The sequence below is a fragment of the Vipera berus genome (assembly GCF_964194415.1).
Source record: "Vipera berus genome assembly, chromosome: 14".
In the NCBI taxonomy this organism is placed as follows: Eukaryota; Metazoa; Chordata; class Lepidosauria; order Squamata; family Viperidae; genus Vipera; species Vipera berus.
In genome coordinates this window covers 8,222,056-8,506,816 of record NC_138217.1, presented here as the reverse complement: position 1 = coordinate 8,506,816, position 284,761 = coordinate 8,222,056, and the positions used below count along the sequence as shown (strand labels likewise).

At 44.2% G+C, this 284,761-nt stretch overlaps 10 protein-coding genes and 1 long non-coding RNA gene across 22 annotated transcripts in view; 6 read left to right on the top strand and 5 right to left on the bottom strand.

Moving 5' to 3' along the window:
• The window catches only part of PPIL2 (peptidylprolyl isomerase like 2), a 31,514-nt gene extending 31,186 nt beyond the window's left edge, over positions 1 to 328 (bottom strand). The window contains exon 1 of the mRNA XM_081338857.1: positions 203 to 328. Within this exon, the coding sequence (XP_081194983.1) occupies positions 203 to 234 (32 nt within the window). The 5' untranslated portion in view covers positions 235 to 328. The remainder of the gene's footprint in view (positions 1 to 202) is intronic.
• Positions 329 to 1,406: 1,078 nt separating this feature from the next.
• On the bottom strand, positions 1,407 to 33,132 carry HIRA (histone cell cycle regulator). Of its 4 annotated transcripts, XM_081338677.1 has the most exons (25): positions 32,934 to 33,132; positions 28,790 to 28,852; positions 26,355 to 26,465; positions 25,034 to 25,124; positions 24,018 to 24,112; positions 23,215 to 23,310; positions 22,183 to 22,343; positions 20,586 to 20,753; positions 20,079 to 20,192; positions 18,439 to 18,509; positions 17,875 to 17,980; positions 17,341 to 17,568; positions 16,228 to 16,313; positions 15,228 to 15,422; positions 14,178 to 14,348; positions 12,951 to 13,143; positions 10,851 to 10,952; positions 8,865 to 9,013; positions 7,741 to 7,902; positions 7,556 to 7,614; positions 6,815 to 6,920; positions 5,509 to 5,631; positions 4,503 to 4,666; positions 3,562 to 3,650; positions 1,407 to 2,763 (listed from the first exon to the last, which is right to left on the bottom strand). In XM_081338677.1, the coding sequence occupies exons 1-25, from the start codon at positions 32,968 to 32,970 to the stop codon at positions 2,647 to 2,649; spliced, it is 3,057 nt and encodes a 1,018-aa protein (XP_081194803.1). In that variant the 5' UTR covers positions 32,971 to 33,132; the 3' UTR covers positions 1,407 to 2,646. The 4 variants fall into 4 exon arrangements, with proteins under 4 accessions (XP_081194803.1, XP_081194804.1, XP_081194805.1 ...); XM_081338678.1 differs by lacking the exon at positions 15,228 to 15,422; XM_081338679.1 differs by lacking the exons at positions 14,178 to 14,348; positions 15,228 to 15,422.
• Positions 33,133 to 34,952: 1,820 nt separating this feature from the next.
• On the top strand, positions 34,953 to 37,822 carry MRPL40 (mitochondrial ribosomal protein L40). Its single transcript, XM_081338854.1, has 4 exons — positions 34,953 to 35,521; positions 36,324 to 36,407; positions 36,943 to 37,101; positions 37,497 to 37,822. Exons 1-4 carry the CDS (start codon positions 35,142 to 35,144, stop codon positions 37,804 to 37,806), a joined length of 933 nt encoding a protein of 310 aa, XP_081194980.1. The 5' UTR covers positions 34,953 to 35,141; the 3' UTR covers positions 37,807 to 37,822.
• Positions 37,823 to 39,112: 1,290 nt separating this feature from the next.
• On the bottom strand, positions 39,113 to 42,683 carry LOC308674422 (synaptic plasticity regulator PANTS). Its single transcript, XM_081338856.1, has 3 exons — positions 42,546 to 42,683; positions 40,884 to 41,051; positions 39,113 to 39,349 (listed from the first exon to the last, which is right to left on the bottom strand). Exons 1-3 carry the CDS (start codon positions 42,570 to 42,572, stop codon positions 39,233 to 39,235), a joined length of 312 nt encoding a protein of 103 aa, XP_081194982.1. The 5' UTR covers positions 42,573 to 42,683; the 3' UTR covers positions 39,113 to 39,232.
• A 957-nt stretch (positions 42,684 to 43,640) lies between these two features.
• On the bottom strand, positions 43,641 to 55,690 carry UFD1 (ubiquitin recognition factor in ER associated degradation 1). The gene is made up of 12 exons (XM_081338855.1): positions 55,435 to 55,690; positions 53,759 to 53,891; positions 51,348 to 51,380; positions 50,104 to 50,225; positions 48,800 to 48,930; positions 48,197 to 48,269; positions 47,953 to 48,021; positions 47,140 to 47,205; positions 46,227 to 46,274; positions 45,107 to 45,195; positions 44,530 to 44,611; positions 43,641 to 43,879 (listed from the first exon to the last, which is right to left on the bottom strand). Exons 1-12 carry the CDS (start codon positions 55,435 to 55,437, stop codon positions 43,805 to 43,807), a joined length of 924 nt encoding a protein of 307 aa, XP_081194981.1. The 5' UTR covers positions 55,438 to 55,690; the 3' UTR covers positions 43,641 to 43,804.
• A 1,017-nt stretch (positions 55,691 to 56,707) lies between these two features.
• On the top strand, positions 56,708 to 70,542 carry CDC45 (cell division cycle 45; the record flags this gene model as incomplete). Its single annotated transcript, XM_081338818.1, has 18 exons — positions 56,708 to 56,758; positions 57,712 to 57,771; positions 58,618 to 58,710; positions 59,070 to 59,207; positions 59,528 to 59,662; positions 60,370 to 60,425; positions 60,519 to 60,567; positions 61,202 to 61,263; positions 63,179 to 63,229; positions 63,471 to 63,590; positions 64,650 to 64,781; positions 65,396 to 65,494; positions 65,733 to 65,894; positions 66,138 to 66,276; positions 66,977 to 67,060; positions 68,470 to 68,588; positions 68,827 to 68,903; positions 70,284 to 70,542. 18 exons carry the CDS (start codon positions 56,708 to 56,710, stop codon positions 70,346 to 70,348), a joined length of 1,692 nt encoding a protein of 563 aa, XP_081194944.1. The 3' UTR covers positions 70,349 to 70,542.
• A 15,828-nt stretch (positions 70,543 to 86,370) lies between these two features.
• CLDN5 (claudin 5) lies at positions 86,371 to 88,141 on the bottom strand. The gene has a single exon (XM_081338873.1). It carries the CDS (start codon positions 87,941 to 87,943, stop codon positions 87,275 to 87,277), a length of 669 nt encoding a protein of 222 aa, XP_081194999.1. The 5' UTR covers positions 87,944 to 88,141; the 3' UTR covers positions 86,371 to 87,274.
• An 11,031-nt stretch (positions 88,142 to 99,172) lies between these two features.
• LOC308674509 (septin-2) lies at positions 99,173 to 142,226 on the top strand. 6 transcript variants are annotated; one of them, XM_081339038.1, is made up of 14 exons: positions 99,173 to 99,322; positions 109,096 to 109,192; positions 110,661 to 110,713; positions 112,136 to 112,235; positions 115,193 to 115,279; positions 115,935 to 116,058; positions 118,228 to 118,362; positions 120,143 to 120,260; positions 122,787 to 122,888; positions 124,843 to 124,988; positions 126,934 to 127,017; positions 128,693 to 128,750; positions 132,395 to 132,489; positions 139,498 to 141,842. In XM_081339038.1, exons 3-13 carry the CDS (start codon positions 110,687 to 110,689, stop codon positions 132,461 to 132,463), a joined length of 1,050 nt encoding a protein of 349 aa, XP_081195164.1. In that variant the 5' UTR covers positions 99,173 to 99,322; positions 109,096 to 109,192; positions 110,661 to 110,686; the 3' UTR covers positions 132,464 to 132,489; positions 139,498 to 141,842. The 6 variants fall into 6 exon arrangements, 3 of the variants coding, with proteins under 3 accessions (XP_081195164.1, XP_081195162.1, XP_081195163.1); XR_014027902.1 differs by lacking the exons at positions 99,173 to 99,322; positions 109,096 to 109,192; positions 110,661 to 110,713 and adding an exon at positions 142,172 to 142,226 and having other exon boundaries at positions 110,736 to 112,235; positions 139,945 to 140,018; XR_014027903.1 differs by lacking the exons at positions 99,173 to 99,322; positions 109,096 to 109,192; positions 110,661 to 110,713 and adding an exon at positions 142,048 to 142,064 and having other exon boundaries at positions 110,736 to 112,235; positions 139,945 to 140,018.
• A 1,128-nt stretch (positions 142,227 to 143,354) lies between these two features.
• Positions 143,355 to 184,395, top strand: SEPTIN5 (septin 5). Of its 4 annotated transcripts, none has more exons than XM_081339040.1 (13): positions 163,359 to 163,688; positions 166,818 to 166,914; positions 168,424 to 168,510; positions 169,133 to 169,256; positions 170,678 to 170,812; positions 171,680 to 171,797; positions 172,219 to 172,320; positions 172,987 to 173,083; positions 174,127 to 174,262; positions 175,086 to 175,188; positions 176,696 to 176,911; positions 182,895 to 183,104; positions 184,259 to 184,395. In XM_081339040.1, the coding sequence occupies exons 1-11, from the start codon at positions 163,548 to 163,550 to the stop codon at positions 176,750 to 176,752; spliced, it is 1,197 nt and encodes a 398-aa protein (XP_081195166.1). In that variant the 5' UTR covers positions 163,359 to 163,547; the 3' UTR covers positions 176,753 to 176,911; positions 182,895 to 183,104; positions 184,259 to 184,395. The 4 variants fall into 4 exon arrangements, with proteins under 4 accessions (XP_081195167.1, XP_081195168.1, XP_081195166.1 ...); XM_081339039.1 differs by having other exon boundaries at positions 179,837 to 183,104; XM_081339041.1 differs by lacking the exons at positions 163,359 to 163,688; positions 182,895 to 183,104; positions 184,259 to 184,395 and adding an exon at positions 143,355 to 143,391 and having other exon boundaries at positions 176,696 to 176,863.
• GP1BB (glycoprotein Ib platelet subunit beta) lies at positions 184,227 to 184,832 on the top strand (the record flags this gene model as incomplete). The annotated part of the gene is made up of 1 exon (XM_081338817.1): positions 184,227 to 184,832. The coding sequence occupies one exon, from the start codon at positions 184,227 to 184,229 to the stop codon at positions 184,830 to 184,832; it is 606 nt and encodes a 201-aa protein (XP_081194943.1).
• Positions 184,833 to 187,208: 2,376 nt separating this feature from the next.
• On the top strand, positions 187,209 to 237,106 carry LOC308674305. The gene is made up of 3 exons (XR_014027855.1): positions 187,209 to 187,584; positions 226,140 to 226,342; positions 234,356 to 237,106. It is a non-coding gene; the product is annotated as an uncharacterized lncRNA (long non-coding RNA).
• The last annotated feature ends 47,655 nt before the right edge of the window (positions 237,107 to 284,761 follow it).

Genomic DNA, 284,761 nt, shown 5'->3' with positions numbered 1-284,761 from the left:
CAATTTCATTTATCTTGATTTATGCACTTATTATATGTTTTATTGTGAGCCGCCCTGAGTCCTTCAGGAGATAGGGCGGGATATAAATCCCATCAATAAATAAATAAATAAACAACCTCCCTGCCAGGTAGGCTGGGCCGAGATGCCACTTCCGGAGACCTTCCAAGGCGCCCCACGACCTCGTCAGAGCCGCTTCGCTTACATTTTGTCCTTCTGGTGCTGCCTTTTCCCCATGGCTGCCGCGGGTCTCTTTCTCCGCTCCGCTCCGCAATCACCCGGCGAGGAACGGCAACGTCTGTCCGAAAAACTCCACTTCCGGGAAAGACGCTCCGAGGCCCCGCTTCCGGTTTAGCGCGGTGCGCCGCGTAAAGCAGTCCCGCCCGCTGGAGGAAACAGCAAGCTGCCTCTAAAGGTTCCGCTTCTTCTTTTGTCGCTTTAGGGCAGAGATTGCCAACCTTGGCAACTTTTGAAATTCCCAGAATTCCCCAACCAGCGTGGATATTTATTTATTTTTGTTTCGCCAGTAATAAAGGCGGGTCTTTCTTTAGCTGGTTGGTGAATTCTGAGACCAGCCCGGGATTCTAAGCTAAATTGAGAAGTTAAGGCATCTGCCCAAACCACTTCATTATTGCTGTCACAAATAATGCAGACGTGCCATGCTCATTCCTATAGGCAGAAGGGGAGGCAATGCCACTCTTCAAAAAGCATTTTTATTTTTCCAGTAATAAATATGGATCCAGGTTCAGGGCGTTGTTTGCATAAAATGAAAAGTTTCCAATTCCACAAAAACCAAGTGAAGACAGAGAGTTTCCCCTTGAATGCAAGCACCTAGCATTTTTAAACCAGAGATCCCAACTATTAAACTTAATCCAACCTCTGCCCTGCTGCCGAGTTCCTCCTGTCCAATTTTGACTTCGCCCTCTACCAGCCACCAGCATGTTCTAGCCTGAATGGATGACAATAAATATCCCACCAAACAATCTTGATGCATCCATCTACTACACCCAGAGAATTTTATAAGCCAATGTAGCATACAGTACTTGTCCCGTTTTGGAAAATCTAATCATGAGAGTCTCTGCACCCAAAATCATTTAACCCTGTTGCATTTCCATCCCTGAAACAATTCAAGATAGATCATGAATTTCACGGCTGAGTGAGGACTCTGCTCTGAACCTCTTCAGTCTTAATCTGGACTATAATATACTAATTTTTTAATATATATATATATATCCTTGGAATGTTTAGACAAGCTTTTAAAACAGATGTGTCTGCCCCATCCTTTTTTCCATTGGTCAAATCTGATCCACCCCTCTGAAACAACATCACGTGGCTTTTTAGAAGAATCCCTCCTAATAAACTAGGTTGAAAATCCCGTCTGGGAATCCGCAACTAGTATTCCTTGCAAATGCTTAAAAAAAAAAGACATCTTTATTACAGGACAGAATATGCAGTTGCAAATGAGGAAAAAAAAAGACTTAAAACCAGCAAGTTTATACAGTACATTGTAACACTCTGGAAAACATCCGGCATGTAACATCAGGAAGGCCATTTACATGAATGTTGCTTCATTAGGTCATGTGTCATTCATTGGTGTAATCTGATATTATCTCCCTTGCTTTGCAAACTGCTTTGGACCGGTGATACACGAGGACCCACCGCCAAAATAAATAAAAACGACTATCGACCGATAAGGAAAGCCGAATTCAAGATATTTTTTTTACGGGTGGGGGCTTGTACATTTAATGCTACCACAAGCAGCACAGAGACATTCATGTTTGTTCTGAAATCAATGCAACGTTCATTTATTAATTGTACTTACAAAAAAAAAAAATTCCCTCCCTCCCAAATCCCTTCCGTTTTTACCTATCCCTTCCCATTTTGCCAATACCTTTTACAAATAGTTAAAAAAAAAAAAGAGACAGACATTTATTTTGGTACAATTGTTCAGCAACGTAGCTGTCATAATTAATGAAGTTACGTTTGATATAACAAGAGGACCCGGGGGAAGAGGGGTTGGGATGGGGGAAAATTATGGGCCAAATAAAATTCTCATATTACAAGTTAGCAAATTCTAGTATAAAAATAGTCCGTTGTGATCAAACAGCCTCTCGTTTCTAATTGTTGTCGGCAATCGAAAGAGTTTGTGGGCTGCATAATTCTCTAGGGACTTTTCTGGTTTTCCTGTTTGGGGCGGCTCCTCCTCCTTTGATCACCCCAATACATATAAATCCTCAGTAAGGAGGGGCTGTGTGACATTCATTTTAGCTTCTTGTCATGTGCTTTTCAAAGGACATTTCAAAAGGCTCACAAAACGTGTCTTTTCGATATCTGCCACGTCAGATCTGGAGTCCCAGCAGTCCCCTTTGAAGACCGTTCTCACGGCCCCCGACAGCCATGAGCTGTGATGCTCAACTTCCAGGAGAGGACCGAGGAACTCATCCTGTCCCTTTCCCAGCTTGTCACTCTTTTCCTCTCGCGATCCTTCTTTAAAAAACGGCAACATTTTTAGCTTGGTTTTTTTTTTTTTAAAAAAGAACCTCAGACCTGGCTCCTGCCCCGCGTTTCTCAGCAGCGCTAGCTTCTGCCAACGGACCCTCCGTTTCTTCCCTGCTCTCCTATCGGCTGGAGAAAAGGTCTCGGAGGAGGCTACTTGTCTTTCAAAATGTCCAGCTGCTCCTGGTATTCTGTAAAAAGCCGTTGGAAACGAAGGTTCTGCCCGATGACGGGCAACAGTTCCTTGAGCAGGTCCCGTTTCCGTAAGCCCTGCACAAAACACACACACACACACAAATAAGCGTCTCACAGAAGTCAGAGGCAGGATGGCCAGAGCACTGAGCTGTTTCCTGTCACTGGTCTGCATGGAAACGACCCCACGGATCAAGCAGAAGGTGCAAAATCTTCGCTTGAACCTTATATCTACAGAAAGCGGCTCTGGAGGAAAACGTCTAGAGTAGAAGCTGTTCTACTGTTCACAAGGCATTGAACAATACAGGTAGTCCTCGACCTACAACAGTCCATTTAGCGACTGTTCCAGGTTTACAACGGCACTGGAAAAAAGTGTCTTAGGACCCCTTTTTCACACTGACAACCACTGCCGCATCCCCAGGGTCACGGGATGAAAATGAAGCCGCTTGCCACTGACTCGTATTTACGACGGCTGCATAAGTCCTGGGGTCACGCGATCCCCTTTTGCGACCCTCTGACAAGCAAAGTCAAAAGGGGGAGGGGAAGGCAGACTTTCTTAACAACTCTCGTTACTAACTTAACGACCGCAGCCATTCATTTCACAAAGTGTGGGAGGAAAGGTCGTAAAAGACGACGAAAATCCATTTTAACAAATCTCTTGGCCAGCAACAGAAATTTTGGGCTCAGTCGTGGTCGTAAGTCGAGGATTATTGGTATGCCACACATTCCATCCTGTAGGGCTGGGAAAGGGAACGCTGGAAGATGGCCACGTTCAGGCCAACGCTGAACCATTCTGCAGCTGAGCTAGGGAGGGAGGGAGGGAAATATAATTTTGTGTGTTCTTCCCCCCCCCCAAAAAAAAACCACAATGCTTACCACGACGGTCGATTCCCACTGACTCGCAGAGGAAGAATGGACAGGGCCTAACAAATCCTTGCATAATTCCCTCAAGCGATATTCAAAGCCTGAGGAAGACAGTCAAAAAAAGAAGAAGAGTCACGAACAGGGCAATACTCTCCTCCAACTCATTTAGTAACAATAGGTGCCTGGGGTGCCACCCCCAAATGTCTGGAGCACCATGTGAATATCATTGGCATTGACAACATCCCTACTGGTCAATTGCAAAAGGCAGCTGTGCTTGGAAGGGCTGACATTCTGTAACGATCCCAATCAAGCAACGATGCCGGCCTATCCTAAGTCCTCTGGAAAGACTCAAGAGATGGGTAAAAATGTCAAATCCAGTCCAAGCATCTGGCTTGACTGTGCAACACACCGTAATCATAAGAATCCCCCAACATCTGGAACACCACATGAACCCCATCAGTATTGACAAGAATCCCATCCATCAATAGCAAAAGGCAGCTTGACGTGGAACAGCTGACATCCTGCAAGGATACCATCACACATTTGCATATCCCAGATGCTTAGGAAGGACTCAAAAAGTGGAGAAAAATGCCAAATCCAGTCTAAACATCTGGATGACCGTGTGACAAACCACAACGCTGGCATTGACAACATCTCCGTCAGTCAGTTGCAGAAGGCCACGTTACTTGGAACAGCTCACATCCTGCGACAACATCTTTGATATTATTAAAAACATCTGCCTATTCCAGGTCCTTAGGACTCAATGCCAAATCCAGTCTGAACATCTGTACAGACAACCATAGTAAGAATCCCCAAACATCTGGAGCACCACCTGAACACCATCGGCATTGACAACTTCCCTGTTGGTCAATTGCAAAAGGCAGTTTTGCTTGGAACGGCGAACATCCTGCGACGAGACCTTTGACACCGTCACCAAGTGCATCACTCCTTACCTTCCTTAACCAGGTACCGTGCATAGATAAGCAGCCAGTGACGATATTCATGGCTTGACTGTAAAGCCAGGGCAGAGGCCACCTGATTCTCCAGGTACGCCGTGGTAGTTTCTTGCTGCACCAAATGAGGCATGGAGAACAATTTGGCTGCCTGTCGCCCAGAGCTGTGGGAAGGAACAAAGAGGAGGCAGCTTTTAGGAGCTGAGAATAGAAGGAGGTGTAGGAGATGACCAGGCTGAGCGCGAGGGAGGAATGGTCAAAGGCGTCATCAGTCACGAGTCCCTGCGCGCCCACAAGAGATCTAAATCCAGCCCACCTTGAATGCCTTTCTTATCTCCCGCTCATTTCGCTTGACTGTTGCTTGGCCAAGTTCTTAAGCTTGCAATAAATCTTTATCAAGGTAGTCCTTGACTTACGACCGCAATCGAGCCCAAAACCTAGGTTGCTAAGCGAAGCACTTGTTACATGCGTTTTGCCACATTCTACGACTTTCCTTGCCACTGTTGCTAAGCGAATCATAGCAATTGTTAAGCAAGTCACACGGATGCTAAGTGAACGCCGCTGACTTTGCTTGCCAGAAGGTTGCAAAGGGAGGATCACGTGTCCTCGGGACACTGAGACCGTCATAAAATACTAGTCGGTTGCCAAGCATTTTGAGTTTTGATCACGTGACACGGGGATGCTGCAACCGTCGTTAAGTGTGAAAAACGGTCCTAGGTCACTTTTTCCAGGGTTGTTGCCATTCTGAAAGGACACTAAATGAACGGTTGCAAGTCGAGGACTACCTGCACTCGTTTGAACTGCCTGAATCGCCCGATTTCCCCTGCATTTCACAGGAAAACTACGAAGGAAGCTTTTTTGGGGGGGGGGGGAACTGCACAGTTCCCAACAGGGGCTGCTGTGTTCAGAGGGGGTCACCAAGCTTTTGGTGGTCAAGGTGCTTGGCCCATTGCGATGGCCCGATGGCTAAAGGCAGAGAGGTTGAGCGAGACAGACAAGGTCGTACTTAGACATCCGTCCTTGGATGATGGATAAAGGTCCCGAACACAGCATGGCCTCCTGGGATGGTAGACTGCTCCTGAAGTCTGCGCATTGTGCCAACATTTCCTGCTTGTCAGAGACAAGGTTCCTGGAAAGAGAGAACACGTCACAGTTAACCGAGGGGGGGGGGGGAAGGACAGGCCTGCTTGCAAAATTAAACACTCGCAAGTTGGAAACTTAACCCATTTCATTTCCCATCCAGCCCAACGGAGGACCCTCGATTCCCGTTTAGATTCATCCCGCCGTGCAAAGCCAGACTTCCACTTAAAACAGGCTGGCCAACTGCGAAATAGGTTTCCAGTTTAAAACAACCACCACCACCTGTATTCTTGTAATTGACAGCAAGCCCAAGAAACTTGTAGGACAAAGAGTGGCGGAACCTGAGGGTGGGGTCAAGAGAGGCATCAGCCTAGAATCCCTTTGTAACCACAATTACTTCCAAGTCCAATTTCCCCTTGAATTCTTATCTAACTCCAAACTAGTGTTAAGCATGAGTTGGGAAGATTCCTGGGCACAGACACGAGTAGGAATGAATCAGTTTAACTGGAAGTTCATGGGTGGGCCTGATCTTTCGTGCAGGACAGGAATGGGGCAAAATAAAACCACACCTTATTGCCATGTTTACTGATTGTTGTTGTGATTCCTGGCCAGCCACTGGATCTGGCAGCTGAGTCTGAGGACTCAGAGGAGGAGGAGGAGGGGCCTGGAGTGACATTAAGAGTCAGAGGAAGGCTCTGAGTAGCTCCAAGACTTACAGTCGGACGAGGAGCCTGGCCCCTCTACTCGCGCTCAGGCTGAGACACAGCTGTGCTGGGAGACTGAGTTGGACAGCGATGAAGCACAGTTGGGACAAATCCAGGATGCACGAAAGCGCAGGCAAGAGAAGCGAGTAGGACAGAGGAATGCAATGGGGCGGCTCCAAAGGCAAAGGAGAAGGTGTTAGGAAGCCACGCCTTGGCTGAATTATAAAAGGGAAGGTGTGGGAGGTGCTGGTTGCCAAAGGCAACCGTTCGTGTTGAGGGTCGAGTTTCTGTGGACTGGGTTTGTTTGCCTTGGATATCGACTCAGGTCTGTGAATAATAAAAGGGGTTGTTTTTTTCTTACGGTTCCTGCCTGTTTCTTGGAAAAGGGGTTTTCTCCTTGTGAGCATAACAAGGACTTCCGTAGGCTGGGACAGAACAATAGTTTGTTCCGGAAGCATTAACTGCAGATCTATCCTGCTTAGCCCTTAAAAGAATCGCCTCCCCTTTATCTCCCACTTTGAGACTCACCAGGAAGACAGAGAAGGATTAAAGCAATATGCTTTTCCATCCGACATATTCATCAGGGGGATGCCATGCTGAGTCAGCAAGATTTGAGAGACGGTGGTTTCGCTTCCTGCCAAGGTCAAACATACCCATCAGTTTTCTTGGGAGCAGAAACATGGGACGGGACTCATCAGCTGATGGGTGAAGGACAGTCCTTGACTTACAACTGTTCATTTAGGGACCGTTGGAAGTTACAGTGGCACTGAAAAAAAGGGACCTACATGTGGTCCTCAGACTTACAACAAGGTGATTATTATTGTCAACATTCCAGTCTAACAACCGCTCAATTAAGCCAGACTTGCTTAATGACTGTATTATTCACTTAACAATGGTAGCGACCAGAATTTCTGCTGCCGAGGAAGTGGTGATTAAGTACGTCAGCCCAATTTTACGACCTTTTGGGCCGCGGCTATTAAGCAAACTTGCTGCGGTTGTTCAATGAGTCGCTCAGCGGTTAAGCGAATGGCATTGCTCTTGGGACCCGCAACTGTTGTAAACACGTGCTGGTTGCCAAGCACCCAAAACTTGACTGTGTGCGTGAGCCTGGGGATGCTGTGACAGTCATACGTGCAAGGGCCAGTGGCAAGTCCCTTTTTTTTTTTGCGCTGTGAAAACTTGGAAGAGTCGCTAAACAAAGGGATGTTACTCCCAGGACGATCTGTAAAAGAGTATTTCGGTGGCCCCGGGTGACTTGACTGTCATTACCTGCTAAAATGGTTTGCAGGGACTCGTCTTTCACCACCACTGACTGCTTCCGCACGTTCCTAAAAAGAGGGGGGGGGGAAAGATGTGGGAGGACAAAAGGGTCATTCCGTTCCACGTGACACGTCTTTGCAAAAAGGAAGACACGAAAAGACGGTCGGGGAGGGGGAGAGATGTTCAGCGCTTACCAGACCGATAGGGTTGCCGCTGTGGTGAGAGCCATGATGTAAAACCCTGTACAGTGCAACGTGGAGATGGGGGAATGCAGGACGATGGGAGGGAGGAGGCGACGGCCACACGCCGAAAACACGGAGAGGGTCCGCTTTTCACAAGCCACACTCACCACCTCGCTGGGGGGGGGGGGGAAAGGCACAAGAGAAATAAGAAATTTGGCCCGTTGGACTCGTGGTGAAGGCATCAGGCTAGAAAGAGGGAGACGGCGAGTTCTAGCCCCACTTTAGGCATGAAAGCCAGCTGAAGGTCTTTCTGCCAATCATCCGGAGACGGTGAGTTCTAGTCCCACCTTGGGCATGAAAACTGGCTGGGTGACTTTGGACCGGTCACCAGGAGACTGGGAGTTCTAGTTCGATCTTAGGCATGAAAGCTAGCTGGGTGACTTTGGACCGATCATCCGGAGACGGTGAATTCTAGTCCCACCTTGGGCATGAAAACTGGCTGGGTGACTTTGGACCAGTCACCAGGAGACTGGGAGTTCTAGTTTCATCTTAGGCACGAAAGCTGGCTGGGGAACTTTCAGCCAATAATTAGGAGACTGTGAGTTCTAATCCCACCTCAAGCATGAAAGGCTAGGGCCAGTCCCTCTCACTCTTAGCCCAACCCACCTCATGGGATTGTTATGGCTGGGAAAATAGAATCAGGAAGGAATATTAGGTGTGTTCACCATATTAAGTTTTTTTTTATAAAAATAATAAAGATGGGGTTAAAAAAAAATCTAAAAAGAAAAAGGCACACTCCTCAACCTTTCCAGCAAAGCTGATTAGCGTACAAAACAATAACAAAGCCAAAATAAAAATTCAACATGAAGGTTAAACCAGGCACATGAACAAACCCAACCAGCTTCAAAAGGATCCAGGGTAGAAAAATCGTGCAAGGATGATTCTGGATGACTTGCTTACAGGGGCGATAGTTGATCCCAAAATATTAGATTTTGTGTGTGGATTGGGAGCTTCAGATCAATGCAGAGGCCTCGCATTGGGGAACGTCACTTTTTTCATCCAAAGCACCAAGTTTTTAGACTGAGGCCCCTGCCTGTTCTCTCTTTTACCGCGTATCCTCCAACCCAGACGCTTACCAGCTTCCCGCCGCGGAGAGAATTCGGCTGGTGAGCACCGTTTCCCACTTTTTCCCTTCTCGGTTGCATTTCAGCCTGCTGAGTTTGGACCCTCCCACGGCTGTGATCTCGTTTTCCACTTCGATATACATGGAGGGATCGGAGCTCACCTGCAAGAGAGATTTCCTTTCAACCCGAGCTATCCCAGTTCAAGCCAGTGGAGAAATCTGGAGGTTTGTGAAGAACCTGATCTGGGGTGTAGTTAAAAGGGGAGGTGCTGGCATGTTCCTCTACTCGAGATAGACAGACCGACAGAGATAGAAAAAAGATAGATAGATAGATAGATAGATAGATAGATAGATAGATAGATAGATGGATGGATGATAGATAGATATAAAATTGAAATAGAGTAGCTAAGAAGAAATATATTTAGATTGATATTTAGATAGATAGATGATTGATATATATATAGAGCTGAAACAGAGTAGCTAAGAAAAAATATAGATATTCAGATTGATATTTAGATAGATAGATATAAAACTGAAATGGAGTAGCTAAGAAGAAATATATTTAAATTGATATTTAGATAGATGATTGATATAGATATAGAGCTGAAATAAGAGTAGCTAAGAAAAAATATATTTAGATTGATATTTACATAGGTAGACAGACAGACAGATAAAGCTGAACTAGAGTAGCTAAGAAGAAATATAGATATTTAGATATATATTTAGATATATATTTAGATAGATATATATTTAGATATAGATAGATATAGATAGATAGATAGATAGATAGATAGATAGATAGATAGATAGATAGATGATAGATAGACAGACAGAGAGACAGACATAGATAAAGCTGAACTAGATAGAGTAGCTAAGAAATATATTTAGATATATATTTAGATATATATTTAGAAATTTAGATAGATAGATAGATAGATAGATAGATAGATAGATAGATGATAGATAGACAGACAGACAGAGAGACAGACATAGATAAAGCTGAACTAGATAGAGTAGCTAAGAAGAAATATATTTAGATATATATTTAGATATATATTTAGAAATTTAGATAGATAGATAGATAGATAGATAGATAGATAGATAGATAGATAGATAGATAGATAGATAGATAGATAGAGACAGACAGACAGACAGACAGACAGACAAATTCTTGGAGGAGTGGAGGCATATTAGCAAAATAGAAACACAGAAGGAATGTGTATTAATTGAGACAAACTTGAAATCTCTGGTTCTCAGTAAGCTTTACCAAAATTTCTTAACCAGTATGTTTCTTTTCATTAAGACAAGAATTCTTGCTTAAATTAGAGGGGTGGGGAAATAAACCGGGGTTTGCTAATTATGATTCCAACACCCATTACCTATGCATCTGCATGACTGTATTATTTTCTCTTTTTTTAATACAGGCAGTCCTTAACTTACAACTGTTCAAAGTTACGACACTCAAAAAAGTGGCTTACGACCGTTTTTCACACCCACGACCGCTGCAGCCTCCCCGCGGTCCTGTGGTCAAAATTCGGACGCTTGCCCACTGACTCATATTTATGACGGCTGCGCTTGTCCCGGGGTCACGTGATCCCCTTTTGCAACCTTCCGACAAGCAAAGTCAAGGGGGGGGGCAGATTCGCTTAACGACCGTGCTGCTAACTTAACAACTGCAGGGATTCTCTTAACGACGGTGTCAAACAAGGCCATAAAACGGGTCAAAACTCACTTAACAAATGTCTGACTTAGCAACAGAAAGTTTGGGCCCCAACTGTGATTGTAAAAGTCGAGGACTACCTGTATGTATAAATATGAGCGCATCCATTTGTCTGTAGGGCAGCGTCATTTACTGAAGGGAATTCCTCCGGCGTGCATTTTTAAATAAATAAAAATCCCAGGGATTCTTTGCTTTGGGGGCCCTGCCTTTGATTCCAGGTTAGACAGGTAGAAGAAGGGCAGGAGAAGAACCTAGTAACAAATGCAGTCCACCTCTTACCTGTAATGCGAACGATTTCTGTAGGACTGGCATCGGCAGTTTAAGTGCTAAGGGTGTACTGTGGCAAGCACCATCCTTCTCGGAAGCTAATATAGCTGGAGACTGGGAGACAAAACAAAACACGATGAGAAGCAGTTAGGCCCCTCTCAGCTCCACTCCGGCACAAATTCAGCTGGCTGATCAAATTATGCAATCTAGCTCAGGGGTCCCCAATCCTTGGTCCATGGACCGGTATCGGGCCGCGGCATGCCAGCAACTGGTCCGCCCAAACAAGCAAAGCCCTATCCATGGGATGCAGGCAACACACAAAACCAGGCCCCCTCTGGTCCACGGAAAACCCTTTCTCCACAGAAGCGGTCCCTGGTGCCCAAATGTTTGGGGCGAAAGGGGGGGGGGGGACGCTGATCTAGCTGGTCTTCAGAAGAACTCTGCATGGTGAATCTGAGCTGGGTTTGAAATAACCCAGCCAGGCTGAAGTGCACGTGTGTTTGGTGAGAAAAATCGCTTCTTAGAAGAGTGGAATCAATTAAATCAAGTGTATCTATATCTATATTTATATCTATATATCTATAAAAGGTAAAGGTAAAGGTTCCACTGCACACGCGTGCTAGTCGTTTCCGACTCTAGGGGCCGGTGTTCATCTCCATTTCAAAGCCAAAGAGCCAGCGCTTGTCCGAGGACGTCTCCGTGGTCATGTGGCCGGCATGACTAGACGCCAAAGGCGCACGGAACGCTGTTACCTTCCCACCGGAGTGGTCCCTATTTTTCTACTTGCATTTTTACGTGCTTTCGAACTGCTAGGTTGGCAGAAGCTGGGACGAGTAACAGGTGCTCACTCTGTTACGCGGCACTCGGGATTCGACCCGCCAAACTGCTGACCTTCTGATCGACAAGCTCAGCGTCCAAACCCACTGAGCCACCGCGTCCCTATAGTCTACTATAAACCTCCGTTCTAATCACAGACCTGCTCTGGAAAATGGTATTATTATTGCTATTATTATCTATATCTATATCTATATCTATCTATCGAGACCACTGTTTGTTCTCAATAGCAATAGCTAGCAATAGCACCTAGACCAGGGGTAGGTAACCTTGGCTCTTTGATGACTCGTGGACCTCAACTCCCAGAATTCCCGAGCCAGCATGGCTCAGCTTGGAAACCTCTCCCTTTCCCCTCAGCATGGCTGGCTCAGGAATTCTGGGAGTTGAAGCCCACGAGTCATAAAAGAGCCAAGGTTGTTTACCCCTGCCCTAGACGTATACGCTGCCCCACAGTGATTTACAGCAGGGGTCCCCAAACCCTGGTTTGTGGACCGGTACCGGGCCGCAGCATACCAGAAACCGATCCGCGCAAACAAGCAAAGCCGCATCCGCAGGATGCAGGAAGTACGTGAAACCATGCCCCGTCTGGTCTGTGGAAAAACCATGGAACTGGTCCCTGGTGCCCAAAAGGTTGGGGACCTCTGTTTTACAGCACGCTCTGAGCAGTTTACAATGCCAGCCAGATCGGTCCCAAACAATCTGGGTCCTCAATGTACCGAGACCTTGGAAGGATGGACAGCTGAGTCAACCTTGAGCCCCGTCAGGATTGAACTCCAGGCTGTGGGCAGAGTTTGCCTGCAATATACTGCATTCTAACGGCTGCGCCACCAGGTGCCAGCAAGCCAAGAGGAAAGAATATCTGCAGCGCAGGGTTGGACTACGGTGCTCTCTGAGCTTGGCTGTCTTCTTGCAAGTGTTTCATTACTCCACTAGCTAACATCCACGGGGCTACTAGGCCAGGGGTAGGCAACCTCGGCTCTTTTATGACTCATGGACTTCAAGTCCCAGAATTCCCCAGCCAGCCATGCTCTAGTCCAGGGGTAGGCAACCTCGGCTGACTCAGGAATTCTGGGAGTTGAAGTCCATGAGTCATAAAAGAGCCGAGGTTGCCTACCCCTGGACTAGGCAATACACCATGATGATTGGCTTAATTTGCCCGCAGCTAGATTCAGAAACGTACAGTCTGGTTTCTCAAATGGGGGGACAAAAAAGAGAAGAAAGGAAATGGAGCTGCCGTCGTCGCGTGTCGGAGAGAGACGGCGACCGGCCTTGGGTTACCTGAACGGTTAAAGTGACGGGCATGAGGCGGGAGTCTTTCCGAGGTCTTCCTTTTTTCTTCTTTTCAACTTCAAGGTCCAACTTTCGCTTGGAGAGCGACGAGGGTTTGATGGAGAGTTTTTCTTCGCTGTCGCTGCTACTTTCAAGGAGATCTCTGGGTTTGCTTTCCCGAAGAGAGTTCTGCTCCTTCACTCTGCAGCAAAAAAATCCCAAAACAAAACCAGTTTGATCCAGTTTTTAAGGAACCAGGCTAGAAAATGGCAGACCGGGGGGGGTGGTGTCTTCAAACTTGTGGACGTCAACTCCCAGAATTCCTCAGCCAGGCACACGTGTCGTAAAAAGGGCAACTGGTTCATACTTACGACGGTTGCACAGGATCCCCTTTTGTGACCTTCCGACAACCAAAACCCAACGGAGGAAGCCAGATTCCCTTAACGACCGGGTTACTAACTTAATCAACTGCAGTGATTCGCTTAACAGCAGAGGCAAGAAAGGTCGTAAAACGGGGCAAAATTCCCCTAACAGATGTCTCAACCCATAGGAAAAAAAAATTTGCTCAGTCGCAGTCGTAAGTCGAGAGCCACCTGTAATGTGCAATATACAATGCCAAAAAGGTCGCTTTACATGTTGGAGGATTAAAAACACCACCTGTGCTTTGAAAAGATCACCGGGTGGTAACTCTTCCACTAATTATGTGTGCCTGGCTGAGGAATTCTGGGAGTTGAAGTCCACGAGTCATAAAAGGGCCAAGTTTGAAGACCCCTGTGGAAGACTCTGAGTTCTAGTTCCACCTTAAGCATGAAAGCTGGCTGGGCTTCATGCCTTTGGGCCAGTCACTCTCAGCCCAATGCACCTTACAGGGCTGTTGTGGAGAAAATAGGAGGAAGCAGGGGTGTTAGACATGTCTGCGGTCTTGAGCTATTTCTAAAAAGTATAAAAGCCAAGGTACAAAATAAATAAATTAGGGTTTCAGATCCAGATTGTAAATATTTGGCTGACCACTAGAGGGCACCAAAGAACGAGAGTGCCTGGGTCTCTTTGCTGCCATCTAGTGGACATTTAAATTTGTGAAGGGCAACGCTGGAGACCCTGTCCACCTCCCGTTCCCCCTAAGCCAGCATCCATTGGACTGCATCTCTCAGAAAAACAAGAGGAGACCAGCGTGGTGCTTTCTCCTTTGCCGAAAAAAAAAATAGGGTGTCGAGCTGAAACGGTTCTGCACCTCACCTGTCCAAGGGAACCTGATTGGCGTGCGAGACGGGGGAAGTCCCTGAGGTGGCTTTGGATCGCTCTGTAAACCGAGAATCAAAAGCCTTCATGGGCTCAATCTTAGGTGGGGTGGGCAGCACCGTGGACGAAGAGGCTGGGAGGGCAGCTGAAGCCGAGGTAGCGTTCACACTGGGAAGAGAGAAAGCACAAAACACACACACTTGAATCACGCATCCGGCAATCTCTGCTCACAAGCGGCAAGAAATAGCATCAATGGACAGTTGGAGGGTCTATCCCCTACCCTGTTGAATTTGGGGGGGGGGGCGAGGAGGGCATAAGGTCTCACTTTTTAAAAGCAGTTAGTTCTCAACATTAGCAGCCTGAAGGTGCGTGGACTTCAACTCTCAAAAATGTGCCGGCCAAAATTCCTGGCCCTTTTTTATGACTTGCCGACTTCAACTCCCGGAATTCTGGGAGTTGAAGTCCACGCAGCTTCAAGTTGCCAAGCTTGAGAAGTATTCACAGGACTAGGACCAATCCAGATCGCAGAAAGGGATACGGCTTGCTGGGCATCTATTACGTTAAAGATTGGGGACACCTTCTAGAGAAGCACCAGGCAAGCTGTATCCCCCTGGAGGTTTATCTGTGTCCTCAATGACTCCCTCCACAGAGGAGGAGGGATTATGACATCATGGATCTCCAGTCTACAACACGGTCCTTTCCGTAGCTCCAAGAAGGCTCCACACCCATTTGCACCACTCAGGTGACCCTGAGGACACAGGCAAAGCTCCAGGTGGCCTCGGCGACTCTCTAACAGGACGCAAATGACCAGCCGTCTGCAAAGGGAGTATCAATCCTTCCGTTTCCACACCATCCAGACAGAGGGGAAGAAGCTTTTGGGATAAGAAGCGAAACGTCTTCCAAGAAAAACAAGGAAGTCCAGTTGCCTCCTGAAAAAAAAAACACCTGTGGGACGTCCTCCTCACTATACGCCAACCCACGCTTCGGTGAACGGGTCCTTAGTCATCAACCCAGGTCAGGAGGACAAGGCCTTTCTTTGATGCTCACCCATCCTTGTTGGCTACGTCTTCCGCCGATTTAGCGGCCGCTGCCATGGGCTCTAAGGCAGGCTTAGCGGTGCTCAGGGAGTTGGCCGTGTTGTAATCTAACGCTATGAGCTGATTTGTCTGGGAAGCTGACATCATGGACCCAGCTAAGGACCCAGAGAGTGGGATGCTGTTAAAGAGGGCGGTCGAAAAATCCCTGTGGGAAAAAGAAAGGCCGTCAGGGTACATGGGGGCGTGTATCTATGATCCCCACCGGACCGACCAAGGGCCAATGTTTGAAATAGGTCTCGTATACTGTAGGTCATCTTCCACTAACCAGGGTTTGTTCGAGGGCTGAACAGAAAAAAACGACAGAAAACAGTGACTTTATGACGCTCACTGCCGTCGCAGCGTCCCCAGGTCACACGATCAAAAAAATTTAAATCTTTGGGAAACCAGCAGGCCTTTTACGACAGGGGGCCGCATCCCGGGCGGTGACGTGATCGCCAATAGGTGACCTTCCCAATTTGGCTTCTGACAAGCAAAATCCACGGGGCAAGCCGGATTCGCTTAAGGACTACTATGTTAAGAAATCGGGACGATTCAGTTCAGAAGAGTGGCGGATTGACTACACAATAGCACGATTCGCTTTATGGCTGTGGTGGTTTGCCTAACCACCCCACCCCAAAAAAAGGATTGTACGATTGGGCACAATGCGCCAAACAACTGTGTCTCGCTTGGCAACAGAGCTTCCGCTCCCAATTTTCGTCGTAAGTTGAGGACTTATGAATCACACTGAAATCTGTGATTTTTATTTTTATTTTTATTTTTAAAAAAGGAGAGGCGATATTTGGATACATCTCGTTAATTCTTTGCAGTCCTAGCTGGAGGGGGTGAGGTCCCTTTGAAAGTGGTTTGGCCAGGCCTGCTTCTTCCTAGGGCTGAGAGAGCGGAAACGTTTTGTCCGCTGCCACTTTTGGAACAAAACGAAACAAAAGTCGAAAATATTTTGAAAATGGTACCCTGTGTCCAGCTGAGCTATGCAGAGCGGTGTGATCCTTCGCCGGCCGTCAGCTGTCCGCGTCTCAACTTGTTTCTTTAATAGGTTCTGCCAGGAAGAAATAGGATTACTAGGCGTTTGGTTTTATAGTTTTATAGGTTTTATATGGTGGCTGTATAAAAGGGGTGGATAAAGCAATATTAAATAAATAGATATATCAAAATATCTCTTACGTTGATATGAAAGGTCCCTATTTTCCTTTTGGCCATTGGTGTGGTTTTGTGTTTTTTTAAACTCCCAATGACATATTTAAAGGGCGTTAATCGAGAAATCTACTTTTAAGGGCAGTTTTGCTTCCTCTGTTAACGACGGACTGCCTCAACCTTGTGTTCCCTGGGCACAGAATAGGAAGGAAGGTAGAGCTCTAAAGAGAAGACAGAGAGGAAAGGCAATTGGAAGAGGGATAGAGAGGGAGGGAGGGAAGAAGGAAGGAACGTACACCTGAAAAGAGAGGAGGAAAGAAGTGGCAGGGAGGAAGCGGGATAGGAAGGGGGGTAGAAAGGGAGGAAGGAAGGTAGGAAAGAAGGAAAAGGGAAGGAAGGAAGGAAGGAAGGAAGGAAGGAAGGAAGGAAGGGAAGGAGGAAAGAAGAAAAGGAAGGGAGGGAGGGAGGGAAGGAGGAAGGAAGGAAAGAAGAAAAGGAAGGAAGGGAGGGAGGGAGGGAGGGAGGGAAGGAAGGAAGGAAGGAAGGAAGGGAGGGAGGGAGGGAGGGAGGGAGAGAGGAAGGAAGGAAGGAAAGAAGAAAAGGAAGGAAGGGAGGGGAGGAGGAAGGAAGGAAAGAAGAAAAGGAAGGGAAGGTAGGAAGGAAGAAAGGAAGGCAGGAAAGAAGGGAGGGAGGGAGGGAGGGAGGAAGGAAGGAAAGAAGAAAAGGAAGGGAAGGTAGGAAGGAGGGAAGGTAGGAAGGAAGAAAGAAAGGATGGTAGGAAAGAAGAAAAGGGAGGGAGGGAGGAAGGGAGGCTATCGTCTATCAAAGAGGCATCAGATCTTCCACGGCTACATCATTATATGCATATTTTAGTTTATGGGTTTATTAAAAAGAAGGACCAAGGAATGAACCAGGGACCAGGGAAAAACTACCTTTCGAATGTCCTCTAAGCTTTCTCCATTCACCATGCTGGCCACCTTAGGAGCTGTGACTGCTACTCCCAGACCAGCTCCGTCCCGCAGGGACTCGTTCTTCTTCTCCGCTTGCTGCTGCCTTTGCTGGTACTTGAGCATCTCCGGATTCTCAATAATGGCCGTCGAAAGATGGGCCTCCGTCATTATAGCTAAACTTTTACCGTAGGTAGACTGGTGGATGTTGCTCTGGAAAGGGGTAAGAACATCAGAACATAAGCGGCGTCCTCTGGATCAGACACCCCCCCCAATGCCCCCGGTCCGTGGCACACCAGCAACCGGTCCGCACGAACAAGCAAAGCCCCATCCGCGGGATGCAGGCAGCACTCAAAAACACGCACTCTCCAGCCCGTGGAAAAAACCTCTCTCCACGGAACCGGTGATCCCTAGTGATGCCCCAAAGGCCGGGCACCTCTGCTCTAGGCAGTCTGGTATTTATTTAAAAATAGAAGAAATTCGAAAGGTTAGAATGCTCAACAAAACCACCACGGGCACCTTCTCTTCCTCGCTGAGCGGGTCGCCCAGCTCGTCTTGGGAAAAATCCAGAAACGCCACGGACCCATCCATGGAACACACTAAAATGCCAAGGCCGTTCAAAGTCCTGAAGGAGAAGAAACAAAATGTCTCTGGAGATTCTCAGTCGCCCAGGTTCCCAAAGGTGCTTCCCCCCCTCCCCCCTTTGTTTTTCCTTTAAGACGTTTCGCTTCTCATCCAAGAAGCTTCTTCGGTAGGATGATGACAAAATGACAAGAGTTGGAAGGGACCACGGAGGTCTTCCTAGTCCAACCCCCTGCTCAACAGGAAACTCTATACCAGGGTTCTTCAGACCTGGCCCTTTGATGACTTGTGGACTTCAACTCCCAGAGTTCTTCGGCCAGCAGCGTGCCTGGCTGAGGAATTCTGGGAGTTGAAGTCCACAAGTCCTAAAAGGGCCAAGTTGCAAGACCCTTGCCCTATACCATTTCAGACAAACCGTTGTCCAATCTCTTCCTCAAAAACTCCAGTCATGGCTGAGCACCCACAACTTCTGAAGGAAAGTGCCCGTGAAAGCTATCTTACCATGAAATATCCATGATGGACTTGTCGAATAGCTCATGTATGACAACCAAAGGCCTTTTCAGACACGTCAGCTAAAAACAAAATTACAGGCATATGAGTATCACAAAAGGAGTCTCGCATCCTGAGATTTAACGATGTGCTTAAGTTAGCATACATTCATCTGTGCTACAAAGAGTAACTAAGAGTGGAAAATTTAAGCAAATTGGTGGGAACATGAGGCCTTCAAATCATGTCGGCGGTGGTCCTCGATTTATGCCCATTTGCTGATTTATGCCTATCGGCAAACTCTCGAGACCGCGGTTTACGATGGTTTTGCCGGGGGAAAAACAGCACAATTGGCAAAACGTTGCTACAGTAAACAACTGGGGCGTTTGCACTTAGGCTGCTGAATGATTGCCACAAAATATTTCACGAAATCAGGTTGGTCACCTAACACTTTCATAAGCGCTACAACCGTAATGGACGTTACAGTCGTAACTTGAGGAACAGCTGTACAGTGCAATTCCAAGCAGCTGCCAATGGTATGGCAAAACTAAGGACTGCTAGGAATTGCTGTTAGGCAGCAAAATCTGAATTTCAGAACAACATTGGGACCGCAAACTCCCCATGTTTGAATCTGGAGGAGGACGGAATATAACTTTTAATAATCTAGTAGAAATTACAGCAGTCTGATTTGGCTGCCAATGCAAAATGCTTTGATTGGCCATTTGATCGCCTTTCAAAAAAAATGGGTGTATCCCACAAGCACCCCCCACATTCTCTTCTGCATGTTTTAAAGGGGAAGGGATTGAAAACTCACAAGGTGGGCCTTTTAAAAAAAACAACCCAATTCTTCGAAGAACATGGAACCTGGCTTAGTCTGAGATGAGTTTAAAAGCAAACCAGGATCTGAATCTGAAGAAGCCTAAAACCGGGGCGTCCAACCTTGGCAATGTTTACGACTTGCGGACTTCAACTCCCAGAATTCTCCAGCCAGCCACGCTGGGAGTTGAAGTCCGCCAGTCTTAAAAAGTTGCCAAGTTTGGATATCCCTGACTAAAAAAACGTCATCCCGAGAAGGGCCCAAATTTTTTGATTCGATTTTGCAAAAATACAGCACACGCAAAAGACCACCTACCCCCAGGGGTGGGGAACCTTGGCTCTTTGATGACTTGTGGACTTCAACTCCCAGAATTCCTGAGCCAGCCATGCTGGGAGTTGAGGTCCATAAGTCTTGAAAGAGCCAAGGTTCTCCACCCCTGACCTAACCGCTTAAAGCTGACCAAAACAGTTACTTAAAGTAAAGGTTCCCCCGCACATGCGTGCTAGTCGTTTCTGACTCTAGGGGCCGGTGCTCATCTCCGTTTCAAAGCCGAAGAGCCAGCGCTTGTCCGAGGACGTCTCCGTGGTCATGTGGCTGGTATGACTAGACGCCAAAGGCGCACGGAACGCTGTTACCTTCCCACCGTAGTGGTCCCTATTTTTCTACTTGCATTTTTACGTGCTTTTGAACTGCTAGGTTGGCAGAAGCTGGGACGAGTAACAGGCGCTCACTCTGTTACGCGGCACTCGGGATTCGACCCGCCAAACTGCCGACCATCTGATCGATAAGCTCAGCGTCCTAACCCACTGAGCCACCGCGTCCCAGAAGAGTTACTTACCCAGACGGAAAGAGACCGGTCTTTGCTGCCAACTGCACAACAGCAATAAGGGCAGCTTGCTTTGGTAGAGCTGCCATTCTTTTGCTTCTTTTTAAAGATTTTTGGGTTGAATTTCTGGAAAGAAAAATCAAGGTTTTTTTTAAATTTAATATTTTTATTTTATTTTAAAAAAAGGTACTTTAAGAAAAGGAACCAGCAGGTACTTCGCAGGTGGTTCTCAACTTACAAACCAGCTCTTAAGCCAGGGGTCTTCCAACTTGGCCCTTTGATGGCTCGTGGACTTCAACTCCCAGAATTCCTCAGCCAGCTTGCCTGGCTGAGGAATTCTGGGAGTCGAAGTCCACAAGCCATCAAAGAGCCAAAGTTTGAAGGGCCACGTGGCTTAAGCGGCTGTTTGAAATCAGGACACCACTGGGGAAAAAATGACTCAGGACCGGTCCTCCCACTTATGACCGTCAAAGCATCCCGAGGGTCATGTGATTAATTTCAGGATGGGAAAGGACTCACCACTACAGTCACTGCTTTGCGGTGGCCAACAAAATCCATGTTGGTTTTCCATCCGTCCCTTTCAATGATCTGGGCGGTGGGCCCGGAATTATTCATGGCGTGAGCCGAGACCAGATAGTGGCCGTCAGGAGACCAGCTGATGCGCAACACGTGTGTTGTGCCTCCACACTGAAAGAGAGCGAGGACAGCGTGCACAAAGCTAAGTCAGGGTTGTTGGGTTTTTTTTGCAAAGGTACACAGGCGGAGAAGCACGTAAGAAATAAGCAGAGCTATTAGGATTTTCTACAGCAAGGGTCTTCAAACTCGGCCCTTTTACGACTCGTGGACTTCAACTCCCAGAATGCCTCAGCCAGAGGTGCCTGGATGAAGAATTCTGGGAGTTGAAGTCCACCAGTCGTAAAAGGGCTGAATTTGAAGACCCGTTCTACAGCCATGGGACGTATCACCCTAAAGCATCTGGTGGATATAATGCAGGTAGTCCCGGACGTATGACCACAAGGGAGCCCAAAATTTCCGCTGCTAAGTGAGACACTTGAGTGAATTTTGCCCCATTTTACAACCTTTCTTTCCAACGCCGTTAAATGCATCACTGCGGTTGTTAAGCTAGTGACACAGTTGTTAAGCTAGTGACACGGTTGTTAAGCTAGTGACACGGTTGTTAAAAGAACTGGGCTTCGCCCACTGACTTTGCTTGTCGGGAGGTTGCCCCTGGGACGCTGCAACCGTCATAAATATGAGTCAGTTGCCCAAGCGTCTGAATTTGGATCATGTGGACGTGGTGGGTGCTACACCGGTCATAATTGTGAAAAACGGTCATAAGTCGCTGTTCTCAGGGCTGTTGTCACTTCGAACGGCTACTAAAAGCAGAATGTTGCAAGTCGAGGACTACCTATGTTGTGGAACAGGACCATGCGGCTATCAAGCGTAGGGAATCAAGAGTCCAGGCGGTTCAAATTGCTCTCTACAAAAATCTGAGCTACTAACGGTCAAATCAAACTGGCGGTAGATAAGAGCCAATGGAATTCAAGGTGGGCTGGGCTTAATTTATTTTATCTATTTTTATTACATTTATATCCCGACCTTCTCCGAAGACTCAGGGCGGCTTACAAGCTTAGCAGTATGTCTCTTGTGGGCATAAAGCAGGCATGTCAAACTGCCGGTCTGCGGGCCGAATGCATCACAACGAAACCGCACCCTCCCCATTGCCGGCAACGGGGAAAAAGTCGCGTTACGTCACGCGACATCGCGAGTTTGACATGCCTGGCCTAAAGGGACTTGAAACTGATGACGCGTTTGTCCCCCCCCACACACACACAAAGCCTGATCCTTTCCTACAGTGGCACTTTGTATCTGATTCCGCCCCCCCCCCGCCAAAAAAAGGGGGGGCGTGCAGAGTGTGAACATTAAACTGCTCTCTGCAACTTTTTCAAGTAGCTGGGCCTTTCCGCTACGAGATTCCAGGAAACGATGCAGCTGCTTTAAAGAGTTTCAGGCAAGCGGACGCCTTGGAACTGACTTGGAAGCATCTGTCAGCCCGACTGCGGAAGGACGGAGCGATGGACGGATATGTTCAGATGGCGAAGATGGCGATACGTACTTCATCAAAGGGTTTGGTGATGTTGGTTTCTAGCTGCCAATCCATCGTTCGCCAGACCTTCAAGCTTCGGTCGTCAGCTTGGGAGGCAATGTATTTCCCAACAGGATCCCAGGTGAGCCCCTTAACCAGGCCGGAGTGGCCTTTCAGAGTGGCAAGGATTTCTACAGGTAAAGAAGAAAAAAAAAAAAAAAGAGAGAGAGAGAGAGAGTGTGAGTGGAAAGACTGGTTCCTGGAAATGCCTTCGGATGAGACAAAAGCAGGAGGCAGGGCACAGTGAAGGCCGAACAATTCAGTCAGTGCTGGCCCTTTACCAAGGAATGTTGAGATCCCAAATGTTTTTGTATTGATTTTGGCAAAGCACAAAATACAAAATATAAAGAAAAAATAAAGGTTAAAACAGGGGAGGAAAAGGGTGAAGAGAGAAAAGTGTAGGCAGAGGGGGGGAAAGAAAAAGCATTGACTTCTGGCTCCTTTTGATGCAGTAGACTTAAGGCAGTAACATGAAAGCTCAACTTTTGATATATATTTTTTTACACAACAGTATACCCTAGCCATTTTCGAACAGAATAGAGCTGGGAGGGACCTTGGAGGTCTTCTAGTCCAGCCCCCTGCTCAAGCAGGAGAACCTATAACATCTCAGACTGGTGATTGTCTAGTCTCTTCTTCAGCAATGGAGGGCCCATGATATCTGGTGGCAAGCTGTTCCACTGGTTGATTGTCCTCACTGTCAGGAAGTTTCTCCTTAATTCCAGGTTGCTTCTCTCTTTGATCAGTTTCCAACCATTGTTTCTGGTCCTTCCCTCTGGTGCTCTGGTGAACAAACTGGCCCCCTCTTCTTTGTGGCAGCCCCTCAGATACTGGAACACTGCTACCCTGTCTCCCCTATTTCTTCTTTTCTTTAAGACTGGCCAAACCCAAATTCCTGCAGCCGTTTCTGTAACACCAAACCCAAAATCAAAGTTTCATTTCCCCCCTCCCCCCCCCCACACACCTCAAGCACAAAGTCCAAAAGTCGTTTCCAAGTGTCCTTACCAGGGAATTTGAGAGCGTTCCAGATCACCACCGTGTTGTCCACGCTGCAGGAGGCCAGCCAAGCGTCGTGCGGGGACCACGCCACATCCATGACATCTACGTGGAAAGTTTAAAAACTCAAGTCACCTGAATTCCATGGGACAGCATCTGGCCCAGACCGGTTCCTCCTGTGACGAGGAGGACCCTGGAACAGGTTGTGTAAATGCAAACCAAGGGCCCTAGCGCCACAAATGATGGGTCAGGTGAGTGCAGGGGTAGTGTGGCGGTCGTTAAGCGCGAGGACAGACTGTGAGAAACTTTGAAACGTCGTTTGAACAAACGATCGTCAGCCGAGTTCTACGTCTACTTTTCTCCACAGAAACCTGGTGAGGAAAAGGTGGGCTAAGACCCTGATCCGAAAAAAGCACCAGGCAGGAGTCAGTGGCTGATGGGGGCCTATTACCTGGCCATTGCTGGCCGTCCTGGGATCTCCAACTTCGGCCACTTTAAGACTTGTGAACTTCAGCCGGCGCGGGGAATTGAAGTCCACACGCCTTCAAGTGGCCAAGCCTGAAGACCCTTACACAGCAGACCACCCGAGTAAATTTACATCGTCTAGAGATTATTTCTCTTCTTCTTCTTCTGGACAGGGGGGGGTGTGACACCGCAACTGGAAGTCCACGGTGTACATTAAAAAAAACAAAAAACAGACCGAGCTTTAATCGCGCCATCGCAACGGCCATCTGTGGGGGGAATCTCATTTTTTTTTAGAAAGCAGACCACACCACGCGACCGACCGCCTTTTGAGCTCGAAGCCCTCTTACCGCCTGAGTGGCTTCTCAGAATCGAGACACACCTCCACTGTTCTATGTTAGCGAGCTTACTGCTGGAGCCGAACACGGTGCTGGGCCCGATGTACCTGTGGAAGGAAGAGGGGGGGTATCGGTGAAAGAGGACATTGGTAAATCAGGGTTGAAGGGAAGGCTCCTTGGTGCCCTCTGAGCTTTGGTGGTTTCCTTGCAGACGTTTCATGAGCCAACTAGGGAACATCTTGAGAGCTAGAAAGGAGTGGAATTTGTGGAGAGGAGGAGGAGGAGGAGGAGAAGGATGGCGACTGTGGGGTCCTTGGTGCTCTCTGAGCTTGGTTGCTTTCTTGCAGACATTTCATGACCCAACTAGGGAACATCATGAGAGCTAGAAGGGAGTGGAATTTGTGGAGAGGAGGAGGAGGAGGAGGAGGAGGAGGAGGAGGAGGATGGCGACTGTGGGGTCCTTGGTGCTCTCTGAGCTTGGTTGCTTTCTTGCAGACGTTTCATGAGCCAACTAGGGAACATCATGAGAGCTAGAAGGGAGTGGAATTTGTGGAGAGGAGGAGGAGGAGGAAGAGGAGGATGGCAGCAACTGTGGGGACCTTGGTGCTCTTTGAAATTGGTTGCTTTTTTGCAGACGTTTCATGAGCCAACTAGGGAACATCATGAGAGCTAGAAGGGAGTGGAATTTGTGGAGAGGAGGGAGGAAGGAAGGAAGGAAGGAAGGAAGGAAGGAAGGAAGGAAGGACGGACTCTGGGGTCCTAAAATACACTATATGCAAAAACCCAAACATAAGTTTAAATAGTGCGTCAGCATATACATGTATGCAAAACGTGTGAACAAGAACACAATTAGCAACAAATCGCCACCGTTTGGCGCCATCAAGTCAAAATAGGATAGATGTTAAAATTACAGATATTTACCCAACCTTGAACATAAGGAATTTCCCCCCCCCCAAAAAAAAAGAGTCCAAGGAAGATGCCAAGAATTAAAATTTAGGGGGGGGGAGAGGGAAGGAAAATACACTTACGCAGCTCTCTTCCAGACCATGACCAGCTTATCATCTCCCCCAGAGGCAAGGTATATGCCGTTGTTGGACCACCGCACACAATTCACGCATGCTAGAACAAAAATGGGAAGACAAAGAGGCTTGCGGGGGGGAAAAAAAGAAGCCTCAGAACACATTCTGAGACTAATGCGGGAGCTTGTATTAGTGGAAGAGTTACCACCCGGTGATCTTTTCAAAGCACAGGTGGTGTTTTTAATCCTCTCAACATGTAAGGCTACCTTGCAAATTTTTTTTTTCCTGTGGTTGAGACATCTGTTAGGGGAATTTTGCCCCATTTTACGACCTTTCTTGCCTCAGCTGTTAAGCGAATCACTGCAGTTGATTAAGTTAGTAACCCGGTTGTTAAGTGAATCTGGCTTCCTCCGTTGGTTTTGCTTGTTGGAAGGTCGCAAAAGGGGATCATGTGATTCCCCAGGACAAGTGCAACCGTCGTAAGTATGAACCAGTTGCCAAGTACCGGACTTTTGATCATGTGATCATGGGGGAGGGGTTTTTTTGCTGCAAAGATTGTTAACTGTGGGAAATGGTCATAAGTCACATTTTTCAGTACAGTTGTAACTTTGAACGGTCACTAAACGAATTGTTGTAATTCAAGGATCACCTGTATTTGTATCCTGCCTTTATTATTTTTACAAGTAACTCAAGGCGGTGAACATATCCAACACACCTTCCTCCTCCTATTTTCTCCACAACAACAACCCTTTCAGGTGGGTTGGGCTGAGAGAGAGTGACTGGCCCAAAGTCAACCAGCAGGCTTGCATGCCTAAGGCAGGACTAGAACTCACAGCCTCCTGGTGACTGGCCCAAAGTCAATCAACTAGCTGTCATGCCTAAGGCGGGACTAGAACATAACCTCTCCTGGTGATTGGCCCAAAGTCACCTAATTGGCTTTCATGCCTAAGGCGGGACTAGAACTCACAGTCTCCTGGTGATTGGCCCAAAGTCACCTAATTGCCTTTCATGCCTAAGGTGGGACTAAAACTCACAGCCTCCTACTTTCTAGTCTGGTGCCTTAACCACTAGACCAGGGGTAGGCAACCTTGGCTCTTTTATGACTCGTGGACTTGAACTCCCAGAATTCCTGAGCCAGCATGGCTAAGCATGGAAACCTCTCCCTTTCCCCACAGCGTGGCTGGCTCAGGAATTCTGGGAGTTGAAGTCCACAAGTCATAAAAGAGCCAAGGTTGCCTACCCCTGCACTAGACCAAACTGGCTCTCAAATTATGCTGGCCCATTAGCCCCCCCCCAATAAATAAATAAATAAAAACCTATGCTACCATACCTAAATGATTGTCCATCTGACAAAGCATTTTGGGTACATTCTCGTTCTTTTCGTCCTCCTCCTTGAGGACAGGAGCCATATTCCATATTACCACTTTTCCGGAATCCTGTCCTGAAGACACAAAGGAAAACACACTTTTCACGGCAGTTACTGCAGAGAAGAACAAGGCTGTGTATCTTTGCTAAGCGTCCGTAGAGATTTCTTTGAAGCAGAGAATTAACTTCCTCCTTAATTTAGCAAATAACAGAGGACTGGAAGCGTCTGCTTATAACAGCAGGGGATGCTGGGAGTTGAAGTCCACACAACTTAAAATTAGAGAACCCAATTCCACCGAGTACCGCAGCAATAGGATTTTAACAAAAATACCCTACAAAGAAACATGGTGTTTAAAATCCAGTTTATGGCTGCCCAGTTTTTAAGTTTAGCTGAAAGATGCAAAACTACGAAACACGTAGCCACAACCTGGGCTCTACTGAAAATCTAACTTCTGTAATGATAGTATGGAGCCACAAATATTTTTTAATAATAACTTAAGATCTCAGGAAATACCTATGGCACTTAGTTCACACTGGTTTTTTGTTTTATTTTTAAAATTCTGTAGCTAGCATTTACTTTGATTAGGGAACAATGTACCCCTGCCACTGTAAATAAAAGAGAGGAAAGTTACTGAACGTTGAAGCCTATTAAATTGCACATTTTAAATTAATCCAACTAATGCCACATTAATTATAACCTCGGGGTTGGCAAGCATATTTGCTTCTGATATTTTATCCCCAGAATCTCGATCCCTGCTGTTCGCCACGCTAGCAGCCTGCTGTGGGACACGCTGCAGGCGAAGTCCGCCCCTTAAATAAATCAAAACCAAATGCAGACAGATTCAGGAATAGCCCAGGGTTATTGTAACTAGCAAAAACAGTCAGATATAACTCAAGGGGGTGATGCCTGTACTGTTCTTTATTGCCTATCATTTTAGGTCTAAGAATATTTCACTGACGAACTTCTGTATCCCCAGCGAAAGGATCGGAGTTCATATTTTAAAATTATCATTAGGCAAAACGTACGTTCAGCATTACTCGATTCAAAAGAGATTTGTTAAGATAAAGGGCTGCTTATTTACGGGTTGAAAACGAAAATATTGGCTACTGTTCTTCTTCTGTGCGAGGTCTAGGCCCAGGTGAACTAAGTAGGCCTCATGGAAAAAGTATTGGACCCAAGTTTGCGCTATGATCCGTTTTACAATCCGAAGGAACTACTATTTGTAATCTAAAGTGCAGCTGTATTTTGCTTAATATGATTTTTGCTAAGCTTGCTTGTTTTAAATATATTTAGAACATTAAGGACTGGAACTGTAAGAAGTAGGGAACTGAAAGTAAAGGATGGATGCAGGTTGCAATGTACCCGAGAAAGTTATGTCCAGCAGAAAGTGTAAGATTGCTGACCACATCTATGGTCCTAGGAGGAGAAACGTTTTAAAAAGTTGGGACTGGACCTGATTGATTTGCCACTGGCCTACAGCTGCTATGGACCTTATTGGACCTGCTATGTCACTGGACCTCATTGCAATGGGGTTCTTAACGTTAAGTGATGTTTTATGTGTGTGTTCCAAATTACTGCTGAAATAAACCTCTGAGTCTTAAAGTAAGAATGATTGTTTTGTGTTGCTGTCTCTTGCCTTTTTCACTGGGTGTTTCCACGACAGACCTTAGATAGAGCAGGAAAGGCCGCTGTTAACTGAGGCAGTCCTTCAGCGAGGACCTCCGCAACAACTCGCAGCGTTTTTCGTGGTCGCTGAGCAAGTCACAGGTTGTTAAGTGAGGACCGCAACGCCTTCTCCATTGGCTTTGCCTGCTGGGAGCCAGCAGGGAAAGTCGCAGAGGGAGATGACGTGACTGCAGGATGCTGCAACTATTGCAAATGCAGTTGCCCAAATCATGATCAAATGACCACGGGGATGCTGCCACAGCTACATGTTTGAGGACCAGTTTTAAGTCTTCCCTCCCGCCATTGCAAGTTTGAACAGTGGCTGAACAAGGGGTCCCTAAGCGAAGTGCACCTGTACAGGTGAGCCTTGGTGGAGCAGTGGGCTAATGCCTCCTTAAGTAACACCAGCTGCCTGCAATTAGTGCAGGTTCGAGTCCCACCAGGCTCAAGGTTGACTCAGCTTTCCATCCTTCCCAGGTAGGTAAAATGAGGACCCAGATTGTTGGGGGCAATTAAGCTGACTTTGTAATAATGCCGCTTGGGGTGTGTGTGTGTGAAAGCCCTAATAAGCAGGCATATACATAGAATGAAGGCTACTGCTAAGTTTGTAAGCCGCCCTGAGTCTTCGGAGAAGGGCGGGATATAAATGGAATTAAAATAAAATTAAAAAAAAATTAAGTTCCTTTTATGGACTGGGTGCAGGAGTTTACAAGAAACTTTTTCGGCCACCATACCTTGCCCTCCAGTTGCAAACTTGGTCCCATCTGGATGAATGTCAACGGAAAATATCGGCTTGGCTGGAAAAAAACCACAAACAAATAAGAGAAAATTGAGCAAAGTATCCTTGGGCTTGTAATGCACCACAAGCTGCAGAGAGAGAGAGTTTATCACTACTAGCAAACTGATAAGTCAGCCAGCAACGAAGCCGAGTATTCCCTTCTGGTTTTCCAAAGGGCCTCAGGGATCAGTGACCAAGGATGTTTCTCCAACTCAGCCAAGTTCTATTTCTATAACCGCTGAGCGCATAATGGGAAAAAAATCTCTAAGCAAATCACTGCCTCAGCAGGTCGCCACTAACATATCCTACTCTCCGGGGTGACCTGTTTGATGGCAAAGTTTGCACTCTGGGGCTCTTATTGATCAACGGTATTTTAGCTGACTTTCTAAAAAGAAAGCAGAACGGCCGCTGATGAAACTTTTCTCTGCAACAAGGCTACTTCAGCCCGTCCACCAACCCTTTGGATGGAAGGAACATCAAACACCCCTTCCTGGGAAATCAAGAAGGACACTCTGCATATGGTATGGGTATCTGGAGCCCTTTCTTCGCCTCTGGGAGGGAAAACAACAACAGCTATGCTTCCAGATCCTTCCTGATAATAAGGATGAAAGGATCAGCGAAACACTTTGGCGTTCTTCTCAATCTATGTTCTTAAGAGGGTTAATATGTTATCTTCTGTTATCGGACCCCTTGTGGGGGTCTGCCAGCAAGAAATCACTAAGGCAAAGCTTAACCGTCCAGGAGGCTGAATAAAGTTCAGGAATAGACAACGGAAGACGGTCTTTGCTAGACCCATCCGGACCCATTGTAAAATGTCTCTAGGTTAAGAGGCGCTAACGTTTGTCTTCCTAATGGGAGATCTATGATCTGTTCAGCGGTCCAAAGTATATTTTAATACTTTTTTTTTCTCCAGGGAATGTCCCATTGAGGGTCCAAGCAGTTCTGATCTGGATGGGAAATACATTTCCTTTAGAGGTCATGAAATGGCCACTTAGGCACTAGATGACTTCCAAGGAGTTTTTTTTTTCAGGGGAAAAAAGTCCGTTTAGAAATAGTACAATGCTAAAATAGGGAACTGTCCACTTCAACAAAAGTATTGGGAAGACGCACACTGTCCCTGCAACTAATCAAGGAGAGAAGCAATCTAGAACTAAGGAGAAACTTCCTGACAGTTAGAACAATTAATCAGTGGAACAACCTGCCTCCAGAAGCGGTGAATGCTCCAACACTGGAAGTTTTTAAGGAGAGACTGGACAGCCATTTGTCTGAAATGGTATAGGGTTTCCTGCCTGAGCAGGGGGGTGGATTAGATGACCTCCAAGGTCCCTTCCAACTTTATTATTGTTGTTGTTGTTGTTGTTGTTGTTGTTATTATTATTATTATTATTATTATTATTATTATTGGTCTGCAGTAAGCAGTAGTGGAAGAGATTAGAGAATCAAAAACTGTCTCTTTAAACGTTAAGATGCCACTAACAACTTTCCTTCTATGCTAAACACACACACACACACACACACACACGGACGCAGTGGCTCAGTGGGTTAGGACGCTGAGTTTGTCGATCAGAAGGTCGGCAGTTTGGCGGGTCGAATCCCGAGTGCCGCATAAGTGAGCGCCTGTTACTCGTCCCAGCTTCTGCCAACCTAGCAGTTCAAAAGCACGTAAAAATGCAACTAGAAAAATAGGGACCACTCTGGTGGGAAGGTAAAAGCGTTCCGTGCGCCTTTGGCATCTAGTCAAGCCGGCCACATGACCACGGAGACGTCCTCGGACAAGCGCTGGCTCTTCGGCTTTGAAACGGAGATGAGAACCGGCCCCTAGAGTTGGAAACGACTAGCACGCATGTGCGGGGGAACATTTACCTTTTTATACACACACACACAAACACACAAAATTTTAAGTACTGCAAAAGCTACTGCAATCAAACATGTCAAAGAAAACAGTTTTATATGAAAAATCCTACAAGCGAGGCACTTTTTTTAAAAAGCACCAAATTTTAAGTACGAGTTTTTGGTATCTTCCTGCATTTCAAGGTCCTGATATCAAAACCCAGGACAAAGGCCAGTCAAAACTTTAAGGAGCTACAATACTTCAATAAAAGACACTGACCTATGCCACACATAATGGTTTTCTTTAGGAATGGAGAACTCTACACACACCTAGAGTACCTCAGGTGTCAAGATCACAAAAGCCTGCAAGATGCTGCCAGTCACCATAACAAAAGGGAGCAATTGTCTAAGAAAGCAGAGAGGTATTTTTCATCTTGAATCTTTTACCTAGGACTCAGGAGTAGGCAACCTTGGCTCTTTTATGACTGGTGGACTTCAACTCCCAGAATCCCTGAGCCAGCATGGCTCAGCTTGGAAACCTCTCCATGTCTTCTGAGCGTGGCTGGCTCAGGAATTCTGGGACTTGAAGTCCACGAGTCATAAAAGAGCCCAGGTTGCCTACACCTGCCCTAGGTCCTCAAACATCAAGATTGCAACGTTTGCAAGATTGCAACGCGCTCTCTCCTCTCCCCCATTCCTAAATGGTTGTAAGTTGCTTGTATTTTTGCAAGAAAGAGACTGCACTGTAAACTGGGGGGTGGGGTGGGGGGTGCATTTATATTCTGTGGTAACTCAACAGTGAAAAAGTGTTTCCCAAAGGAAGGGGGAGGCTGGTATTGAGTCTTCCAAGGACACAGGCAAGGAGAGGGGAAGGGAGGCTGGTAGTTTCTGAGCTTGAACAGAAGGCCCCAGTCGGCTGACTTCCTGGGAGGAGGCGGCCTGTCCAAGGATTTCTCATCTTGGGGTGCTCTGCACTTGCTCAAGGACCCATTCGACTCCTCCTGCTCCTATTTCTGGGTGTGCTCCCGCTGCCCACTCTTTGGGGCCCTCTGCACATGCTTGTAGACCCCTTAGCATCTTCCCCTTCCTCCACCTCCTCTTCACCCCAGCCCCCCCGGCCATGGTGTTTTGGGGTGTGTATGTCTGGAGGCAACCCAAACAAGGGTCCTCCCCACTCCAGCCCTCTCCATGGGGGCCCTCTGCACGTGCTCAGCTAACCCTCTCCGAACCCCCCCCAAGTGAGTGTGGGGGCAGCAACCTTTTGCATGAGCTCAGAGGACCCTCCTTTCCCACCCCCCAGTAGATATGGTGGGCCAAGGACACCCCCCCAAGCCCTCCCCCTTTGCTCAGAGGACCCCCCTCCTTACCCCCTCCCCACGGGGATAAACCCGAGGACACTCCCCCATCACTCTGCACACCCTCAGAGGACCCCTCGAGAGGGGGATGAGGGGCCAAGGACACCCCCTCCCTAGCCCTTCCCCCTTTGCTCAGAGGAACCCCCTCCTTTCTCCCCAGTGGGTGAGGGGGCGCCAGCGCAGAGGATCCCCCCCACAACCCTCTGCACTCTCTCAAAGGACCCCCCTCCTTACCCCCTCCCCACGGGGATAAACCCGAGGACACTCCCCCATCACTCTGCACACCCTCAGAGGACCCCTCGAGAGGGGGATGAGGGGCCAAGGACACCCCCTCCCTAGCCCTTCCCCCTTTGCTCAGAGGAACCCCCTCCTTTCTCCCCAGTGGGTGAGGGGGCGCCAGCGCAGAGGATTCCCCCCCCCACAACCCTCTGCACTAGCTCAGAGGACCCACCTCCTTCCTCCCCCCCCCACCGCTTTGTGTATGCAGGGGTCTTCAAACTTGGCCCTTTGATGACTTGTGGACTTCAACTCCCAGAATTCCTCAGCCAGCATGCCTGGCTGAGGAATTCTGGGAGTTGAAGTCCACAAGTCATCAAAGGGCCAAGTTTGGAGACCCCTGGTGTATAGGGCCGAGAACACTCCGCCAACCTTTTGCATGAGCTCAGAGGACCCTCCTCCCCCCCCCCACACACACACGCGGGTACGGGGTCCAAGGAGACCCCCCCTCCCCTTTGCTCAGAGGACCCCTCCTCCTTCGCCCCTCCCCGTGGGGATAAAACCCGAGGACACTCCCCCAACCCTCTGCACTCCCTCAGAGGAACCCCCCTCCATTCATCCCGGCGGGGAGGGGGGAGGCGGCTGACCTCTCCCCCAGCGCTCTGCACGCGCTCAGAGGCGCCCTCCGCACGCGCTCACCGTTGTGGTTGACCCAGGTGGGCTTCAGGAGCTTCATTTTCCCCGCCGCCGCCGCCGCCGCCGCCTCCGCTTCCCTCTCGCTCCGCGTCGGGCGGGCTGGACGGCCCCGGCTCAGGCTGCCCTGGACGGAGGCGGCGGCGGCGGCAGCGGCTCCCCGGCCCTCGCCCCTGCCCCGCCGGCCGCCTCAGCGCCGCCTTCCTCCTCCTCCTCCTCCTCCTCCCTTCTCCTCCGCCTCGAGGGCCTCAGGGCCGCCGCGCCATCGCCCGCGCCCGTCCCGCCCGCAGCAGCAGCAGCAGCAGCCGCCGCCACCCGGCCGCATCCCCCGCTCCCGGCGGCTCCCCGGCAACGCCGGAAGTCAGCGGAGGGCAACGACCCAAGCGGCCCGGCGGGAAACAAGGGACGACGCCCAGAGAGGCCGGCCGGGTGGCGCGGCGGGGGGGGGAGGCTTCTCGGGGGGGGCGGGGCGGGGGAGCCGCGCGCGGGCGAGAGGCGTCACGGCCGCGGAGGGTCCCCGGCGGGGTCGGCGGCCGGGTGGCGGGGCGTCTCGGGGGCGTCTCGGAGGCCCGGGCGGTCGGCATGGCTAAGGCAGGGCTGAGCGAGGAGAGAGGGGCGGCCCTGTCAGGCGGCGGGGAACTACAGCTCCCGGCTGCCTCCGCTGTGCCGGCTGGCGCTGAGGCATGCCGGGAGGTGTAGTTCGGCGGGAGGAGACGAGCCGGGCGGCGGCGGGGTGACGTCATGAGCGTCCCTGCAACTCCCCGGCTCTCATTGATTTTATGATAGTCCAGCTTATATGGCTATTAGTATTACTCACCTACATATCTTGTTATAGTATCTTTCTAGACTGCATTAAAATATGTTTTAAAACGCATTGAAATGTGTTTATTTTACCCCGCAGGTAGGTCCTCGGCTTACAACAGTCCATTAAGTGACCGTTTGAAGTTACGAGGGCCATGAAAAAAGGGGCACTCAGGGCCGTTTTTCCACACTTGCGACCTTTGCAGCATTCCCCAGGGTCACGTGATCAAAATTCAGATGCTTGGCAACGGGCTCGCATTTATGATGAAATGTGCTCATGAGGACTACCTGCATTAGATAGAATAAAAATATGGTATAGGGCAAGGGTAGGCAACCTCGGCTCTTTTATGACTCGTGGACTTCAACTCCCAGAATTCCTAAGCCAGCTTAGCTCAGGAATTCTGGGAGTTGAAGTCCACGAGTCATACTACTAAGTTTGTAAGCCGCCCTGAGTCTTCGGAGAAGGGCGGGATATAAATGGAATAAAAATAAAATAAATAAAAAATAAAAATAAAAGAGCCGAGGTTGCCTACCCCTGGTATAGGGTTTCCTGCCTGAGCAGCGAGGTGGTTGGACTAGAAGACCTCCAAGGTCCCTTCCAACTATTATTATTGTTGTTGTTATTTCTAGCAGTCAGGGCAGCCAGGCACTGGATATGCATTTTCAATTTTGGAATATCAAAACACAGCCACAATCCTTAGCAGCAATGGATGGGATGGTACTGGGAGGATGAGACAGTTGCTGTACTTAAATTTGTGGGGTCCTTGTTGCTCTCTGAGTGGTTGTCTTGCCAACCTTTCATGACCCAACTACGTATTATCAGTGCTAGGAAACCCCACTCCCTTCTAGTACGGATGATGTTACCGAGTTGGGTCGCGAAAGGTCTGCAAGAAAACTGCCAACCTTAAAGAGGACTCACCAGTTCAACCTTTAGCTACAAAGGTAGAGCTGTTGGTGCTTAAAATTGCAATGTCTCCAAATCCTAGGTCGGAGAAAAGAAACCCATACAAAGAACCACCAGAGATGGGAAAGTCGGGGTGGAGGGGGGAATAGAAAAATTGGGAATAAAACCAGGTTTTTTGCTGTTTTTTTTCTTTTCTTTTTTCCCTTTGGGGAAAAAACAGGAAAAAAAACCCTTGTTTTATTCTCAATTTTTCCAGGGTTTTTTTTTTGGGGGGGGGGGGGGTTGGACGGTGGTGACCTTGCATGGCAGCTGGAGGACTAGAACTCGCCGCCCAGCCCCTTCCTTCGCCATTACATCAAATGGGAATAAAACCAGTTTTTTTTCCTGTTTTCTTCTTTCCTTTTTTCCCTTTGGGAAAAAAAAACAGGAAAAAAACCCACTTGTTTTATTCCCAATTTTTCCAGGGTTTTTTTTTTTTTTGGTTGGTTGGTTGGACGTGGTGACCTTGCATGGCAGCTGGAGGACTAGAACTCGCCGCCCAGCCCCTTCCTTCGCCATTACATCAAACGGATTTTTCTCCCTTTCCTCCAGAATCAAACTTCTCCAACACCCGGCATTCTAAACAAGGGGAGTGGGGGGGTCCTAACCACCCACTTCGGAGAGCGCCAGGTTGGAGAATGCAGCACGGAGGGAGGGAAGGAGGGAATGTGCAAAGGATGCGCGCGCATCTTTTCCGGAACTTCCCGACGAGCCTTCGGAAGCGGGAGAGCAGCATTCGCCGTCGGACTGCGGTGCGTCGCTGGGAGCGGTCCTCCGTCGGGAAGGGAGCCATGTGGGCCCGGGCTACGTTGAACCTCCTCGGGAGCGGGACGGGAGGCGTTTTGTTTCGGTAAGCGGCCAGAAGGGAGTCCTGGGTGGGTGGGCGGGGGTCTTTTTCTCCCCCCACCCCCATCGGCTGCTTAGGGGGAGCCCTTGGGGGCGCCCCGCCCCAACCTCGCCATGAAAAGCTATCATATATAACAGAATTGGAAGGAACCTTGGAGGTCATCTAGTCCACCCTCCTGCTCAAAGCAGGAGACCCTATGCCATCCCGGATAAAATGGCTGTGCAGTTTCTTTTTAAAAGCCTCCAGTGATGGAGCATCCACGGTTTTATCATAATTTATAGAAGATGGAATCAGGTTGGAAGGGACCCTGGAGGTCATCTAGTCCAACCCCCTGCTCAAAGCAGGAGACCCTATGCCATCCCGGATAAAATGGCTGTGCAGTCTCTTTTTAAAAGCCTCCAGTGATGGAGCATCCACGGTTTTATCATAATTTATAGAACATAGAATAAGGTTGGAAGGGACCCTGGAGGTCATTTAGTCCAACCCCCTGCTCAAAGCAGGAGACCCTATGCCATTCCGGATGAAATGGTTGTCCAGTCTCTTCTTAAAAACCTCCAGTGATGGAGCACCCACAACGCCTGGAGGCGACTCATTCTATTGATTAATTGTTCTCACTGTTAGGAAATTCCTCCTTAGTGTCTAGGTTGGATGTCTCCTTGATAAGCGTCCGTCCATTATTTTTATTCATTCGTATCCCGCTTTTATTAATATTGATAAATAATTAATGGTGGCAGACAGACCCAACACACCTTCCTCCTATTTTCCCCCACAACAACCCTGGATTGACGTTATATGCATTTTTTAGTTCCCAGTTAATCTGGAATGGACAACTCCGAGCCAACCACTGGCAGTCTTCCCTCCTGGAACTGAGAACCGCTCTGCCCATGAGGTAAAGTAAAGGCCAAATTGGTATTTGATCCTTTCCACCTGATAATATAGGAAGAAGTATTAAAATGCTTTTCCAGGTTCACACTTCAAATTTATCCAATGCACTCAAGTAACCAATCAGTATGGCTGCAATTTGATTCTTGCTTATGTAGGAAAAAGTGTTGCTGAATTCAACAGGATTTACATTTGAGTAAGCACACATACACCGCGACATCTACACATAAATGACCATAATGGAGTCTGGAAATCTGTCTTAAGTGACCGACCCAATTTTACAATTATTTTGTAGTGGTTGTTAAGCAAACACTGTGATTGTAATGCAGATGTGGTGGTTGTTAAATCAATTCATTCCTATGGGTACTTTTGTTTTTTTGCTATAAACTGGCCCCAAAGGCTAGAAACTAGCAAAAAATGTCATTTAAGTCACAGGACTGCACAACACTATAACTGGTTGTTACTTTTTGAGATTGAAGTGAAATAGCATTCTGTAAAATTCGTATTTTACTTTTATATTTTATTTATTCCCCCTCCATTAGAGCAGAGCCCCCAAGAAAGAAGAAAAAAACAGATCCGAAGAGGGACCAGGCTCTAAGAGAACGGCTGAAAAAGAAAATAAAAAAATTGGAAAGAGCAGCTCAAGAGTTGGTTCCTATTGAAGACTTCATAATCCCCTTCAGATTCATGGATGAAAAAAGGTAATGGGCTACTGGGGCAGGCGGGATCCCTGCAGATTGTTCCTGCAATTTAAAAAAAAATGTAGTTAGCGTGTTCGTTCATGCCGGCTGGGGAATTTGGAGAGTTGATGTCCACGCGTCTCAAAGTGGCTGAAGCTGAGAAACCCTCTTCTAAAGAAAAATGGTGTACCGTCATAAATACGAGTCAGTTGCCAAGCATCTGAATTTTGATCATGTGACCAGGGGGATGCTGCAGAGGTCATTAAGCGTGAAACCTGATCGCAAGTCACTTTTTCCGGTGCCGTCGTTAAATGAATTGTTAAGGACAACGTGCATGAAACAAAAAGAACTCAGTGCAGGAGAATCTCCGCATGGTCGTTTGTTATTTCGTGGCCTGACCGTGTTTTTCCTTACAGGGTCCGAGAGCTTACACCACTGCCCCTTGAAGAAAGCGAAAGACGAGCTAAACTTTGGAAACGGTGGGCTGCCTATAAGCATCGCGAGGACAAGGCCGAGACGGAGACCATAAAAACTCTTGTCGCTGCCCAGGAACAAGCTTTAAGGGAATTACGGCTGGAGTCGGAAGAGCTGTATCAAGCCGCCATTCTACGGGATGACCTGTTGTTCCCTTTCGACAGGCAAGAACCCCTGCACACACCCCCTCAGGCTAAGTACGAAGCTCCCGAAGGAAAATGTAACGATCTCACAAGAATATATACGTACTGATTTGGGTTGGGGAGGAAGACCCTCGGCAAGCGTAAAGCTGCTAAATTACCTTCTACCTGACCATTTGTTAGATCGCAAGCACCAGTCCAATGTAGCTCCTTTGATCAACCCACTATCGAGACCCATAGATCATGCAAGAGTCAGTGAAAAAAGCTTTGAATGTTGACTCTTTTAAAAACAAAGAGTTCAATCTTCTACATGCTCCCATGTTGGGGTGGCCATACGCATTTATTCAAGAAATAAAATCTTGTTGGGAGATAATAAGCCAATCGGAAAGGATTAATTTTCTTGCAGATTGAAAACGCAAAGCCTCTGAGACCACCACCTCCCCTAACTATTCTTAGCTGATTCTTACGATACTAATAGTAGGTGGCATTAATGTATTGATCAGCGCTTCGTGGAAATTCCATATTTGGCTACTCTTCCGGATGTTAAATAAAGTATACTTGTCAATCTTTTAAAGCAGTTTTGCCTGACACAAAGTGCTGATGAAAAGCTATTTTATACAGGTAGTCCTCGATCACTGTTGACGCCAAAATTTCCATTCCTAGGACAGTTTTTAAGTCGGTTTTGCCCCATTTGACAACCTTTCTTGCCACTGTTAAGTAATCACTGTGGTCGTTAAGCTAGTAACATTGTTGTTAAGGGAATCTGGCTTCCCTATTGACTTCGCTTGTCGGAAGGTCGCAAAAAGGGATCACGCAACGTCGTAAATACGAGTCAGTTGCCTTGATCATGTGACCACGGGGATGCTGCAACCGTTGTGTCATTTAGTCATCTAGTGACTGTTCAGTTACAACAGCTCTGAAAAAAGTGCCTTAGGACTGTTTTAGTCCTAAGGCACTTTTTTCAGAGCTGTTGTAACTGAACAGTTACTAAATGAACTCAAGTCGAGGACTACCTGTATAACTCTTCTGTGGAGTTGAACATGATAGAATTGCCAGTTGTCTAAACATCCAACTTCTTACTGAGTTCACACATTTCTGTTAAGCCATAGTGTATTGGTTTTGGGGTGGTGGTGGTGGTGGTGTTATTAAGCTTACAGGAACACAATCCCTGTGGTTTGTAAAGGACGTTTTAAGCCGGATCTGAATGTTGCACACAAATAAAGAACTCCTGGGTTTTTCCCTTATCACCCAGTTATCGGTATTTTTCTACCCCATTTCCAACAAAGGCAAGAGCTTGTGAACAGCAAAATACATCCTTTGCAATGACACTTTTGTGAATGTCGTTTAAAACTTTGCACTGATGTAGGAGAAGAATTCAGAGCAGCTGTTTACAGAAAAATAAGTCTGATACACTTAAACCCAGGTATGGCCAGGTGAGAGCACAGATTTATGGTGGGGAAAAAAATCCCTCTATTCAGGATTAAGTGTCTCTTAAGTGGCGTCAGACAGAGGTCCCGCTAGAATGTTGGAAGGCCTCATCATTCTTCCCCAATGGGTGAATTCCAATCAGGTGGAGGACTTTTTCTCATTTTCCATACTGGCGCATACTTCTGCTTCTTGGCCATCCGTTCCCGCTCGCTACCACACAACTGTTCCTGCAACAGATCAAAGCTATTATTAATAATAGCCCAACATTCGGAACACACCGTGCTTTTTCAGACTGAAATAGATCTGTAGGGTCCTTGGTGCTCTCTCAGCTTGGCGGCTTTCTTGCAGACGCTTCATTACCCAAACTAGGTAACATCATCAGTAGCACACCCCACTCCCTTCTAGCACTGATGACGTTACCTAGTTTGGTAACGAAATGTCTGCAAGAAAACCACCAAACTCAGACTCGGTGCAAAAGACTCCTCATTTCATCCTTGAGCTACAAACATTCTCCTTTATCAGAAGAGATCTGTGTCCAGAATGGCTTTTGTTTTGTAACTTGACACTCTTTTTAACCTTTGTTGCTGTCAGAATTTGTCAGAGTGTAAAGGCAGTACCAAAACAATCACAGAAAGTTGAAAAATCGGCCAACTCCGCCGTGGCAGTGCAGTGCTTAGAATGCAGTATTGCAGGCTGACTCTGCTCACTGCTAGCAGTTCAATCCTCACTGGCTCAAGGTTAACTCAGCCTTCCATCTTTCCAAGGTCAGTAAAATGAGAACCCAGATTTTGGGGTGGGGCAAGAGGCTGACTCTGTAAACCCCTTAGAGAGGACTGTAAAGTGATATATAAGTCTTAAGTGCTGTTGCTATTTGAACGATAAAATCAACTTTTGATCACACCTATCTCTTTATAGGAAGCAACCCATCCTGTTTTTGGCAAAGGTACAATAACTACATAGAATAAATTAGAGGTTAAGTCAGCGGGCTGGAAAGCAGGAGACCCTGGGTTTTAGTCCGGCTTTGGGCCAGTCCCTCTTTCTGAACCCTGGAAAGGAGGCAATGGAAACCATTTCTGAAAAACATCGCCGAGAAAACTGCAGGGATTTTATCAGGACAATCTCCAATGATTAGAAAAGGGGGAACAAATGTAGGCTGTCCCTGCTACTGACCAACCAATTCAAGGAGCAGGAAAGAAATGTCTTTTTTTTGCTTTTTTAAAAAAAATCATAAGGTTCCCCCGCACATGCGTGCTAGTCGTTTCCGACTCTAGGGGCCGGTGCTCATCTCCGTTTCAAAGACGAAGAGCCAGCGCTTGTCCGAGGACGTCTCCGTGGTCATGTGGCCGGCATGACTAGACGCCAAAGGCGCACGGAGCGCTGTTACCTTCCCACCGGAGTGGTCCCTATTTTTCTACTTGCATTTTTACGTGCTTTCGAACTGCTAGGTTGGCAGAAGCTGGGATGAGTAACAGGCGCTCACTCTGCTACGCGGCACTCGGGATTGACCCGCCAAACTGCCGACCTTCTGATCGACAAGCTCAGCGTCCTAACCCACTGAGCCACTGCGTTAAATCATGCGGCATAGCAAAATGCAGCACAGTGGAGAAAATGCACAGAAACAAGGTACAAAATGGGTATCAAAAGATAAAACCCCAGAGCAGGGCATTGTTTAAAAAAAACCCACACAAGTACGAGTGATGAATAAACTTAGGAATAAAATTATGTTTCTATAACTTCCTTCCTCCAGATGCCACACCGTACCTTGGCTGCCGGGCTTTTCGTTCTCTCCCATTCTTTGCAATTTTTGTAATCCTTTTTCCACTGCGCACACGACGGCGTCTCCCCGTAGGTGTAGTAATGATGGTATAGATTACGGATGCTCCGACAGAGTTTCCATTCAGACCAGTAATCCGTGCAGGCGCGGGGCGGCTGTCGGGACACACGCAGCACAAAATTACAGGACAGGCGGCCCTCAACTTACTTCGTTTAGTGACCAGTTACCGCGGCGCTGCAAAAGGCGACTTAATGACCGTTTTTCACACTTTTTAAGACCCTTGCGGTACCCCCCCCCTGTGGTCACGTCATCAAAATTTGGACGCTCAGCGACTGACTCATATTTATGACGGTTGCAGCGTCCCCCGGAGTCACCCGAATCCGCTTTTGTGAGCTTACGGCAAGCAAAGTCAATGGGGAGGTGACTTAACTTAACAACTGCAGCAATTCACTTTAACAACCGGGGCCAGGGAGGTTGTAAAAAGGGGCAAACTCACTTAACAAATGTTTCGCTTAGAAATTTGGGGTCAACGGTGGTCGTTAAGTTGAGGAGTCCCTGTACAAGCAGCTGTTTGTCGGCATCGTTTGCAATTGTGCTGAAAGACTCACAAATCTGGGATACACCCAGATCAGAAGAAAAGCAAACTCTGCAACGTGCATGTGGCTGTCCAGCCAGATGTGCTTCGATGTTCTTCGCTTTTGCCTTCTAACTTTCTCACTTTTTCTTAATCTGTTTTTAGCCTTTTAGATCGCACTCACTGGTCTCATCCGATTCTTTTTTTTTTCTCTAGGCGGTTAACCTTTCCTGCTTTATTTATTGTCATTTGTTTGATTCTTGTGAACCACCCCGAGTGGATTCAAGAGTCAGGCGGCGTGCAATTTTTGACCCGTTATTTATAAATATATTAATTATGATACACCTATCGTGCTATTATCCCAACACCAATCAATGTTATGTTACAGAACATGTTCTACCTATTTCAATACGGCATATGCATTTAATTAATAGGTATGTTACATGCAATATGTAACATACATGCTGATATAATACAAATTTTTACTTATTAAATTTACACCCCTCCACCACACCGTGATGCAACCCTGGGCAACCTATAATTTTATTTTAAATGTAGAGTATAAAATGTAATGAAAACCATGACGCCCGGCATATACATTTATGCTGAAATACACAATGTAAAATATAAGTAGAATATAATAATAATAATAATAATAATAATAATAATAATAATAATAATAATAATAATAATAATAATAATAATAATAAAAGTTGGAAGGTACTTTGGAGGTCATCTAGTCCAACCCCCTGTTCAGGCAGGAAACCCTATACCCTATAATGCACGATTATTATGCAGAAACAATTACTACTCCCAAAAAGCTTTCACGTTCCCACGGGCATCGGAGAGGGCGCTCCAATGGGTGGGCGGGCTACTAAATCCCGAAGAAATGCACCCCCCCCCGGGATGCTTTCACACGACCTGCAAACTCCCGTGTCTTGCATTCGCACAAGCTGCGAGTTACACCCCGAGAAAGGCTTTTCCTTCCTGCTGGATCAAGGGAATGACCCTCCCAGTGGCCAGTTTTCCAATATTAGCCCCGATTCTGGGCTAATTGTGACCCAGGAAAGCTCACCCGCCAAGATCCGCCTTCACCGGCCATCGCCCGGGCTCCGCTCCGCTGAAGGAACGACTCGCGCAGGGGCGGGGCTTCTGGACGATCGTCCCCGCCCACCTTTGTCCCAATGGGCGGGGCAAAGCGCCGATGGGAACTTTACAGGGTCCTAAGGGCTACAGTCAACAGCGTTTACAGCCCTCTCTTCCGGTTCTCTTGTGTAATGGTCAGGCGGGTCGGGCTCGGAGGGGGAACTCAGGGCTACAGTCCGTAGCGAGCACAAACCGCTTCCGGTTCCCAGATGTACACGAAGAGTTCCTCCATTTGCGGGTTAAAAAAAAATATATATGGTGTTTAAAAGCTTCAAGTTTAAAACAATTCAATGCGGAATGCGAATCAATGTCATTTCGCCAGCCTGGTCGTTTCGGGCTGGGCTTTCTGGGAATTGTGGTTGCACGACAGGGGGCTGGGAGGCTCACACTGGAACCCATCTTTTCAAAAATTTATTGAGGTTTTTTTTTTTTAATGGTTTGGGCCAGTGCAACACCCTGGTTCTCTTTGAAGCAAAGCAATTGGACCAGAATGTAATTTGGCTACCGGAAAGACACAGTTTCTCAACCTGAAAACCCACAAAAATGAAGCTTGGGGGAAAAGTAGTAAGAGTATTTGTTGATGTTGGCTGAGGAAGTGGGCTACGAGAGTTTGCCCACTAGGTCGTCTCTCTTCCCCACCGCCACCGCCATCAGCAGTGGAATCACTCTGCTTTTAAGGAAGGCTAAGGCAGGCAGGCCCGAGGGTTAGAGCCAAGCGCTCCCAGATGGTTAGCAAGCCGCTCGTAGTTAACACTGCTTCCCTTTCGTAAAATGAAATATACAAATAGGAGAAAATATTTGTAGCTCAGGCTTGATCTGTGGGGTCCCTGCTACTTTCTGAGCTTGGTGGGTGGGTTTTTTTTTTGCAGACATTACATTACCCAACTAGGTAACAACGTCAGTGCTAGATAGGAGGAGGAGGAGGAGGAGGAGGAGGAGGAGGAGAGTTGGGTCCTTGGTGCTCTCTGAACTTGGTTGTTTTCCCGCAGACATCTCATTACCCAACTAGGTAACATCCTCAGTGCTGGAAGGGAGTGGGCTTTGCTCTCAAAACTGAAAAGTCTTCAGAAGCCAATTTTCATTTTCTGTTCAGATTATTCACACGCTTGGCAGAGAAGCAGGAATACAAAAAGTCTTGCTAGAAATGCTAGTCTATTGGATTATTTTATTGTCTTCCGACCGCAGTCTTTAGGGTTTTCTGCCTTTCTTGCGAAGGGACTGACCTTCTCCGGAGAACGCAATAAAGCGACTACCAGCATCAACCTGAAGAAAAAAAAGAGAAAAAGAGTATTTTCTGGAATTGCATTCACAAAGTCAACAGGGCCTGCTTCCAATGCTATTCGGAAGAATAATTCTCAAGCTTATTGAGCATCCAGATTTATTTATTTTTTACGTAGGGGTGGAGGGTGGGGAGGGGAGACCAGGAAAGCTTGCACAAATCATTTCCGGGGATTTTGGCTCGCAAGCTACCTAACACAACATTAGCATCGGATTTCCATTCGTTTCAATTTTATTTATTTTTTTAAAAAAGGCATTGAATTATTTATTCTTTCTTACGCCACAGATCAAGACTGCCCTGAGTTTTAAGATGGGAGAGGCATACGAATGCAATAAACAAAGAAGACACGACACTGGGTTAAAAAGAAAAAAAAAGGAAACACAAAAAAATTCGCCCCGTTTTCTGATATATTTGTTTCTTCCCTCCCCCCCCCCAATCTTTTCGATTTCTCTGGAAAAACGCTATAATCGCTGATGTTTGGAACGTGACGTATAACATACCGCAATAACCAGCTGCAGCTTCTCTGGCTGGTTTGGGCCTCGGAGAAAGGCGGCGCTTATTGAAGTTTACAATCTGAATCCCAGTTTAAAGAAAAAATAATAAAAATAAAGGTCCCTAATTCAGCTTCACTCACCTCTTCTATCTTCTTGACCAGCGGCCGGGAATTTCTAATGAATGTGATCTTGCCAATTTTGAAGTCGTAATTCGGAATGCCCCTGCAAAGGGGAAGAGGGGGGGGGGAAAGTTAGCCGTTTAAAAAAGACAGAATTCAGGGAAAAGGTTTGATCAAGTCGACTTTGCATTTTGGGAACCCTTAGCATCCCTTTGTTCCATGACTGGCTATTTTAACACAGTGAAATTGTACAGCGCTTTATAAGTAAGACGCCACAAGTCAAAAGGATGCTGTCTTTGTCAGTTAACGAAGACAGTCGCTGGATTCTCACAACACGCCGCTCTAAGCCCCACCTCACCTCATTTTAGTTTAGTTCAAACCCAGCCGTGAGTTATTCTGGCTGAAGCAACTTTACCAAACCAGCCACTGTGGTTATTTTAACCTAAGTCTGTGGCAAACCCAGATGACCATGATTTATACATTAAACTTCTAGGCCTAAACAAACAAGCGAGGAACAAACCAGGCCAAACCAACCAGGTAAAACAGCAACGATCTGAGTGAATTGTGACGGACATAGAGAACGAAGGGCGTAACTAACCGTCGAATATCTTCTGGTTTAATTGGAGAAGGACTTGGATCAACCCCTTTCTTTTTTCCATCCAACCTGTTCCCAGATCCAGAAAAGGCCTTAAGGGAGGAAAAAGAAAGAAAGAAAGAAAGAAAGAAAGAAAGAAAGAAAGAAAGAAAGAAAGAAAGAAAGAAAGAAAGAAAGAAAGAAAGAAAAAGAAAGAAAGAAGAAAGAAAGAAAGAAAGAAAGAAAGAAAGAAAGAAAGAAAGAAAGAAAGAAAGAAAGAAAGAAAGAAAGAAAGAAAGAAAGAAAGAAAGAAAGAAAGAAAATTACTCAATTTTGTATCTGGCACGGGTGCCGTCAAAACTCAACTGAATATAATTTATATTTGTATCAAAGAAAATTAGAAGTCATTCTTTTTTTTTCTTTTTTGCCTTTACAGGTAGTCCTTGACTTACGGGCCACAATGGAGTCCAAAATTGCCGTTAAGTCAGACATTTGTTCAGTGAGGTTTTGCCCCATTTTTACGGCCTTCCTTGCCACGGTTGTTAAATGAATCACTGCAGGGGTCAAGTTAGCAACACGGTCACTAAGCGAATCCGGCTTCCCCCTTGACTTTGCTTGTCAGAAGGTCGCAAAAGGGGATCACGTGACCCCGGGACACTGCAAGTGTCATAAACATGAGTCAGTTGCCAACTGTTTGTAATTTGATCACGTGACCATGAGGAATGCTACAGTGGTCGTGTGAAAAATGATCATGTCACTTTTTACGGTGCCGTTGTAACTTTGACCGGTCCTTAAATGAACCATTGTTGAGGACTATCTGTAATTTTTCCCCCTCTTTTTCCCCACTTATCTTGCTTTTCGTTGGGTACTTTCTCGTTTCTCTGTTTTCTTGTTTCCCTACTTTTTCTTCACGTTTTCAAAATCTATTCAAATCGTATCTTTAAAAAAACCCAAACCCTTAATGGAATAAGAGTTAAATCTGATTTTATCCCAAAGTTCTCCGAAGCCAACCTCCAAAGGAACAAAAATCGGAGCATCAAAGATCATCTTTCTGCTGTTCCTCAGAAATTTGCAATTTGACCGAGGTCAGCTTTAAACTCTAATGATCAACCTAAGTAAGTCTTATCTCAATAAAGAGACTTACACGGAATCCTAGATCGCTCACATAACCGCTGTGGTCTGCTTCAACATCCTAAGAAGCAAGAGGAGAAATAAACATGGGTATTTCATCATGGCTTCAGAAGGCAGCATGGGTGAAATATTCCTCAAGAAGAATTAGCTCTGATAGGCTTGTCACAGGCTATGATTCTAGAGTTCTGTTGGAGCTATACCAAAGGAACAAAACAAAACTCTATTAAACCAGAGGTTTACGCTTGGAACAACCCTGAGATTCCCAGTGGCACAGATCAGATTCAATCACACCCACATTCCTTGTGTGCCCAACCACACTTGGCCAATAAAGAATTCTATTCTATCTTTATTATGCTCCTTGAGCAGCCTTTATAGTAAAAGAGAGATCGTCTGACACCGCAATTCATTACTGGGAAAGGGGGGGAAAAACAAGACAATAAAACGACCTCATTAAAACTTTCGCTCATTTGCCTAACGTTGCGAAAGTATTTGAGCCCTGCTATGTTAGTGCAGAGTTAAGAAATAACAGAGATAAAATTTATCAAGGGGGACCTCGTATATGGAAATGATTTGGGTGATCGGAGCAGTGGCACCAATGAAACAGAGAGCCAAGAATAACAGACATAAAATTTATCAGGGTGGCCCTTGTATTTGGAAATGATTGGGGGGGGATTGGAGCAGTGGCACCAATGGATCTAAAAAAAAATCCAGCATCCCATAAACGTCTCAGGCTGTGATGTGAAGAGAGAAAGGAATTGGATCAGCTGATCCAATTGAGAGAGAAGCATTCTGTCCCGGTCCCATATTTCATACAGCTTTAAATTCTCCAAACATTTGAAGATGAAATGGATCGCTACATCTCTCAAGTGAAAGGGAGAGAGGGTGTGTGTGTGTGTGTGCCAACAACACAACAAGAAGGAACTTACCGCAGACTCCTCGTGAGGCGCCTGTCTCTCGGGCTCTTTGTAACCCAACGGTGCATCGAAGTCTACCTGAGTGGAAGTCAACGCAACACAGAAAGTTACACCCAGCTCACAAATTAAGTCAATGCAACACGAACGTTACAGATCACCATCATCAAGGTACTTATAAAACCATCATCCTATGTCAGGCACGAACAACCAGACACACCCCTGTAGAGTTTAAACCAGCTACTTTATTGCTCTATGCCTATAATACAGGAATCTTTCTAGACAGATGGATTTTGCCTGGGAAAAACCATAAAGGCAGGCTAATTTCCTATTTGATCCCTCCTTCCAGCTCGGTCAGTTGCTCTCCAACATCTTTACATCCCTACTTTTAAGATGAGTGGACTTCAACTCCCAGAATTCCCCAGCCAACAACGCTGGCTGGGGAATTCAGGAAGTTGAAGTCCACGCATCTTAAAGGAGATGACAGCGAGAAACACCGATTTAGAGTCTGCTTCTTGGAAGACTTTGCAAGACAGTTTTGTTGTGTTAAGAGCGGAGGGGTGTCTTCAAACGTGGCCCTTTTTATGACTTATGGACTTCAACTCCCAGGATTCCTCAGCCAGGCACGCTGGCTGAGGGATTCTGGGAGTTGAAGTCCACAAGTCATAAAAAGGGCCACGTTTGAAGACCCCTGTGTTAAGAGTGTTCTGAGCAGACACGGCAACTCTACCAGGCCAAAGTCTGCTGGGTTCCATTTTGTTATTGCATGGTTCATCGGCTCTACCAGCGACTTAGCCAAGATGGAGACTCTGTCCATCTCTGACTTACATTCATGTCACATTCAATGATGGACACTGCTTTGTCTGGCTTGGTCTCCATGACTCGAAGCTCATAGATCTAAAAGAAAGAAAGGGGGGGGAAAAAGAAAGGATGAAGAACAGGGTGGGTGGAAGTCTTTCCCATTCTTTAAAACTAGCCGGCTGGGGAATTCTGGGAACTGAAGTCCACAAAGTTTAAAGTTGCACAAGGGGAGCGATGCTGGTCTAGCCCCTCTGCAAATGGTTGGCGTTACCTTCTCATTGTAATTGATGGCGATGACATCTCCAGTGGTGAGGCACGCAAAGTTTCGGAGCGCGTTTTCCAATCTTCAGAGAGCGTTAAGTGGAAATACACAGTTCTCCCGATTGCAATGAGGCAACCGCTTGAGGTTCTGACGGGCGATTAGTTTCTATCTGATCTCACTCTTTTGCTCTTCATGAAGACGTAGACAATCAGCACATCTGTCGAGCACCGCCCTCAGCAGCAAATATCCCTAATATCCCTATTTCCCTCACAACAACCCTGTGAGGTGGGTTGGGCTGACAGAGAGAGAGAGGAAAGGGTCCAAAGCCACCCAACCAGCTTTCATACCTAAGGTGGGACTAGTATTCAAGTCTCGCGGTGATTGGCCCAAAGTCACCCAGCTCACTTTCTTGCTTCAGGAGCGACTAGCGTGTGCATTCTGATCACGTGACCAGGGTGAAGTGTGAAAATCGGTCTTAAGTCACTTTTTTTTCCCAGTGCCGTGCTAATTTTTAAAGGCTGTAAATCAAGGACTACCTGCATACATTTAGAAGCAAAGAATTCCGTCTCTAATTAATTGTTCCCTCTTGAAGGACCATTCAAAAAAGGATACACGGCTTTGGGGTTGGTGATGTCGAGAAAATCAGGACTTTGTGGCTGAAATTTGGAGTAAGTGGCTACTTGGAGGTTGACACTTTCCACTTGCACCAGGCCCCCTTCCTCCAGGAGAAGATTCTGCATCATCTTAGGGGGAAAAACACACACAGAAAAAACTGATTTCAAGCAAGGCCCAAAGCTCAATGCGTTTCTCTATATGGTTTCCAAACAGTCACAATAGAAGTAGGAGGAAGCGAATAATGAACAGAATTGCCACAGCCAGAGAGGAGAAATTAATCTTTAATTTTTTCCAACTAGGAAGGATAACGTCTCCGCATGGATGTCCACCCTTAAACAGTCTGTCTGCAACTCCAGATCAAATCTTTTTAGTAAAAAAAAAAGAGGTCTCAAAATTGAGATGTGGAAAAAGAAAATGGGTGAAATAGAACAGAAATAGAAAATAGAATAGAAAATAGAACAGAACAGAATGATTGTAGAATAGAAGAGTAGAATAGAAGACTGTAGAATAGAATAGAATAGAATAGAATAGAATAGAATAGAATAGAATAGAATAGAATAGAATAGAATAGAATAGAATAGAATGACAATAGAATAGGAATAGAATAGAATAGAATAAGAATAAGAATAGCTTTATTTGGAGAATTGTGATTAGACACACTAGGAATTTGTCTCTGATGCAGAAATCCTCAGTGTACATGCAAAGATGAGAAAGATAATAATACAGCCATACAACATGGGGTAAATATACATAGACATCAGACTGTACTCTGAGGATTAGATGTTCAGCAGAGTGAAGGCAAACTTTATTTGCTTGTTTGCATCCAGCCTTTATTATTTTTACAAATAACTCAAGGCGGTTGAGCACATCCAACACATTCCTCATGAAATCTGTCCTATTGCCGTGTAAGGTTAAAGAGTCAAAAAGTGGCTTCAGAAAATAAATATTGGATTGTAAACCGTTTGGGGATTGATTTGTATACCTCTACAAATCAACAAAAAGGATCCACTTTAAGTCATCCGCTTTATTATATGCGACCAATAGTTTAGGAACAAGAAATTGGTTGAATGTTAGATGCTCTTGTTGCTATGCTAAATAGGCAAAGATTTGGGACATGCCATGAAAACAGCATGTGAAAAAATTCACGTTGCCAAAGAGACTCGGAGCTCACTTCACTGTGGAACGCTAAATGAGATGCACAGTAGGTTAGTTTAAAATGGGTTGTATTTGTACAAAATGAATCTTGCCCCGTATTTGAGCACCTTATCTCTAATCTAATGGAACAAAACTTGTCAACTTACCCAATGTGGGAGGTAACAGATGCCTTCATCAGCCACAAATTCCAGCACACCACAATGAGTCATCCGGTCTGAATTTTTATTTGTCAGTTTAAACAACATCGGGTAGGTGATATTAAGCCGACCTAGAGGAAACAAGTACACAGTCCTGCATGGGTTTTGTAAGCGCTCTGGTGGCGCAGTGGTTAGAATGCAGTATTGCAGGCTAATTTCTGCTGACTGCCAAGTGCCGGCAGTTCAATCCTGACCGGCTCAAGGTTGACTCAGCCTTCTATCCTTCGGAGGCCAGTAAAATGAGGAGCCAGATTGTTAGGGGCTATGAGAGCCTTGTAAAGCACTTAGGAGAGGGCTGTAAAGCACTGTGAAGTAATATACAGTATAAGTGCTGTTGCTATTGCTATATCCAAGAATAAGAACAAGAATAATGTCTTATTCTTGAAGTTTGCAGAAAATCCCTAGGACATCAGTTTTTCCTTTCATGTTTTTTAGACGGTGGTTTTTAATTTCCTCAAACTTAATTGCTTTCCTTCTTATCCCGCTTCCCCCCCCTAAAATGTCTTTGAGACTGTACGTTGGCGGAGAGAACCTATGTTTGTGTAAAAATTGAAATTAATTTTTAATTGAAATTTTATTGGATATATTACAGCATACACTTCCCAGAACTCCTCTTTGAGGGAGATGGGCAGTTTAGAAATATGATTGATTGATAGATAGACAGATAGACAGATAGATAGATAGATAGATAGATAGATAGATAGATAGATAGATAGATAGATAGATAGATAGGCAGGCAGGCAGGCAGGCAGGCAGGCAGGCAGGCAGGCAGGCAGACAATGATATAGATAGATAGACAGACAGACAGAATGATAATGAGATAGATAGATAGACAGATAGACAATGAGATAGATAGATATAGATAGATAGATAGATAGATAGATAGATAGATAGATAGGCAGGCAGGCAGGCAGGCAGGCAGGCAGGCAGGCAGACAATGATATAGATAGATAGACAGACAGACAGACAATGAGATAGATAGATGATAGATAGATAGATAGATAGATAGATAGATAGATAGATAGATAGATAGGCAGGCAGGCAGGCAGGCAGGCAGCCAGGCAGACAGACAGACAAATAAATACTGCCAAATAAATAATTTTGGCCAAAGAGTGGGACAACAGTCCTTTAAAGAAATGATGGGCCATAAGAGAAAATCAAGCATGAAAACACATTAAATGTACACAACTTACTGAGTTGATCCAAAGCTGAAGGTGGCATAATTACTGCAGGAAAAGACAAAACAATTTGTTAAAAATGCCGGCGAAAATCGACAGCAACTAGCAAAAGAAAGCAATTCTAGGACATTTGAACCACAGACTTCAGCCATCCCCCCCCCACACCAATATTGAAGATACCAGGGTACTGTTTTTCAACGTAGTCTTTTCCAGGATTGTCAGGAATGGATCGAGAGCCTCTACGTACAACAGTTCGTTTAGTGACCGTCCAAAGTTACAACGGGACTGGGGAAAAAGGGTGACCGTTTTTTTCATGTGACCACTGCGGCATCCCCGCGGTCACATGATCAAAATTCAAATGCTTGGCAACTGACTCGTACTTACGACGGTGGCAGTGTCCCTGGGGGAGGTCATGTGATCCCCTTTTACAACCTGACCAGCAGAGTCAATGGGGAAGACCGATCTACTTAACAACTGCGTTACTAACTTAACAACCGCAGCAATTCATTTAACAACCATGGCCAGCAAGGTCATCAAAAAGGCAGCAAAATACACTTAACCAATGTTTTGCTTAGCAACGTTAAGTCCGGGGCTAAATTGCAGTCGTAGGTCGAGGACTACCTGCACAAGCTCACCGGAGGCTAAAAATAAAAACAAAGTAAAAGGAGAAACAAAATGGCTAATCGATTAATCAAAACTGACTTTGTAATAATGTAATAATGCCGCTTGGGGTGTGTGTGAAAGCCCTAATAAGCAGGCATATACATAGAATGAAGGCTACTGCTAAGCTTGTAAGCCGCCCTGAGTCTTCGGAGAAGGGCGGGATATACATGGGATTAAAATTAAAATTAAATTAAAATTAAATTAAAACAACAGGGGTGTTAACCATGACTATTCAGGTAATCCTTGATTTACAACTATCTGTTTAGCGGCCGCTCAAAGTTAAAAAGGCACTGAAAAACGTGACTTGTAGCTGGTTTTCATACTGACGACCGTCATAGCATCCCAATGGCCCCCTGATCAAAATCCAGGCAACTGACATGAGGATTGCAGCATCCTGGGATCACATAACCATAGTTTGCAACCTTTCCAGTCAACTTCTGCACTGATTTGCTTAACAACCTGGGCAAAAAAAAAAGGTCGTAAAATCAGCCCAACTGCTTAGAAATCCCGATCCCGCTTGTGGTTGTAATGTCAGTTTATTACGTGGAATGTCAGCTGCTGCGAACTGCTTACATCAAGATGTAAAAACGAGGCTCTCTAATGAGGTAACCAGGTTAAAGCAGGATGTTCCCGCAGGACAACAGCGAAGGGACCCGCCCAGTCAGTTGGCAAACAGATATATAGGACAGGAAGCACAACCCTCGTGAAGCAACGATGACTCCCTTCACCAGAGCACGAGACCAGGTTATCCAAACAGGTTGAAAGAGATTAAATCACGTTTCTAGCAAACACTGGACCGTAAACAGATTTACAAGCTTTGGCATCTGTATTGAGTACAAGCTGATCTAGTCCATTCTTTTTCTAAAAAAAGCGAATTAAGCAAAGGGAGGATACAGTTATTAAGGATTAATAATAGCCTTGTTGTCTCCAGGTTATTTTTGTCAGATCGGAGGTGCCAAGTCTCTCCATAGCCGCCGCGTATAAAAATCATTAGAAATCACTTCGAAAAGCAGAGTGCTTTTCAGCAAAGCCGAAGGGGAGCTTTATAAATAATGCACGGCAATATTTATTCTCGTCTCTTGTGAAAGCAGCTTCCGGAATAAAAGTGGGGTTTATCCTCTTCTTCCTCCTCCTCTCCCCCTACCTATAGGACAAATAATTGCCATTGCAGAGGCTAACTCTTCAGCCTTCCAGAGTGTTGTGATTCAGGGTCAGCCTGTGGGTTCGGCAGTTGGGTCGGACGATTCAGAGGAGGAGGAGGAGGGGGGTGTTGAAGAGCTTGCTGAGGGGGTTGGAGAGCTTGCTGATGAGAGCCCTCAGCCAGGCCCCTCCCACCTGGTCACGAGGCAGACCCAGCTGTGTGAGCCTGACAGCGTGGATGAAGATGACCCACAGCTGGCCCTGTTCAAGGACGCCCGACACAGGAGGCAGTCAATCAGGAGTAAACAGAGGAAGGCAATGGGGCACCTCGGAAGGAGGCAGAGAGAAGCCACGCCCTGAACTGTATAAAAGGGGAATGCGTGGGAGGGCTGGTTTGCTGAAGGCAACCGCTTGAATAGTTCCTGTTTCATAGCTCCTGTTTCATGGTTGGTGTCTTGTTTTGCTCTCTTTTATGTTAATAAATTTGGCAGGCTTAGTTCCAGCCTCTTGCCTTCTTGCAAAAGGGGTTGTCCCTGCCTTTTCTGCAGGGCCGGTAGCAGGCTGGTACAGAACAAAGAGAGGGAAGTGAAAAGCAATTGAAAAGAAAGCCAAAGAGCACCTACTTTTTCCGCCCTTCTCCACATCCGATCGGTCATTAGGGCCAGCGAGCATGGAGACGGAGAAACAGCGGTATTGGGTGGAGAATCGGTTCTGGAAGACGCGGGGAATCGGATGGTCAAACATGTTGAAAGAAAACTGGAGGGAGGGAGAAGAGAAAGACAGGAGGCGTTAAGACCACTGCGACCTAATTGCCACAATAACTTATGTTTTTAATTCATACGTTTATCTTTTACAATTGTAAGTCACCCTCGAGGCAAGATGGGGCAGCCAATGAATTTTACAAACAAGCAAACAAATACAAGGTAGTCCTCGAACCCAAGTCTGTTGTTAAGTGAGACATTTGTTAGGTGAGTTTTGCCCGATTTTACGACCTTACTTGCCACAGTTGTTAAGTGGAACATTGCGGTAGTTCAATTTGTAGCCCGGTTGTTATGTGAATCCGCTTCTCCATCGATTTCCTTGTCAGATGGTCACAAAACGGGATCACATGACCCCTGGACACGGCAAACCGTCATAAATATGAGTTAGTTGCCAAGCGTCCAGATTTTGATCACGTGACCGTGTGTGGGAGTGTGTGCGCTGCAAAGGTCGTTAACTGCGAAAAACAGTCATAAATCACATTTTTCAATTCTGTTCTAATTTTGAACAGTCACTAAACGAATTCTTGTAACTGAGGACTACCTGTATCAGAATAAATTGGAGAGAATTGGGATCCACACCCATTTTATTTCTCCCTTTGAAACCTTAGTAGAAATCCCATCCTGTGTTTGCCCCACCTGCGGGGGGGTCTGTAGCCCCCCCCAGGATGGGGTTTGTAGTTCAAACCGCCGGCATGGATTTTGTAGTCCACCATGCCCAAGGGAGTTTGCAATCCATTCTGCCTGTATGGGGATTTGTAGTCCACATTGCCTGCATAGGTTTTGTTGTTTCATCGCCCTCCCCACCCCCCCAAAAAAGTGGTTTGTAACCCAATCTACCTGCATGGGGTTTTGTAGTCCACCCCACCTGGATGGGATCTGTAACCCACCTTGCCTGGATGGAGTTCCATAGCCCACAACCTCTGGGTCAGGTTTACAGTCCATCCCGTTTCCACCCCTCCCGGAAGGGCTTTGGATCCCAATCCTGACAGGACGGGGTTTTGTAGTCCACCCCTCCTGGATGGGATGTATAGCCCAACCCGCCTGCATGGGTTTTGTAACCCACCCTGCCAGGAATGCACTTTTATACTCGCAACCCCCACCCTCTCTCGAGTGGGGTTTGTAGTCCATCCCGCCCGAATGGGGCTTTGTAACTCACCCTAGCAGGGAGGCGTTTGTACCCCACAAGCCCTGGCTGGTCTTTGTAGTCCATTCTCGCTGCCTGGGCTTTCCCACTTGGATGGGCTTTGTAGTCCACCCCACCCAGGGGCGGTTTGAAACCCACCCTGCCAGGATGGGACGCCGTACCCCACAGCCCCTGGGTGGGATTTGTAGCCCATTCTGCCTGCCTGCCTGCATGCATGCCTGGGGGGGGTTGCAGCCCACCCTGCCTGCATGGGATTTGTAGTCCACCCTCTTCAGCCTTCCAAGCTCCTTCCCGGCCAGATGAGTCTGCATTTTCCCTCCCTCCCTGCCAACCTCTCCCCCTCCCTCGACCCCCCCCCTCTGGATGGGGGGGGGGGGTATCCCGAGGCCTGTACCATGATGGCGACGCCTCCTCCGGCCTCCCTTCCCAGCCGGCCGAGGGTCCCCCCCCCAAAACCCGGCAGCCGCCGAGCCGCTTCTCCGCTCTTCGCCCGGTCAGGAGCCGCTCTTCGGCCTCGCCCCCAAATCGGGCCTTCCTGGGGAGCAAACGGGGACCAGACACCCCTTCTCCGGAATACGGGGCGCTTCTGCGGGGGCAGAGCAGGCAGGAAGCTTCCAAGAAGCGAAGAAACTACGCCTCCCAGAATGCAGTTCGAGCCATCGGTCCGTCGATGTTTTTATTCCGCTGGCGCGCCACAGCGACTCATAGCGGGAACTGTAAATCTACGCCTGTTTTTTTTTCCCCCTCGTAGCCAAAGCAGTCGAGTCTCCCGGAAGATAGTCTGAAATGCGGGAACGCCCACACGGCTTTCCTCATAAAGCAGGGGTCTTCAAACTTGGCCCTTTTATGACTTGTGAACTTCAACTCCCAGAATTCCTCAGCCAGGCAAACTGGCAGAGGAATTCTGGGAGTTGAAGTCCACAAATCATAAAAGGGCCAAGTTTGAAGACCCCTGTCATAAAGCGTCTAGGGTTGTTTTTAATTTTTATCGACTCAAGACAAAGAGAGCGGGGAACGTTATAGGCAAGGGAGTGCCCGCACCAAAGATGGCGGCCGCCAGTTTTGCCCTTACTATGCTGACTCTGGTTTTGTTTTCTTCCTGAAAGGGGAAAAAAAAATGGTGGTCGACCCTCCTGGCCCAAGAGTTAAGAAGACTTGCTTTGCAATATCTATTACCGGTACTGTTTAGGCGCTGCGGATGGGGATAATACATGGGGATTATTTATTAAGAACAGAAGTCTTAACCGAACAGAAGTCTGCTTCCCACAAAACAAAAATGAGATCTGATTTAATTATTCCACAAGCCTTGGAAAGAGACGGGACCCTCCCTTCCCCCCTCTGCGATTATCTTTAAGCACCTATTTCCACCCCTTTGGCCCCGCACGTATGGAATGATGCTATTGCGAGCCGGAAGTCTCTCTCCGAAACTCTAAAGACCGTATCCCCTTTCTGTTCCCTGCGCTCTTTCAGACCGGCGGGGAAGAAGAGGGCGGGGCTGAGAAGGTGAAGCCCGCCCAGCCCGCCCGTCAGAGCGAGATCCTCGGTCTCCGATTGGTCGGTTTCCGCCAGCGTCGCGGCCAATGAGGGAAGGCGCTGCTTTGGCGCCTTTCCTTGAAGCGGGTCTTTCTTCTCGCGCTCGGCCGCCATTGTTTCCTTCCCGGCCGGTCATGTTCCTGACAGACTTTCGGAAGGAGTTTTACGAGGTGGTCGTGAGCCAGGTGAGGGGGCTTGAAGCCCCTCGGGACTCAGCAGGAGGAGGAGGAGGAGGAGGAGGCGGCTGAGGAGCATGGGGCTTGTCATCCGCAGCGTTGACATCCCCCTCAATGGGCCTACCCGATCTGGCTGTTGTGCAAGCCAACCCTGCTGAGGGGGGGGAGAGGAGCGGAGTGGAGTTGGTCCTGGACAGATGGCTGAGGGTTTTCCCTTTCAATGCTGAAAGAGCCGGAGTCGTGGCTGGGGAGAGTGGGCGTTGTAGTCCAGCTTGGGTATTGTAGTGCGGCTTGGGGTGTTGTAAATCCACCTTTGTGCCTAGAGACTGGCTGGTTGCAGGGTTGGGACGAGGCAGATGGACGTGGGCAGAGCCCAGGGATTTGTTTGGGGGGTTGGGGGATGGAGTGGTGGTGGGGAGGAAAAGTGGCTGGGGAGGATGAGTTCTTGTACTCCACCAGTCAAAAAAGCTTTGCATCAGCGGGCTGATCTGCTGGGGCTTCTTGTATCGGCCTCCTCTGCCAGGGTTGTGGAGCTGGGCCTGGTTTTTGTGTGTGTGTGTGTGCGTGTTTCCCTTTCAGGGTTTTGGGGACTGGTGGCTGGGGAGGATGGGTATTGCATTCCAGCACGTAAGGGCTTTGCATCTGGGGGCTTATCTGGTGGGGCTGTTGAACAGGCCTCCTCTGCCAGGGTTATGGAGCTTGGCCCGGTGTGTGTGTGTGTGTGTGTTTCCCTTTCAGGGGCTGGGGAGGATAGACATTGTAGTGCCTTGGGGTTAGAGCATGGCCAATGAGATCCCAATGGATGGGCCCAAACTCTGAAATGGGAGACAACTTTTCAGAACTGGCTTTGTGGAAGTAAGCAAAGCCCTCGAAATTGAGCAGATTGGGAGCTGCTGCTCCTAACTAGGGAAGGGAGAAAAACCAACTGGTAGTTGCTAACTAACATTTGTATTTTCTTATAGCGGGTGCTGCTTCTGGTGGCTTCAGACGTAGATGCGTTATGTGCTTGTAAAATCCTCCAAGTAAGTCCGCCCTTCGAGTATTTTGGAGCGTACAAGGGACAAAATGTTGTGCGGTGGGGTAAAAGAACTGTAAAATAAGCATGCAATGAATATTTCCAAATAAATGAATGTACTGTCAGTATCCTTCTTGCAAGGCAATTAGGGACAATGGCCCAAGGGTGAGGTAATTGAGGGAGTTCAACTTATTTTCTTAAAAATGCATTATTTTTAGTTACAATTACCTCCAAATATATCCCAGATCTTTCCTATAGCAAATGCTCTCAGGATGCTCTGGTAATGATAAATCAATTAGGACCCAGATTGTTGGGGGCAATTAAGCTGACTTTGTAATAATGCCGCTTGGGGTGTGTGTGAAAGCCCTAATAAGCAGGCATATACATAGAATGAAGGCTACTGCTAAGCTTGTAAGCCGCCCTGAGTCTTCGGAGAAATGGAATTAAAATAAATAAATAAATAAATGGAATTAAAATAAATAAATAAATAAATACAATTAGTATAGAGTCATTAGATATAAGTTGGATGGCAAATACAATTTACATATATATATATAAATAAAATATCAGTGGAACAACTTTACAGGAAGAGAGAAAAAAATCGTCCTTCCATGATTTTGATGATTTCCATGATAAAATGCCAACTTCCTTCCAGCCTATAAATCATTTGTTATCTTAAATACAGTAAAAATGCAAACTTAGAGTGTTAAACAAGATGAGCAATTAACAAAGCTCTACAATTGTAGCTTGTTTGTCTTTAAATATAATTGATATACGTACAGTTGCTCAAAAAACTTGCTTGGATGCTGCTATTGCTATACAGTATTCATCTTTGCTCTTCATTTTTCTTCAGGCTTTATTTCAGTGTGATCATGTGCAATATACATTAGTCCCAGTATCTGGATGGCAAGAACTGGAAACAGCATTTCTAGAACATAAGGATCAGGTAAAGAAAAAATAATAAGTGGGACATATATAAAATACAAAGAAGGGGAATGGAATACAATCTCTCTCTCTTGAACCTACTGTACATTATCTACATTTTGATTAGAAAATCCTATTATCCTAAATGGAGCTTACTCCCAAATAGAATTTTTTAAATTGTGATTTTTTTTATAATGGCAATTTTTAAAGTTTTCTTGAGGGAAAAATCATTGATATCTAGTCCTAAGAGTTTAGCTACTTTGAAGATAGATAGATAGAGATATATATAGATATAGAGATAGAGATATATGTACACATGCACATATTACACAGCCTTTCATGCAGATTTATTTCCACAACCTATTTTGCTTTTATTTACAGTTCAAATACTTTGTGTTCTTAAACTGCGGTGCCAACATTGACCTGCTGGAAATCCTTCAACCCGAAGACGATACTCTGTTCTTTGTTTGCGATACTCATAGACCTATCAATGTAGTGAATGTTTACAATGAGACGCAAGTAAGTTCCCTTTTTTTTTCTTTTTGAGAAAAAATGTTGATATCATAAATGAGGCCCAGTTTCCTGGGGTTTCTTCTTGTAATATTATGCCCACTACAGGATTGTGGGAAGTTTTCATTTGTGGATCCTGTGCTATTATGACAGTCGTGCAACTGGAGGAAAGGTGGAGATGAAATTTTGTAGTACAAGCTTTAAATTTAGTATGATGTAAAGTATTTTACTGTGTGATCTAAAATTTTCCATAATCTATAATCTTTACTTTTTGTCTTTCGCCAAGGTCATTACTGGGTTTTACAGTTGCTTTATTTAAATTTTACTAGGTCAAACTCTTGGTCAAGCAAGACGATGACCTCGAGATTCCTGCCTACGATGACATTTTCCGGGAGGAAGAAGAGGATTCTGGGAATGAAAGCGATGGATCAGAGCCTGCAGGAAAACGGAGACGATTTGAAGAGGTTAGGTTTGAGTGAGTTAAAATTGGCATTTTAAAAGAAAGTCATATTTATAAATATATTAGTGTAATTTAACATTGACTGTACTAAGTAAAAGAAGATACATCAAAGTATATGAGCCTCTTTCAGGGAGTAAAAAGTGTTTTGTTTTTAAATTCCTTTGTTTTGGTTCGTGGCTATCTTATCATTTGAAACTAACTCAAGTTGTAATCCTTTTAAGGAATGTGGTTTTTTTTAAGTTAAAATGTTCTTTTGTCAAATGTTACACTGTTGTCAACTGTAACATCGAATCGATTATTTTTAGGATATTTTGCCTAGGCATTGATCTAAACCAAGGCAGCAGCTAATGATTCCAATAACATTTTGAAAGTATTTCAGTCTGGAATCTTTTCAGAATATTACATTCATGTTTGTTTCTTTCCAAAATCAAAGCAAATCATAAATTTTGGATTTTTTACTCACTAAGCGAACTGTTGTAAGTCGACAACTATCTGTACTTTATCACTTTTCCTTTTTTCCTTTTTTTTTTTTTTTTTGGTCATCAAGTTTTTGACACCTTGCTAGGCGACTGGTGGTACTCGGATGTTGCCATATCCTAAGAGTGGCACAATGGGTGAAAAGGTTGAAAAGCCCTGGACTAGATGACCTCCGAGGTCCCTTCCAGCTCTGTTCTGATTGATTGATCATTCTTTATCCTAATCTCTGCATAGGAAGTGGTAGAAAGAACAATGAAAAGACGCGAAAGAAGAGAGTGGGAGGCCCGCAGGTATGTGAGTCAAGCTTATCTGCTTGCTGGATCTTTCAATTTATAGCAGAAAAGACTGTTGGTGATATATTTTTTCTCCCCCTTTTTATTTAGGCAAGAAATTCTTTTTGACTACGAGCAGTACGAATATCACGGGACATCAGTACGTATTGAATCTCATCTTCACAGTCCGATTCATTACTTTTTCAAGCGAAGGAGTTATTGCATGTCTTCATTTCTAGAAAGCTAACCTAAAGGTTTCATACGCTTATCTTCTGTAGAAATCCACCTGGTTTTTGAACAGCTCCTGTACGGGTAGTCCTCAACTTACAACAGCTCATTTAGTGACCGTTCAAAGTGAATGATGACCATTTTGCACACTAACGACCGTTGCAGCCTCCTCCTCCCCCCCCCCCCCCGTGGTCACGTGATCTTCTTTTGTGACCGTCTGATCAGCAAAGTCAGTGGAGAAGCCGGGTTAACTTAACAGCCGGGTTACTAACTTAAGAACTGCAGTGATTCACTTAACAAGTGTGGCAAGAAAGGTCATATAACAGGCAAAATTCACTTAACAACCGTCTCACTTAGAGTCCTAAATTTTGATCACTTGACCATGCGGACGCTGCAGTTGATATAAGTGTGAAGAACGGTCATAAGCCCCATTTTTCAGTGTAACTTTGAGCGGTCGCTAAACGGACTGTTGTAAGCCGAGGACTACCCGTATCCCTGAAAAGGGATTTGCTTTCTTGACGGTTCCAAACCACTTCTATTTAACACTGATCACTTCCCCTTTGCAGTCTGCCATGATGATGTTTGATTTGGCATGGGTCATGTCCAAAGACCTGAACGACATGCTGTGGTAAGTAGTCTTGTTTGTGAGATTGCTAATTTGAAGTTCAAAGTTCCTCCCCCTCCCTCTTTCTTGAAAAATGGATTGTTCCACTGAAGAAAAACAACACTAAAGTTGTAAGGTTGTCCTCCTCGTGGGCACAATAAACAATTCTAGCTACAGCATCCTAATAGTCCTTCACTCACAATTACAACTGGAATTGACCAGAATTGCCATTGCTACACAGGCTGGTTGTAAAGAGAGTCGCATCTGATTTGTGACTATTTTTTTTAATTATTATTACCACGGCTGTTGAATGAATCACTGCGGCTCTTAAGTGAATCATACTGTCTTTAAGCAAATCCACCTTCCCTGTCGACTTTGCTTGTCGGAAGCCAGCTGAGAAAGTTGTAAATGGAGATCACATCGCCCCATTTGGCCACAACGGTCATAAATACAAGCACCTGGATTTTGATCACGTGACTCGGGATGCTGCAATGGTCATAACTGTAACAACCGGTCATTGGTTTCTCTCTTTCAGTGTCTTGTAACTTCAGACAGTCACTCAGCAAATGATTATAAGTTGAGGACGCGCATTAATATACCCTCATGCAAACACTTTGCATACAAAATGTTTCAGCTTCCGCCCTTAGAATTTTCGAAGAACAGACATTAAAAAAATGTGGGAGTGATTCTTCAATTAGAAGAACAAAATAACGGTATAAAGCAGTGATGGCGAACCTTTTAGAGACCGAGTGCCCAAACTGCAACCCAAAACCCACTTATGTATCTTCGGGTGCTAGGTGGGCGTGGCCAATTGGGTGGGTGTGGCTGCGGCAGACTGGGTGGGACTAAAAAGTTCAATCAATTCCAACTTTGCGAGATCTTTTTTTTCCTGTGAAAAGTTGAAATTGATTGATTGAACTTTTTTTTTTTTTTGCACACAGCAGCGGAAGCCTAAAGCGAAAAGGTTTTATAAAACCCAGCTGAAGGCCTAGGACTGGGGCGATGGTGTGCATGCCCACAGTGTGCCACCTGTGGCACGGGTGCCATAGGTTCGCCACCAGGGGTATAAAATAACTGCTCAACTAGATAAGGGAGGCCGTTGATTTGTGGCTATGACTTTTTATTTTATTTTTTTATTTTAATTCCATTTATATCCCGCCCTTCTCCGAAGACTCAGGGCTGCTTACAAGCTTAGCAGTAGCCTTCATTCTATGTATATGCCTGCTTATTAGGGCTTTCACACACACCCCCAAGCGGCATTATTACAAAGTCAGCTTAATTGCCCCCAACAATCTGGGTCCTCATTTTACCTACCTCGGAAGGATGGAAGGCTGAGTCAACCTTGAGCCTGGTGGGACTCGAACCTGCACTAATTGCAGGCAGCCGGTGTTACTTAAGGAGGCATTAGCCCACTGCGCCACCAAGGCTCTGACTTGGATGTCAGTGAACCTATTTTGAAATCGTTTCAACTTCTTGAGAAATCCCTTCATAGTTTTTGGCCACTATATCGGTCGTCCTCGGCTTACAGCCGCAATTGAGCCCAAAATGTCTGTTGCTAAGTGAGATATTTCTTAAGCGAGCTTGGCCCCATTTTATGACTTTTCTTGCCACCGTTGTCAAGTGAATCACTGCAGTTGATGAGTTAGTAACCTGGTTGTTAAGTGAATCTGGCTTCCCCAAGGCTTGTCAGAAGGTCATAAAAAGTGACCACATGGCCCCGGGACGCTGCAGCGGTCATAAGTGTGAACCAGTTGCCAAGCAGCTGAATTTTGATCACAGGATCGTGGGGATGCTGCAAAAGTCATACGTGTGAAAAACAGTCCTAAGTCGCTTTGTTTAGTGCCGTTGTAACTGAACGGTCAGTAAATGAACTGTTGTAAGTCAAGGACTAAAAGGCAATCTGTGCAAGTCTCAATTCGTTGTTGTTGTTTTTTTTAAGGTGGGCTGTTGTTGGACTAACAGACCAGTGGATCCAAGATAGGATCACTCAGTAAGTGAAAATTTGATGCCTCCTTTAAATCATTTGCTCCTCCCATATATGTCATGGTGTTTCTTGAGCCCAGAATTTGTTTGGTATGGGACCTAAATCTTTCCCAAATGAACTCTTTCCTAACTTTGTCTCAGAAAACCTTTTCATTTCCTGAGCTTCGATGTCAAAAAAAGAGGCAAGGCAGCTACCATTCCCCATCATCAATCAATAACATTTTGCCTTTATTTTTCTTTAATGGAAGAATGAAGTATGTGACGGACGTCGGGACTCTCCAGCGTCACGTCACCCGGCATAATCATCGCAATGGGGATGAAGACAACTCTCTCTCTATCGACTGCATGAGGATCGCCTTCGAATACGAGTATCCTTCCAAGGGTGACGGAAATTGTTCAGGACTTCAGCTTGACACAAATGGAATGGTCACGGTGAAATCATTGGCTCAGATCAGTCCTGATGGGGGCCACTTCTCCCAGCCCCAATCCTTGCAACTTTTGAGCGTGTGAGCTTCTGTCTTTCTGTCCACCTTTTCCCTGGCATTCCAGTTTCCAAATCTAGTCCTATTTTTAAGCAGTATTTGACAGAGAGTCACTTGATTCCAACTTTGATGCTAATTGGAGCTTAGAGAGCCGAGATAACAGAAGAATAGAATAGAATAGAATAGAATAGAATAGAATAGAATAGAATAGAATAGAATAGAATAGAATAGAATAGAATAGAATAGAATAGAATATGGAATGGAATAGAATATGGAATGGAATGGAATGGAATAGAAATGGAATGGAATGGAACAGAATGGAATGGAATGGAACGGAATATAGAATAGAATATGGAATGGAATAGAATAGACTAGAGTAGAGTAGACTAGACTAGAATAGAATATGGAATGGAATAAAATAGAATATGGAATAGACTAGAGTAGAATAGAATAGAATTACAGGATAGAAAATAGAATAGAATTACAGGATAGAATATCTTTATTGTCATTGTGTAACACAACAAAATTAAGTGTTCTTGGTGCTTCTGCTTTCCAAAAAAATGAGATGGAGAGAAGGCGCAAATTAGTGCATCGCTAATCATACCATAGAGCAGCAAATTATGAGCAAAAATGGATTGTGGTTCAGAATATTTCAAAGGGAGGCCAGAAAAAGAATATGTTCCAATGCTTTCCGAAAGGCCTTCAATAACCCCGTGCATTTCTGCTTTAATTTCCACATCAGAAATATTTGGGGGGGGGGGAGACACCTAAGATTTGTTCATGAGGCTATAATAATTTTAGAAGCATAATATAAAACCTTGATTAATCTGCATAAGCCAACCTAGTCAACATTTATGGAGAAGAAAATAGAAGAGGTGAAATAAGCATTGCTAGCCCAAATCACACTTATTCCTCCTTATTCTTCCTAATTCTTGATGGCCTTAGCTTATGCCTCGCTCTTTATCAGCACTGGTCTCTCTACGAAAGTCTGCGCAATACTTGTTACACATCTGCCAGCTTCAAGCTTTGGTCTGTTCAAGGCCAGAAGAGACTGCAAGAATTCCTGGCTGACATGGGGTAAGTTAATCAAGAGAGCTGGGTATTGAAAAGAAGAAAAGAAAAAAAAAACAGCAAATCAGGATGATTAGGAAATCCTTAAAATGGCCATGGATGGTAATTTTGAAGGAATTAAAGAGTATGGGTAGCATAGTCCGTAATCCTGGAGTAGGGGGGTGTCCTTGGCAACTTTAAGACTGGTGGACGTCAACTCCTCATGGCTGGCTGAGGAATTCTGGGAGTTGGAAGTTCACCAGTCTTGAAGTTGCCAAGTTTGAAGGCCCCGTGTAACCAGAGTTGAACCAAGTTGCTAAGCAAAGTCAGCTTGCTATCACTTGGTTGTCCAGAGTCTCTGTTTTTTTCACAACCTCTTACCTGCAGAAGATTCAAACCCAACATTTCCGGAGCAATTAGGAAGAAAACCCCTGACATTTTGCAAAAACCCTACCAACTGGTCAGTACCAGGTCAGTGATTTGAATCTGAGTAAAATAGTTTCCAATATTCGATAAAAGGCACCATTATCAGAAGCTAGCAATACTTAGCGGATAAGCAGGAAGAGATTGGCAGTGTCTTAGTTCCGTGTGTCAGATGTTCCTTCCCACATACTTAATTCCTTAATTTCATTTTCTCTAAGGTTGCCTTTAAAGCAAGTCAAACAGAAATTTCATTCCATGGACATGTCCCTGAAAGAGAATCTTCGGGAAATGATTGAAGAATCTGGAAATAAGTTTGGGTAAGATACTTTTTTTTTAATGACACAGAATTCTGAACTGATTTTCTCATATTTGTAAAAAAAAAGTATGGGCCATCTTGCCTCATTTTGTATCTCTGGATGGCTTACAATCATATAAGATAAAAATTGTATAAGCTAAAAGACAGACGTTAATACAAAAAGCCAAACTCTACGGCTTGTCCCAAGTGTGCTTGTTAAGTTGTTTGAACATTTCCAGTGATTCCCCTTTATTTTTCAGGATGAAGGATCTGAGAGTGCAAACCTTCAGCGTCCATTTTGGTTTTAAAAATAAATTTTTAGCCAGTGATGTTGTGTATGCCACGGCAGCGTTAATGGAGAACATGGAAAAGGAAGAGAGCAGAACTGATAATTTTATCAAGGCTTTGGATAGTCTTTCCAGGTAATATACATTTTTCCCTCTTGTAACCCTAGCATAGGTTGAAGAAGCCAGGTAGATGCACCTCAAGTTACCCACCTCTACTGCCACCCATTGATACCAAGAAGTTGTAGATCTATTATCCAGTTAACAAGCTACCAATATTTGTCACCGATGTGCCTCTGCATTAAGAACATTTCCTAAAAATATTATGAATTACTTTCCTTCTGGGTAAAAGCAATGTCTTCATTTTGTTTCTCCTTCCAGGGGTAATCTTGGCGAGTTGCTTCAAGGACTGGAGCTGGCCAAAAAGCAGCTGTGCGCCATCCAGGAGACGGTGGCCAGCTGCATCTGCACCAATCTTGTCATCAACCAGGGACCGTTCCTGTACTGCTACCTCATGGAGGTGAACATGGTCTTGCTGCACTCACTCATCTATCTATATCTATATCTATCTATCTGTCATCTATCCATCAAGTATCCATCATCTATCTATCTATACTCAATCTATTTACTATCTATCTACACTCTATTTATCTATCATCTGTTATCTATCCATCATCTATCTTCTCTATATAATCAATCTACTGTCTGTCTGTCTATCTATCTATCTATCTATCTATATCTATCTATCTATCTATCTATCTATCTATCTATCTATCTATCTATCTCTAATCTATATCTATCATCTCTCTAATTAATCTATCTATCATCTTTCTCTAATCTGTATCATCTTTCTAATTAATCTCTATCTGTATCTACCATCTTTATCTATCTATCATGTCATCTGTCCATCATCTATCTATATCTATACTCAATCTATTTACTATCTATCTACACTCTATTTATCATCTGTTATCTATCCATCATCTATCTTCTCTGTCTATATAATCAATCTACTGTCTGTCTGTCTATCATCTATCTATCTATCATGTCATATATCCATCATCTATCTATATCTATACTCAATCTATTTACTATCTATCTACACTATTTATCATCTGTTATCTATCCATCCTCTATCTCCTCTCAATCTACTGTCTGTCTGTCTATCCATTGTTCTATCCAGCAATCCACTTACCTAGTTATAAATATTTCTTTTTCAGGGTACGCCAGATGTGAAACTATTCTCCAGGCCAATATCCTTATGTCTGCTCACCAAGTGCCTGCTTAGATCTTTTGTTTCTTCTGTAAGTGACCTATTAATTTACAATGCATCCGCCATTCATGGGCTTTATTTTGAAACATGACATTTAAGCCATCTTAACCAAAAAAAACCAATGCCCTGAACAAGGCCCAAACTAGATATGACTCACACGCCACAAAGTTTGCTTTAAAAATAGCATCGGTGCTTTTCTTAACACAAACACACATACACAATGTTTTGAAAAGATGAATTTTCCTCGAGATTGCCTAAGGATTGGGTGAAAAACTAAAAAGTCACATGCTTCCTGCCTCATGTGGTTTCTGTAATCCATCCCACGAAAGCCTTAAAATAAAATATGCTCATTAACATATATGGGGGTTTTTTTTAACATCCTGCCTGGTTTGGCCCCTAGTTAACTTATTCAGCTCTTTAAAATAAGCATGAAAAACAAACAAGGAAGAAAAATGCAGGATGGCCTTTAGTTCTAAATATTACATGTTAGAGAGCATTGGATTCTCAGGTGAAGTGACATTGGAAACCTAAAAGTAGTACCTTGCAAAACAAAATGTTCAGAGGGGGAAGGGAATGATGACGTGATGATGTCATGAGATGCAAATAGCATGAATCAGATGTGATGATTTCTGTCTGCCCCCTTTGTGCAGTTGTGTACATGTCATTTTGCTGTTGTCACAGTTGTTACAAATAGCAGTACATCTGAATACGAGTAGTCCTTGATTTACGACCACCATTCAGCCCAAAATTTATGAGAAATTGGTTCAGTGAGTTTTGCCCTGCTTTACAACTTGGCTTGTCAGAAGGTCGCAAAAAGGGGATCACGTGACACCACAACTGTTATAAATATGAACCAGTTGTCAATCATCTGAATATAAATCATGTGGCCATGGAGATGCTGCAACGGTCATAAGTGTGAAAAAGGGTCATAAGTGTGAAAAAAGGGTCATAAGTCACTTTTTTTAAGTGCTGTCGTAATTTCGAACGGTCACTAAATGAGTTGTAAGTTTGAGGACTATCTATATATCATTTTCTATCCATCATCCACTATAATCTGGTGCTCACCTTACTTGGATAAGTATTGTGGGTGGCCTCTTAAAAGCATTTTAATCTTGTACCAAACTATTTTTATTGTTGGGAGGTATGCCCATCTCCATTTTAAAAGCAAGGGAGATAAAAACCTGAAATTTAACAGTGCAACAAGCAACGTATGCAGGCTGAGACGGCAATGCGTGGAAGCAAAGTCTGTTTGAGATGCTTAAAAGTTGCCCTTTGTTTTTATCTGCAATCTTCCTCAGATAGCTTTAATCCTCAAATTAGTCCTTTGTCTGTACTTCAAACAAAACCAGCACCCCAAACCCAGGATTTTGGTCTTAGGATTCTTCTGCCTTTGAACTTTGTCTAACCAAGACCCCTTTTCTGATATATTTTTTTGTTTAGACCAGAAACAAGCGCTGCAAACTGCTCCCCATGGTTATGGCAGCCCCCATGAATCTCGACCAAGGGACAGTGATCATGGTTGGGACCCCACCTCACACGGAAAGCTCCGACAAGAAAAAGTAAGGGTTTTGCTTGCTGATTCCTTTAACTTAGGAGGGTCTCTTTGATCTCAAATTCTTCAGTCATGTTGAAGATAGGCCTGTGAAGAGCATCTGTTTCAGTGACTGAATGGAACTTCTGGAATGTTGTGGGATCTAGCATGGAGAGCAAATAAGAAGTGGCGAGTGAGATCAGAAACCTGGGGCGTGTAGTTGCAAGCATCTCACCAAGACGTGTTTTTCTTTCTTTCTTTCGTAGCTTTTTTGGGAGAGCGTTTGAAAAAGCTGCCGAAAACACCAATTCTCGGACTTTACACAACCATTTTGACATGTCTAGTGAGTAAAATTCATTGGGGCTTTCTTGTACAGAGCACATAATATTTACATATATTTTCCCCTATATAGGATGATACACGAAGCGCACGATGATAAAACTGGAGGCTGACATGTGGTGCCTCCCTGTATTCATAAATCAGCTGCTAAGGTTTGGCCAGTGTGACTTACTACACATTGCTAGCTAAGGACATTCTGCTAGTCCCCAACCTACGGCCACAATTGAGCCCAAAATTTCTGTTGCTAAGCAAGACAGTTAAGTGAGATTTGCCCCATTTTACGACCTTTCTTGCAGTTGATTCACGACCCTTGTAAAGTTAGGAACACATTTATAAGTGCCTTGGTGGAGCAGTGGGCTAATGCCTCCTTAACTAACACCAGCTGCCTGCAATTAGTGCAGGTTCGCATCCCACCAGACTCAAGGTTGACTCAGCCTTCCATCCTTCCGAGGTAGGTAAAATGAGGACCCAGATTGTTGGGGGCAATTAAGCTGACTTTGTAATAATGCCGCTTGGGGTGTGTGTGAAAGCCCTAATAAGCAGGCATATGCATAGAATGAAGGCTACTGCTAAGCTTGTAAGCCGCCCTGAGTCTTCGGAGAAGGGCGGGATATAAATGGAATTAAAATAAAAAATAAATAAAATAAATAAATAAGGTGAACCTGGCTTCCCCATTCACTTTACTTGTCAGAAGGTCACAAAAGGGGATCATAGAGATGAGCCAGTTGCCAAGCATCTGAATTTTGATCATGTGACCGTGGGGATGCTACTACGGTCGTAAGTGTGAAAACTGGTCATAAGTCACTTTTTCCTTTTTAAAGGTAACATCCAAGTTTCTCTCCCACCAGAGATGTTTAAATATTTTAATTTCTGTTTCTACCGAAAGCTTTCGTGCTTACCTGCATATCGGTTGGTGACCAGAAGGCCATCAATTGCTTAGCTGCAGGCATGAAAACAATACAGCTTAGTGTTTATCAGGCTAAATGAATTTGCATAAGCTGCTTTAAATTCTGAATTGATTTTTAAGAGCATAGAGGGGTATTAGGCTGTTGATTATTAAGTCAGAGATCTGAAGTTTCCTTTAAAATATCTCTGGAGATTCTCAGTCATCCAGGTCATGGTTGTCCCAAAGGTGCTTTTTCAAAAGGCTAGTGGACATTGTTTTTCCTCGTTTCCACTTCTCCAAGAAGCTGCTTCGGTTCTGACTGAATGGTGGAGGATATAATATAAATCCATCCTCCACATTCAGTCAGGAAGCTTCTTGGATGAGAAGCGAAACGTCTTCAAGGAAAAACAAAGTCCAGTTGCCTTTTGAAAAAAAGCACCTTTAGAATATGCACTCATGATAATTGTCCCTCTGACGTTATTTCCTTTATTATTTTAGTAATTGAATTGAAAATGGAAGACCGGAGCAAATTTCTCGATGCCCTTATTGCTCTTTTATCCTAATGGTAAGCTCTTGAAGAATGTTGGTTGTTTCTCCCAAACTCCGGGAAATTTTTTTACCATGTTTCACATTGTGGCATTGGCCAGATTTGGAAAGATATTCTTGGTAGAAGGGAGCCAAGGCCTTACCATCCGCGTGTTTTATTTTGTACATATAAATCTGTAAATACTTTGTGTCTACCGGAACCTTGTCTAGATTTTATGTAAGCCTGTTTTAAAACACTTTAAGAGTTTTAAAAGTGTATCCAGTGCCAGTTGGTGCTTGGAAAATTGTAATCAAATAAATTTTTAAATTTTATATCTTGTTCGATGTCGAACCCTTTCTTATCTAAAGTCCAATAACATATCATTATCAATACATTAAAAATAATTACATAGCAAAAGTTTGCTTTTAATGTGGCTTCTGCACGTATTGGTATTTGTTGAAAGACACGATAAAGCACTAAATATTTCCTTACTCAACTGGCTGGGCTCACTTATTTTTAAAATGTATCTATAACTCAGCATTTCCTTGCTTGTAAATCATGGTTTTCAACCAAATTTAATGTGTGAGCTCAGCTAGTTGGGTTATATTGAATAAACCATGGTTTTCATGAGTGCAAACCACTTTCATGAGTGTTTGATTAACTAAATTGGCTTATTATACTATTCTTATAACTTCCTCTTTTGCAGTTTAAGAATCTAGCTGGATTTGAAGTGATAACAGACGGTTTTCACAGAAAGAGTTTGCACCACATGACAAGCTCCAAACTTGGGCGTTCGTTTGGTCTAGTGTAGGGCTCTCCAAACTTGGCAACTTTTAAGACTTGTGGACTTCAACTCCCAGAATTCCTCAGCCAGCCATGCCAAGTGGCCAAATTTGGAGACCCCTCGTCTATATAATATGCAAACTCAACCAGGTATTGTACAGCTGGTGCTCACTTGCCAGCTGCAACTGGGACCAGAATCTAAGTGGTGTGGTCATTTAACTCAATGTCACATGACCATGCTGTCTTTGGCTGCGGTTGTTAAGCGAATTGCCACGGGCGGTTAAACACGACATCATTCAACTGCAATCTATGGCATCCTTCTGGTTTCTCCATTGGTGGAAACCGACTGTGAAGTTTGCAAACGGCGGTCATAAGATGGTCGGACTCTGCAACAGTCCTAAATGCACACCAGTTACCAACAAATCGTGGTCATGCATTTTTGTTGTAGGAACGTTGTGATGGCCACAACTTGAGGAGTAGTCCTCGGTTTCTTTTTTTCAGCACTGTTGTAACACTGAATGGTCACTGAACAGTTGGTGAGGACTACCTGTATATGCTTTCTGTCAATCTTTAGCCAGCTGGCTGAGGAATTCTGGTAGTTGTCCTACCATCTTCAAGTTGCCACGCTTGAGAAACACTGCACTTAGAGTGTTGTACCTTTTTATCACAACAAAGCAACACTAATACCTTCTATGAATCTCAAAGACATGGATGATTAAAAACAGATATTTCAGGACCTTGGACAGAGCTCAGAGAATCATTTGAATGACTGATGCTCCTTTCTGCCGGAAGATTAATTTCTCCTGACTATCCCTTTCCAGCCCCATAACTTGCTCTACTTTTACTACCTTTTAAGTAACTCAACGTGGCGAACATACTAATATTCTTTCCTCCTGTTTTCCCTACAACCACAAACCTGTGAGGTGATTGGGCTGAGAGAGAGATTGGCCCAAAGTCACTCGCATGTCTTTCTTGCTTAAGGTGAGACTAGAACTCACCGTCTCCTGGTGATTGGCCCAAAGTCACCCAGCCAGCTTTCTTGCCTAAGGCAGGACTAGAACTCACCATCTCCTGGTGATTAGCCCACAGTCCCCCAGCTGGCTTTCTCGCCTAAGGCGGAACTAGAACTCACCATCTCCTGATGACTGGCCTAAAGTTACCCAGCTGCTTTCATGCCTAAGGTGGAACTAGAACTCACTCTCTCCTGGTTTCTAGGCCGGCACCTTAGATACTACACCAAACTGACTTTCCTATATAGCCATCAGGGGTTCAAAAAGGAAGTTTTGTGGTCTTTCATTGCTTGACACATATTACTGGTATGAATCTTTTTTTTTTGTAACTCCTCACGTTCCTTTCTCTTTACCACAGTTAATGCGATAATCTGTTTCTTTTCATTGGCTGATTTCTGTTTCTTTTCTTGTAATACGCTGCTTCAAATGCTCCTTGCTTCCTCATTCTTTTCTTACCAGATAAAGCCCCCTTATAAAGATCCCTGCAGGAGGATTAGTTATTGCTGTTACAAATCCTTGGCTCAACGCCTCTTCTCGTTTACTTTTTCTTTGCAAATTTCTTCAGACAGGAATACTTTGTAGTATGTCAACGATTCCTCCTTGCTACCAAGAGACATTCTTATCAGATGCTCGGCGGGCCAGTTGTGAAGGGCTTCTGGCTTCTTCTATCGAAGCGAAATGATCACGCTTGGCCTGTCTTGTCGTTATGACCGCCGTGTTTACGGCTGCTTTACAGACAAGTCAGATCTGCCAGCTCCAGTGCCACGATTTGCAACAGGGATGGCCACCCTTTTACTGTGGACCTTAAGTCCTGCTCTGCGGAATTCTCTTTGTAGTAAATAACAGGCTCTCTGTAGTATGTGTGGGATTTCAGAGACTAAAGGAAAGAGACCTCCCTCTTCCTTTTTTTTTTGGTGTTCAAAGTTTTTATTCGCTTATCAAAATATACACGCCTCATCAATGTTAGAAGGGAGTGGGCTTGGCGGCGTGGAGAAGGGGAACGGTGGGGCCTTGGTGCTCTCTGAGTTTGGTTGTTTCTTTCCAGATGTTTCATTACCCAGCTAGGTAAACATCAGTGTTAGAAGGGAGGGGGGCTTACCCTGTGGGTGTTGGTGGGAGTTTTCCTGATGCTTCCTTAATTAGGCCGGTGTTTACTGTCTGAGTTAAGAGCTCCTTAATTAGGGTATTGTTTGATTCTTTTACATTGAGTGTGCAGATTTTTTTTTAAAAAAAGATCCCTTTCTTTGGCTGCCTTTCAAAACACCCTCTGTGTGGCGAAATGAAACGGGGGTACCAGGGTGGAGACTCCCGGCCCAGTGCAAACATAAAAAACTTCCAGACGTTCTAGAAATACGCATTTTTGCCAACAGGAAACATTACGAAGCATTAAGCACACCAAGAACAATGTAGATCTGGAAGGGTGGGAGAAGTTTTTCCTTAATTGCAAAAGCGAAGGCCACTCATTTGCGAGAGCATTTCGGCTCCCTAATCACCGTTTGCCATTTGGCCCGGGGAAAGAAGTGAGGCAAAGATTAACGGGTCAGGAGTGGCCGAGCCTTTTTTGTAGACCGGAGCAGGCTGGGAGGTAGGTTTATGCAGAAGCAACGAACTTCTGCCTCCTCATTCATTGGCCCCGTGAAGAACTTAACGGTATCTTAATTAAAACCCTAAATTCTAAATGCGCCCCTTTTTCTGCCAAGTTCACTTGCCAACTGTCCGGGAAGTTCTTTGGGGGAGAAGTGATTGGAAACCACAAGATGGAGGATTCTGTTATGGTCTCCATTTCCGTGGGAGGTTTCGTTGGATTGGTGTTGAATGCTGACACTGACACTGACAGGTCCAGAATTAAAGGTATGAGAACAGAGTCAAAGGTAGACCTGGACATATTTGGGGTTTCTCTCCTCCAACTGGTTAAGGCACCTAGTTAGAAGCCAGGAGACAGTGAGTTGTAGTCAGTGGTGGGATTCAAATAGGTGAACAGCCGGTTCTCTGCGTGGATGCCGCTTCCGGAAGTCCATTCTGGGCCCGGGGAACAAAAAATTAGCTATACCGGTTCTGCCGAAGTGGTGCGAACCAGCTGAATCCCACCACTGGTTGTAGTCCTACCTTAGTTGACAGGGTGATTTTGGCAGAATTACTAGGAGACAGTAAGTTCTAGTCCCACTTTAGGAATGAAAGCCGGCTGGGTGACTTTAGGCAAATCACAAGGAGATGGTGAGTTCTAGTCCTGCCTTAGGTATGAAAGCCAACTGGGTGACTAGGTCAATCACTAGGAGATGGTGAGTTCTAGACTCACCTTAGGTATGAAAAACAGCTGGGTGACTTTAGGCCAATCACCAGGAGATGGTGAGTTCTAGTCCTGCCTTAAGCCTGAAACCCAACTGGGTGACTGTTCACCACCTTGAATTTTATACACATCATAAAAGTGAGTTATAAATAAACAAACCCAGGATTTATTTCCCCCCCCCTGTCTGATAGCTTTTAGTGCTTTAGACGTGAATGTCCAAAAATAAATAAGGATGCTTTACTGAATAAATGATAATGCTGTTTCACGCAATATGCTAAGCCATACATCTTCACGCGGTGGGATTCAGACAACAAAATTTTGTGCTTTAGGTGACTATTCCTTCCAGTTTGGAATTCTTGTTTAACAACAAGCCAAGATTATTTTTTTTAATAGGTTGATTTTAAGTCATTACAGTTAGTTGATTTGGTCATTGTATTGCACCAGCCTAGGTAACTAGGATAATTAAGGAAATTACGGCTCAGTTAAATCGTGGGCAGCATATTATGTAACCCTTGGTCTCTGGAGTCCTTTCCAGAGCATGAAAAGAGAGAAATTCATCGCCCTGTTTCTTTAGATTAGACACCTAGATGAATATCTCTCTGGACCTGTAAGCGGTTAGGCATTTCCTGCGAAAAAGGCCGCATTCATTTTGCACCCCGAGCAGGCAAATTGGACGTTTCCAGCCAGGATGACTGGAAGAAGAAAAATGTTTGAAAAGCTTCAGTGCCATAGCCCTTTTTTTTTTTTTTTGCTTGCAGGATGTGGTCTTTTCTCAAGAATTCGGACCTCTTGACAGGACTCTGACATGCTCTGACAGATTAGGTAGGAAAGTACTTGACTTTTCCAGCTAAGAAAAAAGGATGTTTTTTTAATGATTTCTTTGCACAAAAAACCCCGGAGAGGGTTGAAAAACATACTCTATAGTAGGGCTCTCCAACCTTGGCCACTTTTTGGACTTCAACTCCCAGAATTCCTGAGTCAGCTATGCTGTAGTCCGGGGTAGGCAACCTCGGCTCTTTTATGACTCATGGACTTCAACTCCCAGAATTCCTGAGTCAGCCATGCTCTAGTCCAGGGGTAGGCAACCTCGGCTCTTTTATGACTCATGGACTTCAACTCCCAGAATTCCTGAGTCAGCATAGCTGACTGAGGAATTCTGGGAGTTGAAGTCCATGAGTCATAAAAGAGCCGAGGTTGCCTACCCCTGCTCTAGTCTATAGGCTCCCTTCCTAAAGGTCAGCTTATCCCACGATGTGACGTTATTCTCCTTTCTCGTGATTTCTTTTGAAACCACGATTATGTTTTAATTTAATTTAATTATGATTTGATTTTAGTAACCCAAACCCTGAAGCAATATAAAAAACCACTGTATGAGAAATATGTAACTGGAAAAACTGCCCATGTCAAAGATTGCAGACACTCGATTGCCAAAAAAAAAAACGGCAGCCAGGGAAACCTTGCGAGAAATAAAATTATTGCCCTCCGCTTTGTGTTTCAAGCTGGCACTTCTCAAAAGACTGTAAAAGCTTAAAAGGTGACATTCTTGGGAGTGTACAGATTTCAGCTGGTAGTCAAGGGGGAATTGTGGACTTCACCACAAGGTCCATTTCTGGAAAATGTGTGTCTTTTGTAGCTTAAATGGGGCTGTATTTTCATTCTTCTCTGTCTTTCTCTGTAAGGCGTTTTTTTTTAAAAAAAAAGATCTGGTCATAAATTGGAAACATCAACAGATAACCCTCTTGCTTAAAGTAAGTTGATGCTAGTCTGTTGTGAGAGTGCAGCCTGATTTGAAAGAACGGAAGCCGAAATCTTTCAGGGGCCAGAAGTGGCCCGTCTCCTTTAAATGCTGTGAACCAAATTTCAAAAAAGTTGGTTGAGCCAGGGCAAAGAGCTGGCCATTTCTAGGACAAAGAACTACGTTTGATTTAGTGTGTGGTGTCTGCATATTACCTCCCCCTCCTCTTGGCCTAGTGTTAACACTCTGCTGCTCTCTTTCTGTTCTGTTCCAGCCTACGACCAGCCCTGTTTGAATGTCAGGGACAACCCCTTTTTATAGTCAACAGGCTGGAAAAAAAACCCAACCAAATTTATTTACAAAGAGTTCAAACAAAAGTTAAACGGAAAGCTCAAGAGTTAAACCCAAAGTTCAAACAAGAGTTAAACAAGAATAACAGACCAGGACTCTAGCAGAAGCTCTTCAAACGGTTGCCTTCAGCAACCAGGACCTCCCACACCTTCCCCTTTTATCAGCAGTCCCAAGGCGTGGCTTCTCATTGCCTTCTCCCGAGTTGCCTCATTGCCTTCCTCTGTTCTGCTCTGCTAGATTGCCTCTGGCTCCTAGCATCCCTGAACAGAGCCAGCTGGGGGTCATCTTCTTCCAATCCCTCGTGCTCACATGGCTGAGTCTGATGAAGAACAAGAGGGGGGGGGCAGGCTGAGAGTCCTGCAGTGCATCAGAGCCTCCCTCTGACACCAAAGGCTCTCCAAACCCCTCCTCCTCCTCCTCTTCAGAATCATCCGACTCAGCTGCCGGAACCACAGGCTGACGCTGAATCACAACAGTTTCCCTCTTAACAATGGCTTGTTACATCCGCCTTTGCAGGGTTCCTGCATATATTAAGCTAAACCTGGGTGTGCAGACCCTCTCGTGTGAGTTCCCACAGCATTAAGCCTAACCCACGCTGTGGCTTGATGCAATCTGGAAACACTTGAGCACTGATGTCTAGGGAGATTCTCAAAGGTTTGTCCCAAAGATGCTTTTTTTTTTCTCCTCCCCAAAAGATACTGTACTTTTTTTTCCCTTTGAAAACGTTTCGCTTCTCAACCAAGAACCTTCTTCATGAACTGAAGAAGCTTCTGGGCTGAGAAGTGAAACCTTTTCAAAGGAAAAAAAAACAACAACTCCACTTGCCTTCTGGGACTTGAGCTTTTACTCTCCAGGGCTCCCTGGAGTTTCAGATCAGGCCTGGTTGAAACCCAACCCTGGATCCTCTGGGACTTTCTGACCTAATCCAGCTGGGCTTATGTGACGGTCTAAATAAAAGTCACTTCAGCATCAGCAATCCACCAGCAGCAGCAGTGGTCTTGTTTGAAAACTTTCTAAAAGCCGACGGACCGCTGGTTGTAATTCTGTTCAAGCTGCATCTTTTTTAAAAAAAAATTGGAAAAGGATATCTTTTTATGTTAGCCAGGAAAACCCTTTGCCCTTTTCTATCAGCTAAATAGCCTATTATGAGGAGAAACATAACAGCCTTTCGCTTCCATACAAACAGACCTTGCCCTTATCTCCAAGCAGAAGGCAAGGACAAAAAAAAAGAGATAAAAGCCTTGCCAAAAGAGATAAGTGATTCCTCCTTGCCAGATTTCCTGCCATGTTTTCCTGGGAAGCGTCAGCCAAGGTACGGTCTGCTCAAAATGTAGCGTGCTGGAGCTGTTCCTACCCTCATTCTCGGCCCCTTCCTCTTTTTAACATTTGTTTATTTGTAGCCTGCTTTTTAATTCTTTTTTTTTTTTTACAAATAACTCAAGGCGGCAAACATATCCAACACGTCTTCCTCCTCTTATTTTCTCCCACAACAACCCTGTGAGGTGGGTTGGGCTGAGAGACAGGGACTGGCCAGCTGGTTTTCGTGGCTAAGATGAAACTAGAACTCCCCATCTCCTGGTGATTGACCCAAAGTCACCCAACTGCTTTTCATAGCTAAGGCGGGATTAGAACTCACCGTCTCTTGGTGATGGGCCCAAAATCACCAACTGGTTTTCATGCCTTGGTGGAGCAGTGGGCTAATGCCTCCTTAAGTAACACCAGCTGCCTGCAATTAGTGCAGGTTCGCATCCCACCAGGCTCAAGGTTGACTCAGCCTTCCATCCTTCCGAGGTAGGTAAAATGAGGACCCAGATTGTTGGGGCCAATAAGCTGACTTTGTAATAATGCCGCTTGGGGTGTGTGTGAAAGCCCTAACAAGCAGGCATATACATAGAATGAAGGCTACTGCTAAGCTTGTAAGCCGCCCTGAGTCTTCGGAGAAGGGCGGGATATAAATGGAATTAAAATAAAATAAAATAAATGCCTAAAGCTGGACTAGAACTCCCAGTCTCCTGGTGATTGGCCCTAAGTCACCCAGCTGGCTTTCATGGTTAAGGCGGGACTAGAATTCACAGTCTCCAATTTTCTAACCTGGTGTCTTAACCACTAGACCAACCTGGCTCTTAAAACAGAACAGCCGAATGCAGCTGCAGTCTGAATCCTGAGGGTGTTCGAAGGCAATAAAATAAAATAAAATCTCCCTCAGTGCGTGCTGAGCTTATGGTGCCTTCCTGATTCTGTGCTCATGGTTTTTTTTGGGGGGGGGGCGCAAACATTGTGAAATTATTGGGCTGTTCTCTTCAGAGATTGTCTTTTACTTTCTGGTCTAGCCCAGAATCCTGGTGTTCCTTGTGGTCTCCTTTCCATATGTTTCAATGGATCTGACCTTGTTTGACTCTCTCTTTGAGGTCCATCTGGGTTGAACTTAATTTCTATTAAGCCTTGATTTCTGCAGCGTTCGATGTGAGGTCAAGCTCTCTACCTACCTTATTGCTGAAAAACTTCATTTCCCTTTGAATTTAAACTCTAAAAAAGAAAGGCGAGGCAGTAGAAAGTACACGTGTGTGTGTGTGTGTGTGTGAATAAAGTGTCATATTTGTAAGGCTTTCGGATAGGGATGGACAGCTCTTCTAATTTAGAAACAATCCCGGGATTGGAAGGGACCTTGGAGGTCTTCTAGTCCAGCCCCCTGCTCAAGCAGGAGACCCTATGCCATTCCAGACAAATGGATGTCCAGTCTCTTCTTGAAAACCTCCAGTGATGGAGCACCCACAACTTCTGGAGGAGTTGCCCCAAAGAAGAGGGGGTCAAGCTATTCTCCAAAGTGCCCGAAGGCAGGACAAGAAGCAAAGGATAGAAACTCATCAAGGAGAGAAGCAACCTGGAACCAAGGAGAAATTTCCTGACAGTTAGAACAATTAACCAGTGGAACAACCTGCCTCCAGAAGCTGTGAATGCTCCAACACTAAGTTTTTAAGAAGATATTGGACAACCATTTGTCTGTAATGTCATGGGTTTCCTGCCTGTGCAGGGGGTTGGACTAGAAGACCTCCAAGGTCCCCTTCCTGTTATTCTATTCTATTCTATTCTATTCTATTCTATTCTATTCTATTCTATTCTATTCTATTCTATTCTATTCTATTCTATTCTATTCTATTCTATTCTTATTCTACATTCTATTCTATTCCATTCCATTCCATATTTTCTATTCTATTCTATTCTATTCTATTCTATTCTATTCTATTCTATTCTATTCTATTCTATTCTATTCTATTCTATTCTATTCTATTCTATTCTATTCTATTCTATTCTATGCCATTCCATTCCATTCCATTCCATTCCATTCCATTCCATTCCATTCCATTCCATTCTAGCTGTTCCACTGATTAATTGTTCTAACTATCAGGACATTTCTCCTTATTTCTAGGAGGGTCCTCTCCTTGATTCTTGATTAAAGAATGCTGAGGTCTGAGTATCAACTTTCTATTTCTGTTCTGCAAACACTTCAGGGCATTTCTTTGTTAATCACAATATTTCTGTCCTGAAGGCCACAGAATCCCAGAAAAGGACCTTCGGTGCAGGCTTATAATATCCGGCAACCCCATAGTTAGACTCTGCCTGGCCTCTCCAGTTCCTGAGTCAAATCTTTAATTACAAGACAAGGCCATTTCAGCCAGCACATGGGGGATAAATGTCCCCATGGTAACTGGGAAGCTTTTGAGGTTGCTTGGCTACCCAACCCCTTTTAGGGCACTTCCCTCCTTGAAGCAGAGAACGAAGCCTCTGGCAGTAAATCAGTCCAGGGTTTGCATTGTCCCCTGGCAATTTGGGACCTTATTTACGATCCACACTTTCTCCTTGTCTTTCTTTTTGTCTTCCCAAATACGTAGGCTTTGTGACCCTTAAGCAGATTCTGGAGCTGGGCAGAGCAGGGAGGAAATTTAGGTTTAAACAAGGAAAGAATAAAAGCTTTTCCTGTCATATTTGGGGGAGGGAAAAGGGCTCTTCAAATCAGCTTTGAGCCCTCGAGGCTTTGTCTGCTTTCATGAGTGAGAAAACTCAGAAGTGAGAGCATTTTTAAAGTCTTTCTTTCTTTCTTTCTTTCTTTCTTTCTTTCTTTCTTTCTTTCTTTCTTTCTTTCTTTCTTCCTTCCTTCCTTCCTTCTTCCCTTCCCTTCCCTTCCCATATCTTTCTTTCTTTCTTTCTTTCTTTCTTTCTTTCTTTCTTTCTTTCTTTCTTTCTTCCCTTCCCTTCCCTTCCCTTCCCTTCCCTTCCCTTCCCATTTCTTTTTCTTTCTTTCTTTCTTTCTTTCTTTCTTTCTTTCTTTCTTTCTTTCTTTCTTTCTTTCTTTCTTTCTTTCTTTCTTTCTTTCTTTCTTTCTTTCTTCTTTCTTTCTTCCTTCTTCTCTTCTCTTCCCATTTCTTTCTTTCTTTCTTTCTTTCTTTCTTTCTCCTTCCTTTCTTCCTTCTTCCCTTCCCATCTCTTTCTTTCTTTCTCTCTCTCTCTCCTTCCTTCTTTCTTTCTTTCTTTCTTTCTTTCTTTCTTTCTTTCTTTCTTTCTTTCTTTCTCTTTCTTTCTTTCTTTCTTTCTTTCTCCTTCCTTTCTTCCCTTCCCTTCCCTTCCCATCTCTTTCTTTCTTTCTCTCTCTCTCTCCTTCCTTTCTTCCTTCTTCCCTTTCTTTCTCTCCTTCCTTCCTTCTTCCTTCTTCCCTTCCCATCTCTTTCTTTCTTTCTTTCCCTTCTTTTTCTTTCTTTCTCTCTCTCCTTCCTTTCTTCCTTCTTCCTTTCCCTTCCCATCTCTCTCTTTCTTTTTTCCTTCCTTCCTTCCTTCCTTCCTTCCTTCCTTCCTTCCTTCCTTCCTTCCTTCCTTTGCATCAGTATAAAATAATGGTGAAAATCTATGTGATCACTAAGAGTCAACAAGAAGCTGATGCCACATAATCAAACCCAATCCTTTAGGCACCTCAGTGGTTTGTTCTCCGAGCTTGTTTTAATAATATTACATTGAGACAAACCACAGCCAAAATCGAAAAGCCGAACTGCCAGTGTTTTCTATTATTTCGAGGGACCACAGCCTATTAAATGTTCAGGTCCCAGCTGCCTTTGAAAAGCCAGCCTACCTTGGCCTATGGATGGACGTGCTTATGGCACTGCAAGCTTTTTCGATTCCTGTTAGGTCATATGGAAAACTCCCCAACCAATTCTTTATATTCTAGCAAAATAAAGGGGCCCCAGTCGAGGGATGGCAAATACATCAGCAGTACGGAAGAGGAAACGCTGTCCTAAACATTCTGTTGAGAGAGAAAAAAATGACCTATTTCCTTTTTCCTTTGCCTGCTGATGGCTGCATTTCCTGGTCATAGAACAGACAGGTCTGAGCTGGATTTGCTAGGTTATCCGCAGGGTACGGTTAAAACCTTCCGTGGTTTAACTTAACCCTTAAATCCTAAATGTTTAATTGAAAAGGAACTGAAAAATGACCCATAGGAAGATCCCCCCCCCCCAGGTAGACAATGTTTCTCTAGGTCAGCTCAGAGAGGGAAAGCGAGGAATTGTGATTAACTCTGCAATGAAATCTATTTTTGTTTTAAAAGCAACTTCCAAGCGGGAAGCCAAGCCTTGAACTCGGTGGACAGAAAGCAGGTTATAGGGCAGGGGTAGGCAACCTCGGCTCTTTTATGACTCATGGACGTCAACTCCCAGAATTCCTGAGCCAGCCAAGCTGGCTGAGGAATTCTGGGAGTTGAAGTCCATGAGTCATAAAAGAGCCGAGGTTGCCTACCCCTGTTATAGGGCATTCCCAACGGGTGGGACAAGCAGAGCACAGCCGAGCATCAGACTGGCCTGTTCCTCGGGCTGAGACTGTTGCCTGGATCAGAGTATTTCTCTCCTGAAAAAAAGCCATAAATAAGTCAATAACCCTCTCTCGACTTCCCCCTTGCAAAGTGGAGGAGGGTTTTGACTCTCGTACGGAATAACTCTTCCGACGGGTGGTACGAGCTGGCTGGTGGGTTGGACGAGATGACCCTTACAACTCTGTTATTCTATTCTGTTAGTAAGTGTGTGATCAGAGCCTCGTGTGGCCAGAAAATCCACCACGTCATCACCATCTTCGTATGGTCACCTGCTTTTCAGAAGTACCTGGCCTTGCTCCTTCAGAGAAGGGGGTAACGTGTGTGTGTGTGTGTGTGTGTGTGTGTGTAGCAGGAAGCGGGCAGGGGGAGAGGTGGGCTGGGTTGAGAGAGAGGAACTGGCCCAAAGTCACCCAGCTGACTTTCAGGCCTCAAACAGGACTAGAACTCACCCTCTCCTGGTGATTAGCCCAAAGTCACCCAGCCGGTTTTCACACCTAAGACAACACTATAACTCATAGTCTCCTGTTTCTAGCCTGGGGTCTTAACTAACTTCACCAATCCCAGAACCTCAAAGCTGTGTGCTGGCACTGGGACTTGAGGGGGAGCAGGAGAAAATTGTAAATTGGGGACTACAATTGTCTCCTGCTCCCCACCCCCACAAGTCCCAGAACAAAGCTTTGAGGTTCTAGAGGGGTTAAAGGTACCAGGCTAGAAAGCAGGAGACCGTGAGTTCAAGTCCTACCTTAGGCATGAGAGCCAGCTGGGTGACTTCGGGCCAATCAACAGGAGACTGTGAGTTGTAGTTGCACCTTAGGCATGAGAGCCAACTGGGTGACTTCAGGCCAATCACCAGTAGACTGTGAGTTGTATTTCCATCTTAGGCATGAGAGCCAGCTGGGTGACTTCGGGCCAATCACCAGGAGACTGTGAGTTCTAGTCCCGCCTTAGCCATGCAATCCATCTGGGTGACTTTGGGCCAATTACCAGGAGACAGTGAGTTCTAGTCCCACCTTAGCCATGCAACCCAACTGGATGACTTTGGGCCAATCACCAGGAGACTGGGAGTTCTAGTTCCGCCTTAGGCATGCAAGGCAACTGGGTGACTTTGGGCCAATCACCAGGAGACAGTGAGTTCTAGTCCCACCTTAGCCATGCAACCCAACTGGATGACTTTGGGCCAATCACCAGGAGACTGGGAGTTCTAGTTCCGCCTTAGGCATGCAAGGCAACTGGGTGACTTTGGGCCAGTCTCTCTCTTTCAGCCCAACCCACCTCACAGGGTTCTTGTTGTGGGGACAATAGGAGGAGGACGTTCTGTCGGATATGTTCACCACCTTGCGTTCTTTGTAAAAATAATAAAGGCGAAATAAATGAACTTTACTTTCCACCAAAGTCAGTCCGCATGCAACTTCTCCCCTGCTCGATGCTTTCCAGGTGTGCTGTAGAGTTATAATGCAACGCATAGAGATAATACCAGTTTGGAGAGCTTGATGTGGTTGCCTTCTCTTCCGCTATTCCTCTCCTTAACGTAACAGCCTTCAAAACACAATCTTGTCGGATTTGGCCGGAAAAATCATCGATGCCTCTTGCTTCCTTTCCTCCCTCTTTCCTCGTTGTGCCCCGTTGCTCCCATTCCCCCCCTCCTTTTGCTGTGTTGAAAACAAAGGGATCCCACCGCACCAGAGAAGTCCAGCCTTAACCAACCTGCTTCTTTTCCAAATATTATATATATCCCAACTGAATTTCACGGCTTATCCTGAGCTGTAGTTTGTTCAACCAGGACTTGAGATACAAATCGTAACTTCTTGAGGTCCCAAAACACGCTAAATCATAATCCACAGGGATCATATATAGAGGGTTAATGTGTTTTCTCTGGATTTTTGTCCAGTTGACTTGTTTTGTAATTTTTTTTAAATTCCATTTGTATCCCGCCCTTCTCCGAAGACTCAGGGCGGCTTACAAGCTTAGCAGTAGCCTTCATTCTATGTATATGCCTGCTTATTAGGGCTTTCACACACACACCCCAAGCGGCATTATTACAAAGTCAGCTTAATTGCCCCCAACAATCTGGGTCCTCCTTTTACCTACCTCGGAAGGATGGAAGGCTGAGTCAACCTTGAGCCTGGTGGGACTCGAACCTGCACTCATTGCAGGCAGCTGGTGTTACTTAAGGAGGCATTAGCCCACTGCTCCACCAAGGCTCTTAAACATTAAACATTTTCTTTTCTTTTTAACCTTTTGCTGCTTTGCACCAATGCAGGTAATTTCCCCACTCAACCCTAAGCTATCTATTCGGCTTCCAACTAAGACAGATTTAGTAACTTGAAATTCTCAGATCCAGCTAAATACAAGCTAGCTCTCAACTCCATCCAATTTACTATTTCTGGGAATCCTGCAGTTTAGCAAACCCAGTCATTTCCTCTTGGTCCTTCTTCATCTGGGCTTCCCTTGTAGCCCTCTCAAACCTTTGTATTGTTGTTTTTTTTTCCTTTTCTGCATATCAATTTACTTTTCCCCAATGATGACGATCCAAGCAATTGAAACGAAGTTCAATTTGGTTTGAGCTTTTCATCAACCACCCAAACCTGGAAATCAAACTAATGCTTTTAAGTCCAGGAAAGAGACATCTGGCTGAGAAAAACATCCCCCACTCCTCCTAATACCTGGCAATTCACACAGCTGTGTCTCCTGCCAATCTCTTCTTCCCCATTTAATCATACTAAGTGTCTTAGTCTTTACAATGACGGAAAGCTTTTAAAAAATAGTCATTTTTTTTTAAAAAAAGGTCCAGCAAATAACATTGAAAAAAATAAATATTTCAAAACTAGGTGGAGAGTTGAGGAAAAAATAATAATAATTGTTCACTTTTTGTTTGTTTGTTTTTGCTATCTAAACAAGTTGTGTTCTTTACGGATAACCACACTGAAAACATGAAAAGGAGACACATATAATTTCATATATATACACATATATTATAAATATGCAGATATATAGAATACACCAGATCTTTGATTTGAGAACACTGTTGATGAAGACAGATTTTTCTTAAGTTACAGCGTGAAATAATAATAATAATTAAAAAAAAACACAGTACCAGAATTATCCCTGCTTTGAATCCACCGAAGTGAAGTAAAAAGCAATGCTTGCAAACGGAAAAGAGAACCAGGTCAGGGTTTGACAAATAGAAGGTCCTCTGCTGGATTTTAAAACCTGGGGTGGATTTTTTTTTTTTTTAATTTGGCGGACAAAAAAATAAAAAGTCAACCCTGAAAGGGCCACTTTGGAAGCAAAACATCCAGTCCCAATTTTCACCGCAACTTAAGGATCGTAATTACATCATTTAAAAATAAGGCAGCGCAGCGGAGCCCAAACGGTAACCCCCCCCCCCCCCTCCCAAACATTGAGAAGTTTGTCCTGACGAAGATCAGCCAGAAGACAGAAATCTTCTTGGAATAAAATCTTTTTTTTTTTTTAAGAGGAGAAGCAGTCAAAGAAATAGCTATCTAGTGGAGGCCATAAAGGAAGAAATTGCTATTTCCACAGGCCGCTAGGTCAATTCTAATTTTGTTCAAGGGCATCTTTAAAAGAGAGAAGGGAGAGAAAACCAGAGTAGTGATAGGAAAAGTAAAGAAAGTTTAGATGCGGGAAGAGAACATTCCCCCCCCCCCTATAACATTCCATAAAATCTGGTCCAGGCTCCCAACTTCCCTGAAGAAGTACCCAACCTCTTACATCTTCACATTACTAATAAAACACAACCCACACCCACCCCACCCCGATCATCTCGGCATAACACACACACCCCAAAAGTGAGAGCCCCCACTCAATATTTACAAGAAAAACAAAGCTGAGTCCCCACCCCGCCCCGCCCCAACAAAGCATCATCTCTTGATTTTCCAGTCTCTGTTTCCAGGAGGAGGAGGAGGGAGGGAGGGAGGGGGAAAAAAATAAATCCTTAGGCGTCATCTAAAAACTAACTTCAGAAAAAGGGGGAGCTGAACCCACCCACCCCCGCTCCCGAAGAAGGAGCAGCCATATAAAAACTAACTTCAGGAAAAGGGGGAGCTGATTCCTCCCCCCCCCGCTCCCGAAGAAGGAGCAGCCATCTAAAAACTAACTTCAGGAAAAGGGGGAAGCTGACTCCCCCCCCTCCTCCGCTCCCGGAAAAAGGAGCAGCGCAGCCAGGCACTCCATGAGGTCTAGTCGAATGCGAAGTCCATACATACAAAGAAGAATTCTCCAAGGAAAGGAAGAGTCTCGGATTTTCCTCCTTTTTAAAAGTTTTTTTTAGTTTTTTTTCTTTTTCTTTTTCCCTTTCTCCCCCTCGAAAGTCACCAAAAAAAAAAAAAGCGGGGAGAGGAAGGCTCCTCCCGTCTTCCTCCGACGACCACCCACCCGCTTGGCCAACTCTTCCTTCTCGGCTCCGCGACGGGTGGCTGGCTCAAAGGGACAACCCCCCCCCCCCCCGCTTCAGGCTGCCAGGCACTCCATGAGGGCTAGTCGAATGCGAAGTCCATACATACAAAGAAGAATTCTCCAAGGAAAGGAAGAGTCTCGGATTTTCCTCCTCTTTTTTGTTTTAACTTTTTTTTTAGTTTTTTTCTTTCTTTTTTCCTTTCTCGAAAGTCACCCAAAAAAAAAAAAAGAAGAAGGGGGGAGAGGAAGGCTCCTCCCGTCTTCCTCCGAGGATGGAAGTTTTTAAGAAGAGACTGGGCAGCCATTTGTCTGAAACGGGATAGGGTTTCCTGCCTGAGCAGGGGGTTGGACTAGATGACCTCCAAGGTCCCCTTCCAACTTATTATTATTGTTATTATTATCAGCCACCCCACCCGCCCGGCCGGCCGGCCCTTGGCCAACTCTTCCTTCTCGGCTCCGCGACGGGTGGCTGGCTCAAAGGGACCCCCCCACACCCCCCCGCTTCAGGCTGCCCGGCCGCCCTTCGCTCAGACGTAGTTCTTCTTGTCGTACTCCCCTCCGGCTCCGTTGGAGACCGGGGCGACGGGACGCCGGTGAGCCGAGTACTTGACCGGGAAGCCGCCGCTCTCGTCCTTCCAAGCCGAGGCGCCGCAGATGAGCGCGCCGCCCAGCAGGAGCAGCGTGGCGGCCGCCCAGCCCAGGTAGAGCGCGGCGCCCATCTCCCGCTTCTTGGAGGGCTCCACGTTGGGGTCGTAGAAGTTGCTGATGATGGTGTTGGCGAACCAGGAGGGGGGCACCAGCACCAGGAAGCCGCAGACCCCGAAGAGGCCGCCTCCGATGCCGGCGATCCAGTCCTTGACTTTGGCCCCTTGCAGGCAGGTGGTGCACTGAGCTCCGGTCACCGTCAGCAGCAAGGCCACCAAGCCCACCACCGCGCCGATGACCATCAGGGTCCGGCCGACTTGGATCTGCGGGCTGAGCGCCAGGATGGAGTCGAAGATCTTGCACTGCATCTGCCCGGTGCTCTGCACCACGCAAGCCATCCACAGCCCTTCCCAGGTGGTCTGCGACACCACCAGGTGACCCTCGATGAAAGCCGAGACTTGCCAGGAAGGCAGGGCGGCCACCACGATGGCCCCGATCCAGCCCAGCACGCACAGGGCCAGGCCCAACAGCTGGATCCCGGCAGATGCCATCCAGGTCCCAAGCAAAGCGCCTTGAAGGGTGGCTGGGTGGGTGGGTGGCTGGACGCCTCGCTTTCTCGCTTTCTCTCTCTCTCTCTCGGCTCGCCTGCCTGGCTTTCTGGCCGTCGGTCTCCCCTTTTTTGGGAACGCTTTCCTTTCTCTGCCCGTCGGGATGGGGGTGGTGGGGGTGGTTGGAAACAAACTCCGCTCCTCCGCTCCCGTTTCACACGTTCTGCCTTGGTTTGGGGCGCAAGGATGCCCGGCTCGCCTTTTATAGTGGCGCGATGCGCTGCCCAGCCGGGCGCGCTCTCTGCCCTCCCCGTCGAAGAGAAGGCGAGAAAGACGCCCCCCCCTCCCTCCCTCCCTCTCCACCGGCCAATAGGAAAAAAGCAACGGCTTGCCCGCAGCCCAATCGGAAGCCACACACACACACACACACACACACACACACACACACAAACACACACACACACACACACACACACACAGACAAAGTTGCATTATTACAAAGTCTCCAAAAAGGATAAGGCGGGTGACTCAGGATGGGGCCCGCTGGTAGGGGGTTTTTTTGGGGGTGGGGGTGGTGGATGAACAGGAGAAAGTGTTTTTGGGGTGGGGGAGGCTCCGTCTGACACACTGCTGCCCTTTCTTCCCCTTTGCAAGGCCCGGGAGGCGAGGGAGAGGGCCAGGGGTACTTCCCAGATTTTGCAAAAAAGAAAAAAAAGCATCTCTGCGCAGGCGAGACCAGCGGTGTGGACACGGCGCCTCCGTGTGCAACGTGGGTCAGGCCGGGCAGAGAGGGAAAAGGGCAAGAGCCGTGTCTTGCAAAACCCGGTCTCCTGCCCCTGATGGCCCTTATGAGAGAGGGGGGGCTAGAGAGAGAGAAAAAAGAGGGACAGAGAGAGAAAGAGGGACACACACAGAGAGAAAGAAAGAGGGAGAGAGAGTGGGGGACACAGAGAGTAAGAAAGACAGAGAGAAAGAGGGGGAGAGAGAGAAAGTGGGGGACACAGAGAGTAAGAAAGGCAGAGAGAGAAAGGGAGAGAGTGGGGGACACAGAGAGTAAGAAAGACAGAGAGAGAAAGAGGGAGAGAGAGAGTGGGGGACACAGAGAGTAAGAAAGACAGAGAGAGAAAGAGGGAGAGAGAGAGTGGGGGACACAGAGAGTAAGAAAGACAGAGAGAGAAAGAGGGAGAGAGAGAGTGGGGGACACAGAGAGTAAGAAAGACAGAGAGAGAAAGAGGGAGAGAGAGAGTGGGGGACACAGAGAGTAAGAAAGACAGAGAGAGAAAGAGGGAGAGAGAGAGTGGGGGACACAGAGAGTAAGAAAGACAGAGAGAGAAAGAGGGAGAGAGAGAGTGGGGGACACAGAGAGTAAGAAAGACAGAGAGAGAAAGAGGGAGAGAGAGAGTGGGGGACACAGAGAGTAAGAAAGACAGAGAGAGAAAGAGGGAGAGAGAGAGTGGGGGACACAGAGAGTAAGAAAGACAGAGAGAGAAAGAGGGAGAGAGAGAGTGGGGGACACAGAGAGTAAGAAAGACAGAGAGAGAAAGAGGGAGAGAGAGAGTGGGGGACACAGAGAGTAAGAAAGACAGAGAGAGAAAGAGGGAGAGAGAGAGTGGGGGACACAGAGAGTAAGAAAGACAGAGAGAGAAAGAGGGAGAGAGAGAGTGGGGGACACAGAGAGTAAGAAAGACAGAGAGAGAAAGAGGGAGAGAGAGAGTGGGGGACACAGAGAGTAAGAAAGACAGAGAGAGAAAGAGGGAGAGAGAGAGTGGGGGACACAGAGAGTAAGAAAGACAGAGAGAGAAAGAGGGAGAGAGAGAGTGGGGGACACAGAGAGTAAGAAAGACAGAGAGAGAAAGAGGGAGAGAGAGAGTGGGGGACACAGAGAGTAAGAAAGACAGAGAGAGAAAGAGGGAGAGAGAGAGTGGGGGACACAGAGAGTAAGAAAGACAGAGAGAGAAAGAGGGAGAGAGAGAGTGGGGGACACAGAGAGTAAGAAAGACAGAGAGAGAAAGAGGGAGAGAGAGAGTGGGGGACACAGAGAGTAAGAAAGACAGAGAGAGAAAGAGGGAGAGAGAGAGTGGGGGACACAGAGAGTAAGAAAGACAGAGAGAGAAAGAGGGAGAGAGAGAGTGGGGGACACAGAGAGTAAGAAAGACAGAGAGAGAAAGAGGGAGAGAGAGAGTGGGGGACACAGAGAGTAAGAAAGACAGAGAGAGAAAGAGGGAGAGAGAGAGTGGGGGACACAGAGAGTAAGAAAGACAGAGAGAGAAAGAGGGAGAGAGAGAGTGGGGGACACAGAGAGTAAGAAAGACAGAGAGAGAAAGAGGGAGAGAGAGAGTGGGGGACACAGAGAGTAAGAAAGACAGAGAGAGAAAGAGGGAGAGAGAGAGTGGGGGACACAGAGAGTAAGAAAGACAGAGAGAGAAAGAGGGAGAGAGAGAGAGGGCCAGTCAAAGCCAGTTGATTCTACTTTTATTGTTGCAATATTATTTTCCAGCAGTGGATTTTTAAGAGGGAATTTTTTGCAAAAAAAGAGAAAAACTGTAGCCAACTAGTTAGTTGCCAAGTTCTATTTAAATTTCCCTTCCCCGGGCAATCTGGTAGCATTGATTTACGCTACCTGTTCAGTAATCAAGATACAATGATTTCTCTTTTAAAAAAAAAGCAGCGCAAGGTTGCAACCGTGTGCGTAAGCTTTGCCCGCAAAAGCTCGCTAATATTTGTTGTGGGTTAGGCTACAGTTTTGAGTGGTTTGTTTTACGGACTGTACTTTTATCGGTCAATGGTGGAAATCCAGGTCTGCCTGTAGCATGGGCCTAGAAAAATCGATAGATAAATGGTACTTTAATGATAAAAGGGTGGGGAAGAAACTCACCATTTTGAATGATTGGTTTTGCATGTGTGTATGCGTGTGGCTGGAAAGCACTCAGGGTCAAAGAGGTTTCTTTAATTCTGTTGTTTTTTTTCCAACTAGGCTTTTAAAGGATGCTTGCTCAGCATTCTCCTTTCTGGGAATTGATGTTATTATTAGTATTATTATTTTAAAAAAATGATTTATAAGGTTTACAAATCAGCTGGCTCCAAGGTTCTAGAATCTAGAAGCTTTGGAGTCATATGTTTTCAACCTTCCCATGTGCAACTTGTGGAATTAAAGTACAAAAAGGCAGGTTTCCAATTAATCCGATTAATGTTAGGGGGGAAAAAACTGAACAGTGGAAAGTGGGAGGTGGGTTTCTTGGCTGGAAGTTTTTAAGCAAAAAAAAAAACCCTCTTTTTTTGAGTAGCAGGAAAGATTTGACAGTTTTAGTGGACTTTTCTGACTTTATGATGTAAGGATTCTGGACCGTTTTTTATTGAGTCAGTTGATGTTTAGATCATCTGGCGTGCCTTTTCAGAGTTCACTTCAGTTTTGAAATATCTAGTGTTTATCGGATGATTTTTTTTTCATGCTGCCTGCTATCCTCCTCTCTCAGCTGTTTATAATAAAACACACACACACACACACACACACACACACACACACAGAAAGCCAGAAGTAAGAAACACAACAACCAAATAGAGAATATTTGTAGCTCCGGGTTGAACTATGGAGTCCTTGATACCTTCTGAGCTTGGTATGAAATGTCTGCAAGAAAACAACCAAGCTCAGAGCGCACCAAGCATTCCACCCAACAATCTAAAACTATTAAAACCAACAAGTAAATATTTCTTTTCAAGGGTTATGTTTTGCAAATTGTCCCAAAACTTTAGAATTGAGATTCGTACAGTTGAAATGAAAAACACGTTGGACCTTCAGAGTGAGTCAAATCTCTCCAGGTCTCAGACACGGTAGAATAAATAAAAAACATTTCTTCGAGTAATCTTATTGTTTTAATTTTGTCCAAAGGACATCAAGTACAATTGATGTACTTCTGCATCCCCTTCCTTTAACCGTATCTCGCTTCCCAACTATACATCTGAATCAAAATGGTGAGGGATAAAAGGATTTTTATGCGAAGGGGGGGAAATGGACCGATGGCCGGGAACATAGGATTCTCTCAAGAATATTAAAGGATGCTCAAGATGGGAAAATATCCTGTAGTGAGATTTGTCTATTTGTTTGAAAAAATTATACTGAAGGCTGAGCCAAAAGCAACTTTTTTTCCATCAGCTTGTTCACAAAGGGATGTGGTAAATATTTATTATCCAGCAATGTGCCATCTCGTTATCTTACGTTTGCAAGGGATCTTACCCCATAGAACAGACAGCAACGTTGTTTTGAGAACACCTAATTCCTTTTGGCTAGGAAGGATTGGGAAGGGAATGGGGGGAGGAGGCCAATCTGGCATTTGAAAAGTCTGTTCCCCCCCCATTTGTTAGGATAAAGCATTAGATCTCTCTCTCAAGATACTATTGGTTTGTTTCAGGACAAGTCCTCTCTCAATAAAGCTAAATTTCTTGCATCTAAGCTGCTTTAAACCCGCTGGAGGCTCAGGAAAAGAAACTTTTGCTTACTAATAATAAGTCGCTGGTACAAATACATTCCTCAAGTAGATTAAAAAAAACAAACCACAACCCAGCATCTTTGAGCTAAGGAGTGGTCTTGAGTGTTCCCTGTTTCTAGCTCCGAAACTGCTATTTTTATTTTCATTCCCCACCATCTGTGGAGATTCTCAGTTCTCCAGGTTGTAGCTGTCTCAAAAGGTGTGCAACCTTAAGGAAAAAGACATTTCGCTTCTCATCCCAGAAGCTTCATCGGTTCTGGCAGAACGGTGACCTCATCCTTCCATTTCCCCCCACCATCCATTCAGAACTGATGAAGCTTCTGGGATGAGAAGTGAAACGTCTTCTTCCTCAAGGGAAAACAACAACGACAACAACAGTCCAGTTGCTTTTTGAAAAACCACCTTTTTTGAAACTCCCCACAAGTATTATTCAATTTCTTTTTGATTCGGTGGAAATGCCGGAGCTTTTTTTTACCTTTGTGCTTGTGAATGACAAAACTTTTTTTTATATATTTATTTATTTGGGGGGGGGGATGATCTGTGAAACTTTTGTGACCTTCTGACAAGCAGTCAATGGGGAAGCCAGATTCACTTAACAACCGTGTTACTCGCTTAAGCACTGCAGTGATTTGCTTAACAGCTGTGGCAAGAAAGGTCGTAAAGTGGGGGCAAAACTCTCTTGACAGCTGTCTCACCTGGAAATTTTGGACTCAGTTGTTGTGGCTGTTAAGTCAAGGACTGTTCTGTACCAGCCTGCTACCGGCCCTGCAGAAAAGGCAGGGACAACCCCTTTTACAAGAAGGCAAGAGGCTGGAACTAAGCCTACCAAATTTATGGATACAAAAACAAACAAGACACGAACCATGAAACAGGAGCTATTCAAGCGGTTGCCTTCAGCAAACCAGCCCTCCCACGCATTCCCCTTATATACAGTTCAGGGCGTGGCTTCTCTCTGCCTCCTTCCGAGGAGCCCCATTGCCTTCCTCTGTTTACTCCTGATTGACTGCCTCCTGCGTCGGGCGTCCTTGAACAGGGCCAGCTGTGGGTCATCTTCATCCACGCTGTCAGGCTCACACAGCTGGGTCTCCGTCGTGACCAGGTGGGAGGGGCCTGGCTGAGGGCTCTCATTAGCAAGCTCTCCAACCCCCTCAGCAAGCTCTTCAACACCCTCCTCCTCCTCCTCCTCTGAGTCGTCCGACCCAACTGCTGAACCCACAGGCTGACCCTGAATCACAACAAGGACTAACTGTACTGCAGTGGCAAAGCACTTCAGAACAGCTGCCAAGAAAACTACATGGATGTAGTTGAGGGGAGCTTGAATAGAATAGAATAGAATAGAATAGAATAGAATAGAATAGAATAGAATAGAATAGAATAGAATAGAATAGAATAGAATAGAATAGAATAGAATAGAGCTGGAAGGGACCTTGGAGGTCTTCTAGTCCAGCCCCCTGCTCAAGCAGGAAACCATATACCATCTCAGACAAGTGACTGTCTAGCTTCTTCTTAAAAACCTCCAGTGATGGAGTGCCCACGATTTCTGGAGGGAAGCTGTTCCACTGGTTAATTGTCCTCACTATCAGGAAATTTCTCCTTAAATCCAGGTTGCCTCTCTCCTTGATCAATTTCCAACCATTGTTTTTCGTCCTGCCCTCTGGTGCTTTGGTGAACAAGGTGACCCCCTCATCCTTGTGGCAGCCCCTCAAATAGTGGAAGACTGCTATCCTGTCTCCCCTAATTCTCCTTTTCTTTAGACTAGCCAAACTCAAGTCCTGCAGCCGTTCTTCATATTTTTTAGTTCCAGGTCTTTGATCATCTTAGTTGCTCTTCTCTGAATTTTTTCCAAACTCTCAATATCTTGTTTGTGATGTGGTAACCAAAATTGGCTGCAGTGTTCCAGGTGTGGTCTCATTAGGGTTTTTATAAAGCGGTACTAATACTTCATGTAATCTTGATTGTATGCCTCTGTTTATACAACCCAGGATTGTATTAGCTTTTTTGGCTGCTGCCGCACACGGCTGGCTCATAGTCAAGTGATTGTCCACTAGGACTCCAAGGTCCCTCTCACAGTTAACTGTTTTTAAGCCAAGTCTCGCCCAATCTGTACTTGTACCTTTGATTTTTCCTGCCTAAATGTAAAACTTTGCTTTTCTCCACATCAAAACATTAAACATTAAAACAAAACAAAACAAAAAAACCCCCAAGACTTTATGAGTGAATCAGTTTGGGTGAAAACCTGCGACGTGTCCCAGAACGTATGATATAAGGAAGCCAAACCTGGTCATATCCTTCAATGTGCAATTCGAAGCATGCCACTCCTTATTTCCCGGTGCCTGATCATGCAGTTTGCTCAATTGGTCAAGCCTACAAAAGGAAACGCTCCAGAAGGGTGCCCGTCTCAACCACAAATGCTTCATCTTTTGTGGGCAGAAGGAAGTGACGCGGTGCACACCAAACGGTGCATGTGAGGAACGATAAACAGATGTGTAGAAAGAGGATCATGAGGTTGATTTGGTCATCGGAAAGCTTGCACCTCCAGGTTCTTTTCAGTCTGGAACATCTGCAAATATGGGCATCTTCCCTTAATTATTCCCCTGTTCTGTACCCAGCTGAAGACCCACAGCCAGCCCCCAAAAGGATAGAAGGACCTATTCAGATCAAAAATGCCAGCTGGGTAGGGGAAAACAAACCCATAATGCACAGACGTATAATGAGAAGCTGACTGCAAAAATAAAGATAAAGATATAATGTCGTTTTCTGATCTCCATGTGGCCAGCAGGATTTGAAGCTCCGCTTGAGGGAAATGGTGCTTTTTCTACTAATTAAAACAAACAAATGTGTTTTGTAGAAAGAAATCTCAAATAACTCAACACTCAGATATTACCGTAAGTGTGAGAAAAGGAGAAATTGTTAAGTACGGTTATATTAAGCAACAAGTCACAAGTAAGATAATATCCAGCATGGTCCTGTATGTCAGGAAGAACGGACGATATTATACAATCCAGATAGTCCTCAACAGAGGGATAGAGTCGAGATCACGTGAAGTGTTAATACCACTTTACAATGCCTTGGTAAGGCGACACTTGGAATATATTGCATCTGGTTTGGGTCATCACAATGTAAAAAAGATGTTGAGACTCTAGAAAGAGTGAAGAGAAGAGCAACAAAGTTGATTGGGGGACTGGAGGCTAAAACATACGAAGAACGGTTGCTGGAATTGGATATGTCTAGTTCAGGGGTCAGCAACCTGAAACAGTCAAAGAGCCACTCGGAACCGGTTCCCTCACAAAAGGAAAAGCTGGGAGCCACAAAAAATGTGTGCGCATGTGTGTACATGCGCAGAACAGGGTTTGACTGAAGAGTGGAGCCAAGGCGAGATATGCAGCTACCCTGCATATTTGAATTGATTGAACTTTTTTAGTCCCACTTTTTTTTTTTGGGACTGCACATGGCAGAGGACTGGGAGCCGCAGGAGACGGCTGAAAGAGCCGCATGCGGCTCTGGAGCCGTGGGTTGCAGACCTGTGGTCTAGTTTAATGAAGAGAAGGACCAGGGGGGACATGATAGCAGTCTTCCAATATCTCAGGGGCTGCCCCAAAGAAGAGGGAGTCAATCTATTCTCCAAAGCGCCCGAAGGCAGGACAAGAAGCAACGGATGGAAACTCATCAAGGAGAGAAGCAACCTGGAACTAAGGAGAAACTTCCTGACAGTCAGAACACCTAACCTGCCTCCAGAAGCTGTGATTGCTCCAACACTGGAAGTTTTTAAGAAGAGACTGGACAGCCATTTGTCTGAAATGGTATAAGGTTTCCTGCCTGAGCAGGGGGTTGGACTAGATGACCTCCAAGGTCCCTTCCAACTTTATTGTTGTTGTTGTTGTGTTGTTGTTTACAACTGAGAAGGTTGCAAATGATGATCACATTATTATTATTTTTATTTTTATTATTTAAACTTATATACCGCCCTTCTCCCGTAGGACCCAGGGCGGTTCACAAGGCAATTAAAACAATATAACAATACAAAAGTTAATAACAAATTAAAATAAATTAAATTGTCCTTAATTAAAATCTATAACCGTTAACTCTAATTAAAAACCCAATTGCAATAGGTTAAAAATTAAAAGTTCTCAGTCCTGGCCGGAAAGCTCAAAGAGCCAGGTCTTCAGGTCCCGGCGGAACGAACTAAAATCTGGGGCAGTCCTGAGCTCTACGGGTAGCTGGTTCCAAAGCGCAGGGGCGCCCACAGAGTAGGCCCTCCCCCTGGGTGTCGCCCTCTGGCAATCCTTGACCCTCCGGCAATCCTTGATCCATGACCTTGGAAGGCTACAAACATTGTCAAATACATGCTGGTTTCCCGAGTGCTTGAGTTTTGATCATGTAACCACGGGGATGCTACTGCGATGGTTGTAAGCATGAGGACCGGCTATGTGCCACTTATTTCAGTGGCATTGTAACTTCAAGCAGTTAAATGAATAGTTGTAAGTCGACGATTACCTGTATATTCTAGCCTTCCTCAAACCAACCTCTCATCCCCATTAACACTTTAAACTGAATATGCTTGCTTAACGTGATACAGATGATAGCAAAGCTGTAAACAATCAGCAATAAGTCAGTTGTAGAAGCTATAGATAAAATTAAAATATAATTCTATAAGCAAGAAAAGCCAGATCTTGGAAAACTACCCATGGCCAACTCACCGCAGCCAGCTCCCCATGGCCAACACGCCATGGCCGTGAAAGCCAGTGGGTGACTTTGGGCCAATCACCAAGGCATTCTGAGTTCTAGTCCCACCGTAGGTATGAAAGCTGACTGGCTGACTGGATGGATGGATAGAAGCAATGGCGTAGACTTATCTACTGGCCAATTGCCATCCGTCTGGGTGGAGACAGAATTGAACCAAACAGGCTTCCCACCGTTGAAAACAGCTCTGGTTGCTAGTCCCGAGCAGCAGTTTAAAAACGTCTGTAAGTAGCCTATTAATTTCCAGAATATTGTAAACATCCCCTGACCTTCGGCACAACTTATCTAAACACTATTGTATTAAGAATCTGGTGGCAGAGATCAAAAAGACCATTGTCTACGCAGACCCTTTGGCAAAAACGAAGATTAAAACTTATCTGCAGGCGGCCACATGGGGTCCAGCCTATTTTTTTTTCCCCTGAGCTTGCCCAGTTTCCCGAGGGAATAGATGAACTTGAGAGAACCTAAAAGGTTTCCATCCTTTTGAGAAGCTCAGGGCTTAGGTGTGAAAATGAGCAGAGCTGCCCCTGTCTGCATGAAAACTATGTGTAGTATCACTGGAGGTTTTCAAGAACAGACTGGGCAAGGTTGGACTAGAAGACCTCCAAGGTCCCTTCTGCCTCTGTTCTGATTTATTGATTGAGCTCCTTTAAACTGCCTAATTCCATGCAATCAGAGCTACTTTGGGCCCTGCAGGGATTGGGGATTATGAACATCGTCATCCATAGATTTGAAAGGGCATCTAGTTAGGAAGTTTAAGCTTGGGTGTCAAGCTCAAAAAACACTCTATTCACACGGCACTTTTAATCCGGTTTGTTGTTGTTAGTTGCGAAGTCGTGTCCGACCCATTGCAACCCCATGGACCACGTTCCTCCAGGCCTTCCTGTCCTCTACCATCTTCTGGAGTCCATTTAGGCTCACACCTACTGCTTCAGTGACTCCATCCAGCCACCTCCTGCTCTGTCATCTCCTTCTTCTCTTGCCCTCAATCTTTCCCAGCATGAGGCTCTTCTCCAGTGAGTCCTTCCTTCTCATTAGGTGGCCAAAGTCTTTTTGAGTTTCAACTTCAGGATCTGGCCTTCTAAAGATCAGTCAGGGTTGATCTCCTCTAGGACTGACCGGTTAGATTGCCTTGCAGTCCAAGGGACTCGCAGGAGTCTTCTCCAGCACCATAGTTCAAAGGCTTCAATTCTTTGGCGCTCGGCCTTTCTTATGGTCCAACTTTCACTGCCATACATTGCAACTGGGAAGACCACAGCCTTGACTATACGCACTTTTGTTGGCAGGGTGACGTCTCTGCTTTTTAGTCTGCTGTCTAGATTTGCCATGGCTTTCCTCCCCAGGAGCAAGCGTCTTTTCATTTCTTGGCTGCAGTCCCCGTCTGCGGTGATCTTGGAGCCCAGGAAAATAAAATCTGTTTTGTAATCCGGTTATTGCGGCAAATTTCCCCTTTTGGTGAATTTTACCGGGCCATGTTTCATGTGACCCCAGAAAAGGGCTGAATGCAGTAACTGCCAGGTTATGCAAAGATGGCATTGCAAAAAACTAAAGAGGAAATTAAATTGCAGTGCACTTAAAAAGACATTTTTAAAAAAAAAAAATAAAATAAAAAAGACAATTAAATCCGGGAGGACACGAAACTCTGGCAACACCCAGAGTTTGACTCATCCCTGCCTTCTCTTTTCCAAAATGCAGCCCCCCTCGCTTATTTTAGCCCAGGGGTCTTCAAACCTGGCCCTTTTATGACTTGTGGACTTCAACTCCCAGAATTCCTCAGCCAGCGTGCCTGGCTGAGGAATTCTGGGAGTTGAAGTCCACAAGTCATAAAAGGGCCAAGTTTGAAGACCCCTGTTTTAGCCCCTCCCTTGACTTGGCAAAAATGAAAAAGAATCGCCTCCCGGAATAAAGATGTCCTTGGTAGCTTCACAAGGAAACAAAAAAAAAGGGGGGGAAGTACCGCTCTAGGCCTCGCATTCTATGGCCCGAATCGCTCTCGTTCGCTTCAAAGGCACGGCGGCTGGGACCATCGAGACGAGAGCGCTATAGAAGGGCCGCGAGGGATGTGGGATTGAAGCGGGGCTGGGACCGCCAATTCTTCGCCTCCTTCCGCATTTCTGGGCCCAGCTGCGGACGGAGCGACGGCTCGGGGCGAGGCAAGGTAAAGGGGATGCTCGCCCTGGGCTCTCTGGCTTTTCCCTGGGTGGGCAAGGGACGGGTTTGCCTTCATTGCACAAAGCGGCTGGCAGGAGCAAAGTTGCCCCGGGCTGCAAAAGCAATGGGTGTGTGTGTGTGTATGTGTGTGCGCCTACGGAGGGTGGGTGTGTACGGGAGTGTCAGTGTCAGAGGCAGATAGCAGGGGGTGGGCGTGCAAGCATGCAAAGGGGGAAGCTTGCCCAAGGCGCCCCCGTCTTGCTTGGAGCATCCTTGGAGCATCCTTCGACTTAACCGTCTTTGCCAAAGAGAGGGAGTCTTATTAAGAGATTAAAAGAGCCTTGGTGGAGCAGTGGGCTAATGCCTCCTTAAGTAACACCAGCTGCCTGCCATGAGTGCAGGTTCGCATCCCACCAGGCTCAAGGTTGACTCAGCCTTCCATCCTTCCCAGGTAGGTAAAATGAGGACCCAGATTGTTGGGGGCAATAAGCTGACTTTGTAATAATGCCGCTGGGGGTGTGTGTGAAAGCCCTAATAAGCAGGCATATACATAGAATGAAGGCTACTGCTAAGCTTGTAAGCCGCCCTAGAGTCTTCGAAGAAGGGCGGGATATAAATGGAATTAAAATAAAAATAAAAAAAATAAATAAGGTTGTTTATTGGCTTGTTTGTTTGTTTGTTTAAGATTAGGAAAGGTTTAGGTAATTGTAGCCTTCGTGGGACGTCTGCCCAGTGGCTTTTTTTTTTGTAAAAGAAAAAGGTGCCGGAACTCATACAACTGGGTTTTAGATTTACTCTTGGGGCTTGAATTTAATTTGTTTAATTTGTTTTTAATTTTTTGTATTCATGGTTTTAACTGCCCTGTAAACCGCCCTGAGTCCTACGGGAATAGGGCGGTATACAAATCCAATAAAATAAAATAAATACATAAATAAATAAATAAATACATGTCATCAGTGCTTTTTTTGTAAAAGAAAAAGGTGCCGGAACTCACACATGTCATACAACCCGCCTTGCCTACCCTACAAGGTTCCATCCAAAAAAGGTGCCGGAACTCCGTTCTGAGCGTTCTATGAGAAAAAAAGCCCTGTGTCTGCCCATATTAGCTTAGTTTTTAAGCTAGTGTAAGGCAACATGAAGAATTCTGCCTTTTAATGGTATATATAAATGCTATATGTACTATAATAACACCATTATATACAGGGCTTTTTTTGTCATAGAACGCTCAGAACGGAGTTCCGGCACCTTTTTTTGGATGGAACCTTGTAGGGTAGGCAAGGCAGGTTGTATGACGTGTGTGAGTTCCAGCACCTTTTTCTTTTACAAAAAAACACTGATTATATATAATGGTGTGTGTGTGTGTGTGTGTGTGTGTGTGTGTGTGTGTACACACATACATACATACCATAAAGCCTCTTTGTAAGTTTCCAAATAAATCACAAACAAACTAGAAGCTGAAAGCAAACCATGGTTTTGCTTCTGGCCTCCTACCAGGGGGCCAGTTTAAAGCCTCTGATTTTTTTTATCTCCATAATTTGCTGAACATTTGATGTGAAAAACCAAATGAAGGCACTTAAGGATGGGCCAGTCAGAATACAGGATTGCGCAAACACAATGACCGATGATTACCAAAATGCTTTTGAAGTCTAGCTGTTCTGAAATCTTGAACCTTCTTACTTGCCACTCTCCTTCACTTTTCCTCACCAGCTCCAGATCCACGCTCAGTTTTGCAATTCCAAAAGCATTTAAGGAATGCCACATCCATTCAGAACTTCCTGTTGCAATCCCCGCCCACTTCTAAGCTTTGGTATATGTAGCCTTTAAAGGGTTTTTTTTTCAGCGCCTTGCCAAAGAAGTGAATCTTTGAATTCTGCAGAGGCCCTTGTCGTTGTTTGAGAAATAATTTTAAAATCAAAAGGGATTACAATTTTCTTCTGTTGTGCCTTTAATGGTGTCTCCCTTCCAGTTCCTGTAAAATGCTTTGGTAAGGCCACACCTGGAATACTGCATCCAGTTTTGGTCACCACGATGTAAAAAAGATGTCGAGACTCTAGAAAGGGTATAGAGAAGAGCAACCAAGATGATTAGGGGGCTGGAGGCTAAAACATATAGGGAACGTTTGCTGGAATTGGGTATGTGTAGTTTAATGAAGAGAAGGGTGAGGGGTGACATGATAGCAGTGTTCCAATGTCTCAGGGGCTGCCTCAAAGAAGAGGGAGTCAAGCTATTCTCCAAAGCACCTGAAAGCAGGACAAGAAGCAACGGATGGAAACTAGTCAAGGAGAGAAGCAACCTAGAACTAAGGAGAAACTTTCTGACAGTTAGAACAATTAACCAGTGGAACAACCTGCCTCCAGAGGTGGTGAATGCTCCAACACTGGAGGTTTTTAAGAAGAGACTGGACAGCCATTTGCCTGAAATGGTATAGGGCAGGGGTCAGCAACCTGAAACAGTGAAAGAGCCACTCGGAACCGGTTCCCTCACAAAAGGAAAAACTGGGAGCCGCAAAAAAATGTGTGTGCATGCACGTACATGCGCGCATGCGCAGAACAGGGTTTGACTGAAGAGTGGAGCCAAGGCGAGATATGCACCTACCCTGCATATTTGAATTGATTGTTTGAAATTTTTTAGTCCCACTTTTTTTTTGGACTGCACATGGCAGAGGACTGGGAGCCGCAGGAGATGGCTGAAAGAGCCGCATGTGGCTCCGGAGCCGCGGGTTGCAGACCTGTTGCAGGGGGTTGGACTAGATGACCTCCAAGGTCCCTTCCAACTTTATATAATAATATTATTATTATTATTATTATTATTATTATTATTATTATTATTATTATTATTATTATTATTATTAAAATGTCTTGTTTGGACATTTAGACAAAACGGTTGAATTCAGGCAACCAGGTTTGGAAAATATCAGGTAGAATCTGGATGGTTGGTTATCTGTGTTAAATGTTAAAACCCTTCATAACTGCAGATGCTTCAAGGCAGGGGTCTTCAAACGTGGCCCTTTGATGACTTGTGGACTTCAACTCCCAGAATTCCTCAGCCAGGCACGCTGGCTGAGGAATTCTGGGAGTTGAAGTCCACAAGTCACCAAAGGGCCACGTTTGAAGACCCCTGCTTCAAGGGATACAAGCCATTATCTAGTGACCTTGTCTCCTGCAATAACAGGCACCCTTTTCCTAAGTCTATTTACTAAACTCCGCTTTGAAAATTGTATTAGTTTATCAGAATAGAAAATACAAAGAAAATGAACATAATGGGAAACCAAGGGAGGAAAAAGGGAGAAGGAAAGAGAATGGGAAAAAGAAAAAAAAGGCATTGACTTCTGATTCTGTTTAGCACAGTAGAAGACAACAGCATTACAACCTGGACTCTTTTACACAATCATTTAAATTATAAATATAATATAAATATAATATAAATATAAAAAGAGCCTTGGTGGAGCAGTGGGCTAATGCCTCCTTAAAGTAACACCAGCTGCCTGCAATTAGTGCAGGTTCGAGTCCCACCAGGCTCAAGGTTGACTCAGCCTTCCGTCCTTCCGAGGTAGGTAAAATGAGGACCCAGATTGTTGGGGGGCAATTAAGCTGACTTTGTAATAATGCCGCTTGGGGTGTGTGTGAAAGCCCTAATAAGCAGGTATATACATAGAATGAAGGCTACTGCTAAGCTTGTAAGCCGCCCTGAGTCTTCGGAGAAGGGCGGGATATAAATGGAATTAAATATATATATATATATACATCCCGGATGCTGCAACCATCATAAGCTCAGAAGGCGCATCAATAAAATCCTTGAGGAAGATGGGTGGTCCCCCACAATATGAAAAATAAAATAAAAATAGGAAGTTGGATCAAAAGCAGGTCTCCCCTACACGGAGAGCATCTTTTAGGCAAAAAAAATCTGATGTTGCTAAACTATAAATCATACTATAGAAGTTGCAGCTGATGAGATAAGAGGTGCTGGGAACTGTCAATCATTTGCATCTGGAAAGTGATTGGTTCTCCACCCTGTCCAAGAACGTTCGTGGGAAGTGTTTTGAGTACAGCAATATTCTCACTCAATCCATTTTGCAAAGAGAAGTGTGAGCTTTGTTACAGAACCTGCAATGTTTTGAGTTGTTGGCAGCAGGCTGCAGTAGCTCATTAATGCCAGGACACCCAGCCATCACAGAGTCCTATTTCTGAGACGAGCAGACTTAGGCATTCATTGAAATAGTATTTTTCCAAAGATTCAGTAGCTGTCCTTTGGGGTTTCTGAAATTTTACTTTTGACTGCAGACTTAGCCCGAGATGTCGTTTCAGTTTCTTGGTTCAGGTTTTTTTTTTTAGAACTTCGCTAAGTGCCGCGTAACAGAGTGAGCACCTGTTACTCGTCCCAGCTTCTGCCAACCTAGCAGTTTGAAAGCACGTAAAAATGCAAGTAGAAAAATAGGGACCACTCCGGTGGGAAGGTAACAGCGTTCCGTGCGCCTTTGGCGTCTAGTCATGCCGGCCACATGACCACGGAGACGTCCTCGGACAAGCGCTGGCTCTTCGGCTTTGAAACGGAGATGAGCACCGGCCCCTAGAGTTGGAAACGACTAGCACGCATGTGTGGGGGAACCTTTACCTTTACCTTAAGATACAACAAAGAAATTGGACCAGAATGTCTTATGGAAAAGATGGGTTTGAAGAACTGTGAGGCGGGGGGGGGGGTAGAGGGTGGAAATGAGACAGAAATGAACCACGGTTTATTATGCCTGCTTTCCCCCCCCCCCCCGGTCCATAAGGCATTTGGCTGAGGCATCTTTTGTTGTTTTTTTTTCGTTTTTTTAATGCTGTGAACTTGAAAACTTTATATAATATTTCATCTTGCTGCGGTCAGAGAGGGAAATCCTCAGATGCCAGCTGGTATATTTATTTAGTTTTTTTTTTGTATCCTGGAGTTACAAAGGAAATGAGTTGGCTTCCTTCCTTTTGGAGGCCCCCATTTCATACTGGGATTTTGGCATGACGGCATCTTCACGTTGGGCTGAATAGGACAGGCTGCCCTTGATCTTTGACCTTTTTTTTTTTTAGTCTCTTTAACGCTCAAAAGCCTGTCCTCTCAAAGTCCGGAAGTCTTTAGGGACAAGACATTTAGTTCAGGAATCCTCTCTGAAGACCAGGGGACTGGACACAAGGCAAAATGTGCCCTTTTCCAGTTGTGGGTTGTGACACACGTCGTAAGCGAACCATGAGTAGTTAATTAGAAACGGCTAGCGGTTATTATTTGGCCTAACTAAAAAGCTGAGACTATAACTTTATCCTGTTACCATAACTTCAGTTGTTGCTTTGTTCCTTTTTTTATTTCTTTCCACACTTATCTCCTCTACTCCCTTTCTTTTCCCGTTTTTCCATTATATTTATTTCTATTTGTATTTTATGTTAAACACCTACACACACACACACACACACACACACACACACACACACACACAGACTTCAAATGCTCTTTATTAGACAGCACACTGTCCAAATACAGAGTTTGGGAGGGGCAGGGCTTTTTTTCTCATAGAACGCTCAGAACAGAGTTCCGGCACCTTTTTTGGATGGAACCTTGTAGGGTAGGCAAGGCGGGTTGTATGACACGTGTGAGTTCCGGCACCTTTTTCTTTTCCAAAAAAAGCACTGGGGAGGGGTGTGTGTGTGTGTGTGTGTGTTACTGTATGTATGTATATATATGTGTGTATATATATATATATATATATATATATATATATATATATATATATATATATATATATATATATATATATATCAACATATATATAGAATAGGGAGTGGAATGGAATAAGAATAGAATAGAATAGAATAGAATAGAATAGAATAGAATAGAATAGAATAGAATAGAATAGAATAGAATTAGAATGAACAGAACAGAATAGAATAGAATTAGAATGAATAGAATAGAATTAGAATTAGAATGAATAGAGTAGAATTAGAATTAGAATGAATAGAATAGAATAGAATAGAATAGAATAGAATAGAATAGAATATACAGTAGAATAGAATAGAATAGAGCTGGGAGGGACCTTGGAGGTCTTCTAGTCCAGCCCCCTGCTCAAGCAAGAGAACCTATACCATCTCAGACAAGTGACTGTCTAGCCTCTTCTTAAAAATCTCCAGCGATGGAGCGCCCACGATTTCTGGTGGCAAGCTGTTCCACTGGTTAATTGTCCCCACTGTCAGGAAGTTTCTCCTTAATTCCAGGTTGCTTCTCTCCTTGGTTAGTTTCCAACCATTGTTTCTCGTCCTGCCCTCTGGTGCTTTGGAGAATAGTTTGACCCCCCCTCTTCTTTGTGGCAGCCCTTCAGATACTGGAATAACTGCTATCATGTCACCCTTGTTTCTTCTTTTCTTTAGTCACTAGTCAAACCGAACTCCCGCAGCCGTCCCTCGTATGTTTTAGCCTTCAGGCCTTTGATCATCTTAGTTGCTCTTCTCTGAATTTTTTCCAAACTCTCAACATCTTTTTTGTGATATGGGGACCCAAATTGGCTGCAAGGCGGTTTTTAAGTGAGTTGCACCCTATATTTTTTAGCCACGGTTGTTAAGCAAATCACTGCAATTAAATGAAGTCATTAACGGAATTGGATCCCCCCCCCGCCTTTGACCTGGCTTAGCGAAGGCCAGCTGGGAAGATCTCAAATGGCAATGACATGATCCCGGGATTCTCTAACTGTCTTAAATTCATGCCCATTGCCAAGTGCCCAAGTTTTGATCTCACGACTGTCGGGGGGTGGGGGGGAGTTGCAATGGTTATAAATGTGAGGAGCAGTCGTAAGTCCCTTCTCTCAGTACCCTCGTAACTTCAAATAGTTGCTAAACGAAGGGTTGCAAGTTGAGAACGATCTGTGATTTGGTTTTCAAGCTATCCCTTGAGCCCTAGGTGATGAGGCATTTTAGCCAAGCAAGCTGGATGTGGGGGCATAAATGGATTCCTTTCCATTCTTAATCAATATTGCTTAAGTACCGGAGAAAGTAAAAACCTCTAGCTTTCTTGCTGGCCTTTTTGGATCAAAAGATTTCCTTAATGAAGCCGCCCTGAGTCTTCGGAGAAGGGCGGGATATAAATGGAATTAAAATAAAATAAATAAATAAATAAATACTTTACTACACTCCTATGTCTCACGATGCTCGGTGTCGGAAATTTTGGAGGCAAAAAGCCTTCAGGTTGGCTACCAGTCAGAGCTTAAGCGAATCTGATTTAACTATCCAGCTGACCTCCGGGGAGGAAAAATATTTGGGAATTAATCCAAAGTCTACTGAAAGCTGTGTTTGTTCAGCTGCCGTGCTTTGCCGTGTGTATGTTTGTATGTGGGTGGTAGTCGGGAATAAGCGACAATTGAAAATGTGTTGCGACTAAAATGATTGTCTTAATCCAGACATGTCAAACACAAAGGCCCGGGGGCCGGATCCGGCCCGCCAAGTGGTTTCACACGGCCCGCGAAGCCATCCTGGAAACAGTGAAGGAACGGCCCCCACTGCCTTGGCTCTGGCCCAGAGACCCTCCTTCTGACAGAGACCCCCAGATCTGTCCCACTCCTGCCCAGGCCCCCATAGGCACCCTTGATGCGAACCATGTAGAGCTGGCCACGCCCACCCAGTAGGCCATACGCACTCTAGCCACGCCCACCCAGTAGGCCACGCCCACCCAGTAGGCCATACGCACTCTAGCCACGCCCACCCAGTAGGCCACGCCCACCCTGGCCATACCCACCCGGCCCCTTGAGGGCAACCGCAATGCTGATGCGGCCCTCCATGAAATTGAGTTTGACACCCCTGTCTTAATCAATCCAAAGGTGCAGGAATGGGTATTAGTGTATCAAAACACTTATTGGAAAAAGAGACGTTTTGGATACAAAACAGAAGTGTCTGACACAAAAATCTTTGATCCAAAGCAAAAGCCTTTGATCCAAAGCAAAAAATATTTGATCCCAAACAAACAACCCGTGTCAAAGTAGAGTCCCGCTATCCTTCAAAAAATTTCAGGATTTAACTGTGCTGATTGAAAGGATATTATTCCTTTCCTTTACGCGTGTAGTATTTTTTCGACACTTTATAGTTGTATTGTAGTTGCAAGAAGAAGAATCAAGAAAGTAAAAAGTGGCAGTGGCTTGTATGAAATTGCATAATTGTTGTTTGGACGGCCGTGTAGAAAGATGCCTTCGTCAGTACTGGAGCATAAAAATTTTACTTTGATGTAAAAGTCTTTCTGCCATAATAGCCATTGGTTAAACCTGAGACATTCCCTTTGCAAGAGGCATAATATCTAATTATTATCCTCAGTCCTTGCACTCTTTACTGAAGTACCATTGAATGCAGACTTACAACCCTTTGTTTAGCGCACAGGTCTTCAAACTTGGCTCTTTTATGACTTGTGGACTTCAACTCCCAGAATTCCTGAGCCAGCATGGGGGAACTATGGCCCCTTCATGACTTGTGGACTTCAACTCCCAGAATTCCTCAGCCAGCATGGGGGAACTATGGCCCCTTCATGACTTGTGGACTTCAACTCCCAGAATTCCTCAGCCAGCATGGGGGAACTATGGCCCCTTCATGACTTGTGGACTTCAACTCCCAGAATTCCTCAGCCAGCATGGGGGAACTATGGCCCCTTCATGACTTGTGGACTTCAACTCCCAGAATTCCTCAGCCAGCATGCCTGGCTGAGGAATTCTGGGAGTTGAAGTCCACAAGTCATCAAAGGGCCAAGTTTGAAGACCCCTGGTTTAGTGACTGTAGTTATGGTGGCACTGGAAAAAGCGATTTAGGACCGTTTTTCACGCTCGTGATCATTCCAGCAGTCCAGTGGTTGTGTGATCAAAATTTGGACGCTTTGGCAACTGACTTGTACTTATGCAGTGTCCTGGAGTCGTGTGATCACCATTTGTAAACATCCCAGCTGGCTTTTGACCAACAAAGTCAATGGGGAGCAGGAAGGAGATTCACTTAACAAATGTGGTGGTGATCTATGGCAGGGGTCTTCCAACTTGGGCCCTTTTATGACTTGTGGATTTCAACTCCCAGAATTCCCCAGCCAGGCACGCTGGCTGAGGAATTCTGGGAGTTGGTCCACAAGTCATAAAAGGGCCCAAGTTGGAAGACCCCTGATCTATGGAGACTCTTAGTCATCTAGGTCGTCCCAAAGGTGCTTTTTTTCCACAAGGCAGCTGGACTTTCTCAAGGCGTTTAAATCCTTCCATTCCCCATCATCCAGTCAGAGCTGAAGAAGCTTCCTGGATGAGAAGTGAAACGTCTTCAACGAAAACAGCAAGAAAGTCCAGTTGCCTCCTTAAAAAAAAAGAAAAAGAAAAAAAATCACCTTTGGGACAACTGTGTTGATTCGCTTAGCGCCTGTTGCGAAAGAGCTCGTAAAATTGGGGCAAAACCCGCAACCGCCTTGCTTAGCGGCAGAGGTTTGGGGCCCTGGGGGTCGTGGTCGTAAGTTGAGGGCGACCCGTAGGATAGGGCTCATTGCCAAGTAAAACCGTCCTGCGCTCCAGTCTGTTTCCTTGGCACAGGCAGTTAATCGCAGAAAGCTTCGATGGGCATCATCGGAGCCTTGCTCCAGAAGGACCCGTGCACGTTTTGAGTTGGGAACGTTTGAGGGCAAAGGCTCACCCTGGGTTGGCAATAGGGGAAGCGGGGAAAAATAGTGGAAAACCCAACGCCATTTCTCCTTTTTCCTGGAGTGCAAGCCTGTCACTGACCTGTTGGTTTCCTTCCCCCACCCCCCACCCCCTCCCTTCCACAGCTTGGAATTGCATCCTGCCTCTTCGGAACAGGAAAGCAGCTGTGTCGAAGCCTTGCAGGTGTCTTTCTATAGGTCACTTCCTCCCTTTCAGACCGAGGTACGTTGGACAAAACCCCCACCGTGCTAAAATGTCTTGTGCCTTTCCTCTTCGGCGGCTGCAGGTAGTCTAAATAAAGAAACAATTAATTTCATATTAAAAAAAAAGATGCACAGGCAACGTCCTTAGGCACGTCCACACACACACACACACACGCCCAGTCACCGACTCCCATCCAACATTAGCCTTTGTCTGACAACCCAGAGGCTAGTGTAGTTCCATTTGTTTGAAAGAGGTTTTTCGGGCGTGCAGTTTAAATTCTGCAAGCCAAAATTCAAAGCACGGCAGATAGTTCCCCAAGGTACGACCGATTGCTTAGCGGCCGTTCAAAGCTCTCCACGGCTACTTAGGATCTGGATTTGAAGTTCCCGCAGTTGATTGTATTTTGCTAGAAACTGGCATTTATGGTTTCTGGCAAAAAAATACCCATTGCGGAGAATGGATTTGCTTAACGACCTCAAGTGTGTCGTGGTTCCGATAGTTTTAATTTTGTTGAAAAATTGTGGCGTTAATTTAATGACCCCCCCCCATATCTGTTTAACAATGGCCATGAAAAAGGTGGTAAAATCAGTCACGGTCACGTGGTCTGCTTAATGACCAGCACAGCTTGAGACCATAATTGCGGGTCAGTTATGGTCATAAATCAAGGATTGCTTGTCGTACTGACCTGGAGGTTGTTAAGTTACCAATTTGGCAGGCAGGCAGAAATTCAGGGTACGTGATGGTGTTTGTGTCTTTCTTCTGAGCAAGCAGGGTGGGCTAGACCCACACCTCAGGCTAAATCAGAAACCACAATCTACATGTTTTAGGGGTCAAGTCTGGCCATTAAGCTAGGCTACCGTTAAAGAAAAAAATATTGTGGCATAATATGCATGTGACCCCATCAGAAAGGCTTCTTAATTGCACTGCCATGTTATAGGCCAATTTGGAAAGCATGATTAACAGTTTTAAAACAAGTTCCAATATGTCAGTGAAGCTTGTTATCCTTGCTTTGCTTCTTAAAACATTTTTAAAACATCATTGTAGCAGGAAACCAGATTGTTTTCTCTTGCTAAGAAAGAGACGTGATTGTCTCTTTTGTGGCTTATAAAACAGAATTGTATGATTCTCTGCATAGGATTGCCCAAATGGATGAAGTAATTCACATTAAGTGTGTAGGTACCCTTTATGAATTGCCAAAGAATATTCAATTTGTACTTCCTTGTTACTAAACACAAACATGACCAATTCATTGGAATGCATCCTCTTGGGTGGATTAGGATGAAAAACTTAAATATTAGTCATTTAATGATGCATTCCATGTGACATAGCATTCTTTTTTACACTTCACTTTTATTTGAGTTCAGTAAAATACACATTCAGTACACGTGAATATGTTTGTGTCTCTGGATTCCAGCCTCATAAATGGAAAGATTGATTAATCGGTTTCGGATTTAGTGCGTAAATGTTTTGCATTTTTCCCCCCCAGGTTTTAGAAATTTGGTGTGCAGGAACATGTCTCAGTCTGGAGAAAAAGTAAAGGTGAGTTAGAACTTGGGACATAGCCCATCAAAACAATTCTTAGCTTTCAATGTTTTATTTTGGGTTCTAGGGTTTAAAGGCTGTGTTTTGCCATCACTTTGGGGCGAGGCAGTAGAGAAAGAACAGCTGGAAGGAATTTTAGAGAACTATTGTTGTTTAAATAAATAACCCACTTTAATAACTTGAAATAATCCAGCTTTATTCGTTCAACTTTCTGTTCAACAGACCGAAGGGGGAAGAATAGAAAATTCTCTGCCGATTGCCGAATCCATTGCAGAAAACAGTGGATAACAATGGCAGATCAAAAGGAGACAGGAATCTTTAGTATAAAATTGACTGAATGTCCTGGTTTGCCCCCTCTCACAGCTCAAAACTTTAAACCTAACTTTTCAGCATCAATTTTCAAGCAAAGGATAGTTAACAAAAGGTTTTCTTCACTGTTATCTGGGAATGAATGGGTAAAACAGCAGTATGCTATGAATGATGGTTGTTATGCAGTCAACCCAGTTTGATATTTAACCTGGTTTGGGGTTAAGTTAAGAGGGTTAAGAGCCTTGGTGGAGCAGTGGGCTAATGCCTCCTTAAGTAACACCAGCTGCCTGCAATTAGTGTAGGTTCGCATCCCACCAGGCTCAAGGTTGACTCAGCCTTCCATCCTTCCGAGGTAGGTAAAATGAGGACCCAGATTGTTGGGGGGCAATTAAGCTGACTTTGTAATAATGCCGCTTGGGGTGTGTGTGAAAGCCCTAATAAGCAGGCATATACATAGAATGAAGGCTACTGCTAAGCTTGTAAGCCGCCCTGAGTCTTCGGAGAAGGGCGGGATATAAATGGAATTAAAATAAATAAAAAATAAAAAAATAAGTAGAAAGCTGAGATCTCCCTACAGGGCAAAACTAAATGCTTTTTTCAAATATCCCTTTGTTGCTTCAGATTCTCAAGAAGTTGTAAAGAAAGGAAGTAAAACTAACTCCGTGTTTTCTCGCAGTGAGAAAACATAGAGACTCTGTGTAATTCTTGCCGAGATTTTCTCTTAAACCACGTTCGTCGCCCTCTTCCACTTGCATATAAGCCCAGAGAAAGGAAACAGGAATCATAGTATTACGGTTACAACTAGGTCTATAGCAATGTTTCTCAACCTTGGCGACTCTTAAGATGGGTGGACTTCAATTCCCAGAATCCCCCAGCCACCTATATTGAAATCCACACATCTTAAAGTCAGCAAGGCCAAGGAACACTCGTCTGATGGGTTGGTTTATTTTATTTTATTTTATTTTATTTTATTTTTTGTTCTCCTTAAGTTCCTTGCATGTTTCACTTTTAAGATCCTGGTTTCCAGCTTACAACTTGCCAACCTGGGTGTGTTTTCATAAATTCCGCCTCCAGTTCGCTGCTTTCATTGGTGGCTTTCTCATATTCCAGTTTTCCGACTCGGCTGGATACGTGGGCTTTGCCAATCTCCCTAACCAAGTTCACCGGAAGTCGGTGAAGAAGGGGTTTGAATTCACCCTCATGGTTGTCGGTAGGTGGATTTGGTTTTTCCATATCGATAGTACACGTCCTCAACGGTTAAAACTGGGGCAGTGTAACTTTCAAATATATTGTCGGCCTTCTCGTGCGCGTCAATTCTTAAGGATGGAATCTAGCTTAAGGATTTTTTGATGGCTGAATGTGAACTAACGTGGTACGTTTTGGAGCATGGATTTCTTGCTATGCTGCGTACGGCCATCGAGGGTAGAAGCGGAAGCTCGATCTTAAAATTAGCATCTTGCAAAAAAATAATAATAATAAAATACAGGTAGTCCTTGATTTAATCACCATTCATTTCATGACCGTTCAAAGTCACGACGCCACTGTAAAAAATTACTTATGACTGTTACAGCATCCCTGTGATCATGTGATCAAAATATGGATGCTTGGCAACTGACATGTACTTAATGACGGTTGCAACATCCCGGGGGTCACCGGATCCCCTTTTGTGACCTTCTGACGAACAAAGTCAAGGATTTCGCTTAACAACTGGGTTACTCACTTAACAAGTGCGCTGATTCACTTAACAACGGTGGTAAGGTTGTAAAATGGGGCTGAGCTCCCTCAACAGCTGTTGGGCTTAGCGGTGGAAATTTGGGACTGAACCTTGAATTGATGCACACTGTGGCTAGCATTAATAGTCCACTGGAGCATAGGGTGCCCCATCTGAAATGGTATAGGGTTTCCTGCCTGAGCAGGGGGTTGGACTAGATGACCTCTAAGGTCCCTTCCAACTTTTTTATTATTATTATTATTGTTGTTGTTGTCGTCATCGTCGTTGTGGATGCTTCGTTTTAGTGGGGTGTGATGAAGATGATCAATTTTATACTTTCCCAATATTATTTATAATGTTGGTTTCTAGGGCTTTTCTTTCTTGCTTTCACCAATGTAAGCCACCTGAAGGTTTGGATAAAAGCGCTCTGCAAATACCTGGAATCGAGTCACTAAATAGAATAAGGCGCAAAGCAACTATCGGAGAAGCAGTGCGGTGTAGCAGTTGTGGACTTGGACCCTGGATTAAATCCCTTGGGGACTTTTAAGACGATCCTCAGCATCCAGGATGAAATTTACCTCCCCGCAAGACGATTGGGACACGGTGGCTCAGTGGGTTAGGACGCTGAGCTTGTCGATCGGAAGGTCGGCAGTTTGGCAGGTCGAATCCCGAGTGCCGCGTAACAGAGTGAGCGCCTGTTACTCGTCCCGGCTTCTGCCAACCTAGCAGTTCGAAAGCACGTAAAAATGCAAGTAGAAAAATAGGGACCACTGCAGTGGGAAGGTAACAGCGTTCCGTGCGCCTTTGGCATCTAGTCATGCCGGCCACATGACCACGGAGACGTCCTCGGACAAGCGCTGGCTCTTCGGCTTTGAAACGGAGATGAGCACCGGCCCCTAGAGTCGGAAACGACTAGCACGCGTGTGCGGGGGAACCTTTACCTTTACCTTTAAGACGATTGTTAGCGGAATAAAAGGAAAGCAGATCGCCGTACGTGCAGATGTTGGCTTTTCCTTTATTATCTAGAGAAAAGAAGAGAGAGAATTCTCAGTCAGAGGAAGAAGATGGCGCGGTTCTTTTCTGTTTGGGCTGTTTTCCAGCAGGCTTTAGATTCTCGACAGCTTCTGCTTTTCAGATGGCGCAGAGGCTTCTTCTATGAAAAGGGTCGCCTCTGAGTCAGTTGGACCAGGACGTCCAAAGGAGATGTCAGCTTCTGTGCCAAGAAGGGAGATTATTAGTTTTGCTCATTCCTTCCTGTTTTAGAGAAATGACTCAAAACCTTTCAGGTCAAAAGCAATGCATCGAAACGTCAATGTGACAAAAGAAGCCACTGAGTTCGCAGTCGTGTTTTTGGCACAGGATTTAGGAAGGGAAAGATTCAGAAGAGGGATTGGCTGGTACGGTCCTGACCTCGCTTTTCCTCAGAAGCAAGTTACCTTAGGCTGCCACTCAAAATGTTATAAAACAAGGATCAGCAGCGTTAACGTGATTGAAATAATTGGGGTACAATTACAATTATAGAGCCTTGGTGGAGCAGTGGGCTAATGGCTCCTTAGGTAACACCAGCTGCCTGCAATTAGTGCAGGTTCGAGTCCCACCAGGCTCAAGGTTGACTCAGCCTTCCATCCTTCCGAGGTCGGTAAAATGAGGACCCAGATTGTTGGGGGCAATTAAGCTGACTTTGTAATAATGCCGCTTGGGGTTTGTGTGAAAGCCCTAACAAGCAGGCATATACATAGAATGAAGGCTACTGCTAAGCTTGTAAGCTGCCCTGACTCTTCGGAGAAGGGCGGGATATAAATGGAATTAAAATTAAAAAAAAAATAGAACAGTTCATTTAGCGACCGTTCGAAGTTACAACTTCACTGAAAAAAAGCGACTTACAAACGTTTTTCACACTTAACCGCCTTTGCAGCCCCTCCCCGTGATCACACCATCAAAATTCAGACCCTTGGCAACTGACTCACATTTATGACGGTTGCAGTGTCCCGGGGTCACATTATCTTTTTTTTTATTGAAAAGTTTTACAATACATTTTTTTTAAAAAAGACATTATCATCTCTTGCGCTTTTCTGACAAAATCAGTGGGGAAGTCAGATTGACTTAACAGCCGTGTTATTAACGACCGCCGTGATTCACCGGCAAGAAAGATTGTAAAAATGGGTCAAAACTCATTTCACAAATGTCTCGCTTAGCAACACAGATTTTGGTCTCATCCTTGGCCGTAAGTTGAGGACCGCCTGTACTTCCTGGAAGTCAGCTGACCAGATTTAAAATCCAAACGCTAGGCACAGACCTGCTTCTCTAGGTTATTTTGAAAAGACTCATTTAATAAGACCTTTTGATGGTGCTGTCTTATCAACCAAGGAAGAAAAGAAAATTGGCCGTTTGCTGTTTACATGGAACGGCGGAAAGATTATCCCAGTGATGAAATATCCCTTTTTTTTTTTTTACAGGAGAATCGGGTTTGGGAAAATCCACTTTAATTAACAGTTTATTCCTGACGGATTTGTATCCTGAACGTTATATCCCTGGAGCTGGAGGTAATTTGGTGCTTTTTCGTTCCCCCCCCCTAAATCGGCGTTTCTCAGTCTCGGCAATTTTAAAGACGTCTGGGCTTCATCTCCCAGAAGTACGTGGCTGGGGAATTCTGGGAGTTGAAGGCCTCACTTCTTAAAATTGCCGAGCTTGAGAAACACCCTTCTCAATTTAATTGGATTCCAATTTCACCGTCCTTCCTTTTAAGCCAGGGGCCTTCAAACTTGGCCCTTTGATGACTTGCGGACTTCAACTCCCAGAATTCCTGAGCCAGGCACGCTGGCTGAGGAATTCTAGGAATTGAAGTCCACAAGTCATGAAGGGGCCATAGTTCCCCCATGCTGGCTCAGGAATTCTGGGAGTTGAAGTCCGCAAGTCATAAAAGGGCCAAGTTTGAAGACCCCTACTTTAAACCAAAATGGCCAATCCTCAACCTTGATGAGGTCCCCAGTCCCTTTTGGTGGCCTTTCCAACCAGGTTTCCCAACCTTGGCTACTCCTAGGTGTGTGTGGCCTTTTAGAAACCCCATAATTCTAACAAAGAGCTATGCAGACTGTGGAATTCTGTCCCCCAAAAGGCAGCTGTACTTTGGGGCCTAACCTGCTTTTTCAAAAGGCAGCTGGACTTTGCGGTTTAATATTTCCTATCTCTCTCCGGTAGAAAAGATAGAAAGGACAGTTCAAATCGAAGCTTCGACTGTTGAAATTGAAGAGCGAGGGGTCAAGCTGCGTCTGACCGTTGTGGACACTCCGGGCTACGGAGATGCCATCAACAGCCAAAATTGGTGCGTTCTGCTCTCCTTTCCAAGACAATTGACCAATATCTGGCCTTCCTTGGGCCATCCTCCACTCTGCCCATCCCCAATCCTTACGTCGTCACCTTCTCATTGCCAGTAAATCTCGCTTACCCTTTCCTGAGAATCTCTGAATGGCTGGACCTCGGCCACGGTGTTGTCAGAAGAATTTCCTGTTGATTGTATTCTGATGCTTGTGTTTATTCTTTGGAAAGATTTCTCGAAGTTCTGCGGATCTGAGTTCTGCTTTTCTCTTTCTTTCTTTCTTTCTTTCTTTCTTTCTTTCTTTCTTTCTTTCTTTCTTTCTTTCTTTCTTTCTTTCTTTCTTTCTTTCTTTCTTTCGCCTGGGTGGGAGCACAAGGCGTTCCACGGCCCGTTGCTACATCATGGGGTTGAACTTGCTGCAGAGAATTCAAAGGATTGCAGAAACAATATTCTTTTTAAAAATAATAATCATAATTCCCTGTCAGTTGGAGACTTCCTTTCTCTCCCCAACCAATAGGAAGGCGGCGTTTCTTTTCTATCCCTCACCTTCTCACGGCATTAAGGATGAGGTAGGATCCAATCCGAGTCAGTCACCAGGACCAAAGGTTTGGTCTCCGAGCTTTCAGACTAAGCTGGAGCCCAGTCTCAGGGAATTTCTCTCTTCTTGGAATGTGTAGTGCAGGGGTCTCCAACCCCTGGTCCGTGGACCGGTACCGGGCCATGGCATGCCAGCAACCGGTCCGCACAAACAAGCAAAGCCCCATCCATGGGATGCAGGCAGCAGACGAAAACACACACTCTTCGGTCTGTGGAAAAACCTCTCTCCATGGAACCGGTCTTTGGTGCCCAAAAGATTGGGGACCTCTGATGTAGAGAGTCCAAAAGCTTGGGAAAATAAACCTCTGGTCCCAATGACTGACGCTGATTGGATCCTGCAACATTATCTCTGGACACATGTTCAGGGAGTCCTGGACTTACGAGCACGATCCCAAAATTTCTGTTCTTAAGTGAGACAGTTAAGTGAATTTTGCCCCACTTTACGACCCGTCTCGCCACAGGTGTTAAGTGAATCACTGCAGTTGTTAGGTTAGTAACACGGTTGTTAAGTGAATCTGGCTTCCTCACAGACTTTGTGTCCTGGTTCCGAAAGAACTTCAAGGCATTGTTTACCTTAAAGAATCTTTATTTGAGTAGCATAAATTCAGCACGAAAGGGACGCGGTGGCTCAGTGGGTTAGGACGCTGAGCTTGTCGATCAGAAGGTCAGCAGTTTGGCGGGTCGAATCCCGAGTGCTGCGTAACAGAGTGAGCGCCTGTTACTCGTCCCAGCTTCTGCCAACCTAGCAGTTCGAAAGGACATAAAAATGCAAGTAGAAAAATAGGGACCAGTACGGTGGGAAGGTAACAGCTCTCCGTGTGCCTTTGGCGTCTAGTCATGCCGGCCACATGACCACGGAGACGTCCTCGGACAAGCGCTGGCTCTTCGGCTTTGAAACGGAGATGAGCACCGGCCCCTAGAGTTGGAAACGACTAGCACGCATGTGCGGGGGAACCTTGACCTTTTTAACTTCAGCACGTACAGAGTCAAAGCCCAAATCTGAATTCCCCTCCCCTGAGCACATAGCATCAAAGCACAATTCCCTCCTCTAATTCACAGTCATAAATCACGTTCTCCAATTAGTTTGAAATGCAGGCTTCCCCTCCAGTTCTCCAGCCGGCCAATTCTTATCATCTCTTATTTCAATAACCTTGCTTGTCAGAAGATCGCAAAAGGGGATCACGTGATCTCCCCGGGACACTGCAACCGTCATATGAATGAGTTGCCAAGCATCTGAATTTTGATCACGTGACCGCGGGGAGGCTGTAAGGGTCGTAAGTGTGAAAAATGGTGACAAGTCACTTTTCTTCAGTGCCGTTGGCAAAAAAAAAACACCCAACACCCGTAATGAACAACAGATTCGTTAGCTGAACAGCCACCATCGTAAAATGGGAGGCAGCCATGTGATGACGTGCTTTGTGGACATCATAACTTATGACTAATTGTGGACACGGTTACGGTTGCAACTTGAGGATTGCCTTATGCCAGGAAAACATGCAACGATAAGAAAGGAACAATCTCCCCCCCCCCCAAATCCCTGTCTCATTCTAAAAATTGCTTCTTCTCTTCTTGACCCAGTTTCAAAACCATCATCCATTATATCGACAATCAATTTGAAAGATACCTTCATGACGAGAGCGGCTTGAATAGACGCCATATTGTAGACAACCGAGTCCATTGCTGCTTTTATTTCATTTCCCCTTTTGGACATGGGTAAGTGTTAAGGGTTGTTTTTTTTTTAATGTCCCAGGATATAAGCCTCGCTGAATAACTGTCTGCAAGGCGGTTTTAATCTCCACTTTTCATATTAGCCAATTGAATTAAAATCATTTTTGGATTATTCTTATTCTTATTCTTCTTATTATTATTATTTTCATCTTGTGTTTCGCCTCCATTTCAGAAATGGTTTATGCAGAAACTTCCCAGGGGTATATGAAACTGTACGCCAAGCAGGAATTGGCTCAGTGGGTTAGGACGCTGAGTTTGTCGATCAGATGGTCGGCAGTTTGGCGGGTCGAATCCCGAGTGCCGCGTAACAGAGTGAGCGCCTGTTACTCGTCCCAGCTTCTGCCCACCTAGCAGTTCGAAAGCACGTAAAAATGCAAGTAGAAAAATAGGGACCACTGCGGTGGGAAGGTCACAGCGTTCCGTGCACCTTTGGCGTCTAGTCATGCCGGCCACAGGACCACGGAGACGTCCTCGGACAAACGCTGGCTCTTTGGCTTTGAAATGGAGATGAGCACCGGCCCCTAGAGTCGGAAACGACTAGCACGCATGTGCGGGGGGAAGCGTTACCTTTTACTACTCCTTAATACGGGAAATTAAACCACTTTATGCAGCACAGGCTTAAAGAAGGTTGATGTCGTGGTTCCGATAAATGAGACAGTTCACACAAAATGCAGGCATTGTTTGTCTAAAAAGCCTTAATGCCGCAAACATTGACAGTTGATTTTTCAACAAAACGGAAACTTTCCTGAGTTCTTCCTGAGGCATGTGTTTGTGCAGGAGGAGTTTTAAATTTTGCGGGATCCCTTTGCATTGGAAGTTTAGGGTTTAGATGCAGTTTCCACTGGGTTAAAATACTGTTTGAATCCGAGGGGAGATTTTCACGGCTGTAGGGTCGAGTGAGCAGAGTGGGTTAGAACTATTTTTTGTCTGAACTTGGGGCTAAGAGTTGGCTTTTTGTCTTCTTTTAAACAAGATTAAAATGGTTTTGAGACTGTAGTTTTTTTTACTGGTTTTCCAGTTCAGGATGATCAGAAACTTTGCTACCAACAAGTAGCAAAAGGCAAAATAAGAGTATGGGGGCATCACAAAAAAGGGGGGGTCAGAGAGTGCCAAGGACCCTACAGTTCTCCTCCTCCTCCTCCTCCTCCCCCCACTCCCTTCTAGCCCTGATGATGTTACCTAGTTGGGTCATGAAACGTCTGCAAGAAAATCAACCAGCTCGGAGAGCATCAAGGACCCCACAGTTCTCCTCCTCCTCCTCTTTCTCCTCCTCTCCACAAACCCCACTCCCTTCTAGCCCTGATGATGTTACCTAGTTGGGTCATGAAACGTCTGCAAGAAAACCACCCAGCTCAGAGAGCACCCAGGACCCAACACAAATATTAGCCACAAATATTCTATTGGTAAACATTTTATTAAAACCATGTACTTGCATCTTGACTTTTCCTTTGAGAGTTTAAAGGATGTTCAGAAGTGGGAACTCCACTCGTGTTGCCCATGGAGAGACTACCCCGCAAGTTAGGATGGATTGAAAGCCAGAGGTTAGGATCCCCCAAGTGAATTTCTACACCTGAGCGTGGAGCCATGGGTCTTCCTGGCCCAAAGATGACCAATTAGGTTTCCTAAATCTTTGTGATCCAGGCAGTGTGGCATTTTGGACAATGCCTAAATAGATGCTGGCTTGATGTTAGTTGAAAGCAGCATGCGTTTTTTGTTGTTGTTGTTGTATATTTTTTTAAAAAACTTTTTTTTATGATTTTTCCAGACTAAAACCTTTGGATGTGGAATTCATGAAGGCACTTCATGGAAAAGTGAATATAGTTCCTGTCATAGCCAAGGCGGATACTTTAACTTTGAAGGAAAGGGAACGACTAAAGAGAAGGGTAATGTGTCGATTTTTTCTGGGGAAATCTGGGAATTGAAGCCCACCCATCTTGAAGCATGCTGGCTGGGGAATTCTGGGACTTGAAGTCTGCACAACGTCAAGTTGCTAAGGTTGAGAAATATTGAATGAAGTCTTCTTTACATTTTAAAGAAACGAAGAGTTTTAAAACTCCTTATTCAACCTCCTTAGCCTCCAGAAAACCACAGTTTCAATCAGAATAGAGCTGGAAGGGACCTTGGAGGTCTTCTAGTCCAACCCCCTGCTCCAGCGGGAGACCCTATGCCATTTCAGACAGCTGGCTGTGCTTAGTTGTTTCACCTTCTTTATCCTTGGCGTTACCAGCTTGTAAATCTTCGGTGCTTATTTTTACATTAAATGTCCACGGATAGTTTAACAAAAGTCCTGGCCTTCATATAGAGCAGCCAAAGGGCAAATAAACATCTCTAGCCCATTGTTTTGAGTTTTGGTCCATTTGAATCAGTCTTTTTTTAAAAAAAAAAAATTTCCCCTAACAAGACTGGCTTTATAAGGCAAACGATTCATGTTGATCCAAAGCTTTGAAATTTCAGCTACTGTATATTTTTCTTCCTGCAAACATCTCTTTAGTGCAAAATCTCTAATCAAAGCAGGGGATGAAAATTTGCCTTTCTTGGCACAGCTTCGAAGGTTTGGGGTTGTTGTTTTTTTAAGATGTTTCTGCCATTTGGCAATCAATCTAAAGTAAGGATTAGGGTGGGTTTTTCCCCCCCTCCCTTTCTGGTTTTTAAAAATTTATTTGAATAAGCAGAAACCTGAATGGTGGGTCTTTCTGTTAAGGAAACCCATCCTGAAAAGGAATTCCTGTTTTGACTTAGTGGAACTGAATCTTCTTTTTTTCTTCCTTTTTAAAATAAAATAAAATAAAATAAAATAAAATAAAATAAAATAAAATAATAAAATAAATTAAAATAAAATAAAATAATAAAATAATAAAATAAAATAAAATAAAATAAAATAAAATAAAAAAAATAAAATAAAATAAAATAAAATAAAATAAAAAAATAAAATAAAATAAAATAAAATAAAATAAAATAAAATAAAATAAAATTGAGCCTCTCAAGTGGGAATCGATGTGTGCCCGATTCACGAGCCACACAGTGCTGATTTTTCGAGGAAGTTCAAAAAAGAAAAAGAAAAAGAATGACTCTGCGGGAAAGGAAACTTTACATTTTGACGTTTTTTCTCTCTCTTTCCCCCCCCCCCGGGAAGTCTAATCTTTAAGATGCACGGAGCCTCCAGGGGCCCATAAACTGCTGTCTGAAGAAACAAAACGCAGTTTTATTGTTGGGAGTATGAAATGCAGTTTGTTTTCCTTGCAATTCTTCCTTTCTTTTTTTTTTCTTTTTTCCTTTCAGGAAAGCACTTGGCTGAACAGCTGAGATATATTATTCAGGCACCCTTTGCTGGTTTTCCCGCCATTGTTTTGTTTTTACAGTTTATCACCAAGATCTTTGCCCGGAGAAAATGGGCTTTCTTATTCTCCATCATTGACAAACAGCAAACTAGCCCATGTTGGCCAATCCTCTCATGCTGGGCTGTTCCTGGGAGGGGTTTTTGCTCTCCGGCAACCTATTATTAAAGCTACTGTGACTTTGCTAATTCTTTTAAGTCCCCGCCTTTGGAAAAATAGCCTGGCAGATTTGCAAAATGCGTGTGCCTTTGTGTTTGGATGGATTAGGTCTGGATGTTCTGTCCTGTGCATCTTTGGGAGTTTTGTTAATATTATTATTTTGCGGAGAGTTATGTTTTTTTTTTCTCTAAGAGAATCGGTAGAGCTTGAGTGGAGACAGTGATCCCATTTGGAGAAGGGGATACGTCTTGTTACGAAACCGGGCAAATGACTCTGGGCACCATACAGTGATGGGAAATTAAGAAGGTCTTGTGGTTTGACTTTAACTAGAAATTGTATTTTAAATTAACTATGCTGGGAGCCACGGTTTAAGTAAACCAGGAAGGGTGCACGGAGTCCCTGCTTAATAAGATAATAAGCTTAGAAAGCATTGATCAACCAAAACCATACGGCAATTTTTTTTAACGCCTTGGGTATTGTTCTTAACTGTTCTGATTGTGTATTTTGATCTTGTAAGGCCTTTCAGAATCCTTTGGCAATTATAATAAATCGAAATAACGACATCAACATTAACCTGCAGGCACTCCTTGACTTAAAAAGCGCAACGGAGCCCAGCCTTACAAAAGAATAAAAAGTAGAAAGTGCAGAAAATAAAAGGAAAATATGTATTAAAGAAAAAGAAACGTAATAAAGAAATGATTTTCACTTTCATAGAACAACTAAACAATTTTAGTAAATTGTCATCTTTTCCTATTCTAAGTGCTTTGTCTAGAATCTTTGTCTAAATTCTTTCTTTCCTTCCTTCCTTCCTTCCTTTCTTTTCTTTCTTTCTTTCTTTCTTTCTTTCTTTCTTTCTTTCTTTCTTTCTTTCTTTCTTTCTTTCTTTCTTTCTTTCTTTCTTTTTTTCTTTCGTAGGTGTTGGATGAAATATCTGAGCATGGCATCCGGATTTACCAACTGCCTGATGCTGATTCCGATGAGGATGAAGAGTTCAAAGAACAGACAAGGGTCCTGAAGGTAAGCTGAGGCCACCATGTCATTAGAGATAGTACTCAACGACCGTTCGAATTTGGAACACCGCGCAAAATTGAAGAGGACCAGTCGTAAATCCCCCTTTTTCCCTCCCCCCCCAGTGCCATAGTAAGTTCAAAAGTTTGCTAAATGAATGAGTAGTTCAGTATTGTGCCCTTGGATTCTTTCTACAATCAGCATCTCAAGACTGTGCATTCCTGCATGCTTTTAAGCCAAAATAATGGCATTTCTGAAGGAGGAGCTGTTTTGCTGTTTCCGGGGTCAAATCATGGGTGTTAAGGTTGAAAGCTGGGCAGCTTCACACCTTTGCATTTCAACTTGCCTTTAGAGTAAGGTGTGTATTTTACTTTCAAGTGGGTTAGATGGGGTAACGAAACTTCTATGATTCCACTGGAGTCCGTGAGAGCCTGAAACCTCTTCAAGGACACCAGAACAGGTGCAGAGAGGAAGCAGACGGTTCCCAAAACAAAGTGAGCTTTGGCTATTTTTTCTCATGGTAGTCTAGGGTTAGCCACTGGTTGTAATAAACCCGGGGTTCTCCCAGGCCAGGGGTCAGCAACCTGAAACAGTGAACGAGCCACTCGGAACCGGTTCCCTCACAAAAGGAAAAACTGGGAGGCGCAAAAAATGTGTGTGCATGCACGTACATGCACGCATGTGCAGAACAGGGTTTGACGGAAGAGTGGAGCCAAGGCAAGATATGCACCTACCCTGCATATTTGAATTGATAGGTTGAACTTTTTAGTCCCTTTTTTTTGGACTGCACATGGCAGAGGACTGGGAGCCGCAGGAGACAGCTGAAAGAGCCGCAGGTTGCAGACCTGTGTCCCAGGCAATCGCAGTTTGGAAGAGCAAACTGAACAACTAGAAGACTTGAAACAGTACTTTTCCCAGCCAAACCCCCAACGTCTTATGTAGTCCATCCGTTTGTACACGGATGAAATCCAGAACTGAGTCCTCGGGATGATCCTGTTGATGAATGAACTCTCTTTAACATTTTGCAGTGAACTGCACCCCCTCCCCCATCTGAGATGGTTCTTTTAGGGACTCCATGCAGGAATATGAGCTGTGGTTTTTGACCTGTGCAACAAAGTCTTCCAAATCTGTCGGCTTTCAGCCCGTATATTTATTTTTATTATTTATTTGTTAAATGTTGTTTGCTGCCTATCTCGTCATGGGGCTATTCTAATATAGGTAGTCCTCAACTTACGGTCACAATTGAGACCAACATTTCTGCGCTAAGCAGGGCAGTGGTTAGGTGAATTTTGCCCCATTTTATGACCTTTCTTGCCACTGGGACACTGCAAGCATCATAAATACGAGTCAGTTGCTGAGCGTCTGACTCAGCCTTCCATCCTTCCGAGGTCGGTAAAAGGAGGATCAGGATTGTTGGGGGCAAGAGGCTGACCCTGTAAACCGCTTAGAGAGAGCTGTAAAGCACCATGAAGCGGTATATAAGTCTAAGGGCGATTGCTAGTGCTATCTGAATTTTGATCACATGACCATGGGGATGCTGCAATGGTCGTAAGGATGTAAAATGGCCATAGGTCCCTTTTCCCCCTGCCATTGTAACTTTGAACAGCCACTGAATCGGGGGGTGTCAAACTGCCGGCCCCGTGGGCTGGAGGCGTCACGACGAAACCATGCCTGCCCTATTGCCGGCATTGGGAAAAAAAAGTTGAGATGCGTCGCGGCATGTCATGTGACGTCGCGAGTCCGACACCCCTGCACTTAAGGAATGTTTGTTAAGTTGAGGACTACCTGTAATACAAAGGAAGAAAATGAACGTAAACGGAACAGAAGTAAAATAACAGAAGAATAAAATAAACGAAGACCAAGGAACGCTACGAGAATAATACATCAGTGGGACAACCAACGGTCTCTCAGCTTTCCGATATGGCGGATGACAAGGCGTTCTTCCTCCCATTGACTCCTCCAGGCCAGTGTTCCTTTTGCTGTGATCGGGTCCAACCAGCTAATTGAAGTGAAGGGAAAAAAGATCCGAGGTCGCCTCTACCCCTGGGGGGTGGTGGAAGTGGAAAACCCCGAGCACAACGATTTCCTCAAGCTACGCACTATGCTGGTGTAAGTACCGTGCCTGATTTGGCCTCTGTTTGCAGTCGAGCCTTGTGAATGGTGTCAGCTAGCAAAAATCTCACAGATATCACTGAGATAAGAGAGAGATTAGATGGATGGATGGATGGATGGATGGATGGATGGATGGATGGATTCAAGCGGTTGCCTTCAGCAAACCAGCCCTCCCACGCATTCCCCTTTTATACAGTTCAGGGCGTGGCTTCTCTCTGCCTCCTTCCGAGGTGCCCCATTGCCTTCCTTGGTTTACTCCTGATTGACTGCCTCCTGCGTCGGGCGTCCTTGAACAGGGCCAGCTGTGGGTCATCTTCATCCATGCTGTCAGGCTCACACAGCTGGGTCTGCGTCGTGACCATGTGGGAGGGGCCTGGCTGAGGGCTCTCATCAGCGAGCTCTCCAACCCCCTCAGCAACCTCTCCAACACCCTCCTCCTCTGAGTCGTCTGACCCAACTGCCGAACCCACAGGCTGACCCTGAATCACAACAGATGGATAAATAGATGGCTATAAAGAAAAAGAAAAAAAATGGATAGATTGATATGGATGGATGGATGGACATACTGATAGACAGATAGATAGATAGATAGATAGATAGATAGATAGATAGATAGATAGATAGATAGATAGATAGATGGATGGATGGATGGATGGATGGATGGATGGATGGATGGATGGACATACCGATAGATAGATAGACTGACAGATAGATATAGATATGGATGGATGGATGGATGGACGGACACATAGACATACAGATAGACTGACCAACAGACAGACAGACAGATATAGATAATGGATGGATAAATAGATGGCTATAAAGAAAAAGAAAAAAATGGATAGACTGATAGATATAGATGGATGGATGGACATACTGATAGACAGATAGATAGACCGACAGATAGACTGACTGACCGACTGACAGATATAAATATGGATGGATGGATGGATGGACATACCGATAGATAGACTGACAGATAGATATAGATGGATGGACACATAGACATACAGATAGATAGGCAGATAGATAGACCGACAGATAGATTGACCAACAGACAGACAGATATAAATAATGGATGGATAAATAGAAGGCTATAAAGAAAAAGAAAAGAAAAAAATAGACTGATAGATATGGATACATATTTATTTATTTTATTTTATTTTAATCCCATTTATATCCCGCCCTTCTCCGAAGACTCAGGGCGGCTTACAAGCTTAGCAGTAGCCTTCATTCTATGTATATGCCTGCTTATGAGGGCTTTCACACACACCCCAAGCGGCATTATTACAAAGTCAGCTTAATTGCCCCCAACAATCTGGGTCCTCATTTTACCTACCTGGGAAGGATGGAAGGCTGAGTCAACCTTGAGCCTGGTGGGACTCGAACCTGCACTAATTGCAGGCAGCTGGTGTTACTTTAAGGAGGCATTAGCCCACTGCTCCACCAAGGCTCTTATGAATGGATGGATGGATAGATAGATAGATAGATAGATAGATAGATAGATAGGGAGACAGACAGATAGACACGGAGAGACAGAGTGATCAATTCCTGGCTGTTTATCCTTAATTCCATTTTATTTATTTCTTTTTATTTATTTTATTGAATTTGTACACCGCCCTATTCCTGTAGGACTCAGGGCGGTTTACAGGGCAGTTAAAACCATGAAATACAAAAAATTAAAATTGATTAAAACAATTAAATTAAATTCAAGTCCCAAGAGTAAATTTAAAACCCAGTTATTTTGCATCTTTGGAAAGAATAACTTCCAGGCCAAGCGTTCCCCCTACTGGACAATTTTCACGCTACACTTGAAGATTTTGTCCTGTTTCTTGCTAAAAGTCATCTTGGCTGCAGAGGCTTTTTAAGCAACCCAAATGGAAGACATACCATTGATTTAATGTCCCTTCTGATTAGCCCCTAATTGTGTTTCTTCTTTCAGGACACACATGCAAGATCTCCAAGAGGTAACCCAGGATTTGCACTATGAAAACTTCCGGTCGGAGAGACTAAAGAGGACTGGCAAGTAAGTTCTTTGTGTCTCGTGGCTTTCCTACGTTGGCTGCAGCTTCAAGTCTCCCTTATAAAGTTTCCTAACGTTACCACTCCCCTTTGTTATTGGGCAAACTGCAAAAGAAGAAATAGGGGAGACAGGATAACAGTGTTCCAGTATCTGAGGGGGCTGCCACAAAGAAGAGGGGGGAGGTCACGTTATTCTCCAAAGCACCAAAGGGCAGGATGAGAAACAATGGATGGAAACTGACCAAAGAGAGAAGCAACCTGGAATTAAGGAGAAACTTCTTGACAGTGAGGACAATTAACCAGTGGCACTGCTTGCCTCCAGAAATGGTGGCTGCTCCATCACTGGAGGTTTTTAAGAGACTGGAGAATCACCTGTCTGAAATGGTATAGGTCCTCCTGCTTGAGCAGGGGGCTGGACTAGAAGACCTTCAAGGTCTCTTCCAACTATTCTATTCTTACTGTACATTCTATTCTTACTCTACATTCTATTCTATTCTATTCTATTCTATTCTATTCTATTCTATTCTATTCTATTCTATTCTATTCTATTCTATTCTATTCTATTCTATTCTATTCTATTCTATTCTATTCTATTCTATTCTGCTCTAATTCTATTCTGCTCTAATTCTATTCTATTCTATTCTATTCTGCTTCTATTCTATTCTATTCTATTCTATTCTATTCTATTCTATTCTATTCTATTCTATTCTATTCTATTCTATTCTATTCTATTCTATTCCATTCCATTCCATTCCATTCCCTATTCTATTCTATTCTATTCTATTCTATTCTATTCTATTCTATTCTATTCTATTCTATTCTATTCTATTCTATTCCTTATTCTATTATTCTACCCTACCCTACCAGTCTAGTCTAGTCTAGTCTATGTGCCTCAACCTACAATCATGCCGGCCCCGTGAAGGGAAGGGAAGGGTCTTCGGACAATGCTGTCTCCCTCAGCCAAGAAACAGATAAGCACTGCCCCCTAGAGGCAAAAATGACTGGACAGGGGAAACTTTTTTACCTTTTAAAAACCTTTTAACTACGGTATATAGATTCAGCAAAAAAAATAAGGATGGTGGTTGCAGATGCTCCCCAGAGATAGAGATTCCAGCTAGGAGGGATGTGAAATGCCATTTAGTAGGAGATTTGTCCTGCATGTGAGAACAGACACCACGACATATACATAAAGAAAGCTGTCATAGAGCAGGCTATTTTCAGAGGCGTGAGTGCTTCAGCTTTTGACAGCCCAAACACTAAAGAATTTCCTGACCCTTTGAAAACTGACAGATGTATCCTTGCGTAACCTGGTTTTTTGGGTTGTTGTTTTTTTGCAACTCAGCCTGTTCACAGGGGTGTCTTTAAATAGTGTGCAAAATCAGACTATTCATCTAATTCTCTTCCCCTCTTCTATTTTTAATCTTACCACCTTGCTTTACCAAGAATTCTGGGGGGGAAATGCATACTTACAAGTCATTTTCAAACATCAATTTACCTCATTGATATCTTAATCTGCATAGTTGATTTTTTTTTACATTGCACCTAACTAGTGACAAGCCTGTTCCTCTGCTTCTCTTTTGATACATCTAGACTAGAGCATGTACAGAAAGGTGTGTGTGTGTGTGTGTCCGGATGAAATGATACCTGTTCTTTTATCTTTTATTTTTGTGGTCAAACAGGCCTGCGGAAGAAGAAGTTATGGACAAGGACAGGATCCTTCAGCAGAAGGAGGCTGAGGTAAGGACCGAAAAGCCGAGCCGGCCGGGGGTATCCGTTGTGTTCAAATTTAGTTGGCGTTAACCAACAATGATAAGTCTTTTAAAGGATGCGCATTTAACCATGGCTAAAGAGCCAAGCCAAACAACAACAACCAGTAAAGGGGCGGAAGATGGTCTCCAAACCTAGTGATTGAATTTGTTCTATACCGGTATCTCTATCTATCTATCTATCTATCTATCTATCTATCTATCTATCTATCTATCTATCTATCTATCTATCTATTTATTTGGAATTTTATTGAAGAACTGCAGAGTTCTTTTGTAAGTCCAGTAGGGGAGGGGAAATTACCCAGATCAATTTCTTGGTTTCTCATGCGTGTTTCCCTTTTTACATGTGAGAACCTGAGCTGGTTTCTGTTGCAGATCCAGTGAAACCTCCTTTTTCTAAGCCATCCTCTTGGCCTGTCCGATGTAAATCCATTTTTAATACCATCTCTACCTTGTCAAATAAAATTTGTTCCACCATCCTCAGGGCTTTTTTTGTCATAGAACGCTCAGAACGGAGTTCCGGCACCTTTTTTGGATGGAACTTTGTAAGGGTAGGCAAGGCGGGTTGTATGACATGTGTGAGTTCCGGCACCTTTTTCTTTTACAAAAAAAGCACTGACCATCCTTCAGTAACATCTTTGGGACAGAATCTATCCATAGAGGCAGACATCGCTACTGACAGTTGTTGATAATTGTGGCTACTCTTTTCCGATTCCATTCTTCAAGAATGTCCTTCGGTATTTTCTAGTGTCGTAGCCATCTTGCAAGCTAGTTTATCCTTCCGCTTAGCTAAGAAACTGCCTGTTCTCTAAAAGCAGTATTGTAACGTTCGAGGGTAATGGAAAAGCAGGACTAAAAAGACACAGGAAATGGGTTTACATTCCTTGGACTTTGTCGGGAGCACAAACATCAATTTCCCTTTTATGTTATATATATATATATATATATATATATATATATATATATATATATATATATATATATATATATATATATATATATATATATATATATATATATTCTGAGCAATAACAGTGTTTGGAATTAACCTCTGAGTGTGTGTGTCTCTCTCTCTGCGTGTGATCAAGATATCAACTTTTGCTCAATAGTCATTCTGCATTTTAATCAGACGATAAAAATCCTTGACTTTTGAGACACCGCGAATCTTTTCCATGTTTTGTTTCAGCTGCCAAACAGGCGTGTTACTTAACGGGCATTCTATTTAGTTTTGTTTCTGTTGGATTTTGTTTCCTGTGCTGCCTTTACATATTTATCCCTTCTTCCAAATATAATATGGCTGCCTTTAAAACAAAAAACGAAAAAAGACGCCTTGAATCAGGAACTGGTTCTTCAGAAACAAAAAGCATGGTTCGAGTCCTTCAGGTCTCAAAAGCCCACCGTTTTTTATCTGATCTCCCAAACGTAAAAAAGATTCATTCTCCTCCTTTAACTCGGCATTATTTCCTTCGGATAGCCTTCTGTGTTCGAATATCCAGAGGGGAAAATTAACCGGTGCTCTGAAAAAGAAACACAGGGCGAACAGTTGAAAAAGTCATTTGCACTTTAGCACTCGGCACCGGCTTAGGCCGATATTGGCTGCAACCCTGCAGTTGTGAAATGAGCCACGCGGTTGTTAAGTGAATCTGGCTTCCCCATTGACGTGGCTTGTCAGCAGGTCGCAAGAGGGGATCACGTGACCCAGGACGCTGCGACCGTCGTAAGTACGAGTCAGTTGCCGAGCATCTGAGTTCGGCTCACGTGACCACGGAGAGGCCACCGTGATCTTAACTGTGGAAAAAACGGTCCTAAGTCTCTTTTTTTTCCGTGCTCTTGTAACTTTGAGAGGTCACTAAACGAACTGTGGTAAATCGAGGGTTACCTGTATTTTTGTTCCTTAAGGTGTCACCTCTGATAATTTGGCTTTCGTTGCATTTGGTTCGATTAAAAAAATAAATAAATCCAGAAACCTAAAACCAGAATTATGCAAGAGTTATAAAGCCACAAGAGGGCAGGGTGTTGTACAGATTTGATGGCTGCTAAATTCCTGGGCCTCTTAAATATGTAGATAAGGCAGGAATTTGGAGAAGATAGCACGGACAATCATGAATAATCCAGGAAGTGAAGCAGGAAAAAAGAACAGAGCTGTTTAATCTGCACTGAAATTACTGTTCATCCTTGGATAAATTCACATTTACGAAGCCACTAGTTAGATTTTTTTTTTAATGTTTTCATAGTCATACAGACAGGCTCTTGGTGGAATTCTTCGTCCCCCCCCCTTTCCTGCCGCGGTTATTTTTATTAAAAAATTCTTCTCGTCTTTCCTTGTTCGGTTTACCGTAAATGCCAGAATGGATGGAAAAAAAGAAAAAATTGCTCTCCATAAATAGCATGGAGCTAGCAGTGGGTCATACTTGAAGAATGTAGCTTCTGCAATACCCAGAGAAGTCCCACGGGAGGAAATTATTCCCACGGGAGAATGGAAGGCAGTAATAATTGCAAGCAGTTTGCAGTGGCTTGTGTGTTTTGGCCACGTGCCTCCAGTTTAGTGGCTAGTTAAAACATACCTGGAATACCAAATAGCCTGTCAACAGCATCGTGGGAATGTCTTCCCCTGTGATCGGTGGTTTTCTGAATGGAAGTTCTTGGGATTTGTGGGTGAAATTTAAATTGACCGACAAAGAATTAATTTGAGATTAATTCAATTAAATAATTAAGACCACATTGTAACCACCGTGCCACTATGGCTCAAGGTTGACTCAGCCTTCCATCCTTCTGAGGTCGGTAAAATGAGGACCAAGTTTGTTGGGGGGCAAGAGGCTGACTGTATAAACCGCTTGAAGAGGGCTTGTAAAAGCTCTGTGAAGCGGTATATAAGTCTAAGTGCTAGTGCTCTACCTTTTTTCCTTCCTTCCTTCCTTCCTTCCTTCCTTCCTTCCTTCCTTCCTTCCTTCCTTCCTTCCTTCCTTCCTTCCTTCCTTCCTTCCTTCCTTCCTTCCTTCCTTCCATAGTGCACAGTGGTTAGAATGCAGTATTGCAGGCTGACTCTGCCCACTGTCAGCAGTTCGATCCTGACCGGCTCAAGGTTAACTCAGCCTTCCATCCTTCCGAAGTCGGTAAAATGAGGACCCAGATTGTTTGGGGGGCAAGAGGCCGACTCTGTAAACCGCCCAGAGAGCGCTGTAAGGCTGTGGCTGTGGCCCATTACCAGGCTGTGGTTTATTTGAAACTGGGCTGTGTGTGTGCGAAGCTCCACTCTACTCGAGCGGAAGGTGCGCGTGCCTACCGCTCGCACCAATGGAGCTGTGTGCTCGTGCATGTTTGCCTGCCACTCACACCCCCCCACGCATGCCAGTCCAGGCCTCCAAGGTGGCAAAGTTGGAGACCGCTGCTGTGAGGCAGTATGAAGCGGTATATACGTCTTAAGTGCTATTGCTGTTTGTTGATCAGGTGGTCCCTGCTTGCAAAGGGTTTTTGTCATAAAAATAAGGTTGCTGGTTGCGCCGCTAGGTAGGTAGTCGCAAGAGGCCTGCTTGGTAAGGTAGCTAAAATTCGAGGGGTGGGTTTAACTGGGCTCACTGCATTTCCCCTCTTTTTCTCTCCCCCCTCCCCATCCAGTTGCGTCGTATGCAGGAGATGATCGCCCACATGCAAGCCCAGATGAGGATCAAACCTGCGGACGAGTAAGGAGGACGTATCCTAAATCTTTGACGGTAAGCATGGCTTTTACATTCTCGAGCTTCCCAAACACACAAAGGCTTTTTTTTAATTTCTTTTTTTGGAGTTGATGCAGAGACGAAAGAGAGAGAGAGCGACAGCGGTCAGCAAGGGAGGTTGAGGCTGGCCTAACAATACCCTGCTGCAGGGGTCCCAGCAACCGGTTGTGCCAGCAACCGGTCCACGCAAACAAGCAAAGCCCCTTCCGCGGGATGCAGACAACACACAACCATGCACCCTCCAGTCCGTGGAAAAAGTTCTCTCCACGGAACCAGTCCCTGGTGATGCCCAAAAGGTTGGGGACCTCTGCCCTGCTGGGTGGGATCAGAGGTCTCGTCATCTCTTTGCACAGCAGGCGAAGAGTTGCGCTGCTGGGAATCCGCATCAAAATACGTGATTGTACAGGGTACAGAAAAGATGCCGAGACCTTAGGAAGAGTCCAGAGAAGAGCAACAGAGAGTGATAAAGGTCTGGAGGCTAAGCCGTACGAGGAGTGGTTGAGGGAGCTAGATAACGTCTGGGTTCTAGAAGCAGAGCAAGATGGAGAATGTTGTGCTTGCCAGAAAGACACAATTCTCAATTCCGATAAAACTCCCAACTTTCAATATTCCGTGAAATTCTGCAGAGCTCCTTCGATCTGCCGCTGGTAAGAAGGAACCCAGCCTGAAGATTGGTTCTGTTTCCAGGGAAGGAAATTTCTTGTGTTTTTTTCTTCAGAAGGTGGAAATGAAAAATACAGACTCGAAAGATGTTAGATGCTGTTTAAATGGTCATTTTTTTTTGAGCACCGACCGGATGTGCTTTGCTGACCTGTTCAAATGTAAAACCTCAAGCCATGTGGCTTGTGTTCTACCACTGGGCTTTGTAACTGTTTCCACATTGAAGGAAGTTTGTTGATTTTTTTTTCCTTCCTTGCTTTTTTCCTTTCCTTGTTTGAAGTAAATACCAACCCAAACTATTTTTGTGGTTGGGAGAACGTAACATTGATGTAAAGCATTTTCCACCACTTCAAAAGTACTGTAATTGTTGGAAGTAGAAAGCTTAGATTTTCTTCCAGTGATTCTAGTTCGTTCAAAGGATTAATCCCTTTTTTTTTTTAATGATCCTGTAATTTTCAAAATAATTCAGGACCAGAAGAACAGGATTCCCTGGAACTAGTAATTGTGTTTATACGTTGCTCTTAACCATGTTGCATTTTAACATAGTTTGCTGACTTAGCCTCAGTGCCAAGCCATATATTATACACACACCACAATTGTGGACGGACCCAGCATGCTGACCAGAACTAAGAAACATCCATTGTCATGTCTTTTTTTTTCATTAAGATCAAAATATAAATCACAAATAAAAATATAGCGGAGAAAAGCGAAAGGAGAAAGAAAGAGAGAAAGAAAAGAAAAAGAGAAAGGAAAGAAAGAAAAAGGAGGAGAAGTATAGGATAAAGAGAAGAAGAAAAAAAGCATTGACTTCTAAAATTTTTCAGCTCAGGAGAATAAAAAATAAAATTACAGCCTCAACTTTTTACTTTTACATACTTGGTAAATCCTAGCTTTTCTGTAACCACAAATTAATCTAATCAGCAAATCCCAGAGTCAAGATTTCATTTTTTTTTCCTCCCTAGAGCACAAAGTCTAGAAGTGGTTTCCAAGGAGAAACCAAACTAAATATATCCTGAAATATCCATTGTTTATGTCCAAAAATGATAGGTGAATTTGACATCAACAAGCCAAGATGGACTTTCGGCTTTCGATTGGAAGACTGTTGGCTTCAACCAACATGGGCACAGGTTTGTTTGTTTTTTACCCTGTGAGAATAGAAAATTAAAATGTGGGAATGCAAGCTCCTCCCACTTATAGTTCCACCCAGGAAGCTGTTGGCGATTGGCTGGCAGTCTATTTCAAACGGATGATGGGCGGAAGCATTCTTGAAGAAGCCATTTAACCTTCCTTTGCTTCCCGAAGTGGCCTGTTTTTTTAACAGAAAGAAACCCTCTTTTCCAAAGCAAACTTTTACAAACTGGCTTCCCAGTCTAGACACATCAATGAGCCAGAACTCTGTGGGATCCACATTTTTGGGGAAATGAAATAAGTTGCATAGTTGCTTCTTTAAAACTTCAAAACTGGAGCGGTCAAGAATGGAAACTTTTCCTGGGAAAGGAAGTGTCATAACTAAACTTGGCTTGAGTCACAGTCTAAAGGGGCAGCCAAACTTTCCCGCGTGGTTGCAGCCAAGAGGGGTATTTGTCTACTGCCGAGAGAACGAGAGAATAGCCTAATTTTGTTGGCTACAAAAGCTGAAATAATAGGAATGGACTTTTTTTTTTAAAAAAAGGTTTCAATGTGCAACTGAATTTACCGCATCGATTTCCTGCTTTCGATTCCAGAATGTCTTCTACTTTATTGCCAAGCTACATGGCTGAATCCTTGCAAGTTTGAATAGGCAGGTGGTCCTCGACATACGATCACAGCTGAGCCCAAAATTTCTCTTGCTAAGCGAGGCGGTTGTTGAGCGACTTTTTGCCCCATTTTAAGACCTTTCTTGCCGCAGCCATTAAGCGAACCACTCCAGTTGATAAGTGAGCAACACGGTTGTAAAGTGAACCCGGCTTCGCCATTGACTTGGCTTGTCAGAAGGTCGCAAAAAAAGGGATAAATACAAATCAGTTGCCAGGCCTCTGGGTTTGGATCGCGTGACCTGGGGGGAGGCTGCAGTGGCCGTGTGAAAAATGGCATTGTCACTTTTTTTCCCCCAGTGCTGTTGTAACTTTGAAAGGTCACTAAACGAATTGTTGCAAGTCGAGGACTACCTGTACATTTCTCTCCCCCTCCCCTGCATCCCCTTTACAGCCTGAGAAACTAGGGAGGGTCCCTTGTTGAGTCTCTTATCCCACCCATTGTCCAGCTGTGGGGCAAGCGGTCCCTTATCTGACCGTTCCCTTGGCAGGACCTCTTTGTCCAGTCTCCCAAAGTCTTTCCCATATACTGTCAAAACCCACTTCGACCCACATCTCAAGAAAGCAGGACTCTTGGAGACAAAGGTTTTCCAAGCAGGAACGTTTACTGAGAAATAGGAGATAGCAGGCATAACGGACAGGATCTGAGGAATCCCCTCTACAGATTGATATTTTTAAAGTGTCCCGAAGCAAACCCCACCCCACGGTTCATTCAGCCGGTTCCGGATCAGCCAAGCTCCAGGTGGGAAGCCCATGGTGGTGGTGGTGGTGGGGGAAATAACAGTCCCTTCGCAGCAAGATCATTTCCACACACACACACCCCTCACGCTTCATCCGGAGAAGCAGACCAGATTCCGGAGAGTTACATTCCTTCCTTTTTCCAAATTACTGTTTCAAGTCTTCTAGTTGTTCAGTTTGCTCTTCCAAACTGCGATTGCCTGGGAGAACCCCGGGTTTATTACAACCAGACACTAGGGAGGGTCCCTGAGATAGTTAGAAATGAAATAGAAGTGGATTCTGACACAAACCATTATAGCCCCCTCCTATACAGCTTGAGACACTAGGGAGGGTCCCTGAGATAGTTAGAAATGAAATAGAAGTGGATTCTGACACAAACCATTATAGCCCCCTCCTATACAGCTTGAGACACTAGGGAGGGTCCCTGAGATAGTTAGAAATGAAATAGAAGTGGATTCTGACACAAACCATTATTGCCCCCTCCTATACAGCTTGAGACACTAGGGAGGGTCCCTGGTTGAGTCTCTTGCCCCACCCATTGTCCAGCTGTGGGCTAAGCAGACCCTTATCCGACTGCTGGCAGCCTCTCTTCTGTCCTTTTTCTGCCCCATCTTCCAAGCTCTTCCCACATACTGTTACAGCCACCTCCTTTACACCCTGAGAAACTAGGGCGGGTCCCTTGTTGAGTCTCTTTCTCCACCCATTATGAAGCGGAGGCTATGCTGTCCATTATCTAATCCTTCCCTAGCCAGCGTCTCATCTCCCCAACTCCCAAGGTTTTTCCCACATACCATTACAGCCCCCTCCTTTACATCCCAAGAGACTAGGGCGGGTCCCTTCCGAGTCTCTTTCCCCCACCCATTACGCAGCTGTGGGCTATGCAGTCTCTTATCTGACAGGTCCCTTGTCTGCCTGGCCCAGTTTTGCAAGGTCATCCCCACATGCCATTACATCGCCTTGGAAGTTCTTGCAGGAATTAAATGGGAGGAGACATATTAAGGAGGCTGCCCTGGGCTGCCGGAAGAAGAACAGGCCAGAAACGCAGCAACACAACACGAAAACGTCTTTATGCCTAATTTGTCTTTGAGAGCAGATTTCGGCAAAGGAGTCTCACGTTCTTTCCCCCGTTAAGATTGCAAAAATCTAACCAAGGTTTATCGCACGATGATTCGTAGCTTCTGAATCTGCCAGTGCTGCAGAAATAGCTCCAAAATGATGGGATGTCGTTTTTTTTTCTTTCTGGAAAGAGGAACCCATCCCATAAATCCTGATTTATTTATTTTTTCTGGGGGAAGGGGGAAACTGCAAACAAGGCAAAGAGGATTTAAAGGAGATGCTTTAAATTCCCTTCATCTTCAGTTTGTTACCGATAACATCTGGAGTGGCTCTGAGCATGAGCAATGATTTACATCCCCCACTAGATGCTAATAACTCATTTATTTCACAGGAGAGCATTTAAAACAAGGAAAAAGGAGATGGGGAGGGAGCAAAACTTCCACATGATTTTCTCTGTTATCTCCAGTTGCTTTGGCTAACGCCCGCCTGGTGCCTGCCAAGCAGAGTTTTGGCAAAAGCTTGGAAAAATAAGCCCCAGCTCCTTGTGATAACCAATATTTATTTATTTATTTATTATTGGGACTTATATGCCGCCCTATCTCCCGAAGGACTCAGGGCGGCTAACAACAATAACGTACAATAAATACAGAAGTTAAAATAAAAATTAAAAATTAAAGGCCCCTGTAGAATAAATAAAAATTAAAATTAAAACAAATTAAAAATTAGAGTTAAAAAATATGCGGGGTTTTAAAAGACAAATAGGTCTGGCATAGCCATAGCAACCAGACTTGAGTCGTGGTCTGATGCCAACGGGAGGTTGATGAGGGACGTCATCTGGGGAGAAGGTTGCAGAACACACACACACACACACACACACACACACACACACACACACACACACACCAGGTCTTTCAGGTTGGAATGTGAAACTTAAGCCAGGAGTTACCAGACCTTCTTTGGAGTAAACCATCATGTTGAAGTTTCCAGTAGCTATGGTTAATGGAGGTTTAGTGAATTGCCCTATTGTTTGAGTAGATCCTGTCTCCTGGTGAATCATATTGGCTTGTCACTTCTCTCCTTTTCTCCCTTGCCAATTCTTCCTTTCCTTTCTCTATTTCCCTTCCCTTCCTTTCCTCTCTATTTCCTTTCCTTTCCCTATTTCCTCTCCTCTCCTCCTTCCTTTCCTTTCTCTTCCTTTCTCCTTTCTTTCCCCCTCTCCACTCCTCTCCTAACTCTGATCCAAAGCAGAGAGAAGATCATTCACCCAAGATTATTTTTTTTTCTAGAATTTTTTTTTCCTTCACTGCATCACCCTTTTCTCGGTGATAGACACATTCCCGCTCTGCACGCGGGACCGTAGATCTTGTGGAACCAGTCTACAGGATACTGCTGAATTCTTAATAGATCTACCGTGTATAAACCTGACTGTGAACTGTCAGAGCATAAGCCACCATGTCAGTTCAAAGGGCAGGGCTTTTTTTCTCGTAGAACGCTCAGAACGGAGTTCCAGAACCTTTTTTGGATGGAACCTTGTAGGGTAGGCAAGGCGGGTTGTATGACACGTGTGAGTTCCGGCACCTTTTTCTTTTACAAAAAAAGCACTGTCAAAGGGTATCACACGACTCCCGTATTTACTTCTTTCTACTTCCTGTCTCCATTTAAGCAGCCTTTCTGAACTCCATTCCTTCCCCTTGGCTTCGCTCAGTCACTTCCAGCTTTTCTGATCTGGCTGGAAACTCCAAAATTACACCCTTTATGAACGGACGTTGGCAAAAAAAAGGCCACAATAGCTGTCTCTCTTTCCTGCTCTCGGTTGAACCGGCCTTGCGTATGTGCCCTCAAGGCACATCCCAGCTTAAAATCCCAGCTTAAAATCCCTGCCATGTGCTAGAGTAGCGCTTAATTTAAAAATACGGGCACTATGATTATTATTTTTTATTTTTTATTTTAATTCCATTTATATCCCGCCCTTCTCCAAAGACTCAGGGCGGCTTACAAGCTTAGCAGTAGCCTTCATTCTATGTATATGCCTGCTTATTAGGCCTTTCATACACCCCCCAAGCGGCATTATTACAAAGTCAGCTTAATTGCCCCCAACAATCTGGGTCCTCATTTTACCTACCTCGGAAGGATGGAAGGCTGAGTCAACCTTGAGCCTGGTGGGACTCGAACCTGCACTAATTGCAGGCAGCTGGTGTTACTTAAGGAGGCATTAGCCCACTGCTCCACCAAGGCAAAAAGGGGGATCGATTTTGCCACAAAACCTTCCAATTTCCAGTACAGCCAAAAAAAAAAAAAAAGCTACGCCACAGGGAAGTCCTCGACTTACAACCACACTTGAGCCCAAACTATCTGCCGCCGAGAGTTTCGCCCCATTTTACGACCTTTCTCGCCACCGTTGTTAAGTGGAACCGCTGCATCGTTTCAAGTTAGCAACCCGGTTATTAAAGGAATCCAGCTTGACTTTGCTGGTCTGAAGGTCCCAAAAGTGGATCGCGTGACACCGTCCCACCCCTCACCCCCACCCTCCGGGACACTGCAACCGTCGTAAGTACACACCAGTTGCCGAGCATTCGAATTGTGATCACGTGACCCCAGGGGAATGCTGCAACAGTCGCGTGTGCGAAAGCCGGTCAAGAGTCGCTTTTTTTCCAGTGCCTTTGGTACTTCGGTCACTAATCGGACGGTTATAAGTCAAGGTCTACCTGGCAAACCCGCCGTTCTTCTCTAAACTCTTGCCTTGTGCTTTTCCTTACAGCGGGGATGCGACGGTCTTAAGAAAAAGGGGCCACGAATTGACATTGAATTTCAGTGATGACACTAATGGATTTGAGAAGTTCACGCATGGATGCCAAGACCAAGATATGACCCAATGCAGCTAAAAACCTTGGAAGTTCCTATTGGGGAGGAAAAAATAATAATATCTGTCCACGGATACGTATAACGTTGCTTCTATCTTCTTTCACGTCTTGCTATGCATGAATGCAGCATCACAGTGCGGAAGCTGTTTTCCCCCCCCCCTCTCTCCTTGTATCCTTTGATGTGTCTCTTGGATTTGTTTAAAATCCCCCCCCCCAGTTAACATGGCACCTCATCTCTGCTAAGCTTTGGAAGCAAGAATTCCTATATTTTTTTTCTCTTCCACCCAGGTGGCACTTGATACGTTTCTACTCCCCCCCCCCCCTTTCTTTCTTTCTTCATTAAGCAAATTTCTGAATCTACTACGAGCCCTGCCGGAACTATATTTTCAGTTAGACTTGCCCAGTTCTTCTGAACCTTGTAAGTTGTATACCCATTTATTATTAGTTTGTAGCATTCTTCTCTCCGCTTTTTTTTTTAATGTTTTGTCGGTCACAGGGGATCAAATTCTTCCTTTCTGGTGCTCCCTTTTTTGAAAAAAAAATACGGTACAAAAACTGCAAAACTATACCTTCCCAGTGATGTGAAAAATTTGGGAGAGCTTCACCCACAATGCCTTAAAAATCATGGGTAGAACACTACACGCCGTCTTTTTTTTCTAAAGGAAATTTCTAAGTATCTTTCTAAAAAAAAAAAAAACCCGCTCGTGGATTTTTGGGGGTATTAGATTCTTGACTGTGTTTTCTGTCAAATTTAAGGCTCTGTTCGGTTGAGAGAACAATGATATAAATCCTCAAAGGTTTTGTAGGCATCATGACACTAATTTTCTGGACCGTTTTTTGCAATAAATGGAATCCGCCTGTGAAAACTCTTGTGGGTTTTCCTGTCTGTTTTTGGGGGGGCTTGTGGATGAAATCTCTAGAGTTTTGAACAACGGTGGGAAAGGTAAGTAGGTGGACGTGTCGTTTCCTGAAAACTTGAATTTTGGAAAAGAAATCAAACAGGGCTGGAACAGGCCAGGCAGGGATCCAAGCGGTCCTCAACTTAAGAGCACAACTGGGACCAGCGTAACAGAGTTGGAGGGACCTTGGAGGTCATCTAGTCCAACCCCCTGCTCAAGTAGGAGAGACGCTCCTCCAGTCCAGACAAGCGGTTGTCCAATCTCTTCTCAAAAACCTCCAGGGATAAAGCAACATCCCACAGTCAGAACTTCCATCGCTATGCAAGGCGGTTCTGCCCTGTCAGAACACAATTAACCAGTGGAACAACCTGCCTCCAGATGCGGTGAATCCTCCAACACTGGAAGTTTTTAAGAAGAGACTGGACAGCCATTTGTCTGAAACGGTATAGGGTTTTCTGCCTGAGCAGGGGGTTGGACTAGATGACCTCCAACGTCCCTTCCAACTTATTATTATCATTATTACTATTCAGTTTGACTTGCCAGACTTGATTGCAGGAAAAGTCATAAAAATCAGATGGGGGTGGGTGGGGGTGTCACGACTTGCCACCCAAACTATGGTCGTAATTTGAGGACTACTTGAATCTTTTATGACCGACTTGGCACATCTGGACTATCGGGAGCGCATGCATGCTCTTAGCAAATTGACGTGCGAGTGGCTTGTTGGGATGTTACGGTGATGGACGGAACAAATGTCCCAATAGTCATTTTTGACTGTAAAACAATAATTGTACATGTATTTATTCGGTGCCTTTCTTAAAACACGGGAGCCAGATAAAAAGACCTCATATTTACAAATCAGTTCAGTAAATTCCCTTACACCCAATGTATTAATGCTCAAACATTCAGCTCAATAAGGCCATTTAAATAAATGCCCAAGGATAGGATATGGTGTCTAGACAATCATCATAATGAGAAGTGTTGATCTGCGGCTGTCAGCTAAATGAAGAATAGGTGGAATAACACAACCTTATAGTAACCGACCAATCAAATTAAAACCCACACCACCCTCTCCAGTGTGCCCTCTTTTTTTTTTAATGACTAATGGACATTTATCCCAACAAAATTCTGGATTGTAATTGTCCGTTGTGGTTATTATTTCTTTAAAAGGGGCCTGGGTGGACCTCCAAGGCATAGGAGTCCTTGGAAGGTGTGGGAGACTGGGGCCTTGCCTTGTGTTATGCCAACTTCCTGGCATAATACACACACACCTGGCACAAAGCGGTTGCCAACAGGCAGAACCAAGGCCAAGGTTTACTTGCTTTCGAACGCAGGTGACTTAGAAAGGGTGGGTGGAATAAATCGTTGAGGGCAGAAGCAGCTTTTAATAGAAGAGAATATTTCTTGCAGGCATTTCATGACCCAACTAGGTAACATCATCAGTGCTAAAGGGAGTGGGGTGTGCAGAAAGGAGAAGGGGAAGAAGGGGGAGCAGGAAAAAGAGGACTCTGGGGTCCTTGGCGCTCTCTGAGCTGGGTGGTTTCCTTGCAGACGTTTCATGACCCAACTAGGTAACATCATCAGCGCTAGAAGGGAGGGGGGTTTGCGGAGAGGAGGAGGAGGAGGAGGACTGTGGGGTCCTTAATGCTCTCTGAGCTTGTTGGTTTTCTTGCAGACGTTTCATGACCCAACTAGGTAACATCATCAGTGCTAAAACAACACATTTTGCCGGAAGTTTTAGGCGTACGTAACAAAACGGACGGTCGTGCTGATGTTTTTAACATTTGAGGTGAGACCACCTTTTTCTGTTTTTAGAGGCTGGGAGCTGCAGCAAAGAGAACAGAGAGGAGACTATACCCCAATCATAAACCCACCCACCCCGGAAATCCCAGAATCCCCCATTGACTTGTTGTTAGTTGCAAAGTTGTGTCTGACCCATCGCGACCCCATGGACCACGTTCCTCCAGGCCTTCCTGCCCTCCACCATCTTCTGGAGTCCATTTAGGCTGACGCCTCCTGCTTCGGTGACTCCATCCAGCCACCTCCTTCTCTGTCAGCCCCTTCCACAAATTCCCAGCTAACACCATCAGCCCAGCTGTGCGGGAACGAGAAGATGCTATTTTTCACCTTCCTGGTTCCGGAGGCCCTCTGGTTTTTTGTTTTTTTTCCCCCAGCCAAATCATGAGGACTAGCGCCTGGCATGACCTCGATGCAGCGCGAGGATGGCGGTGGGGAGCAAAGGACCAGGGCGCGCGCCTCGCGGTCCCTTCCGCAGAATTGGAAAAAAAAGATAAAAGGGTGGGGGGGGGCCGGGAGAAACAGATCGGCCGGCTCGGGGCTTTGTTGTGATTGGCTGTCGGCGGGCGACTGGGCGGGCCCAGGCCGCCTTTGGCTCCTCCTTTTTCTAATACAGCCCCCCCTTTTTTTTCCCCCTCTCCTCTCCGAGCTCCGCTTCTCCGCTGCAGCAGCCTCCGCCGGAGTAAAGCGGAGCCGCGTTGGCCAAGCTCGGAGGGCGGCGGGGCCGAGGCTCGCTGCCGGGAAAGCGGGGGTGTGTGTGTCGGGGGGGGGGGTCCGGCTCGGATTGCAACCCCAGGAAGCCCCATAGCCCTCTTTGGGGGGTGGGGGTGGGCGAGGGTCTGCGAGATGAGCACAGCCCTGCGGTTCAAGAGCAAGCTGGTCAATCCAGGTGAGCTTTTATTGGGGTCGGTGGTGGTGGGGGGAGAGAGAATAAGGCACGTTTTTAAAACCTGCCTGCCTTTTTTGGGGAGGGGGTGTTGAGTCTCGGGAGGTGTCTTTTTTTTTCCTTCCTAATTTTGGCTTTTTCCCCCCCTCTCCTCTCCTCTCCCATCCTCCGGCGCTGCCCGTCTGGGTTTGTTTCCCATAGAAGAAAAACAGGTAAGGCTGTCTCTTTTATTCTTCCTTCCTTCCTTCCTTCCTTCTTTCCTTCCTTCCTTCCTTCCTTCCTTCCTTCCTTCTTTCTTTCTTTCTTTCTTTCTTTCTTTCTTTCTTTCTTTCTTTCTTTCTTTCTTTCTTTCTTTCTTTCTTTCTTTCTTTCTTTCTTTCCTTCTTTCCTTCCTTCCTTCCTTCCTTCCTTCCTTCCTTCCTTCCTTCCTTCCTTCCTTCTTTCTTTCTTTCTTTCTTTCTTTCTTTCTTTCTTTCTTTCCTTCTTTCTTTCCTTCCTTCCTTCCTCCCTCCCTCCCTCCCTCCCTCCTTCCTTCCTTCCTTCCTTCCTTCCTTCCTTCCTTCCTTCCTTCCTTCCTTCCTTCTCTCTTTCTCTCTTTCTTTTGCCCTTGGCCTCCCAGATGATGCTAAAGGGATGGGAGGGGGAATTACTTCCATTTTCAAGGAAAGACAAGCAGACTCCCTGTTTCCCGCCGCGCCCCCCCCTCAATTTTTACAGATGCCCTCGCTAGGCTGGGTAAGGGAGGGCAAAGTCAATTCCAGCTTTGGGGGGGGAGGAGGAGGGGGAAATGCATAGCAAAGACACAGACAGACACACGCTTAGGAATGTTGGTTTCAGCTGGCTGGGCTCTTGCAGGAAAGCAGGATTTCTAAAGGGTGGGTGGCTTTTGCAAATCCTAAGGGCCCTGCCCTTTTTGGTTGGCAGCTAGCAACCCTGCCGAGCTACTCCGGCCACATACTGGGGCCAAGCCAAACCAAACCATGTTCTGGTCATTCTCTCTCTCTCTCTCTCTCCTGGAAAACGGTTGCAAGATTTCAAAGCAGGCTTCTGAGATGCCTTTCCTTGTTACTGTCTGAGCCTTCTCTCCCCCCCCCCCCAAACACACACACAAGCATCCTTTCGGCGTGCCCAGTTTTCGTTCCCTGGAGGGATGCTAGGGTGTGTGTTTCTGCAGGGATGGGGTGGGGGGTGGGGGCTAGGGTGATGTAATTCCGTGGCAGGGAAGAAGATTGTTGATCTGCAGTTTGGCTGGCTGGCTGGCTGGCTGGAGCTTTGTGCAGCCCGGATCCATCTTTGCAGCGATGGCGAGATGCAGAATTAGAGTATTATTGTTGTTATTGGCTGGCAAAGGGGGCAGACTGGATTCCAGAAGGAGATTCCCCATGATTTTTTTTCTCTTCCTCCCCTTTTTTAAAAAATAAATAAATGAAATAACTGTTTGCATGCCATCTCTTTTGAAATAATGGGTTGCGTGCCCTTTTTGTTTGCTGAAGGGGCTGTGGCTTCTTGGTTTCGTAGGCAAGGTGAGCTTGTTGGTGGAGATGCAGCCAGAATTAAATCCCTGCGTTGGGTTTGGCTGTTTCGAAGGAGAGAATGCAGATGCCAAAGGCTGGAGGTTAAAAGGATGGGGAGAGCAAACTGGGCGCCTCCAGGTGTTTTTCCCCCGTCTGAGTCAATTCCCCAGCACTTCCTCCTCGCCCTGGCGAGGAGGAAGGAGAATTTTCAGATGGAGGAGAAGGGATTAGGGCAGGGGTAGGCAACCTTGGCTCTTTTATGACTCGTGGACTTCAACTCCCAGAATTCCTGAGCCAGCATGAGGGAAACTATGGCCCCTTCATGACTCGTGGACTTCAACTCCCAGAATTCCTGAACCAGCATGAGGGAAACTAGGGCCCCTTCATGACTCGTGGACTTCAACTCCCAGAATTCCTGAGCCAGCTTGGCTCAGCTTGGAAATCTCTCCCTTTCCCCTCAGCATGGCTGGCTCAGGAATTCTGGGAGTTGAAGTCCACGAGTCATAAAAGAGCCAAGGTTGCCTGCCCCTGGATTAGGGAGTGAATCGGGTTGTGTTCAGTGGGGCTCTAACATGGCAACCGGGCTCTTCCTTCTCCTGGATTTTTATTTTGTTGATTTGTCTCATGCCATTTTATTACTTTGACAAATGACTCAAGGCGGCCAACATATCCAGCACACACCTTCCTTCCTCCTGTTTCCCCAACAGCAACAGCCCTGTGAGGTGGGTTGGGCTGAGAGAGTGGGACTGGACCAAGGTCGCCCAGCTGGCTTTCGTGGCTAAGGCGGGACTAGAACTCACCGTCTCCTGGTGATTGGTCCAAAAATCACCCAGCTGGCTTTCGTGGCTAAGGCAGGACTAGAACTCACCGTCTCCTGGTGATTGGTCCAAAAATCACCCAGCTGGCTTTCGTGGCTAAGGCGGGACTAGAACTCAGTGTCTCCTGGTGATTGGTCCAAAAATCACCCAGCCGGCTTTCATGGCTAAGTTGGGACTAGAACTCACCGTCTCCTGGTGATTGGTCCAAAAATCACCTAGCTGGCTTTCATGGCTAAGATGGGACTAGAACTCACCGTCTCCTGGTGATTGGTCCAAAAATCACCCAGCTGGCTTTCGTGGCTAAGGCGGGACTAGAACTCACTGTCTCCTGGTAGTTGGCTCAAAGTCCTTTTCCTCCCTAAGGAGGAACTAGAACTCACAATCTCTTAGTGATGAGTGCAGACTCACCTAGCCAGCTTTCCTGCCTAAGGGAGGACTTGAACTCACCATCTCCCGCTTTCTAGCCTGATGCCTTAAGCAGTAGACCAAATGGGCTCACTTTCTTTCCCCATCCTTGGCTGATTCTCCTATTTTTTCCTCCTCTTTGATGCTGTTCCTCAAGCGTGTTCAAGGTTTTCCCTATGTCCTCCTCCCCAAGCCAAACTACAATACCTTTATTTGAAGACTTTTTTTTTGTAGTACAACTTTATGTAGACACAATTAATTTATGTGCCCCCCCAAGTCAATGTCATCTTTCTGTGGCCGTAGACAGGTAGTCCTCGACGTAGGACCACAATTGAGCACCACATTTATGTTGCTAAGTGAGAAATTTGCTCCGGGAGTTTTTGCCCCCTTTTGCGGCTTGTCGCAATTGTTAGCTGAATCACGGCAGTTGTTAAATTAAGGAACAGGGTTGTGAAGTGAATCTGGTTTTCCTGTGGAAAGGGGATCATGTGCCCCCGGGGCACTGCAACCGTCATAAATGCGAGTCAGTTGTCAAGCATCCGAATATAAATCTTGTGACCGTGGGGATACTGCGAGAGTCCTAAGCATGAAAAATGGTCGTAAGTCACTATTTTCTGTGCCGTTGTGACATTGAAAGGTCACTGAATGTTGTAAGTTGAGAACTACTTGTAATTAGTTCTTCTAACCTGGTCTTTTAGGTCACCCACAATATATACCCATCACTGTTGTAATTAAATCCCTCCACCTGGCTACTGGCCATCTCCTCCTCCTCCTCCTCCTCCTCTCCTTTCACCTTTCCCAGAATTATGGATTTCTCAAAAGAGTCATTATATGCCTCCTTAAGTAACACCAGCTGCCTGCCATTAGTGCAGGTTCGAGTCCCACCAGGCTCAAGGTTGACTCAGCCTTCCATCCTTCCGAGGAAGGTAAAATGAGGACCCAGATTGTGGGGGGCAATTAAGCTGACTTTGTAATAATGCCGCTTGGGGTGTGTGTGTGAAAGCCCTAATAAGCAGGCATATACATAGAATGAAGGCTACTGCTAAGCTTGTAAGCCGCCCTGAGTCTTCGGAGAAGGGCGGGATATAAATGGGATTAAAATAAAATAAATAAAAATATAAAGTTTCCAAAATGGGATGATTTGAACCTGCTCATTTGTGCCTGGGTTGATTCGTTCAATGACCCACTCGTGGGCTTCTCTGTGGTATTCTCAGGAATCGTCCCCAATGCTAAAATGCAACAATATTATTCCTTTCCTGCTTTTGGGGGATATAATTATTGAATCTGAACAAGCTTGTTTCAACGCCGAATGGACGTTTGAGAAGAAAATGGTTCGTGTCAGGGATGAGTGTTAATTGCATAACGCTCTACTCAAGCAAGGTTGGGCTCAGGTAAAACTATGGGTTGCTTTGATGCCTTTCCTCTCATTCTGTTTGTTGCTGATTATCCAGAACCTTTTATCCTACTAATCCGTGAGTCAGGGTTTACAAATTGCTGTGGCTGGGTTCTCATCACCACAACATACATTTCAGAATAATGCAAAGCGTGAATCCAGGCACTCGTCCGCTTAACCAAACATCTCTGCGGCGATTCGGGCTTATTAATTGTTGCTTAGAAATAGACATCTATTCTTCAGTCATCCAGGTTGTAGCTATCCCAAAGATGCTTTTCCACGAGGGAAGTGGACTTTCTTGTTTTTCTTTCAAGATGTTGTGCTCGTCTTCTAAGAAGCTTCATCCAGAGCTGAAGAAACTCTGGATGAAGAAGCCTCTTGGACGAGAAGCGAAACGTCTTCAAAGAAAAACAAGGAAGTCCACTCGCCTCGTGAAAAAGCATCTTTGGGATAACTATCCTTACGGGAAATTCAGAGTTGAGGAAATTGGGAGGGTTTATTTCACCGTGCCCTATTGGGTTGAATTAATGGTTGCCTTCTCTGACATTTGGGTCACCTCCCAATCTTGCTTAGATACGTGCCGTGGGAAGACTCCTTGTAGACCAGCAAAAAAGTGACCTTAAACCAGTTATGGCAAACAGCGAGGTCTAAGAATAGTCTGAAGGAGATTGCTGGAAGCAAAAAAAAAATGGTCCCTGTATCTCCATCCAGTCTTGTTGCTAAGCAACGGCAGGCATCTGCACACTCTTGCAAAGTCACGCTAGCTGTGCACGCTAACAATATTAAATGGGAGACGGGCAGCGCAGATGTGCGCATAAGGCAGGGAGGCCAGTATTGTTCCAAACTGCTGTCTTAATTCCATCGGCTGCGGTTGAACTCGATGGGGGAAGGTGCTTAGGAGACTGAATCTCACCCGTGGGCAAGATTAAAGGCCTGGTCTCAAATCTCTGTGGGCGAGAGCTTCTTACAGGGAGTCCTTGATTTACGATCGTAATTGAGCCTGGAATCACGGTCGTGAGTCATGCCGTTAAGTGGGTCACCACACGAGCATGCTTTAATTCTACAACCTTTTTTTTGCGGTGCTGTTTTAACAGAATCACAGAGTTGGAAGGGGGACCACGGAGGTCTTCTACTCCAACCCCCTGCTGAAGCAGGAGAGCTTGTACGGTTCCAGACAAATGGCTGTCCAGTCTCTTCTTGAAAACCTCCAGTGATGGAGCACCCACAGCTTCTGGAGGCAGGTTGTTCCACTGGCTAATTGTTCTCACTGAGGGGAAATTTCTCCTTAGTTCTAGGTTGATTCTCTCCTTGATTGGTTTCCATCCGTTGCTTCTTGTCCTGCCTTTAGGTGCTTTGGAAAATAGGCTGTCCCCCTTTTTTGTGTGTGGCACCCCCTCAAATATTGGAACACTGCTCTCAGGTCCCCTCTAATCGTTTTCTTCGATATCTTTTTCTTCTGATTCCCAGCAACGCATCTCTTCGACTGCTGTGCAAAAGGGATGATGAAACTTTTGATCGCACCCAGCAGGGTGTTGCTAGGCCATCCTCAGCCTGCCGAAGCAGAACAACGAGCCAACAACTGCCAATTAAATTAACCGTGATATAAATAAAATGCTGAAACTTTGGAAAGAGTGCAGAGAAGAGCAGCAAAGATGATTTAGGGCCTGGAAGCTCAAACATACGAAAAATGGTTGCAGGAATTGGGTATGTCTAGTCTAACAATAACAATAACAGTAACAAGAAGAAGAAGAAGAAGAAGAAGAAGAAGAAGAAGAGGAAGAGGAAGAGGAAGAGGAAGAAGAAGAAGAAGAAGTTGGAAGGGACCTTGGAGGTCATCTAGTCCAACCCCCTGCTCAGGCAGGAAACCCTATACCATTTCGGTGACATGACAGCAGTCTTCCAAAATTTGAGGGGCTGCCACAAAGAAGAGGGGGGTTTCCACCTATTCTCCAAAGCACCAAAAAGCAGGATGAAAAGCAACGGATGGAAACTCATGAAGGAGAGAAGCAACCTAGAGCTAAGGAGAAACTTCCTGACAGTGAGAACAATTAACCAGTGGAACGACCTGCCTCCAGAAGCTGTGAATGCTCCAACACTGAAGGTTTTCAAGAAGAGACTGGACCACCACTTGTTTGAAATGGTCTAGGTCCATGGTGGCGAATCTATAGCACGCGTGCCACAGATGGCACACGGAGCCCTCTGTGGGCATGCGCACCGTCGCCCCAGTTCTAGGCCTTCGGCTGGGTGTTATAAAACCTTTTTGCTTTAGGCCTCCGTCGCTGTGTGCCAAAAAAAAAAAGGTTCAATAAATTTCAATTTCTCGCAGGAAAAAAAAATCTCGCAAAGTTGGAATTGATTGATGGAACTTAGTCTCACCCAGTCTTCCATTAACACCACAGCCACGCCCACCCAATGGGCCACGCCCACCCGGCACCCGACAATACACAAGTGAGTTTTAGGTTGCAGTTTGGGCACTCGGTCTCTGAAGGGTTCGCCATCACTCAAGCAGATTTCCTGCTTGAGCAGAGGGTTGGACTAGATGACCTTCAAGTCCCTCCCAACTCTGCTAATTCAATTTCCATCAATGTTTCCCCACTACACCTCAGACCCTTCCCATCCCTCCTGCTCTGTGCTCCGGCAGCCTTCTTCCAAAACTGTTCTACGCCAACATTTGCCGAAACTCCATCTCTGGAAGATTTGCTTCATTGCTGATGGAAACGCACCACCGCCCGTATCCGAGGCATTTTCTTTAATTTAGGTGGAGTACAAGCAACGCATCCTTCAGTTGGATTCTCTCTCTCTCTCTCTCTCTTTTTAATCCGCCTCGTGAGTGAGTTACGTAGGGGGGGGGGGCAGGAAAGAAAGAAAAGATTGCTGTTGCAGAATGGGAAGACCTGCCTGTCCTTTTGCAGGACCTGGATCAGCTGAACGTTTGTCTCTCCGGCGGATGCCAAGCAGGATTCGCAAAGCCAGCGTGGGGCTCCCAGGGGTTCAAAAGACCAGCCTTTAGAAAAGCTGGCTGAGCGAGTTTCTGCCTTGCAGAGAATCTGCTTTGGAGAGCCAGCAGATCCAGTTTTGGTTAATTGGCTTGGACTGCTCCCAATTGCACAGTGTCCCAGTTTTCTCTTCCTGATGAAGAGGCAAAGGACGGCATCTAAATTTGGAGCTGCTTTCTCTTCCTCCACCGGCCCGGGGGAAGAAAAAAAATCCCCCACCCACATCACAGTACAAAATTCCAGGTAGTCCTTGATTTACAAGCACCACCGGAGCACAGTTTCCATTGCTAAGGAAGCTGGATGGTTAAGTAAATTGTTTCTGATTTCAGGACTGTTTTTGATAGATAGAATAGAATAGATCTGGAAGGGACTTTGGAGGTCTTCTAGTCCAGCCCCCTGCTCAAGCAGGAGGACTTAAAATAGCTCAGACAAGGGAGGGAGGGAGGAAGGAAGGAGGAAAAGAGGGAAGGAATAGAACAGAACAGAATAATATAGAGAATAGAATAGAATAGAATAGAATAGAATAGAATAGAATAGAATAGAATAGAATAGAATAGAATAGAATAGAATAGAATAGAATAGAATAAAATAGAATAAAATAGAATACCAGAGTTGGAAGGGACCTTGGAGGTCTTCTAGTCCACCCCCCCTGCTCAAGCAGGAGGACTTACACCAGCTCAGACAAGGAAGAGAGGGAGGAAGGAAGGAGGAAAAGAGGGAAGGAATGGAATAGAATAGAATAGAATAGAATAGAATAGAATAGAATAGAATAGAATAGAATAGAATAGAATAGAATCTTTATTGAGGAATAGAACAGAACAGAATAGAATTACAGAATAGAATAGAATAGAACAGAACAGAACAGAATAGAATAGAATAGAAAGATGGAAGGGACCTTGGAGGTCTTCTAGTCCAGCCCCCTGCTCAAGCAAGAGAACCTATACCATCTCATACAAGTGACTGTCTAGCCTCTTCTTTAAAATCTCCAGTGATTTGCCATGGTTGCTAAGCGAATCACTGCAGTTGTTCAATGAAACATGCGGTCGTTAAGCAAACCCGACTTCCCCCCTTGAGTTGGTTTGTTGGAAGCCGGCTGGGAAACTCGGAAGTGGCTATCACATGATCCCGGGATGCTGCTGCAACCATTGTAAATACAGGTAGTCCTCGGGTTATGACCACAATTGAGCCCAACACTTATGTGGCTGGGTTTGGCCCCATTTGACGACCTTCCTGGCCAGAGTTGTTAAGGGAATCACGGCAGTAGTTAAATTAGCCAGACGGTTGTTAAGGGAATCTGGCTTCCCCATTGACTTTGCTTGTCAGAAGGTCGCAAAAGGGGATCACGTGACACCACACACAAACACACACAGAACACTGCAACCGTCATAAATACGAGTCAGTTGCTAAGCGTCTGGATTTTGATCCCGTGACCACGGGGGGTGGGGGGGAGAGGCTGCAACGGTCGTAAGGGTGGGGAAAAAAGTCACTTTTTCCATTGCCGTTGTAACTTTGAACTATTGCTAAACGAACAGCTGTAACTTGATTACCTTTTCACGGGATTACGAGATTACTTTTCACGCGCCATTTCTTTGAAATTCCTTCCCTGGTTGGTTTACCTGTAGGATAAATTGCTTCCCCCCCCCCCCCCCGCCTGTTCAGCATCCTGAGTCACTTCACTCCAAGCAAATAGATTGTGATGTGAGTGAAAGTTGAACTCTCATTAATCTAGTTGCGGCTGGATTAAGCTTCAGCTGCAGGATAAGCTGTTTTCGGATTCTCTCCGTCGCAAAGAACCGCCGTCTCTTTTTTAATCCATTGCCGGATGGAGTGTTTAAACAGAAATAATACCATTTCTCTCTAAATGAAAAAAGTACGTTCACGCCAACGTAATGGGCATGGCCGTCAAGCCGTCAAGGTTTTCCCAGTTGCAATGTATGGCTGTGAAAGTTGGACCATAAGAAAGGCTGAGCGCCAAAGAATTGAAGCCTTTGAACTATGGTGCTGGAGAAGACTCCTGCGAGTCCCTTGGACTGCAAGGCGATCAAACCGGACAGTCCTAGAGGAGATCAACCCCGACTGCTCTTTAGAAGGCCAGATCCTGAAGCTGAAACTCAAATCCTTTGGCCACCTCATGAGAAGGAAGGACTCACTGGAGAAGAGCCTCATGCTGGGAAAGGTTGAGGGCAAGAGAAGAAGGGGACGACAGAGAAGGAGGTGGCTGGATGGAGTCACTGAAGCAGGAGGCGTGAGCCTAAAGGGACTCCAGAAGATGGTTGAGGACAGGAGGGCCTGGAGGAATGCTGTCCATGGGGTCGCGATGGGTCGGACACGACTTCGCAACTACAACAACAACAACAATGGGTATGGCCAGTCTAGAAAAAAGGACTGTGTGTGTATGGGGAAACCTGATAGCTGTATTCCACTATTTGAGGGGCTGCCACAAAGAAGGGTGTGTGTGTCAACCTATTTTCCAAAGCCCCAGAAGGCAAGAGAAGAATCAATGGATGGAAACTAACCAAGGAGAGAAGCAACCTGGAATTAAGGAGAAACTTCCTAACAGTGAGGACAATTAACCAGTGCAACATCTTACCACCAGAAATTGTGGGTAGAGGCTGGACAGTCGTTTGTCTGAAATGGTATGGTATGGGATCTCCTGCCTGAGCAGGGGGCTGGACTAGAAGACCTCTGAGGTCCCTCTTTCAAGTCTATTCTGATTGAATCCTTAAACGTGCCTTCGTGAAAGAAAAGCAACCAGATACCCTGCTTAAATTGCTGACTTAGACCCCGGGAGACTCGAGTAGGAGTCGCAGTATTTCTGTGGCAATTCAGTCTCAAGCAGGGGTTCTCCACCTTGCTGAGTTGAAGATGGGTGGACTTCAACTCCCAGAATTCCCCAGCCAGCCGTGCATTCGAAGAGAGCTTGATGGCAGGCATCCGAATCGTATCAAACGTACTGCAACCTCCCACCGCCCCAGCTTCATTTGAGCGAAAGCTGGGCTTTCTCTCTCTCTCTCTCTCTCTCTCTCTCTCTCTCTCTCTCTCTCTCTCTCTCTCTCTCTCTCTCTCTCTCTCTCACACACACACACACACACACACACACACACAGGCACACACATCAAAAGATATCTCTGCAATATCGGTCTCCTTTTGGCTTGACGCTATGACATAATTTGAGAATGTTGCATACAATAGACACCCAGTGGTGGGATTCAAATAATGCGAACAGCCGGTTCTGTGTGGTGGATGCCGCTTCCAGAAGTCCCATTTTTTGAGCCTGGGTAAACAAAAAAGTAGCTACCGGTTCTGCCGAAGTGGTGCAAAAACGGCTGAATCCCACCACTGCCTACACCCCAGCAGATGGAAATCTGTCTTCTGAGGCCGGCTGAACTCTTGAGCGAGGTTTTCCTTCTCCTAAATAATTCATGCTACAAGCAGACAACTGCGTCCTGCTGGGAGGAGAAAAATTAAACAACTGTGCATACGCTGGGTCTAGTCAGCGCAGGATTTAACCTTTTCGGGAATGAAAAAATGGAAGTCCTTTTTTTTTAAAAAAAATGAGATTTTTCCTTCTTGTTCTTGTTTTTTTTTTGTTGTTGTCGTTGTTCTTGTCGTCGTCCAGAAAAAGTGTTTCGTGATCTTGCCTTTTTAGAGTGTCTAAGCCTTTCTAGGGTGGACTGCAGGGCTCAAGGATTTTTTTTTTTTTTTAGGAATGAAGGAACTCTTTGCCGCTCAAGGAATTGCAACGGATAGGACCATGAGGCTGATCTTACTTCTGTAGCTTTGTGCGATGCACCGTCTTGTCCTGTATAAATGTTTGCGCGAGCATAAAACAGATCAGAAGCGAGTGGGGATAAGAGGCGGGCTTCATCTTTTTTGGTGATAAGTAAGCTATAACTCCATGTTCATTTCTTATTTTTGGCTGAAACCAATTCTATGGTCTACACTACAGTTTTTGTCTGTTTCGCATCTCCAGGTGGTAGGAAGCGCATCTTCCATTTTGGGGGAAAGGCACCAAGCTTTGCAAAAAGTTACTTTGGGGCACTGTGCCTGTGTGTGTGTGTGTGTGTTTTCACAAGCTCTGGTGGCGCAGTGGTTAGAGTGCAGTATTGCAGGCTAACTCACCGCTCACCGCCAGGAGTTCGATCCTGACCGGCTCAAAGTCGACTCAGCCTTCCATCCTTCCGAGGTCAGTAAAATGAGGACCCAGATGGTTGGGGGCAAGAGACTGACTCTGTAAACCGCTTGGAGAGGGCTGTAAAGCACTGTGAAGCGGTCTATAAGTGCTGCTGCTATTGCTAACCACTTCTCCCTCATATTTCAAGCACAGAGAAACCGAACATCATGTGCAGCTGGCGGAAAAAATATTTCTAAGGTGTAGAATTAGGAAGGTGGGGTGCCTTAGGACAGAGGTCCCCAACCTTTTGGGCATCACCAGGGATCACCGGTTCTGTGGAGAGAGGTTTTTCCGCGGACCGGAGGGTGCGTGGTTTTGCGTGCTGTCTGCATCCCGCGGATGAAGGTTTGCTTGTTTGTGCGGACCGGTTGCTGGCATGCCGCGGCCCGGTACCAGTCCACGGACCGGGGGTTGGGGACCCTTGCTTTAGGATCTGCTTTCTTTTTTTTTTCCCTGCCTCCCTCTTTTAAAGAATATAAAATGCCGGACTCGCAAAAGAAGGACTGCCATGTTTTGTTTTGTTTGTAAGAGGAAGGAAACCTCTCTGCACAATTTTTGATGACGCTTTCACACTGCCAAGGCTTTCTGTCCCAGGGTGCAGCTGTTCTGCATAAAAGCTGCTCAAAAGCTGAGTAGGAACGGATCTCCATTTCTTTGCTCCGCGATGTTTGGGCTCTTGGGGAAAGACAGTCGGGTGTCTCGAAGTTGTGGGGCTGTGTTCTTTCAAGGCCAGCTTTTGTTGTCGCCTCACACAAAGCTCTCCTGTTTGGGGAACCGCAAGCCCGCTGGTACATTCTTGCCTGGTGCCAGCCAGTACTGGGAGATGGCTGCAAATTCACCGTGAAACCGAGTTATGTCTCTACATTCAGGAGGACCAGAATGTGTTTTTCGACCTCTGAAACTTCAGCTCCCAGAATCCCCCAGCCAGCGTTGGCTGGGAATTCTGGGAGTTGAAGACTCCGCATCTTAAAAGTTGCCAAGGGTGGAAAAACACTGCTGTAGATGCTCCTCTTTGTGTCTTGCCAGGTTTGCTGTCTGCAGGCAAGCTGTTTGTACATAAAAGGAGAGATTTAACCCCCCCCCTTCCTTCCAAGCTCTGTTGATGTTTCCTCGTTGGGTCATGGAACGTCTGCAAGAAAAACAACCAAGCTCAGAGAGCACCATGGACTCCATAGTCCTTGTCCTCTCCTCTGTAAACCCCACTCCCTTCTAGTACCGACGAGGTTACTTAGTTTAGGTAATAAAATGTCTGCAAGAAAACAACCAAACTCAGAGAGTACCAAGGACCCCACAGTCCTCCTCCTCCTCCTTTCCACAAATCCCGTTCCCTTCTAGGACTGATGATGTTACCTAGTTGGATAATGAAACATCTTCAGCAGAACAACCAAGCTCAGAGAGCACCAAGGACCTCACAGACCTTCCTCCTCCTCCTCCTCCTCCTCCTCCTCCTCCTCCTCCTCCTCCTTCTCCTCCCCTTATTTCTCAGTTTTGACAATTAAAGATGTGTGGGCTTCAACTCCCAAAATGCCCCAGCCAGCAGTTGAGGTCCGCGCATCTTCAAGCAGCCAAGATTGAGAAACATTGGCATATAGTATCATCATCATCATCATCTTCTTCTTCTTCTTCTTCTTCTTCTTCTTCTTCTTCTTCTTCTTCTTCTCCTTCTTCTCCTTCTCCTTCTCCTTCTCCTTCTCCTTCTCCTTCCTCTCCTCCTCCTCCTCCTCCTCCTCCTCCTCCTCCTCCTCCTCCTCCTCCTCCTCCTCCTCCTCCTCCTCCTCCTCCTCTCTGAATGCCTTCATTGACAGCCCAGCCCGGGAATCACTGTTCCAGTGCCAAAGAATATAGTAAGACGGGTGTGTGTGTGGTGTGTGTATGTGTGTGTTGAGCTTGCCAAGGTGGACTTGGGTTAACGCCTCGCTTGTCAAAAGCCAACTCTGTTATTGCAGTCAAACAAAACTTTTAACACCTTTCCCACAAAATTCTGGGTGTTTTCAGAGTTTCTTCTCCCCGGCTCCCAAGTTGAGAAGCGTTTTCTCCTCACAGGGTTCAAGGCGAGGCGATGCAGAGGCAGAATTGAATTTGTTTTTCCATCTCAATCCAGCAGGAATTCTGCATTTCTCAGAGCCCATGAAATAAGCGAGGGGCTTCTGCCCTTTTATGTGTCTTTAGATCAGGGGGTCTTCAAATTTGGCCCTTTGATGACTTGTGGACTTCAACTCCCAGAATTCTTCAGCCAGGCGTGCATGCTTGGTTGAGGAATTCTGGGAGTTGAAGTCCTCAAGTCTTAAAAGGGCCAAGTTTGAAGACCCCCTGGCTTAGAACATAGAATAATGGGGTTGGAAGGGACCTTGGAGGTCTTCAACCTCCTTCGTAGTCATAGTTGAGGCTTCAAAATGGTTTAGTGTTTCTTTCTTTCTTTCTTTCTTTCTTTCTTTCTTTCTTTCTTTCTTTCTTTCTTTCTTTCTTTCTTTCTTTCTTTCTTCCTTTCTTTTTCTTTCCTCTCTCTTTCTCCCTTTCCTTTCTTTTTTCTTTCTTTCCTCTCTTTCTCTCCTTCCTTCCTTGCTGTCCCTTTCCTTTCCTTTCCTCTCCTCTCCTCTCCTCTCCTCTCCTCCCCTCCCCTCCCCTCCCCTCTCCTCCCCTCTCCTCTCCTCTCCTCTCCTTTCCTTTCCTTTCCTTTCCTTTCCTTTCTTTTTTTTCCTTGTTCTGAGATGCTGTAGCCCAGTTCCACAGACCGGTAATTAGCCAGGCACGATGAACTGGTTACAATTCATACTTTAAATGAGGCTGCTTTGAACTCAACCGACCTCGTGAAGCCAGTTTACGGAAAATCAGCGTAATGGGTAGACCTTGTGAGCTTTTCCATGTCCTGTATTTTTCTTTTCCTTGGCCCCAAATGAGCAAAAGGGTCAACGTACTGCAAGAACTTTGGATAGGCTTGGAGAACAACGCGTGCGTGTGTGTGTGTTTTTTTTTAATCCTTTGGCATCGGCTATGGAGGATTCTTCACACCCGGCCGATGTACAGAAGGGAGTTTGTGAGTTCGGGGTGTGGTGAACCATCCGGCTGTCAACTTCGGGGAGTTGGCAAAAGAGATGGGGAAGCAGCCGCTGATAGAAGTGTGTTTTTCACAGGCTGCCAGAGGAGAAATGTAGTAACAAAGGATCATAACTGTGTGAAATGAGAGTGAAAAAGAAAATGGCATTGCATAAAAGAGTTCTACATGGGGTTGTGAGGATGTGATACCCAGTGTCATTCAAGGGTTGGTGTTCTGCAAACCTCCTCCTCCTCCTCCTCCTCCTCCTCCTCCTCCTCCTCCTCCTCCTCCTCCTCCTCCTCCTCCTGCAAGCTGAGCCAAAAACTGCATTCACTTTGTTTTGGGTGACAAAAAAGAAAAGCATTGGAAGTTCTATTATGCAAGAATGGGCAACCTTCTCAGACCCCCCCACCCACCCCCCAGAAGCTGCTAGATCTCCTTACCTAGTGTGCCTTCCACTATCATGAGATCTAGAAACCTAGCCCAGCAAATTTTCTCAGGTGACACTCTTTCCCCACCTCGGTGTTTTAATATATGTCCGCAAAGCAGTGAACGGGTTCCTGATCCAGAGACTTGTCTCTCTCAGAAGCTGTTGGCTGCATCTCCTTCCCTGGCTTTTAATTTGGAGCAGAAACTTCATTTATTTTTTATTTATTTTTTTTGCAAGGGAGTTTTCCTGTATCACAATTTTGTACATGAGGACCAAAGCTATTTTTTTCCCCCACCTCTGGGCTGGGAGGGTCAGGAAAACAGGTGTATTTTCCAGCGTCAATGACTCAGTCCTTCAATTGTTGGCAAAACGAATTTCCTGAAATCATTCCACTTGGCTGAATCCAAGTAAATCTTCCTCGCTTTCTCGTTCGCCAACGATGGGCGTTTATTCTGCCTGGTTTTTTTTTTTTTAAAAAAATATGTTTATTTTATTGTAAGGCACAGAATTTTTAATGATGTCTTTAGGTAGAATGAGGAGAGCAGGTTGGGGGGAAAAGTAGCACAAATTTCCATTTTTTTAAAAACATGCCAGTTACTATCATAGGGGGATAGCGAATATAGGAAAGAATATAGAATAACCAAGTTGGAAGAGACCTTGGAGGTCTTCTAGTCCAACCCCCTGATGATTTCTGTCTGTGTGTGTGTGTGTGTGTGTGTGCACGCGCGTGTGCACGCGCACATGCACACGCACACGCACACACACAAGCCTGTGCATGCCATTCTTCTGGAAGCCCTTGAAATGTTCAATTCCCCCCCCCCTTTGGAATTTTGTGCCTTTGGGATATTGCTCTTTTAATAGAACATCCAAATAGCAGTATTTATATCTTTCCTTCTTTTCTTTTCCTGTGAAAACAATGAGAAAAGTATAGCCACTGTTGAAGGACACTTATAAAAAAACAATACAGGGAAAGGTCCTCGAAATAATAAAACGGTGGCCTTGCTTTTGAAGCCAGCGTGACCTGCCCTAGGTTTACATAGCCCGAGAAGCTATAAAGCAAAACTTGCCAGGCCCTTTGCTTTTTGTTCGGTTTAAATTGTTTTCCACCTGGCTGGTTACCTTTATTACCTTACGTTTAAACAAGGTTAGCGCTGGAATTTAGAAAACCGGCTTTGTTCTTTGCCTTCTGCTCATTCCTTCAGGAGAAATAGAGGGAGAAAACTTAAGAAATGAGCCAGTGAGCTTCAATTATTTGGTTGGCCTGCGAGAGAAACATCCTGATCGGGCTGAGTTCCCTCAAACATCCTAGCTAGTTGAAAATGGTATAGGCACACATTTCTGCACGTTTTTAAGAAGAGGCTGGACAGCCATTTGTCTGAAATGCTAGTATAAGGTTTCCTGCTTAAGTAGGGGGTCAGACTAGAAGACCTCCAAGGTCCCTTCCGACTCTGTTATTCTGTTAACAAAATGTTGACCTCCAGCATTATCTCAATGGAAGTTACCAATCTGTTTTATTCTCTTATTCTTTATTCGGTGTGTTGTGTGAATCCAGCCATTGTAACCTGGTTATTTTCCTTAAGCTACCATAGGATTTGTTTTGATTGTATTTGAATGCAGGCATTATGTCTTGATAACCTAACGGTAGGATTTAGGATGTTTTTTCCCCAACCTTGGCAGCTTTAAGATGTGTGGACTTCAACTCCCAAAATTCCCTAGCCAGCATGATTTAACATGGATGTACTTAACTCCCAGAATTCTCTGGTCAGCATGACTGACTGTTTCCTTGTCTTAAAACACGCTGGCTGGAGAATTCTGGGAATTGAAATCCATATATCTTAAAACATGCTGGCTAGGGGATTCTGGGAGTTGAAGTCCACCTGTGTTAAAGCATGCTGGCTAGGGGATTCTGGGAGTTGAAGTCCACCTGTGTTAAAGCATGCTGGCTGGGGGATTCTGGGAGTTGAAGTCCACCTGTGTTAAAGCATGCTGGCTAGGGGATTCTGGGAGTTGAGGTCCACCTGTGTTAAAGCATGCTGGCTGGGAGATTCTGGGAGTTGAAGTCCGCCTGTGTTAAAGCATGCTGGCTGGGGGATTCTGGGAGTTGACGTCCATACATCTTAAAATTGCCAGGATTAAGAAACACTGATTTTAGAGTGTTTTTTTAATGTATTTTTTGACTTTCTGGGCACAGCACCTATTCCTCTATTCTGTCGTGTCCCTTTCTTGCACCACGGAGTTCAAATAAAATTGGTTTTCCGCCAACTTTAATTGATGGGCAGCTCTCTGGGGTGAAAAGATTTGCCATTTATAAATGAGTGTTTTTCCCACCCAGTGAGTCAAATGGGGACATCGCTTTTCCTTTGATTTTACTCTGGACAAAGGGGTGATTGTGATAGGGAGGGCATTTCCAGCCAGGATTGTCCTTTTTTTTTTCTTTTTGCATCAAAAGTTGGACCCATGTTTTACATCTGTTTTTTTGCCTCTGTTTATTCTTTTATCCCGCTTAGTTACTTTGATTGGCTGGCTGGGAAACGTCAGATTTTGAGCCCTGATTGGTCTTCATCAAGGCCGAGGGAAAGCTTTGGGTGCCAGAAGAAGTAGTTCTGGTTTTCTCCTTTATGATTATTTATATTTAGTAATGGAGAAAGAAAAACGACAGGCACAGAACACAAACATAAATTATATATATTATAAGGGACGCGGTGGCTCAGTGGGTTGGGACGCTGAGCTTGTCGATCAGAAGGTCGGCAGTTTGGCGGGTCGAATCCCGAGTGCCGCGTAACAGAGTGAGCGCCTGTTACTCGTCCCAGCTTCTGCCAACCTAGCAGTTCGAAAGCACGTAAAAAAAATGCAAGTAGAAAAATAGGGACCACTACGGTGGGAAGGTAACAGCGCTCCGTGCGCCTCTGGCGTCTAGTCATGCCGGCCACATGACCACGGAGACGTCCTCGGACAAGCGCTGGCTCTTTGCCTTTGAAACGGAGATGAGCACCGGCCCCTAGAGTCGGAAACGACTAGCACGCATGTGCGGGGGAACCTTTACCTTTACACACAGACACACAGACACACACACACACACATATATTGTTGTTAGCTGCGAAGTCGTGGCCGACCCATTACGACCCCATGGACAACGTTCCTCCAGGCCTTCCTGTCCTCTACCATCTTCTGGAGTCCATTTAAGCTCACGCCTCCTGCTTCAGTAACTCCATCCAGCCACCTCATTCTCTGTCGTCCCGTTCTTCTCTTGCCCTCAACCTTTCCCAGCATGAGGCTCTTCTCCAGTGAGTCCTTCCTTCTCATTAGGTGGTCAAAGTATTTGAGTTTTAGCTTCAGGATTTGGCCTTCTAAAGAGCCGTTAGGGTTGATCTCCCTGGAGAGAACATGTCGAGATCACTGAGAGCAATATTTCTCAGTCTTAGTAACTTTACGTTTGGACTTCAATTCCCAGAATTCCCCAGCCTGCCTGAAAAACACTGCCATTGAGACCTGATGGGATCCTCTTTCATTCCTTAAATGTTGGAAGATAGGCCAGGATTTGCAACTGAGACTATATGATAATTGTCTGTACTATAGTCTTTGACATCCCTCTGGTGGTCTAGCTGAGCTTTGCAGCCATGGAAGAGAATTTATAATTTATTACAAGACAGCGATCTGGCTCAAAGCAAAATCTTTTTTTTCAAAGAGGTTAAATTAAACCCCGGAGATTTAAATTTACCGTGTGCCAGCTGCGAAGTCATTGGCACACTATTCCCCTGCTGATTTTTCTTGTATTCCCCCTCTGCTTGTGACATGTTTGAGCAAGATTAATCTTTGTTGTTGTTAGTTGCGAAGTCGTGTCCGACCCATTGCGACCCCATGGACCACGTTCCTCCAGGCCTTCCTGTCCTCTACTATCTTCTGGAGTCCATTTAAGCTCACGCCTACTGCTTCAGTGACTCCATCCAGCCACCTCATTCTCTGTCGTCCCCTTCTTCTCTTACCCTCAACCTTTCCCAGCATTAGGCTCTTCTCCAGTGAGTCCTTCCTTCTCATGAGGTGGCCAAAGTATTTGAGTTTTAGCTTCAGGATCTGGCCTTCTAAAGAGCAGTCTGAGTTGATCTCCTCTAGGACCGACCCCTTCATGGATTACTGCCTTGTCGTGGCGAAGGGGCTTGCGTAATTCAATGAAGCTATGAGCTATGCCGTGCAGGGCCACCCAAGACGGAGAGGTCATAGCAGAGAGTTCTGACAAAACGTGATCCACTGGAGAAGGAAATGGCAACCCACTCCAGTATCTTTGCCATGAAAACCCCATGGACAGTACCAAAAGGCAAAAAAAATAAAAAAATAAAAAAAGATTAATCTTATATATAAGTAGATTTCTAGCAAAGTTCTTGGGCAAAGGAGCCTCCTTATTGCGCAATAGTTGACTTGGGCGAAAGGAAACAGAACTGGGAAGTGGTTGAAATAAGGGGTAACTTGTGTTGCAAGTCAAGTTTACTGCAGCAAAATGCAAGGACGCCTCTTTGGCTGAACCGCCTGGTTGAGTTTTGTGCCCGCGCAGGAGGAGGACCTATGTGTGTTTTCTCCAAAATAATCTTCACCGCAGCTGGGCGTTAAAATGAGGAGGAGGAGGGATGAAGCAAGGAGCTAGCCTTGAGTCACTGCCCAACTCAAGAGACCAGGACTCGCCCACCTCTCTAGGTTTCTTAGTAGGTTGACTATTAGCACGCAAGTAGTCCTCAACCTATGGCCACAATTGAGCTCAAAATGTCTGTTGCTAAGTGAGACCGTTGTTAAAGTGAGTTTTGCCCCATTTTAGGACCTTTCTGGCCACAGCTATTAAATGGACCATGCAGTTAAGTTAGTAACATGGTTGTTAAGTGAATCTGGCTTCCCCATTGACTATCTAATCTATCTAATCTATTTATCTGTCTATCTGTCTATTCATCTATATCTATCTATCTATCTATCTATCTATCTATCTATCTATCTATCTATCTATCTATCTATCTATCCCTATCTACATCTACCTATCTTATATAGCTCTATTTATCTATCTTTCTATCCATCCCTATCTATCTATCTACACCTACCTAATCTAGCTTATCTATCTATCTATCTGTCTGTCTGTCTATCTATCTTCTCTCTCTTCTCTCTCTCTCTCTCTCTCTCTCTCTCTCTCTCTCTCTCTCTCTCTCTCTCTCTCTCTCTCTCTCTCTCTCTCTCTCTCTATCTCAAAAAGTATGTGAGGAGTAGTGCCGGACATTTGACCTCAATTCCTACTCCAAAGCCTTTGTTATAACTCCTAGGCTCTACTGCCATGATCAGGATGCCAGTGCTGTCGCTCAGGAAGCTTCTATTAGCTGCAGTGGATGTTCTCCTTTGTGTTCACACGCCCACCCCTGCCCCGCCTTCCCCTCCCTCTGAGTAAGCCTGCAAGAGTTGGACAGGAAATTCTAGCCTGCTGGCTGGTGTTAGTGTCTGCTGTGTGTGTGTGTGTGTGTGTGTGTGTGTACGTGTGGGTGGGCGGACTGGTGCCTGCCAGATACAGTTAGTCACAACTGGAGGAGAACTCCCGAATGGGGCTGTTCTGCCCAGTGCTTATCCATTTATAGTTTGATGCTTGGTGCTCCCCCCGGGGAGGGGGGTGCTTCTGCACAGTTGCTTCCGATGGACTCCATCATTCTGCAAGAGCAGTTGGTGGAAAAGCTGCTTTTGCCGCGCACTCAAACTCAGCGCAGCCCTTCTGCCAAGCTGAAGGTACCAGGATATCTGGAGAGGGGTGGGTGGGTGGGAAGAGGGAGGGGAAGAGGCTTACAGAGGAGGGGGTCCCAGGAGATGTATCATTCCCCCACCCCCCAACCCCAAGACGCTTCTGAAGTGCAAGGGAAGAAAATGGAAGGGTCAAAAGGAAGGGTCCTTGGTGCTCTCTGAGGGTGGGGGTTTTCTTGCCGACGTTTCATTAGCCAACTAGGTAACGTCATCAATGCTAGAAGGGAGTGGGGTTTGTGGAATGGTGAGGAGGAGGACAGCAGGGCCCTTAGTACTCTCTGAGCTTGGTGGTTTTCTTGCCAACGTTTGATTACCCAACTAGGTAACATCAGTGCTAGCACTGATAGACAGGTAGACTAGAGCCGATGATATGACCTAGTTTGGGTCATGAAAGGTCTACAAGAAAACCCACAAGCTCAAGAGAGCACCAAGGACCCCCCTCATTTCAACCCTGAACCATGAATGTTCTCCTTCATTTGGACAAAAAAGTTGCTGAGGGTTAGAGTTGGAGGGGCAAATCTCCAGAGGCGGTGATGGGTCAAGATATTTTGGCGGCTTGCATCCATCGGTGGCTTTCTGGGGCTGCTCTGATTGGGACGGTGTTAGCAGAGAAGGGGGAGAAACAAAAATTACACACGAGGATGTTTGAAGTTGCCTTTTGAGATGACGATTTAGGAAGATCTTTCCAGCCCTCAACCTAATTTGTCTGAAAGAAAATTAAGGTGAGCGTCAGGTTTGTGCAGGTAGATTGGCAGAATTATCCTGTAATTCTATTCTATTCTTTTTGGTCGATGGGAATTGGACATACTAAAGGGGCCCCAGACTGGCAATGTCCATGCTGACATTTTAAAAAAATAAAATAAAATCTGTTGATTTGCTGGGGAGGCCGCTGTGTACCACCAGCCTTGACTTCAGAAGGCAAAATGTATCCGAAAAAGCTGATTATATTACAATGGTATGCAAACTCTGTTCTTCCATTGAGCGGGCTTTTCTGGCTCTGCTGGAAATAATCTTTCTACTTTTTGCTCTTTTTTTTTTTTGAGAACAAGGAAATTGAGCCATGCCATGTCTTTCTAATCACAAAAAGATTGCATTTTGGAATGAGCACCGTGACCTAGATTTGCACGTTGTCCTAAGCTGCAATGAGGCTTTTTTCCAGTTTTGCTTTGCGTTGTGTAAACCCAGCTGTGAAGATTTTGGAAGCCGGGGTTTAAGACTTGAGTGTGTTGTGTGAACGGGGGGTCATCAGCCCCAAACTCAACTTCCTTTTCAGCAAACACAGAAAAGGACATTGCAAGCAGAAACTCAGCAACTTTTGCTAGAGAAAAGAAAGATGGAATTCTTTTTTATATATTCCTGGCCTGCACTGAAGCAGTTGCAGGACAAGGGGCAATTAACAAAATGAAGCCGTTCTGGCAAATTTGTTCTTGGTTCTTGCCCAGTAGATTAGCAGACCCTTAAATAACTTTTTGAGAAGTTATGAAACCTCTGTAGAGCAACTGCAGAATTGCAGAATAACATTGCTCGAAGGGATCTTGGAGGAAGGAAGTGTATTCGATATGTTCACTGCCTTGAGTTATTGGTAAAAATAATAAAGGCAGGGTACAAATTAATAACTGAACAGACCTTAATGAAGAGAAGGTTAAAGGGGGACATGATAGCAGTGTTCCAATATTTATTTATTTATTTTATTTTAATTCCATTTATATCCCGCCCTTCTCCGAAGACTCAGGGCGGCTTACAAGCTTAGCAGTAGCCTTCATTCTATGTATATGCCTGCTTGTTAGGGCTTTCACACACACACACCCCAAGCGGCATTATTACAAAGTCAGCTTAATTGCCCCCAACAATCTGGGTCCTCAGGGGCTGCCCCAAAGGAGGGAGTCAAGCTATTCTCCAAAGCGCCCAAAGGCAGGACAAGAAGCAACGGATGGAAACTAATCAAGGAGAGAAGCAACCTAGAACTAAGGAGAAATTTCTTGACAGAACAATTAACCAGTGGAACAACCTGCCTCCAGAAGCGGTGAATGCTCCAATACTGGAAGTCTTTAAGAAGAGATTGGACAGCCATTGGTCTGAAATGGTATAGGGTTTCCTGCTTGAGCAAGGGGTTGGACTAGATGACCTCCAAGATCCCTTCCAACTTTATTATTGTTGTTGTTGTTATTATTATTAATGATCATCGCACAGTCAGCCAGATGTTCAGACTGGATTTGGCATTTTTATCTACCTATCCAGTCCTTACCAAGGACCTGGGATAGGCAGAGGTGGATGTTTGATGGTATTACAGATCTCGTCGCAGGATGGAAGCAGTTCCTAGTAAGGCCGCCTTTTGCAATTGACTAAGGGCGAATTTGTCAATGCCAATGATGGTGTTCAAGGGGTGCTCCAGTTGTTTTGGGATTGCACCCAAGGCGACTATTACTATTGGTACCACCCTTGCTTGACTTTGCCGCAGTCTTTCTATTATTACTATTACTACTACTACTACTACTACTACTACTACTACTATTATTATTATTATTATTATTATTATTATTATTATTATTACTACTACTACTACTACTACTACTCTGGTGCCACTGGCCAGTGATATCTCTCCAGTACTAGTTTCCTCTCCCTATGACATTTAATCTGAAGGGTCTGCCTTGGTCTCTTCACGCAGCTGTTATCCAATGGAGAGGCAGGATTATGACCAGCCCCTCTATTCCAGCCTCCATTCTCTATCCATGAACGGAGAACTTCTTGGCAGTGGATTGCATCTCCTATAACGGGTACCCAACCCCCAGTCCGTGGACCGGTACCGGGCCGCGGCATGCCAGCAGCCGGTCCGCACAAACAAGCAAAGCCCCATCCGCGGGATGCAGGCAGCACACAAAACCACGCCCCCTCCGGTCGGCGGAAAAACCTCTCTCCACGGAACCGGGGGTCCCTGGTGATGCCCAAAAGGTTGGGGACCCCTGGCCTACAAGACCCCATCTAACCCGACAGCTCCCGACTTTACTTGGGATTAGCCAAGAGCTGATGTGATTGTTGTGCCAATCAGAAATCTGCTTCTTCTCTCCTTCTGTCCTCTATCTCCAGTCTGATCCATGGCTGCTTATCTCCCCTTCTCAGGACCACGAGAAGCAGTACGTGGGCTTTGCCACTTTGCCCAACCAGGTCCATCGGAAATCGGTGAAGAAGGGCTTTGATTTCACCCTCATGGTGGCAGGTGAGCATCACCCAGACTCGGGACCTTCTGTTTTAAGTACGGGTGTGGTTCTGCCCGATGGCTTTTCAGCTTCCGAGTATAACAGTTCTGGGATGTACTAAGCAGTTGGGCTTAGTCCGTCTTGCAAGGTCATCAAAAGGAATGGTCACCCAAGGTCTGGCATATTAAACCTCATCCTTGCTAGAGTTGGACCAACTGGACATCCAGGGGTGGATGAATCAAAAGGATGGATGCTTTTTAATTTCTTTCTTTCCATGCTTCCTTCCTTCCTTCCATCCATCCATCCTTCCTCTTTCTCTGTCTCTTTCATCCCTCCCTCGCTCATTGTCCTTCCTTCTTTCCATGCTTCCTTCCATCCATCCTTTCTCTGTCTCTTTTGTCCCTCCCTTGCTCATTGTCCTTCCTTCCTTCCTTCCTTCCTTCCTTCCTTCCTTCCTTCCTTCCTTCCTTCCTTCCTTCCTTCCTTCCTCTTTCTCTGCCTCTTTCATACCTCCCTTGCTCCTTGTCCTTCCTTTTTTCCATGCTTCCTTCCATCCATCTATCCATCCTCTTTCTCTGTCTCTTTTGTCCCTCCCTTGCTCATTGTCCTTCCTTCCTTCCTTCCTTCCTTCCTTCCTTCCTTCCTCCCTCCCTCCCTCCCTCCCTCCCTCCGAGGCCAAGTTTAATTCAAGCATAAACAGATTTTCATCAGGATAAACTTTAAATCCCAAGAAAATATTTGCATGCTTCCAGACTAAAGACACACACACACACACACACACGCACTTGCACAAATGCAATTTTTATTTTTACAAAATTAATGCTTGGTAAATTTATGGGCCATCTTTTGCCAGAAATGCATTGGGAGTTGTTGAATACTGCTTTTAATGTTTTCCCTTTACATGGGTAAATCAGTTATTTTTATTATTTTTTTGTATCTGGGACTTGTTTGATTCCTCTTTTTTTTCACTTCCTCTATAATAGAAATTCAGAGATGGATAAATGCCTACATCTGCTGGCAATTTTGAGTGGTTGGCCTTGATTCTGATGATGTTGATTGTATTTTACCTTTCTTTGGGGGGGGAGGGAAGAGTGCATTTGCCTACAACAGCGGCCCCTAACCTTTTGGGCACCAGGGACCGACTCCATGGAGAGAGGTTTTTCCATGGACCGGAGGGGGTGCGTGGTTTTGCTTGCTGCCTGCATCCCGTGGATGGGACTTTGCTTGTTTCTGCGGACCGGTTGCTGGCATGCCGCGGTCCGGTACTGGTCCACGGCCCAGGGGTTGGGGACCCCTGGCCTAGAATACACCAAATCCTCCTTTATCCACATAATACCATTTTTTTCTGCAAGGGCTGAGAATGGAGATTAAAAATTAGACTGAAATATTGTAGCTCTCCAAGGACAGAATGTTCTAAATAAGGAAATCGGGTACAGAAAGTTAGTTAGTTAGTTCTGCTGTGCCATTTCTGAAGGTTCAAGACCCATTCCAAGATTTTTTTTTTAATTGCTTGATTTTTGTTCTTTTAGGAGAATCTGGTCTGGGCAAATCAACCCTGGTGAACAGCCTCTTCTTGACAGATCTCTACAAAGACAGGAAGCTTCTCAACGCTGAGGGTACTGTCCTTAATTAGTCCTTGCGATCAACCCAATAGCACAATTCCCACAAGGTTTATAACTTGTGGCTCTTAATTGTTTGTTCTTGGTCGAAGCCCTTGTGGGTGGGTGTCTTTGTCATCTGCGAGGATCCGATTTTACAAAATGAGCTGGTTGACGGACCAGCTGGGATCTTTCCTGGCCCAAAATTATATCCCGGGAATAGCTGAAAGCCTGCTTCGGTGTAACGAATGAGACTTGGGGAAGATCGAAGGTTGGATGGCGCCCGACCTTCGCTCCTTCCGGCGTGATCTAAAGACGTATCTCTTTGAACAAGCTGGCCTGGCCTGATGGGAGGGGGTTGGGTTTTTATCACTTTTAAATACGTTTTAATTTATTTAAGAGTCCTGGACACTTGTTTAATCTTTTTTAATTTTTGTATTCTGTCTTTTTAACATTGCCCTGTTCACCGCCCTGAGTCCTTCGGGAGAAGGGCGGTATACAAATAAAATTAATATAATATATATAATATAACCCTGAATTGGTTAGTCGTGGTTAGCGCTTGGAGAAGAGGGCGGGACTGGGAGAAGATCGCGGTGCTAACTTCCACTGTTGTTTTTCCCCTCCGTCCTTACCTATTAAGAAAGAATAAATCAGACAGTAGAGATTGTGAAGCATACGGTGGACATCGAAGAGAAAGGGGTGAAGTTGAAGCTGACCATAGTTGACACACCAGGCTTTGGAGATGCTGTCAATAACTCAGAATGGTGAGTCCTTCTTTTGACTGGAGAATATAGCTTGACTCCCTATTCTTTCTAGCAACAGACATTGGAACGCAAACAGTTTGGAAAGAAAGAAAGAATTTCTCCTTAGTTCTAGGTTGCTTCTCTCCTTGATTAGTTTCCATCCGTTGCTTCTTGTTCTGGTGCTTTGGAAAAGAGGTTGACCCCCCCCCTCTTTCTTTATGGCAGCCCCTTAGTTTCTTGAAGTTGCTTTAATAATAACAATAATAACAACAACAATAACAATAACAACAACAACAAAACAACAAAATAATAATAATAATAATAATAATAATAATAATAATAATAATAATAATAATAATAATAATAATAATAATAATAATAATAATAATAATAATAATAATAATAATAATAATAATAATAATAATAATAATATGAGTGGAGCAAAATTGCACAAACTGATTACAAAGCTAGACATGACCGAGTTGCTAAACTAATCCACTGGGCATTGTGTAAAAAATACAACTCGCCTGTGTCCGAAAAGTCGTGGGAACATAGGGTGGAAAAAGTCGAGAATGAGAGGTTGAAGATCTTGTGGGACTTCTGAATATAGACAGATCGCCATTTGGATCACAACACGCCAGATATCGCAGTCATAGGGAACCAAAGCGTACAGTTGATCGATATCGCTGTACCAGGAGCTGCCAGAGTCGAAGAGAAAAACTGGAAAAAATTACGGAATACCGCGACCTGGCCATCGAAACTGCGCGATTATGGATGAAACGTGTAACAGTGATACCCACTGTCATCGGGGCACTGGGAACGATGTCCAAAAACTTTGCAAAATACATCAAGAAACTGCAGCTTCCTGCAATAACTCCAGCAAAGCTAGAAAAAACTGCGCTACTCGGAACATCTTACATTTTAAGGAGAAACCTGGTTGATACCTAGGATGCTGGCAGCAACCCGTGTCAACCATTCGTGACAGTTGATTTGAGTGTTCAGTTGTCTGAGTTTCATGTTTTATGAATAAAAGTTTCATAATAATAATAATGTTTGTATGTTATTGTTGTTAGCCGCCCTGAGTCCTTCGGGAGATAGGGCGGGATATAAGTCCCATTAATAAATAATAATAATAATAATAATAATAATAATAATAATAATAATAATAATAATAATAAATAATAATAAATAATAATAATAATAATAATAATAATAATAATAAGGAGGAGGAGGTGGTGGTGATTAGAAGGAACCTTGGAGGTCATCTAGTCCAACCCCCTGCTCAGGCAGGAAACCCTATACCATTTCAGACAAATGGCTGTCCTTTCCCTTCTTAAAAACCTCCAGTGTTGTAGGCTCTGTTGTGGCCATAATTATTTATTTTTGACCACCACTGATGCTGGAAACTAATTGCTTTCATTTCCCTTGTTTCTGCTGTACAGTTGGAAGCCCATCACCGACTATGTCGACCAGCAGTTTGAACAATACTTCCGGGATGAGAGTGGCCTCAACCGGAAGAATATCCAAGACAATCGCGTTCACTGTTGCCTCTATTTTATCTCGCCGTTTGGACACGGGTAAGGCCACGATCGAACAATTACGGCGAGGGTTGGATGCAGCTTCTACCATTGTTATGCTGTAGGGCAGGGGTCTCCAACCTTGGCCACTTTAAGACTTGTGGACTTCAACTCCCAGAATGCCTCAGTCAGCATTGGAGACCCCTGCTGTAGGAGACGACCAGGCTGAGTTTGAGGGCCAGGTCAAATGCACCTGGAGTCTCTACACCACACCTAAGTCCACCTCTCTTGAAGCCCGTTGACTCTTAACCTGGCACCAATTTGCCTTGTGTAGGTAGCATGGCAATAAAGGAGGACGTTTGTAGCTCAGAATTGAAATGAGGGGTCCTTGGGGCTCTCTGAGCTGGGTGGTTTTCTTGCAGATGTTTCATTACCCAGCTAGGTAACATCCTCAGTGCTAGAAGGGAGGGGGGGGTTTGCAGAGTGGAGGAGGAGGAGGATTGTGGGGTCCTGGATGGTCTCTGAGTTTGCTTGTTTTCTTGCAGACATTTCATTACCCAAACAAGGTAACATCAACAGTGCTAGAAAGGAGTGGGGTTAGGAGGAGGAGGAGGAGGAGGAGGAGGACGGGGGGGTGTCCTTGGTGCTCTCTGAGCTTGCTTCTTTTCTTGCAGATGTTTCATGACCCAACTAGGTAACATCATCAGTGCTAGAAAGGAATTTGTAGTACATTTTTGGACTGTGTCCTGGTTCTTGACTTCTTGAACTTGACATTAGCTTTCTCTTTGTCACATCCAAGTTGCTTTCCTGTCTGGCTCTGGAATTCAGCTGGGAGGGAATTTTATCCAGTACCACATTTAGCTTTGTTTCTAAGAAGCCAGCCTCACAAACTCAGATGTTGTCTTCTTACCCCCTTTTGTGTTGCAGACTAAGGCCGGTGGATGTGGAATTCATGAAGGCGCTCCATGAAAAAGTGAACATCGTCCCCCTCATTGCGAAAGCCGATTGCCTGGTTCCCTCTGAGATCAAGAAGCTAAAAGAACGGGTGGGCAGAAAATTGCTTATTTCCAAAGGATATTTTATTTTATTCCTACCTTTATGATTTGGGTAAAGAACTGGCAGTGGCAAACGTACCAATACTCCTTCCTCCTCTTATTTTCCCCACAACAACAACCCTGTGAGGTGGGCTGGGCTGAGAAAGAGGAATTGGCTGAAAGTCATCCAGTTGGCTTTGGTGGCTAAGGCAGGACTAGAACTCAGTGTCTCCTAGTGATTGGCCCAAAGTCACCCAGTTGGCTTTCATGGTTAAGTCAACCTTGAGCTGGTCAGGATCGAACTGCTGGCAGTGGGCAGAGTCAGTCTGCAATACTGCATTCTAACCACTGCGCCACCATGTCTCTTAGGCAAAAGAATGCATTGCAATGCAGGAGAGTATAATATGATTTGAATGGTGATGTTTTTGTCAGATCCGGGAAGAGATTGATAAGTTTGGAATTAAAGTTTACCAGTTTCCTGAATGCGACTCTGATGAAGATGAAGACTTCAAGCAACAAGATAGAGAGCTGAAGGTGAGCAAAACTAAGTCATTCTGAGACTCAAGTATAGATTATATTAAGGTAGTTCTCGACATATGATTGGTTGCTTAGCAATTGTTCAAAGTTACGGCCTACTGGAAATTAATAGAATAGAATAGAATAGAATAGAATAGAATAGAATAGAATAGAATAGAATAGAATAGAATAGAATAGAATAGAATAGAATCTTTATTGAGAATAGAATAGAATAGAATCTTTATTGAGAATAGAATAGAATAGCAGAAAGAATAGAATAGAATAGAATAGAATAGAATCTTTATTGAGAATAGAATAGAATAGCAGAAAGAATAGAATAGAATAGAATAGAATAGAATAGAATAGATTAGAATCTTTATTGAGAATAGAATAGAATAGCAGAAAGAATAGAATAGAATAGAAGAACAGAACAGAACAGAACAGAATAGATTGCTACCCTTTTGGTCAAGGCGGGTTTTAACCTGCATCAATAAACAGGTGAATTTTTGTTGCCCCGAATGTGGCTCAGGGTTTGCTTCTATTCAGAAGCAAGCTCCATCTGGTGAAACTTTCAACCAGGTCCTCCTCATAAACCTGTCAACTTTTCTGACAGACGTCCAGGGGAGGCAACCTCTCTCGATTGTGGTTCTCCTCACTTCTCACCCCATCTTGTGTTTGAACCAGGAAAGCGCGCCCTTTGCTGTCATTGGTAGCAACACAGTGGTCGAAGCCAAGGGGCAGAGGGTCCGAGGAAGACTCTACCCCTGGGGCATTGTGGAAGGTAAGCTGTCTGGTTGATTTGAACACTGACCCTAGGAACGCAAGGACCTATTGAACTATTTTCTTTGAGGTCTAAGCGAAGCTTCCGGCTTTGGGAGCAACGAAGCTCTGGAGGCTGAAACAGTCTGAAAGATTGAGTTACAAGCTTCTGCGATGGTCAGTGTAGGGTTAGAACCGACGCTGGTTGGTCTCCACATACTCCAATCAGACTAGTAGACGTTCCCATTTGTCCTTTTAGAGATGTGGGCTGTTAGTGGATGGAGATGTATCCTGAAGGTCATCATAAGAGCAGGTCTTATATTAATTTTTGCTCCAAAAGACGCATTAGAGCTTATTTTCCGATTAAGTCTTACTTGGGGGGCATGTATGGTACTAAAAAGGGACGCGGTGGCTCAGTGGGTTAGGACGCTGAGCTTGTCGATCAGAAGGTCAGCAGTTTGGCGGGTCAAAGCCCGAGTGCCGCGTAACAGGGTGAGCGCCTGTTACTCGTCCCAGCTACTGCCAACCTAGCAGTTCGAAAGCACGTAAAAATGCAAGTAGAAAAACAGGGACCACTACGGTGGGAAGGTAACAGCGTTCCGTGCGCCTTTGGCGTCTAGTCATGCTGGCCACATGACCACGGAGACGTCCTCGGACAAGCGCCGGCTCTTCGGCTTTGAAACGGAGATGAGCACCGGCCCCTAGAGTCGGAAACGACTAGCACGCATGTGCGGGGGAACCTTTACCTTTTACCTTTACCTTATGGTACTAAATGCGTCCATCTAGCTGACCATCTTAATTGGGGCTTATTTTTTGGGCTGGGGATTCTATTACGAGCATCCTGAAAAAAACAAAAACATGCTAGGGCTTCTTTTCCGGTTGGGTCTTATTTTGGGGGAAAATACGGCAGATGAGAAAGATCGCTCTGCCCTTTACTGGTTGACACTGGCGTCTTTCCGCTCCAGACTGATTAGTGGACTCTTTTTAATTTATGGAGGGGTTGAGTTGTTCACGCTTCCCCCCCCACCTCCCCAACCCCAGAAAGATGTCTTTCTGCTTCCCTAGTGGAGAACCAAGCACACTGTGACTTTGTGAAGCTACGCAACATGCTGATCCGAACCCACATGCACGACCTGAAAGATGTAACTTGTGACGTTCATTATGAGAACTACCGGGCGCAGTGCATCCAACAGATGACCAGGTGAGTTTCCTGATCGGTCAGGTATGGACAGGTATGGTTGAATCCGCCCTTCGCATCAACTCATGAAGGCTGGAAGGTGCACCAAGACTTAGAGCAGCGGTCTTCCAACTTGTCATTTTTATGACTTGTGCACTTCAACTCCCAGAATTCCTCAGCCAGGCGTGCCTGGCTGAGGAATTCTGGGAGTTGAAGTCCACAAGTCATAAAAGGGACAAGCTGGAAGACCCCTGCTTTACAACAAGGGTGGAGAAGCCTAAAACTCCAGGTTGGCAGATGGACCCCCAAAATGGAGGTAAACCCTCACGCGTGTTCAAACGGTTTCCCCAGATTGTTTTTTTTATACCTTTCATTCATAAGAGCTAAGGCAAAGTTTGAGAGTGAGGGATCTATATATTTCACTACCAACGCAACAACGATCCTGTGAGGTTGATTGGGCTAAGAGAGAAGGACTGTCCCCCATATCTCCTCTGGGGGCTTCTGTAAGAAACCTCACCTGGGTGGTGGTGGTCCTCCTCCTCCTTGTCCCTCTAAACCAGGGGTCTTCAAACTTGGCCCTTTTATGACTTGTGGACTTCAACTCCCAGAATTCCTGGCTGAGGAATTCTGGCAGTTGAAGTCCAACAAGTCTTAAAAGGGCCAAGTCTGAAGACCCCTGACTTAGAACATGGAATAATGGAGTTTGGAAGGGACCTTGGAGCTCTTCAACCTCCTTTGTAGTCACAGTTGAGGCTTCAGAATGGTTTCGTTTTTGATGGAGTTGCTTCAGTGACAGGGAAGAACTGAGGCTGATTGAAAAAAATTAAATTTAAATCCTCCTTTTCAGCAAACTGACTCAGGACAACCGAATAGAAAGTCCAATTCCTATCTTGCCACTTCCGACCCCAGATGCCGAGACGGAGAAGCTGATCAAGATGAAGGACGAAGAGGTGAGCTGCTGGAGATGCTGTTGAGAGTTTTAAATATGGGTAGTCCTTGAGTTATGACCGTAATGGAGTCTGCCCATTCTGGTAGTAAGCCATGACTATTGGCTCAATAACAGAAAAGATTTGAGCTCAGGGTTGAACTGTAGGGTCCTTGGTGCTTCTCTGAGCTTGGTGGTTTGCTTGCAGATGTTTCCCAAGTAAGTGACTATCAGCCATCAACAATATTGATTAGCATCAACAGAGACGTAGAAATTAACCACAGGTAAACACTTTACCACTTTACAAGGCCTTGGTAAGGCCACACTTGCAATACTGCATCCAGTTTTGGTCACCACAATGTAAAAAAGATGTTGAGACTCTAGAAAGAGTACAGAGAAGAGCAACCAAGATGATCAGGGGACTGCAGGACAAAACATATAAGGAACAGTTGCTGGAATTGGGTAGGTCTAGTTTAATGAAGAGAAGGACGAGGGGGGACAGGATAGCAGTCTTCCAGTATCTCAGGGGCTGCCCCAAAGAAGAGAGAGTCAAGCTATTCTCCAAAGCACCTGAAGGCAGGACAAGAAGCAACGGATGGAAACTCATCAAGGAGGGAAGCATCCTGAAATTATGGAGAAGTTTCCTGACAGTTAGAATAATTAATCAGTGGAATGACATACCTCCAGAAGTTATGGGTTCTCCAACAGTGGAGGTTTTCAAGAAGAGACTGGACAACCATTTTTCTGAAATGGTATAGGGTTTTCTGCCTGAGCAGGGGGTTGGACTAGATGACCTCCAAGGTCCTTTCCAACATCATCATCATCATTATTATTACTACTACTACTACTATTACTACTACTCCAAAAAGATAATAAAGCTAAGAAAACCCAAAGACCAGAACACATTTTCTCCAGCAACCAACACCCAGATAAGCAGGGATTAACACCCGACAAACAATCAAACAGAAAACAATGCTTTAATCAAGGAATGACCAAGGAGAACACAACACCCCTACCTCATCAGTGGTGGGGCAAGCAACTGTATGTAACCGTATATAAACAGGGAGAAATTCCACACTCCCTAGCACTGATAACGTTACCTAGTCAGGTAACGAAACATGTGCAAGCAAACCACCATAGTCAGAGAACACCAATAACTGATTTTTCTCCATTTGATTTGGATTTGCAACGGATTCGGAAAAAGCTTTTCTCTCCTTCTGAACGGACCTGACTAATTTAATCTTAAAAGGATCTGATTGGAGGATGCTGTTCAGTTTTACGATTCGGTTCCGAAAACCGAACATCGATCCACAGCAGTCTGGGAATCAAATTCTCCCGAATGAAATTTTCGCCTTTTGCCTTGAGCAGAGCACTTCACAGGCTTGGAGATGAACGGAAAGCGGGGCGGGGGGGGGGCTTGTCCATCTGGCTGAATCGACCAAGTTTGCCCTTCCTTTATTTATTGATTTTTAAACAAAACAGTGACACTCCCCCCCCTTTTCTCCCCCCCCCCCTTCCTTATCTCACCGCAGCTGCGAAGAATGCAGGAGATGCTGCAGAAAATGCAACAGCAAATTCAAGAGCATTGAGAAGGAACCAGGATGAAGGGAGCGACGGGCGGGTTTGCACCCTTGGGTCCATCTGACTTGTCAGCAAGAGACCCCACCCGCCTCCCTCCCTGCAGAGCTGTTTGAACGGCCTTGCAACAAGTCCTCGAGATGGGAAGAGCCTCTGTTCTTTCAGGACAGGTGTGCTAAAACTCTTCCCCCCGAGGGCATTCTAGTATTTAAATGAAAATTCCTGGGGTCGTCTGAGATGTGAGGACTCTATGAACGTGCACGTAAATGTTTACTACTACTAACCACGGTGCTGTGACTTTCCTCCTCGCCTTCTCTTCTTTCATTTCCCCCCCCACCCCTTTCTTAACACCTGCCTTTGTGTGTGTGTGTGTGCGTGTGTGTGCGTGTGTGTGTGTGTGGGGGGGGAAATGACATTCTTATGAATATCTGAACAAAATGCTTGTGAGTCTTCCCAGGCAGATTAGATTTTGCTTGGAAAAGGTTTTCCCCTGCCTGTTTTGAGACAAGGAGCAGAAAAGTGGTTGTGTTTTTTTGGGGGGGGGAAAGGCTTTTGATGGAGGTCTTCATTCCTGGTTGATTCTCCATCCCGTTCTACTCTCTGAGAAACACAAGGCCTTTCTGGGCCGGCGGGCAGGGTGGAAGAAGGTGCGAGCTACGTTTTGTGGGCCAGAATGCAACGTTTTGTTTTTGTGAGTCTTTTCTTTAAATGGCCTACCTCTGATTTTTTTTTTCCAATTGACCAAGCTTTGCATCTGTACTTTGAGAGTCTGCCTTGCCTTTGCACACAACTCTGTATTTCCCTTCTCGCTAAACATAGATTTTTTAAAAAAAAAACAAACAAAGCAGGATCCACCGATAAAAGTTCTATATATCGATTCTTAAGTTGCTCGGTAGATTCTTTTTCCCCCAAGAAAATATCTTTGCAAGGGTGTCCCAATTCCCACTGGGCAGGAACAAAAACATGAACCAAGAGTTTGTTTTGGACTCCTTTGAAGCTCAGCCATTTTTAATTTTATTTTATTTTTTTGGTTTCGATGCAAAAATACTCCCTGTGAGAGAAAGCTCGGTCGGTTGGTGCATCATGGGTTTTGTAGTTTCCCCTCCCAAATAATTTTATGCAGACGTATAAATTAAATAAGTGCAAATGCCGAGGATGAGGAATAGAAAGAGAAAAACGCAAAAAGAAAGCAAGTGAGCCAAAGAAAGGTGGGGGGGGGAGAAGGAAAACGGAAGTAGTAACTTCCCCATCACCCCAGCCTGTAAACAAAAAATTTAAATTAATTCATAGCTCGTCAGCCTCTCAAATACAATCTGATCTCTTTCTTTCCCCCACCACCCCCAATTCATCTCTTAAGGAAAAAAGAAAGAAACCCAGGGTACAAAAGAAAGGGGGGGGGAAGGAAAAACAGAAAAAGAATAACTGCCCCATTACCCTAGCAGGTAAAAAATAATAATAATTCTTAGCTTGTCAGCAACTCTAAATATAACCTAAGTCCTAATCTCTCTCGTCCCCCTTTCCATAGTTCACCTCTTAAGGGGGGGAAAAAAAAACCCACCACAAAATCCATAAGCTTCATCTGATGCTCCTTGTCAGCAAAAATCCAATAACGGAAAGTAGTTCAAGTTCGTTCATTCCTTTTACGGCTGTGCAATCCGGAAAGTGAAGCAACTGCTTTGAAAGGTTGCAAACAGGCTGTGTTGATGTCCCTACATCCCTGTATGTCCCATTTTGCTTTAAATCCAAAAATGCTAAGTACTTTCCCTTCTTCCTCGTATTCTCCTACTTTTTTTCTTTTTTCTTGCCAACCTGGTGCTGCAAAGCCTTTTCTTGGCTTTCTGTGTTTCTCTGGTTTTGTGTTTGTGTGTGTGTGTGTGTGTGTTTTAAGCAAGAGGAAATGATAACACTTTGGCCTGTTGAAGTGAGATAAGGATTCCCTCTCTTTCCCAGAAATGCATATAACCAGCTGGATGCTTTTTTTTTAAATAATAGTTTTGTGCCCTGTTGACAAAAGATACACTTATTTTTCCCCGCATCAACAAACTACTCTAAAAAAGAAATTAAGACACACTCACGCCTACATCTTCACCAAACCGTGTTACATTCAGCATTTCACAATGTTGTTTTTTTTTCTTATTTGGAGACTGAAAAACAACAACGACCCAAATTTGATTTCATTCCTTGTCGCCAGCACAAAATGCCATCAATAACATGACTTTCCCATTACATGTTCATTATTTTCCTCTCCTGTCCCTTTTAGAAGTTAATATTTGCAACTGGTTTTTGTTTTTGTCTTTGAGGGGGTGAGGTTTCCGAGCTGCTTTCAAAATTCACGTTTTTCTTCGCTGTGAACGAAAGCAACGTGGTTCTTTCCATTTCCCCAGCTGTGTCTTGTGTTAAAATCCGCCCCGCTGCAAATTCAACCAGAGGATCTTATTTGGAGACTGAAAAACAACAACAACCACCCAAATTTGATTTCATTCCCAAATGTAATTTGGTTTAGAAGGCTGGCTGAGGAATTCTGGGAGTTGAAGTCCACCCCTCTCCAAGCCACCAAGGTTGAAGAAACACTGGTTGAAATCCAAATTGTACAAAAACAGCATTAGTGTTTGTGTGTGTGTGTGTGTGTGTGTGTGTGTCCCTAGCTACATCACACTTTCAAGGGGAGTGTATGAAGCCTGTCCTTATGTGCTGACTTGCACCCAGGATCGGTGATCAGCCCTCCATGCTCCAACATCCGTGCTGGTTTTTTTTCTGGCCCCCACTTTGCATGCCTTTATTTATTTATTTTCCTAGAAAGAAAGTGTCTTTGTGGGGAAATATTCTTCGTGCCGTGGGATTTTTTTTCTTCTGGGCTGCTCCCCACCCACCCACCCACCCACCCACCCCGTGGGTCCCTTTTTCCAAATGCTGATTCTGCCTTTTGTCGCTCCGGCTCTGGCGTTGCGTTCGGCTTTCCTTGGTGCATCGTTCCATCTTTTGTAAATATTTGGTGGGATATTTCGTCATCGTGATCCGAAGACCTTTTAAATATATCCGTTTTATTAAAATGATGACGATCATTGAATATTAATATAATGTTTGCTACTACCCAGACTGATCAAAAGAAGTAAACGGAAAAAAAAAGCAGAAACGTGTTTCTATCGTTGATCCGCATCCAAAAACCCGGTTTTTGAGGATCTCTTATAGGTTAGTGTGATTTTTTTAAAAAAAGAAATAATAATAATAATGTCGCCTTCAAAATGCAGTTGTGAGAAAAACCCAGCAAAGCAGAAGGAGAAAAAAGGAGCGGGGATCCTTGGTCTATTCCTGTTGGTGCCCCATTCTTTTATTTAGGGGATAGAATTGTCATTGGTTTGAAAAGTTTCAGGCTGAGGAGCTTGGGGTTTACAAGTAGGCCCCGAATTGGACCGGTTGTTTAGCAACCATTCAAAGTTCTGAGTGTGGGGGGGGAAACTTACAACCTGGATTTGAAGTTCCTCCCTCCCTTCGGTCACACGACCACATTTTACAACACTTTGGCCTTCACTTCTGCTTGTCTGCCCAACCACATCCATAGTGGACCGTTGGTTTTGCTTAATTTATTATTTATTTATTTATTTATTTGATTTGTATACCGCCCTTCTCCCTAAGGACTCAGGGTGGTGAACAGTGACATAAATATCAAAAGAACAAATACAGATATTGAAAACAAATTAAACCCTAATGTCCAAATGCAGAAGATAAGTTAACTTAAAACAATAATTACAAAAGAACCCGTCAGACCAGACCGGATTGCTCAAACAGATAGGTTTTTAGGTTGCGTTCACTTTACGACCGTTAAGGTTGCTTAATGACCACTTAAAAAAAAAAAAGATAGTGCCGTTGACTTAGGTGACAGTCAGGCTCCATTAGGGACGTAACTTGAGAACTCCCTCTATTCCGTTTGCTTCTGAGACTTTCAAATCTCACCCAAGGTGCCACTTGTCCTTTTCACGGCGTGTTTTAGCACAAGACGCGGCCATTATTATTATTATTATTATTGCCCTTCCTTCAGGGCAGAGTTTAATCTGGGCTGTTGGTTCCTGGGTGTCTTAACCGAGGAAAGGCTTGGCGGTTGCGGCCAGAACGTTTCCCCCCATCTGGTGGCAACGCATTGCGAATTTGTCCTTTTTTGCGGCTTGAAGTTGATCGTTGAAGGAGAGGCCATTTCACCACGGCGGGAGTGTCTCTAGAATTTATTTAACGGAGCGGAATAAAAGAGTTTGAAGGGACCTTGGCAGTTTTCTAGGGGCTGAGAAAGAGGAACTGCCTCCATATCTCCCAGGGAAACTTTATGGTCTCCCCACTCCTCCAGAATCTTCAGCCGTGGAGCATCCTGGCTTTGGGACTTTGAGAGTGAAGGACTGGCTCAAAAGATCAAAAGACGATGGAGGTTCTCAGTCGTCCAGCTCGTGGTTGTCCCAAATGTGCTTTCCCCCCCCCCAGGAGGCAACTGGGCTTCTTTGTTTTTCCATTGAAGACATTCATCCCAGAAGCTTCTTCAGCTCTGACTGGACGGTGAGGAACAGGAGGATTTATATTCCTTGCAGACAGCTGGTCATTTGCCTTCTTTTAGAGAGTCGTTGGGGCCACTTGGAGGAAGGAATATAAATCCTTCCAGTCCCCGCCTTCCGGTCCGAGCTGAAGAAACTTCTTGGATGAGAAAGGAAACGTCTTCAGAGAAAACCAAGGAAGTCCAGTTGCCTCTTGAAAAAGCGTCATCTCTGGATCTAATGGTAGACTTGAACCTTACTCCTCATCCAAGACTTTCACCACGACGCCACACTGCCTGTTCGTTGCAACTCATTTTGACACAATTACTAACCTAAACGCTGTATCAGGTTGATTGATGATTGCTCAAAATCAGACTTTTTTCCACCCTTCTTCTGCCCAATTTACCTGTTGCTCTGATATTTTCTATCCATCCATCCTGGGGCCTTTGATTATCTACAAGATAAGCTAAAGTTTGGTTACCATTTGAAGCACCATTTTAGACCTTTTTGAGCTGCCTCGATTCATTACTAGGGTTTGTTCATCATACGGAACCACCATTTAAAAATGGTTGGACCAGTCACCAAATTGGGTTGCAATCACACACCGTAAACATGGCTTGCAAACTACAATAGCTGAATATAGGCTGCATTAACAGAGGGATAGAATCAAGATCACGTGAAATGTTAATACCACTACAATGCCTTGGTAAGGCCACACTTGGAATACTGCATCCAGTTTTGGTCACTACGATGTAAAAAAGATGTTGAGACTTTAGAAAGAGTACAGAGAAGAGCGACAAAGATGATTGGGGGAATAGAGGCTAAAACATATAAGGAACGGTTGCTGGAATTGGGTATGTCTAGTTTAATGAATAGAAGGACCAGGGGGGACATGATAGCAGGGTTCCAATATTCGAGGGGCTGCCACAAAAAAGAGGGGATTCACCTATTTTCCAAAGCACCTGAAGGCAGGACACGAAGCAACGGAACTAACCAAAGAGAGAGGCAGCCTGGAACTAAGGAGAAATTTCCTGGCGGTGAGAACAATTAGTCAGTGGAACAACCTGCCTCCAGAAGCTGTGAATGCTCCAACACTGGACGTTTCTAAGAAGAGACTGGACAGCCATTTGTCTGAAATGGTATAGGGTTTCCTGCCTGAGCAGGGGGTTGGACTAGATGTCCTCCAAGGTACCTTCCAACTTTATTATTATTATTATAATAGCTGGGCGTGATAATAAGCCGTGTTGGAGACAGTCTGCAAGCAAAGACATTATGGAAATCGTAGGGGTCCATGGGCATAGGAGTAAACCCCAGGATTCTTACATTTCCACCTGAGATACAGTGGTATTTTCTCCTCCATATTTGCAGAATTGCATTAAGTAAGCTCATGACAATGATAGAACCGTCACCCCATTTCCAGAACCCATTAAACCTGGTTAGTTTAGCCCGGTTAGCATCTTTTGGGGATTCCTCATCCGAGGCAACTCATCGGGTTGTTTTATGGGCCAACGTCTGGCCTGTACTTGGGAAGTTGTTAAATTAATTCAGCCGTGAAGTGAATCACCAAAACATTAGACAATTCCTGGACTCCCATCAATGGGCTTTGTTACAACTTTGCTTGCATTTGAGCCTTTTCCAGATGTGATACTCAAGAGATGCCAGTTTAAAAATAAAGTCCCCGACAGAGGCCAACTTCCAGGGACTTCCAGAGAATGACTAAGGAGAAGAAGCATTCTTGTTATCTTTCTGGAACACACATGGAGGCTATCAACTCTATTTCTGCTGATGTTTGCTCTACCAGTCAGTTGTCCTTCATGTCTCATTCCAGAGAGACGCTCCAGACAGAGAGGTAAGTCCTCAGCTGGTTTTCTTTCAGTTATATGGGTGGCAACTGATCAAAGAGGGAAGCAAACTAGAATTAAGGAGAAACTTCCTGACAGTGAGGACAATCAACCAGTGGAACAGCTTTGCCACCAGAAATCGTGGGTGCTCCATCGCTGGAGATTTTTAAGAAGAGGCTAGACAGTCACTTGTCTGAGACAGTCTAGGTTCTCCTGCTTGCACAGAGGGCTGGACTAGAAGACCCCCAAGGTCCCTTCCAGCTTCTATTCTATCCTATTCTGTTCTGTTCTGTTCCGTTCCATTCCATTATCTATTCTATTCTATTCTATTCTATTCTATTCTATTCTATTCTATTCTATTCTATTCTATTCTATTCTATTCTATTCTATTCTATTCTATTCTATTCTATTCTATTCTATTCTATTCTATTCTATTCTATTCCATTCCACTCCACTCCACTCCACTCCATTCCATTCCATATTCTATTCCATTCCATTCCACTCCATCCCATCCTCTATTCTATTCTATTCTATTCTATTCTATTCTATTCTATTCTATTCTATTCTATTCTATTCTATTCTATTCTATTCTATTCTATTCTATTCTATTCTATTCTATTCTATTCTATTCCATTCCATTCCATTCCATTCCATTCCATTCCATTCCATATTCTATTCCATTCCACTCCACTCCATCCCCTATTCTATTCTATTCTATTCTATTCTATTCTATTCTATTCTATTCTATTCTATTCTATTCTATTCTATTCTATTCTATTCTATCCTATCCTATCCTATCCTATCCTATCCTATCCTATCCTATCCTATCCTATCCTATCCTATCCTATTCTATTCTATTCTATTCTATTCTATTCTATTCTATTCTATTCTAGTCCAGTCCAGTCCATATTCTACTCTACTACTCTACTCTACTCCACTCCACTCCACTCCACTCCACTCCACTCCACTCCACTCCACTCCACTCCACTCCACTCCACTCCACTCCACTCCACTCCACTCTACTCTACTCTACTCTACTCTACTCTACTCTACTCTACTCTACTCTACTCTACTCTACTCTACACTACCTGGGCTCTAGTTAACGATTTCTGTCTCTTTCAGAGTAGAAGATGAGTCTCATCAGCTTCTTCTTCACCCTCAGCCTGCTGCCTCTTGCCAGCCCAGATTGTCCCCACCCTTGCCGTTGTGCCGCCAACATCATTGACTGCATGTCCACCGACCTCACCGACGACATGATCCCCCTCTCCTTTTCAACCTCAACGGCCAAGCTCTACCTCAACAACAACTACCTGACCTTCATCCCCAAAGGTCTCTTTGACAACCTGCACCACCTGCAGGCTGTCTACCTGCGGGGCAATCCTTGGGAATGTACCTGCCACATCCTCTACCTCCGCTCCTGGCTGCAGTGGCAAGAGAACCGCACTCTGTATCGCGACGTGGTGTGTTCGAGCCCTGCCCACCTTCAAGGTCGGATTATCACCTACCTGTCCGAAGACGAGATCCTCTCTACCTGCCAGTCCTGGTACTGCGGTGTGGCTCTGCTGGCCCAGATCTGCCTCTTCGTCTTCATCCTGGTGCAGGCCATCTTGCTCCTCCTTGTGGTTTTCTACATCTGCCGGTTCCAGCGGATAGCCAAGGAAGCCAGGAGGACAATGGTGGAATTTTATGAGAATACGGATCCGTGGGGAAGCGCTCGTAAGGGCAGTATGGACTGAGGTCTGCCGAGATTCTCAGTCCTCCAGGTCATGGTTGTCCCAAAGGTGCTTTAAAAAAAAAAGCCACTGGACTGTCTTGTTTGGTTTTGGTTTTTTCCTTGTGAAGACGTTTCGCTTCTCATCCAAGAAGCTTCTTTCGTTCCAAGAAGCCGCTGCTTCAACTGAAGAAGCTTCTTGGATGAGAAGCGGAATGTCTTCCAGGAAAGAAACTAAGAAAGTCCAGTTGCCTTTTGAAAAAAAAAACACCTTTGGGACAGATTGATTGATTACCGGACAGGAATAGCCTTTTCTCCAAATTGCCTTATTTCCTGGAGAACCTTGGATGCTGTAGGCGGAATTTGGAAGATGCTTGTTTTTTTTTCAAAAGAAGAAGAAGAAGGAAGAAGGAAGAAGAAGAAGAAGAAGAAGAAGAAGAAGGAGAAGGAGAAGGAGATGATGATGATGATTCTATGCCAGGGGTCTTCAAACGTGGCCCTTTTCTGACTTGTGGACTTCAACTCCCAGAATTCCTCAGCCAGCTTGCCTGGCTGAGCAATTCTGGGAGTTGAAGTCCACAGATCCTAAAAGGGCTACGTTTGAACACCCCTGTTCTACGCAGAACATTTGGGATGGATAAACGTAACTGTAGAATGACAAAATGAGAAAGGCTGTTTCCTTGGACTATCATTTCATATTTAAACTTTATGGACCCTATAATTGAAAAAAAATGGTTTGGGGGCTCTTGATTGAGCCCCCTCGTGCCCAAGATTGTCTGATGTCCCCTATTATGTACAGGTAGTCCTTGACTTACAACGATTCATTTAGTGACCATTTGAAGTTACAATTACACTGAAAAAGTAGTTTACAACCCTGTCCTCGCAGTTTCACCACCGCAGCCTTCCCACAGTCATATAATCCAAGTTTGGGCATTCGGCAAGTGGCAATATATTTGTAACAACTGCAGCATCCTGGGCACAAATGATCACCATCGATGACCTTGTCAGCCATTTCTGGAAAGCCACATTCTCTTACTGACTGCACCATTCACTTAATGACTAGTGATTCAGTTAACGACCATGGCAAAGAAAAAGGTGGTAAAAGCGGGTGCAGCTCTTTTAACAACTGTCTTGTCTGACAAAGTGGCGAACGCTCCAACACTGGAAGTTTTTAAGAAGGGAAAGGACAGCCATTTGTCTGAAATGGTATAGGGTTTCCTGCCTGAGCAGGGGGTTGGACTAGATGACCTCCAAGGTACCTTCCAACTTTTTTATTATTATTATTATAAAAGCAGTTCTGGTCACAGTTGTAGTTATAAGTCAAAGACTATCTGCGTAATCCTTCCGTGTTCTTTTACTTTGTTAAATGCCAGGTGATACTTGTTGCTTTTTTATTATTATTTCAATGTACTAACGTGGTCCTTCTTCCCCTCCAATCTGGATTACCTCCAGTTATTAAACCTCAATTTTTAATCTCAAATTACTAAAATTCAGTTATTAAACCTCTTTTAAAAAAATAACCTCACGGGCATTTTTTAAGAAGACATGGGACAATCATTTCTATGAAATGGTACAGGATCATCTTCTTGAGCAGGAGGTTGGTCTAGAGGACCTCCAAGGTCCCTTCTCACTCTGTTATTAGGCAAGTTAAAGAGATTACACAGCAGAGAGAGGTGATTTGGGCTTCTCTTCAAAAACCTATCAGCCCTCAAGCTTTTTTCTTTCAAACAACCCAATGAAGTTTGTGTTGCTCAATGTCTCTCTTTCTCTCTCCCTTTTTCAATGTATGCCAATTTGATTTTATATATATATATATATAGCAAGGTGCTTTCAAAAAGCCTTGACAAATACTTAACATATATTTGCCTTGCCTTCTAGCTAATAAAAAGAGAGAAAGAACCTGTGGCTCAGCAAGTTAAAACAACTGCCTAAGATACAATCAGCCCAGGTTCGAATCTCAGATAAAGGGTATGACTGACTGATGAGAACATAAAGAGTTTGAAATGGCCATCTCAGCCTCCCAAAATTCTTTATTAGCAATTTGAATAATTTGCACAAATAATGAGCTGTCATAGTTGACTATATCCTGTGGATAAGCCTTGAGATAGGCCAAAACAGGAATGAAAGAGTTAATTAGCAAGGTGCTTTCAAAAAGCCTTGACAAATACTTAACATATATATATATAAAATATATATAAATATAATATAAATATATGGCCTAGGGGTTAAAACAACTGCTTAAGACGCAGTCGGCCCAGGTTCGAGTCTCAGAAGGGTATGGCTAACTGATGAGAACAAATAAGTTTGAAATGATCATATCGGTCTCCCTTTATTCTTTGTTAGCAAGCCAAAAAAATTCACACCCACACACACAAATTTAAATCTCAGTTCCAGAAAATTATTTTCTCTGTCCCCAGAAGAGGGGGCACAAACCCCATTGAACTTTGTTTTCTACTCTTTCACGGTTAAGTTAGCAATGTCTTCCCTTCCCAGGACAAATGTTAAACTTCTTTCTCTCCATCACAGCCAAAGAAGAAAAGAGATTTATTTCTGAGATGATGGCTCTGTTACAGAGCTCACCTACATCGATTCTGTACAAAATCCAATCTGCACAACGGGTGGGATTTTTCTCGGGGTTTATTCCCTAACTTTCTCAAGATAATTTTGGTAATTTTATTAATACAAATAATGTATGTAACCAACCATCTGCAGACAGACAAGAAAAATTATAGAATGTCTCCATTCATGAATACAACAGGACAACTATCAGCAGCACGGTATTATTATTATTTTTAAGAAAATAATATATATCCTGTATAGATAAATATTTATATTATATATCCTGCTATAATATATATATTCTGCAATATATCCATAGTAGAAATAAGAAAATTTCACTCCCCCATCCTATGATGCAGTCTTATGACTGGTTTTCAGCAATAGAATTGTGTCTCCCTCTGTGTTGCTGACGTTGCCAGACAAAGTCTATTATTACTGAAAATTCTTCAAAATACAATTTTTGTCTGTCCCATCCATATGAGGTGAGTCCACCTCTAAAGTTTATACCTTTTCTAGTAAGGTAGCCCAACAGTGTTTCTTAACCTTGGTTACCTGAAGTTGTGCAGACTTCAACTGTCAAAATTCCCCAGGGTTTCTCAAACTTGACCCCTTGAAGGTATGTGAATTTCAGCTCCCATAATTGCCCCTTATTTCTCAGTTTTGACAATTAAAGATGTGCGGGCTTCAACTCCCAAAACGCCCCAGGTCCAGTGGCATAGCGTGGGGGGTGCAGGGGGGGCTGGCTCCACCGGGCGCAACATCTGGGGGGGTGCTCGCACTCGCAGCTCTCTGCCCCTGCCTGGCTCACTCACACTCTCTCACTGCAGTGCTGGCTGTGCGAATCCGATCCGCCCACTGTGGAGGGGTGTGTGTGTGCCAGGCGTGCGGGTTAGGGGGCGCAAATTACTTGCCTTGCCCCGGGTGCTGACAACCCACGCTACGCCACTGCCCAGGTCCGCGCATCTTCAAGCAGCCAAGATTGAGAAACATTGGCATATAGTATCTCTAGTATCATCATCATCTTCTTCTTCTTCTTCTTCTTCTTCTTCTTCTTCTTCTTCTTCTTCTTCTTCTTCTTCTTCTTCTTCTTCTTCATCGCTTAAAGCTAATTCAGTTTGTTTGGCATCTGGAAGCTACCATCACAGGCTTTGCAGAAGATTTTCCCCTCTTAAGATTTGGGGAAAGATTGTCCTTCCATTTTTCCCTCTTAAGACTTCCAGGTAAGTGTGTGTGTGTGTGTGTGTGTGTGTGCGTGTGTAGCATTTTTTTCCCTTCCAAACCTAGATTCAGTGGGCTGAAAAACAACAGGAACCTAGGTCCTTTCTCCAACTTGGTTTGTCCAGAAGACTTCAAAAATGCTAGATGCCAGAAATATGATGAACATTTAAAAACCTGCCTTTTTTTCCTCCCATTTTGAGGGAGGAGCAGAAAGAAGGGGGGGGGGGGAAAACCAGCCACAGAACTTTGTCTAAACCTTTCTCCTAAAAGTGGAGTTCTATGCTGCAGCACCAAAAGAGCTAACACAGTCCTAAGCTGCATTAACAGAGGGATAGAATCGAAATCACGTGAAGTGTTGGTACCACTTTACCATGCCTTGGTAAGGCCACACTTGGAATACGGCATCCAGTTTTGGTCACCACGATGTAAAAAAGATGTTGAGACTCTGGAAAGAGTACAGAGAAGAGCAACAAAGATGATCAGGGGACTGGAGGCTAAAACATATGGAGAGCGGTTGCTGGAATTGGAAAAGAAGGACTCGGGGTGACATGACAGCAGTCTTCCAATATCTCAGGGGTTGCCCCAAAGAAGAGGGAGTCAATCTATTCTCCAAAGCACCCAAAGGCAGGTCAAGAAGCAAAGGATGGAAACCAATCAAGGAGAGAAGCAACTTAGAACTAAGGAGAAACTTCCTGACAGTTAGAACAATTAACCAGTGGAACAGCTTTGCCTCCAGAAATTGTGGGTGCTCCAACACTGAAGATTTTTAAGAAGAGATTGGACAGCCATTGATCTGGAATGCTATAGGGTCTCCTCCTTGAGCAGGGGGTTGGACTAGAGGACCTCCAAGGTCCCTTCCAACTCTTTACTCTGTTAAATTTAAATCATAGCAGCTTTGGAAGCTTAATCTGGCTTTTGATCTCAGCTGTTTCACTCCATATGAAATATCTGTAGATTTTTTTCCCCCACGGGAGCCGGGATTGGTTAGTTACAACTCACCCAAGTTGTGCGTTGTGGGAAGCCAGAGAAATGGGTGGAGAGAAAAAAAAGAAATGATAAGTCTTGTCTGCTCAGACTTCCCCCCCTCCCCCTTTTCTGGTGCCACTTTATGCTATGCTCTTGACTTTGATAAATAGGCTTCTGAATAAAATGTTAATCTAACTAGAGGTGAGGGTGGGTGGGTGGGTGGGTGGGTGGGTGGGGGCTGGACCAGGCCTCTGCCCTCCCTCCCACACCGGCCTCCTGCTGACCTCGCTTCAGCGCAAAGGGAGAAAACATAGCGATTTTTGTGTTTCCCTACAGAAAGCTTGTTAGCTTTTGATTAATGGGGAAGGATTCAGTCCCTGTTCTGGGGCATTTTTTTTCCCCCGACAGCAGAAAAATAAGCACAGAGTCATCAACTGTGACCCACAAAAGTCTGAAGAGTCTAGAGGAAGGCTGAAAGAAGATGGGAAATTGGAGAGGACGGTGAAGGAACTAAAGTTACAGGAGACCAGTCCCTCCCCAAGAGCGAAAAGTACATATGCCTTCCTCTTGAGCCCAAGCAGCCCAAGCTTGCGGTGCAGAATTTCTTGTCTAGAGCCTAGAAAATAGAACAATAAGAGTTGGGAGGGACCTTGGAGGTCTTCTAGTCCAACCCCCTTCTCAAGCAGGAGACCCTATACCCGGGGTAGGCAACCCTGGCTCTTTTATGCTCGTGGACTTCAACTCCCAGAATTCCTGAGCCAGCATGGCTCACCTTGGAAACCTCTCCCTTTCCCCTCAGCATGGCTGGCTTAGGAATTCTGGGAGTTGAAGTCCACGAGTCATCAAAGAGCCAAGGTTGCCTACCCCTGCCCTATACCATTTCAGATAATTGGCCATCCAATATCTTCTTAAAAGCCTTAAAGGTGTGATGGAGCACCCAAATTTATCAGAATTTATGTTAATGTACCCAGATAATTATAGGACATAGAATAACAGGGTTGGAAGGGACCTTGGAGGTCATCTAGTCCAACCCCCTGCTCAGGCAGGAAACCTTATACCATTTCAGGCAAATGGCTGTCCAGTCTCTTCTTAAAAACCTCCAGTGTAGGAGCATCTACAACTTCTGGAGGCAAGTCTTTCCACTGATTAATTCTTCTCACGATCAGGAAATTCCTCCTTAGTTCCAGGTTGCTTCTCTCCTTGATTAGTTGCCATCCGTTGCTTCTTGTTCTGCCTTCAGGTGCTTTGCAGAATAGGGTGACACCCCCCTCTTCTTTGTGGCAGCCCCTCAAATATTGAAACCCTGCGATCATGTCACCCCGAGTCCTGTTCATTAGTCTAGACGTGCCCAATTCCTGCAAACGTTCTTCCCATGTTTTAACCTCCAGTCCTCTAAGGACAACAGCGAAGGGGCATGGTTGTCCCCACACACACCTCACTGGGGACCCAAAGTCTACCCACCATGTTGCTGGCGTGCCTCGCTGAAACCTATCTGAGAAATATCCGTGGAAAGCTGTAAGAGATATGCATTGACCGCGTTCCTCAGGAAATAAAACGGGTGCCTCCATCGGGCCAGGCAATTCGGCCTCTCTTTACTTCCAAGCTGAAACTTGGGGGGGCTTAACTGTGAGTTGTCAGCCGACACACACTCCAGGGTGACATGCCTGGAGGAGCTGGCCACTCGGATTGACAAGGGCTTTTGTTCCCCTATGACGGATGACTCCAAGACTGAAGTCCGTCCATTGTCCGCTCAGCCTATGTCCTGCTCTGGGGCGATAGCCATCTCTTCATGGGCTATTCAGTCCCTGTAGAAAAAGTGACTATTTTTTCTGAGTATACATTGCCTCCAGTCTATTGTCTTGACAGAAGGAATTTTTGGACGGCAGGTCAATCCGGTGAGGGCCTGCCATTCTAGGAGGTCCAAGGAAGTCTTCTCCTGTTTACCGATGACCGCGGGGGCCTTCTCTTCTTATCTGTCTAAGGAAGCAAGGAGCAACGTCTCTTTCTTTGTCAAATAATAGGCCGCGCGGCCCTGTGTGGAAATGTCCGTGTAATTACAACTCTACAGCTCTTCGGTTCTTTATCTTGTATATCAACGATCCATCAGCGTCCACCCAGCTTGGCATTGTTTTCGTAATTATTTAGGCAAACGCCAAGCACATTTGCAAGGGCACGCCGACCCTTGGGGTGGGGGGAAAAGAGGAGATTGAGACAATACAAGTCTTTTTCCCCCCTGATTCTTCTTCCTCTACTGATTCTCTTCACCCATCCACTCCCTTTGTTACCAGCTCTTTTAGCCCCGGCTCTCAGCTTTGGTTTGAAACAAGCGAAGGTTGGCCAAAGGTTTTGATCAATGGAAGAGGAAGTTCACGAAAGGGTTGGCTGGTGGGGGGTAGGGTGGGCGGTTGTTCTTTGCCATTATAGCTTCTTGCTTGGGCCTTCTTATTTGAAGGCTTTTCCCCTGTTCAAGCTGAGTGGACTTTATTGAACCTACATCCCAAACCCTCCAAGGTTTGCAATTAGATGAGTATAATTTCAGTTCAAAATAGACAGTCCTTCTCAGCATGGCGAGAAGAATGATCTGATAGCAGTAGAAGAGACTTATTTGTAGCTCAGGGTTGAACGGTGGGGTCCTTGGGGCTCTCTGAGTTGGGTGGTTTTCTTGCAGATGTTTCAGGACCTGAGTAGGTAACATCATCAGTGCTAGCAGGGAGTGGGTTTTGTGGAGAGGAGGAGGATGTGAGATCCGTAGTGCTCTCTGAGCTTGGTTCGGGTTTTTTTTTTTGCAGATGTTTCATTACCCAACTAGGTAACGTCTTCAGTACTAGAAGGAAATGGGGTGTGTAGTGAGGAGGAGGAGGGGGGGAGGAGGAGGAAGATTGTGGGGTCCTTGGTGCTCTCTGTGATTAGTTGTTTTCTTACAAATGTTTCTTGGCCCAACTAAGTAACATCATCAGTGCTAGAAGGGAGTGGGGTTTGCAAATGTCTACAAGAAAACAGCCAAGCTCAGAGAGCACCAAGAACCCCACAGTCCTCCTCCTCCTCCTCCTCTCCACACACCCCACTTCTTTCTAGCACTGATGATGTTACCTAGTTGGGTAATGAAATGTCTGCAAGGAAACAACCAAGTTCAGAGAGCACCAAGGACCCCACAATCCTCCTCCTCCTCTCCACACACCCCACTTCTTTCTAGCACTGATGATGTTACCTAGTTGAGTAATGAAATGTCTGCAAGGAAACAACCAAGTTCAGAGGACACCAAGGACCCCACGATGATCAGATAATTCAATCCCCTTCTTGGGATTTGCTCTCCCGTTGTTAAATATCAATGGATAATTTTGAAATATTCCCATAATTCTCCCTCTTTAGGAGTCTATCTTCAAATCGGGGTTGGAATGAACAGTGGCATTGTAAATGTTACTGTATAAACTGAAAAAAAGAAAAAGAAAGAAAGAAAGAAAAAGACAGAAAAAAAGAAAGGAAGGAAGGAAGGAAAGGAAAGAAAAGGAAAAAAGGAAGGAAGGAAGGAAAAGAGAAAGAAAGAAAGAAAAAAGAAAGAAAGAGGAAGGAAGGAAGGAAGGAAGGAAGGAAGGAAGGAAAAGAGAAAGAAAAAAGAAATAGGAAGGAAAGGAAAGAGAAAGAAAGAAAGGAAAGAAAGAAAGGAAAAAAGTTAAGAAAGAAAGAAAAAGAAAGAAAAAGACAGGAAGAAAAAGAAAAAAGGAAGGAAGGAAAGGAAAGAAAGAGAAAGAAAAAAAGGAAGGAAGGAAGGAAAAGAGAGAGAGAAAGAAGAAAGCAGAAGGAAGGAAGGGAAAGAGAAAGAGAAAGAAAGAAAGCAAAACTTGTTCTCAATTCTCCCTGAACCTGACTTTGTTGAAGCCATGGATACTTCCATGAAGTATCATGGCAACAGCATAAACCTGGTTTTGTACTGCCTTTTTCTGAGACACTCCTTTAATTTCCCAAACTGGCCTACGGTGCTGGGATTGCCTACTGGTCTCCCATCCAAGCGCTAACCAGGCCCAAGCCTGCTTAGCTTCCAAATCCTTCAGAACACCAGCCAGGTGCCACCAACTCAGTTACCTCAAGAGCTACAATGGAAATTCAGTGAGGGAAGCCATAAACTCCCAGTTTTGGCAGAGCAGACCTGCTGTTTGTTTTCTTCTTTCACGATAACCCAAATTTTAGGAAGAAGAAAAAGAACATATTTAGACATTTTTAGAGTTGGCATTACCGGCTAATAGGTTTCAGCTGAGAAATTTATCAGGAAGTGAGTTCTCCATGCTAGTTTTTCCTCAGCGCTGAAGCTGTTCTAGCCAACTCTGATGACTACAAGGTAGGAGATATTTTTATTTTTTTCCTATTAAAATGTTTATAATTAGCTTTGGAATACAAGTATTTATTTCTTTGGCTTTAGCAGAGCTGCATTGTGGAAGACATTCATTCTCTGTCCTTTGTCCTTTCTGAGTTTTAAAATAATTTGAGGAATGAAAAGGCAACCATAGAGTTCGTCGCACAGTTGCAGTCTTCAGGAGAGTGGTTTATTACAACAATTTGTGACATTTACGCCTCTCTTTGCAAAGTATTTCATGGGGAGAAAGTCTTCTGTGTTTTGGTTCTAAAATGTTGCATATTTCAAATGTAGCCATGAGCATGTTTACCCCGTCTGGTGTTTACTCTGTTACTCTGTGGTGTAATAATAATAATAATAACTTTGATTATACATTTATTGGCGCACCTATTTCAGTGTGGTTGGTTAAAGTACATGAAAATGGCTTTCCTGTTCAGGAAAAAAGTTCTTTTATTCTCGTATTCTCTCGTCCCTTGGTTTTTGGTTTACACGCTGTGGTTGTGGTTAGTCACCCAAAGTCATGAACCTGAGATGGGCAGGCATATAAATTGAGAGAATAATAAACTCGGCGCTGGTAACAAAGGATTGTAAGAGATGAGTTTCTTTCTACACTTAAACTAAACAAAAATGCAGAGGGTAGTTGATCTTCCATTAGAACATGAGTATAAAAGAACAGGTGGGAAGGGAACCTGGAGGTCTTCTAGTCCAGCCCCCCTGCTCAGTTACAGCGGATCGGATCAATAATAGAGAGAAGCCGTTACCAGGGCAATGGCTAAAGAGGTTTAAAAAATATAAGTAAAACTAGAATTCATGTCTGACCAATAGTTAAATTGTTCTTTTTTATAATCAGCAGAGGGCACTATTGTCTTACAAGAAAGCCTTTCTTTCTTTTTCTTTCTTTCTTTCTTTCTTTCTTTCTTTCTTTCTTTCTTTCTTTCTTTCTTTCTTTCTTTCTTTCTTTCTTTCTTTCTTTCTTTCTTTCTCTTTATGTTATTCAGTTATTCTCTATATATCTCTTTCTTTTTCTTCTCTCTGTTATTTTGTTATTCTCCCTGTGTTCTCTTTCTTTTTCTTTCTCTTTCTTTCTGTTATTTGGTTATTCCCTTTGTATCTCTTTCTTTTTCTTTCTTCTCTCTGTTATTCTGTTCTCTGTGTCTATTACAGCTTCTAAATCACAGCTTGTGGCTTATGCATGCGCCTAGCTGTTGTGATTTTTCCAACAAGCCACATTTAAATCCAATAATGCTTCTGCATAGTGTGTGAAGAAACAGTCTCTGTATCCACCAGCAACACAGAAGGGAAAATGCAATATGAATTCTTGACATTAATGCACAGAAGACCATGCATAATTTCAATTCTCATCACTCTGGGCAGTTTCAAAATTTTTCTAGAATTAATGTTCATTCTCAGTGTGTCTGTGTGTATAAATATGCAGCCAGTGAGCCTTTCTCGGCTAGAGAACTCGACCAGCGGTCAATGACCTTGAATACCGTTAGGTAGATAGATATATACAAGTTCCACCTTTTAACTGCCTTTTAGTGTATTTCCACAGTTCGTAAAATGAGGCAAAACTCACTTCACCATTGTCTCGCTTAGCAACAGAACAATGTGCGGCTCGACTGTGGTCCTAAGTCAAGTCCTACCACCTGCACGAGTGGCGGCCATGTTAAATTTCCCACAATGCTACCGATGTAACATTGGTTCAGGAACACTGTGGGAAATTTAAGCTGGCAGCTCCGAGCCAGCAGACTGAGCGTGTCTGTCCCCAAGCTGGGGACCGTGCTACACGATTGTGACTCCAGTAGTTGTTGAAAAGTATTGGGCATTGAGGGTGGGCCTAATCAGGGCTAAATATTTTCCAAAGAGCTGAGCTTCTCGGAGTTCAAGTGACAAATGTACCAATGTGTGTTTGATGGAGGAACATGAGTCCTCCCTGGAAATCTGAGATGTTACACAAGAAAGTAGACAGCCAGTGGGAAAACACTTGTTATGCCCAGTTTCCCATCAGCTTCTCAAGTGCACCACCCTGATTGCTTAATTTCCAAGAGAAAAACATGGCAATCTCCTCCTTTTATCACCCATTCTCTCTGAATGGGGCTACTCTCAGAAGTTGGATTTGGCCCTTCGTGGTCCAGATGTCTACAGACCTCCCAGCAGGGTGGAAAATTGCCCTTTAATGGGACCACTTGAGGGAGTAAAAGACACGAGAAGGGCAGAAAAGGCAGAATAAGCCTGAAATGGTGGTTAAGAAGTGAGTTTCGTCGAGATACGTGATGCCGGTAATGTGCCGTTTTCTTTCTTCATGCGAGGGCTGATTGCTTTCAAAGTTGTTTTGAGGTTCATCATCAGTGAGATATCAGAGGACCACCGCCTCAAATGACGGTGGACTTTGGAGGTCTTCTAGTCCAACCCCACTGCTCAAGCAGAAAATCCTATACATTTCCAGTCTCTCCTTAAAAACTTCCAGTGTTGGAGCATTCACAACTTCTGGAGGCAAGTTGTTGCACTGGTTAATTGTGCTAACTGTCAGGAAATTTCTTTTTAGTTCTAGGTTGCTTCTCTCCTTGATTAGTTTCCATCCGTTGCTTCTTGTCCTGCCCAGTTCTTCCAGGATCACACCAAACCCTGTTTCAATTTCAACCAAAGCGAGGCAGGTCAAAAACCAGGTATTTTGGTAGAGGGATCCCTAATGGTCAGGCCACAAGTGGACCCTTCCACTCTCCAGGAAATTTGAAATTTCTGAATTGAATTGAAACTTCCTTCCAATGAAAAGGATCTTTTCAAGAATGGTCAACCAAGCACGATCTAAGAGAAGAGACTCCGGGCACCGTGAAGATCTGAAGGCCTTGATGGTGCCTCCCTTGTCTTAAAATCCGAACTGCTGGAGGCCATCTTCAGCTGCAAGAACATTTTCCCCTCCAAGCTATTCTTGATCAAAGAGGACAGCCTTACAAGCCTTGCCCTAACAGCCGTGTAGCCTCAGCTGACATGTAACTGAAACCTTTCTACCTTCACCCACTCCTCGGACCCTCGCCAAAATATCTTTACCTTCTGTGGAATCGCAAGCTGGCTCAAGGTCATCAGGAAAGGTCAAAGGGCACTCCATCATTTCAAACCGCCAAAGGTTATCTCGACTTCAGTGCAAAACAAAAACAAGGGGCTGATATTTTTCTCCACCACCACCCCCCAATGGATTTTTGGAACCCCAAGGAATGTCAAGAGGGGCAACTTTTAAAAATTAGGGTGTTTTGTTTTGGGGGGGGTGAAGGAAAGAAAGGAGCATTGGAAGGATAGGGTGTCTCCTCAAAGTACGTGGCTTTTGGGGGACAGCTGGACTTAAAGTCTTAACGCCTTCAGGTGTGCAAGAGAGAGAAAGAAGATGGGAAGAGGGGAAAAAAATATATTAGAATATACCTCTGGAGGAAGAAAGTCCAAAGCCATTTGAGGAAGGGATTGTAGATAGTCCTTGACTTATGACCGCAATTTTCACTGCTAAGTTTCTCTTGTTTTTGTTTGTGTTCTTTCGCTGCTTAATTTCAGTTGTTAAGGAAGACAGTTGTTAAGTGGGTGTTGCCCCACTTGACAACCTTTCTTGCCACAGTTGTTAAACAAATCACTGCAGTTGCGAAGTTAGTAACACGGTGGTTAACTCTGTCCGGCTTCCCCCACTGATTTTGCTTCTCAGAAGGTCGCAAAAAGAGGATCACATGACCCCGGGACACTGCGGCCGTCGTAAATATGAGCCGGTTGCCCAGTGCTTGAATTTTGATCTCGTGACTACGGGGATGCTACAACGGTCGTAGGTGTGGAAAAGGGTCCCTTTTTTCAGTGTCGTCATAACTTTGAATGGTGCTGTGATTTGAGCCTGCCCATCCAAAATTTGATCCCTAGTGCATTAAGAAAAATGGAACCACTTAAATAGGATTTTTATTATCAAAAAGAAAAAAAAGAAAAATCAAACTGCTAAACCTGCAAATCAGATTATTATGTTTTTAAGAGAGAGAGAGAGAGAGAGAGAGAGAGAGAGAGAGAGAGAGAGAGAGAGAGAGAGAGAGAGAGAGAGAGAGAGAGAGAGAGAGAGAGAGAGAGAGAGAGATATGGCCGCACATACTGTAACTTCCCTGCCGTTAAGTCAGGACTGCCAGCCGTCCATTCAATGAGGATTGATGAGCTGTTTGGCTTATTGTCGGTTATCTGCCGGGTGTTGACTTTGAAATTCATTTATCTGCAGGAGTCTTAAATGGAGGAAATGCCGGTGTCTGGCTTTGTGTTAGGGCATAGAAAAAAGAAAAAAAAAAGAAAAAAAGGCAAACATTTAAGGCAAACTCATCTAGAAAGACTGGGCGTCCACCTGCATTGTCCCCTTGATGGGACCTTAAGGCTTCTAACAAAACATATAAAGAACAGTTGCTGGAATTGGGTATATCTCATTTAATGAAGAGAAGGATGAGGAGTGACATGATAGCAGTGATCCAATATTTGAGGGGCTGCCCCAAAGAAGAGGGAGTCAAGCTATTCTCCAAAGAGCCCAAAGGCAGGACAAGAAGCAATGAATGGAAACCAATCAAGGAGAGAAGCAACCTGGAATTAAGGAGAAATTTCCTGAGAGTTAGAACAATTAACCAGTGGAACAGCTTCCCTCCAGAAGTTGTGTGTGCTCCAACAGTGGAAGTTTTCAAGAAGAGACTGGACAGCCATTTGTCTGAAATCCTACAGGGTTTCCTGCCTGAGCAGGGGGTTGGGCTAGATGACCTACAAGGTCCCTTCCAACTTTATTATTATTATTATTATTATTATTATTATTATTATTATTATTATTATTATTATTATTATTATTATTATTATTATTATTATATAAAACTTTTATTCATAAAACATGAAACTCAGTCAACTGAACACTCAAATTGACTGGCATTAATGGTTGATACGGGTTGCTGCCAGCATCCTAGGTATCAACCAGGTGGTATTATGATTATGATTGTGATTGTGATTGTGATTATGATTATGATTATGATTATGATTATGATTATGATTATGATTATGATTATGATTATGATTATGATTATTTGTCAAAGCGAGTGAGATTAGAACAATCAGTTTCCAGGGAGGACACAGTGAATCTTGTAGATGTAGGAGATGACCAGGCTGAGCCCAAGGGAGGTGTCAAACACTTCATCACAGAAACAGAATTGGAAGGGACCTTGGAGATCATCTACTCCAACCCCTTGTTCATGCAGGAAACCTACACTATTTCTGACAAATGGCTGTCTACAGAGCATTGCAGTTTGGCAGTTCGATCTCCAGTGGCTCAAGGTTGACTCAGCCTTTCCATCCTTCCGAGGTCGGTAAAATGAGGACCCATATTGTTGGGAGGGGGGGCAAAAGGCTGACTCTGTAAACCGCTTAGAGAGGGCTGTAAAGCACTGTGAAGCGGTATATAAGTCTAAGGGCTATTGCTAGTGCTAAATTGAAATTATGGAGTCTGTGGAGAGTCCCAATCATCCAGGTTCTCCTGAAAGGCAACTTTCTTGGTTTTTTTTTCCCCCCTTGTGAAGACCTTTCACTTCTCATCCAAGAAGCTTCTTCAGTTGAAATGATGGAGGTGTGGGTGAAACGTAGGAGTGAAACAGGCCTCTGAGGTGAGGATAACATACAGAAATGGAGGAAAAGATCAGGAGGAGGAGGAGGGGAAGGGGCCCACCCTGCTAACTGAAAGAAGATCCTGATGTCACTCATGACGTTGGCTCATCTGTCATCCTGGCACCGACACAGATCCGGCTTTAATAGGGATCTAAACAAATTCTTCCCTTCTCTGAAGAGGCTCCCCGCAGATGCAGAGCTGGGAGGGGATGTTGTCATTTGGGGGCTGGTGAAGACAGGGGCATAAACAACTGGAGTGACCCCCTGGGCTGAACACAGCTGGGGTCTCCCCTGGACTGGGGGCTGGATATATCTATATTTTGTTTCTCTGTGAAACTGAGAAGTGATGTTGTTTCCCCAACAGCTTGCTCCCGTCGCTTTGGGTTGACAGCTCTCTCCATTTCGAGGAACCTTGGAGACTGGAAATCTGAAGAGCCTCGTTTTGCCTTGCTCTACCTCCCTCTGCCCTTTACTCGATGTTTCCTAATGGGAAAAGAGACAAGAAAGGGGAAAGGAGGGGGGGTGGTTGGGTTAATAAGAGCCGGCAGAGATTGGCAAGGAAGACCAGTGGAATCAGTGGAATGGCTTCCCTCCAGAAGTTGTGAGAATCTAATCAAGGAGAGATTCAAGCTAGAACTAAGAAGAACTTCCCCATCAGTGAGAACAATTAATTGCCTCCAGAAATTGTGGGTGCTCCAACACTGGAGGTTTTCAAAAGGAGACTGGACAGCCATTTGTCTGAAAAGGGATAGGGTTTCCTGCCTGAGCAAGGGGTTGGACTAGAAGACCTCCAAGTTCCCTTCCAACTTATTATTATTATTATCAAATTATTATTATCAAATTACCTCCAAGGTCCCTCCCAACTCTGTTATTCTGACCTTCTGTGTCACATAGCATGACCAATAACCAGGGACATAAAACACAAAATCATAGGGCTGGAAGGGACCTTGGAGGTCTTCTAGTCCAACCCCCCTGCTCAAGGCAGGAGACCTATACCATCCCGGTCAAATGGTTGTCCAGTCTTGAAAACCCCCAGTGATGGAGCATCCAGAACTTCTGGAAACAAGCCGTTCCACTGATTAATTCTTCTCGGAGTTAGGAAATTTCTCTCCCTTTAATGAGCTTCCACCTATTACATCTCAGGTGGTTCTGTTGGCTGAGCCTAGAAATGAGATGCTCAGGATCGTGGCCCTCTAAGCTGCCCATCAACCATGAAAGAAACTATCCCACATTCTGAAGTGCCAGCTCTTGATTCATAACTCAAAAGTTATGGTTGAAGTTGGGCAATACCAGATAAGCAATTTAGATTTCTTCAAGTGTTTAAAGTCACCTTTTGCTTCGTGAGGTGGTGTTGGTCCTTCTCCTTCTCCTGTCTGAGAAAGACATGAACAGAGAAACAAAACACTGTTGTTGTGTGTACATCAGGAATTTCCTGTTCTAAGAATATTTGGCGTAACACACATCTCTTTTGAAACCTTTGTAAGATGCTGACTAATTGGTTCAAGGATCTATAAAGTTTTACCATGATGTTCCATGGTCTATAAAATTTAACAGAGATGCCCAAGGATCTAAAAAGTTTAATTGTGATGTGCAAGGATCCAGAAAGATTTGCCATGATGTTCAAGGATTCAGAAAGTTTAATTGTGGTGTGCAAGGATCCAGAAAGGTTTGCCATGATGTTCAAGGATATAGAAAGTTTAATTGTGATGTGCAAGGATCCAGAAAGGTTTGCCATGATGTTCAAGGATTCAGAAAGTTTAATTGTGATGTGCAAGGATCCAGAAAGGTTTGCCATGATGTTCAAGGATTCAGAAAGTTTAATTGTGATGTGCAAGGATCCAGAAAAGTTTGCCATGATGTTCAAGGATTCAGAAAGTTTAATTGTGATGTGCAAGGATCCAGAAAGGTTTGCCATGATGTTCAAGGATTCAGAAAGTTTAATTGTGATGTGCAAGGATCCAGAAAGGTTTGCCATGATGTTCAAGCATTCATAAAGTTTAATTGTGATGTGCAAGGATCCAGAAAAGTTTGCCATGATGTTCAAGGATTCAGAAAGTTTAATTGTGATGTGCAAGGATCCAGAAAGGTTTGCCATGATGTTCAAGGATCTAGAAAATTTAATTGTGATGTGCAAGGATCCAGAGGGTTTAACTCTAATGTTCAAGGATACAGAAAGTTTTACTATGATGTTCCTATCCCTACCAGTAGCTTTAAAAAAATGGAAAGGAAGAAGGAACTGCTGTGAAGACCAAATGGAATCCATTCTGATTTTTGTGTCAAGGCTCTTCATGGGCTCCCACTGCTTGAAGGCAGCTCGAGTTTCAGAAGAACCAAGGGGATCTTGTTGCTAATTAGACACACATCTAATTAAGCAGATGTCAAACCAAGGCAGCAGTAGGCAAGTCTGGGACGACTCCTGATCTTTCAGACTTTTTTCTTCTGGCTTGGATGTTTTTTTCCTGAAAACCAAGAAAGGCAATTCAGCAAAACAACATTTTTTTCCCAAGTAATCTTTGCAGAGTTAGCTTTCCACATAGATTGGAAAAAAGGATGAACCGATAAGAGGAAAGGAAAGCTGGGCTGAAGTTTCTGGAAAAAGGATGAACCGATAAGAGGAAAGGAAAGCTGGGCTGAAGTTTCTCTTGTAAATTGTCCATAAGTTTTTCTTCGCTGGGAAAGAGACTTCTGCTTCTTTACCTTTGTCCTGAAATGCTTGAAAAATTTCTTTTGCATTTCTCCCTTTTGAGCTGATAACTGTCCATCCTTCTGAAACCTCTTTGGGCTGCTTCTACTTCTCCGTTTGAAAAAAATCCGATAAGAAAGGATTTCGTGGAAAGTCAAAACTCCTGCTTAACATGGGAATCTTTTTCAGCTTTTAGTTTTGATATAAGGTAAAGGTAAAGGTTCCCCCGCACATGCGTGCTAGTCGTTTCCAACTCTAGGGGCCGTTGCTCATCTCCGTTTCAAAGCCGAAGAGCCAGCGCTTGTCCGAGGACGTCTCCGTGGTCATGTGGCCGGCATGACTAGACACCAAAGGCGCACGGAACGCTGTTACCTTCCCACCGTAGTGGTCCCTATTTTTCTACTTGCATTTTTACGTGCTTTCGAACTGCTAGGTTGGCAGAAGCTGGGACGAGTAACAGGCGCTCACTCTGCTACTTGGCACTTGGGATTTGACCCGCCAAACTGCTGACCTTCTGATCGACAAGCTCAGCGTCCTAACCCACTGAGCCACCACGTCCCCTTAGTTTTGATATAAGGTTGAGAGAACTCTCTTTCCCTTTGCTTGCTTTTTTTTTTAAGCAAAGCTTTCACAGATAGACCACTCTCATCCTGATGTCCCTAGACTGCTCTTCCTCTGGCAGCGTCAACCATTGTTAATTGGTGTTGTTATTGGTGTATCTAACAATTGTTATGAGATGCTGATTCTTTTTAGTTTAATTTTGCATCGTGGTTTTTGCTTTCTGCACTTAATCAGTATTGATTAAAGGTCAGAGGTCAAATCCAGTTACATGGTCAATGAACTAAATACACGAATAAACAACTTGGGAATATCTCTCACATGGCAATTGGAAAATTTTTTTTTAAAAAATTAATATATCTTTTATATATCTTAAAGCAGAGCTGTGGAACAGCTGAAAGAACAGATGGTCTAGGGCAGGGGTAGGCAACCTTGGCTCTTTTATGACTCGTGGACTTCAACTCCCAGAATTCCTGAGCCAGCCATGCTAGCTCAGGAATTCTAGGAGTTGAACTCCACGAGTCATAAAAGAGCCAAGGTTGCCTACCCCTGGTCTAGGGTCTCCTGCTTGAGCAGGGGGTTGGACTAGAAGACCTCCAAGGTCCCTTCCAATTCTGTTCTTCTATGTTCTGTTGTCAAAGGTGCACCTCTTTCACGAATGGAGAAAAGATAGCTGTGTTAATACTGCAACTTCTATGCCCATCAGCCCCAGCCTTGATTACTTGTCCCTTGTAATTCAGCAGAAGTAGGAAGGCTACAGCTGCCCCTGGCTGACACAAAAGTATAAACTATTGGCCTTATCCTGCTAGCTCTGTTTGGAGAGTGCTTATCACAGAACTATCTTGAATCAGTGGCTGTATCTGTTTTAGTGGCTGAACATTATCTGACAAACAGTTGTTGGCCAATGAATCTGGTTTATTTTTAGTGCTGTGTTACTGATAAATCTCCTCTTTCAACGTGGCCATTGTGCCTATAGCATCAGCTCATGGCCTACCGATGTGTTGACACTTGACACGTCAGTGGCATAAGAAAGAAAGATTCTTTAGCATTTTGGGTTGTTAGGGCCCAGCACACTTCCTCCTGCCTGTGGTTGAACCTTGGTTTATCAATACCCCTGGTCTCCTGGTTTCACCTGGAGTCCTGTTTTTATGTTGAGCCGCAATTGGTCAACCTTCTAGACTACTTAGACATTGCCGAATTTACTCTGTGTTAGATTGGATTGAATGTTATGGATGTCAAATAATTCAGGTAGGATTGTAATGTAGCACTGGTTGAAAGGAAGACCTCGTTGGGTTTCTGTGAGAAGGATGACGATTTGGTGGTCCTCAGTGATGCCACCAGTTGTGATGAGTTGAAAAGCATCTGGGGTAATTCGAGATGATGTAGAACTCCAGAGGTGATATCTCAATATCTTCTGAATAAGAGACCACCAGAATAACAATGAAAGAAAGCAACCCTTCTCTTTGTGAGCTTCCTCTATTTCCTCCTCCTCCTCCTCCTCCTCCTCCTCCTCCTCCTCCTCCTCCTCCTCCTCCTCCTCCTCCTGTCAAGGGAGATACAAAATTCTTACTCTTCTGGCAGCCTCCACCATTATTAACTGTTGTTGGTATCTCCAACACCAAAGTTCAAAAACATCAATAGTCTTCCTATTCTGCTTTTTCAAAATCCAACTTTTGCTTCCATAGAAGGTCACAGGGAATAACATGAAAATGGATCCTCTACACCTTTTTTTAAAAAAAAATTGATAAAAAAATATATACAAAAAACCCCTGGGAAAATAAATGTACATCCTCAATCGCTCCACGAATTGAAGATCTAACGTTATTTGCGGATTATGAACGACTTGCTTGTAAGTCACAGATTACGAAACCTTTCATTGCAATGAAATGTGGCCAACCTTTGCTAAAATTGGGGTGTAAGATTTTATGTAGACATGTAGATGTGTCAGAGGCCCTTTAAATCTGCAATTAAAATAAAGAGCCTAAGTAATACGAATGGCTCGGGGTATTTAAAACGATCATTAACATTTATATTGGAATAACAAGATGGTTTGGCAGGAAAAAATGAAGACCTAAAACAGACCATGAAAAAGAAATGACTTTAGCAGCCATAAGTGTTGACAGCTCACACGTCAGGTGTAACTGGCGGAAATTGATTCCAAGAGATGGAAGGTGGGCAGGATAAAACTCTCAACCATGACGAGGGAATAAAATGGGAGCAAACATGAAATTCTCACCATCACCAACCATGGTATAGATGATTTGTTATCTTGTTCTCTCTCATTATCTATCTGTCTGTCTGTCTGATGTCACTCTGTCCTACCTACTTAACTTATGTTTATTAATCCTTATAAATATTTTCTATATTTATCTTCTTCTTAGCTATGTATCATTTCTCATCTTTAGTTCTCTTTCTTCTATCCTCTCTATCGCAATCTCTCTATCTATTGTCAATCTTATATCTATCTATCTATCTATCTATCTGTCTGTCTGTCTGTCTGTCTGTCTGTCTGTCTGTCTGTCTATCTATTGCAATCTCTCTATCTCTCTATCTATCGTCAACCTAACTTGTATCTATCTATCTATCTATCTATCTATCTATCTATCTATCTATCTATCTATCTATCTATCTATCTATCTATTGCAATCTCTCTATCTCTCTATCGTCAACCTAACTTGTATGTATGTATGTATGTATGTATGTATGTATGTATGTATGTATCTATTTATCTATCTATCTATCTATCTATCTATCTATCTATCTATCTATCTATCTATCTATCTATCTATCTATCTATCGTCTAACTAATTATCTGTCAATCTAATATATCTATCTATCTATCTATCTATCTATCTATCTATCTATCTATCTATCTATCTATCTATCTCTATCTATCTATCTATCTATCTATCTATCTATCTATCTATCTATCTATCTATCTATCTATTGTCTAACTAATTATCTGTCAATCTAATCTATCTATCTATCTATCTATCTATCTATCTATCTATCTATCTATCTATCTATCTATCTATCTATCTATCTATCTATCTATCTATCTATCTATCTATCTATCTATCTATCCAGGGCTTTTTTTGTCATAGAACGCTCAGAATGGAGTTCCGGCACCTTTTTTTTGATGCAACCTTGTAGGGTAGGTAAGGCGGGTTGTATGACATGTGTGAGTTCCGGCACCTTTTTCTTTTACAAAAAAAGCAGGGTATCTATCTATCTATCTATCTTCCATCTATCTTCTTTCCATCTATCCACCCATCCATATCTATCTATCTATCTATCTATCTATCTATCTATCTATCTATCTATCTATCTATCTATCTATCTATCTATCTATCTATCTATCTATCTATCTATCTATCTATCTATCTATCTATCTATCTATCTATTGTCTAATTATCTGTCAATCTAATCTATCTATCTATCTATCTATCTATCTATCTATCTATCTATCTATCTATCTATCTATCCATCCACCCACCCATCCACCCATCCACTTGTCATTTATCTTTCTAGTTCTCTATCATCTAGATTTACCTAGATTTAGCTATCCATCTCTCTCTATATTTTCTCTTGTCTCTAGTTCTGCCATCCATCCACCCACCCATCCATCTATCTCTCTTCTACCTAATCTAGCTATATCCTATCTACCCATCTTCACTAATTTTCACTACGTTTTTAGTGCGTGCCTACCAAACATCCCATCATCCCTGCCAAAGCTAATAAACCCTGAAGCGGGACATTTCCCAACAACCTTGAGTTCTAAACTAGCAAAAACGAAATCACTCAGATCTGAGTGAATTCCCACCTTTTTCACTCCCTGTTTGCTAATTTCTCATTTCGGCTCTTCCTGCTGGGTTGGCTCCTCCTGGTCTTTCTCTCCCCGCTCCAACCTGGACCTTCAGCGACTCCTGTTTTCGAGACCTGCTCAATTTTGAAACTTTAGATTACAGTGTTGTTTTTTTTAAAAAAAATTGCTGACTTACGTGGGACTGCAGGCCAATTTGGAGACACTTCCCTGGAGCCTTTTCTTCCTGCTAATTTATAGCCGTGTTTGTTGACCCATCCAGTTATGGACTCTACAAGATTGCTGTTAAGTCTTTCATAAGCTCTCTTTCTTACCCTGACAGGGGACCATAAAAATTGGGGCAGGAAGGGGTGGGGGGGGGGTGAAGTGCACAAACCCCAAGCTTGGGAAGGGTGTTTAGGTAACTATCAGCTGCTTTCCAGATGGGTGGCCTTCGAAACAGCTTCTGTCTCTGGAGTGCAATAAACTAACCTTGGTTTTGCAGTCTAAGAAAACAGATAGAAATGTCTTTCTTTTCTCCACCCTTAGACCTCTATAAACACACTTGTAGGCACTGTGTCAAATATATTAAGGGGGTGTTTTAGAAAACAGTGCTCTCTCTCTCTCTCTCTCTCTCTCTCACACACACACACACACACACACACACACAAAATCAATCTCTTTCTCAGTCTCTCGTTCACACACAAAATCTTTCTTAATCTCTCCTTTCTGTCTCTCAATCTCTCTTTCTCAATCTCAATCTCTCTGTGTCTCAATCTCTATCACTCTCTCAATCTCTCTCTCTGTCACACACAAAATCTCTCAATCTCAGTTTCTCACACAAAATCTTTCTCAATCTCTCTCTCTCGCTCTCTCTCAATCTTTCTGTGCCTCAATCTCTCTCTCTCAATCTCTCTCCCTCTTTCTCAAACACACAAAATCTCTCAATCTCTTTTTAAGTCTCTCTTTTACACACACAATCTTTCTCAGTCTCTCCTTTCTCTCTCTCTCTCAATCTCTCTCTCTGTCTCTCTCAATCTCTCTGTGTCTCTCAATTTCTCTCTCTCTCTCTCTCTTACTTTTTCTCACTCAGTTCAGAGGCCAAGTTGCTAATTCCAGAGAAAACACTTTAGTGTAATTTTATCCCATTGGAGTGATTTCCCATTAGGCATGGGGTTGAGTAGTCGGTCTGTACTGTAGTAAATGAAATATTAACTCCCAAGGTGTTAAACCATCAGCACAGGTCAACGGGGATGCTTGTTCCTTCCTTCTTAGCTGTGATTCACACAACCTTTTGATCACGTGATCATGGGGATGCTGGAAAGGTTGTAACTGGAAAACGGTCCTAAGTCCCTTTTATTAGTGCCATTGTAAACTTTGAACAGTCACTAAACAAACTGTCGTAGGTTGAGGACTACCTGTAGAAGGAGGAAAACAATTCTTTTATATGACAAAGTTCTGCATTTAAAAGTGCATTTTGGCCTAGATTTTGCAGATCATTCAATTTATGTGTTAAATCGCTGCTGCGCACAATTGGAAATATTTTGATTGTTTCTTAAAGGGGGTTGCATGTGTATCCCTCTGGTTGTGGACTATAGTGACCTCCATCAAACCAGGTTAAAGACCTCACAAAGAAGTACGGTAAATAGTAAATACTAAATCCTTGTGGCTTCTCCTGCCCCGAGGTCAACTTTTCCCATATCCTGAATAATTTCTGTATCAGGAAGATCTCTTTCCTGCTCTCCTTCTTCAGTTATTGACCAACAGCTGATCTTGTCTCAAATTTGTCAATCAAGATGACAGAACTGAAGATTAATTGCTTCCTTCTCTACCCTGCCCCCCCCTTTGTGGTTGGGAACTCAAGTCTGTCTGTTTGACTCGGGGTGTTCCATCAATAATGCATTGTGATAAATGTACAACAAAGCCTTCAGAGATAGCCATCTAGACACACCTTAGTTCACCCAGATTGCATCCAGATGCAGATGTATTTGGAAGATCCAATGGCATGAATGAGATTTAGGTGAATAATTTGTCTTCATTGGATCTTGATAGGTCTGCTTTGGCTCTGATTCATTATGGACTGAAAAAAGGGTGTATTTGTAGCTCAGGATTAAACTCTGGGGTCCTTGGTGCTCTCTGAGTTTGGTGGTTTTCTTGCAGATGTTTGACTATCATCAACACTGATGATCTTACATAGTATGGTGATAAAATGCCTACAAGAAGATAATCAAACTCAGAGAACACCAAGGATCCCACAATCTTCCTCCTCCTCCACCTCCCACCACTCCCTTCTAGCACTGATAATGTTACCTAGTTGGGTAATGAAACGTCTGCAAGAAAACAAGCAAGCTCAGAGACCACCAAGGACCCCACAGTTATGGATCGATCCTGACTGGTCCAGAGTGCATTTGATTCCAAAGGAGATAAATCGATCTTAATCACGTGTGGAAGTCCTTTTACTTATTTTCTGGAATTTTATTCATTTTCTGGAGCTTTATTCATTTTCTGGAATTGTATTCGTTTTCCGGAGTTGAGGCCTGAAACTTCCAAGTATCAGGCTGGCACTTGGAACGAAGTGTGGAAGAGATTGGCTGACTGAAGGATGCTGAGTTGTTAATTTCTGATTTTATTATTGTTGTGGAAAGTGCTCCATCTTTGAGTCGTGAACCCATTAAAGAATCATTTGCCACTTGAAAGAAAGCTACACTGTCTGGTCTTGTGAGGTGAGATTTATACCTTCATCTGTTTCCCATTAGTATTCCAGATTAATTGCACCAGGTTGCTCTGTGGCGAGAAAGGAAAGGACAGGAAGAATAATACTTTAGGAGGTGCGATTTCAGACGCTCTGTTAATATCAAATGCGCATAAAAAGAGGCTGGGCCCAATTTGTAAGGTGATATACTTATATTCTGGGTAGCTGCAACAGTAATGGCAGCATCGGCAGCATCCAGATGTTGGACTGTTTGAAAGTGGAGTTAGCTTTCTATCAGAGAAACCTGCTATCATTTTTTTTTCAAAACTTTGCCCAGGAACGTCTTGGACTGTTCAGACAGTCCGCTGTTCTTATAAATCCAAATGGACAGCGTTCTGATGCTTTCCAGGAGAATCCAAATTATTTGCAGCTGGAATAATCCTGAAGCTTTTTCTGCAAATGTCTTCCCATTTTTAATCTGTTCGATGGAAAAGAAGCAAGGGTGGATTTTTTAACGTTAACGATTTAGTTAACGTCTCATTGCAAGAGCACGCTCAAAGGAACACTTGAAGGAAATCTGAAAGAAATTATAAAGCTAGGATAAGAAATCAGAAGTCTCTTTTGCTAGGAAAGAAAACCTGACGGAAGCTTAACAAGATAGTCCACGTCTTAAGACCAGGAGCAGAATTTCCATAGCTAAGCAAGGTGGCTTTTAACTGAGAAATGCCCAATTTTATGACTTTTTTTTTGGGCATGGTTGTTAAATGAATCACTGCAGTCATTAAGCGAATCACGCCATTGTGAAGTGAATCTGGCTTCCCCATTGACTTTGATTGTTGAAAGCCAGTTGGGAAAGTCACAAATCAGGGGTCTTCAAACTTGGCCCTCTGATGACTTGTGGATTTCAACTCCCAGAATTCCTCAGCCAGCGTGCCAGGTTGAGGAATTCTGGGAGTTGAAGTCCACAAGTCATCAAGGGGCCAGGTTTGAAGACCCCTGTCATAAATTGTGATCACACAACCCCAGGATGCTGCAATTTCCAGGTGCCTCAATTCTGAGCATGTGACCCTGGGGAATGCTGTGACAGTCGTAATGCGAGGACCAGTCATAAATCACTTTTTTACAGGATCCTGGTAACTTCCAACGATTGCTAAATGGATGCTGACAAGTTGATGACTACTTTTACAGACTATGTTGATTTTTTTTTTTTACAACCTTAAGTCAGAGACAGACTCCAGTGGTGGGATTCAAACACGTGAACAACCGTGAACAACCGGTTCTCTCTGTGGATGCCGCTTCCGGAAGTCCAATTAGCTGGCTGAATCCCACCGCTGGCCAGACTGATTGGAGAGCTCTCTGAATTAGCATGCTAATTAGAACATTGTTCAAATGCTGCACAAAGGCAGCGGGTGCCTTTTGCAGAGAAGGAACAATATTGATTCAGTCAAATGCTCTTTCGTTCCCGTTGAGTCCCGTTGGAACAAAATTTGCACAGAGCATCTTGCAGAGTCCTTCAAGGTTTTAAGAGGAAAAAAAAAGTTATTCTCCACATCCCGAAAAACCTGGAAAAGAAAGGTCCCCAAATGCTCAGCTCTGGTCACGAAGGAAAGGAATCTTTTTCAGAAAGTGGATGTTTTGCTGTGATGTGGTCCATGATTAATGAAGGGAAAAGGCCTTGGAGATAAGCTATCAAAAGGGCAGATTGGGTAGCTGCCCCATCATGCAAACTCTGCGGGAGAATGTAAACAAATCCAGGCTCCATGGCTTTCCTTTTTTCTTTCTGTGACAAAAACCAGGGATTCAGGCCCATTTCCAAATGGGTCCCCTGTCTCATCCCATTAAAGTCCACAGCCAGCCGTACTTTCCTCCGGGGAGGCTGGGCAGAGCTCAAACATAGGAAGAACGGTTGCAGGAACTGGGTATGGATAGTCTAGGAAAAAAAAGTAGGAAAAACACTGTTCCAGTATTTGAGGGGCTACCCCAAAGAAGAGGGGGTCTACCTATTTTTCAAAGCACTTGAAGGCAGGACAAGCTGCAATGGATGGCGACTGATCAAGGAGAGAATCAACCCAGAATGAAGGAGAAATTTCTTGACAGTGAGGACTATTAACCAGTGGAACAGCTTGCCTCCAGAAGTTGTGGATGCTCCAACACCGGAGGTTTTTAAGAAGAGATCGGACAACCATTTGTCTAAATTGATATTAGATCTCCTGCTTGAGCAGGGGGCTGGACTAGAAGACCTCCAAGGCTCCTTCCAGCTCTCTTTTGATTGATTGATTAACTACAGTTTTGCCAAATGCAATTTAAAGCCCATCCCTCTTCTTAGTGTAACACATAACGGGATGACATCAGGAATGTTTGAGCCCAGTGGATCGTGTTTGAAATGGTGTGGGGTGGGTTGAGTGTTTTAAAATTAGGTATCTTTTTTCATTAAAAAAAAACACTTGGCGTGGTGATGTCCCAAACAACTTCCTTATGTTGTCGTAGAGAATAACAGAATAACAGTTGGAAGGGACCTTGGAGGTCTTCTAGTCCAACCCCCTGCTCAAGCAGGAGAGCCTGTACCATTCCAGACAAATGTTTATCCAATCTCTTCTTAAAAACCTCCAGTGATGAAGCTATCCACAACTTCTGAAGGCAAAGCTGTTCCACTGGTTGATTGTCCTCAATGTCAGGAAGTTTCTCCTTAATTCCAGGTTGCTTCTCTCCTTGATGAGTTTCCATCCGTTGTTTCTTGTCTTGCTTTCTGGTGCTTTGGAGGGTTAGGTTGACCCCAGTTCTACTCTACTGTGCCCTGGTCAGAGGAAAATGTAGAGTCCTTTCTTTAAAAGGACAGTGAGAAATTGGAGTGAACTTAAATGGAGGGTTACCAAGCTGGAGGAGGATCTGGAAACCAAGCTTTTGTGAGGAACAGTTAAGAATGTGAGTATGTTTGCCCTATAGAAATGGTGATTGAGGGAAATGTGACAGGAATTTTTAAAGATCTGAAAGCTTGTCCCTTAGGCTTAGAAGGATTTACAGATCTACAGAAAAACAGAGTTGAAGGGACCTTGGAGGTCTTCTAGTCCAACCCCCTGCTCAAGCAGGAGACCCTATGCCACATAAGACAAATGGCTGTCCAGTCTCCTCTTAAGAACCTCCAGAGATGGAGCACCCACAATTTCTGGAGGTAAGCCATTCAACTGATTAATTGTCCTCACTGTCAGAAAATTTCTCCTTACTTCTAGATTGGTTCCGTCTTTGATAAGCTTCCATCTGTTACTTCTTGTCCTGCCCTCAGATGCTTTGGAGAATAAGTCAGCCCTCTCTTCTCTGTGACAGCCTCTCAAGTACTGGAAGAATACTATCATCTTCCCCTGCCCCCACCACAATTATTCTCTTTGTTAGACTAGACATACCTAGTTACCTCAACCGTTCACCCTACGATGTAGCCTCCACCTTTGACGTAGCATGATCTTTAACGATGCGGTGGCTCAGTGGGTTAGGACGCTGAGCTTGTCGATCAGAAAGTCGGCAGTTTGGCGGGTCAAATCCCGAGTGCCGCGTAGCAGAGTGAGCGCCTGTTACTTGTCCCAGCTTCTGCCAACCTAGCAGTTCGAAAGCCCGTAAAAATGCAAGTAGAAAAATAGGGACCACTACGGTGGGAAGGTAACAGCGTTCCGTGCGCCTTTGGCGTCTAGTCATGCCGGCCACATGACCACGGAGGCGTCCTTGGACAAGCGCCGGCTCTTCGGCTTTGAAACGGAGATGAGCAACGGCCCCTAGAGTCGGAAACGACTAGCACGCATGTGCGGGGGAACCTTTACCTTTATCTTACCATCTTTAATGCCCTTGTGGGTGTAGTGATGAAACTAGGGCTAGTAGCTTTGCTGTTTCAGACCTGTGTCCAGGTGACAGACGTTACAATGGAAAATTTCACCGCTCAGTACACAAGACCCAACTGGCTTTGGTGTGAGTTTGGTTCTTGGAGAAGGACTCCTTGTTTGAAGAGCCTTGAAAGCTAGACACAACTCTACTCCAAAAAGAATAATAACCAGGTTCAGGGGAGGTGTTTGCACTCCTGTTGAATGTGGAAACCGTTTCAATGGGATCAGCGGTGTGTATTTGTGCATCCGTGTGTAAAGAGAAGGCAGGGGCGGGGAGTCCTCAAGGACTGCTATTCACTTGCTGGCCCTCTCGTTAAGTCCCGTTGGCTGCTTTGCATCCCAAAGAGGAGATGTGTAGCTGATGACAGCCAGCCAGGAGGCCAAATAAAAAAGCGGAATCAAAAAGTGACGAAAGATGAGAACAGGTGAACTTGTTAATAATAAAACCCCAGCTCCGTCTTGTATGTGACGGGGACAACGGGCGATGAAGAATGGCTGGCCTTTGCTTATCATCAAGCTGGAATTATAAACATATGCAAGTTTTAGGCCCAACTTTCCACTTGTTGCTTTTTGTTTGATTGCTTTCCATGGAGTCGTAACCAGTCCTGTGACATGGTGGCCAGGCTTCTTTCATATTTTTCCTCCTCCTCCTCCTCCTCCTCCTCCTCCTCCTCCTCCTCCTCCTCCTCCTCCTTCCATTCCTCCTGTTTTGCCCATGTTTCTGTGCCATCACCTGTCTTCTGGAAAAATCTCCTCTCAGCCCCCCCCCATACAATAGAGCCCCCTTCTCTGCAGTGAAGAACCCCCCCCAGCTCCAGGTCTTTAAGCCTAGTTGGGTGAAGTCTCCTCCTGGTTAATGTAATGATCCTGACTGGTTCACTATTTTATATACTGGGTATATTATTTTTTAATAGTCTATGGTTGATTTTTGTTGATCTTGACCTCATGGTGATATGGGCAGCCAACAATTTTAATCAATCAATCAATCAATCAATCAATAAAATCTTTTGGGTACAGACTCTCATTGCCTGTGCTAGCTTCTAGCTTCTAAGTTAATCTGTTTAAGCCGATTGTGTTAGTGTAGCTGTTGAGGCACATACCAGGAGCTGTGTCATTTATAATCCAGGATCAGACCGTTGAGATAAAGAAACCTATGACAGCTAAGCGTGGCATCTGTTAAAGGCCATGCATGTTACTGATAACCAAAGATTTGGAACCCAATGAGACAGAATGGCCATCCCGTGGCTGTTGATATTTGGAAACCAAGCCTGGCTTTTTTTTCAAAGCCTGGCTAACATTTCCTTGCTTCACCACAACCCCACTTCCAACTTTTTAACAGATTAAGAGTTGGAAGGGACCTTGGAGGTCTTCTAGTCCAATTCTCTGCTCCAGCAATAGACCCTCTACCATTCCAGACTTTATGCCTTGTGGGCCCCAAGTTTTCAAACAGAGATAGAGATAGAGATAGAGATAGATAGATAGATAGATAGATAGATAGATAGATAGATAGATAGATAGATAGATAGATAGATAGATAGATATCGATAGAGATAGATAGAGATAGAGAGATAGAGATACACACACACATACACACACATACACACACACACATATACATTAGCATTTAAAAAAATACTCAACTCTCCTTCATTTGTATTAAAGCAATTCATTTGTTTTAATATTGTAACAAGCAATAAAGGTGAGCAAGCATTCGCTAATATGCTACAATACCTTTTCAAACACTGACCACGGTTCCAGACTCTGTCCAATGCCCCCCCCTCCATCCTGTCTGGTTTTCCCCAGACCGAGCCCCATTTTTAAAAAATCCTTGCCTATAAACTCAAGGAAGCTTGGGCCCTTCTGTTCTCAAACACCTGGGTGGTATTATCTGGATTTGCAGTAATAGACATTTATCATCTCTTATATGCATTGATTGGTATTTATTTTGCTTTAAAGCTAATTTAGTCCCCATGATAGAATGACAGATTAACAGTCCCCCAAGCCCGCTCCTCTGTTTAGTCCTGGTTTCGGCAGGTTTGGTGGAAAAATATTTCAGTTTTGGAAACCTTGAGTAGAAACGCAGCATAGTTATAATTTACGGTGTCTACAGAGCTTTAGGTTAGATTCTGACACGGAGGACTTGGTGGTGATTCTGCTCATTTCCTGAACACGCTCTTACAAGGTCCATTTGGACAACACTCTCGTTATTGTTGTCTGTCGGATTCTCTTCTCCTCCTCCTCCTCTACACAACCAGCCTGAAGAGCAGGAAACAAATGGAGAAGTCTATCAAATGGAGGAAGGTCTATGAAGGTTCTCAATCATGCAGGTTGTCCCTAAGATTGCTTTTTCCAAAAGGCAACTGGACTTTCTTGGGTTTGTTTGTTTGTTTTTTCTTTGAAAACGTTTCACTTCTCATCCAAGAAGAACTGAAGAAGCTTCCTAGGTGAGAAGTGAAACGTTTTCGAAGAAAAACAAACAAGGAAGGAAGCCCAGTTGCCTTTTGGAAAAAGCACCTTTGGGACACTCCATCAATCAATCAGAATAGAACTGGAAGGGACCAACCCGCTGCTCAAGCAGGAGACACTACAACTCCTTCCCATTGTTGCAGAGCTACATCAAGACCTTGGCTGGAGACATCCAATCCATGCTGCCTCAGAACCATGCTAAAAAACAAAAAAAACAAAACCATCGTTTTTCATCAGGTTGATGGCAATTTGTTTTGAAATCTCCTTTACAAGATTTGGCTTGCCCATTCGTAGGGGCAGCATTCTCGCTCTTATGATCTGTGTTTTTACATGCTTTTAATGTTAGTTGTAAAAAAGGGATGCGGTGGCTCAGTGGGTTAGGACGCTGAGCCTGTCGATCAGAAGGTCGGCAGTTTGGCGGGTCGAATCCCGAGTGCCGCGTAACAGAGTGAGCCCCTGTTACTCGTCCCAGCTTCTGCCAACCTAGCAGTTCGAAAGCACGTAAAAATGCAAGTAGAAAAATAGGGACCACTCCGGTGGGAAGGTAACAGCGTTCCGTGCGCCTTTGGTGTCTAGTCATGCCGGCCACATGACCACGGAGGCGTCCTTGGACAAGCGCCGGCTCTTCGGCTTTGAAACGGAGATGAGCACCGGCCCCTAGAGTTGGAAACGACTAGCACGCGTGTGCGGGGGAACCTTTACCTTTACCTTTAATGTTAGTTGTACTTTTAACCCACTGTCTGGGGAGATAAGGAGAAATACAAGTAGACCTCAACTTACAACGGTGCATTTAGTGACCATTCAAAGTCACAACAGAGACTTTTATGGCCATTTTTCACACGACCGTTGCAGCATCCCCCACGTTCAGGTGGTCAAAATTCAGACACTTGGCCACTGACTCATATTTATGACCTTTGCATGTGAACCTCTGACAAGCAAAGTCAATGGGGGAAGCCAGATTCACTTAACAACCATGCAATCGCAGCAATCCATTTAACAACTCTGGCCAGAAAAGTCGTAAAATGGGGGGGGGGGCTGAAAGCTCAATTTACAAATGTTTCGCTTAGCAACGTGAATTTTGGGCTATGCTCATCCCGTAGCTACAACATGAATTTTGGGCTATGCTCATCCCGTAGCTACTCAAAAAGACGTTCTCATGGTTTGCAAACCAAGTCAAGTCCACAGGGATGTTTGGAAGACAACGGAGACTGTGAGCTGAGGAAGACAGACCAAGCAAGATTGATGGTGGCGACAAGGGATGAGTTGTTGCAATCTCTCTTAATCCTCTTCCCAGCGGGAGCCGAAAGCTGTGGCAAATTGGGAACAAAAAAGAGTTCAGCTGGATATAAGATCTAGCCTAACGTCGCATTTCCCACTGGGGCCAATCATAAGGTTACCGGGTTGCACCATCCAGTGTGTGTGTTCCTCTGTGGGCTTGGCGATGCCTCTGATTCCAGAATTAAGAGAGTTAATTCTGAAATCAGACTTAATGCCCCAACGATTAGGAGACACCGATAGCTTCAACTTCCGCAAATTCGTTGAAGCAAAAGCCTTAAAGCCGCCGAGTTGCATCTTGATTTTAGCAAGTTCATCCTGCGGTGATAAGCCACGGATTTTTCTTTAGACCATCGTAAACGTCCCATCATTAATTTCAACTTCTTCACAAGAGACCGAGTTGGCCTTCTGGAACAGAGGGAGCAAGTTCCTCTGACCATCTTCTCCACACTCTAACTTGGTTTCATTGGTCTTTATTTATTAGACTTATATGCCGGCCACCCTTGCCTATCTTGGTTCCCCTTGGTAAGCCACGAAACGGTTGCGTTAATTTGTGCCACAAAAGCTTACACAGTCCTAGGCTGCATTAACCAAGGGATAGAATCAAGACCACGTGAAGTGCTGATACCACTTTACAATGCCTTGGTAAGGCCACACTTGGAATAAGGCATCCAGTTTTGGTCACCACCATGTAAAAAAGATGTTGAGACTCTAGAAAGAGTACAGAGAAGAGCGACAAAGATGATGAAGGGGACTGGAGGCTAAAACATATAGGGAACGGTTGCTGGAATTGGGTGTGTCTGGTTTAATGAAGAGAAGCACTAGGGGTGACATGATAGCCGTCTTCCAAAATCTAAGGGGCTGCCATAAAGAAGAGGGGGTCAACCTATTTTCCAAAGCACCAGAAGAGGCAGGACAAGAAGCAAAGGAGAGAAGCAACCTAGAACTAAGGAGAAAAAAAAATATCAGTGAGAACAATTAACCAGCGGAACCACTTGCTTGGAGAGGCTGGACAACGATTTGTCTGAAACGGTATAGAGTTTTCCTGCTTGAGCAGAGGGGTTGGACTAGAAGACCTCCAGGGTCCCTTCCAACTCTGTCATTCTGTGCATTGGTTTCCTCTTTCAAATCTATCCCAAGCCACGGCCAGAGAATGTTTCTGCTTCCGTTCTTCTTGCTCCAGAAGACAGTCTCCGGGACCGAAATTGTAGAAGGGCTGAAATTGTGTTTGAACCAACTGAGTTGAGCAGAAGAACAGGTTGATCTGCGCCAAGAGGGCCCTTCTCTCCCAACCATGAACAACATCAAAAGACCACCTGGTTTCCCATTTCTTGTATTTACTATAAACAGGACTCTTAACAGGCTGGCTGGGTGGGATTGAAAGAAAGGGAGGAGCAGAAAGATCGTAACAAGAAAGCTGGGCCCGAAAGCGTGAGAACTTTCTTCAATCCCCGTGCGTCGTCTTCTCCCCAAAAAGAGTGGTCAGCTTTCCTTCTACGGGCAGTCCTCAAGTTAGGACCACAACTGAGCCCAAAATTTAGGTTTCTGAGTGAGGAGTTCGTCAAGTGAGTTTTGCCCTATTTTATGACTTTTCTTGCCACCTTGGTTAAGTGAATCTTAAATTAGTAACACGGTGGTTAAGTGACTTTGCTTCCCCCCCCCATTGACTTTGCTTCTCAGAAGGTTGCAAAAGGAGATCCCTGCAACGGTCATAAGTATGAACCAGTTTGCCAAGCGTCTGAATTTTGATCTTCTTCTTCTTCTTCTTCTTCTTCTTCTTCTTCTTCTTTCTTCTTCTTCTTCTTCTTCTTCTTCTCTTCTTCTTCTCCCTCCTCCCCTCCTCCTCCTCCTCCTCCTCCCTCCTCCTCCTCCTCCTCCTCCTCCTCTCCCTTCTATCACTGATGATGTTACCTAGTTTGGGTAACGAAACATCTCCAAGAAAACAACCAAGCTGAGAGAGCACCAAGGACCCTTCAGATGTAATATTTGGAAATTTTCTCCCTCTCTTGTTCCATGCATTTTTATGCTTAGTTTTTAACCACAGGGCAACACCCCAACTTTTAGAGAATAAAAGGTGACCACGGCACGTGCCACAAAACAGGAAGTGATAGGTAGAAGCTCCTCAGAGGGAGATCCAAGCAGGACATAAGGAGAAAATTGACAGTGAGAATGATTCATCAGTAGAACAGCTTGCCTCCTGGAGGTGCGGGTGCTCCAACGCTGGAGGTCTTCAAGAAAAGATGGGACCACCGTTTGTCCAGGATGGAGTAAGGTCTCCTGCTCAAGCAGAGGGCTGGACGCTAGATGATCTCAAAGCTTTCTTCCAACCCTATGCTTTTATGAAAAGGGGACCAACCAGGCCTTCTGCAGAATCACTGCATAGATCATACATTGGATCAGACCAACGGCAAATACTTTGGCTGCTGGAGACAGAGATTCCATCTGACTCTTCCCATGTGTTCTTTGAACATGGGTGTGTTCTCTTCCAAGCAGCTGTAATATCATTCTGAATTGGCAAGGCTGGTCCATTCTTCCCACACAAAAGCTGCGTTTGGGGATTCAGGCACACAGACAAATGACTTTTTCATAAGAAAGGCCCTTTTTCCCCCCTGCTAATGAGTGATGACTTTTGCTGGTGGGAATTGCATGGAATGAGACACAACGGTATGCTGGAAAGTCTGCCTGGGGGCCCAAGAAAGAATAAGCTGATGGGCAGTCTCCTAAGGCAGATTCAGCCTAGCTGACACAAGGAGAGATAGGTGTGATTGTGCCAGGGAGGGGCAATCATTGTTTAAGGAGCCAAACATTTTGGTTTCTACTTCTATGGACTTGTTTTTGAAGATGCATTTTATAAACAGGGCTGCATGCTTTTTAACCAAGATGCTTAGATTTCCTTCTGCTCGTGCGAAAGGGATAACATCTAGCATCTCTCTCTCCATCCATATCTCTCTGTCTGTCTATCCATCCATCCATCCATCCATTCATCCATCTCTCTCTCTGTCTTTCTTTTTCTTTTTCTCTTTCTCTCTCTTTCTCTCCATCAATATTACCTATGTCTGTCTGACTTCTGTCTTCCATCTCTCTCTCTCTCTCTCTCTCTCTCTCTCTCTCTCTCTCTCTCTCTCTCTCTCTCTCTCTCTCTCTCTCTCTCTCTCTCTCTCTCTCTCTCTCTCACACACACACACACACACACACACACACACACACACACACACACTCTTAATGACTGTCATGATTTATTACCATAATTCTGGGCTCAAATGTTTGTAAATTAAGGACTAGCTGTATATTTCATATGTACAACTAAACACACACAGAGAGAGATACATGTGTTTGTACAAATACATAAATACAGTTATAATGTCTATTTATGTATTTATACAAACACATCTCTCTCTCTCTCTCTCTCTCTCTCTCTCTCTCTCTCTCTGTGTGTGTGTGTGTGTGTGTGTGTGTGTGTTTAGCTGTACATATGAAATATACATATATAGCCATACACCAAACATTCCTGTGCTATTCTGTCTTTGAAAGGAAGTAAGGCAGAGGAATTCTCCTCACAAGTTGATGAGGGCAGATGACCGGAGGGTCTCATTCTCTGCAAGGACGTTGTGTGCAGCTCTGCAAACACACTTCTGATGGCCTGGAATAATTTATGTATCGCCTCTAGCTGTGGTGCCGGAGATCTGGAATGTGCCCAATTCACAGCCATTCAACCGAGGGAAAACGATAGGAGTCATCCAAGTTTCTCCTCCCTTTATGGAAAAGGTTCACACCAGCATCATTTATTTGAAATAACGTCATGACCGGGCTTTTTTTTGTGGGTTTTTTTTTGTCTTCTTTCATTGTGTTTGCCAAAGTTCTGATCTTACCACCTCATTTCCCCCCCCCCTTCGGTTCAACTTAGAGAAAACTAAGCCAGGGTGGAGGGCAAAACTGAAAAGCATATATACAAGAACAGAAGTCACTTGCCTACTTTTGTTGGTCTGATCTGCTTGGGCCAAACTACACCTTACTTCAGAGATATTCTTTCACCTTCCAGAATTTGGTCTTATTGATGCTATTGATCAGGTGCAGATCCTTCACACTGGTACTTTTCCTCCAGGAGAGCATTTATACTACTCTCTCTCTCCCCCCCCCCCATTTTTGAAATGCAAAAATTGTAGACAATGTAGGTGGACTAACGGGTCCAAGGAGCTCACAATCCTACGGATCTACCCATGTTGTGTTAATTCCACCTTGGCAATCTATCTTTTTAAAATGGAAGAGAACTCTCTTGGACATCCTCAGGACTTCACAGTAAGCTCAGATTCTCTTCCAGAATCTTCCGTTGACACACTCTCTCTCCTTCCAAAATATTGATCCTGATTAGTTGGATTGTCAAGCCTTACGATCCAGGAGGAATATACAATATGGAAAGACGTCAAGATGGGAAATTCTTTGTTCTGATGGGTGCAAGCGAAGAGCACAAAGTGAAGTGAAAGAAACTAGCTGCTTCGTTTGTCTGGATGCGCAAGTGCAAATTCTGACATGGTTTATTCTTCTGAAACAAATGGGAACAATGCAAGGATCACTTCAAACCGATAACAACCATCAAATGTCTCTTGTTATTCTCCATTCCAGTGGCATAGCCCAAAGATACAATTGGTGTTCTCTACCTTGGTTAACAAAGAGCAGGGCTTTTTTTTCTCATAGAACGCTCAGAACGGCGTTCCGGCACCTTTTTTGGATGGAACCTTGTAGGATAGGCAAGGCAGGTTGTATGACATGTGTGAGTTCCGGCACCTTTTTCTTTTACAAAAAAAGCACTGACAAAGAGCAAAACAAAACAAAACAAAAACAACCCTCCAACTTTGTCAACAGGTTACTGTTTTAATTTATTTGAACAAGCCGGCCTGGTCTGATGGGTTTAGGGGTATTTTAACGTTTTGTATTAATCTATTGAATTGGGCTATTGTATTTAATATTTCTTTTAATTTTTATATATTGTATTTTATTGTATTGCCCTGTACACCGCCCTGAGTCCTTCGGGAGAAGGGCGGTATAAAAATTAAATAATAATAATAATAATAATAATAATAATAATAATAATAATAATAATAATAATAATTAATAATAATAAATAATAATAATAATAAATAATAATAATAATAATTAATAATTAATAATAATAAATAATAATAATAATAAATAATAAATAATAATAATAATAATAATAATAATAATAATAATAATAATAATAATAATAATAATAATAATAATAATAATAATAATAATAATAATAATAATAATAATAATAATAATTGTGCAAAGTTGTGTTTTGCACGCTAGCCTCTTTGCACCCAGCTCCTGGTGAATAAAACTCTTCCATGGTTAGCTGACAGGCACAAAAGCAGAGGAGACATTTAAGATGTGAGCTTGTCCTCAGAATTATTATTATTATTATTATTATTATTATTATTAATTATTATTTTACAGGGTCTTGAATTTCAAGGGAGTCAACTAGCAGTCAATTAAGAAGGAGAGGATTTTTTTTTAAAAAAAATAATCTCTTTTTCCCCTCTCTCCTTCAAATGTCAAATAAAGAATTTGCTTGAATCAGTTTACCAGCTTGTCTATTACTTGTGCAGCTGGCATCACAAAGTCAGCAAGATCACATGCGCTATTAGTTTGAGGTCTTCATTGACAGGGGAATTAAGTGTCTGTCTGGCCAATGGCTAAAAAAAAAATATCATTATTTCTAATGCCCCATGTTCGGTTTGATTCTTTTGATGACCATGAACAGATGGGATTTGTTCTTTCTCCCTGCTACAAATCTGTTAATCAAATAAGTCAATATAGATCTGAAAAAAAGAAGAGAGAAACAACATCCTCTCTGCAGTTGAGCATTTCCTGGTTTCATTACACATTTTTCTTTTTCTGAACATCGCTTTTTTGTTTTGCAAAAGACTGACTCTTAAATGCCGTTGAGCATCCAAAATTGTACCAGGCTACAAATAAGTAATTTTTGATAGGGTGAAGAAGGAAGCTGAAGTCACCAGCCTGAGGATGACGGATGAGATTTCGTCGAAACGTTGCCCTGATACCTCCAATTTTACGAAAAAACATACATCCAACAGTAACATCAACAACAACAAAAAAGAAAAATGTATATAAAAAAGAAAAAAAATGACCCAAACGTCAAATAAGTCCAACATTAAACATTAAAAAAAATCCACCCTGGCTGGATGCTGAAGAGAATTTAAAAAAAAACAAAATGATAAATTCTTCTCCCCTTACATAATGGGTCTGCAAACTTTCTCATCCTTATTTAACAAGAAAAATATATATAAACAAATATTTCGGATGAGGAGGTCTCTTTCTAATAATCAAATCGACCCAACATCTAATATATATAAAAAGGGAAAGAAAAACAGTCAACAGGTTAGCCCAAATATAACACTAGTCTTCAAATCACTCTGTTAACCATTGGAGTTGAGTACAGTTTCTGATTGCTAATGGTAATGCTTTTTTTCTAAAAAAAGTGTTCATTTAGTTAATTTATATGCTGCCCATCTCACTATGCAACTGACCTTTTTGTCAAAAAGTCCCCACAACTGGAGATGTCCTGTGGGTCATCCTGTATGTTTGACCCAATTGATGGTCAAAACCATAGGATGACCCATATGCCATAATATCATTCGGTTGTCCTGCCAAGTCTGCAGGGATGTCTTTGCAAATCAAGATCCAATTCCACAACAGTTATGTTCAGACAAACCATGTTATCTTTCACAGAGAGGGTTAATGCCTCCTCCTCTCCTCCTCCTCCTCCTCCTCCTCCTCCTCCTCCTCCTCCTCCTCCTCCTCCTCCTCTTCTGTTAGGAAGAGATATTGTATGCATTGCCCTGGGTTATTTAAAAGTAAATCAATGCTTCTTCTTCTTCTTCTTCTTCTTCTTCTTCTTCTTCTTCTTCTTCTTCTTCTTCTTCTTCTTCTTCTTCTTCTTCTTCCTCTCCTCTTCCTCTTCCTCTTCTTCCTCTTCTCCTTCTTCTCCTTCTCCTCCTCCTCCTCCTCCTCTCCTCCTCCTTCTTCCTCCTCCTCCTCCTCCTCCTCCTCCTCCTCCTCCTCCAGGGGCGTTTCACGGTAATTAGAGGTATTATTTTCTTTGTGTATTTAATGATGCCGTTAAGTTCCTGTCATGTTACACATCAGTCTTAATTTGACTTTGGTATCCTTAGAGCATTTCCTTGGGGGGGCATTTATCTTTGGGAAAAACCAAAACCCACCTCACCTGAAGGATCAGCCTGGTTGGCAGATGCGTAAAGGAATTAATTGCCCGCTCATGAAGCTAATTACCCTCTGGAGAATGCAGGAAGTGACAGGTCCTGCTCGTGTGTCAAGTGAGAGGCCATGGTTGTTTGCCGGAGACCTTGGAGAGACGGTCCCAGGTTCTGGGGGACAAGCCAGGAGTTTCTCTTGTCCGAGTGAAACTCTGCAAATAATTGCATCCGAACATCTAAGTAACGACGGGAAATCTGGCTTCTTTGAATCAGTGTGAAATGTTTCAGATTACTTCGTTTTCTTCAGTCGCCATAAAAGCATTTGTCTCCACTCGTGTGGAGACATGATAAGCTAAGAAAACATTTCATTACTGAGGGATCTAATTCTAGGAAACACACCAGTATTTGTTTCTGGGAGTGATGACTTCATGTCTGATTTATCGTTCCTAGGAATTTCTTTATTGGGCCCTTGCAGGCATAATTCATGCGCCGCAGTGTGCCGGATACGAAGCCCGGGAAAAGCTGATGAGCATGGAGAGAATAAAAGGTGCTTGGACTGGTTCCAGTGCAAAAGCATTAAAGACACCTGTACTCTTGTATTAATTATATGTGCGCACACATGGTTGTTCCTCTGGTGCCACACAAGTGGGTGTCCAATTGGGCTCTTTCCTGCAGCTGTTGTGAGAAGTCAGGGCCACAGTCAGGAGCTGATGGTAGCTGCAGGACAAGATACAACGACTCATCCAGGATTGTTGTTGTTGTTAGTTGCAAAGTCATGTCTGACCCATCGCAACCCTATGGACAACGTTCCTCCAGGCCTTCCTGTCCTCTACCATCTCCTGGAGTCCATTTAAGCTCACGCCTACTGCTTCGCTGACTCCATCCAGCCACCTCATTCTCCATCGTCCCCTTCTTCTCTTGCCCTCAACCTTTCCCAGCATGAGGCTCTTCTCCGGTGAGTCCTTCCTTCTCATTAGGTGGCCAAAGACTTTGAGTTTCAACTTCAGGATCTGGCCTTCTAAAGAGCAGTCAGGGTTGATCTCCTCTAGGACTGACCGGTTTGCAGTCCAAGGGACTCGCAGGAGTCTTCTCCAGCACCATCATTCAAAGGCCTCCATCCTTTGGCGCTCGGCCTTTCTTATGGTCCAACTTTCACAGCCATACATTGCAATCATCCAGGATAGATTAACTTTATATACATACATGTGTATGTGTGCATACAGCTATATGTGGACAAATGATTTCATGATATCTTCTGTAGGTTGTATATCTGGATGACTTCTCCTTCTCCTTCTTCTTCTTCTTCTTCTCCTCCTCCTCCTCTCCTCCTTCTCCTTCTCCTCTCCTTCTCCTCCTCTTCCTCTTCTCCTTCTCCTCCTCCTCCCTTTCCTCCTCCTCTTCCCCTCTTCCTCCTACTTTTCCTCTTCTTCTTTTCCTCTTCCTCCCCCTCCCCCTTCCCCCCTTCCCCACTTCTCCCCCTCCTCTTCTTCTCCTCCTCCTCCTCCTTTTCTCCTTCTCTTTTCCTCCTCTTCCTCCTCCCCCTCCTCTTCCTCCTCTTCCTCTACATTGGAATTTGGTGCTTTATTAATGCTCTTACATTTTTTGATAAGGTCCCTTTCTTTCTCTTCTCAAGAACAGCATCTAATGCTGTTTGAATAATGTATGCTGAGGGAGGCCTGGAGGGAATGGATCAGGCCCTCTCTTGTTGGCCAACTGGAAAGGATAGTTACCAAACAGAAGCGTCAAACCTCAGTCCAAGCTAGAACCTTCCTTTGCATCTCACAGTTGCAAAGAGTTGAACCTTGAACTTTCCACTTGGCATTCCATCCCTGACTGGTTCAGAATGGGGACCGGCCGGCTGGAAACAGCTTCATCTGGTTTAGGCAAGACAGGCGGTCGGACACTCACGTAGCCAGCCAGCCTCAATATATCCTCTTGATCTTTCAAAGGTCAAGCCTTTCACTGAAAAATGTGTTTCTGCTTGCTTTCTTCCCCCTGTTCAGATAATGGTGCAGCTAGTGACAAATCTGAGAGGACACAACTCAGGTCTTTGAGAACATCTACCATCCAGTGGCCGTCAACCAGCTGACAAGGCACATCTGGTTTACGTTCCACGTGTTCAGTAGTTATCCATCAAGATGCTTGCTTCCTCTTTCCCTTGATACACAGATCCTCAGCCACAACAAGAAGACTCAGTTCCTTCCAGGTTAGAGAAAAAAAAACCATGCCTGTTGGCTTAATAATGCAGCCACAATAGGCCCTAATTAGGCCTCATAAAGTGCTTTGATTTCCTTTCATTTGTTAGGCTTTTACGAGCCACAAAATCTACTATATAGCTCAATCAATTATATAGCTTTGGTTGAGTAAAGCTCCAATTCTGTCTTGCTCACCAGAGTAAAAATGTCACAGAAGGCAGACACGGGTAGATCTTCACTGGCAACTCACCGTATCTCTTTTGATCTGCCTTGGTTAAGTAAGCCAAAACAGGAGCATGTCTTTACTTGGGGGGATTCCTCGAATCACAGACTTGTCAAACCGTGTTTTAGCTCAGTGAGTTGCAGAAAAATTCATTCTCTTAAATGGGAGGATTGAAAATCTGGAGAAAAGTCAGCAAGACTCAGTTTGGTCTGATGGTTAAAGTAGTAAGCTAGAAAGTTGGAGGCCATGAGGTCAAGATCCATCTTGGCCATACTGGGTGACTTTGGACCAATCACTAGGAGAAAGTGAGTTCTAGTCCCATCTCAGGCATGAAAGCCAGCTGGGTGACTTTGGACCAATCACTAAGAGATGGTGAGTTCTAGTCCCATCTCAGGCATGAAAGCCAGCTTGATGACTTTGGACCAATCACTAGGAGACATTGAGTCTAGTCCTGCCTTAGGCATGAAAGACAACTGGGTGACTTTGGGCCAGCCCTTTCTCTCAGCCCAACTTACCTTACAAGGTTGTTGTTCTGTGGAAAATAGGAGGAAGTTGTGTTGGATATGTTTGCCACCTTGCGTTATCGGTGAAAATAAAGCAGGATGCAAATAAATAAGATCTCCTCCTCCCTACTGACTACAAAAGTTGGACTTTTGACTTGGCCTTAACCTCAGGCAGATGCAAACTAGTTTACCAGACCAATGGCGGGGAGAATTTGGAGAATTTAGCCAGATTTCTTCACACAGTAGGCCCTCTTATTGTCCACTCGTGAAGAAGAGTTTTTTAAAAAAATTCTGTAAGTACAGAAAATGCTAAGAGAGGGCTGATGGGAGATAACTGGTGAATTGTCCAGGCAGGGCATCTGGTGATGTCAAGCTACTGACATGTGGTCACTGTCAAGAGAATTTTTTGGCTCTTGGGAATCCTCCTCCGTTGACCCTTTCCTTAGTCATCAATTATTTCCACGATCTTTCCAAACTGCCAAGAACTGCCGAGCTGAAGATAAAAGCAAACTTTCCTGGCCCCAATTTCCAGGTCTTTCAAACCTCCAGCCTATAATAACTTCCACAGCCAAAGGAAGGGTCTCAACAATGAGAAGCAGGTCAGCTCAGAGAGGAAGGGGGAAAGAACACTTAACAATGATGTAGTAGCTCCTAATGGAAGAAAGCTAAGGAATTAATCAAGGTCCAGGATCCCATTTGTTAATGACAGGCCAAGGATGTTTTTTCTTAATTGTTCAAAGCGGCAGATGAAGCCTTCGGTTTTCCAGCCAAGTGTTGTCAGACGGACAGGGTTAAGGGTTGGATTCCAAGGCAGGAGAGGTGTCCCATGAAGAACTGAGGTAGGACATAGAAGCGTAGGGCTGGGAGGGACCTCAAAGGTCCTCTAGTTCAACCGCCTGCTCAAGGCAGGAAAGCTTATACCAGGCAACCTTGGCTCTTTTGTGACTCGTAGACTTCAACTCCCAGAGTTCCTGAGACAACATAGGGGAAACCTTGGCCCCTTCATGACTCGTGGACTTCAGCTCCCAGAATTCCTGAGCCAGCCATGCTGAGGGGAAAGGGAGAGGTTTCCAAGCTGAGCCATGCTGGCTCAGGAAATCTGGGAGTTGAAGTCCACGAGTCATAAAAGAGCCAAGGTTGCCTACCCCTGGCTTATACCAATCGTGTCTTCAAGAGAACAGCCTTGGAGGTGATACTGAAGAGTTAAGATAACCAGGTTTTCAAGATGGAGAACTATGAGGTGACATTTATTTTTTATTTTTTATTACATTTCTATACCGCCCTTTCCCGGAGGACTCAGGGCGGTTACATTGAACCATGGAGAGAGCTGGGTTTTAACATGGCAGATTCTGAGGTAACACTGAAGAGGGATTGAGGCTACATTCTTGGGATTGAGGGCTCCACCTCTGAGTTTGTGTCTGGATGCTACTGCGGTGTTGGTCAACTCTTGCTTGGTTCCTAGATGGAATATATGAAAGTCCTTCATCTTTATTATTCTCTGTTAGATACTAGAGTCTTACACTCCATAGTTGCTCCTGCATTGGAAGATTAAACCCAGACCAAAAGCACCCATCCTTTTTCCTCCCCGTACCCCTGGCCCAGAATCTGATACTTTAAAATTCTTTTATAATTGATTGTCTGTGCGTACTTGTGTGTACATTTTTCTAACCTTAAATAATTCCTTTAAGTCTTCGCTTTCCATTAAAGTATTAAATATTCTCTAAGTCCATAATTAAGTCCTCTTTGCTCTCATTAACGTATTAAGTCTTTATTAAACATTGACAAAAAAAATAAGAGGAGAATAAAAATAAAAGAATTCCTTGTGCTACCCTGAATTGGCTGGGCCAAGGGTGCATGCGTAGATTTGCAGTAGTAATGAAGGAGAATATTTGTAGCTCATCAGTGCTAAAAGGGAGTGGAATTTATGCAGAAGAGGGAGGGAGGGAAGGAAGGAAGGAAGGAAGGAAGGAAGGAAGGAAGGAAGGAAGGAAGGAAGGAAGGAAGGAAGGGAGGGAGGGAGGGAGGAAGGAAGGAAGGAAGGAAGGAAGGAAGGAAGGAAGGAAGGACGGACGGACTATGGGGTCCTTAGTGCTCTCTGAGCTTGGTGGTTTTCTTGCAGACGTTTTATTACCCAAACTAGGTAACATCATCAGTGCTAAAAGGGAGTGGAATTTATGCAGAAGAGGGAGGGAGGGAGGGAGGGAGGGAGGGAAGGAAGGAAGGAAGGAAGGAAGGAAGGAAGGAAGGAAGGAAGGAAGGAAGGAAGGAAGGAAGGACTATGGGGTCCTAGGCACTCTCTGAGCTTGCTTGTTTTCTTGCAGACATTTTATTACCCAAACTAGGTAACATCATCAGTGCTAGGGCAGTCCAGTACTAGCACTCATGATGTTACCTAGTTTGGATAATGAAACATTATATGAACTGACATACTTCAGGGCCTTTAATCCATCCAAAACAAAGTCCAGGTAGTCCTTGATTTATGATCCCAGTAGGGATTGGAAAATTCATTGTTAAGCAGTCATTAGGTAACCGCACCTGATTTTATGACTATGATTTGGAACTTTTTCTGCTGGCTTCCCCATGGATGAGGAGATTTAGAATAGAATAGAATAGAATAGAATAGAATAGAATAGAATAGAATAGAATAGAATAGAATAGAATAGAATAGAATAGAATAGAATAGAATAGAATAGAATAGAATAGAATAGAATAGAGCTGGAAGGGACCCTGGAGGTCTTCTAGTCTAGCCCCCTGCTCAAGCAGGAGAACCTACACCATCTCAGAGAGGTGATTGTCTAATTTTTTTAAAAAGATCTCCAGTGATGGAGTGCCCACCATTTCTGGGGGCAAGCTGTTCCATTGGTTAATTGTCCTCACTGTCAGGAAGTTTAAGATGGACACAAGTGAATGCAAATAAGTAATAATTATTAAATCCAAGGTGATGGTGGTTATGACGATGATAAACCATTTCTCATGGTCTGTGCTTAGTTAACAATAGGAATCCATAATAATGAAGTGATTAAAACTCGAGAAGCTAATTAAATCCACCATCGCAGGCTTGTACCCCAGGAGTTGCTGTAAGGGATATTTAACGGATTAAATATTTATTCCCAACGTAATACACACATAAATCTAATGTGTTTTTTTTTCTTTTCAATGTGGGGTTTAACTGAACCAAGACAAGCATGGAAGAAAAGATAATTAAAATTGTCAAACTTTGTTAATTCCGTCAATGTTGCCAGAGGATGCATGCAGACGTCCTTCTAAAAAGATTGATTTTCATATTTGGGCTGCAGGCGGCTGCAAACCTCTTATGGTTTCCTCAATTCACGACCCCCATTGAGTTCAAAATTTCTCTGGCCAAATGACACATTTGTTAACTGAATTCTCTTGCCGCAGTTGTTATGTGAATCCCTGCAGAGTTGTTAACTTAGGAACACGGTTGTTAAATGAATCTGGCTTTCCCCCCCATTGATTTCGTTTGGCAGAAGGTGGCAGAGGCGGATCACGTGATCCCGGGAGGGAGGGAGGGAGGGAGGGAGGGAGGGAGGAAGGAAGGAAGGAAGGAAGGGAAGGAAGGAAGGAAGGAAGGAAGGAAGGAAGGAAGGAAGGAAGGAAGGAAGGAAGGAAGGAAGGAAGGAAGGAAGGACTGTGGGGTCCTAGATGCTCTCTGAGCTTGCTTGTTTTCTTGCAGATGTTTCATGACCCAAACTAGGTAACATCAGCAGTGCTAGAAAGGGATGGGGTTAGGAGGTGGGGGGGAGGAGGAGGAGGAGGAGGAGGAGGAGGAGGAGGAGGAGGACTGTAGGATCCTTGGTACTCTCTGAGCTTGCTTGTTTTCTTGCAAACGTTTCATTACCCAAACTAGGTAACATCATCAGTGCTAGAAGGGTATGGAATATATAGAAAGGAAGGAAGGAAGGAAGGAAGGAAGGAAGGAAGGAAGGAAGGAAGGAAGGAAGGAAGGAAGGAAGGAAGGAAGGAAGGAAGGAAGGAAGGACTGCTTGCTTGTTTTCTTGCAGACCTTTCATTACCCTAACTAGGTAGCATCATCAGTGCCAGGAAGGAGTGCTATTTGCGGTTGGTTTATATATTCTGGGGTCTTGCCTCTCTGGGTGGGTGGGGGTGATCTTAGGGATTCTTTGGATGGCTCTGTGGCATTGGGGTATTGCTTACTTGAGTGTTGGTCTGAAGGTGACCTTGGAGTTGATCTATGCTGATCTGAGTGCCAATTGATTGCTAGTGGGAAGGTTCTGGAGCCTTTTTTCTCCTTCGGGCTTGTTGATTGTCTCTTTTTGCGTGCTCTATGGATCTCGTTAATATCTGCGTGTCTATTGATGGCTGATTTCTCAGAGTGCCAGGCTTCTAGAAATTCCCTGGCATTTTGGGGTTTGGCCTGGTCTAGGATGGTCACATTTTCCCCATTGAAACTATGGTTAAATCTGTCCGTATGTTGTGAAATTAAAGACTTTTCGTCACGCCTTTTGACAGCCCGTTGGTCTTCCTGGGTGGGTTCTGCCTGTTTGTCCCACATCGTGGCTGTTGCAGCTCTTACACCGTGTGTTGTCGATGACTCCTGTTTTTTTTTTCCCTTCTGGGGATGCTGGGTCTTTTAATTATACCTTGAGATAACCCTACAGCACCAGGGGAATTTGGGCTTGTCTAACGCTTCCAGTTCATAAATGGGGCAAACCCTCCCTTGTGTGATTCAACCTGAAAGTGAAATCCGCTTAGCTTCAATTAACTGCCTTATGACTTCACTGGGATTTTCTGAGGATAATCTAGACAGTATCTGATTCTCAGGCATTATAATGATGGGTGTCCAAGTATCCCAGAACATGAGAAGAGACACACCCTTGAGAAACCAAGCCACCCAAGATTTTGGAAGTTCAGAAGGTCAAGTCTCTAGGTATTGGGCAGTTCTGTTTTGGTGGAACTGTACCGTTGCTTAGCCATGAGCTTGGAGGAAAAAACACAAATCCTTGTCAAAACAAGCTTAATGCAAAAGGTAGCATTGTTTTTCTTTTTATTCTTTGATGGCTTTTAAAATAATGATCCGAAAACAGAAAAACAAAACGTGAAGGTTAAAAAAAACACCACACATACATTGTGGGTAGTGGTTTGCACAGACAGGGATAGGAGTATCATGTGAAATGAATAATCCATACAATGATCACGTTCCCATGTTGGGAATAACCCAGTCAGCTTCCAAGCCAATCAAATCTCTGAATCTGTAATTCTGGTAGCAACCATAACAGTTCGTAACAGGACAACCAAGTTGGAAGGGACTTTGGAGGTCTTCTAGTCCAACCCCCTACTCAAGCAGGAGACCTTCTCTACCATTTTGGATAAATGGTTGTCCAGCCCCTTCTTAAAAGCCTCCAGGGTTGGAGCACCCACAACTTCTGAAGGCAAGCCGTTCCGCTGAATACAGAATACCAGAGTTGGAAGGGACCTTAGAGGTCTTCTAGTCTTGCTCAGGCAGGAGACCCTATACCATTCCAGACAAATGGCTCTCCAATCTCTGTCCTGTTCAAATTTTGGCAGGCTGTCCTGCCCAAAGGCAGGACAAGAAGCAATGGATGGAAACTAATCAAGAAAAAGACCAACCTAGAATTAAGGAGAAATTTCCTAACGGTGAGGACAATTAAACCAGTGGAAGAGCTTGCCTTCAGAAGTTGTGGGTGCTCCAACACTGGAGGCTTTTAAGAAGAGACTGGACAGTCGTTTATCCAAAATGGTAGAGAGAGTCTCCTGCTTGAGCAAGGGGTTGGACTAGAAGACCTCCAAGGTCCCTTCCAACTCTATTATTCTATGTTCTAAGAACAACTGCTATGGGAGATGTATGGATGTATTCCAGATAGTGAACATGGTCAGGAAGGCCAAACACACACACACACACCGCACATACACCCTTCATCCTTCTGAGCGCTCCATTACTTGCTGGATCCTCCACTCCCAATCCTGCTGGCTTCCTGTTACTTGAAATAAGGCCTTGGAAAGCCCAACCTTTTCACAGGCTGCCAGAACCAGGGTCACGAGCTGCCAAAGGGAATATTCCCATCTCAGATATTCCTCATGGAGCAATCATGGAAGGTGTTGCCTCTGTTTCTCTTTGATGCGGCTTCTCCTTTGCTCGGAAGGTCCTCCTTTGATGTGGCTAAGTAAGCTATGCCTATGATTCAGCTCTTGCTACCTGGTGTTGTACAAGCACACCACGCAGGAAGGGTTCAGCCAAGAGACAACTCAGCAGAATTGATGGTATCAGCCTCAACGTTCCCTTGGGTTTTCCATACTTCTAGACTTAGGAACTCCGCTCTGCGTGGCTTCTTCCCCTAGCGCCGGGCTTCCCGATTGTTTTGAACTTGGTTGAACTTTGAAGACCAGTTGTAAATCCTTTCCTTCAGAACCGTTGTCACATCAAATGGTCACTCTAGCAAATGGCTGTAATTTGAGTATTACAAAACAACAACAACAACGAACTACATGAACGCTATGTCATTTCAACAAGTTATCATTGGTAATTTCATCGATGTTGCCTTAGTAGGAAAACTTCAGTCTTTAAGCATTTATGTCCTTCTGTGTTGCCACCACACTTTCCTTGACATGCTGTCCTCCTCCTCCTCCTTCTCCTCCTCTTGAAAAGGGAATAAACTTTACTGCAAAACAAGATAAAACTGTTGTCCATCTTCCTTCCCTTCCCCTTCCTGCTTCCTCTTCCCCCTTCCCTTCCTCCCCCTTTCCCTCCTTCCCCCTCTTTTCTTCCTTCCTTCCTTCCTTCCTTCCTTCCTTCCTTCCTTCCTTCCTTCCTTCCTTCCTTCCTTCCTTCCTTCCTTCCTTCCTTCCTTCCTTCCCCATAGGTTGGGCATCCAAAAATATAAATGCGTTTTTAGATTGTAAAGTATATGGTGTGTAGCTTCAGGCTGGCATAGATAGATAGATAGATAGATAGATAGATAGATAGATAGATAGATAGATAGATAGATAGATAGATAGATAGATAGATAGATAGATAGATAGATAGATAGATAGATGATAGATGATACATTTATTTATTAATCCAGTTAATAATAGATGGATGGATGGATGGATGGATGGATAGACAGACAGACAGACATATAGGTAGGTGATAGATAATGTAGACAGACACCATGAATCCTTCATTCAGAATACAGAACTATATAACATATTATACTTTGAATGCTACCTCATTTCCCCACATATCCTTTACAAGATGTTTGGCTTGCATATTTTGGTCCTCAGCTGAGAGTTTGTTACGCTTGTGTGTTCCTCCTCAGTGTGTTCCTTTTGTGAGACTCATCTCCACTCCTGCCCACATGATCTGAAAGATCTTCTTCTTATTCTGCTTGTGTCTGACAGCTGTTGTCGCTTCCAGACCCTGCCATGAACCGCTCCAGCAGCAGGATAATCTCCTTGAAATTGGGGGTTATTTTGGCATCGGTCAGGTTTTTTTAAGCATTAATGCCTCTCTCCCAGGCATCCCGCGATTGCTAGCCCGGCCTGCAGAAAATATATTGGTTTTTATGGGACTGTTCTAAATAGTCTTTCTGGCCTTTTCCAAACAACCTAAGAAAATTGCCCATCAGTCAGGGGTGGCAAACAGAATTCTAGAACGGCCAAAAAGGTGAGGATAATAAGAAAAAAACTCAGCAAGGAAAAATACCGTACTCATATTGTTTCTGTGTGTGTCTATTTGTGTCAATGAATCTGTATAACAGTCACAGATCAGGAAATAAAAGCACAAAACAATAATAACAGCAATAAAATAAAGTAAAAAGATAATAAAATAAAATAAAATAACCGAAATAAGATAAAATAAATAAAATAAATAAAATAAAATAAATAAAATAAGATAAAATAAAATAAAATAAAAATAAATAAAATAAGATGAAATAATAAAATAAAATAATAATAAAATAATAAAACAACATAAATAAGATAAAATAAAATAAAAATAAAAAATAAGATAAGATAAGATAAAATAAAATAAAATAAGATAAAATAATAAAATAAAATAAATAAAATAAAATAAAATAAAATAATAAAATAACCTAAATAAGATAAAATAAATAAAATAAGATAAAATAATAAATAAAATAAAATAATAAAATAACCTAAATAAGATAAAATAAATAAAATAAAATAAATAAAATCAGATAAAATAAAATAAAAATAAATAAAATCAGATAAAATAATAAATAAAATAAAATAAAATACAGACAGAATAATATATTGCGATTGGTGGTGGATTAAGAGTGAGCAGTTAAAGTCTGCCTAATTCTACATATAGCTTAGCAGAATTTGGCCACCTTCAGAGAAACCACTTCGTACTGATCTGGCTACAGTAATTGCATTAAAAAAGATCAGAATAGGCCGTCCTCCACTTATGACACAATTGAGCCCAATATTCCTGTCGCTAAGCGAGACATTTGTTAAGTGAATTTTGCCCTATTCTACAGCCTTTCTTGCCCTTGTTAAATTACGAACAAGATTGTTCGATAAACCTGGCTTCCCCACTCACTTTGCTTTTCAGAAGGACGCAAGAGGGATCATGTGATTCCCCCTTGCGACCGTCATAAATATGAACCAGTTGCCAAGTGTCTGAATTTTGATCACGTGACCACGGGGATGCCGCAACGGTCATAAAAACGAAAAAGGGTCATACATCACTTCTGTCAGTGCCATTGTAACTTCCAAGGAATTGTTTTAAGTTGAAGACTCCCTGTATTTCCCGGATATTTTATTAGGGAAGGTGTTATAAATTGAGCCCGTGAGTCCTTATGGAAGGTGTGTATGTTTGTGTGCGCGCACACACACTCACTCACAAATTCACACCTGCTGCGGGTTGAAACTCGACTTGATAGCGATGCAGGCGAAGCCACCCTTGTTAACTCAAGAGGGTAGTGAAATACGGCAAACACTCGAAAGATAATAGTGCTTCACCGCTGCTGTTGATATTGTGATTTGGAAATTATAGCAGACGCTGCTGGGAAGGCGATTTCAAACAAAACCAATAAGATAAGAGCCTTATCTCAGCCTGCATCAGCCTGGAGCGTCAGGACTATGCCTTCTCCTGTGTTTTGCATGGCCCAACGTTTTCCTATAAGGGAGTAAACAACAGCCCTTCAAGACTTACATCTTCAATCATCTCCTTTGGTGGCATGGTTGCCTAGTTTGAGTAATGAAACATCTGCAAGAAAACAACCAAGCTGAGAGAGCACCAAGGACCCCACAGTCCTAGTTGTCCTCCTCCTCCTCCTCCTCTTCCTCCTCCTCCTCTTCCTCCTCCTCCTCCTCCTCCTCCTTTAAAATGAGAGGCAGAAAACTCTAGGATAACTCACCACAGCCAACTTACTTTGGGACAATTCAATACTGTGTTAATAGTTTCATTCAGATATTTTTATCCAGGGTGACCATGTTTTCATCAAAATTACAGGTAGTCCTCAATCTACAATGCTTTGTTTAGTGACTGTTCAAATCACAGTGGCACTGGGGAAAAAAAAGTGACTTATGACCATTTTTCACACTTACGACCACTGCAGCATCCCCAGGGTCACGAGGTTCAAAATATGGATGCTTGGCAACTGACTCATAGTTGCATCCCTTCACCCACCCCCAACCCCCACACCACCGGTCTGCAAAGCCGAAAAGGTTGGGAAACTCTGGTATTGGGTCTCCTGCTGGAGCTGGGGGTTGGACTAGAGGACCTCCAAGGACCCTTCCAACTCTGCTGGAAATGACCCTTCTTCAACCTAATATAAAGAAGTTAAATGGATCTCAAATTTTCATACAGTACTTCCCAGATACTACAACCTCCAAACCTCTCTTTTCCCCCCCAATGTCTCGCAATCTTTGAGCTTCTGGACTTCCTCTCCCTTCTAGCTAAGAAGCCCGCTCAGCTTAGGCTTGAGTTTTATTGTCTGCTCCAAACAACGGGGCTAAAAATCTGCAGAAAGCCTGTTTGCATTATCCCTGAAGTGATTGAGTAAATACTCTTTGGTATCACTGAGCAGACAAAAGAGAGAAGGAGAGCCAGGGAGAAGATGCTAATTAGACCCCCATTGGGAAGTTAACTTGCCCTGTGCTGCTTTCCATGCAAATCTTGAGTCAATATTGTTTCACACTTTTTGCAAATACTGAAGGCTGTTGACTCAAGGAGATCCATGGGACGGATATATTTCCGTTAAGTCGGACCCCACCTGGTTAGCTAAATTCTGTCTGCCAGATTCATGGAGAAAAACAGGACAGGCTTTCTCAAGATGGTCAATAGTAAATTACAAAAAAAAAAAGGTTTATTTTGGACTAGGGGCAGAGCTTTGTGGTAAGAGCATATGTTTTCCACGAGGAAGGTCCTTGAATCACTATTATTTTATAACCTGTTCAACAGTGATGTGGTCACAGCTGCCAGTTCTTACACAATACAGACTAACAGCGTTGGAAGGTCATCTAGTCCAACCCCCTGCTCAAGCAGGAAGCCCTACACCAGGGGTAGGCAGCCTTGGCTCTTTTATGACTCGTGGACTTTAACTCCCAGAATTCCTGAGCCAGCAAGTTGAAGTCCATGAGTCATAAAAGAGCCAAGGTTGCCTACCATCCTGATCAAACGGCTGTCCAATCCCTTCATGAAAACTTCTAGTGATGGAGCACCCACAACTTCTGAAGGCAAGCTGTCCCATTGATTGATTGTTCTCACAACAAACTGGACCACGTCTCAACGACAACAGCCAGCCAGCCAAACCACCCGAAGCCAGACTATGACTCAGAGGCAACAAACACCATTTGCACCACACAGACGATACTTAAACACCAAAGACTAAGGCCCAGCAACAACAACCAGCCAATCAAACAGCCCGAAACCAGACCATGACTCAGCAACCTCCAGACTAATTTACATAGCAGAAAAAGGTATTTAAAGGCCAGTGCTCTGACAGACGCACACAATTCAAAGGGCAGTGAAGGTGTCCCCCCGAATGGAGATGAAATGTTTGCAGCTGAATCTCCAAACGAGGAGATCAAACCAACAGCCCTACTGTTCTCACTGTCAGGAAATTAATTCTAGGATGGATTTCTCTTGGATAAGTATCCGTCCGTTACTCCTTGCCCTGCCCTCTGGTGCTTTGGAGAATAGATTGTCCCCTTCTTCTCTGAAACAGTGACCTAAGTCAAGCCCACCTTGAATTTTGTTGACTCATCTGGGTTCAATCACCTTGACCATTAGTAGATCAGATCCTTGTGTATAGGTTGCATGAGATAATCTCATCGGGCTTTGGAACTCAACCTCTTGCACCTGACATCTACAGTCAAACTTTTGTGTGGTTTCACTTCTTCCCGATTCATTGATATCAAAAATATAGTTGGTCTAAAACAGGCGTCTCCAAACTTGGCAACTTTAAGGCTTGCGGACGTCGATGGATGGTGATTTCCATGCTGGCTGGGGAATTCTGGGAGTTGAAGTCCACGTATCTTAAAGTTGTCAAGTCTGGAGACTCCTGCTCTAAAGACAAGAGCTCACAAACCTAGTATGTTCCTCCAAAAAATTGGGGTGTTTCCCCCCCCCCCGGTCAAATGGTGTTCCTCAAACTTGCTGAGCTTGTTTTAGGGATGTTCCAGAGACACCATTCTTTTTTTCTATCTGATCTTCTGGGTGGGAAAAATCTTGGAATCCAATTTAGAAATGGGAACCCAGAGTCGGAAGGACTGGATTTGCACATCAAAGCAAAATTGATAGGAACAACTGCAAGCTTGTCTTCTCCAACCTGAGCCTCTAGCTTCTTCCACTCTTCCTGGGCACAATGGCAGACAATTAGAAGAATCAAACAAATTTGGAGAATGCAAGCTTTTTGGGCGGGAATCTGCTGCTTTGAAATACGAACTGGTGCTCCTCTTGAGCGCTTGGGTTCAAGAATCAGGGGAAATCCGGCAACATCAACATCAAGTCCCATCCCTCTTTTGTAGCTTGACGCTTGGGCTGCATCCTTGAGGGATCTGCCAAGCGGCCCGGAGTTTGTGGGATTTATGGGTCTGTTTCCCCCCCCCCCCTCCATCTTTTCTCTCCCTGGCACCGTTTCAAGGAAGAAACAAGATCCAGGGTTTTTAAAAGAGGAGCTTCCTTAATCATCCATGCTGGCTGACTGTCATTCCATGTTGATCTCGGACCTAAATTGTGAAGATGGGAAAATGTAAGGAGATTTGGGTTGCTAAGGAATAAAGAGGGCATACGATCCTTTGCTAATGTGCCGAATGTGTTCTCATCGGGCTGATGGGAACAACTGTGCTGGGAGGTGTCCAGACCACATGTCTGAAAGCCTGGATGCAATTTAAACCAAAAGTAGCCCTCAAATTACAACGGTTCGTTTAGGGACCGTCCAACATCACAACGGCACTGGGGGAAAAAAAGTGACTGTTTTTCACACTTATGACCCTCAGCCTCCCCCTGGTCACGGGATCAAAATTCAGAGGCTTGGCAACTGACTCATATTTATGACGGTTGCAGCGTCCCGGGGTCATGTGGTTCCCTTTTGCGACTATTCCAACAAGCAAAGTCAATGGGGGAAGCCAGATTCACTTAACAACTTATCAACTGCAGGAAAGTGGTAAAATGGGGCCAAGGTCACTTAAGAAATCTCACTTAGCGACAGAGATTTTGGGCTCGATTTTAGTCGTAAGTCGAGGACTACCTGTGTTGAAAAAATCCAGGGTATTTTTAGCTACTGTGGCCTCAGCATTTTGTCATCCTCAACACTGAGCAGACATTGTAAACAGGGATGCTTTACCTCGAGGACATTTGGCTCAGCAGTGAGAAAATCAAGACTTCCTCCATGAGGGCTGGTAGCATGCAGTGCCCAATTTATCCATCTCAAGCTAATAGATCAATTCATGGATGCAACAAACACATATCAATATTTAGAGACCGCAAATCGGTCAGTTGGCATCTCATTTTATGTGATTTGCTCTCTGCTAGTTAATTTACTATTAACGATTGCAAAGGCCTAAGGTATTTTAGCTGCCATGACCTCAAGTTGTTACAACCTTTTGTCATTTTTAGCACTGAGCGGACATTGCAAAAGGACACCCTTTTCATTGAGGAGGTTTAGCTGAGCAGTGAGCAAATCAAAGAGACTTCCTCCATGAGGGCTGGTAGCATGCAGTGCCCAATTCATCCATGTCAAGGTAACTAATCAAGGAGAGAAGCAACCTAGAATCAAGAAGAAATTTCCTGACAGTGAGAGCGATTAACCACGGCTTGCCTCCAAAGGTTGTGGGTGCTTCAACACTGGAGATTTTTAAGAAATAAACTAGACAACCATTTGACTGAAATGGTATAGGATTTCCTGCCTGAGCAGGAGGTTGGACTAGATGACCTCCAAGGTCCTTTACAACTCTGTTATTCTATTCTATTCTATTCTATTCTATTCTATTCTATTCTATTCTATTCTATTCTATTCTATTCTATTCTATTCTATTCTATTCTATTCTATTCTATTCTATTCTATTCTATTCTATTCTATTCTATTCTATTCTATTCTTTCCATATTCTATTCTATTCTATTCTATTCTATTCTATTCTATTCTATTCTATTCTATTCTATTCTATTCTATTCTATTCTATTCTATTCTATTCTATTCCAGTAGAACTAGATCAACTCATGAATGCAATTAGCACATATCAACGTTTAGAGGCCTGAGTCTCATTTTAGATATGTCAAACCGTCCGTTGTGTTTCAAATCTGGGATTAAACTGGGAGGCAAAGTTGAATGCAGGAAATATTCCGTTCCCACTGGTGGGAACGGATTTAGAGATAAACTGGAGAGCAGCACCATCGTAGAGAAAAAACCCCCAGAATCCGTGCCATTGAAACAAATAACTGGAATGGGGTTTTAAGAGACAGCTTGACACTTTTATGAGGGTGAAAACAAGATTTGTGAGCTGCTAGGACAAAGCCAGGAGGCTGGCTGGAAATAACTCAAGTGAGTCCAGCCACCTTGGGCCAAGTAGCAGCTTCCGGACTGATTTCCCTCCCCACCCCCACCACCTTCCACACAATTTTGCCACTTTCCAAGAAGGAAACAGGTGTGTGTGTGTGTGTGTGTGTGTGTGTGTGTGTGCGTGTGTGAAAATGCGGCAGCAGGCACGCCAGGAACTAGAACTCTGTAAAAAAGCTGAAATGTCAAAAGTGGCCCACAACATGGCTTTGTCGAGTGCGAAGAATCAGGAGCACACCTGAAGTTTCAATGAAGTTGGTTTATCGTCCATGCGGGCGCACACTAATCTAGTCAACAATGGTCAGCACTAAACTGGCCCTAGATCAAAGTTCGCAAAAGTCAAGAGGAGTTGGGCTTAAACCGCTTCTTGCAAACTCGTTTACTTTCGAGGTAGTGGGTCACCAGTTTGTAAGATATAGCTGGAGAGGGCCCTGCCTAAATAATAGGTAAAGCTAAAGGTTCCCCCACACATGCGTGCTAGTCGTTTCCAACTCTAGGGGCCGGTGCTCATCTCCATTTCAAAGCTGAAGAGCCAGCGCTTGTCCGAGGACGTCTCCGTGGTCATGTGGCCGGCATGACTAGACGCCAAAGGCGCACGGAACGCTGTTACCTTCCCACCGTAGTGCTCCCTATTTTTCTACTTGCATTTTTATGTGCTTTCGAACTGCTAGGTTGGCAGAAGCTGGGAATAATAGGCGCTCACTCTGTTATGCGGCACTCGGGATTCGACCCGCCAAACTGCCAACCTTCTGATCGACAAGCACAGCGTCCTAACCCACTGAGCCACCGCGTCCCATACCATAATAATAATAATAATAATAATAATAATAATAATAATAATAATAATAATAATAATAATTATTATTATTATTATTATTTTCTTGATGCTACTTGGAAAAAATAAGGTGCTCCCTGAAACGGGTGCAATTTTATAACTTCAGGTGCCTTGGTTCCTGGGACTTTCAACCTCAAAGACTTCATGTAGTAGGATCAGTTGATCCCTAAAGAAACAGCTCCGGGGTACCTATCTAAATCAGAGAGGTGCCTTTGATCAAGACTGGCCAGTCATAACAACATTATGATACATCCGTAACAGCTTTCATGCACAGGAGCCTGACGCCCTTTGCAAACCTTCATTAATTCCTGCAACGCCCAGCGCTGATTGCTCCTGTAATTATCCAACTGTCAGCTTCAAAGACGGCTCTGTAATAATGGGAGAGCAGAGATGGTTGGTTTCAACTCCTGGTGCCATCTCCTGAGGGAACTTCTGCCAATCCAGAGGGAACTCCAATTTTTCCAGCCTTCACATCCCACAGGTGAAGAGTTCAGGCCAGGGTGGAGACTTGCCCATCAGCATCTCTTCAAGACAACCATCCAACTCCTTCGGCTTGCAAGGACCTGCTTTGGAGGTATTGTGGAGCAGAAGACACTTGGCGTGACCGTCTATGCAGCTGGCATGTGAAAGGCACAGGAGTGGGCAACCTAAAACTCCCATATTGGGTGCAGACCCGGAAATCTTTTGTTGCAAACCCCAAAGGTCAAGTGTTCCTGGCCATTCCTACCTAAGGTCTAATCTGACCTCGCTTAGTTGACTTGGAGTCGGTCGACCTTGACCTGCTGCTGTTGTTGATGATGACCATGTTGTGAGTCCAGTTGTGTCTGACCCTTGGGGATTTTATGGGCCAGGTCTCTCCAGGTCTTCTGATCTTGTACTACTCCTTTGAGTTGTTCTATGCTCGTCCAGCCACCATCTTCTTTGGGGGTCTGGTTTCCTTTTACTGCTAACTCTTCCAAACACAATTGCTTTCTCCCGTGAATTCCCCTGTGTGACGTGGCCAAAAAAAAAAAGAGAGAGAGAGAGAATTTTGCGAACTGCTGTTCCCACCAGATAGTTCCTAAAACAGACAAGATGCATTAATTTATTAGGCGGTTGGGTTCAACCTGGTGTGTAAACCTACAATCATGCCTGCTGCACCTTGGTCCCCTGAAGCAGTGCCCAGATCCATTTGCTGGAGAGCCAACACTTCAAACAAGAAATCTCATTATCCCGTTCAGATTTCAACAGCTGATTTCATCCATCCTGGCGACACCCCTTCCAGGTGTTGCCTAAAGCCAGGTGTTTTTCTTTAAGGGTGGCTAAGGTGAACCTAGGTCTTGCCTGTGCCAAACAAGGGCTCAACCCTTACTTGGCTGGGTTGCTATTGGGGAAATAGAAGAAAGCAGTGGCCCCCAACCTTTGGGGCACCAGGGACCATGCAACATTGGAATTGACATGAAAGGTGGAGAGGGGGATAACAAGGAAGAAATAAACTTTCTGAGCTTAGTTTCATCCAAACGTAATGCTACGTGGGAAAGACCTTGGGAGACAGGGGGAAAGAGATGGGAATGGTCAGATAAGAAGTAGCTGAGCCCACAGTTGCACAAAGGATGGAAAAAGTATGCTCAGAAGGGACCCGCCCTAATTTCTCATCCTGTAAAGGAGATGGCTGTAGTGCTATGTGAGAAAGACCTTGGGAGATGGGGAGAAGAGATGCTGCCAAGGGAATAGAGTAGAGTAGAGTAGAGTAGAGTAGAGTAGAGTAGAGTAGAGGAGAAGAGAAGAGAAGAGAAGAGAAGAGAAAAGAGAAGAGAAGAGAAGAGAAGAGAAGAGAAGAGAAGAGAAGAGAAGAGAAGAGAATAATGGAATGAAGAATAGAATAGAATAGAATAGAATAGAATAGAATAGAATAGAATAGAATGGAATGGAATGGAATGGAATGGAATGGAATGGAATGGAATGGAATGGAATACAGAATGAATAGAATAGAAGAGTTGGAACGGACCTTGTAGGTCATCTAGTCCAACCCCTCACCCAAGCAGGAGACCCTACACCATTTGTGACAGATGGCAGTCCAGTCTCTTCTTGAAAGCTTCCAGTTATGAAACTCCCACAACATCTGGAAGCAAACTGTTCCATTGGTTGACTGGTCTCATTGTCAGAAAATTTATCCTTATGTCTAGGTTGAATCTCTCCTTGGTCATTTTCCATCCATTATTTCAGGGGTCTTGAAACTTGGCCCTTTTATGACTTGTGGACTTCAACTCCCAGAATTGAGGATGCCTGGCTGAGGAACTCTGGGAGTTGAAATTCACAAGTCATAAAAGGGCCAAGTTCCAAGACCCCTGCGTTATTTCTTGTTTGACCTTCGGGTGCTTTGGAAAATAGGTGGACCCCCCCTTCCCTCCTCTCTGTGATAGCCCCTCAAATATTGGCACACTCCTCTGGTCCTTCTCTTCGCTAGACTAGCCATGCCCAGTTCCTGTAACTGTTCTTCCTATGTTTGAGCCTCCAGTCCCGTAATCATCTTTGTTGCTCTTCTGCTGAGCCCATAGCTGGATAATGGATACAGAAGTGACCCTAGCCCCTTAGGTTCTCAGGCTTTAAAAGAGACAGTGGCAGATTTGTACTTTCAGACTTACAGGTTTTGGTTAATGTAGCCTTTTGAGTAAAGTAGAATTAGCTCATCTGGGTGTTTCCTGTCTAGTCTACCTGGCAAGGCTGACACCAAGAGAGAGGTGTGGAGAGACTTCGCTCATGCTTGGATATATTTGGTTTTATTTTCTCAAAGTCTATCCTGGAGACCTTCTGTCTAGATCAGTGTTTCTCAAACAGGGCACAGCCGGCTGGGGAATTCTGGCAGTTGAAGTCCACACCTCTTAAAGCAGGGGTCTTCAAACTTGGCTTAAAGTCTTAAAGTTGCCCGATTGGAGAAACTGTGATCGAGAGGGTTACGAAGAGCTGAGCTCAACCTGATGGCACATTAACCCAAAATCAAGCTCATCCATTAGAGCAGGGGTGTCAAACTGCCAGCCCGTGGGCCGGACGCATCATCCCAAAACCGCGCCCACCCCATTGCCGGCAAAGGAGAAAAAGCTCCGATACGGTGCACGACGTCATGTGACGTTGCGAGTTTGACTCGTCTGCATTAGAGTATAGAAGCACTGCCACTATCATAATCATCATTAAATTTATAGGCAGCCCCTTCACTGATTCCCAGCATTTAGAAAATGAGTCACTGGAACTGCTTGCCTCCAGAAGTTGTGTGTGCTCCAACACTGGAGGTTTTTAAGAAGAAATTGGACAACTCCTTCTCTGAAGTGGTGTAGGGTTTCCTGTTTGAGCGAGGGGTTGGACTAGAAGACCTCTAAAGTCCCTTCCAACTCTGTTATTCTGTTAATTCTGGGTGATTCCCCTCCCCTGAGCACATAGTATCAAAGCATAATTCCCTCCTCCAATTAACAGTCATAAATCACATTCTCCAATTAGTCTGAAATGCAGGCTTCCCCTCCAGTTCTCCAGCCAGCCAATTCTTATCATCTCTTATTTCAATAACCTTGGTTCTCACACTAGGTTCAGTATTGTTATGTCTAGCTAAACTGTCATGCACATTCCTCCCCCCAGCATCATCTAACTCTAAGAGTAAAACATAAGAAGAAAACAGTTGCATCTCCATCTGTTGTCAAAGCAAAAACATCCGATGTTAGCAGCGTTGACAAATGGTTTAAAATATTTGAAAACAAGTAAACCAAACACAATTAAAACAAAAAGACAAGAGGGCTTTTGAGCGCATGCTGAATGACAGAAAATGGAATAACAGAGTTGGAAGGGACCTTGGAGGTCATCCAGTCCAACCCCCACTCAAGCAGGAGAACTTTATATCATTTCAGACAAGTGGCTGTCCTATGTCTTCTTAAAAACCTCCAGTCTTGGAGCATTCACAACTTCTGGAGGCAAGTCTTTCCACTGATTAATTGTTCTCTTAATAAGTTCCTCCTTAGTTCTAGGTTGCTTCTCTCCTTGATTAGCTTCTATCTGTTGCTTCTTGTCCTGCCTCTCAACCTCTGTAAACGACTTCACCTGCTCCTTCCTTGTTCAGATCGCACGTGTGCATCTTGTAATGTGTGGCCATGCACAGAGGCAGAGTCCTAAAAAATATAAAAAATAAAATAAAATCTCCCTCTTTGAATCAATCCTGCAGGTTTCTATGGAGATTCTCAGTCCTCAGTTCGAACTGATGAAGCTTCTCGGATGAGAAGCGAAAGATCTTTTTCCTCAAGGAAAAAAACACACAGCCCAGTTGCCCTTTGGAAAAAAAACAACAACAGAAAAAAGCAGTTTTTAAAGACAATCCTGCAGGGATTTCTGCTTTGGCGTTTGGCCGTTCTGAATCCTGAACCTAAGCAGAGAGTTGGGAAGACGCTGCGTCTGAGTGAATATAAACTTTATGTACTGGGACTAAATGTTTAACCTCTGCCGCCTTCCAGCACCCGGGGACCCATTCAGCATTATGTGTAGGAAACGAAGGAGTTGGGCAAATGGATCCACGATTATCTCAGCGCCGTTTTCGGAAAACAAGGACGAAAGGCAGACGGAGGCATCCTCTGGAGAAGAAGACAGGGACACAGTTCAACGGCCATCAACATTTCCAGGGATCTGGCCCATTAACCGGTTTTGGTTGGGATGAAACTAAATTGTCCGTCAGGGTCTGAGAAAGCCGAAATCTCCGAGGTGGTTGCCGTCCCTGATGATTGCTCCGAATGAACGAGAGGAGAGGAACAAATATGGAAGTGTCTCCGTAAAAAAAAGAAGAAAAAAAAGTAGAGATATACTGAATATCCTTGGGAATCTGCATCTTGTAATTAACAGGTAGTCCTTGACTTACACCCACAACTGCTTCAGCTGTTGGGGGTTCTAACGGGAACAGTGCAATGTTTTCACTGTAGCTGGTCTGCAGTGACTATAACTGAATAACGGAGCTGGAAGGGACCTTGGAGGTCTTCTAGTCCACCCCACCCCCTGCTCAAGCAGGAGAGCCCCTAGAACGCTTCTGATATAATCTCGTACCTCTTAACAAAAGTTTGAAATAACGGCAGCGATTTATGCATACGCACCATAATTTTGAAATTTCTGAAACCCAAGTTTTTGCACCCCCTGAAATATCCTCTCTCTCTCTCTCTCTCTCTCTCTCTCTCTCTCTCTCTCTCTCTCTCTCTCTCTCTCTCTCTCTCTCTCTCTCTCTCTCTCTCTCACACACACACACACACACACATATACACACACACACACACACACACACACACACAGTTGGGAACCCCTGCCCTATAGCATTCCACACAAATGGCTGTCCAATCTCTTCTTGAAAACCTCCATTGATGGAGCACCCACAACTTCTGGAGGCAGGCCGTTCCTCTGATGAATTGTTCTCACTTTCAGGAAATCCCTCCTTCATTCTGGGCTGCTTCTCTCCTCAATCAGTTTCCATCCGTGGCTTCTTGTCCTGCCTTTAGGCCGACTCCCTCTTCCTTGGGGCAGCCCCTCAAACACTGGGACCCTACTTTGGGAAGGGGGTGGCTGGCCTGGAGGGCAGAGAGGAACCCTTGGTTCTCTCCAAAATCGGAGCTGCAAGGAGGAGGGCAAGGAAGGGAAGCATGGGTGATGCTAACCACACAGGCCGAGCCCGGAGCTAAGTCACAAAACAGAGAGGCACCGCGGTCGTCCAGCTGGTGAACTGGGGGTGGGTGGGTTATGGCGTTTGTAACAGAGGTTTTGTAGTTGCCGTGCTTGGGATTCTGGCTTCCATCCATCCATGCAATTTGGGGAAATAGATACATTTCTAGCCAGGGTTGGGTCTTCTGTTCCCTCCCAATAGCCAGGGTGATCCACTGAGCTTGCCCAGTTAATAGTGAGTTTTTTCTTCTCTATTATTATTATGAAAAACAAAGGCCCTCATGTTCCTCTGCTCTCTTTAACATGGTAAGAAAAAGTTCCATTATTAGGAAAGACCTTATCTTCTCGTTTGCCCTCTTTATTATTGTGAAAAAAACATCCTTATCTTTCTTATTGTGAAAACATCTTCTCCTTCTCCTCCTTTTCTTTCTCTTTCTCCTCCTCCTCCTCCTCCTCCTCCTCCTCCTCCTCCTCCTCCTTCTCCTCCTCCTCCTTCTCTTCCTCCTCCTCCTCCTCCATATTTTTTTTCTCATCCCTCTCTACCTTCTTCTCCTCCATTTTCCAAAAAAAAAAAAAGAAATCTCGTTCTCTTTCGCCTGGAAAATAACAGCCTTTTTTGAATGAGGGACGGAGCTCAACAAGATCTGAATACTTTTTCAATAATTTTTGGGACATGTTTAACCCCGCGAGAAGTCATGGAATGGTGACACTTTTCTGTGTCTGAGTTCTTCGAAAGGAGTGAAGAAGGGAGAAGACTTCTTAAGCAGGAGAACATTTCCTGGGAATCAACCCCAGAACTTTGGGATGTCTGTAGTATTTATTGCGTGGGAATCTTCTCTGTCATCCGAGAATTCAAAGTAGCATATCTATTCCCAAATGTGCCTGATTCTCAAATGTGTTTGAGCATCCAATCAAACAGAACAGAGCTGGAAGGGACCTTGGAGGTCTTCCAGTTCAACGGTCCATATAATCTAATAATGGGTGTGCGGTTAGATTGTTTGAAAGCTCTCCCATTTTGAAATAGCCGAAGCTCGGTAAGCAAGGGAAAGGATCAAACAGGAGTGAAACGTATGGATTTTTGTACTCTAGGAAGAGAGAGGATTCCTTGCTGGATTGACTCAAGAGTTCCAAATACATCACAGTGTGGTTACTCAACGGTGCTGACAGGTCAAGCTGCAGGGTTGGAACGAGACAGAGACAACCCCATCTTCTGGAGGCACCAGAAAGCCCAGCTCCTCCCAAAGTGAGACATGGTGTCCACATTCCCCGGTTCATTTCTCTTTCTTGCCTTGAGTGTACCACGTCTGGGCCAAAGATGAATCTCCCACCAAGGTTTTCAGAAGGTGCTTTTTGAAACAGTTGGCTGGGAACCGTCTCCTTTGGTGGAGCGGGCGGGTGTGGGAATGGAGAAGACAAGGCAAGGTGTCAAAGTGATGAAGGTGTGGAGTGACTCACTGGCCTGTTGACAGCATGCTTGGAAGAGACTGCTGGAGTTGATGGAAAACCATCTTCCCTGTAGGCTGATTGGTGTAATGGGAAGAGGTTATTCATTCACTAAGGGCCAACAGCCTTCTGGGAGCCCTCCCCTCTTGACCCAAGATGTTGAGCATGATTTTTGAAGGCCCTGATCCAGGAATTGGAATTTTGCAGCTTCTAGATCAGGGGTCTTCAAACTTGGCCCTTTTATGACTTGTAGACTTCAACTTCCAGAATTCCTCAGCCAGGCACGCTGGCTGAGGAATTCTGGGAGTTGAAGTCCACAAGTCACCAAAGGGCCAAGATTGAAGGCCCCTGTTCTAGATGCTGTAGACTTAACGCTGATGTAGCTAGACCCAAGAAGAGTGGGGGTTGTAATCCTACCATATATGGGAGACCTAACCTCAGCCAAATTTTGATCCTGAAGATCTCAGATATTCAACTTTGCTCTTGGGTGATCTGAAGGAGACCTTGGTGCTCTCTGAGCTTGGTGGTTTTCTGACAGACATTTCATAACCAAACTAGGTAACACCGTAGTGTTGATGCTGCTGCCTAGTTTGGTCATGAAATGGCTGCAAGGAATCCATCAAGCTCAGAGAGCATCGAGGAGCCCATAGTTCAACCCTGAGCTGCAAAATATTCTCCTCTGTCAAGTAATCTGAAGGAGATTTTATTGATACAAGATCTCAACTACACGTAATTATGGAGGTAGCCATTTGTAAGGGAGAGAAAAAAAAAACCATTGTCTTCTGTCTCTTTGCCATTCAAAATCCCTCCTGTAGGGTTTTTCCCTTTCGTCTTGAAGAAACGAAGACCAAACCCTACTTCCGTTTGGAACCAAGACACGAGTGACAAAGCACGTCTTCAAAAATACACTTTAGATTTCCCATTTGACGACTCTTTTATCTCTGAAGGAGGCTTGTCAGGTTCTAAACACAAGGTGGCACTACCTAAAACGAAATTTTCAAGCTTTGTTGGTGGGAAGTAAAATTTGCAATGTGATTTTGCTGCGAAGGGCAGCAGAGGAAAGGGACGGGGGGGGGGGGGTTATTTAGAGCAAAGTTTGTTTGAAGTCTGATTGCAAATTAGGTAGGTAAACTAGGGACACTCAGTTGTGGGGCAAACAAACTCTTGCTCAGATAAATCCTGGTTTGCAATCTCTCTGGGATTTTATTGCAAGTTATCTTTTAAAGTGTAGCGGTTTAAAAAAGTGTAACAGCACCATCCTCCCTTGTATAACACTCAAAATCTATCCAGTGTTCAGGTTATATTTAGAGTATGCTGCCCTAATATCTATAGCTTTGTGGGTTCGCAAGTGCAAGGATTGTTTGAAATGGTCTCCTCCTCTTCCTCCTGCTCCTTCTCCTTCTCTCCTCTTCCTCCTTCTTCTTCTTCTCTTCTCCTCCTTCTCTTCTCTCCTGTTCCTACTTCTCTTCCTCCTTCTCCTTCTCCTTCTCTTCTCTCCTCTTCCTCCTTCTCCTTCTCTCTTTTCCGTTCTCTTCTCACCTCTTCCTCCTCCTCCTCCTCCTTCTCTTCTCTCCTCTTCCTCCTTCTCCTTCTCCTTCTCCTGCTCCTCCTTCTCTTCTCTCCTCTTCCTCCTTCTCTTTCTCCTTCTCCTTCTCTTCTCCTCTCTCCTCTTCCTCCTTCTCCTTCTCTCTTTTCCGTTCTTTTCTCTCCTCTTCCTCCTCCTCCTTCTCCTGCTCCTCCTTCTCTTCTCCTCCTCCTTTCCCTTCTCCTTCTCAATCTCCTGCTACTCCTTCTCCTTGTCCTTCTTCTTCTCCTTCTTCTCCTTCCCTCCTTCTCCTTCCCCCCTCCTCATCCCCCCTCACCCTCTGATTTTTATTTCCATTTCTATTTTAAAATATACTAAACGCTATTTTTTAAACAAGAAGAAAGAAAGAAAGAAAGAAATGGGGAAAGTGCTTTCTCCTCCAAGAACTTAGCAAGCTGCAATCTTCTCAAGCTTCTGGGTTGGGTAGGTGAAGGTGATGATCTCAGAGTGGTGTTGCTCCTGATTCCAATTAACATGCCACTTTCCTTCATTTTAGTTAACTTGTTCGGGGTGTTTGATGTCAAGCATTTGCTGTTGGCGCATTGATTTATAGCCCTTTTTGGAAAGGAGCTTTAGGCTGCGAACTATGAGCGTCTCCCGTGTTCAAAACATGCTCAGCGGAGCTTCTGTCCTTCAACAAGCGGGATTGCTGTCTATTAACCTAATTTGCAAATGACGACCGCTGGCTAAATGCTAATTAGTACATATGGGCTTGGTGGATTCCTAGGGTGTAATTTGGAGGGGGGGGAGCAGAAATTGTGCCAAGTTAGCATAAAATGTTTGGCTCTGTCCCTGCTTGCTTCCTACGCCTGGTTCTCAGATGAGAAGCCAAGATGGCTAACCCCAACCTATAGGTTTTGTAGTTCTCCTCCCCTTCCTTCCTCTTGTTTAGGGTTTGAACATGTTTTCGGGGTTTTAAGTCCAGGAGAAAGGTCTCCTGTGAATTCTGGGTTTGTTCAATACTATTTGTCTCTGCCTCAGCCATAATTGTTTGGACCACTTGGTAAAAATGTCCTCGGTCAAATGGATTAAAATGCCATTTGAGGGCTATCATTTGGCACTTACAGGATTTCCTTCCTTCCTTCCTTCCTTCCTTCCTTCCTTCCTTCCTTCCTTCCTTCCTTCCTTCCTTCCTTCCTTCCTTCCTTCCTCTCTCCCTCCCTCCCTCCCCCTCCCTCTCATTATTCCTTCCTTCCTTCCTATCTACCTATCTACCTACCTACCTAACTTCCAATCCAGGGGTTGAAGTCCACCCATCTTAATGTTGCCAAGTTTGATAGACACAGGTGTTATGTAAATAAACACATTCCAGATATACAAGATACAGAATAATACAGCTGGAAGGGATCTTGGAGGTCTTCTAGTCCAACCCTTTGTTCAATCAGGAGACCCTATACCATTCTGGACAAATGACTGTCCAGTCTCTTCTTGAAAGCCTCCGGTGATGGAGCACCCACAATGTCTGGTAATAAACTGTCCCACTGATTGTTCTTATTGTCAGGAAATTTCTCCTTAATTCCAGGTTGCTTCTCTCCTTGATTAGTTTCCCTCCGTTGCTTCTTCTCCTGCCTTCTGGTGCTTTGGAGAATAGGTTGACTCCCTCTTCTTTGGGGCAGCCCCTCAAATACTGGAAGACCGCCATCATGCCAGCCCTCGTCCTTCTCTTTGTTAGAGTAGACATACCCAGTTCCCTCAATTGTTCATCATACGGTCTTTGTTGCTCTTCTCTGCACTCTTTCCAGAGTCTCAACACCTTTTTTGTATCATGGTGACCAAAACTGGATGCCATCCTCCAGATGCAGTCCATGGATAGCCATGCAAGACTCCAAATACAGGCAGCCGTTGACTTACAACAGTTTGTTTAGCGACCATTCAGAGTTACAACGGCAGTGAAAAAAATGACTTAACGATCATTTTTTCACAGTTGCAGCCTTTGCAGCATCCCCCTGATCGAGTGATCAAAATTCAGGCAGCAATAGCAATAGCCTTTAGACTTCTATACCACTTCACCGGGCTTTACAGCCCTCTCTAAGCCATTTACAGAATCAGCCTATTTCCCCCCAAAACAATCTGGGTCCTCATTTTACCGTCCTCGGAAAAATGGAAGCCGGAGTCAACTTTGAGCTGGTCAGGATCGAACTCCTGACAGTGGGAATGATTTTTGTAGCAATAGCAATATCCCTTAGACTTATATACCGCTTCAAAGTGCTCTACAGCCCTCTCTAAGCAGTTTATAGAGTCAGCACATTGCCCCCCAACAATCCAGGTCCTCATTTTACTGACCCCGGAAGGATGGAAGGCTGAGTCCACCTTGAGCCGGTCGGGATCGAACTGCCGAACTGTTGGCAGCCGGCAGTCAGCAGAATTAGCTTGCAATACTATATTCTAACCACTGCGCCACCACGGTTCTTGCTTGGCAGATGCTTGGCAACTGGTTCATAGTTGCAGTGTCCCAAGATCACGTGATCCCCTTTTGCGACCTTCGAACAAGCAAAGTCAATGGGGAAGCCAGATTCACTTAACAACCAGGTTACTAACTGAATCACTGCAGTGATTCCCTTAACAGCTGGGGCAAGAAATGTCGTAAAATGGGGCAAAGCTCATTTAACGAAAATATCTCATTTAGCAACCGAAATGTAGGGCTCCACCGTGGTCGTAAGCCAAAGACAACCTGTAAACAGTGGCTTGGAGTTCCACCGACGCCGTCTCTGGTTCTGTCTGATGATCACCGACAGAGATGTGTGTGTGTGTGTGGGGGGAGTTTTCTGTCCCACAGCTCAAATTTAGGAGCAAGGCGTATTGTCTCCGAAATGGAATTTCCTGTAAGCATTACACTTGTTGCAATAAAAACGCAACAGACAGGAAGCAGCTGTGCATATGGCAAAACACTTTTTTTTTTAAAAAAAAAAATACAACTAGCTGGGCATTTTCTTCCAATATTTTTTCCATCTTTCCTCCCCTCTCCCTTTCCCCGTCTTTCCAACAGCCTGAATCCTGTGCAAACAATTTCATTTTTACCCAGCTTCCTGCCGAATGGCAGCCAAGAAAAATAGGTCTCATTCAGGGAAGTGAAGGATCAGCCCTTAAGCACGCACCGTATTGTCTGGGAATAGAATATGGGATTGGGGATTATAAACCCAGAGTTGGGAAAAGCTAAAAAATTTTTTTATCAGCCCAGAATAAACAAGAGTGGAAACCGAGCTTCTGTTTATTCGAGTCTTTAATAATGGGTTGATAAGCTTCTAAACTTTCAAGTTTCCTGTGATTGAAAGGGGTGTGTGTGTGTGTGTGTGTGTGTGAAGGAGAAGGAGGGAACATGGTGTTCCGAAGTGAACACAAATGTGGTAGAAAAGAGAGACAATTTTTGTTAGGTTTAGTATTCCACCTGCCACCTTAAGTACAGAAAATTCAAAAAGCACTGAGTAATGGAGGATAGAAGGTTGAGGTGTTGCAGAATATAGAATAATAAAATTGGAAGGGATCCGAGAGGTCTTCTAGTCCAACCCCACTACTCAAGCAGGAGACCTCGTACTATTCTGGACAAATGGCTGTCCAGTTGTATGTATGTATGTATGTATGTATGTATGTATGTATGTATGTATGTATATGTGCAGTAGCAGCCAAAAACCCAATACAATCCTAGGCTGCATTAATAGAAGGATCGAATCAAGATTTATTTATTTATTTATTTATTTATTTATTATTAGACTTATATACCGCCCTTCTCCCGTAGGACTCAGGGCGGTTCACAAGGTTTTTTAAAAGAACAATACCAGAATTACAAAATTTAAAACAATTAAAATGATTATATTAAACCTTGAATATAAAAATCTTAATTAAAAACCCATTAAAACCCCAATTAATACCCCAATTAAAGATCACATGAAGTATTAATACTGCTTTACAAAGTCTCAGTAAGACCACACTTGAAATACTGCACCCAGTTTTGGTCACCACAATATGTATCTATGTATGTATGTATGTATTTAGAAATTTTACATTGCCGCCTACTCGCACATGAAAACCTCCAGTGATGGAGCACCCACAACTTCTGGAGGCAAGTCATTCCAATGGTTTATTGTTCCAACTATCAGGACATTTCTCTTTAGATTTTATTAGATTTATATACCGCCCTTTCCCGAAGGACTCAGGGTGGTTTACAGGGCATTTTAAAATCATATCAATATAAAATACAAAGTTAAAAGAGAATTAAAAGATTAAATTATCCCTGAAAATAAAACCCCAGTTAAAATTCTCAGCCTGGGTCAGAGAGCTCAAAGAGCCAGGTCTTCAGGTCCCGGTGGAATGACCGAAGGTCAGGGGCAGTCCTGAGCTCCACGGGCAGCTGGTTCCAGAGGGCAGGCGCACCCACAGAAAAGGCCCTCCCCCTGGGTGTTATCCGCCGGCAATCTTTTACCGGCGGCACCCTGAGAAGACCCTCCCTCTGCAAGCGCACTGGACGAAGGGAACTTGATGCTGGCAGCAGGTGTTCCTTCAAATAGTTTAGTTTAGTTCTTGGTTGGATCTCTCAATAGAATAGAATAGAATAGAATAGAATAGAATAGAATAGAATAGAATAGAATAGAATAGAATAGAATAGAATAGAATAGAATAGAATAGAATAGAATAGAATAGAATATAGGATGGGATGAATAGAATAGAATAGAAGAATAGAATAGAATAGAATAGAATAGAATAGAATAGAATAGAATAGAATAGAGAAATGTAGAATAGAATAGAATAGAATAGAATAGAATAGAATAGAATAGAATAGAATAGAATAGAATAGAATAGAATAGAATAGAATAGAGAAATGTAGAATAGAATAGAATAGAATAGAATAGAATAGAATAGAATAGAATAGAATAGAATAGAATAGAGAAATGTAGAATAGAATAGAATAGAATAGAATAGAATAGAATAGAATAGAATAGAATAGAATAGAATAGAGAAATGTAGAATAGAATAGAATAGAATAGAATAGAATAGAATAGAATAGAATAGAATAGAATAGAATAGAATAGAATAGAATAGAACAGAACAGAACAGAACAGAATAGAATAGAATAGAATAGAATAGAGCTGGAAGGGACCTTGGAGGTCTTCTAGTCCAGCCCCCTGCTCAAAAAGCTGACAGCAGGCACCTTGTAGTCTAGGCTGAACAAGATGAAGGCGCCATGTAATCTAGGCTCAGCAAACTGACAGCAGAGGCCTTGCAGGCTAGGCTGGAGAAGCTGAAAATGGATTCACTATAGGCTGGTCTCAACAAGCTGAAAGTGAATGACAGAGTCTGCAGAAGAAAGGGTGGCTGAAGATGGAAATAAATAAATAAATAGAAGCCCCAGTGGAAAAAAGGAGCTGGCAGAACGCTTGGCACCACCCTGGTCTTTGCATAAACAGCTCTGGGTCCTGTTTCCTTCCTCAGTTCCTGTTTGCTTTTAGCGTGTGAAAGAGAGAAACACAAGGGAAAGAAAGAAAAGAAAAGAAATCTAAATAAATGAGCTTAATTCTACCCGCGCCAGCAACTGACCATGACATTGGATTTGCTTCTGTTCTTTGCTTTCTTTCTCTTCTCGCTGTTCCCACCGTGGTCATTAAATATTGACTTGGTCTGTTTGCCAAACTAGAAAATCCAGTGCATGACTCAACATGGATTCAGGGGAAAAAAAGGCTTTCTCTACTTTGAGGATTGAATTGGGGCAACCCCATTTCATTTTGAGGGCCTGGCTGAGAAGACGCAGAATTCCTATTGCCTTGCCACCCTCACTGAATCTCTGGTTTTCGTGATGTTCACCGAGAACGTCAGAAGACCAAAACAGTGCGAATTGAGCACTGAGGTTGAGCATCATCCGAACGAGGGGAAGTTGCCTTCACCTCCCAATTGGGAATCTTGACTTCAGGTGCTGTCCACAAAATGTATTCTGGGATGCAAAAATTCCTCTGTTGGCTCATATTTAAGTTCTCTGTTTCACTGTTAGCTCATAGTTAAGGGGACAATATGAGCCAACAGTGTGCGGTAGCCGCTGAAAAAACCCAATGCAATCCTAGGCTGCATTAGTAGAAGGATCGAATCAAGATCACATGAAGTATTGGTCACCACGATGTAAAAAAGATGTCGAGACTCTAGAAAGGGTACAGAGAAGAGCAACAAAGATGATTAGGGGGCTGGAGGCTAAAACATATAGGGAACGGTTGCTGGAATTGGGTATGTGTAGTTTAATAAAGAGAAGGGTGAGGGGTGACATGATAGCAGTCTTCCAATATCTCAGGGGCTGCCACAAGGAAGTCAAGCTATTCTCCAAAGCACCTGAAAGCAGGACAAGAAGCAACGGATGGAAACTAGTCAAGGAGAGAAGCAACCTAGAACTAAGGAGAAACTTCCTGACAGTTAGAACAATTAACCGGTGGAACAACCTGCCTCCAGAGGTGGTGAATGCTCCAACACTGGAAGTTTTTAAGAAGAGACTGGACAGCCATTTGTCCGAAATGGTATAGGGTTTCCTGCCTGAGCAGGGGGTTGGACTAGATGACCTCCAAGGTCCCTTCCAACTATTATTATTATTATTATTATTATTATTATTATTATTATTATTATTATTATTATTATTATTATTATTATTATTATTATTATTATTGCCACTTTACAAAGTCTTAGTAAGACCACACTTGAAATACTGCATCCAGTTTTGGTCGCCACAATATTCAAAAGCTGTCGAGACTCTAGAAAGAGTGGGGAGAAGAGCAATAAGAATCATTAAGGGGCTGGAGAATGAAACGTACAAAGAACAGTTACAGGAATTGGGTATGTCTCGTCTAATGAAGGGAAGGACGAGTGGGTGACATGATAGCAATCTCTGAGGGGCTGCCACAAGGAAGAGGGGGTCAACCTATTCTCCAAAGCACCCGAAGGCAGGACAAGAAATAATGGATGGAAACTAATCGAGAAGAGAACAAACATAGAAGAAAGGAAAAATTTCCTAATGGTGAGAACAATTAACCAGTGGAACAGCTTGCCTCCAGAAGTTCTGGGTGCTCTGTGACCGGGATTTTGAAAGCAAAGACTGAACAGTCATTTGTCCAGAATGATGTAGTCTTTCCTTCTTGAGCAGAGGGTAGGACTAGAAGACCTCCAAGCTTCCTTCCAACTCCATTATTTTAAGTTCTATGTTCCAATTCAGGTTCAGGAACCCAAATTTGGAATGATGCATTCAAGAGGTGGCCAACAAACCTGCAACATTCCAATGATACAGACCCAACCGACACCTGGAGAATGATTTGAACTTGTGAGGTCCCTTCTTATGAAGCTTACGATCCACCCCCCCCCCTCATACAAACCCCTTTCCCTTTTTCGTTCATTTCCCCTGCAACGACAATGGAAACCTCCCATTTCCCATTATTCAGCCTTTGTAGCTCATGCATTCTGGCTTCTAACGATGTGAAGAGAGAAGAAAGGGGGAAAAAAACATCGATCATTTGCAGGTGAAGCTAGCCAAAAAGAGTCATTGTTTCTCCATCGGCTTCCCTTTGGTTAGTCCCTCGGCAGGGAAAGATGAACTTGCAAAATTCATATTCACCTCCTCTTTGTCTGTCTTTCTTGGCAAACGTTGCAAGGGCTGTTGTGTGGACCTCTGATGATGGAATCATGTGAAGAGGCAAAGGATGAGCAAAAGGAAGGATGGGGTTGAGTCAACAGTTGGTTGGCCTCTTCCACCCATTCTCAAAGCAAAAAAGGGATGAGAGAGGAACGGTGAGAAAAGAGAGTTGGGGGTGCTTTTGAGGGGGGGGGGAGGAAATGCCATTGGCCTGGGGGGATCCAGCAAAATCCCCCTTGGTGAAGCAAGCTTGCTGGAAATCTTGCTTCCAACCCTGTTGGGTAATTAATTTGATTTCACCCCACTACAGATGCTTGGCACCTACACAAAATCTTTAATTGTCCATAAAATATTCTCCCCCCCCACCCCCACCCATCTACAGATGGTTTGTTCTTAAGAAAACAAAGATAGTTGATCCAGTTGGATGGAAAAACACCTTTCTGCCGAAGTGAATGACAATAATGTGTTAAACACATCTATCCCTATACGCACCGCAGAAACGTTCTCTCTTTCTGGCACGGCTGGAGAAAAAGCTAATTAATAGAACAATATTGAGTTGCCTTGGAGTTCCCTCTTCGGATTTTGTTTCTCAGGCTGCACATGTGATCTTGAAAGAGTGTGGAAAAATGGCTTTTCATGTTCTCTCCATCTTTGCTTCTCAAATGTATTTTGTGGGTTGGAATATCATTATCCTTTGCAACATAGAACATAAGCTAGTAGGGTTGGAAGGGACCCTGGAGGTCTTCTAGTCCAGCTCCCTGCTCAAGCAGGAGACCTGATACCATTTCGGACAAATGGCTGTCCAGTCTCTTCTGGAAAACGTCCAGTGATGGAGCAGCCACAACTTCCAGAGGTTAGCCATCCCAATGATTGATTGTTCTCACTATCAGGAAATTTCTCCTTAGATCTCTCTTTAATGATCATCGCTCGTTATTTCTTGTCCTGCTCTGGGGTGCTTTGGAGAATAAGTTGACCCCCTCTTCTCTGTGTCAGGCCCTCAGATAATGGAAGATGGCTATCATGTCACCCCAGTCCTTTACCATTACCACGTTGAACAACGAACCAGAAAGATTACACATTCTTGGAGGAATTCAACTCAAGCACCTCAGTGTTCACCTTGAAACCAGTCTGGCAACTCTTTGATATGACTTGATTTGCATGTCTGTTACATCTTCTCACATTTCATCCATGACACCGACCCGACTTGAGCGCCAGCCATATTTTTGTCAGCCTCCTCCTATTTTTCCTTTGTTTTTCCGAACCTGATGACAAGTTCTCAAGAACTTCAAAGCCTGCAAACTAGGCGATGATCTTCAGTTGGCTTGGCCAAATAAAGCTATTATCTCGGTATTTGCAGGAGTGATTTGAACAGGAGTTTGAGGCTCTTTCTAGCTACTCTCTCAAACATTCATGTCCACTGAATTAAACAAGGACGTTTTTGTATGAGAACAATAATCAACCTTTTTCACCATTATTTTGGTAAATTAACAATTTTGTACAGTGCAGGTGGTCCTCGACTTTCAACCACAATCGAGTCCAAAATTTCTGTTTGCTAAGTGAAACACTTCTTAAGTGAATTTTGACCCATTTTACGACCTTTCTTGCCACAGTTGTTAAGAGAATCACTGCAACTGTTCAGTTAGTAGCACGGTTGTTAAGTGAATCTGGCTTCTTCATTGAGGTCCCAAAAGGGGATCACAAGATCCCGGGGACACTGCAACCGTCATAAATGGGAGTCAGTTGCCAAGCATCTGAATTCTGATCATGTGACCACGGGGATGCTGCAACAGTCGTAAGTGTGAAGAGCGGTCCTAAGTCCCTTTTTTCCAAAGCCGTTGTAACTTTGAACAGTCACTAAATGAACAGTTGTAAGTCAAGGACTAACCTGTACAGTCTTCAGTGTAGAAGATGACCAGGCTGAGCTCGAGGGAGAGAGGGGTCAAATGTGTCATCAGCCTCCAATCCTTTCATGCCCACAAAGGACCTAAGTCCCGCCCACCTTGAATTCCACTGACTCTCCTCTGTTGCCAATTTGCTTTGACCCTTAGTAGTTCAGATTCTTTAATATCTGAAAAGGCTAGCAAAACACATGTGGTTCCCCAAGAAGTTTTTTGTGCAAACCTCGACTTACGAGAGTTCATTTAATGACAGTTCAAAGTTACAGCAGCCCTGGAAAAAGGGACCCATGACTGTTTTTCACACCGACGACCATTGGGGCATCCCCAGGCTCACATGATCAAAATTCAGACGCTTGGCAACTGTCTCATATTTATGACGGTTGCAGCGTCCCGGGGTCTCATGAACTCCTTTTGCAACCTTCTGACCAGCAAAGTCAACGGGGAAAAGCAGATTCCCTTAACCATCTTGTGACTAGCTTAACAACTGCAGGGATTCGCTTAACAAGTGCGGCCAGAAAGGTTGTAAAAAGGGGCAGAACCTACTTAACAACTGTCTCACTTAGCAACAGAACGTTGGGCCCAACTGGGGTTGAAAGTCAAGGGCTACCTGTGTTAAGAATTGCTCTAGAAAATAACGTAGGTTTCATTGCCCCGATCGTTCTTTTGAAAAGCAAGCTTGTCCCACCCAGAGGTGAATCTGCTGAAGAGATATTCAGCACATGTTCCGGTTAATTTAGATGGGCCCGGTGTGCCAGAAAGCGAATGAAACTGGCTCACACTTCCATTTGGGAATGATTAATGAGCCAGCACTCCATCATGTGCCCGCGTATGGGACAAAATATACAGATTATGGGAGAAACTGGGAATTCAGCAAACATCTGTTAACCCAAGCTAGACACATACTTTACATCACGGTTGGGTCATAAATCAGAACACAGAACTGTTCTGTGTTTTGTTTTGTGTGTTTTTTTAAAAGAAAACCTGCAGATATTTTGACAACTCAGTCAAAAGGTTCTCGTAATAATGGTACCAACTTTTCTCTGGGTTTTTTTTTCTTTTTCTTTCTGCCTTGGGCTATTTTAGAAGAAGACCTTAGACTTTGGATCCAAGGTGAAGGAAGATCTCTGGACTATCTCTAGCTTGTTTTCCAAGATGCTCTCTGAGCTTGGTGGTTTTCTTGCAGACATTTCATTACCAAGCTAAGTAATATTATCAGTGCTAGAAGGGGGTGGGGAAAGGAGGAGGAGGAGGAGGAGGAGGAGGATCCTTGGTGCTCTCTGAGGTTGGTAGTTTTCTTGCAGACATTTCATTACCAAACTAAGTAACATCACTAGTGCTAGAAGGAAGTGGAGTTTGCAGGGAGGAGGATGAGGATAAAATGTCTGCAGGTAAACCATCAAGCTCAGAGAGTGTCAAGGACACCACAGTTCAATCCCAAGCTACAAATATTCTCTTCAGTCACTTCTGCTGCCTGTCAAAATCTCACTTCTATCATGGCAACTTTCCCTTTTGCTAAATGACTAGGTCTCCATTTTGATCTCCTGCTTGCTTTAGGCCTCCAAACCATGGCACGGACCATGTGGAAAATATGGGTCGTTCTTTGAGTGGAGACCCAAGCAGGAAAATAAAGTCAGAATCCAAAGGTACCATCAACCAATGGACATGACATGTGCGTGTTGAGGAGACATCAAATCTGCAAAAGAAAGGAACAAGGGAGGGAGGGAGGGAGGGAGAAAAAAGAAAGAGAAAGAAAGAAAGAAAGAAAGAAAGAAAGAAAGAAAGAAAGAAAGAAAGAAAGAAAGAAAGAAAGAAAGAAAGAAAGAAAGAAAGGTAAAGCATCCCAACACCTTTGGGGAGATCAAAGCAAGACTTCTCGAACAGGTCAGGATGAACACAGATTATTGTTTGATTGGCCACCTGCAGAACAAAACTCAAAAAAGAGGGGCTTTTGCATAGCCACCAAACAGCACACTCCGTGTTAAATGATGTTATTTCCTCTTGAGTGGTCATCTAGTGAGATAACAGGAAGGGCTCCTGCTGTCATTTCCTGAAGAGTTGAGTCCATTTCCCATAACCCAGGGGACCAACTCACAGAGAAGGGGTGGGGGTGTCTTGAAAGGCTTTGGATACATCCGGCTTCCCGGTGCGGATTTCCCTCCCCTGTTGGGCTTTGACTGACACCTGACCCAAATGCAGGAAGGAGCAAGGCACGACAAGAGGTAACGTTGTCTGTTTGGCGTGGAGAATCCTGCCTTAACAAAATAAACAAGGTGCCTAATTCATTTCCCATCAAGCCATGAGCTGAGTCTTCCCCAGCCATTTCTCCTGACAAACATCTAGGTGGAGGGGTAAGAGTACAGAGCAGCAAAAATAGCAATAACAATAGCCCTTGGGCTTATATACTGCTCCATAGTGCCCTCTCTAAGGGGTTTACAGAATCAGCATGTCGCCCCACCCCCAACAACCTGGGTCCTCATTTAACCAACCTTGGAAAGATGGAAGGCTGAGTCAACCTTGAGCCTGTCAGGATCGAACTCCTGGTAGTGGGCAGAGTTAGCCTGCAATACTGCATTCTAACCACTGTGCCACCACAGCTCCTATCTGCCTGCCTTCTGTCGGTCTGTATTTCTGTCTGCCTGCCTATCTATCTATCTATCTATCTATCTACCTACCTACCTACCTACCTACCTACCTACCTACCTACCTACCAGCAATAGCACTTAGTCATATATACTAAGTGCTTTACAGCCCCCAACAAACTGGGTCCTCATTTAGCTGACCTTGGAAATGTGGAAGGCTGAGTCAACCTTGAGCCCGTCAGGATTGAACTCCTGGCAGTGGGCAGAGTTAGCCTGCAATACTGCATTCTAACCACTGTGCCATCATGGCTCTTGCTCCTCCATATTTTGGTGCATGTTCTTCATTGCTGTCTGACCCAGTGCAATCCAACATTTTATTTCTGGCAATAAGCAATATCTTAGGAGTGCTGAATGGCTTGGTGGCCAGGATGTTATTTAGGAGTTTGGGCAGTGATTTGCGTGCATAGCATGTTGGGAGTTTGCAATCCTAGTGGACAAACACTTGAATATGAGCCAGCCGTGTGCTGCAGCTGCCAAAAAAAGCCAATGCAGTCCTAGGCTGCATTAATAGAGGGATAGCATCATTAATACTACTTTACACTGCCTTGGTAAGGCCACACTTGGAATATTGCATCCAGTTTTGCTTGCCACGGTGTAAAAAAGATGTTGAGACTCTGGAAAGAGGGCAGAGAAGAGCAACCAAGATGATCAGGGGGCTGGAGGCTAAAACATATAAAGAATGGTTGTTGGAATTGGGTATGTCTAGTTTAATGAAAAGAAGGACTAGGGGTGACGTGATAGCAGTCTTCCAATATCTCAGGGGCTGCCCCAAAGAAGAGGGGATCAACCTATTTTCCAAAGCACCAGAAGGCAAGACAAGAAGCAATGGATGGAAACTATTCAAGGAGAGATTCCAGCTAGAACTAAGGAGAAATTTCCTGACAGCTAGAACAATTAACCACTGCCTCCAGAAATTGTGGGTGCTCCATCACAGGAGGTTTTGAAGAAAAGATTGGACAACCATTTGTCTAAAATGGTATAGGGTTTCCTGTACAGCAGGGGGTTGGACTAGAGGACCTCCAAGGTCCCTTCCAACTCTCTGACTCTGTTATTCTGCACCCACATTTTGATACGAATGTAGGCCGGGTAAAGGAAAATGGGCCTCACCTCCATTCTGCATCTCCTGGTTCTCTCCAGATTGAATGGTGGTCATGCCCTTTTCATGGTGCTGCTTTTCAAAACAGCTTACATGTTTCAGCTGGTACAGAATGCAGCTGCTTAAGTCTCGTTGGAGTTAGAGGCTTGGATTGTGTTACACCACTTCACTGCCACCTGCAAAATTGCGGGGAGACTGGGCTAATTAAAGTGCTAAGGTTGACCTTCAAAGTCCTCAAGCAGGAATGGTGGTCCTTCAAGAAAGGGTTGTCCAACAGGGACTCCTGCTGTGATTTTGGAAGTATATGAGACCCCACACACACACTCTTCTCCCCCAGTTCATGCCACTAAAATTTGGGAGCAAATATTGAATAACAGCACAGTTCCTCGCCGGATTTCTATGGGGGAAGGGAAGAGGAGAAATCGGAGAAGCTTCAAGTTGGCTTCCTGTATCCCCAAAATTGGAGAACCACCAGGCTGAAAATTATACTTTGCTACGCCTTCTGGTTGAGATCATACTTCTGCTGTCTTTCCCTAAATGGCCAGGTAATAATTCTGATTGCAGAGGAATGGAAAAAGTCAGTTTAGATTCCACGAATCTTTTCAGAAGCTTAAATCTGCCACTGAGTTGATCAAACCAACAAATTGCATCATGATCAGGTCTAAAAAAAACACCATCTCTTTTGAGAGAGGTCCTTGGTGCTCAACTGAGCTTGGTGGTTTTCTTGAAGACGTTTCATGACCCAAACTTCATCGGTGCTAGGAGGGAGTGGGATTTGCACTGATGTTGCTACCTAGTTGGGTCATGAAACGTCTTCAAGAAAACAGCCAAGCTTATAGTCTTATAGTCCTCCTCCTCCTCCTCCTCCTCCTCCTCCTCACAAAGCCACTCTCTCCTAGCATTGATGAGGTTATCTAGTTGGGTCATGAAATATCTGCAAGAAAACAAATAAACCCAGGGAACACCTCATTTCATCCTTGAGCTACAAATATTCTCCTTTATTGGCATCTCTTTCTTCCTTGAAGATGGAAAATGTTACATATTCTGGCTCAGTTTTGCCAAGTATCATCCCTTGATGTAATGTGTGTGTGTGTGTGTGTGTGTGTGTGTGTGTGCAATTGTGTGAATTTTGAACAAAAAAACAAGGGAGTTGGAAGTAAACTGAGAGACCATGAGCAGTCTCCGAGGCTCCTTGTAACACTCCGGCGAAAGTTGGATGGAAAAAAATTGCACGCTCCACTGAAGCATTACACCCATCAATCAAATCTGGGAAAACATTTCGCTGATGTGTCAAAAAGAGAGAAAAAAAACGGGGAGGGGGTACAGCCAAGCAGAACAGCCCTCATGACAGGAGGATCAGGATGGTTAAAAAGTCCCCAACAATCTGTCTGAACGGTGAAAGGAGGAAAAAAAACACATGGGAGGAAAAGAATCAGTCACAGGAGAAAAATAGATGTTGGCTTAAGGTCTCTTTTTGACGCCACACCACTCAAGGAAACGGACCCGTTAACTTTGGGCAAAGATGCCACAAAAGCGTTCCTTGTGAATTGGAAAACTCAGGATGTCATCAACCTGTGTATTTTAGTGATGGTGTCCGACGCTTGGCAATTCTGTGGGCCAGATCTCTCTACATCTTCCAATCTTGCACTAATTCTTTGAGTTGTTCTATGCTCTGGCTCAGTGGGTTAGGACGCTGAGCTTGTCGATCAGAAGGTCGGCAGTTTGGCGGGTCGAATCCCGAGTGCCGCGTTACAGAGTGAGCGCCTGTTACTCGTCCCAGCTTCTGCCAACCTAGCAGTTCGAAAGCACGTAAAAATGCAAGTAGAAAAATAGGGACCACTCCGGTGGGAAGGTAACAGCGTTCCGTGCGCCTTTGGCATCTAGTCATGCCGGCCACATGACCACGGAGATGTCCTCGGACAAGCGCTGGCTCTTCAGCTTTGAAACGGAGATGAGCACCGGCCCCTAGAGTCGGAAACGACTAGCACGCAAGTGCGGGGGAACCTTTACCTTTACCTTATGCTCTGGCTGGGGTGTCCATTTTCATGGTGTCCAGCACCGCGTTCTTTGGTGGCCTGGTTTCCTTTTACTGATGACTCTTCCAGAAAGATAATTGCTTTCTCCAGTGGGGTTCCCCCACATGACATGGCCAAAGTAAGCGAGAGGCAGTTCTGTGATTTTGCCTTCTAGTGACATGTCTGGTGATGTGTCCTCCAGGACTTGCTTGTTCGTCACCTTTGCTGTCCAGTTTTATCCTATTTTTAGTAGTGTCCCTCAAAATTAACTTCCAAAGGAAATACACAGTGGAATTTGGAGGTGGAGGATGAAGTCCAGAAATGTTTCAAGGGGGAATTAGAAAAATTCTAATATTGAAAGCATTGAAAGGGGTTGGACTAGAAGACCTCCAGGTCTCTTCCAGCTCTGTTATTCTATTCCATTCCGTATTCTATTCCAGTGGTGGTGAACCTTTTAGAGACCTTTTAGTGCCCAAACTGCAACCCCAAACCCACTTATGTATCGTCGGGTGCCGGGTGGGCGTGGCCCATTGAGTGGGCGTGGCTGCAGTGGTAACGGCAGATTGGGTGGGACTAAAAAGTTCAAGCAATCAATTCCAACTTTGCGAGATCTTTTTTTCCCCCCACAAGAAGTTGAAATTGATTGAGCCTTTTTTTTTTGCACACAGCAGCAGAGGCCTAAAGCGAAAATGTTTTATAAAAGGACTGGGGCGATGGCGTGCATGCCCACAGAGAGGGCTCTGCGTGCCTTCTATTCTATTCTATTCTATTCTATTCTATTCTATTCTATTCTATTCTATTCTATTCTATTCTATTCTATTCTATTCTATTAATTCTGAATTCTACTTTACTCTACTCATTCTATTCCATTCCATTCCATATTCTATTCTATTCTGTTCTATTCTGTCCTGTCCTGTCCTGTCCTGTCCTGTTCTATTCATTCTGAATTCTATTCTATTCTATTCTATTCTATTCTATTCTATTCTATTCTATTCTATTCTATTCTATTCTATTCTATTCTATTCTATTCTATTAATTCTGAATTCTACTTTACTCTACTCATTCTATTCCATTCCATTCCATATTCTATTCTATTCTGTTCTATTCTGTCCTGTCCTGTCCTGTCCTGTTCTATTCATTCTGAATTCTATTCTATTCTATTCTATTCTATTCTATTCTATTCTATTCTATTCTATTCTATTCTATTCTATTCTATTCTATTCTATTCTATTAATTCTGAATTCTACTTTACTCTACTCATTCTATTCCATTCCATTCCATTCCATATTCTATTCTATTCTGTTCTATTCTGTCCTGTCCTGTCCTGTTCTATTCATTCTGAATTCTATTCTATTCTATTCTATTCTATTCTATTCTATTCTATTCTATTCTATTCTATTCTATTCTATTCATTCTGAATTCTACTCTACTCTACTATATTAATTATATTATATTATATTATATTATATTATATTATATTATATTATATTATATTATATTATATTATATTATATTATATTATATTATATTATATTATATTATATTATATTATATTATATTATATTATATTATATTATATTATATTATATTATTATATTATATTATATTATATTATATTATATTATATTATATTATATTATATTATATTATATTATATTATACTATACTATACTATACATTACATTACATTACATTACATTACATTACATTACATTACATTACATTACATTACATTACATTACATTCCTTCATCATGCCCTTCCCTACTAACCTCTTTTGGAGATAAAAAATCTCCAGTGCTGCACTTTCTCCAGTTCCAGATGTGGTGACCAGAAGACTACATGGTCTTCTCAACCTTGCCTTCCTGAAGTAAAGCATGATTAATGAGACAGAATCATTTGCTGCTCCCAAAAGCTTGGGTTTCATGGGTGCCCACAGTCTTGATCCATGCGGCCAGATGGACATTCTCCAAGGGATCGTCGCCTGTCCTGTGATGGGGAGGAGAGCAATTGGCTGCATTAGCTGACTCCTTAAGTCCCTAACCAAAGTGTCAATGCATCCGCAACATTTTTAAGATGCTCCAGAGGGCAGACATTGATAAACGATGCTCCAGCTCAGCCCCCTGCTAAGTTTGGATCTGCGGTGTTTACAAACAGCTGTTATGAGCATCTGAGGTCCAAAAGGGAAAGGAGAATTTTCCTGGAAATATTCCAGGAGGGGGTGGCAACTTCTCACTCCATTCCCTGGACAGCTCCTTGCAACAACATGGTTTAATGGGAGATATGAAGCATCTATCGTTTCAGCGGTTGCGTTTATGGTCAGGATAACTGCTTTATCTTCGTTATGACTGCTAGCATCAGGTGGACACGATGGCCTAGACACCGTGACTGTGATAGCTCTTTATCAGCTCTTTATTAACTGGATGCTATTTTGATGTGTCCTCCAAGGAAGGGAGACCACAGAGTTTTTCCATCCACGGTTGATTTTTTTTAGATCAGGTCTTATCTCCCTCCAAACTTAAATAATTCTCTTTTGGAAGTCCATACTGTTGACATTATCTGAGGATGGAAAACGTAGCTGCTGGAAAAAATGGTCATAAAATTGGGTGGGTCTCATCACCAAGCCATTTCACAACCACATTGACGTTCAGAAGAACAGAGATGGAAGGGACCCTGGAGGTCATCTAGTCCAACCTCCTGTTCAGACAGGAAACCTTATACCATTTCGGACAAGTGACTGTCTGATCTCTTCTTAAAAACTTTCAGTACCGGAGCACCCCTAATTTTTGGAGGCAGGTTGTTCCACCGATTATTTGTTTAACTGTCAGGAAATTCCTCCTTAGTTCCAGGTTGCTTCTCTCCTTGCTTAGTTTCCATCCTTTGCTTCTTGTTTTGCCCTTCTGGTGCTTTGGAGAATAGGTTGACCCCCTCCCCCCCTTTTTTTGGTGGTAGACTCTTAAATATTGGAACATTGCTTTTGTCCATGGAAGAAGCTTCATCCATAAAAGAAACTTCTCTTGCCTACATCCTGCTTCAGGAGGGTGTAGAACTTCTCTAGAACATCTTGAGCTAGTTGTAAGTCAAAGATGATTTGACTTAGATGATTAAGAAACTAAGAAACATAGAAACTAAGATGATCAAAGGCCTGGAGACTAAAACATATGAACTACGGTTGCAGGATTGGGAAATGGCCAGCCTAGAGAAAAGAAGGACTAGAGGGGACATGATAGCAGTATTCCGGTATTTGAGGGGCTGCCACAAAGAGGAGGGGGTCAGTTTATTTTCGAAAGCACCAGAAGGCAAGACAAGAAACAACGGACGGAAACTAATCAAGGAGAGAAGCAACCTGGAATTAAGGAGAAACTTCCTAACAGTGAGGACAATTAACCAGTAGAACAGCTTGCCTTCAGACGTTGTGGGTAGCTTCATCACCCGAGGTTTTTAAGAAGAAACTGGACAGGCACTTGTCTGAAATGATATAAGGGCTCCTGCTTGAGTAGGAGGCTGGACTAGAAGACCTCCAAGGTCCCTTCCAGCTCTATTCTGATCTAATTACCTGTTCCTTGCATTACAAGCCTGCTTTGCTTCAACCAGGGCTTCCACCAGGCTGCAAACTGACCTAACACCACTAGAAAGCAACCAAGCATTGACTTTTCCCAGCCTCTCTGGGCTGTCCTTCAAAGGGTCTTCTGGCATTCTGCAGTCCAGATCTTCAAACCATGGACATCGGCAAAGCAGTTCCATGGGGTAGAGCAAAAGAGAGAAAGCAGACTGGATGTTTTTCCATGTTTCTTTTGAAAGAGAAAACCAACATGGCCATCCAGAGTCTCCAACTAGACCCGGTCTTCATGAAGGCTGTTAACATCTGAGCGTCGCCGTCTCTATGGCCTCCTGTCAGTTTGGGTGGCCCCAATTAAGCTCTCCCCAAGGATCCATTACAGGTGGTAAGCAGACAGGCTCGGAGCCTGAACTGTACCACAAACCTCGGTGAGAAATGTGCTTCCCTAACCAAAAAAGCAGAATCTTATATTCTTTAAAACATTCCAGTTCTGTCTGGGTGTTCCTCTGCACGCATTCCTCTACGTGGGATTATTATTCTAGAGAATTTATAAAGTCATTCATTTCTCCAGCCGCCCCGTACAGTGGAAGTTTTTGCTTGAGCGAGCGGGGACTCGGGGCGCACAGCTCGGAGAGCCGTGTGGGCCTGTGAAAACACAACAGTAAATAAATCAGCAGGGAGAATTTACACTTTGTCCTTCTGATTGTTTTTCTACTCCATGGCTCAGAAGCAGAGTCCGGAGTGTAAAATAAATAACTTTGTGGCACAGCTTTAGCTGGGCCGGTTAGTAGCTGTGCGAGACCGTAGATTTATTTACAAGCTGTGCTCTCCCAGCTGAAAAACGAACCCAGGGTGGAGAGGCAGTTAGAATATATGGCATTTTCTGGAGTGGCTTTCTGGGCCATACATCAGATTTTTATTACAGAGTTATCACTGCCAGAATGACAGAGGAGCTATATACATTTCTGAAAACTCAAATCCATCATTCTGGGCCAGCGCTACCTCGCACACTGAGTTCGGTCCCAGCCCTGTTAAACTTGGCCTGTGGCCAGAAACGAAAGCAAGTGGTCACACAAGGTATATAGGATGCATGAGAATAATTTTGTTCACATGGTTCAGAAGCAGCTCGTTGTTCTGACATGGGTCGAAGAAAAATGGGGGGTACGGTTGGCTCTGGAAAATGAGCCTTGTTGTGTACAATGAAAAATGGAAAAGCGGGATGAGATGTAACTTCCATCAGGTTTTGAGGAACAGAGATTGGGATGGGGAAGGGGCAGAACATTGCCAGAACGGCATTTTTCCTTTTTTATTATTATTATGGTTTGTCGCACAGTCAGACAGATTTTCAAACTGGATTTGGCATTTTTGTCCACCTAACAAGTCCTTCCCGAGGACCTGGAATAGGCAGATGTGGTTGTTTGGAGGGTGTTTAAGGTGTTGCCTGCAGGATGTAAGCTCTTCCGAGTTAGAGCTGCCTTTTGCAATTGACTGATGATGATATTGTCAGTGCCGACCGGCATTCAAGGGGCGGCTCGTGATCTTTTGGGATTGCACTCAGGGCGCCTTTGTTTTCTTTCGCCACAGTCGTTCTGTTTCTATTTGCAGGCCTTTGTATTTTGTTATCTTCTCCAGTTCTTTCCCTTCTATTATTGTTAGGAAGAAATTGGAGATTCTCAGTCATCCGGGTGATAGTTATCCCAAAGATGCTTTTTCACGAGGCAACTGAACGTTCTTGCTTTCCTTTGAAGAAAGAAAGCCCAGTTGCCTCGTGAAAAAGCATCTATGGGATGGATCCTATAATGCAGTGTTATAATTCTTTAGCTAGTCACCCCAAAAGAAAAGCTTCAGTTTCAATTTTATGTGAGGCTCTTCTGCATTATGAACATGGCCCTGAGAGATACTATTTTTCTTGCGAACGGAAAGCTTTTGAGAAGACTGAAAAAGATGACTGATGGTTTTCAAGAAGAGACTGGGCAGCCATTTGTCTGGAATGGTATAGGGTCTCCTGCCTGAGCAGGGGGTTGGACTAGATGGCCTCCAAGGTCCCTTCCGACTCAGTTCTTATGTAAAGAGAAGCAAAATGGACACACCATCTTCTTCTTTTTTTATTGAAAAGTTTTACAATACATTTTTAAAATAAAAAAAGAAACAAAAGAAAAAACCCCTCCTCTCCCTCCCCTCTCCCCAACCCTCCCCCCTCCCCGACTTCCCAGAGCTGAATACAGGGTATAGTATTACAAACATAAGCTAAAATATGCTAACAACCCAAAAATAAAACATTAAATTCTGTCGCACTTTAACTCTCCATAATCATCGTATTACTAACAAATAACAAATAACTAATTATACATCGTATAAAACCACTACTTATTCAAATGCTAAATGAAACTTTTTAGTCCCATATTTATTCTGAATATATTCAATCCGTCTTCTCCATTCCACAATATATCTCTGTTGAGATTGTTTTCTTTCAAATACGCTGAGATCTTTGCCATTTCCGCCAAGTTGGAAACTTTCAAAGTCCACTCTTCTATAGTCGGCAGTTCCTCCTTCTTCCAATATTGTGCTACTAAAAGTCTCGCTGCCGTGATTAGATTCAACATCAATTTAGTGTCTATGACAGTAAAATCTGTAATAATACCCAACAAAAACAATGGCGGAGAAAACTTTATCCTTTTCTTAAATATTTTTTGCATATTCCACCAAATTTTAATCCAAAAAGCTTTGACTTTTTTACAAGTCCACCATATATGAAAATACGTTGCATCCTCGCAAGACACACCATCTTCTGTATTGACTGTTCCTCAGGGAACTCACTTCTTTGGTTCTAAGTTCTTGAGATCATCTTCTTCCGTGGTTTGGTTGCTCATTCAAAGGACAGACACACCACCCATTCTGTTAACAGAGAAGGTCCCTGCTGTGTGGCACCAAAAATAATTTTTGTTGAGCATTCTGAAAAAAAAATTTCAAGTTGTGCTTCCATTTTAAGACATCTCTCTGCCAAAACACAGACAACAGAGGAGAAAGATGCTTCATCAAAAATGAAATGTTGTTGCCCGCTCTCAAAGTGAACACATAAACATATTTATTAAGTTAATTAATTTATTAGGCATTTAGCAGGTAGAGTTTGCAAAGATTGCCCTGCTCATATCTAGCTGCAAATGAATACAATACAATACAATACAATACAATACAATACAATACAATACAATACAATACAATACAATACAATACAATACAATACAATACAATACAATACAATACAATACAATACATAATATGAAATGGAATAGAATGGACTGGACTGGACTGCACCAGTCTATAGACTACACTAGTAGATCAGACTAGAACAAGACTAGAAAATATGGAGTGGAATGGAATAGAATAATAAAATCCCTAATTGTGATTTTCTGCTGATTTTTCTGTGGCATGAAAAGAAACCAGTTTGTTAGCTCTTCAATAGGAGATGGCTATTCATTATGCAATGTGTGTGTGGGGAGGTGGGGATGGTCAGGAGACATAGCAAGGTGGAAGAAAATAATATTAGTAACCTAACATGGGCCTATGAAAGTTTGTGGGGAATTTGCATTTAGGTTACCTGGGATGCAGAAATGCAAGCATCCACCAGATAGCAGCACTGAGCTATTTTTTTTGTGTGTTTCTTCACTACCATCCTGTGGTAGGACAGTGCAACTGTCATATGTACTTGCGAGTTGCCAAGCATCTGAATGTTTGATCCCATGATCAGGGGGATGCTGCAACAGTCATAAGTGTGAAAAAATTGAGGCCTTCCCATAAGAGGAACAGTTAGGTTTGATTGCCATAACATTTGAGCAATCTCCTCACCAGTTATCAAGATGTGTTTTTCTAAGCATGTTTTCTTTGGAAAAGTCTTCCAATCTGAATCCTCCAGTTGGTCAAGCTATTCATTATTATTATTATTTTCCTTTATCTGTTTGGCTGAATTCTAGCACAGATTCAAGCAACTTGGCTTCCAACTGGACGGTCTCCAGGCTGAATCACTCATGAGTTGCACAGAAACAAATACGTGGGTCAGCGCTGCGATTTTAACAATACACCAATCTCAGTTGTAGGATGCTAACTTTGTTAACTTTTACTCTTCATGTCCCGGGGGGGGGGGAATGCAACAAGTTTATATTAAAGAGTAGGGCCTCTTGCAGTTTCAAGGTAGTTTGTAAAACCTAGTAAATCCAAGCTCAATATAAGGTAAAGGTAAAGGTTCCCCCGCACATGCGTGCGTGCTAGTCGTTTCCGACCCTAGGGGGCGGTGCTCATCTCCGTTTCAAAGCCGAAGAGCCAGCGCTTGTCCGAGGACGTCTCCGTGGTCATGTGGCCGGCATGACTAGACGCCAAAGGTGCACGGAACGCTGTTCCCTTCCCACCATAGTGGTCCCTATTTTTCTACTTGCATTTTGACGTGCTTTCGAACTGCTAGGTTGGCAGAAGCTGGGACGAGTAACAGGCGCTCACTCTGTTACGCGGCACTCGGGATTCGACCCGCCAAACTGCCAACCTTCTGATCGACAAGCTCAGAGTCCTAAGCCACTGAGCCACCGCGTCCCTTTTAAGCTCAATATACATCTATCTTAACAATAGAAGGGAACCCAGAAAGGGCAAACCACTAGGATATAAAACGAAATAAAAACTCACTCCCTAGCAAGGCTGCTGATGTTACCTAGTTGGGTAATGAAATGACTGCAAGAAAACAACCAAGCTCAGAGGACACCAAGGACCCCACAAATATGGATTACAAGAGATTATGAGTTTATCAAAAGCTAAACACAATAAGGAGCCACTGATTTGGGGCAGCCCTATAAATTTTCTTTAAAAAAAAGTAATGGAATGGAATGGCACTAAAAAGAAAGTTTCTCCTACATTAGCTGAATAATTGGGTTAATTAAATTCAAGAATATTTTTACCTACGTCATATATGAAAACCATCTATGGCACGTTTCTTGATTTTGCGATCTTGGCGATGGTATAAATGTTGCACTATATTTCATTTGACTTATACAACATTGAGGCCTTTGAACTACGGTGCTGGAGAAGACTCCTGCGAGTCCCTTGGACTGCAAGGCGATCAAACCGGTCAGTCCTAGAGGAGATCAACCCTGACTGCTCTTTGGAAGGCCAGATCCTGAAGCTGAAACTCAAACCCTTTGGCCACCTAATGAGAAGGAAAGACTCACTGGAGAAGAGCCTCATGCTGGGAAAGGCTGAGGGCAAGAGGAGAAGGGGACGACAGAGAATGAGGTGGCTGGATGGAGTCACTGAAGCAGTAGGCATGAGCTTAAAGGGACTCCAGAAGATGGTAGAGGACAGGAAGGCCTGGAGGAACGTTGTCCATAGGGTCGCGATGGGTTGGACATGACTTCGCAGCTAACAACAACAACAATACAACAGAGAGAAACTCTCTCTGAGATATAAGCTTTCTATATGCAGGGTAGTGTTATTACGGATAACACTTTGGTGTAAGAGAGCCTCCATATGTATTTTATTTATTTATTTATTTATTTATTTGTTTTTATAAACCGCCCTTCTCCCGAGGGACTCGGGGCGGTACAACCTCCCAGATAGCTGCGCCACATGCTTCTGAATATTGGAAGTAACTTTCTTAACTCTGAATCTAATTCCTGCCGATGTTCATTGAAAAAACAACCTGGGACTACAGTTCTGAGTTATGACACTTCATTTCTGCTGTAAAACCAGATTCTGAAGACTGGTTCAAAGCTTGGTGAATAGGCTTAATGGGGAACAAGGTTGACTTGTATCTCCATCAACAGTCTGCTGCTAGCTCCAGAATGCATCAACAGGAAGTATAGCTTAATTCCCATATAGCAAAACGATGCCACGAGGGAGTGTTGAAATTCTTCGCGCACATGGCGTTGAGATGTTCTTGAGTTGGGGAGAAATTCAGTTGTTGCTAGAATGTTTCTTAGTGTTTTTTAATGCATTGGGCATAAATTGTATGGCTTTGCACAATTGCCAGTCCAGTACAATTACAATTAATAGTCCAGTCAGTTTCAATTGTACAATGTAATTGTACTGGATTATTAATGCCGTCTCGAAGGGTTTCTTGGCATAAAAATACCAAAGTAAGAGGATTAAAGCTAAGCCAGTCAAGATACAATGTGTACTATGAATTAATAGAATCGTTATAAAAGATGAGGATCTTTTGTGATAAGAAAAGGATGGATTTTGAGGACATCTGCCATTATTTTCTCAGAATCCTCCAAACATCGCATTCTGGGAAAATCAGGGAGAAAATTGAACCCTCCAATGAAAATTGTCATTGTTCGCTCTGTCACAAGGCCATGGACAAATGCAACGTCTGGAGCATTCAGAGATGGGACAGAGAACAACTGGTTGAATTAGTTCCCTTGCCATCCAGGAGAAGGAGAAAGAGAAGGAGAAGGAGGAGAAGGAGAAGGAGAAGGCAAAGAAGGAGGAGGAGAAGAAGAAGAAGAAGAAGAACAACAACAAGAAGAACAAGAACAAGAAGAACAACAACAAGAAGAAGAACAAGAAGAAATAATATACCTCTCATATGTTTTTGCTAACACCTCTACGACTTCCATTCTTCTAGGTCAACCACCATTTCTTCCCCGTCGAACGAAATGAGATTCAGTCCATACCAAGAGCCAGGAATGGACATTTCCAGCCAGTGAGGACATTCCCATAGGGAAGGGAAGCTGATGTTTTTCTAAATCCACTTAACCAACAAATGCAAATGAAGGAAGCGGAACATTTCCACGCCGTCCTGCAGACCTCCCACCTTGTTCCCTTGTCCTCGACGAGGGATGCGGCTGCCTTAAGGGACTTGTAATGGGATATGATGCCTTTCACCTCTGGGTCTCGAGTTCGAATTCCAAATCCATCTCAGTTCACCAGTGAGCAAAGGTCATCCTTATCCCGTAACTGCTTGGAAGCTTGTTTGAAACAAGTAGGTGGTCTCCTCTTGGTTTTTAGAAGAGAAGAGAGGGGGGAAAAGCTCTTACAGAGAAGCAAGAGTGATTTTATGAGCATCTTTCCCACTTTCGCTTATATTATGTGATCTGATTTTGGTGGATCATCAAGGAGGATCAGATGCAGCTCCAGGTGAGGGGGAAAAATTGGTTGAGATTTGGATATGTCAAGATAGCTCACTACCATGTCATCCGTTGCTTGTCCATTTTGGGTGTCATGAAATACCCAACAACCTATCCAAAGGATTTCTCTTTGTGTAACAAATTGAAGGGTTTTTTTTCATAATGAAGAAAGAGGAGGAGGAGGAGGAGGAGGAGGAGGAGGAGGAGATATTTTCATAACAATGGGGAACAACAAGAAGGATATTTTCATAATCAAGAAAGAGAAGAAGGAGAGAAGGAGGAGGAGGTACAATGATTTACCAGGGACAAAAGTTAGGAATGGTGTTTCACTATGGCTGGCCACTGAGCAACAGGTGGAATAACATATTCAGTGAAGCCTCACCATTTCAGGGGCGTGACAGCTGTCACCTGAGACTTGGCAGGTCATCCTGGGTCATAACTTACTAATATCTGAGTAACTAGGACCCCTCCCTTCTCTTGTTCTTCCTGCGTCTCAGACCAGGACTTTAATCAAGGCTTTGTGTCCTTAAATAGCCACGATTCTGGGAAATCTCGATCACGTGGAAAAGACTATGAATGGAACTTGGTTGCTTATTCTCGGAGCATTTTCATTCTTTCCTACGGAGACTATGAATAGTATGTTTGTGTGTGTGTGTGTGTGTGTGTGTGTGAGAGAGAGAGAGAGAGAGAGAGAAAGAGAGAGAGAGAGAGAGAGAGAAAGAGAGAGAGAGAGAGAGAAGCACAGGGATAACTGGAAAAGTGTAACTTGTGAATTTTATGTGATGGAAAGATGGTATATGGTCAGTGGTGGGATTCAGCCAGTTCGCATCAGTTCAGCAGAACCAGGAGCTAATTTTTTGTTGCCCAAGCCCAGAATGGACTTCCAGAAGCAGCATCCACACAGGTTGTTCATATATTTGAATCCCAGCACTGCATATGGTAGTCAAAATAACAGAAGAATAACAGAGCTGGGAGGGACCTCGGAGGTCTTCTAGTCCAATCCCCTGCTCAAGCAGAAGACCCTATACAATTTCAGACCAATGGCTGTCCAGTCTCTCCTTGAAAACCTCTAATGATGAAGCGCCCACAGCTTCTGAAGGCTCGCCGTTCCACTAGTTAAGAGTTGTGACTCACAACCACAACTAAGCCCCAACATTTCTGTTGCTAAGTGAGTTTTGCTTTGGTTTCATAGATCTTTATAGATTTTCAGGATAAATGGGAGTATTAGAAGGAAAAGGGGAGAAAGTATGTAAGTATAAAACTCTAATATATCAATAATGTAAAAACTGCATACAAACAAATGTTCTATCTATGGACCCAGAATGGGTTGATTACTTTAAAACAGGGGTCTTCAAACTTGGCCCCTTCATGACTTGCAGACTTCAACTCCCAGAATTCCTAGAGCCAGCATGGGAGAACTATGGCCCCCTTGGTGACTTGTGGACTTCAGCTCCCAGAATTCCTCAGCCAGCGTGCCTGGCTGAGGAATTCTGGGAGTTGAAATCCACAAGTCATAAAAGGGCCAAGTTTGAAGACCCCTGCTTTAAAATGTTCAGGGAATTTACAACCCTTTTCTTCCTGTTTCAATTATTCACTAAAAGATGGAGCCCAATGTCTACGCAACAACAACAACAACAACAATGATAATGATGATAATGATGAAGATGATGATGATGAAAGACTCAATTGTGGCTTCTCCCTCCAAGGATAATGCTATTTTCAGATGTTTGGGGCTGCCCTATTAAAGAGCCGTTTGAAAAAGAAAGGCCTTAATGAATTGGAGAGATTTTGAATCCTCTTCACTGCCCGTGTCAACAGCCCTTTCAGCTTGGAATTTGAGTAATTTGCACGGGAGCCAAAAAAACCCGAGGGGGACCGGTGATCAAGGTGTTGAAATTTCTCAACGGTGGAGAAGAGAGGCTTCTTTGAGGAAGCCAAGGGGAGAAAGGAAGGAATGGGCAGCTTGTAAAAGAAGCAGTTTGGCAATTAGTAGATCCTGAAAGGCCTTTGAAATCTCCTGTGTTCATCGAGACTGTTTGGGGGGGAACGAGAGGGGGCTTAATGGACCTAATAGTGTGTGGCGGATCACTTTAAAAAAAAGATGACAAGCCAGACCTCTTTATAAAGCCTTAGTAAGGCCGCATCTGGAATACTGCATCCAATTTTGGTCACCACATTGCAAAAAAAAAAAAAAAAGATGTTGAGACTTTGGGAAAAGTACAAAGAAGAGCCACTAAGATGGCTAAAGGCCTGGAGACCAAAACATATGAAAAATGTTTGCAGGAATTGGGTTTGATTAGTCTAGAGAAAAGAAGTAGTGTGGAGGGGGGGGAGAGACAGGAGAGCAGTATTCCAGTATTGGAAAGGCTGCTAGAAAGAGGAAGGGACCAATTTATTTCCCAAAGCATCAGAAGGCAGAACAAGAAACAATGGATGGATACTAATCAAGGAAAGAAGCAACCTGGAATTAAGGAGAAACTTCCTAACAGGGAGGACAATTAGCCAGTGGAACAGCTTTGCCTTCAGACCTTGCGGGTTCTCCATCACTGGAAGTTTTTAAGAAGAGGCTGGACAGCCACTTGTCTGAAATGACATATGCTTGAGCAGGGGGTTGGACTAGAAGACCTCCAAGGTCCCTTCCCACTCCGTTATTCTGTTATTCTGCTTCTTTGATCTCAATGCACGTAGATACATGGGACAGAGGCTATGATGGGCCTACAAACAATGCATACTACCGTTGCATGCTAAAAACAACATGATGGTATATGGGTAATTACAAGATGCCATGGGCAATGGAGTGACATCACAACCATGACAACCCAAAGCCTGTACAAAAAAAAAAAGCTCTGGACAAAAACAGAAGCTTGTATCTCTGCTTCGTAGCAAAACTTCTAGATTCAGGAAGTAAAGAAAAGAGCTACTTCTCAGTTCTATCAATTTCGTCTCCTCTGTTGATTCCAGGCTATATTTCCCACAAAAGTCCTAATCTCGGTGACAAGGCAATTTTTACCAGAGGAGGAGGAGATGATTCTCCTCCGTAGGACATTGATTCGCTCACTCTCTCAATCTGCCGGCACCCTTCTCTTCTCCCACCCCCCACCCCCAACCCCATCACTTCCTGTTGAACAAATAAACATCAGGGTGTTGACAGCTGTCAGAAGGAACCTGATGGAAAATGGATGTTGTGTTGGAGAGAAGATGTGTGTTTTTTCTACATAGGTGTGTTGGGCACATTTGAGGAAGAATGAAGCTTTTGTGTGGCAAGGCCAAGCGAGGATGAGGTAAACCTGGAAGCGGGGGCCAGATTGGGTGGTCTTCAGACGATCCTCAAGCTTCCTCAAAAGAGAAGAGGAGGATATCACCACCTTATGGAATCGGGAGGGGAAGAGACATCGGTCATCTGACTTTGGGGAACGAAGGCCTGAACTGAAAAAATTAGCTGAGGTTCCTAAAAACGTGCGAAACGAAAGGGAATTTGGTTGAATTTTTGATCCTCAACCTACGGCCACAATTGAGCCCAAGTTTTCTGTTGTTAAGCGAGACCTTTGCCAAGTGAGCTTTTGCCCTCTTTTCACGACCTTTCTTGCCACCGTTAATTCAAACATTTCTGTTGCTAAAGGAGACCTTTGTGGAGTTGAGTTTTGCCCCATTTTGCGATCTTTCTTGCCACGGTTGTTAAGTCAGTCATTGCAATTGTTAAGTTGGTTAATCCGGTTGTTAAATGAATCTGGCTTCCCACTGGATTTTGCTTGTCAGAAAGTCACAAAAGGGGATATATGACCCCAGAATATAAGTATGAGCCAGTTTCCAAGCATCTGAATTTTGATGAAAAATGGACATAAGTCATTTTTTTTACAATGCCGTTGTAACTTCGAACCGGAAGGAATTGTTGTAAGAAGAGGACTATCTGTATGAGACTTTAGAGAGTAACATTTCCACCCAGCTGGTGATCTGTTAAGTAGATAGCAAAACTCTGTATGAACATAAAAGGTAAAGGTAAAGGTTCCCCCGCACATGTGTGCTAGTCGTTTCCGACTCTAGGGTGCTCATCTCCGTCTCAAAGCCGAAGAGCCAGCGCTTGTCCGAGGACGTCTCCGTGGTCATGTGGCCGGCATGACTAGACGCCAAAGGCGCACGGAACGCTGTTACCTTCCCACCGTAGTGGTCCCTATTTTTCTACTTGCATTTTTACGTGCTTTCGAACTGCTAGGTTGGCAGAAGCTGGGACGAGTAACAGGCGCTCACTCTGTTACGCGGCACTCGGGATTCAACCCGCCAAACTGCCGACCTTCTGATCGACAAGCTAAAACATAAAAAACATATTGAAGTTCTACAAGTAGCAATGCTGCTTTGTTCCCTTCAAACTCCTGTGGATATTTTCAACCAGAAGATCCTGTTTTGATATTCTTAAGGATACATCGATTAGTTTACATTTAACTCACGCAATTAAACAGGTACTTGATCATAAAGCTATTCCTTCAGGCTTAACAAATATCAGAATACTAGAATCGGAAGGGACCTGAGAGGTCTTCTAGTCCAACCCCCTGCCCAAGCAGGAAACCCATTCTAGATAAATGGCTCTTCACTTTCTTTTTAAAAAACTCCAGTGATGGAGCACCCACAACTTCTGGAGGCCAGCCTTTCTACTGATTAATGGTTTTCACTGTCAGGAATTTTCTCCTTCTGCAATTTGATTCCACTAAGACCCCATCCCCGATCCCCCTGCCCCCCCCCCTTCAAAGAGAGAGAATTGTCGGTGGAAGTATTGTGCAAATGCATCGGTACCATTTCTGAATATATGCCTTTTCATGCGCAATTTTCCACGATACGTTCTGTTTTTAGGGAATTGTTGAGCCAAGAGCAATGCCCCAGATTCAGAGAACAGCATCAAACCAAGGCTCAAGGGCTTCTGAGTTGCCTTTTTCTCCCAGGTGGCATGAAAACTTAGATTTCTTTTGCCTTTTTTAAAAAAATGCAAATCCATTCAAATTGTCCAGCACCCTATCTTGCAACAAAGTCTATGCAAGATAAAATCCTTGAAGGTCACAATAAACTTTTAAAAGTTTTGCTATGTCCCTTTCTGGATACAAGTATAGATTAAATTTTATTTTTAAAAATTATCCATCTATCTGTCTGTCTGTCTGTCTGTCTGTCTGTCTGTCTGTCTGTCTATCTATCTCTATTTTTCTATTTATCAATTTATTTTTCTTTCTATCTATATCTATTTATTTTTCTATTTATCTATTTATATTTCTTTATATCTATCTCTATTTTTCTATTTATTTTTCTTTATCTAATCTATCTATCTATCTATCTATCTATCTATCTATCTATCTATCTATCTATCTATCTATCTATCTAATCAACCTACCATCTATCATCTATCTGTCTAGCTATCTACATTAGCTATATTACTATTATTATATTACATACTATTCTAGCTGTATCAATGAATATTTTAGTCCTCTTATTACAATTTCTTTATATTTAAAATTCACAACGGACTTGTGTGCATTCATTTGATTACCTTTAAACTTAGAGCAAAAAAATAAAGTTTTTTTAAAAAAAAAAGTCCTTTATCAGTGGCAATAATGTTCATATAATGCCTCTGGCCAAATCTGTATGACTTGCACATAAACACTGTTACTGTATAATGGCCATTTACAGTATATGCAAAAGCATGTACTGGAATTTTTTCAGAGAGTCCAGAAAATAAACTTTTTGATAATTAAAATGCAGTATTAAAATTGTTTTTAGATCAATAGGGAGTCTGCTTTAGATATATAGCTGCCTTGCAAAATATTCATTTCCTTCTTAAGCATTTTGTATAAACTCTTCGAACTTATCTGCAAAGAAAATTGCTGGAGCAAACATTTGTGATATTAGCAATTAATTATTGCCAATATTATTAATATTATCCAAAATCAGTTGCATTTTTTTAAAAAAACACACCTCAGTTTTAAAAGAAAAATAAATAAAATGCACTGGCATTTTTAAATTAGAAACTTTTGAATGTAAATTCCATTTAAAAATTAGCAAAAAATATTTAAAAGGGCTGTCTTATAAAAAAAGAGATAATTACAAAACATTCTCTTTCAGTTAAATTATAATCTTACTAAGTGAATTGAAAAAAGCTTTCTTTTAAAATATACTTTGGGTTTTTTTTACAAAGCAAAGCCCAGTTGTATCATTTATCAAACATAAGCACTGCATTGTATTCGTATAAAAATAAGCAGCTGTAGTAACTTACTTCGCGGTATGGACTTTAACAAATTTCTTTTTTTTTTAAATTTCACAAATTTTTCTATTTGTGAAAATGTGGTGGGAGAAAGTTAAGAACAGCAAGGAAATGCAAACAAGGAAACAAACTAAAATAACCAGTTCCTGTAATTTTATGCTACAGTTGGACAGTTGGACATAAAAAATAGGAATATTTCGTAGGATTATTTTTGAGGAAAGAAAGACAAAGAAAGAGAGAGAGAGAGAGAGAGAGAGAGAGAGAGAGAGAGCGAGCCACAAAATATACAGTATTTTATATTAAAGAGATATATTCTAGATAGAAAAAATAAAATATTTATAACAAAAACTATTCAAGGTGTATTTCTACATCAGTAAATTCAATCAAAAACAAGATGATTCTTTGACAGTGCTGTGTTACATATGGACAAAATTTGGGGAATGTTTGTATAACGATGGGAAACTTGATTTATGATTTAAGTCTTCCTCCTTTCTTTCTATTTTTAAACGTAGATTTATGCTGTCAATCCACTGTGACCAGAGAGTCTTATGTTTAAGTCTCCTTACTTAGTAATCAAACTCTCATTTATTTAAGCCTTGGTGGAGCAGTGGGCTAATGCCTCCTTAAGTAACACCAGCCGCCTGCAATTAGTGCAGGTTCGAGTCCCACCAGGCTCAAGGTTGACTCAGCCTTCCATCCTTCCCAGGTAGGTAAAATGAGGACCCAGATTGTTGGGGGCAATTAAGCTGACTTTGTAATAATGCCGCTTGGGGGTGTGTGTGAAAGCCCTAATAAGCAGGCATATACATAGAATGAAGGCTACTGCTAAGCTTGTAAGCCGCCCTGAGTCTTCGGAGAAGGGCGGGATATAAATGGGATTAAAATAAATAAATAAAATAAATAAATGCACACATGCATGCACGGCCACACGTACACCATCCTCCCTATGAATTAGAAGATAATTGTATCCCCATTTATTTACCCAGCATGCTCTACTTTTACAGAGTCAACTGTTTACCCAGCATGCTCTACTACTTTTTCAGGGTCAGCTACAGCCTGTATTGAAATCGCGAGTAGGAATCATTTCTGCAATCCATACTGCTTTGGCCAACACTTCCAAACTTCACATTTTCTGCACGCGCACATACAACGTCCTCCCTATGAATTAGAAAATAATTTTACCCCCATTTCCTACTGTTTTCGGGGAACATTGCCTGTGACAAAGAGGCAACAGAGACTATTAACTGACTCGCAACGTTCCCGGAAAACAGTAGGATTACTCTAGGCAGTTTCAGCGCATCTGGGGCTATTGAGTTACAAGCAGAACCATACCCAAGACGTTTTTGCCAGCTAAATTCTCTAAACTAGAGAGCACACTGCAAACCGTTTTAGGATTACCCACAGCTAAGAAGCACGTGCAATGTTCTGACATACTCCGACCACACTGTATATTTTTATTTTTTTAATTAATAGTAGCCTACATTCAAGCCTTAAGGGAACAATCTCTCATCCTGATGGGCTGCCCTTTGCACAGAGACAAAGTCTGAATTGTGAATAAAAAGAACGGTGAGGTAGAGGTTGTATTATTCCTACCAAATATATAAGAAAGATAAGCCCATTCATGTAGCAAGCTCATTAGGGCTGAGATCATCCATCTAAAAATGTTAAATATTAAACTCAAGAACTACCCCGACTGACATAAATATTGCTTTTGGCTATTCGATACTTTCTAAATCATCCCTGTTGCTGCATAGATTTCTTCCTCTCTTTTTTTTTAAAAAAAAAATTTGCATCACAATTTCTATGCTTAATCTATAAACTCATGATGGTGTAGCCGAGGTATTTAAGCTTTCACCTTGCATTTGTGTGTTTGCATGTGCTGGGGAAAAAATGTCCTCGATGCCCATTTTAAAATAAAGTGACATCCCATCACCAAAGGAGAACAGATAAAACCTGCTCCATAATAATACCGTTGTACAGAAAAGGCAGATTTCTTATATAAACCAAGTCAGTTCCTCTCTTTGCCCAATAATCACACATT

What these genes read in the sequence shown, in the direction of transcription:
- HIRA (XM_081338677.1), bottom strand. Translation starts at nt 32,970, where the DNA reads ATGAAGCTCCTGAAGCCCACCTGGGTCAACCACAACG. An exon ending in ATAGCTCAGCTGGACACAGG is followed by an intron (nt 15,423 to 16,227) that starts GTACCATTTTCA and finishes TTTTTCCCACAG; the next exon opens with GGATTTTTCGACCGCCCTCT. An exon ending in GCGGCAACCCTATCGGTCTG is followed by an intron (nt 7,615 to 7,740) that starts GTAAGCGCTGAA and finishes CCCTCTTTTTAG; the next exon opens with GAACGTGCGGAAGCAGTCAG.
- MRPL40 (XM_081338854.1), top strand. Translation starts at nt 35,142, where the DNA reads ATGGCAGCTGGAGGACTAGAACTCGCCGCCCAGCCCCTTCCTTCGCCA. An exon ending in ACGGGAGGCGTTTTGTTTCG is followed by an intron (nt 35,522 to 36,323) that starts GTAAGCGGCCAG and finishes TGCATTTTTTAG; the next exon opens with TTCCCAGTTAATCTGGAATG. An exon ending in AGAACCGCTCTGCCCATGAG is followed by an intron (nt 36,408 to 36,942) that starts GTAAAGTAAAGG and finishes CCCCTCCATTAG; the next exon opens with AGCAGAGCCCCCAAGAAAGA.
- LOC308674422 (XM_081338856.1), bottom strand. Translation starts at nt 42,572, where the DNA reads ATGGCCGGTGAAGGCGGATCTTGGCGG. An exon ending in GTGAAGGCGGATCTTGGCGG is followed by an intron (nt 41,052 to 42,545) that starts GTGAGCTTTCCT and finishes GTGTCCCGACAG; the next exon opens with CCGCCCCGCGCCTGCACGGA. An exon ending in CGAAAAGCCCGGCAGCCAAG is followed by an intron (nt 39,350 to 40,883) that starts GTACGGTGTGGC and finishes GATCTGTTGCAG; the next exon opens with GAACAGTTGTGTGGTAGCGA.
- UFD1 (XM_081338855.1), bottom strand. An exon ending in CCATCAATTACAATGAGAAG is followed by an intron (nt 48,022 to 48,196) that starts GTAACGCCAACC and finishes TCTTTCTTTTAG; the next exon opens with ATCTATGAGCTTCGAGTCAT. An exon ending in TCATTGAATGTGACATGAAT is followed by an intron (nt 47,206 to 47,952) that starts GTAAGTCAGAGA and finishes ACTTCCACTCAG; the next exon opens with GTAGACTTCGATGCACCGTT.
- CLDN5 (XM_081338873.1), bottom strand. Translation starts at nt 87,943, where the DNA reads ATGGCATCTGCCGGGATCCAGCTGTTGGGCCTGGCCCTGTGCGTGCTG.
- LOC308674509 (XM_081339036.1), top strand. Translation starts at nt 111,959, where the DNA reads ATGGGTTGGTTTATTTTATTTTATTTTATTTTATTTTATTTTTTGTTC. An exon ending in TTATATCCCTGGAGCTGGAG is followed by an intron (nt 115,280 to 115,934) that starts GTAATTTGGTGC and finishes TCTCTCCGGTAG; the next exon opens with AAAAGATAGAAAGGACAGTT. An exon ending in GGGAACGACTAAAGAGAAGG is followed by an intron (nt 120,261 to 122,786) that starts GTAATGTGTCGA and finishes TTTCTTTCGTAG; the next exon opens with GTGTTGGATGAAATATCTGA.
- SEPTIN5 (XM_081339042.1), top strand. Translation starts at nt 163,548, where the DNA reads ATGCTTGGTGCTCCCCCCGGGGAGGGGGGTGCTTCTGCACAGTTGCTT. An exon ending in GCTGTCAATAACTCAGAATG is followed by an intron (nt 169,257 to 170,677) that starts GTGAGTCCTTCT and finishes TCTGCTGTACAG; the next exon opens with TTGGAAGCCCATCACCGACT. An exon ending in CCCCTGGGGCATTGTGGAAG is followed by an intron (nt 173,084 to 174,126) that starts GTAAGCTGTCTG and finishes CTGCTTCCCTAG; the next exon opens with TGGAGAACCAAGCACACTGT.